The sequence below is a fragment of the Alligator mississippiensis genome, chromosome 6, assembly GCF_030867095.1.
Source record: "Alligator mississippiensis isolate rAllMis1 chromosome 6, rAllMis1, whole genome shotgun sequence".
Lineage (NCBI taxonomy): Eukaryota > Metazoa > Chordata > Crocodylia > Alligatoridae > Alligator > Alligator mississippiensis.
This window is the reverse complement of record NC_081829.1, coordinates 72,452,435-72,740,792: the sequence shown is the minus strand read 5'-3', so window position 1 is coordinate 72,740,792 and position 288,358 is coordinate 72,452,435. Positions and strand designations below refer to the sequence as shown.

The following is a 288,358-nucleotide window of genomic DNA, read 5'->3' as shown; positions in this document are numbered from 1 at the left end:
AGCTGCTCTGGGAATGGCTAATGCCAGCGGCTTGCAGCCACTGAGCTGCGCCGTGCCCTGAACCTCCAGGGGCTCCGCTTCCCCTGGGCCACCATGTCCCAAACCCGCACTGCAGAGTAGCCCAGTGGCTGAAAGCAGGCAGCTTTCACCACTCACAGGGCTGCAGCAGAGGCGGGCAGCCACCTGCAGTGGGATGAGAGCAGGCTAGGGCTGGTGGCCACTGCAGGCTGGGGCTAGCAGTGGCACCAGCCTCTTCCTGGTGCCTGGGGTGGGCTATGGTGATGGGAGGGGGGCTGCTGCCACCCCAAAATTTGCTGTAGCCCCCCGCAACGTGCCCTCCCAGCACTGCTGCTGAGTGCTGGGAGGAGCCTTGTGCTGCCGCCGGCTCCAGCCTGCAGTGGCCATTGGCCCCAGCCTGCTCTCATCCTCCTGCAGGCTGCTGCCCACCCTTCCTGCAGCCCTGGAAGTGGTGGATGCCACCTGCTTGTAGCCACTGGGCTGCACCGTGCCGGGGCATTCAAGGCATGGTGCAGCCCAGTGGCTGCAGGCAGCTGGCATCAGCCACTCCTGGGGCTGCTGCAGCAGGGGCTGCAGTGAGCGGGGAGAAGTGGAGCAGTGGGGTGAGTGGGGCTGCCGCCCACCCTGAGTGCCACGAAGAACTCAGTTCTGCCCCTGCTGCAGCCCTGGGAGAGGCAGACATTGCCCGCTTGCAGCCACTGGGCTGTGTTGTGCCCCTCTCCCTGCCCCTTCCCTAGCCCCAGCCTCGCTCCCTCCCTACCATGGGAATGCATCCCTATCTGTTTCATTGTAAATTGGGTTCACTTTATGCAAATTGTATTTTATGCACCGTTCCCTGGGAATGCATCTATTGCATAAAATGGGGGAAACCTGTATTATTATTCCTATTTCAGTGAGAAAGTTTCCTTTAGACTTCTCAAGTAACATTTTACACTAACCTTTGCTGTGGAGCTTTGATTATATGTCAAGGGTCATTTCTCCTTCTGATTTTTTTTACTATTAATTGCTATATGTTGTGAGCAGGAATTAATACATACTCTCTAAAGCAACTAATGTAAGTTCCAATGTTAGCTTTCAAAAGAACAAGAGGGAAGCCTTAGATTTTACTTGAATTAAGGCTGATGTGGCAGATTTATCACCAGCTAAACTGTAAGTTTGTAAGGAATGAAATATACTTTTCATAACCTTGAAGATGCCAGAAGGTTTGTAAAAGCAAATTTATCACCATATCAAGGAGCAACCAACACAGAAGAGGACAGCCTATTAGGTGATAAAGTAAAAAAGAACTCCATTATATCAGACATCTAAAATCTCTACTATAGATTAGCCATAGTGCAAAAAATAACTGGAGTTTTTTTATATTTTCTGATTAAACTTTTTTCCTTATTTAAGCTGTAAGACTTGTTTTAAGTATAAAAACTTGATTAAATTAATGGCGGATAGCCAATATTCTATTTCACATTCCACATCAGAAATAAAATTATTGATGGATAATATGTAATTTGTTGGAATATAGGAAAATTCATGTATATTTTCTCTACTCCTATACATGATTCATTGAGTAAATTAGTTTTCTTTATTTTTTATCATTGGCCTATTAAATAAAGGAATGAATTGAAATAAAAATATATAACACAAGCTATAATCTTTGTGCACAGTAATATTCTATTTACTAGCTTTTGAACACTAGTGATTATATTAATTTTGTATAATTATATCAAAAATATGATGTGAAACCACTGTCAAACTAGAGTATACTAATGAATTCAAAATAACATCTACAAAATGAAAACAAGATGAATAATGTGTCCAAAACATAACCATGGAATACATTAGAGGTTATTGAACTCAGTTTGCAAATAAGAAGAAATCACCTCCTACCTGTTTAGCAAGAGACTGGGTGCATCTACACAGGCTACACAAGACACTAAAAGCGCAGTAGACTAATTCTACTGTGCATTAGCACACCATGGCAGAAACCATGCTGAAGTGCTTATGTGCATTAGAATTAGTCTAACGTGCATTAGCATCATGTAAAAGATGTGTGCCGTACTACTGCTCAGTAGTACTGATTATGGTGCATTCATTTAGTACCTATTATTACCGGTTATTATTACAGGTACCAGCTTAATGTACCATAATTACAGTGCATTAATGCATGTGTAGACATGCCCAGTAAGCCTTCCCTGGGAGGATGTCTACATGTGCTCCTTGTTATGGTGGCAATGAGCAGGGTGTGCATGCAGGTTCATGTGCACCCCCCTGAGCTTGGTGGTGCACCCCCTGCAAAAAGCACCACTGACACGGCTGGTGGCACCTGCAGGCAGTTGCCACTTGCCACCCTTCCTCCCACCAACGACACCGCCGGTAGCATCTGTGTGTGGTCCCCGATCACTGCTGGCCACTGCTAACACTGCTAGCAGTGTTTGTGGGTATTGGCTCTTGCCACCCACCCCACCTGCCAACAACAGCACTGCAACTGCCTGCAGGAGCTCACTGCTTGCCACCACCATGCTGCTGCTGCTGACAGCACTGTCACCACCTGTGGGAGCTCGCCGTGCTCCACCAGCCTCTGGGGGCATATGGCGTTCTTGCCTTATTGGGAGCAGCCCAGTACAGGGTTGTTCCCACCCTGCTCTGCCCCCCTACAGCAGCAAGGGGGGGCTCCAGGCTCCCCCAGGTGCTATCCCTGGGATTGGCAAGGGGCATGGAGCCATCCCAACGCGCACAGGGCCAGAAGAGCTCTGCCAGCAGCAGTGACAGCTGTCTCCTGGTCTGGTGCACATTGGGAGAGGACTTAATGTGCACCAAGCCAGGAGACACCTGCCTCCACAATGGGCAGAGCTCTCCTGGCCCCATGGCCATCAGGACACAGAGCTGCCAGTGAGCCACCTGCCAGGTGGGGCTTCCCTGCCTGGCAGGGGTTTGCTGGGAACTCTCTTGAGTATGGGGTGGCTGCTGGTAAGATTCCTGCTGGGTGGGGGAGCACAGGGCTCTCCAGTAGCTACCCTGTTTGGGTTCCCAGCCCACTCACACCCCAAAGCAGCCAGCTCCATGCCACAAAGAGCTGCTCTGGTGGGTGGGGGGCTGAGTTCCCAGCCCTCGCTTTTCCCCTGGAGTAGCCAGCTCCATGCTGGGAGCTGGAAGCTGGGACAGGGGGCAGAGAGCCCCCCAGTCCCAGTGCTGATTTGCTCCTGGCTCCTGGGGGGAACCAGGAGTTTAGCAGCACCAGGACCGAGAACAGTGAGGTCCCTGTCCCCTGTGGCCCCCTGCTGCCTTGGCTGACCAGGAGCAAATTTACTCCCGGTCAGCATATATATGAGTGCTACTGTGCAGTTACTACTGCGCAGTTAATCTAGTACCTGTATTTACAGGTACTAGTTAACTGTGCAATAGCCTAATTTACCACACAGTAAATGCCTTGCACGTGTAGACAGTGATACTCTACTGTGCTGTAGATTAGTCTACGGCACAGTAAAGCATCTCATGTAGATGCGCCCACTATATGATATTATTAGATAGAGCATTTATGAAAATAACAAACCTTTAAAAAATGTATGACTCAAATCAGTTCAAAATTGCCAGCACTGAAATACAGACTTTAGATTTCTTTTCTCTGGTTTGGAGTTGGGAGATTATATTAACAGTAATATTCACAGAATATTTGGTAAAAAATAATTTTGCTGTTCCTAAGTATTGTGTTCATCAGCAATTATATTTACAGGTGACTGATTCTTAGGACACAATAACCCCAAAACTGTTACACACCCTTGCAGTTCCTACCTATGCACTTCTTTGGATTATGTAGTCTCAATGATTACACATTCTTGTTGAGCTACACAATACAACTATAAGCTATTTTTCATGGCATATTTTTTTTGTTAGTGGAGGCATAATTTTATTAATATTGGGTTATAATGTATGATGTCATGATTCAGCTGAAAAAATAACAAGTGAGAATTAGAGCTGGATTATAGAGTTTGGAATTGTTTAGATCCAGAGTTCTGATTTGCCTTACTATGATAGGGAACAGCTGTAAAATTTGGAAGCAGTGATGAATCCAGGTCCAAACATTGCAAATGCAAACCTGAGGGTTTGCCCATTTCTTTGAAAACACAATTTTTAACAAGCAGTGAAGTGATACATTAGCTTCCCAGCTCCTTCACATAATAATACATACCACAGTAATAATGTACAATCAATAATGATACGTTGTCCTTACGTAGCACTTTGCACCAAAATATTTTTTAGTGTTTTACAGAGATTGATAAGCATTTTCCTTTCCGTTTTTACAATGGAATAACAAAGTTTGTGAGAGACAGAAATTCAAAAGAAGAATTGTATAGACCCATGTATCCAGACTCCCAGGGCTCATTTTACCAGACAACACAGATTTTTTCTCCCCTTTATTTTTATGTTATTACCATGTAACCATGTCATAAACATATGCATAAAGTACTATACAATAAAAACACATTTTTGTTTTCAAGCACGGATCATGTACATATGGGGTGTCAAACTCATCTAGCCCCATGGGCCAGATGACTGGCATGGGGCTAGTCTACAGGCTGGCTTGGATCCACAGACTGGCCCTGTGTGCTGGATGCAGCGCTTGTCCTGGACCAGCCAAAGTGGACATTACTTGTTGTGCAGTCCTCCTCTGACCACCTCGGAGCCATGCTGCACACAGCAGTCACTGCTGGTTTGGAGCCAGGCTACACGTGGTCGTCATTCTGGGGCTGTGCTGCATGTGGCAGCCATTCCAGAACACGCTGCTGGATCTGGCATGGAATCAACATGAGTTAGAGCTGCTGCCGTATGTGGTGGGGTCCCAGAGTAGCCAGGGTGAGCGACAATCTGGTGTGTCCTGCGTGCTGCCTCTGGGTCAACTCCAAGATTCACAGGCAGCACCAGGGGCTGAATGATAGGGCCTCATTGGCCATATCCTACGTGTAGGCCAGATCTTTGACACCCCTGAGCTACATAAATGTTTCAGCGACTTGCCTCAAAGTTATTGTCCATTAGGTTTTGCTCAAAAGGAGGACAGGAGCATGCCTCATTCTGTCTCTTCTTTTTGAATAAACATATATCTCCCTAGTATAATTAATATCCCTGCAGTATAACTTTGGTGCTTTTTTATACTCCTCTCGTGTAAGATAGCTATAACATGGCAACCATGTTGCATGAAAATCCTCATATTTATTTTTGAGTGAAGTGGATAGTTTTTCCATAGTGAATATGCACCGTATTCTTTTTATCCATCCTCCCTTGTTTGGCAAGGTTGCCCATTTCCATGATATGACAATTAGGGCTGTGTGAAGCTTCAGTCACTGATTCAATTCAGCCCAATTAGGTGGATGAGTCTTCAAATCCGAATCACATCAGGAGACCCTTTAATCTCTCCGAATCAAATCGGAACCCTCCAAATCAATTTGGAGAGATTCAGAGAGATTTGATGATTCGGACATAGACACAACTTTAAATGTTTTTTCTATATACCTCAAGATACTGGGCAGCTTGGGAATGCTGAGATGGTGGGGCAGATGGAGCATCCAATGGGAGCACAGAGGGGTACAAGGTGCACTCAGCGGCGGACCCAGAAGTGGACCAGAAGCACTTCTGGTCCACTTCCAGGTCTGCCACCGAACGTTCAGGGTGCCTTCCCCCCACCCATGCTCTTGTGGGATGCTCTATCTGTCCCACCATCTCAATGTTTACAAGCCGCACCTGGTACCTTGAGGTATGTAGAAAAAAACATTTAAAGCTGTGTCTATGACTGAATCGCTGATTCTCCAAATCAGCATCGAATCTTTAGATTCGGATTCAGACAAATCGAATCAGGACAGTGATCTGAATCAATTAATCAAATCGCTGTCCCCTGAATCAGGCTGAATCCAAATCTGAATCGGATACGGCCCTCTTTGGATACTCCTAATGACAGTCATGTTGACAGCTCCTGAGATGAGGTAGATAGGATTATTATAGTTCTCAACCAGGGTTGGAAACTTGAGAAATATACCAAGGAGGAAAATTTGGGGTGGAAAGGGTAGCCACAAATCACCTATTTTGCAATTGTTTTTTCGTAGAGATCCAGCAACTCTGTATAAAGTGGCAGTTCCACCACATATTTCTGAAGTTACCTTTTTTACATACAGTACTTCCAACCTATTTCAAAGTATGATTTGGATATTTTATTATGTCTAGATGAAGTAAGATATGTTCAGTGCTATAATTTAACCAAAGTCTCTCTTGTTGCCAAAGAAAAGGAGGTAGAATATGGGTATTTGTTCATTATTCTGATTGCCAATTCTAAGACTCTGCACCTAAATCGCTCTTCCAGCTTTTAATGTGTGCAGCTTTGGAGACTGTCTTACTTCTGAGTTCAACTGAAACATGAATTTTGGCTAAAATACTCCCTTTAAAAACTGTCTAAAGAATGAGTATAATAGGTTTTCCTGTTAGAGTGTGTTGAAAAAATTGCTTAGCTACCCATTCTGAATTTGTTACACATTGTTATCCAAGATTGCATTAGAATTATAGAATCATAGAAAATTACGGTTGGAAGGGACCTCAGGAGGTCATCTAGTCTACCCACTCTCAAAGCGGGACTAGCCCCAACTCTATCATCCCAGCCAAGACTTTGCCTACCTGAGTCTTAAAAACCTCCAAGGATGGAGATTCCACCACCCCTCTGGATAACCTGTTCCAGTGCTTTACTACCCTCATGGTGAGAGCGTTTTTCCTAATATCTAACCTAAATTTCCCTCACTGCAACTTGAAACCATTGCTCCTAGCTTTGTCATCTGCCACCACTGAGAACAGTCTAGGTCCATCCTCTTTGGAACCCCACTTCAGGTAGTTGAAGGCTGTTATTAAATCCCACCTCAATCTTCTCTTCTCCAGTCTAATACATCCAGTTCCTCCAGCCTCTCCTTACAAGTCATGTGCCCCAGACCCCTAATCATTTTCAATGCCCTCCACTGGACTCTCCAATTTGTCCACATCTTTTTTGTAGTGGGGGGCCCAGAGCTGGACACAGTACTCCAGATGTGGCCTCACTAGTGCTGAATAGCAGGGAATAATCATTTCCTTCAATCTGCTGGCAATGCTCCTACTAATGTAGCCCAATATGCTGTTAGTCTTTTTTTGCAACTGTTGGCTCATATTCAACGTCTTGTCCACTATAATCCCCATGTCCTTTTCTGTGGAGCTGCTGCTTGGCCAGTCAGTCCGCAGGCTGTACTGGTGTGTGGGATTGTTCCATCCTAAGCGTAGGATTTTGCACTTGTCATTATTGAAACTCATAAGATTTATTTTGATCCAGTCCTCCAATTTGTCAAGTTTTCTCTGAATCCTAACCCTACCCTTGCAACTTATCCATAAGTTTTTTATTTTAATGGTGATATAGAGTAACAAACTGTTAGTGATTTTTGTCCAGATAAACATGGCATTCCCTGAAAAGGGATGAACTTCCAGTTTGGTGTTTTCCAGTTTTACATCATGTAAGACCACTGAACTTAGGTATATTATTACAAGCCCATTATTCTCCGTATCAGCCCACTGAAGGCTTTAACATGGATCTTTTTTGTACTTATCCACTCACTGCTGGTTGAGAGAGAGAGGTGGGAAAGTCCTCTTTACTCCACAAGGGCCAGGGGTTAGAGATACAATAATATTTTTTTCCTGAATAATAACATTCAAACAGGCAATATCTTAAGAATCTACCCTTCCTCCAACCCCAAAGAACAATTTCAAAGCTGGGATTGCATTTTAAGAACTGCCATCTTGAAAGGGAATGTGACCTATAATATCAGAAATATGCCCAAGAGCTAATTACTAGAGCTCACTCTGACATAGCCCTGAATCTACTCTCAGCCTTTAGTGGGTTTGCACAAATATAACTTAGATTAGATTGGAATTGGGTAAACAATTCAATCAATGATGCACAAGGAATAGAATCCAGTTCATTCTGCAGTGCTAAAAAAGGTAAAGAGCAGTTCATATCCATTTTAGTTGCATGTGAAGGTGATATGGCTTTTAATATGCACAGAGGGAAGATCCATGGAGTAAGAAGACACCTTTAATATATAGCCATTTTTCACAATAGAATACTACTTTATGCAAATGTAATGGACAAGCCAATTGACAAATGGTCTTCCTTTTAAAGCTATGGAAATTCTTTTTAACAGTTCTCTTTACAAAGTGTTTGTTGTAACTGTGCTGCAGTGACATAAAGCTGCTGATGTTAAAAGCACAGATTAATTTTACTTGTAGATGTAGGGTAGACAGGCTGTATCACCATCAAATTGAAGGGAATTTTAAGCAAACTCTTGAAACCCAGGTGAGCAACTTGGAAAATGACATTTTAAACCATGAAGCAATTTCTTGGTTTTGGTTAAAGATGCTGTAACACTTGAGACTTGAGTAGATAAACCTGGGAATAGAGCTGGAATGAGAAACTAAGTACTATTATTCAGGTGTTTCAGGAAATACTGCCAGGACAGAGGCTGAGTCCCAGTTTGCTAAATGACTGTCACAGCTCCTGAAAGAGCTCGTTCCCATGTTGGTTTGCTTTGTGCTGCCTGGAGGCTTTTTTCTAAAAAGGTCTGCTAGGCTAGGGACAGAAGTTACATAAACCAGCTTAAGTCATGAGAAACTGGTTTAAAACTGTAACAGAACATAAGTTCAGTACACATAAGCCAGTTTCAAAATGGCTGAAACTAGTTTAAGATAAACTTGGTTGAATGTAGTAGCAGACTTAACTGATTTGGGTCAAACTGGTTTATGAAACTTCTGTCCCAGACCCCTTCCTGCTTCAAGTTAAATCAGAGTCCCCCAGCATCCCACCATGCATTCCAGACCTGGGCTGGGCTGGGCTGTCTATTCCAGCAAAGAAGGGTTGTGAGGTGAGGGGGGCAGGGGAAAGGGAGCAGGAGGCAGGTACTCCCCACCCCGCCAACCCAGGCAATTGCCAGCTGTGGTTTGGGGCCAGGGAGTGGGGGTTAAACACCCCTTCTCCCACTCAAACTTACTGCTAGCTGTGGCTGTGGACTACAAATCCAAGAGGCCCCTGGAAGCACCCCCTGCCTGTACCTGGAAGCAGGAAGAGGAAGTGAACACACAGCCCATGCTGGCTATGTACCAGAGAGCCATGCTCTAGCACCCCCTGGACTCTGGCTGGAGCCACTGCAGGCACATGGCTGTATTTCCTGAATCAAAAGTAAATGTGTCCAGTTGTTTCTCAGTTTAATCTCTGCAGCTTAGACTAACCTGCAATCAATTCAGACTTGGACTTGTTGACTGTCTGTACTTAGCCCTAATTTCATAGATTTCATAGATTTCATAGACATTAGGGCTGGAAGGGACCTCGGAAGATCATCGAGTCCAGCCCCCTGCCCAAAGGGCAGGAAGTCAGCTGGGGTCATAGGATCCCAGCAAGATAAGCATCCAGTTTGCTCTTGAAGGTGTTCAATTTAGGCGCTTGAACCACCTCTGGTGGCAGGCAATGATTCACTGGTCCCCACTTGGGCATTTTGTCCATGGGTGAAGTGGAAAAGTTTGAAAGCATTTCAGGGTTTTCACTTTGTTTTACAAATCTTCAAAATAAGAATGTACCCATTTACATTCTAGGACCAGTTTTCAAATGTGGGAACCTTATTAGACTGTCTAAATGCTGTGGTGGGACCAGAAAATTAAGGTATATATTAAAAGACATTATTTCATCATGTAATTATCAATTTGAGTGTACAGTTGTAGAGTTTTGTTTATCCTTTTCATAAATGCATTTATGTTTGAAAATGAGGCTCCCCCATCTTTGTTAGGGCGAAAGGAAGAAGGATGGTCTAGAGTTAAAGGAGTGGCCCAAGAGAGTTGTGTGTTCAGTACTTTACCACAAACTTCCTGCATGGAGTGGTAGAGCCATTTCTCTATTGCTTTTTATTATTCTAGCTATGAAATGAAGATACCATTTCTTTACTTAACCTTGGCATTGTAAGATCCTTTAGGGAGATAGGTTTTGCTAGTCTACATATTTAACTATAGGTCTAATATCCTAAATTTTAAGAAGGTGAAATCAGGCTTCCCTATCCCAGATCTCCATGGAACTCCTTTGCTCTCTGCTGCTTCTCTGCCTATTCCTTCCTGCAGTTCCACAGGTCTCTTAATTCAGACCTAGTTAGATTGAGATATGTAAGGACTGAGCAGTTTGGGCTGGGGGAAGGGGATTGAGTGGAGCTATAGAGAACAGACATCATTTCCACATTAGTTTCTCTGTGGTTCCCCAGAAATGTAAATACAATCTGGATTTGTACTACCTCTCTCTTTCCTTCAGAGTCATCTATGCATTGGTCGTTCTTCTTTAGATTTATTAGGGCCTCTAGTAAAATGGTTCTATTAGAGCTGTATTACCAGATAACTAAAAGGTCCCTGGGTTACAGAGTGTTCGTGAGTATGGCCTTGTGATCCTTACTATTTAGGGTGCTTAATTCTGTATAAAAACAAAACTTGCTTCCCTGAAGGGTGAAAAAAATGATGTAAAGAGATCTTCATAGAAATTTCCACATCTTATTTTCCTGCTACCCTCTAAGGGTTCAACTGCAGGAGAAGATGACTCATCTCTCATTCATGAATGTTTTAAAGTGCTTTGAGATCCTCAGCCAGAAGGGATAGTAGAAGTGCAGTGTCATTATTATCGCTTATTGTTATTAGAAACAATGCAGGCTTTGCCATCAGTGAAACTGTCTTTCTGAGAGTCGGGTTTGAAATGTGCAGCCCTCAGCTATCTGGCTAGATTTAAGGAATAATTTCTGTTGGTTTGTAATATATGAAGCAATAAATGGCTACTGAGAATGATTAATAGCCAAAGCAGAGCTGAGACATTTCATCGATCTCAAGAGCCATTTATTGCAAGTATATGAAAGCAATGGAGATTATTGCTATTATACAACAAACCATAAAATCAGAAAGGAGAAAAAATAAAAATGCATCTTTTTCTGCTCTTTTGAGAGCTGAAAAATACCTTGTACTCTCTTAGATTTTCCAGTACCATGTTCAGTGGAAGTATTACTGGGACTAATAACAAAGCAGATGCAGCTTTAAATACTGATTAATGATCGAGGGCAGATACAGTTTAAAGATGAATCTTTAAGGTGAATAATTGTTCTCGAAAGTGGCTAGTGTTGAGCAGGAGTGAAATGACTGGACAATGAGGGTTTTGTGCACAGATACAGTTTAATTTTTTCTGGCTGAAATTCTGTGCTTGTTGCATAATCCATGTTGATTAAGCAAATCTCTGTGCCAGGTCCTCAGCTGCAGTTTAAGTGCACTTGGCATAACTGAGGAGGTTTGAGAAGCCAAGTTGGCCTGAGGCTTTGCTTTGTACTACCCCAATCCTGGGGCATCTCTGTGCCAGTCTGGACCCCTGATGCAAGTTAATGGGCTGCCTTAACTGTGCCATTTGTCTGTGAGCCTAAGGAGTCATTACTGTACCTACAGAACACTGGGGCACAGAAATGCTTTTGCCATCACCTCTTTTTTTCCCCCTGCCATATCTCCTGTATATTCCACAGGGTTTAGATACAATTTTGGGGGCTTGGTGACATCTGAAGATCCCTTTGCCAATAGCTGAGGAATCCTCCTTCAGGGTAGCTTTGCACTGGTAAGAGCAACTTCACAATACCTTTATCTTATACAACCTTGCCTGTGGCTCCAGAGGGACACTCCAGCAGCCAGGAATAAGGAGGATATAGCAGGTCCCCTGGCATGCTCCCTTTTCTCCAGCTATCTTCCTGCACAAGGAAGTGAAGTTGATGGGATCCATTCTGCTTTCCTAGGTAAGCTGACAGTAGCATCTGGGACACAATGCAGATATAATGGGCCAGTGTAGCTGGTCCTATATTTTTAGGTAGCAAATAGTGCTAGTCTTGCATGGATGTGAAAGAGATAGTAAAAAAATGCCTTCCCCGCTGATGCAACAACAAAAAAGAGTCATACAAAGTTGCATTCTTTTAACACTTCTGTGAAGAATATGGGAGATACCTGTATTAATTATATATATATGCATCTTTTATGGGTTTGATTGTTACTGTGTCACTGCCTTAACAAATAAGTAATAGTTCAACTGGTCTTAGCTATAACCTATAGGAACCAAAGGCAATGTCTACGCAGTCCCAAGGGCTGGTACTGAAAAGAATAATGTATGTGTTAATGTCCTTAAAGGTTACCTCAAAAGTGTAGAACCAGGAGTCTGGCTGATTCTAGAAGGGAAAAGATCCCAGCTTATAACTGTATGGGATTCATGTAGGAATCTTAAACAAAGAGCCTGAAAGTGGTTAAAAACTAAGCAGGTTCAAGGGTCCTCTGTGAACAGGTTAGGGATTTTACCAAGGGGAAGTTAGGCCACTTATGTTGGAAAGGAAAGGCTGAACTTGGAAAAAATAGGAATACAGACTTCTAATGTTTTAATCATTTTCTCATTGCTTCTTGTGATCCTATGAATAATAGTACTCTGTTTTAAAGAACTTGGGAAGAGTCACTGAGCATTACTCCTCTGGCCCCATAGCCTGGTGAGTTTAAGCGTGGGACGACTCACAGGATCGCACTCTGAGACAATTGCAGGTACAGTCCCATCTCGTGAGAGACGTACCAATTGAGAAACTGAGTGAGGTGTCAAAGGTGACACGTAACGTTGACATCTCCATTCAAACATGAGCCCAGAATCTTTATCAAAACAAGGAAAGCAACATTATCAGTACATCTATTTTCTCTATGCTCTCTCTAGTGCTTCTGACTAGGACTTTCTCGAGTCCTTATTTGTCCAACTACCTGCTGCAGCCTTGAACAACTAGATTGGCCCAAATTTTCCTCCTTTTTCCTTTATATAAATATTTTAAGGAATTAACATATAAAAATACATATTAGGCTAGGCCTCTCTTGGTCTGCTATCTGGTACAATGTAAATCAGTACAGCCTGTTCAATGTTTGGGTTGTTGGTGACTAAACCAGCACCCCCACCTGGGCTAGCCTGGGTGAGGAGGGTGTGTGGACACTCAGCAGGACTAAAAACAACATCTGTAAAAGGGTGGATGAGCTCATTGCCATCCAATGGCCATCCATACTTGGGAGAGGAGATGGGTGCCACCCAGTCACTTTGCCCGAAAAATCACCAATGATGCAAAACAACTCAAGTAACCTAGGAAGGTTTTTGCAGCATCTAAAGTGCCCCAGTGGTTGCAGTTGCCTTGGGACTGACTTGACTTGAACATATAACAATGCACAGCAGATTCAGAGAAGCCACTGGTTTCAGAAGAGCAGGAGATTTCTTTGCTTTAAGATAAGTTTTGTCCAGTTGATTAATTTGGTTTATCAAATTCTTAAGGCATAGACTATGGTTCATGATTTTTATGAGGCCCCAAATGGCTGTGGTTTTATTCAGGAAATAACTGCCATTGCCTAATTAATGATAAATGTTTCAAACATGTATTCCGTGCCTCACTAGCTAATATAGACTCTGAGCTGAACTCAGCAATTTATCTTTTCATTTGGCCCATTGAACATTAACCTAGGTTACTTCAAGATGAAGTGAACGCTCATCTCTTTTGCTCATCTCCATATCACTAATCATCCTTGCTGCCCTCCTCTGTACCTTCTCTGGTTCTTCTATAATCTTTTTGAGGTGTAGGAACCAAATCTTGGCACAGTATTCAAGGTGTGGGCACACCATGGATTTATAAAAGAGCACAATGATACTTTCTATTTTATTTATAATCCCCTTCTTAATAATCACTAACATTTTGTTGGCCTTTCTGATGTCTGCTGAGTGCTGAGATGATGCTTTTAGTGAACTGTCCACAGTGATTCCCTGATCTCTTTCTTGCATGGTAACAGCTAATGTAAGGCCTATTAAAATGTAGGTATAGTATTCCTGGGGGACCCTCCTGTTTCTCTCTTGCTCTGGCCCCTGTTATTAATCTGACAAAATTCTAGAGTGAGCATTGACCTCCTCTCTTCAAATAAAGAATTTCACAGTGTACCGGAATCCCTAGTGGGCCCCACTGATACATCTATCAGCAAATTAGCTGAAAAACAGAAAAAAATCAGTTCTGGTTGACTCAAAATACAAGTGTTAAGTTTTTTTCTTGCTGTAATAATTGACTTGGGGATATGAGAGATATTTTGTTTATCCATAAAAAATATTTTCTTTTATTTTTAACAAGAGAGCATAAAATGAGGGTTTGGACATAGGCACCACTCACAAAAGGAAGGAGAAGCAGAACCTCCTATTTTAGTGATTACAGCACCTACCCAAGACAGAGGAATTGCAGTTTAGATCTATCTTCTGTCTGAAGAGACTTTAACCCTAGTTGGCATGTCCACACATGCAAGCATATGCGCTTGCACCAGCTTAAATAGAAGCGGTGCAAATATGAGTTGGGGCTTTTTGCCTTCACGCATGTGCTCAGACGTGCACTTTGTTGTGGAGCAAATTGTGCCACTTGGGGCAAAATAGCCCTGCCTCGCTCCTCCTGGATCTACAGCCAGAGGGAGCTAGAGCCTAGGAGCCCAGCAGTGTAAAAACCTGCCCTGGCCAGCAGCTCAGGGCTACTTGCTCTCAGGAGGGGGCTGCAGAGCAGTCCCAATCCCAACCAGAGCCCAGGGTCTTAGCAGACTGGGGAGTTCAGATAGTGCCAGAAGAGTCCTCCAAGCTCCAGGACCAGAAGGAGGATGTCTGAGAACCAGCAGGTTCCATGGGACCTGCAGACCTCTTGGTCCCAGAGGTCCCCAGGGATGAGCTACTTGCATTTTGTGACCGTGACTACACCCTCCAGTCTGCCAGCAAGGTACAGCTAGCCTTGAATGGCTGGGGAGATTTCGACAGTGTCCTTGCTACTGTGAGGGCACTGGTGGGGGGAAGGCAAGGGGCCCAAAAGCTGTAACACGCGGATCTATAGGCGGGCCCGCAGTTTCATAGATGCCTTCTATGCATATGGGAGGGCGCTACGTGAACTGGCAGGCCCCACACCAGGCATTGAGATCTGTGAGGCCCCAGCTGAACCATCTACTCCACCTCCCCAGCCATGAGGTCATTTAAGATCATGACCCTCAATGTCCACAGCTGCAGGAAGGGTCTCCAGAGATTCCAGGTGCTCTCCTTCCTTCAGGATGGTACCCCATGGTATTCTTGCAGGAGACCCTGACGACTCCAGCTGATGAACCAAATTGGTGGCTGGAGTGGGGAGGCAGGGTCTTTTTTAGTCACCTTTCAGCCACCTCATCTGGGGTGGCCGCCTGATTCTCCCCAGGCCTGCAGCTGGAGGTTCTCCAGGTTGATGAGGTAGTGCCAGGCTGCCTGCTGCACCTCCGGGTCCAGGTGCGGGGGCTGGTTCTGAACCTTCTGAACGTGTACACCCCTGTAAAGGATCCAGAGTTGGCATATTTCTTCCACCAGACAGCCACATATATCAGTACCCTTGTCCCTCGCAAGTGCCTGGTCCTTGGCGGGGACTTTAACATCATCCTAGATGTGCGAGACCAGTCAGGCAAGGAACAGAATCAGACCACTGTGGGCATCCTCGAGGAGATCCTGATGGACTACTCCCTGGTGGATATCTCACGTGCCTGTGTGCCCATCTGGCCTCGAACATCTGGTCCCATGCAACTCTGGCTTGGATGTTTGATGGTGCTTGCCTTACCGTCCCTGGTGGTCCATTGAGAAGGTGTTTGCTTCTGATATGGTCTTCCCCAATTTCGCCTGCCATGACTTTGAATATTATTTCAGTGGAGGGTCCAACCATGTGGGGTCTCCAGATGGTGGAACGTTTATCCGGAGATCTTCTGTGAGGCTCTGCCTCCCCAGTACTTTGCCCTTACACCAAGCCTAGATGGGTCACGATTGTCCTTCTGGCCAGGCTCCCAATTGTAGAGCCTCCTGATCACTTTTGTAAGGGAGGATCCTCCCTGATACTGCTAAGGCAGCCTACTGTCTCCTGCCCAGGTTGATCGATTGCCACTTTTTCCCTAAGGCAAGAAAAATAACCCTAGGGTTTACCTAACACTAAGGTCCTAACAAGAGTTCTGATCCTCAGCCCCTCCAAAAGGGGGAAACATAAAACCGAAAGAAAACCTAATATTGCACTACGAGGGATCCAACTGTTCCCTTGCCGGGCCCTTCTGCTAAGTTGCTGACCATCTGGCCTTCAATACAATGGGTCTAGGTTAAGCCTTGTATGTGGCCAGGGTGACCTGTGGCCTCACCCCCACTATTCCTCTCCCTTGACACCCAGCCTTTTGTGTCTTCACACCCCCTGCGGTCCCTGGGTGGGAGCCTGTCTCCTAGTCACTTGCTGGGTCGATGTCACGCAGCTGCTTTGCAGCTCCTCATGCTGCCTTTGCCTCACTTCACCCATTTGGTACACCTCTCTGGCTTCTCCATTGCCCCTGACGGTCCCACCTAGTCTGGCACAGGGGATTGCGTTAGCCTTTCTGGCCCCTTCGTTATAGCCACTGGTGTCAGGGTCTCTCTGAGTCCTTCTGCTCCTGTATCCAGGTTCCTGGCCATAGGGAGCTGCCTCCAGCTTTTGACTCCTTCCACTGCAGCCAACAGTCTCTGGCTTGCAGCTCATGCTGGAGGGTTCTTCCCTGATGGGGAAAGCAGCCTCCAGCTCTCCTCGCTCCCGTGGGAGCTTTGAACAGACACCTCCTGCTGGTGCCCCTGCCGGCACCCTTTTACTTCCTTCCTCTTTGCCGGCGGCCTGTTTTATTTCTGCCAGCCGGCGATTGCTGCTGAAATCACCAGCCGGCCGCAGCTTTATAAAGGCGCGGTTGATGATCCATGCGAGTTCTTCCTTGGGTTCCGGTTTCTCCGCGGGTCCCACTGCGGGTAAGTATTTCCCTTTACCCTGACTTTTTTCTCCATTCCCCTCTGTGGGTTCCTGTCCCTGGGGTTCCCCCTTTGTATTTTCCCTGTGACAGTCTGTAACCCCACTGAACCCCCTGCCTTCACTTATGTGAGGGTGGGGGAGGAGCAAGCATGCCACTTCCAGTTAGACTGAGTTTATATCTCTTTGCCACACTTTGCTTGGCCCCACTCCTCTGGTATCTGGCTGACCCCTTTCAGCAATCACTACCTTGTCTGGTCCCAGGCCATGCTGGGGCCTGGGCATCCAGGGTCAGCCTACTGGTATTTCAATGCCAGTCTGCTGGAGGATGTGGGCTTCAGTGAGGCTTTCTGAGAGTTCTGGCTGTCCTGGCAGGAGCAACGGGCAGCTTTCCCCATGGCTTGGAGATGGTGGGATGTGGGGAAGGTGTGCATCTGGGTTTTTTGCCATGGCTATACTCAGGGGCACACCCGGCAGAGGGAGGTGGTCCGGGAGCAGCTCATGCGGGAAGTGTTGGAGCTGGAGAGGTGTCTGGCCACTGACCCAACCAACCCGTCCCTCTGCGGAGATTATAGGGAGAGGCGGAAGAGCTTCATGCTCTGGACAACCACCGCGCCCACAGTGCATTTGTCTGCTCATGAATCCAGCTCCTTCGGGAGATGGACCATGGATTCCGCTTCTTCTATCCCCTGGAGAGGAGGCGGGGGGGGGGGGGGGCAAGAAGTATATCACCTGCCTCTGGCAGGTGACGGCACCCCCCTCACAGATCCGGGCGAGATGCACCAGCATGCAGGGGCCTTCTATGAAGAGCTCTTCTCCCTGGATCTGACAGATGCCAAAGCCTGTCAGACCATATGGGAAGGACTCCCACAGGTCAGCGTGGGTGACCAGGACTGGCTGGAAGCTCCTCTCACTCTGGCTGAGTTTTCAGCTGCCCTCTGCCTGATGCCTGGCAACAAGGCACCTGGCATCAACGGGCTGACCTCAGAGTTCTACTGGGCTTTCTGGGATGTCCTTGGCCCAGAACTTGCTGCAGTCTGGGCTGAATCTGAGGGAAGTGGGGAGATCACCCTGTCCTGCTGGAGGGCCATGCTGACCCTCCTGCCAAAGAAGGGAAATCTCCATGACCTAAGAAATTGGCATCCTGTGTCCCTCCTCTGCATGGACTACAAGGTGGTAGCAACGGCCATCTTGCTGTGCCTGTGGTCCATGCTGACAGTCATGATCCATCCTGACCAGACATACATGATGCCTAGACATTCCATCTTTGACAACCTGTACCTGGTTCGGGACCTCCTGTAGCTAGCATGCCAGGAGGGCTTGTCTTTCACCCTCCTATCCCTAGACCAGGAGAAGGCGTTTGACAGAGTGGATCATGGGTACCTCACAGGCACACTGCAGGCCTTTGGCATTGGGCCCCACTTTGTGCAGGCTCTCCAGCTGCTATACACCTCTGCAGAATGTTTGGTCAAGCTCAACTAGACCCTGACGGAACCCATCCCATTCAGGAGAGTGTGTCAAGGCTGCCTGCTGTCAGGCCAGCTGTACTCCTTGGCCTTGGAGCCTTTCCTCATTCTCCTGTGGAAGTGAATGGCGGGGTTGATGCTCCAGTAGCCGGCAGTTCAGCTGGTCCTGTCAGCATATGCTGGAATGTACTTCTCATGGTCCAGGACTCAGGTGACCTGGCATGGGTGGAGGCCTCAGTGTACTTGGTGGCCTCCTCTGCCCAGGTCAACTGGGTCAAGAGCTTTGGCCTGGCGGTTGGGTGATGGGTGGCAGGTGGGCTCACTCCCACCCATGCTCCATAGGATCTGCTGGGCTGTGGGCTTACTGCTCTACTTGGGGCTCTACCTGTCCCCCACAGACTCCTCCCCACCAGAAAACTGGCACCAGCTGGAGGCAAGGGTGATGGAGCAGCTCCAGGCATGGGCAGGGCTCCTGCGATGTCTCTCCCTGTGTGAGAGAGTGCTGGTGCTGAAACAGCTGGTCCTGCCCATGGTCTGCGACCGCTTACACACCCTGCCTGTGCCCCCTGAGGTCCTGATGGGACTCCAGAGATGGACACTGGAGTTTTTCTGGCCAGGATGGCACTGGGTCGCTGCAGAGGTCCTGTGCCTCCCCTTGTGGGAGGGCAGTCAGGGCCTGGTTTGCCTGCACAGCCAGGTCTTGGCATTCCACCTTCAGGCCCTGCAGCAACTGCTATATGGTGTCGGCAGCCAAGCAGTATGGGGCCACCCAGGGCACGCTTTCTTCCACCATTTCTGGGGGACTCTGATATGACTAGCAGCTCCTCATCCTGTGGGGTTTCTCTCTGCAGGACCTGTGAGGGCTGCCAGATTTCTACCAGGACCTCCTCCGGGCCTGGAGGTTGGTTTCCACCTCCAGGTCCCCTGCAACAGTCGCCGAAGGTGCCAACCTACTTGTCAAGCCCCTCCTCTGGAACCCTCGGCTGAAGGTGCTGATGGCAGAGGTGCCCCGGTTGTGACAGAGGTTGATCCTAGCTTGTGTCACCCGTATTGGAGACCTCCTGGACTATGATAGGCAGGAGTGGGTGGAATCTGCTGCACTGGCCCGGTGCATGTGCTGTGGGTAAACCCATGTGCATGTGCGTGGGTCTATCCATGGCACATGCAACCTGCTGTCTGGTCCTGGAGGTGAAATCCGCCCTACTTCCTGATGTCCTTGACTTTGTTGACCAGGTCCTGTACAGCAGCGGTCCCTGCCCCCCCCCTCCATGTCCTCCAGCCCACCAGAATTTGTCATTGGGCCAGCGCTTCACCCTGCTTCATGCCACTCCCTGCTCCACCACCTGAGCTGACTGGAGGACACCAGACCAGTCTGCTTTTCCACTGTCCATCATCGCCACCTCTACACGCTCGTGCACTGCGCTATCCTCATGCTGCTCTTGCGTCCCATCCAGACACCAAGTGCTGGGACCTGCTCAGTGAGCACGTGGCTGGGGCACCCCAGTGACTGAGTCTCATCCTTCATCCCATGAGCCGCTGGGGACCTCAGCTGGTTGTTCCTCCATTGAGTTGTCACCATGGGTGTGTATGTGGCAAGCTTCATGGACACCCCAGCAACTTGGTCTGTGGGGACACTAGCCACTTGTGTCAGCTAGGCTGCTGAAGCAACATCCCAAATTCACTTTTTAAAATACCCCAAAATCCACATTCTTCCACAATTAAAACAAAAGAGAGAGAGAGAGGGATCAATCAGATGGGCAATGTTTTATTGCTATATTTATGATGTTAAAGAAATTTGGAAGCCTACCAGTGTCTCTAGCATCATAACACATATAGCTATTTAGGATTTATTTTATTAATGTTTGCTTTTGATTTCCTTATAACATGGTGGGTGTGTGATGGGGGGATGTGAGGTCTGCAGGAGGGGGTGGGGGATGTGGGTGGGTGTGGAAGGATATGGGGAGATGTGAGCCAGTGTGGGGGGACTGGGTGTGGGGGCTGCTTAAGAGGGGTGGGTCCCCTGCATGAGCGCTGTGTGCCCCCAGTGGCTGGGGGGATGCAGCGATGGTAAGTGAGGAGCTTCTGCAGATGCTATCAGCGTTTCATCATTTCATAGTTTCATAGTTGGTAGGGTCGGAAGGGACCTGAGCAGATCATCAAGTCCGACCCCTTGCCATAGCAGGAAAGAGTACTGGGGTCAAACGACCCCTGCAAGGTGTTCATCCAGAATCCTCTTAAAGACCCCCAAGGTATGAGCCAGCACCGCTTCTCTTGGAAGTTGGCTCCAGATCCTAGCCACCCTGACAGTGAAATAGTGCCTTCTGATATCTAGCATGAATCTACCCTCTGCCAGCTTGTGACCATTATTTCTTGTCACTCCTGGTAGTGTTCAGGGGACTCTCCCAATGCCTGCTGGTCCCCTCTGACTAGTTTGTAAACAGCCACTAGTTCCCCCCTCAGCCTTCTCTTGTGGAGGCTGAACAGGTTCAGGTCCCTTAGCCTCTCCTCATAGGGCCTGCCCTGCTGACCCCGATCATGCGGGTGGCCCTCCTCTGGACCCTCTCCATGTTGTCCACATCCCTCCAACTGCGGCCTGACCAGTGTCGCATAGAGGAGGAGGATCACCTCCTTGGACCTGCTTGGGATGCATCTGTGGATGCATGACAAGGTACAGTTGGCCTTCCTGATCACGTCCCCATACTGTTGGCCCATGTTCATTTTGGCATCAATAATGACTCCAAGATCCTTTTCTGCCTCTGCACTGATGAGAAGGGAGTTCCCCAGCCTGTAGGTATGCTGCTGGTTCTTCCTCCCCAGGTGCAGTATCTGGCACTTATCAATGTTGAAACCCATCCTGTTCTCATCTGCCCACCCCTGTAACCTGTCCTGGTCCAATTGCATCCTATTCCTCCCTTCTAGTGTGCCCACTTCTCCCCACATCTTAGTGTTATCTGTGAATTTGAACAGGGTGTTTTTTACACCCCGCTGATGAAGATGTTGAACAGTGTGGGCCTGAGGATCGAGTCCTGCAGAACCCCACTGCCCACATCCCTCCAGGTCGAATAAAACCCATCTACCACCACTCTCTGGGTGCGGCCCTTCAGCCAACTAGCGACCCATCTGACTGTGTAGGTATCGACACCATAGTCTCCTACTGAGAATGGGATGAGAGATAGTGTTGAAGGCCTTCCTAAAGTCCAGAAAGACTATGTCCACTGCGACACCTGTGTCTAAGGATTTTGTGACCTGGTCATAGAAGGCCACCAGATTGGTCTGACAGGACCTGCCCCTAATGAACCCATGTTGGTTGCCCCTAAGCATAATCTCCCCTGCTGGCCCCTCACGAATGTGCACCAGGATAATTCTCTCAAAAAGCTTACCCAGGACCCAGCTAAGACTAACTGGCCTATAATTTCCTGGGTCCTTCTTCCTCCCTTTTTTGAAAATGGGAACCACATTGGCCCTTTTCCAGTCCTCTGGCACAATGCCAGAGCACCACAAGTGCTTGTAAAGCTGTGCCAGGGGTCCTGCAATGACCTCTGCTAATTCCCTCAGCACTCTGGGGTGGAGATTGTCAGGACCTGCTGATTTAAATATGTCCAGGCCCTCCAGAAGTTCCTTGACTAGGTCCTCACTGACCCTAGACCTGAGTGCACCTCTCCTGGGGCCTATGGGGGTTCTGGTGGTGGGGGGGGGGTGACCCGTTTCCTGCTTAGAAAAATGGAGGCAAAGAACTTGTTAAATAGGTTAGCTTTGCTGTCTGGTGCAATGACCTTATTTCCTAGCATGTTGGTGACCACCCACAGGTGCTGCTGGCAGCATCGGCAGCAGCCAGCAGTGACTGCTGAATGCCTGGGGGGATGCACACGCATCTGCGTGCACCCCCTACACATTGCCAATTGTCCCCTGCCCCCCACAGGGTAGAGCCCACCCACATAGTACATGGACTACCCTGCCTGCAAGGTCCCATCCCTCTAGAGGCTGGAGATGAGCAGGAGAAGAAGCAGGAGGCTGGAGAGAATAGGAGAACAAGCAGGAGGCTTGTTCTCCCCCACCCCCCATTCATTTTCCCCCAGCCCCCACACACTCACCAGCAGTAGCAGAGAATGAGCAGAAGGTTGGAGAGAGCAGGGGAAGTCTTGTCTTCAGGGGCTTGTCTCCAGCTTGTCTTCAGGGGCTTGTCTCCAGCCTCGGGACCATGGAGATGAGCAGGAGAACTAGCAATAGGCTGGAGACAAGCATAGGAATGAGGAGGAGGACATTACCCTATTGTCTCCAGCCTCCTGTTTGTTCCCCTCGGGAGGCTGGAGACAAGCAGGAGAATGAGCAAGGGGATGGAGATGAGCTGGAGGCTGGAGACTAGCCCCTGGAAATGAGTTGAAGACTTCCCCTGCTTTCTTCAGCCTCCTGCTGCTTCTCTGTTACTGCCAGTGAGTGTGAGGGGAATGAACGGGGAGTTGGGAAAAGGAATGGGGGCTGGGGCTGGACAGGGCCTCCCCCAAGGTCCCCTCCCTCCTCCTCACCCCAACCCTCTACTTATCTGGAAGAAGCCAGGTCCTGGTACCTGCAGCTTGTACTGCTGCCTGCCCATTATGGACAGGCAGCGTTCTTCAGCATTGGGAAAAGGGCCAACCACAGAGATGCTCTAGCAGGCTACCAGAATGTCCCTGTGGAGGACTGAGCCTTCAGTGGACCCCCCTTTTCCCCCTGCCCCAGGATATTGTTTGACCTCTGGAAATTTGCATCACAGGGAATTTTTTTTTGTTCCCACATGTGCCTCTTGCAGCATCTCAATGAGGTTTGAGACCCTGCAAGAGACACATGTGCACTCGTCTGGATGTGCCCAATATGACACATCTCCAGCCTCCCAGGACAGCACCATTGCACTAGCCTATGGGATGTGATAGTCACTCTCAATCACTTCTTCCCCATGGACTTATGAACCTAGCCTGATACTTTTTTTCCAGGTGAAATTATTTGGTGAATTTCACCTGTGTGTAAATAGTTGCAGGTTGATTGGAGTGTTTTGTTTTGTTTTCAAATAGTAGCTCAAACCCTAAATGAGACTTGAATTCAATCTGTTGGTAGAAGATTCTGCTCTTTGTCAAGTACCCTCTTAAAATTCTTTCTACAGTCTTTGATAGTAGTTTGCAAAAAGCTTCACAAAAGTTTGGTTTTGCATTGTGCACTGAAAATGGTCAGGATCAGGCTCTTTCTAATTAGCTCTGGTGCTGAGAAATATGATTGAGAACATGCTAATCCCTGTTCTGTGAGTTTTTCACAGTGGACTCCAGAAGCCAGTGAGAGCAATTGGTTTGGTAGAATGCACAAAAAGACAAGTTCCTGATACAGTCCTGTTCTTATTTACTAAAGGTTAAGATCAGGACATGGCATTGTAATCAGTGATGAAGAGAGAGGCAATGGAATGTGGAGAGTACAAGGCCTGTATGCTTTAAGCATTTTTTCCTTTATTGAAGAGGTGGGCCGGGCTGTTTGTATGTTGTATAAGCTGGTATTTCTGGATATTTTTCAAATGGAGTCTTAGGAAGGGTGAGTTTCAAGAAATCAAACATGAGTCACAGTAACTAAACCCTTATTGGAGAGAAACATTTTAGGAAGCTGAACTTGGAGGCATCATATCTTGTCTCTACTGCTAGCAGTTTTCTATGTCTCCAGTGTTCTAATCTGTCTTTATTTTTCACTGGGCATAGTTTTATGGTAAACTGGACATCTGTCATGAAAGGTGGGTGGGGAAAATAGAGCAGGAAAACTGGTGGCTGATTAATAGTTCCTGAGGATAACAGCCAGCTGCATTGCCCCACTGGATTATCATGTATTAGTTTTCCAAGTGGACTTCTCTTGTGAGAATGGTATTCTTTCAGATATTTGATTTAATAAATCAATGTATTAAACCAATGTAGGTGGCTTCACACTCTCATGGGTGGGAGAAGCCTTTAATTTAACAATGTCTTACTTACACAGTTGTAGCCTAGTTGTAATGATACAACTGAAGTGAGGTTTTCAGAAAACTGCTAAATGATACAGTTAATGCAGTTCACTAAGAGAAACAGAAGGAAGGGGAAGAGAAAGAGGAGCCAGGTGCCAGATCCTGCTCTGGGAAGGTAAGTGAACCAGGGCTGCCTCTGTGTTTGGCTTGCTGTGTATTTGGGCATGTGCTCTGAGCAGCTGGGAGTGCTGCTTGCTGAGCTATTGCTGCGTGTCTGACAAAAGCCATAACCAGGGGCCAGAGCCAATCCATGCCCAGGAGGATATATGGGCAAACAGGAGCAGCAAATAAAACTGTTCACAAGTCAGTTTGCTGTTTCCCTCTTTGAAGGGGAGCCTTTAAGGTAAGTTCTTTCTTTAATGAAGAGTAACTAACCTACATACTTTAAGCATAAGTAGCTAAAACTCAGCAGTTAGACCATTACTTAAGCCCCTTGTTCAACTAGAGTCCAGACCTAGGGAGAGCTTGCTAGGGAGCTTGCCTTGAAACTGTCTCTCACTTTCCTTCATTGTAAGCTTGGTGAGAGGGATCAGGTTAGCATGGAAAAGAGAACTGTTTGGGACCAAGGAGCAGTGAGCAGGCCAACTTATGGGGGAGTTTGCTAGGAAAGGTCTGCTTGGAAAGAGGGGCAGGAAGAGAGAGGCAGCAGATTTAGAGACCCAGAGAACGGGCTGGAGGACATCACAACGCCCAAGCCACTGTCACTACCAGCTCTTCCTCTGCTTGCACCTATGAGGTGTCTATCCAGGCAGGACTGCTAACCACTGAGGTTTCCACTCAGGTCCTGGTTTGGCACTGTGGACACCGCAGCTTGTAGGTTTCTTCCAGTGACACACAGGTAGGGGAGTCCCTGTGATGTAAGCAGTGCCTCCTGCTGGTGCCCCTCAGGGAGCAAATAAGACAGCTACAGGAGAACATGGTGAGGCTCCAAAGCCTCCAAAGGACTTCATTGATTTGATGGTGGAGGAAACCGCAAGGGCTGTGGAGGAAGGACTGTCAGATGCAGTCCTGGGGAAGAAAGAGCACATGGACTCCTAGGAAGGTGGAAGCTGGTAACTTGTGATCTCTGGCAGAAAGCAGAAGTCTTCGTCTCTACTTGCTGCAGTTTGCCTGGGGAACAGATATGGAGCCCTAGCAACAGAAGAAAATGAGCACATTCGGTTGGTGTCGGGCAAGGCCAGGTATCCCCAAGGTTGGGAAGATCACAATCACAGCCACCAAGAGGAAGCAATGAGTGGTGGTGGCTGGAGACTCCCTTCTGTGGGGGACAGAGGCAACCATCTGCTGGCCTGAGCTGTTGTCAGAGGAGGTCAGCTGCTTGCCTACAGCCTGGATCTGAGATGTCACAGAATGATTACCAAAATTCATCTGGCCCCTTGACTATTACCCTGTACTGCTCATCCATATGGGCACCAATGATATTGCCAGGGGTGACCCTTATTAGATCAAAAGTGATTATAGGGCTCTAGGTGCAAGGATAAAGGGAACAGGGACTCAGGTGGTGTTCTCCTCGATCCTTCTTGTTGGGGTGACTATTTGGATCTTGGGGGGCACTGGATTTGCAGCTGAATAAAGTCTTTACTTTGTGTCTCAGCAAAGCTGCTAACCACAAGGTCAAATGTATATTGTAAGTAATATTGCAAGGCACTTAGGCAAACATTTTTCTAACAATGTCGTAATGTTGTAAGGATATATAACTCATTGTGTAAGGAGAATAAGATAACCCACCAGCTATTGTTAGGAGATAAAGCAGAAGTAAGACATTGGAGATGGTGCTGAAATCATCAAGAAACCACAATTGACTGGGAGAAGCTGGGTTCACAGTCTTAAGCATGCACACTTAGCAAAACAACATATAAATGAGTGAAATGCATAGGCAATTCCATGCTAATGAAGTAAACAGTAAATGGGGCGGAGCTTGAGGTAGGAGGGAATATGGGTGGAGCAAAGGTGGAGTAAATGTTAATAAGTATAATCCAAATTGTATAAATATGGGAAAAAAACCTAATGTTCAGTGCAGGTCCCCTGTTTGTCAGGCCTTTGCCCGAAGCTGTCTCCATTTTGAACAAAGCTGTTGCGAGCAATGTGTGCTGATGTTTGCTCCCTGCTTGCTCCCTGAGCATCTGAATCCATGAGCAATTGGATTGTTGTCTTCCTAGTCATTGGGCGCTGCATGGAGTCGGTGCCTAACACTTCCAATCAAGGGGAAGGGCCCAGGCAGAAGTGGATGCATTCTACAGATCACCATCTGTGCAGGCATGCATTGTTGCCAGCAGGGTTTTGGCTTCTTCAACCAGGGGATGTTGTTCCAAAGAGAAGGGTTGCTAGGAAGAGACAGGATCCATCTGATGAAGAGAGGGAAGAGCATCTGTGCAGGGATCTCAGGGAATTGAAGGGCAGGATCCCCTGTGAGGGTTAGCCTGAGGGAGAAAGAAGTCCGGAAGAGCTGGTTGTATTTTAAAGAAACCTTACTGAAGGCACAAGAATGAACCATCTCAATATGCAGGAAGACTAGCAAATATGGCAGAAGACCAGCTTGGCTTAGTGTAGAACTTTTAGTGATCTAAAGGAAGCTTACAAGTGGTGGAAACTTGAACATATGATGAGGGAGGAGTATAAGAGTATTGCTTGAGCGTGCAGGGATAAAATCAGGAAGGCCAAAGTGCAGTTGGAGTTGTAACTAGCAAGGGACCTGATGGGTAACAGGAAGGGTTTCTACAAGTATGTGAGCAACAAGAGGAAGATCAGGGAAAGTATGGGTCCCTTACTGAATGGGGGAGGCAGCCTAATGATAGATGATGCAGAAAAGGCTGAAGTACTTAATGCCTTTTTTACTTCAGTCTCCACAGACAAGGTCAGCTTCCAGAGTACTGCACCTGGCAGCACAGTTTGGGGAAGAGATGAACAGCCAACTGTGGTGAAAGACCATTTAGAAGAGCTGTACATGTACAAGTCCATGGAGCTGGAAGCATGCACCTGAGAATGCTAAGGCACTTGGTTGGTGTTACTGCAGCTTTGCTAGCCATTTTCTTTAAAAATTATGATGATTGGGACAGGTCCCAGATCATTGGAAAAGGGCAAATATAGTGCCCATCTTTAAGAAAGGAAAGAAGGAGTATGCAGAGAACTACTGTGGCAGTGATTTGGTCATGTCTCTTGACAACAAATTGTGTCTGCTTGAAAAAATGCTTGCAGAGGCATCCTGTGACAGCTAAACCAGCATTCAGAGGTTTAAACCTGGTTTTCTGCTGCTTATCTATGCATTGCAGAATGCTTATAGCTAGAAGAAAGAGTGTAAAAGGAACCCATTGTGGTTAAGCATTTCCTGTATTTTGTTAACACATTTTGCCATAGCTTAGAGCCAGCTTCATTAGCAATGGCTCACCTAAATTAATCATATAAGGAAAACACAAAGGCTTGTAATGCTATTGGTTAGTCATATAAGGAAAGTTTGTAGTATAGAACTACAACTGGCTGCAAGCCAACAGGTAGCTCAAAAAAAATCTATAAATTTGCTGGTGCATCTGGAAATTGGTGGAAGGAAAGTGCAGTGGTAAAGGAAGCTATCATTGTGAAAGAGAAGCCGCAGACCTGGAATTGGCAGGGTGGTGGGTCCTGAGAAGCCTGAAGACTGATTACCAAGGTTCTTCCCAGTACCCCTTTGGACAGCGTAGATTGGGGATGCCTGACTTCGCTGGATTTTGAGAGGCTTGTTGTATACCAGGCATAAAAGGGGCCTGCTGATAAGTTGCTGACTCGGAGATTTACGATCTGTCTTGTGTTGTTAAGCTTTGTGTAATTACGTGTTTGTTAGCTCAATAAACCTTTATCGCCTTTTTACCCTGACCACTCTCTCAATCCCGAACCAACCCACTGTGGGCAGCTGAGACAACTACAGACTGGTCAGCCTCACCTTAGTCCCTGGAAAAATCATGAAGCAGGTCCTCAAGGAATGTATTTCTAAGCACTTGTGTCGCAGGGCACCTCGGTACCCCTGCTCCTGAGAGAGGAGAAACTGCCAGGGAGAGAGCCCTGGCAGAACTAAGTGAGCACAGCTGTGGGTTGCCGGAGCAACTAAGCGGAGCCAGCTGCCTGTAGGGGGCAGGGCCTGGCCCTTATAAAGCCCAGGGCCGAAGCCAGGCTGGGAGTTCCCTGCCAGCAGCCGGAGAGGCAGGAGCTCCCTTGGCCGAGATATGGGAAGGAGCCTAAGTCACAAGTACAGCTCATGATAGTCCTGGAGGCTTGAGCTATGATGAGTTATGGCCATGCGGCTTGCATTTGTGTTACAGCCTAGGGGCTTGTGGTTTTGCTTTGTGTTTGTGTTGTTACACCCGGAGGCTTGGGTGAGGCTGTAGGGGTTGGAGGAGGCCTCAATCACAGGGACCCCAGAGAGTGTGGGGTGCCCTAGCGCCAGGAGGGCGCATTATTGTTCATAGCACCAGGGAAGGCGCAGCTCGCACGCCAGTGTATGAGCAGCTGGCGGCGAGGAGCGCGGCCAGTGGGTCGCGGGCGCAACCCGTAGGTTGCAGACGGGGACCTAGACCCCGGATTGCGTGTGGGGGAACATAGCCCCTGTATAGCGCCAGGGAAGGCGCAGCTCGCACGCCACTGCGCGAGCAGCTGGTGGCGGGGAGCGCGGCCAGTGGGTCGCGGGCGCAACCCGTAGGTTGCGGACGGGGACCAAGACCCCAGATTGCGTGTGGGGAAACATAGCCCCTGGCCCCAGGAAAGGGGCGGTATTACTGAGGAGCCCAGTGTGGGCGCGGCGAGCCCCAGAGAGGGGGAACGCCATTGGGTATTATTGAGTAGCCCAGTGTGGGCGCGGCGAGCCCCAGAGAGGGGTAACACCCTTGTACGTTATTGAGTAGCCCAGTGCGGGCGCGGCGAGCCCCAGAGAGGGGGAACGCCATTGGGTTTTATTGAGTAGCCTAGTGTGGGCGCACGGGCATAGCGAGCCCGGCCGCAGGCTAGTGCGGCAAGCCCCCTCAGACCAAGGCAGGGCGCTGTGGTTGCCCCTGAGAAGACAGGGAGTAGCAGCGCAGGGAGTCAGGGTCAGGGAGGGTGTCCGTGCGGTTGGCCCATAGGACTGGTGGCCCGCTGGAGAGTCCCGGAGCGGAACCACACTGGCAGGGGAGGCCCAGAGTGGGCCAGACGAGAGTCCCAGCAAGAGGCTGGGCACGAGAGAGGGAGCCCAGGGTGAGCCACATTAGAGAGACAGACCGGACAACGTCCATTACATCCGCAAGGCTTGGGGCGTGGTATCAGGGGAGGTAGGAGCCACGCATAGCCCATAAGGCTAGGGCGCTTGGGTAGCGCCCATTGTACGGGGAGATCCACGAGGGGTCCAGGAGCTGACAGGCCCGAGGTAACACAAGGCAGCCTCCCTATTACATATATTCGATCAAGACGTGGCGGGCGAGAATGGAGGGTGCCCTCGGGCCTGAGTAGCGCGGTGAGAGGGCCTCAAGGAGATCACGGCCCTCCGTGAGGACCCCGCCGTGACAACTTGGAGGAGAAGCGATTAGGCAGTCATCATGGATTCACCAAGGGCAAGTCTTGACCAACCTGATTGCCTGCTATGATGAGATGGCTGGCTCTGTGGGTGTGGGGAGAGCAGTGGACATGATATACCTTGACTTCTTAGCAAGTCTTTTGATACTGTCTCCCACAATTCTCACAAGCAAGCTGAGGAACTATTGGTTGGATGAGTGGACTGTAAGGTGTATAGAAAACTGGATGGATCATTGGGCTCAGAGGGTAGTAACCAATGCCTCTGCCTAATTGGCCACTGATATCAAGTGGAATCCCCCAGGGCTTAGTCCTAGGGCCTGTCCTGTTCAGTATCTTCATAAACAATCTGGAAGCTGGGATGAAGTGCACCTTCAGCAAGTTTACAGATGACACCAACTTGCGGGGAGTAGTAGGAGCATTGAGGGTAGAGCTAGCATTAAGAAAGACCGTGACAAATTGGAGGATTGGACCAAAAGAAATCTCATGAGGTTCAATAAGGACAAGTGCAAAGTCCTGCACTGAGGACAGAACAATCCCATGAACCAGTACAGGGGACTGACTGGCTAAGCAGAAAAGGACCTGGACCTGGGGGTTACAGTGGACAATAAGCTGAAAATGAGCCAACAGTATGCCCGTGTTGTGAAGAAGGGTAATGATATATTGGGTTGCATTAGTAGGAGCCAGAGATATGGGTTTTCCAGATAATTTTCCAATGCCCTAAATAGAGCGTGATTAGGTTTAGCATTTGAGTTTACACAATACGTAGCATGTACTTCCCTTACATTGTTTGTTTAAATTTAAGGGGGAAAAAAGAAGGCACTGAAAAATGTCGACACTAATTTTAGCACACCCAAAGAGCTGCGCATGTGTCATGGCTGTCCACTCATCTACTTCAACTCTTGCACTGAGGTCATTGAGGCACCTCCAGTTTCACTGTCACTATCTGTAGAATCACTTGTGCTATTTATTAGTTCCATTTCAGAATCAGATTGAAGCAAATCTGATTCAGCACTACTTGAACCACATTCTCTTTTGTTAAAGGATGGCTTTACCAATGAGTCTATGGGTAAGGGCAACTTATCATCACACTTCATCTTCTTCACTAATTGTGCTTCTGACTGATCCTCCAGAAGCAAGAGGTTTTCAGAAATAGAAACCAGCTTAGCAATGCATTCATTTGTTACTCTATTCCTCTTTTTTGTCTTGACTGAGCTGAAAGCCTTCCAGTTCCATTCACAAGAAGTTGCTGTTGTTGGAATGCTTAGGATCCTTAGAGCAATCCTGGACAACAGTCGCATGTCACAGTATCCCTTCCACCATGTGAGAGGAGACATATATTCTCAGCTGCCCACCAAATGATGACTTTGCTCCCAAGTTTTTCCTTTGTGCAGTACTCAGCAATGTCTGTCATCACAGCTATTTCGCCTATGTTGGGGACATTCTTAGCTACTTCCATAATTGTATCAAGAGCAGTAGATAATTCATCTTCTGATAAATGCTGTCCTCTGTGTTGAGGATCCAAAAGGTTTGCTGCCAGATGAACTGAATGAGAGCAAAACTCAGATCTCTTAGTAAACATTTGTTTTACTTCTTTTTTGGATAAAGTTGAAGAAGGCAAACGCTCAATTACATTTTCATTCAGTTGTCAGAATATCTCTGGAATATTTGAAAGGCTTGGTGTATCGCCTTCAAGTTTCTTGATTGTCACTGAAACTGGTAATAGCAAATTGAATGATCCTTGAACTCGAACCCTGAACACATCATTGTTGAGAATCTGCTTCCAAATGTTCACAGGGAATAATCTGGGATACTGTGTCATCTATTGATGCACACTGCAAACAGTTCTTTGTGTGCAGCAACCTTATGTAAACACTTTGTAGCTGAGCCGTGTCTAGTTTCTCCTGGCAATAAAAATGTACTTTCCTTCCCCTGCTTCTCTATTTGTAATTTCTTCAAAGTCTGATTAGCAACATGATGATTGTTGAATACCTTTACAATCACTTGGCATTTTGCCAATATTGTCGTCATTGTATTCACATTTACTATGTCCTTTACCAGAAGATTCAACCCATGAGCAAGACAGTCAAATACTGTTGGATACTTTGCCTTTAATATTTGCCATGTGCCTTTCATGTTACTCATATTATCAGTTACAAGGGCTTGTACCCTGGAGGGACTTGCACTTTCATTCTCTTCACTCAGTAATGTGGCTATGTATTCACCTGTATGACGAGATGATTTGGTAGCAGTTGCTTTCAGGAATATTGGTTTAGGTGTTGCTAACATAATGTTCAATAAAGGATTTCCTTGTATATCAGTCCATCCATCTCACATCAGAGTCAGGGATTCTGTTTGACCAATCCTTTGAATAACCATTGTTTGAACTCTGTCATACTCTCTATCTAAGAGAGAATGTGATAAGCGATAACGTGATGGTAACTTATATGATGGGCAAATTAGTTTGTAATGTTCCTTCCAATAATTGATTTTTCCAGTTATGGAAAGAGGTGTACCACTTGCAAATATAGTTTGAGCTAATGTCTCATCTGCTTTTTCTTGATCTTCTTTTAACATTTTGTCCACAAAGCTTGATAAAAAGCTTGACAGTCTTGAACAGCTACTCATGGTCAATCGCATATCTGATGACAGTGATCTTGAAAGTGAGGGTCCAGCTTCTTCTTCTCCCAGACATGGCAGCTCAACATTTTAATTTTCCATTTTTTGCAAATCTGTTCTTTCACTTGAGCTACCAAGTTCCTCAAAGAAAAGATGTTTGTTTTAACCTATTCTAGTCTGGCCTCATGTATTGGAAGAAGGAGAAGTGGCAGGGAGCTTGCTTCCCCCCTCCCTGCCAGAAAGAACACTCTACTGCTCAACTTGCTGCTCAGTTGCCCTGGGACTACAGAGCCAAAGGGAAGTATAGTCTGGCCTCTGTCATCAGCCAAAGGACTAAGCTTGCTCTTCTGGTTTGAAATAGTTAACTATCTATTATGTAACTTTTAAAACCATATATTGTTAAGCCTAAGCCACTTTGGGTGCTTAGTGCAAGCAGAAAAGCAGGATATACATATTTTAAATAAAACAAATAATAGTCCAGAGTTGCATTAATAACTTTTAAAAGTATAGTGTTTTAAAATGATATAGATACTAGTCTATACTGTGTGTCATTTAACATATTAATTTGTTTCCTTACATAGGATTCCTGAAGTTGACTTTTCTCAGATGATGTTGTTCCACCACTGTTGTGTTAGCTTTCTGTATATGGCTTGTACTCTTTCAGGACAGTTTCTACATGTTATTAAATGTTTCTTCATTCTTGATGCATTGTTGGCATATACCTGTCCGCAATATTGACATCTACCAACTTTCTTCCTTTGGTGGCTTGAACTTCACTATAATGATGCCACACACTAGTTTTTTCTGACTAGGCATTATGATGACTACTTCAAATCAAAAGCTCTAAAAAACTAAGATCTTATACAAACACTTCTAACTTCCCCAACTGAAGAAAATAAAAGAAACACTGCTTTGTGTGTTTGCTGAACTGAATGTGAAATAAAAATTAATAAGTTTTAGTTTTGGTTTTGCTTTCACTTACAGTCTGAGATTAAATAAGAATTTTAGCTTTGGTTTTGATGTGACCTGCACAGCCATTAGGTGAATTCAGAACTCAATTTTTGGTTTAGATTATTATGTGAGTATATTTACCTTCCTGTTTACAAATCAATAAAACATATATGTACTCCCTCATACACTTCCTAGGGATAATCACCTGAAAAACATTAATTACAACTTTGAAACTGCCAAGCTTGCCTAATATTGTATTGGCATCCATTTATTGTTACTAATGAATTTTATGAAACAATGAATTTTTAGAAATGGAAAATTTCCCATGGAAAAATAAAGCACTAGAAAATTTTCTGGAAAATATTCCACCCCACATCTCTGGTAGAAGCATTGCCAGCAGACTAAAGGAAGCAATTAGTCCCCTTTATCCTGCACTGGTGAGGCCACATCTGGAGTACTGTATCCAGTTTTGTGGCCCCCCACTGCAGAAAGGATGTGTTCAAGTTGGAGAGAGTCAAGTGGAGGGCAATGAAAATGATTAGGGGGCTGGGGCACGTGACTTATGAGGAGAGGCTGAGGGAAGTGGGCTTATTTAGTCTGCAAAAGAGAAGAGTGAGGAAGGATTTAATAAACAGCCTTCAACTACCTGAAGTGGGGTTCCAAAGAGGATGGACCTAGACTGTTCTCAATGGTGGCAGATGACAGAACAAGGAACAATGGTTTCAAGTTGCAGCAAGGGAAGTTTAGGTTAGATATTAGGAAAAATACTCTCACCATGAGGGTAGTAAAGCACTGGAACAGGTTACCCAGAGGGGTTGTGGGATCTCCATCCTTGGAGGTTTTTAAGACCTGGCTAAACCAAACCTTGGCTGGGATGATATGCTTGGGGGCAGTCCTGCTTGAAGCAGAGGGATAGACTAGATGACATCCTGAATTCCCTTCCAACCCTAATTTTCTATGAGTCTAAATGTTCTCAAAATAATTCCTTGCCTGCACAAAAGCAACTTATTTTTTTTTATATGAGCTTAAGATGCAGACAAACTATTAAGAGGTGCCATGCTGATGCCAGACCAGTTACTCTTCCTTTAGCATATTTTCTAGTTTAAAATTGCCATGCATATATATAACGGTAAAGAGTACAGTATCTTTCAACATGGTCAAGTGCATCCTCTTCATAGTGTTTTCAAATGAGCACTATTCAAATAGGTCACAAGTGCAAAATGTAGGACTATAAAGATCATACTATAATGTCAAAGCTAAGCAAAATCAGAAATCAATTGAAGGAGGCTGGTTTTGCGGTTAAGGCCCTAAACAGGGACTCAAGAGACATAAGTTTAATCCCACATTCTGTTATCGACTTTCTCTGTGAATTTTCCAAGTAACCTTATTTTGCAGAACCTCCGTTGACTAGATGCAAAATGAGAAGATAGCACTTCACTGTTTACTGGGTCTGTTATAAAATGAAATCCATAAATACTTTAGAGATCCTGAAGTGTAGATACCATATAAGACCCCAGGTAGACTGGAGTATGCATCTCTCCATATAAAAAAGAGATAAACTAAACAGGCATGTATAATGCAGGGAAAGCAGGATAGTTTACTGGGTTTAATATGAGATAGGGAGCCAGGAACTCTGGAGTGTCAGATCTGAGCCACTTGGTCACAGACTTGCTTTTTTGCTTATCTACATACAAGTAGGAGGAATATTGGTTCGATTTGGTTTGAGATAAACCTGCCTGAGTGTAGCATCAGACATAATTTATTGAGCTCAAACTGGTTTATGCAATATCTGTCTCAGACCCCTTCCTGGTTTAACTTAAACCAGAGTCCCCCAGCATCCTGGCATGATCTCTGGCCTGGGCTCTCTGCTCCAGCAGAGCAGGGCTGGCCCTGCCCCTCTGCTCCCCAGCAGAGCAGGGACAAGGAGGGGCAGGGGTCCGGCCAGAGTGGGGTTAAATTCCCCCCTCCCTGTCCCACTGGCAAGGACCAGAGCTGGGTCTGCTGGGCACTCCCCCCTCGCTGCTGCAGCAGCAGGCCAACGTGGCCCCTGATGCAGAGGAGGCAGGGAGGGGAGTTATTCGCCCCTGTACCCACAAAGGACCGTAGTTGGGTCTGCCTGCCCCGACTCCCACCACTTGCTCCCTGCTTGGGGCAAGCAGTAGAATAACTCTGCTCCTCTGGCAGAGGGAGGGGGAATAACCCCCATCCCTGTCCCTCACCTAAGGGGCCCTGCCAGCTGGTTTCTGGCTATGCCCCCACCTGGCCGCTGCAAAGGCAACGGAGAAGGGCCTTGATGGGGGCAGCAGCGAGCCCCTTTTCAGCAGGGGGGGCCCGCTGCAGGGTGGGCACAGCTGTGGTGGACTGTGAGCAGCATAACTGGGGCTTGGAGGGGTCCACATCCCTCCAAGCCCCCCCACCAGCACTGCTGCTGCTGCCATTGTCCACAGCAGCTTTCCTCATGGGACAACACAGCCCCACCGCTGGGAAGGGGCTCGTGCTTGGGGAAACCATGACAGGGGTAGCCACAACAAGGGCTGCTGCCTCCATCATGGTCGCTCTTCGCTCACCCCTCCAGTGGCCGGGTAGAGGTGGGGCCGGATGCTAGCTGGCAGGGCCCTTTAGGCAGGGATCAGGATTATTCCCCACTCTGTCTCTGGGGCACTGCAGCAGAGTCTGCCTGCCCTGGCCACCACTGCTCACTCTGTGCGCAGGGCAAGCAGCAGAATAAGTCCTCTCTGCTGGACGCGAGAGGGAGGGGGGCAGAAGGGGGCTTATTCCACTGCTTTCCCTCGGCATAGAACAAGTGGCAGTGGCTGGGGTGGGCAGATCTTGCTGAGGTGCCCCAGGGGCAGAGGGGGGAATAACTCTGCTCTCTGCCCCCTGCCTAAGGTGCCCTTCCGGCTGGCATCTGGCCCTGTTCCTACACAGCTGCTGGAGTGGTTAGTGGAGAGCAACCATGACAGGGCAGCTGCCCCTGTCATGGTTTCCCCAAGCGCGAGCCCCTTTCCAGTGGGAGGCTGTGGAGCAGGGCGAGGAAAGCTGCTACAGACCACGGTGGCAGTGCCGGGTGGGGCTTGAAGGGCTCTAGCCGCCTCTGTGCTCTGGTGCTGCTATGCACAGTCTGCCACAGCTCTGCCCACTCTGCAGCAGGGTCCCCTCACCGGGAAGGGGCTCTTGCTCCCCAACACTATGACAGGGGCTGCTGCCCCTTCACCACTACAGCAGTCAGGTGGGGGTGCAGCCAGACACTGGCCAGCAGGACTCCTTAGTTGGGGAGCAGGGACAGAGGTTATTCCCCCTTCCTCCTGCATCTGGTACAGGGGGTTTATTCCACTATTTGTCCCAAGCAGGGAGTGAGTAGCAGTGGTAGTTGAGGTGTGCAGACCCAGCTCCGGTTCCCTGGAAGCAGTGGGGGTAGAGGGAAGAATAAACCCCCTCCATACTCCCTCTGCATCAGGGGCCATGCTGGCCTACTGCTGCAGCAGCGAGCACCCGGCAGACCTGGCTCATGTCCCTGCCAGTGGGACAGGGAGGGAGGAATTAAACCTCTCTCTGGTCAGTTGGGCCCAGGCTACTGCCCAGGCTGGCCACCCTCCCCCAACACAGCTTCCCTGCAGCCAAGGGAGCACTCTAGTTTCCCCCAGCTCCTGTTCTGAGCAACTGAAGGTATATGCCCGCATTTCCTCAGTCCACAAGGAATGTCCGTCCTGTTACAAATTGGTTCAACCTAGGCAGGTTAGACTAACTTGCAAAGATTGAATCAATTCAGGCTTCGGTTTTTTGAATGTCTGTCCCTAGCCAATGAGATCTCTTCAGAGACAGCACTGATGTTAGTGGGAATAGAATTAGGCTCACACTGCTGCATTTCTTGAGAGTCAGTCTTCATCCTCTCATCCACACAGAAAAGGTATGTCTGTGGTGTAATTTTCATCATCCTGTATGGGGAAGGGAATCATGAAAAGGATCTCACCTTCCCCTGAGAGAGCTCAGTCAAGCTTAGCTAGCACAGCCTCAGCATACCATATTATGATTATTGTTCTGGGTCCACCATTTCAGACCAGCAGAAAGAGAGCCATATATAATTCATAGTACTTATATGGCTGGTTTAATAATCATAGTATACTTACCTCTGAATTCCTGTGGGTTTTTTTTGGTGATAGAATCTTAATGTTACAGCAACCAACTCCTTGCTTTTAATTCTAATGCATTCTCACTGCTGCTACACAACAGGATGGTTTTGCCCATCTTAAAAAATTGCTAAAAAGGAACAGCAGCTTTATAAAGAGTGACAGTATTAAAGGAAAACCTGATTGATCAAAGCAAGCAATTGAAAAAGGGTATGGATATTATGAACACATGCAACAACCAGTGCTTTTTATGCTGCACCCCTTGGTTCCCATGGTTTCACTCAAATGAAATTAATATGCAAACCTTCAGACATGCTGCCAGTAAACAATGCTCTTAAATGGAGAGTGCACAGTCTAATTACAGTGTAACAAATGTGAACTTTTCATCAACTAGACTGGTGCTCTGAAACTATAATAGTCAATTATGATTATATAATCCACAAAAAATAAGCAAACTGCTATAATGAAAAAACCTACAAAATAACATGAAGTGTATAATTACTGACACAGCATTATTCTAGTATCAGATTTTCCTCATTCAATAATTCATGCCCAGACTCTGGCTGGGGATGGAGGTGCATGGAATCATTCCCTGAACTATCACTGGTGCATTCAGAGAGGTAAGGCACTTCCAGAACTTTGGACAATGCTTTGGAAAGCTGCACATCTCATAGGATCAAGGTGTGAGCCCAATGACTAAATCAGCAAGGCTTAACAAGTTCATGGCAAAGAGAACACCTTCCTTAAAACTGCAGGTCATTACAAGGAAAAAATCGATAACCACTTTCTCCTTCATTTACTCACCAATACATTAATTTGGACTTAAGAGTGTACTTATGCAAGTACAATAAAAACTGTGTTATTGGGCATGAGTGGGGTAAAGGGGTGCTGGTTATCTAAAAATTACAGTTATCTGAGAGTTATACAGAAGCCAGTTTCTTAGTTTTAGTGCAAAAACTTGATGAGCATGCGCGTGTGTGCTGGATAGACTCAACAAAGATTCCGGTTGCTAAAGAGACGATTTGTACTGGGAGATATTGGAAATTCCAGTTAATAGAGTATTCTGGTTAGGAAAATGCCAGTTAACATGACTTTTATTGTACTAGTGCCTAAAATTTTACAAAGGATTCCTGTAACAGTGGCAGGATTGATGACCCCAGCTAAAGGTGCATGATTGTTCTGCAGCTTCTACATATTAGTTACATCTTGTTTTCATTAGGAAAAAATGGGGTGTTTCTCACTCACATTAGCTTACTCAAGGTAAAATCCTGAGGGGAGCCGGGGGGGAGGAGAGGGTGGCATGAGATGCATTTAATAGTTTTCATGTAAATGAGCAAGTCAAATTAAGCTTTGGAGAACGCCAGTCTTTATCTTGGCATTTGTCTTCACTTCCCAACTAGATGCATTTTACAGTGATAGAGCTAATTTAAATGGCATTTTTGTAAAATCCTGGTAGAGACAAAGCACTGCAGTCTTCATCTTGGAGCTACATAAGGTTCTATGAGTGGGGCAGTATTTATCTCCTCTACCTACTTCTAGATAAAAGCTACCTGTTTCTTTGAAAATTTTACAGCTGTTGTAAAGTTAACTATCTCACGGTAAATTACACAGACTTTACAGTGTACAGATAACCTCAATTTACTAACTTAAGCAAAAATGTTTCATCCTCACTAGGATATTATTTTAAATTAGATGAAGTTTAAAAGTCATATGATTTCCTTTCACATTGAGTGAAAAGCCAAGTTCTTTAATAAACTCTGTAAATACCAGTAATAGCCATGGTAAGTTGTGCTATAGCATGTCACAATTTTAATGTACAAACCAGATTCTTGAAAATCACAGTATGTACATGTAAAGAATTACCAAAAAGGTCCTTAGGTATTAAATGAAAATCTTGAAAATATGTTTCTGTGATATGCCTCTAAGGAAGCATAAGACCAAAAGACTTCAGGTCTGTTCCTCAGTGCAAACATAGTACAAAGGAAACTTAAAGTTGCCTCAAGCCAGAGCTGATGGGGGAACTGTAAGTGCCAGAGAGTCACATGGCTGGCTTTCATTAACAACTTGGATGATGGAATAGAGAGTATACTTATAAAATTTGCATGAAGGTGGGAGGCATTGCAAGCACTTTGGAAGATGGAATTAGAATTCAAAATGATCTTGTAGAAGAGGAATGAAACAAGCAAGATGAAATTTAATAAAGCAAGAGCAAATTATTACGTTTAGGAAGGAGGAAAAAAATGCACCAATACAAAGTCAGGAATAAATTGCTGTTAGTAATACTGCTGAAAAGGACTTGAGGATTATATGAGTCAGCATGTGGTGTTGGAAAGAGAAATGTCATTATAGGATATATTAACTGGAGGGTTGTATGGAAGGTGATTATTTTGCTCTATTTGACACTGGTAAGGCCTCAGCTGAGCAATACCTTTTAGGAAAGATAAAGGCAATAGACCTGTTCAAAGAGGGAAGTATTTGATTTGGATTGCAATTTGGCCATTTCGGAGGACAGTGATTTGATTTGGCAATATGAATTACTGTCCCCATTCAATTTGGCCAAATCAGAATCGGAGATTTGATGCTGATTCAGCACCAATTTGAAGATTTGGATCGGCTGGCATCGCCGAGCAGCTGCATGTTCTCCTATGGCTCCTCTGGCTGTGCCTGCCTCTGCCCAGGTAGGGGGAGCCACGGAAGAAGCCCCCATGGCTGCCCTGCCTGGCCCTATCCCCTACCCATCCCCAGCATCCCGGCACTTAAAAAAAAAAAAAAAGAAGCCCTGCACACACTGGCTGCAGCAGCAGGGATTGGGGCCTCTGAGGGCCTGTGGCAGAGCCCCCCTGTGCAGCTCAGGACAGTGGGAGCCAGTGGGGATTGCCCCCCTCCCTGCCTGGCATCCGTGTGGCAGCTGCCCCATGGCACGGGTGGAGTGTGGCTCAGCAGGGCACCGTGTGCTGTATGGGAGCTTTTATTTATTTATTTTTTTTAGGTGTTGGGATGCTGGGGCTGTTGGGGGGGGGGGGGGAGCATCCGGGGCAGGGCTGGGTGCGGGGGGAGATTGGGGAGTGGGAGCTGTGCAGAGGGGCCCCCACAGCCGTTTCTACAGCCAGTGAGCGTGGGGCTTTTTTTTTTTTAAGTACTGGGAGGCTGGGGCTGGGCAGGGCATCCATGGGGGCTTCTTCTGTGGCTTCTTTGGCTGTGCCTGCTTCTGCTCCAGTTGGGGGATCTGTAGGAGAAGCCCCCATGGTTGCCCTGCACCACACCATTCCTCACCTGCCACAGCCGGCATGGAGGGGGCGCAGTGCAGGCATGGTTCACTCTGGGTGGCAGCAGGGCATAGTCCTCACTCCCAGCACTGCCGTACCTGCATCAGCACTGGGAGCAGTGGCTTGCCAGCTGGCACAGGGGGGCATGGGATTTCATAGATTTCATACACATTAGGGCTGGAAGGGACCTCGGAAGATCATCGAGTCCAGCCCCCTGCCCAAAGGGCAGGAAGTCAGCTGGGGTCATAGGATCCCAGCAAGATAAGCATCCAGTTTCATCTTGAAGGTGTTCAATGAAGGCGCTTGAACCACCTCCAGTGGCAGGCTGTTCCAGACCTTGGGGGCTCGGACAGTAAAGAAATTCTTCCTTATGTCCAGCCTGAAACGATCTTGAAGTAGTTTGTGACCATTCGACCTCGTCATCCCTTGGGGCGCTCTGGTGAACAAACGTTCCCCCAGATACTGGTGGTCATCCCTGATAAACTTGTAGGTGGCCATCAGATCACCCCTGAGCCTGTGCTTTTCCAGGCTAAAGAGCCCCAGGGCTCTCAGCCTGTCATCGTAGGGTCTGCTTCCCTGACCTCTGATCATGCGCGTGGCTCTTCTCTGGACTCTCTCAAGCTTCTCCACATCCTTTTTGAATTGTGGAGCCCAAAACTGGACGCAGTACTCCAGCTGCGGCCTCACTAAGGCTGAGTATAAGGGGAGAATGACGTCCCGGGATTTGCTTGAGAAGCATCTATGGATGCAAGCCAGCGTTTTGGTCGCTTTACTAGCCGCAGCATCGCATTGCAGGCTCATGTTCATCTTGTGGGCAGTGATGACCCCCAAGTCTCTTTCTTCCATAGTGCTTGCCAACATAGCACTGCCGAGCCTATAAGGATGCTGTGGATTTTTTTTCCCAAGGTGGAGAACCTTGCATTTATCGGCGTTGAACACCATCAGATTCTCGTCCGCCCACTTGCTGAGCCTGTCAAGGTCAGCCTGGATCACCCACCTGTCTTCTGGTGTGGATGGTTTGCCCCAAAGTTTGGTGTCATCGACGAACTTGGCCAGTCCGCTTCTGACTCCAGTGTCCACATCATTAATGCAGATGCAGGCAGGGTAGAGCTCAGAGTGGGGGCTATGCCCTGCTGCTGCTTGCCCAGCCAGCAAGGGGTGGGAGGGAGTATGATGTAGACGTGGCTCACTCTGGGCGGCAGCAGGACATAGCCCCTACTCCCAGTGCTACCGCACCTGCATCAGTACTGGGAGTGGGGGCTCTGCCCTGTCACTCCCAGTGCAGCAGGGCATGGGATGCAGGCACAGTAGCACTGGGAGTGGGGGCTGTGCTCTGCTGCTGCTTGCCCTCTTCTGCCTGGAGTGAGCTGTGCCCGCATCCCCCCCTTCCCCCCCGCCCTGTCTGGGCAAGTGGCAGCAGGGCAGAGCCCCTGCTCCCAGTGCTGCCATGCCCACATCCTCAGCCCCCTGCCCCCCTCCCTGAGTACCGTGCCCCCACTCTTGCTGAGTAGCTTGTCCTAACCCCAATCCCTCCCTCCCCCATGCTCTTTCCCTTCCCCAACCCCAGCAGACTTACCAGCTGGAGGCAGCTGTGTCAGCTGCCTGTTTAGTCTATGGCCAAATTCATATAATTTATGAATCTATGAATCTCCAAAGTGGCCAAAGCTTTTCCAAATTGATTTGTATGCTTCAAATTGATTCACAGCTTTTAATTGTTCTCCTGATTTGATTCGGATTCGGAGATTCGGTCTCCAAATTGGGCCGAATCTCCTCCGAATTGAATTGACTACTGAAGCTTTGCACAGCCCTAACAGGCAAATCTGTCTTCACATATGTAAAAGGTTATTGGAAAGAGGACAGTTATCTATTATTCTCCATGTCTTCTTGCAGTAGTATCATCTTATAATTTGCAGAGAAGAAGAATTTGTCTATACAGTTACAAAATCTAATGATTTTACCATAAGACTAGGGCTGTGGCAAACAACATTTGTAGTGCTACAAAAATGTGGACCTACAGACATGGACAGATGTAACAGCCCCCTAGCCATACCCCCTAGGCTGCAAAATGGCTGCAAAGGCATGCAGTAGCATAGTCTCCAGCCAGCAGGCATAAGGGGGCTGTTCTGCCCTGTGATTTCAATTCAGGTGATTTCCCCAGTGCCCTTATTTTCAAAACTTTAATTTCAAATGTTGCTCTTTTGAAATAAAAATCCATAGACCAATTTTGTTTATTCTTTCATTTAATTGAAATGGAATTAATTTGTGGTCATCGGGAGGTTATGGAGTGTATTCTATGACTAGCTCTTCTATAATGTCCTCAGTAGTTGCCAAGACCAGGCGTATGGTAGTGTTGCCTTTTTTTTCCAGTGATTATTTGATGAAGAAATCTCTCAGCTATCACATGTAAGAACATCTTGATCTCACCATTATTGGTAGCCTTTGTTTTCCACTCTATATATGAAAAGTTAAAAAGTAGAGAAGTAGTTAGCTGCATTAGTCTGATGTCAGGCAGAATATAAGGTAAGGTGGCATGACAAACTGAACCATCTGGGGATGGCAGGGTAGCACATAAGAGATTACCTTCTGCCCGAAGTTAAAGTAGCCCAATTCCCAGTTGTATTTATCTCTAATACTATTACAGAGATCTCAAGTCATGCCCAAATCAAACCGCTGAGGTCTGTAGCAGAACCTTAGCACTACTCCAGTAGAATCTGAGGTAGAATCTTCTCCTAAACAATTTTGATCAAAATGGATTCTGTTTTATCCCTGCTATCCATTATATACCTTTAAAGGTTATCATATTCTTATGTGCACTGGTGCATTGTTAACGCGTACATAACTTAATGCATTATTAATACATACATACCTTTGTTCTACATATGACTGCTGTGTCACTATTGTTCTCCTCTCCTTCTAGTATTTGTTTTCATATCCTGCACTAGTAATTATAATTCAGCTATTTTGTTGTCTGGGCTCCTTGCATTTGGGTATAGCCTTTCCAGTTGTTTCTGACTAACGTCAACCAGTGAAGTTAAGCATGTACATAAGTGTGTGCATGACTAATACCTAAGTCACAATTAGATGCCCTTCTAAGACTAAATAATTTATTATGATGTGAAATGTGGACTATCAAATAACCATTCTTGCTATCCTCTGTATCCTTTTCTTTCAGTTTTAAAGTGAAGGATGTAAGAAATAAAATTTCTTATAGGAAATTATAGTTTACATATTCAGCCATGAAGCCTCTAAACGTCTAAGAAAATAGGGTGCTACTGCAGAGCTGAAGGTCAGGATATAGTGTGGAATATCTTTATCATGTTCAACAGGGCAGAGTTGCCAGATTGCTGTCTACAGCCAAATAGCTGAATGACTAGAGAGGACACCACTCCACAAAATCTGATTTGGAGACATTGAAAAAAGGTTGTGAAGCCTCCGTTATCTTCCATTTATCATACAGAAGATGCCTTGAGGCAATAAGGATCTGTTGAATAGTCTGATTCAAAGTCAAAGGATATTCAATTTCATGGCATCCTCCCACTATAAACTTTGCTTGGAATTCCCAACCTCTCAATATTATATGGTTCTTCCTCTGTCTACTTCTCAGTGAAAGTGCTCTACATCAAAATGGAGAAAGACAGTTCTGGAAGTGGGGAGGCATTCACACTGTGTTATCTTAATATTTTGTTGGCAAAGTGTTTGGAACAAGTAGGAAGCTATGTGTAAGTACAATCTTGTATGGGGACGTTCAGAATCTAGAAATCTGCATAAATTCTATTTAAAATCCTATTAGGGTCTCTAATAAATTGTCCTAGATCTTACAAATCTATGTTTTAGAACAACTATGTTTGAGTTATAAATTGGCCCATGTATCTTTTTTAATTGTACTTTGTGCGTGTCTACACATTGCACTATGTTGCCATACTGGGCACCATGGCAAAGTAGCAATCACGTCAGTCTACGTGTAGCAATCATGTGAGCAGCTACTTTGCCACAGTGGTGCCCTTCCCTGTTTTAGTGCACCGCTATGGCTAAGTAATGGCAAAATCTAACTGTGTGCAATGCGCATGGCTCTCAGTATGGGCAGTTACTTCCAAAAAGTACTAAAGCACAGTGCCATAGCAATGCCGCCATACAGCGACGTGTAGATGTGCCCTTTTAATCTTTCCTTAGACTTGGTAAAGACTGAAAGAGTGAAATAAATATTTCCATGTCCCAAGGTCAAATGCTTTCAGAATCTCTAAAAATAGTATTACCATTGGACTAAATTATCCATTTGACAGCTAAGCAATACTGTAAAAATATTTGAACAGTATCAGCTCCAAATCAGTTCTTAATAAATTCAACCTTGTGCTGAGATTAAATAAACAGAACGATTTATTCCAAATGGGAAGTCAAAATCTTTGACAAAACTTTTGAGTTTTGGATAAATGGGTCAAAACTTGTTTAATTTTTTTTGACCCTGTGCCTGAATTTACAAATAAGCTTCTCCTGAAGTCTGTGGAATTGTTTTCTCTTTCATCAGAGGTAAATTTAGATACGAAATTCAGCGCTGCTACTTCCACAAGTGAAAGTTGTAGGGTCAAACCATTCACTTCCCTGTGTTCTGATGTATAAAAGCAAATGTTGCACTGAAGGGTAAATGGAATAAAATTGGTAATTTTTGACATAGCCTGATATCAATCCCAGGAAAAATAATGTAATAGCTGCCATAGGCCACAATTAAAAGGAAGAGAACTATACTTAGTGTCAACCAACACTGACTTATGGAAAAAGATCTTGTCAAACTAATTTTGTTTTTATTGGATTACTATCATGGTTGGTTAATATATGTAGACTTCTGCAAGACTTTTGACAAGAAACTGGAATGATGCGAAGTCATGGCACACAGTAAATGGATCCAATGAAAACTGGTTAGCTTATAAGTCTGAAAAAGTATTTGAAAATGGTGAATCATCATTGAGCTTCTAGAAGGGTCCCCCAGGGATCAGTTCTTAGCCCTATACTATTTAACATTCTTACCAATTATTTCAATGTGCAGTCAGTCTCTTTTAAGAGATTAGTAGGGCTTGTAGTCATTACCATCTTCTTCCTATTTAATGATACGGTTTCTTTAAGGATTAAGGAGCACACAGAAGGGCCTAGTAAATGGTAGAGACAGACACTGGATAAGTAGTTCTGGGGGACTAGTAAATATCTGGAGAAGATTTATGCTACTATTCTTTTAAAGCCTGGGACTCAGCTGTGTAGTGTAGACTGGAGGAAAGCTCTGTCTCTCAACCAGCCAGGAATAAGCTCTGAAATGGAGAACAATAAATATTCTATCTCCACCTTCAAAACAGGTAAGAGAAAGGAAGGGTTACTGTCTATTGGGTTATCCGGTTTCTGGCTGGAAGAATCTGGTTTTGGGGCTTTGTTAATTCAGACCAGTCTCTGTTTAGGATCATTGTGTAATTTTTTTTTTTTCATGGTGAGGATAAAGAACTGTTGGAGCAGCTTAGTAACTCTCTGTTGCTTGAAGTCTTTAAATCGAGATTGGATGATTTACTGAAAGGCAAGCTGCACTTTGACACAAATATTCAGGGAAATTTTATGCCCTGTATCCTGCAGAAGGTCAGACTAAGTTATACCAATAATTAGGGCTTGGTTTAAATCATGAGCCCAGCTCCTGGCATGGCAGCTCCTTTAATCCTGGAGTTCCCCTCACACTCTCCCCACAACCGCTGATTGGCAGATGGGCCCTGCAGCTTGTTACTCACTCCTGATGATCCGGGGGGGAATTAAAACCTGTTTTTACCTCCTGACCATCAGGAGTGAGCAGCAAGACCCCTCTACCAATTGGTGGCGGGGGGTGCGCATGAGGAACTCCAAGATTAAATGAGCCATCATGCCACGAGATGGGCCCACGATTTAAACCAGGCCCTACCAATAATTTCTTCTGGTCTCAATTGATGATTTTCTTCTTTTGTGTACTGGAGATAACAATACTTATTTTCTGTAAAAATTTGGGAATTAACTAGCTAACATTAGCACAGGTACAGCACTTTGAAGTGCGTAGGCTGCTGGGTGTTGTTTTTGTGACTGCAAGTGCTGTCCCATTTGTATCAAAAAAGGTTGTTAAAAAGAAAATCACAGAAATGGGGATATTTCAAACTGTGACAAGATGATTGAGACCTTTGTATGAGTAAGACTCGAATAAACCACAAAATCCTTTGTAATGAGAGCAAAACAGGTTTTTTCTAAATAGCTGAATATTGAGCTAAAGGAGAGATTTCTTCTGTGCATGAATGGGCAAGTTTTACATGTTTAGTATATTTACTTGATGATTGCTTTAGGCCAGAGGTTCCCAAACTTTTTCTTGTTGTGTACCCCCTTCTAGATTTACCAGCTTCCCACATACCCCTACTAGCATACATTTTATAGTTTAATCCCTTAAGTGCCAATTATTATCATAATGAAAAATAAATCTGCCATTACACAATTTCTCCCATGTACCCCCCCGAGACATCTTGCATACCCCCAGGGGTATGCATACCACAGTTTGGGAACCCCTGCTTTAGGCAATCTAAATAATGTAGTATAGTAAGAGGAAAATTTCACAATAAACCTTACATGTCAACAACAGGCACCCAGTGCAGTTCTTTCTCCTGATCTTTATTTCCCAAAGCTCTTTATTACTTTCATTATTACTGTTTTATCTTGTCTTGCTGCTGCAATCCACAAGCATCTTGCATGACTGTCCCTATTTGGTTGCACTTATTTTTTTCAATCTGAGTCAGAAGGCAGCATAATTTAAGTAAATCTGCTTGTCCTCTTACCAAGCAGCTTCACATCAAAACTCCCTGGGTCTTGCTGTAGTACTTGGCTGATATAAACCTTAAGTAGCAGCAGAAACCAGGTTTGCAACAATCCAGGCCTGGATTTGCTGAGAAAGGAAACCGTATTCCACCAGATGAATAAGAAAATATCCTCCTTTCCCAAGTTGAATCTGAATGGAACACTATCAAGTCATTTAGGGTTCAAATTTGCTCTGCAGCAAGACAAAAACTTTTTACAGATGATTTGTAAAAAAATGTATTAGTGTTGCTATTGTAGTTTGGATTCTAAATTTAATTGGCCATATGTGTGTTAATGTGTTTATCTAAACGTTTCTACTTATGGGCTGCCAGCAAATGCAGCAGGCTTAGCCCTGCAATTGCTAGTCAGAATGGAGCCACATGAGACTCCCTTGAGGGTCTGGTGAGACTATTTAGCCACTATGTAGCCTATACAACTAGCGTGTCAGGACCTGTGTACACCATGCTGCGCTATACTAAGGTGCAGTGCTGTGAAAATATGCCATGCCATGCCATTCGTGTTCCCTGTGTGCTGGGAAGATACCTAGCCCAGAACTTCTCCAATAAGCACTTGTTATATGCCACAGGGTATTTTTCAGCATTCAGCCATACACATGGGAGCAATAAGGTGGTGGTGATCCCTATCACAGTGCGGTGCAGTAAAGATATTTCTAGCCCAGGTAACCAGGGAGTAGGTTAGAGACTGGGGCAGGGGGCTAGACTCAGTGATCTTCTGAGGTCCCTTCCAGCCCTAACATATATGAAATCTATGACAAGTACAGAAAGTGAAGGAGATGCCTCTGTTACATAGAAAGAGCAAGGATGTGACCCTAGGCTTCTCAGCTCAAAACTGAGGGTCTGGCAACATTCAGCTGATTTTGGTAGAGATAAGGGGTAGTAGATCTAACTGTGGCAGAGGGAGGGGGACAAAACTAAACTAACTGGTAAAATGCCATTGCCCAGGCATTGAAAGGGAACACAAGTTATCAACAGTCCTCAGATACCTGAAGGCCAATTTCAGAGGGGATGGAGTTTTTCTCTGTGACCATATGGGTCAGGACTAGGAGTCACAGCCTCATGCTTCAGCAGGGGAAAGTGAGGCTGGTTGGAAATGGGGGGAAGGTTGTGCCTGTCAGGATGGTCAAGCCCTGGAACAGAGATGCGATGGACTCTCCATCCTTGGAAGAGATTAGACAGACACCGAGCCTGGGGCTTGTTTGCTCAGGGATGATCCTGCTTGAGCAGGGGCTGGACTAGACGACCCCATCCAGGCCCACCATGGCCCCAAGGCGCCGTAAAGCTCGCGTCCAGGGAGGGCCGTGTGGCCCTGCTCACCGGACCTGCGGCGCTGACAAAGCGCAGCGTCAAGCTGCCCGGAGCCCTGCGGCGGGGGCGCTGCCTGCCCTGCCCTGCCCTGCCCTGCCCGGAGCCTTGCAGCCGCCTCCCCGCCACACCGCGCCGTTGCTGGAAGTTTATGCATTGCGGATTGCGGCGCGGCGGCCCCGCAGCCCTTCCCGCAAGGCGGCGGCGGCGGCGGGTCCCAGCGCACCTGCCCGCCCGGGAGAGCGGGAAGAGGCGGCGCCGCCGCTGCAGCAGGGCGGGGAGAGGCGCCGCAGTGTGGGGTCGGGGCCGGGCGAGTTGCTACGGGACCGCCGGCTCGCGGCTTGGCTCGGCTCGGCTCGGGGCGGGGCCGGGGCATGAGCCGCCGCCGCCGGGGCCGAGGGCCGGGCTGAGCGGGTGCAGCAGGATGGAGGCCGGGGACGCGCTGTACGAGGAGGAGGAGGAGGCGCCGCCGGGCTACGACTTCGAGCCGCTGCCCGCGCTGCTGGAGGACGAGGTGAGTGCGGCCGAGGGCAGGGGCTGCGGCGGGAGGAGCGCGCGCGGTGCCCGGGCAGAGCCTCCGGGAGCCCGGCCTGCGGGGCTCGGGCTGGGGATGGAGCCGGGCTCCCCCCGCTTTCCTCCCCGGGGAGGGGGAAGCGGCTCCGTGGCTCTCCAGCGCCCGGCACCTGGACCCAGCACCCGAGCAGTCTCCCCCTGCCTCAGCCCCAGCCCCAGCGCCTCGCTCCGCTCTTCCCCCCGCCGCCAAACACCTGCGCCCGGCTCGGGTGGACTCGCCCTGCCCTGCCCTGCCCTGCCCTGCCCGTCTGGGGGCCGCCAGCCTGTGTGTCCTCCTGCTGACACCGGCATGTTGCCACTCACGGGTGGTGTTTCCATTTCGACGGCGAGCAGCACTCAGGTCCTAAACAGGCCCCACGTTTTCCCAAAGAGCCAGGGGAGCCAGCGGCCTTGTGGAGTAGGTGGCTGGAGAGGCTCCTGGCGGCCCCAGGTGAACTTTTAGTACCAGGGCCTCTTTTGCTAGAGATAAGGATGATGATACTCAAAATATTACCATTTTCGGGCCCCCTTTGCATGGCCGCCTGGTTCACCCATGCCTGTGTCCGGCAGTACTGCTAAGGCGCTTTGTTTGGTCTTGTGTTAAAACTGGAGGTTGACTGTGGCGAGCAAACGTAAGTGTGCACCTGCAGCTACTGCGGTCTGGTGGTGCATAGCTTTGGCCTTGCCATGTTGCTGCCTGTATCTTCTTTTAAGTCTTTTGCTTGGTTATAGGGCATGGGGTTTGCATGGTTGCCAATTCTTTAGATCAGCATTTATCAACCTGTGGGTCACGACCTGAGAGTGGGTTGCAAGAATATATAGAAGGGTAGTGAACAAACTTAAAAAATGGATTCTCTTTTAAAGGAGAAAAACATGGGAAACAGAGGCTTTTCCCTCGCACGCTGGGCCAACCTGCAAGGGACTGCTTGGGCCCCACTGTGAGCTGCACACACCAGGGGCCTGGGGCTTGGGAGTGGGGACAGTAGGTCCGGACTGAGGGGCACTGGGTCGGGGCTGGCCGTCAATATTTACAAATGGGTCCTGGTACAAAGAAGTTTGAGAACCGCTGCCTTAGACAATGTCATTTGGACATCTCTTCGGTTTGGCATTTGTTTTGCTGGTTCAAAAAGATGCCAAGCTATTAAAGAGTTTTTTTTTCTCTTTATTTTCTGGTCCTGTGCCAGGGTCTCTTGAGTGTATATTGGCAACATCTTATAGAAGCAAGATATTGGCTGCTGTGGTTCCTCTGCTTTATCTATGGCAGGTGAAAGTGTAAGGCAGGGGCGGGCAATTATTTTGGGCAGAGGGCTGCTTACTGAGTTTCAGCAAGCCATTGAGGGCTGCATGACAGGCAGCCCAGGGCAGATTTAATATTAATTTTCTAAATTTTTTAGGGGCCCTGCGGGCCAGATAGAATGGCTTGGCAGGCCTCATCTGGCCCCTGGGCTGCATTTTGCCCACCCCTGGTGTAAGGTCTATATTGTGTCAGGGTTGATGGTAGTCTTGTGCAGAGTTTAGATTATGGTTTGTATAGGATGGTTTGGATAAAGATGATCCTGGTTCAGGAAGGGGGTTGGACTTGATGATCTCTGGAGGTCCCTTGCAACCCAACTTCTCTGTGATTCTAAAATCTTCCTGATGCTGGAGAGGAGCTCAGCTGGTAAATGTGAGAAAATGAGAGGAGATCACAAAGTTTGGCAAACTCCCGAAGTCTCCAAAAAAAAAAAAAAAAGTGCCGCTGTATTTTAACTGTTTGGTTTGAAGATTTTTTAAAATGTATTTATTTATTCTTTAATCTGAATGGGTTATGCCAATCTGAGTTCTAACCAGTGATTAGTACTTTAAGGGGAAATATGTTCAGTTTTTCATCCTGCTTGTACCTGTATGTTCATGGGAGACCCTGCTACACATGCAAATTTAAGTTTGATAGCAACCAACTATAAAGTTAGTTCATTTTTGAGGTCTAACTTTGTAGCTGGTTGGAGCTGTTTATCATTTGATAAGTACTTTGCACACACAGCTGGTCTCATGTTTAATTGTGCAATTACCTTTTAATTGTGCAACACCTGTAACATGTAAAGGGGGCCTAAGACCCCTCCCCTATCTGTCACTAAGTTTGAATGTAGGTCTTTAAAACCTTTGACTTCTTTGGTGCCTAACACTACAAATGTTCTCAAGCTTTTTCCAGTAGATTCCTAAGTACTTAAAGGTCTGCCTGTCCCAAGTGCCTCAATCTTGACAGTGCTGAATAGGCAGTCTTAGTTCATGCCTAGTCCCTGTTGGGGTCTGAAAACTGGATACTTCCAATCTGGCAGATGTTCTCAGTGTAGTTCAGTTAGAAAGAACACTTACTTCAAACACTGTAGGGAATTTTTACATGTTTTTCTCATGCGGCGACGGGCACTTTTAATTAATGAGCTGTGCTAATTTAAAGTGCCTGCGTGTCATGTGTATCAGTGGCTCAGCACAGAGATGTACTGTGCTACAGTGGTGCTGGCTCCTACCCTGGGGGTCTTTAAAAGGAGGCTGGATGAACACCTTGCCAGGGTCGTTTGACCCCAGTACTCTTTTCTGCCATGGCAGGGGGTCGGACTTGATGATCTGCTCAGGTCCCTTCTGACCCTACCTACTATGAAACTATGGTACTGTTGTTCTGTGGGGCCAGGCCAACTCTCAGGATCTCAAAATTGCACTGTTAGATGAGAGAGTGTGACACCGGAGTGTCTAAATATTGTTGATACAAAGATGAGTTTCTCCAATATAGCATTTTCACCTGTTTCACCCTCTTCAGATATATGTGGTACATATACACAAAAAAAATCAATTAGGTGCATACACCCACCCCAGGCACATATACACGTACTACCAACTCAGGCACATACACATCCAAGATTGCCAGTCTAGGCACATGCACACCTATCACCAATTCAAGCACATACACACTATACACACTGAAAATTAGACAAAATCAGCTGTCAATATCCACACACTCCAATACACATACACAGATCGTTAATTAGCATATGATAATATATATCATACACCACACACCTACACATACACACAGGTGAGTTCCTAACTTGGGTGGTGTATATGTGTGTGCTTAGGGTACTTGGGATACCTAGGGTGCTTGGTAACTATGGGAGGGGGAGTCAAAGGTCAAAGATTTCCAGAAGGAGGGGAAGAAGGGAGATGGATGGGGGTTAAGATGAGAGGGGAAAATAAGAGAGTGAAAGTTGCTGGGGCTGGGATTAGAACCGGCAGACTGGAAGGGAGCTGGGGTTACTTGAGGTTAATGTGTCCTGGGGTTATTTGGGGTCACCTGGTGCTGGGGTGGAAACAAGGGAAAAAGTCCGGTGGCAAGGAGGAGACAGCCAGGAAACTGAGGGGCAGAAATCTGGGAGATAGCCAGGAAATCAAGGAGGAGGGTCGGGAGGTCAAGAAGACAAAAACCCAACTTGAGGTTTCAAAATAACAGGTTTTTTAAACAAACACATTACACAGCCCCACAAAGTTATTGGTTCTCCCCCCCACACATGTACACGTGTACATAGCAGGAGAGAGAGAGGCTTGGTGGAGGGATTGAAGTCAAAGTGTGTAGGGACAGAGTCCAGGTCCTTTGCTTGGGGAAGGAAGGTGGGTGATAGCTGTGAGTTGATCCTTGATGACCAGTCGGGGTCTTCTCCAGCAAGGTGTTGTCCCGAGGGGGGTCGCTGGCAAGTCCTCTGGGTGGATAGGTATTGTGGTGTAGTGCTGGTCCAGATGGAGAGGGCGTCCCAAGGAGGTTACCCTCTACCACCCCTTTTATAGGAGTGGGCTACATGTGTCTCCTATGGGAGGCACATGTCCAGGCAAGGACAGTCCTAGTGTACTGAGCATGTGCACTCCAGGCAAGGACGTGCAGTTCCAGGTGTCTGTGTTGCAATAGTGGGTTGGCTGATCTCTGTAGGGTCTTTGTCTTTCAAATGCTGGGTCCCTGGTTCCTGGGTGAGTCAATGGAAGGCAATAGTCCGGTTGTTGAGCTGATGGTCCAGTTGACTATTCAGTAGAGGCCTGCTACCATTGTATCTCAAGCACCCTTATTCATCCCCATTCATTCAGGAACCAATTTACATAGGAGGGGTAGGTGTGAGTCACAGTTGCAACAGTGTGTAGGGAAGGGGACACAAGATGGAGGCTTGACATACAAGATGGAAACTTGACATTACATTACTTTACAGACACAGGCCTAAACCATACAATATTAATTTGAAACAATAAAAATCAATGTAAAAATGATAGGAACACAATATAATACAATATAAAACAGTAAATATCAATACAAACATAACAGAACACTATTTACAATATTAAAAGGGGCTTATTACAGTAATAGCATACAAGAACTTAGCTTACCTAGTACTACTTGTAATCACTTATAAGGGATAGAGAGGGCAGAGAGAAAGTCAGAAATGGTTGGGGAAGGGGAGAGAATGCATTTTAAAATAAAATTAAAAAAAGAAATACTGGGGGTTTTGCTACAGTACAGGCAAAAATGAGAGCCTCAAGTGGTAGGTGCTTCAAAGGGCAGCCTGTTAAGGAGGGAAGGATGAGTACATGGAGAAAGAGAGGAGTCCTGCTCAGGTTAAGTAAGGCATGAGGATTAGGCAGACAAGCAGCAAAATGAGCAGAACGTAGAAAGGCACCAAAAGCCAAACTCTGGTCTTCTGAAAGGTGCCTCCTAAATATATTAATTTGGCATAGCTGATGAAAGGGTGAGGCCATATTGTGTAGAGAGGCTCTGGTTTGGAATGACGGGCAGGTTGCAACCTCCGCTTTGCAGTGGAGGCTGCCCAGAGGTTTCTCTTTAACAGGATGGATACTAGCATTCAGAAGTGAGTAAGTAGAAGAACTTTGTCTCAGATTCTGCACTTGATGCATCGATCTAATGGCGCTAAAGAAAAAGGAACAGTTCTAAATTGGTGTTACTAATACTGATAATAATGATAATATTTGGAGGAAAAGGTGATTTCAGTACTTAACACCACCAGTAGGATCACATTATCTCTTTCTGGATCCTGTTAGGTGACCTCCACCTTGCAGAATGCAACCCATGGTAGAGAAGCACAAGTTTTGTCTTTCATATTCAGCTAAACATGAATCCAATTTATTTCCAAGATGGAAACCCATCAGAAGTAGTTCTTATTCTTCCGATTGAACCCAGTTATTAATTTCTGTTGATAGGAAAACTTGTGTTCTGTGTTTGCAATTTGGATGATCTTCCAGACTGCTTTCAGGACATCAAGGATGCATATTAGTGCAATTATAGCAGTCTTAGGAATATTCAGGAGGAGTGTCTTGCCACTCTGATAACCAGCATTGAAGTAATCAAAAGACTGAGAAATAACAGAGAGAAAACTCTTGTATAAATACTTTCGGAAATTATTTTATTTATTACTAAATGGGACATGACAGCCATCCATTGCAGGCTTGTAAAAGTCCTATTTTAATAGATTCTCTCTTTTCTTGTCAAGATCTCTTTGTCCATTGTCCTGTTTGTCTAGGAATATACTATTAATCAAATGCTCTGACTGTGAGTTCCCTTTTTCTCAGTCTGTCTCTATCTTCATATTTAAAATGTTGTCTTTCACATCTATGCCTGCCATAGTGTTTGGCAGCAGGAAGTTATACCAAAAGCTGGTCCTGGACCTTGTAAATTATATGGCCAAGAAAGAATGTTCAGGTTTTGTACCATGCACATTTTCATTTTCAAAACAAAATTCTAACCTTAACCATTAAGATGAACTTCCAAATTTGAATGGTAAGATAAGAAAAGCAATGAGTCTACAGAAGGCCCTCTGTTTGATCTCTTCTTTCACACCATTCATCTTGATGAGCTGTTACTTGAAAGCTTAGTAAAACTTGAACTTGGAGCCAGAGGTTTCAAGCTGGGGGCTTTTGACCAGGGTGTGCTGATAGTCCTCCTAGTGCTTTGGAAACTCAAGGGTCCCTAGCTAGATTCCTCTTAGTTGCTTCTCTGCTGCTCAGTCATACTACCAAATCTGGGATTTTTTCCCCTGCATTAGTTTGGCAGAATGTGTAAGTTTTTGCCTTCCTCTGTAGTGTGGGGCATGGTCATTTTCCTAAGACCTTCTGTGCATATATTAACCAACCACTCCTCTGTCATTGTAGTGGCAGAGTGTTGGCAGTGCCCTTGTCTCCATTGTTTTTACCTCTGGCGTAGTGTAAGACATTCTTGGGGTTTATAGTTTTTTGCCTTTTTGTGTATGAGGGTTTGAAGGGACAGCTTGGGAGTTTGGGGGTAATCTGCAAATTCAGGGGACTGGACTAAGTAGCATCTTCCAATCCTGTATTTGATTTTTACTATAATCCTTTCAGCAACTTGAAACACTTTAGAAATATTTATCTAGCTATAAATTGTTAGTCATTTTTTCTCTTAATGATTGCATTAAGGGAGCAAATAGGTTTTTGGAGATGAAGAATATCTGTCATGTGATTGTTTTGCAATTGCTGCCATATGACTTTCCTGATTAAAGTATGATGATGTATCCAACTTGAACTTTTACACAAGATGGTGGGTCAATATGGGGGTGGAGGAAAATGCCTGTTTTAACAAAAGGACTTTTAATTTCACTGTGGATGAAAGTGTGTCACTGGACAAGACAAAAAAGGAATGACAAATATCTTGAGTATTTGCTTTTCAGGCTGTGAGAAGGAGCAGCTAAGAAAATCGCAGTGGACAGCAATGAAGGAGAGGGCTAATGCTAATCTGTAGTAACTTGAAAGATCATTTCTACTCTAAACTCCTTTTCAGGGTTCATTATGTCTTTTAAACTTTATTCATTTTAAAATAATGTCAGAATAACTAAATTTGACACTTCATTTCCAGGTTTCATTAAATGAAGCATTTTTCTCAATTGGCCATAATTTTGATTCAGTTGTTGAAATGACAGTATAAGGAATAAGGTTTTTGCCTTGAAAAGTTAACACTCAGAATCAGCACTCTCTTACTTGACTTCTCAGCTGCCTGAGATGTTTGAGCATTCTTGTCTTGAAATCTTGTCTTACCCACCATGAGCCCATCCTCTCCTGGTCCTTGTTTTATTTCTAATTGTTCCTTCAGTGCCTTTTGAAGGATCTGTCACCTCCCACCACTTCCTGTTAATTAACTATATGTGCTGTTATGGCTACTGGGCATAGAACATCTAATGGTAATGTTTTCAGTTAATCAGCTTCTTAAAGCATCTGATGTTGGAAGGGGATTGCTGGATATTATAATTTACACAGATACGGGTCATCTGTGTAAATTAGACTGCATAAGGCACTAACAACATCTAAGGGTGTCTCCCTGGTGCGTGCAATCTAATTAGCTTTGCTGTGAAACCAGGCTTAGCCCAGCACACTGCAACACCAATGTGATGATATTTACTAGTCTAGAGCTAGTCTTGGTGCATCTACGCAGTAGACCTGGTAGATCTGGTACATGAGCTAGCCCACCCATAGCCAGCCCAAAACTATATTGTACAGTGTAGATGTACCTGAATGTCTCAAACAACAGACCTTTCTCTGTTCTTGGAATTCCTCCTTGGGGCTTAATAAAGAGCAGCCTGCCACTACTGTGGTAATGGGGTCCAAAGAAGATTTCTTTAAATTACATTATAAATTTACATTATAAATAAATAGTAAATAACTACTGTAATAGGTTCCTATAAAGAGGGAAGGCCTGAGACAAGTTGCAAGTATCAAGGAAGCTGTTTAACTCAAATTTTGACTTTAAAAAGGATAGAAAAATTCTTCCCCTCGAGCATATATTGCACATTCTGAGGCTCACAAAGAAGCCTCCAAAGTCCAAACACTAACTAAACAACCCAACATACCTTTTAAGAAGGCAAGTATTCTTCCTGTGTGGAAGATGGGAGTTCACAATTGATGTGCCTAATCTTACGGCCAGGGACAGACATTACACACAAACTGGTTTAAGTGATCAGAAAGTGGTTTAAACCTGTAACAGAACAGACGTTCAGTGTACATAAACCAGTTTCAAAATGACTGAAACCAGTTTGAGATAAACCTGGTTGAACATAGTATCAGACTTAACTGATTTGGCTCAAACCGGTTTATGCATCGTCTGTCCTAGACCCTTTGCTGGTGTGAGTTAAATCAGAGATCCCCAGCATCCCTGCAAGCTCTCTGAGTTGGGCAGGGCTCTCTGGTCCAGCTCAGCCAAGCTCCCCAGCCTGAGCAAGGACATGCAGGGGTGGAAGTCTGGCTAGAGAGGGGTTTAATTCCTCCCTCCCTGTGCCACCAGCAGAGACCTGAGCCGGGTCTGCCTTGCACCCCCACCCTCCTCCTTGCTCCCTGCCCAGAATAGGCCTCCGGCTGTCCCCTCTGCTAGAGGCTGGAAGGAGTCAGAATAACCCCATCACTGGCCAGGGGGGACTTGTCTTGAGCAGGGAGATGCCTCTCACAGCGTGAGCCCAGGGTCCTATTCTGGGCAGGGAGCGAGGGAAGAGTGCCGGAAGGACCTGACTCTGGTTCCTGCTGGTGGCACAGGGGAGGGGGAAATTAAACCTCTCTCTGGCCAGTTCAGCCTGGCCTGGCCATGCCCTCCCCCCAGCTTCCCTGCAGCCGAGGGCCACTTTAGTGGCCCCTGGTACCTGGGCTGAGCAACTGCAGGCGTGTGCCCACATTTCCTCTGTGCAAAGAGCATGTTTGTCCAGTTACACACCAGTTCAGCCTGGGCAGGTTAGACTAATCTGCAAAGGTTGAATCAGTTCAGGCTCTGGCTTCTTGAATGTCTGTCCCTAGCCTATGTGTTAGAGCCAGGAAACTAACTTTCACTTTCTTTAACCCACATTTCCTTTGACTTAAGTCACTGTGCCTTTACTATTAAGACTATCTTTTTAAAAAAATATGGTTGAGTGTCTCAGTTTTAATAGATCACAAATGTGTTTTCTAATGTTAACATATTGTGAGGTAGTCATGCAGGTTGGCTGTGTTTTAAGAGACTTGCTATACTAAAAGGGATTTAGGCTAAATACTTGAGGATATGGGGTGTTGATCTTTGTCCTAGATAGTTTGAGGACTTCCTTGAAACATGTTAGATTATATATTACATATGACACAATTGGCTACAAGTAATGTCATGAAATACAAAATAATTTATGAATTCATGTCTTGGCAGGAGAATGTGTCCCTTGCTGATATTTTGTCACTGCGGGATAGCTGTCTTACTGAGCAAGATATCTGGGCAATTTGCCTGGAGTGTAGCCATTCTCTGAAGAGTGTCGCCCATTCTGCAATCTTCCAGACACTCTGCATTACTCCTGACACTTTGGCTTTTAACACCAATGGCAATGTATGCTTCATGGAACAACTCAGTGGTAAGTATTTATGCTTCTAGGCAATTTGTTAAAAAGAATGATAACTCATGCTGAGAAGATTAATAAAACGTTATACTCTATTCATCAAACTTTACACAGATTTTAATTGGATTGAAAAGCATATTTTTTTTAATGAATAGATGCATGCCACTCCACGTGAAACTACACAAGACTAGGTTTCAGAATAGTAAAAATGGACCTACATCAATGCTAATGTTGAACAGTTTTCCAATTCAATTTAATAAGTGCTTGCGTCCATGTGTGTATAGTAATCAAAACATAGAAAGAATGTACTCTGGTGTGTTTTCCCATGTGAATTCATTACCCATGAATTTTAAACATTGTCAGTCATAGACTTATGTTTCCACATGTTTGAAAAGACGCAGGCAAAGTATAATCCTTTGCCATTTCTCTAAGCCTTAAAGTAAATGTACAAAATGAAAAAGAAAGTTGGCATTTGGCATCCTTTGTTGAAGCTGGTCATAGATTTGGCAGTAAAATGCATGCGACCTGATAAAGTTTGTACTTAACATGAACTGAGTGATGTCAGTCAGCCTTGCCTGATAAAGTTACCATTTTTCATGGAATTGCTTCTTCTCTAGTCATGAGTGACATGCAGAATATGTGGCTTAAGTGACTGCAGTTCAAAAGTGAACGTTAAGTGTTCCAAACAGCAGCATATAGCAGAATGTACGATCTTCTAGTATCACAGGAGATGGGAGGGTGGCGGGAAATGCTTGGTGTAACAAAAGGACTTTTGATTTCATTGTGGATGAGAGACTGTCACTGGGCAAGACAGAAGAGGAATGGCAAATATCTCTAGTCTTTGCTTTTCAGGCTGCAAGAAGGGGCAGCTAAGAAAACTGCAAGTGGGGAGCAGTGAAGGAGTGGTCTAATGCCAGCCTTTAGTAACTTGAAAGATCATTTCTATTCCAAACCCCTTCTCTTAGGTTTTATTATGTCTCTTAAACTTAATTCATGTTAAAATAATGCCAGAATAACTAAACTTGTCACTTAATTTCCAGATTTTATTGAATGAAGTCTTTTTCTGAATTGGCCATAATTTTGATTTAAATTGTTGAAATGGCAGCTAAAGGAATCAGATTTTTAGATTGTTGAATATTAGTGGTACCACAATTTAAATGAATAAAACATGAGCTTTGAGCAGGTGCTTGGACTAAACTACCTCCTGAGGTCCCTTCCAACCCTAATTTTCTATGACTCCATGATTTAATAAAACAAAAGATAGAAACAACAAATATATATAAGTATATCTGAATTTGATTAATTTTAAAACATACTAATGAGGTTCATGTATTTAAATCTGTTTCACTTCCAGATTCTTACAGCCAGAGGCTGCCTGTGCCACTTGTGGCCAACCTGAAGCACATGCTCCACAAATGGCACCAACAGCCCCTGTGGCATGCTGGAAGGGGACAGGCAGCAAAACAGCAGATAGGGCAGGAAACAAAGAAGAGTAGAGTTAGGAGCAGAAAGCAGAGGAAGTAGATCAGAGTGACACCTGGGGATGGTGGGGGGCTAATTTGCAGCACAGAACCAAAAGTTGACCACCATTGCACTAGCATGATGCTACAGTATTTGGCTTACCTGTGCAGGAGAAATCCCTTTTATTTATTTATTTATTTATTTTTTAAAGGAAATAATCCTTTTAAATATTTATATCTAGGGGTCTTTGTGTGTATTTTACGATTTTGTAAGAATTTTTTTAAGTCTAATTTGCCACAACATTTCTTTAAAAGATACTTACTACTTTTCTTGTTGAAAGAAATAAGGTTGATAGATGAAACATTTTGTAATGCCAAAGATTTGAGATCTTGGTTTCATTTTGGAGCCAAAAAAACAAAGAGTTCACAAGAGACAGAAATCTAAACTAATGGCTGAAAAGTATTTAAGCTATAAATTTGAACACGTGAAGGTACCTCTTTAAATGCTGAGTTTTTTTAATGAAGAAGAAAAGGATATACGATAATGGTGGCACTGTGCTGCTCCACCTTCCCCCTGGACTCTGAGCCACTGGGACACTTCGTATATCCTTTTCTTCTTCATTAAAAAACTCAGCATTTAAAGAAGTACCTTCACGTGTTCAAATTTATAGCTTAAATACTTTTCAGCCATTAGTTTAGATTTCTGTCTCTTGTGAACTCTTTGTTTTTTTGGCTTCAAAATGACTTGCAAGTAATTCACATAGTCGTAGTATGTCTTTCCTTTCTAATGGTGTAACAGTGTGGGTTCCAACGAACAGGGAAAAGAAGGCAAAACTGAGTAGCAGCGCATGCAAAAATACCATAGTTGGAGAGCTTTTTGATCTAATACAAATAATAATGCAGCAGATTTTCCAAATGTAAAGTATTACCCAACTGCAACCTTTAACTCTTCTAAATGGGTTCAGAAGGAGAAAGAAAAGCAAAGAGAAAACCCATAGTCTGTAGGGAAGGACACTACAATAGAATAACATTACCTTCTGTACACCGTAGGAAGGGAATTGTTGCTTACTAGACAGCAGATATAGGAAAGTGGTTCTTGCAGAAAGCTACTATATTTCATAAGCCAGTTAAAAGTATCCCGTAACCAAAGGTAGCATCTGTCTCTGCAGTCAGAACCAGCTAACAGTGATACATTTGTAAATATATATTATATACTGTATTTGTAAATATATTAGTAGCTTTAGTATTCAGTGTCCAGTGTTTAGTTCTCTCAGCCTAAGACAAGATGAGTTTACTATCTGCTTTCACAATAGTGTATTTGTGGCTTTGTTACTGAAGTGCAAGATTCAGGTAGGCTGCTGAATTCCTAAGCTATACATAGATAGCCTAACACCTGTAGTCAAGAATGCTTTTATTTTTGTTGAGAAAAGAGCTTAGTTATTTTTCTTGAATGCAAAATTTATGTCCATTATTTGTGCTGTTGTCACTTTCCACAATTTTTAGTCTGCTCAGAGAGATACTTGGAGATGATCCAAAAGCTTATTGTAACTTGCACCTTTTCAGATGTTTCTCACAGAGTTGATAGGATGTCAGCAGTCCATGATTCCCACTGGGGTCACAGTGCAAACACTAACTATCAAGTTTTGTGGGGCAAGGATTTCTTAGTTGGTCTGATAAAAGCTATCACCCTATGTAGCTGGGATAGAGCTAGGCAAGCTTTTGAATCCAAGACATTCTGTGTCAAGTTTTGATACATTTGATACATTCCAAAGTGGTGGTTGAATTCCTTCCCAACTTGATCCTGTACTTGTATCAAGCTATTACTGAGATTTAAATAACTGGGGACAGAATTTTCAGTCAAGTTCTTGAACCCTGATACTCTCTTTTCTGACCCTGTTGGCTGCAACTAAAATATAGCATACACCCATCTATTAACAAATGCATTTGTCTGCAATGATAGGTTGGAGAAATTGGAAATCTTTTTAGGGTGAGGATTTACTATTTTTAATTTGGCTCTAAATTGCATTTTTCAATTGACATTGGGTCATATGTTAAACACTGACATGTAGAATCAACTCTAGGTTTATAAAATACACTTAATAAGCATTCTGTCTTGTTTAAAATAAATCATACTGGCTTGGGAGCCAAAAACCCTCATGGAAACTGGGGCAACCTGACCATAGGTCATATTCTAGTTTGGGGTTTAAACCGCCTACTGAAAGAACTCTGTGAACTAGAATTTTGAGATCATCCCAAAGCTTCATCTTGTAGATTTGCACCTCCACAACCAAGTTGGTGTTAGGATGTCGGCTGACACTTTGAGCAGCGCAGGTAAGCCAAAGTCAACATGCATGAGGGCTTAAGATGAGTAGTGGCTGATCAATTGTAGGTCTGAATGTGTCCTCTGAAAGGCATGTAGTAAAAAAAAAAACAACATAGCAAATCTGCAGATACTGCTGTGGAAAGAACTCTGAAAAACAATCTGCATTAATGAGACATTCAAGGCCAAAGGAGGGCACAAGAAAATACCAGCTCCAATGCCCAGCAAGGTTGTTCTAGAAAGGTGTCTGTAGCGAGTGTAAGCACTTGACATAGAATTTTTCTTCCCTTTTAGGTATTTTATACAGGTTGATTGATTTGAGTGCAACTTTATAAGTAATCAAAAAACAAGTTTGAAACAAAGGAGCTTTCCCTCTGCTTTTAGCAAGAGGGGTAGCTCTGTTGTTCCCTCAGCACACCTCCCCTGCTGTTCCTCCCTCCAATTCAGATGTTCATCACTTATGAAAAAAGGGGTAATAGAGTAGTTGGTTCCAACAATGGGTAAAGGAAACCAGTCCAGGTTTTTGCTGATGAGCATTATCTGCTTTCTGTTGTGTTGGCAGACCAAGCAGAATGACGAAACTATAGGCAAAATGACACTCAAGTTCTTGATCTCCCAAGTTGAGCTTTGGTGAACGAGCCTGCAGCTTGAGGGGCCAATGAATTGATGGTGAAGTCAGCTGTCTTTGCCTCCTGATTAGTCAGCCTTCCTCTCTTAGGGGTTTTGCTCTTAGGGGTTTTACCTATGATGGTGGTGGTGGAGTGACATATTCCTTATGGTGCTTGAACCATCACCTCTGTACATCGTTGTCTTAGTGGTGCAGAGGAGTGCAAACAAACAGGCTTGTCAATTTTATACAGACTTCATTCTGCAACATAAGATTGCTAAGAAGTACAACAGAAGTATAATAGTCGATTTCTTAATCTGATGCATCTCTCCTTCTTATTTTTTTTTAAGATGATCCAGAAGGTGCTTTTGTACCACCTGAATTTGATATCACTGGAAACACCTTTGAGGCAAGTAATAAACTTCAAATGAAGACCAATCTTAATTTTAGTATCTATAGTATCGAACGCTAGTTTTTCTTGATCTATGATGTTCATGTTTATTTTTGGTATTTAGGAATTGATGATATCTCTGTTATTTTGGAGACATAGGCTGTACATACATTGGATGTAAATTTCAAAGGAACACAAAGTTTTCGTATGTAAACCATTCTTCGCTAGCTGTTAAAATACACAAATCTCTTTTAGCTAAATATTATAGTGGTCTGCCTTAAACTACAGCTGGTCTGTATTACATTTTATATCCTTCATTGGCTAAACTTGTTTGTTCAGGGAATAGCTATGAATTTATGATTAAATATAAAATTTGTTTGCAATCCTCATCAATAAGATAATTCATGGTGGGATAATCAACAATTTTATCTTTGGCTTAATGAAGAAACAGATGGATTTCTATTGCACCACAATCCTCAGATGCTCTACATTGTTAAATTAAATTAGTATTAGATTGTTTACACTAATTCATTAACCTCCCCAATCAGCCACCCCATTGCTAAAGCACATTTTCCCCCAACTAATTTCTATAGAAGAAATTCCTAGATTCACTATTTATTGTAGCTTTTTTTAAATTTATGGTTTGTGTTTTTAGATTGTAACTAAAATGGTTAAATTAGAAACACATTCTGCTGACAGTCAGGGTGTAAGGGAATCTCTGTTTCTGCATAATCTAATACAGATCACTTTATTAATTTTGATGGTTATCTTCTGTATAATCAGTCTTATAATTAAATCTCATGCTCAGCACTTTTTTAATGTTTCTTAGTGAACCTTGGCAATGGAATGCGACAAAAAAAGAAGAGGGAAAAATACAAATATTGTAGATGATGGCAGAGTACTGTTATGGAAGCAGTAGAAACAAAGTTCCTTTTCATTCCTTCCCTCATCACCGAGGGCACTCTAGAAATAATTAAGCAGGCAGAACTTAAGTGACTTAACTGTGTTTCTTCCAGTATTTTGCAAGTGTCAGTTAATTGGGCACTGTTAACAATCTTTATATTCTGACTTGCTTTGGGAATGTAGAATAAAGTTGGTGGCTTTTTATTCCTACAAGACACTAGTATTCTATTTTGTCCAGTTCAGTTTAGCATTCCCACATCTTTCGATCAAGAGGAATAAATCTTTTCTCTTTTCTTTGACCCAAACAGATCTCTTACAGCTGACTGAAAAGGTTCTTGAGTCCAAAATCCTGTAATTTCATTCTAGCTCTTTGAGGTCTTCACCTTTTTTTCCGTTATGCAGAAACATATTTTCTCCTTCAGTCCAAACTCCTTCAGTTATTCCTTTAGTAACAGTGGTCTTGGCTGCCACATGTAAGCATCTGGTTGGCCAGTGTTCGGAAAGCTTAGAGGTTTGGACTTAATTGGCTTAATTTTAGTACATGTTGCTTTTTTTCTGTAACATCCATATCCTCTCCCTGGCCATTCATATTGCTTGCTACCTTCTAAATGCTGAGACCTCCTTCTTAGGAAAGTAGGAGAGGTAGAGGGAGTTCATGAAAAAATCAGACTCCATATGATTGTATCCTCTCTTCTGGGCAATTTCTGCAAGGCCTTGGCTTGAGGGAATATGTGATTTTTCTATATAGGTCCAGCAACCTTTTACAAGTCCTGGGCTGGGACAATCCATATCCAATCTGGGTGGCTTTGGCAGCGTATCAACATCAGGGGCTGGTGGTGAGAAGGGTTTTCTTTGTTCTCCTACTAAAGCCATGCACCTGGGAGCTGTGGCCATGCCTTGCTGCTCCACTTGGCCCCCCTGCTCCCTGGCTGCAGTTTAAGTCCAGCTTCAGACTGGAGGGGAGCTGTGCCAGGGCCAGGGAGTTGGAAGCTGCTTCTTCACTGCTGCCACTTCTCCCTGCCCTCCCCCTCTGCCCTCCTGAACTGCCCAGGCTGGCCCCGGTGCAGTTCCTCTCCAGTTGGAAGCTGCGCTCACACTATAACTAGGGAGCAGAGGAAGGAGGAGGAGGAAACGGAAAAGTGGCAATGTTGTGGAAACAGCTTCTGGGTCCCTGGCTCCCATACAGTTCCTTACTGCTCAGCCTCAACATGGGTATGGGCACAGGCAAAGCCCTGTGGCTTCGTGGGCCATATATTGTCAACCCCAGCTCTCTATTATGGTAATGAGTTTCCCCATTTGTTTGGGGGTTTTGTTCCTTCTGTGGGATGAGAATGTGTGCAGCTACTTGTTCCTGGGACATGGCCTTTTTGTTTGCTTTTTAGTGCAATGGCATATGTACGATTACTTATTAACATACATGTTCAAGGCACTCTGCTGACAGTAGCAACAAAAGATAATGTTTTTCCATGGCCTGTTTCATTATAAAATGAACCTTTAATATTGTAACTCCTAACTGTTTTGATGGTAACCCACCCTGTTAACTACTTTCTGTCAAAGGACAATTGGAATCTTTGGCTGGTCTATATGTAATGTATATTTGTCATCACTTACAGTTAGTGTGACAATTTGCAGTTTCTAGTATATGGAGTCAAAATTAATTTAAAATCATTACTGGATTTAGGGGGAAAAAAGGCTCTTTACAAATCCTTCAGATACAGGCTACCATTCTTTCTGTAAGCAGTAGGCTGTTTCCTTCTTTGTGAATTGCTGGCCCTGAACTTTAATGGAATTGTGACTCCAGTCTAATTAGCAACTAAACTTAGCTGGCACTCACCAGTGTCCCAGAGTAACAGACACGGGCAACACATTGGAATGCACTGCTATTCCAGTATCTGAAAAGGCGCCTTTATAGACTTAGGTTTTGAGTGAGCATTATGGATAGTAAGAGAAAGTTTGGTTTACTGGATCAAGCACAGGACTGAGTAATGGGTATTCTGAGTTCATGTGTATTCTGGGAAAGTCAGTAAATCTTTCTTTTTTCCCAGCTGTAAAATGGCAATGTTTAATTGGCAATGCTAATTTCAGAGCAATTAAAAAATTTCAAAGACTAAAATTCAGCACTGGAGAGTTAAGTTTAAGGTACTACTGAGATGCAATTAGCAGAGTTGTTATAGATCACCAGATACTAAGGTGAAGGTGGCTATGGAAAGAACTTCCAGTACTGTCAGTGAAAAAGTCATCGCTTAGAAAGGCTCTCAATGACTTTTCAAAATTTGTTTTAGCCAACCTGATGACCTAGTGCTAGCACAATGTAAGGGTCATAATCAGACAGCTGGGGAGTGATGTGCAGTCAGTATGCCTGCCTGCTTTTAGAAGGGAGGGATCCCAAATCTGGGGTGCGAGTGAGAAGCTTCAGTGGCTGCTCCATTTCCCTCCTAAACTGGTCCAATACTTGGATGCAGTTGCCTGATTAGGCACTGCTCCAGCCCTTTTTTACTAGTGTAGGATTGTGGCAGTGCAAGGAAAAGGAAGAATGCTGATTGGATTATTTATTTTCCTACAGGACAGCATTTAATGTAGTAAACATGAGGAGGAATCTAGAAGGACTTTATTTTTAATTGGACACTTTTAAGGTTTTAGATCTACTTCCATATAGACTGTTGTTAACAGTAAAGTATAGAGGGAAGTAGCAGCAAAAAGAGAAAGAAGAAAGCGTAAGGTATCAAAGACCTATTTATTATTATTGTTGTTGTTGTTATTATTATTTCAAAGGCAGACACTTATGACCAGTTGTCATCTGTCTAAGCCTGCATGCTTCTTAAGCTGATGCTGAGCATGTTGACTTTTGGTCTGTAGATGCTGTATTTCTATCGGAGTGTTCCGTAGATGCTACCTTAGGCCACCCCTTGAAATCTGTTTTGGAAAATGGTCTCTCTCTTGTTTTTTTTTTTTACCTTCCACTGTGTCTTATGCTAAAATCAGTTAGCAATGACTATGTGGATCCAAAGCCCTAACCCAAAATTGTCTAATAAATATTTTATAGGGATCCTGCTCTGGTTCCAGTAGAGGGTGGCATGGAGTATTTTTAGAAAATAAAGCATTAGAGGCTGAGAAGCAGATTCATTTTAAGGCACTTGTGTATTAACAGGTGTTGAGCTTTTTCAGTATTCACCTTTTGGATATCTAAAACCTGTCATCCTTACTCAGTACTGTAACAAACAATTTCAATTCAATATTAACTGAGTTTTGAAAAAAGAATCCTGTTCATCAAAATAGCAAAAGATTTACTAATTTTCTTTCTTTTCTTTCTTTTTCTCAGTGGTTCCTTAGCTGCCCATACTCCTTTTTCTGGCCTTGCATTAAAGTGTGCTAAATTGGTGAATTTTGACTTGTAAGAAAGATACAATAGAATGTTACTGAGTTCTTTAATAGACTAATTTTAATCACTAACAGTACAATAGGAGTTTGCTTCGGGTTATGTGTGGGTCATCTGAATCCAGCTTCAAATGGCTATTTGTCCACATCACAAAACTGCCATTCAGTCTGGCACAGTGATTCATTGATGTATGGCCTCACATTTCTAACATATGATCTTGCATATAGATGCAAAGGTTATAGATGTCTGCCATATGTGAACATAGTTTATAAGCTTTTAATAGCACAGCTGTTCAGTTTCACATGTTGTAATGAATGGGTTTAATAGAGGTGCATCAATATATCAAATTGGCACTGACTAAAAGGAAAATTAATGTTATCAGCTATTGGCTTTTTTTGGCTGGTGTAGCTGATAATGTTAACTGATAAATATAATATGCCTTCTGATGGGGGCCCCCAGACACTGCATGCATGTATGCAGCTGTATGCATGCATGTGGCCAGGAGTACAGCCAGCTATCATGGAGAGCAGCACCATGCAGGTAAGTCTGTGGAGGGGAAGCGGCATGGGGGAGAGAAGAGATGTGGGGGGGGGGCAGATTGAGGCCCCCATAGTGAGGGGAAGGAGTGGGGCTGGGGGGCACTGCCCAGTCAGAGCAGTGAATGGGACTTGGGGCCAGGGCGGGCAGTTGGATGGAACTGTAGGTGTTTCTCCCAGGGGACTAGGGGAGGGGCTGCTGCACCCCCCCTCTTCCCCAGGGTAGGCATGGTCAGACATGTGCCCCTCCAGATTTGTATGCAGGGTGGTAGTGGGCTGCCTGCTGCAGGTTTGGGTCTCTCTGCCCTACTGTCTTTTCCTTGGGAGCCCTGCACTGGCCATGTACCCCCTGCCCACCTGGCAGCAGTGAGGCTGGCGAGTTGTGTCTCCTGCTGCCACGCAGGCAAAGGATGTGCGACCAATGTAGGGTCTCTGGGGCAAAGGCAGCAGGGTGGAGAGCCCTGAGCCTGCAGCAAGCATTCCACATCTGCCTTTGCCCCGCTTGGCTCCAGTTAAAAGTATCCCCACACTTAAAAATGGTGGCAGCAGCACCTGAACTAAAGCTCATTCACCAAGCTTTAGTTCAAGTGCCTACTGCCATTTTTAAGTGCCAGGATGCTGATCCCCTGGATGAGCCTCCCATGACTCTGTCCTGCTCCCTGCCCCAGCCCCAAGTCCCATTCCCTGCCCGAGCTGGGTAGCGCCCCCAGCACCTGCTTCACTCCTTCCTTCACCATGGGGGCCTTGAGCTGCTCCCCATGCTCCTTCCTTCCCAAACACCCCTTGCTTTCCACACTGCCCAGCTGGTAACTTTTTCAGTGCAAGAAAGTCTAAACCTCTTGGTCTAAGGAACCAGAACATAAAAGATGTTCAAGGTATAGGTCAGAAGCTTTATCTAGAACAGTGGTCTCCAACCTTTTTAAGTAGGAGATTACCTTTGGCATTTAAAAGCATCCAAAGATTTACTGTGCACCGCTGCCACCCTTAACCCTCCTTTGCCCAGCAGGTGAGTCTGTGAGGAGGGAAAAGGGGGATAAATCAAGGCAGAGGGAGAAAAATTTATCTGGGGGCACACCTCCCCAGCAGGTAAGTCCCACCTGGCTGGGGTCCCACTCAACTTACCTGCTCCTGCCTTTGTGGCACTGCCTGTTACCACGGGGGCCTCTATCTAGCCCCTGCCCCTTCCCTCCCCCATGGACTGATCTGCTGGTGTGGGGCACACGTGTGCATGCATGTGGGCACTCAGCCCCCCACTCCAGCCTTGGATCAACTCCAAGAAGCTCCAAGATCTACTGCAAGAGGCTCCAAGATCTACCGGTGGATCAAGATCCACTGGTTGATGACCACCAATCTGGAACCTTTGAAGGCGCTGACAAGCTCAGGTCCCAACTATAGTTGCCTCTGTAAACATGTAGCTCCACCTCCTCTTCCCTACCTTAACTGCCGAAAGGTAACTGCCTTCTTCTTGTCCCCTCTAAAGCTGCTTCTTTGACTGCTTTGAGAAATGAGGAGGGCCTTTACCATTCTGTTCCTCAGCTGTGATGGGCAGGGGGGAAGGGAAAAAGAGAAGTGAATTTATTCATTCTTTCAGAACTTTCTGGTTGACAAGATGAAGCAAGGAAAATTGTGATACTGCATTTTTCCTATAGTTTCTCTATTTGGGATTTTCTTCAGTGCCAACACCTATGCTGCCTCCTGCTGACCCCTCGCTTCATGTAGCAGTAGCAACACGACATTTGCAGAATCCTCAGCAGCTGACTGCTGTCCAGAGCACTTTGAACAGAGCAGCAAAGCCAACTCTAGTCTTGTTAAAATATTTACTTGGCAAAAGTTGTGAGCACCAACAGAAGGTACTGTATCTGTCTGTCTATAGGCAGCAGTTTTGCTTTGTTGTATTTAGGGTTGTCTCTGATTCTTATAGCAACAAAAATTAATGTGCAGATTTTGTTTCAGTTAGTTGTAGTGTCTACTGCTGATTCTGTTCTTTCTCATGTGGTGAGACCTACATAATTTGCAGTGAGAGAAAGCAATTTTTGCAGCTTAGTCACATCCTGAAGAGCTGATTTTTGCAGTCATGTTGTGGCACCTCGGCTTCTTAGTGCTGATTGAAGGAGGGGCCCTGCCCCTTGGTGCTTATTGGCAGAGAGACCCTAGAGGGGAGGGGGGAAAAGGGGGTGGCCATCATTTTGACTACTAACTGCCCTTTGTGTGGCCCTGCCCCTGAGCACTGATTGTGGAGAGGCATGAGGGAGCAGCTGCCATCTTGGCTGTTGCCCCACCAGCTGATGCCTTCCCCTCCTGGGTGGGCTGCAAGGCCAGGTCACAGCGGCACTGAGGGTTTACTTTGAATTTTTTTGGGTTGATTTCCTGTAAAATTGCAGCCAGTGCCATTTTTCACAGAGATCAGTTTTTCATGGTTTCCATGTTAATTGCACAATCGCGATTTAGGTAGGTCCCTACTCATGCATTATCAGCACTTGCACATTTTGGTCAGCAGAATCTTATCGGTGACCAGAAAGCCTGCAGTTTAACCATCAGTTGAAAGTCCTGTCAACTCAGATCTGGAATTTTAGCCTTGTTTTGAGTCTGTTGCATGAAACATGAGCAGTGCCATAATAGGTCAAACCAGTGATCCATATAGTCCAGTATCCTGTCTCTGACAATGGATATATTCCAGGGGCAGCAGGTGCTGGTTGGTGTTCTCTGCTTGGTGTCCCTCATTTGACCCCTCGTTACTAATGTATGTCCTGCACTTCTGCCCCTGTTTTCTCCTTTATTGCCCCAGTAATGAATCATTATGTATCTAGCAGCCTCCCTAATTGAGGGAGGCTTATAGTTTTTTTGGTGGCCTACATCCATGCCCCCTTTTACGTAACAAATAGGCCTGTCTGACAGCAGTAGGCATGGATGCTCTAGAGGAAGAGCATTGAACCAAGTATATCTAGAGCAGGGGCCGGCGGAGTCCGGCCCATAGGTTGGATTGGGCCCAGGGTAGACGCCATTTCCCAGCAGCCCCCGCCCATATTACTGTGGCTGGTTTCCATGGAGACCCTAGCAGCAGTGGGGCCATGATGGCATGGGACTAGGGTTTCCATGGAGACTGGCCTCAGCAGCGCTGGCAGGGTGCATGGTTGTGTGGGGAGCTGCTTTGGGGCTGGGATTTTGCGGTGGTAACAGTGGTCCAGAGCTGGGGTAGAGTCACGATTCACTGCCTGCATGCCCCGCTTGGCCCCAGAGCAGCTCCCTGCCTAGCCATATGCACTGCCAGCATTGCCTGGGCCAGTCTCCATGGAAACCCGGGCCCCACAGCCACCATTTTGAAGCGTGTCACAGCTTGACTGCTGGGAAATGGAGTCGAGCTATTTTGCCCACCCCCTATCTTAAGTTATCTGTCCCCTTTTCAAAATTCAAAATATTACCTTCCCTAGCATCCACCATCATTGGAGATGTTTCCTCTGGCATCTCTAAATGGAATGTTATTCCATGTGCCCAAATGTGGTACTTGGCTGTTCAGAGATCAGTGTTTGAAGAGTATTCTGCTCAACTTTGTGAAGAAGAGTTTGTATCTTTTCCTTTGCACAGAAATTTTCACTAAAGACAAAAAATGACCCACACTGAGGGTCTATAATTTCTTTCGACCACCTGTCTGATCTATTGTAAAAGCTGCACAAAAGTAGTTTTGTGCTTGGTATGGGCTACTGGGATATAGGGTATTAGCTCCCTCCATCCTGGGCTATCTACTGAGTGAAGGATACTCAGCCTTGCAGGCTCTCTGAGGTCCTTTTAACCTTGTGGTTTTCATTTCATATGTGAGGGTAACATCATAGAGCTTGAGTCAGTAGATGACTTGGGAAATATGGAAAATGTAATTCATTCCTTTAAAATCAGGGCAAATATCAGCAGTTGTCCAGGAGACGGCACGCTGGATGCTGTAGGTAGCAAAATAGAGTACAGAAAACAAAGTTGCAACTTTTGCTGCTGGGATTTGGTTACTTGGGCTCTCTTAAATATGCAAATCTGAAATATTTATGTTCCTAAAAAGGAGAATTTTTACTCAGTGTATCTGAAAATATTTTAAAACTAATTTAGGGGCTTGGTTAGCTGTGTGCTTTAAAAGTTGTGTTCTATTTTATGTAGGTTCCACCAAGAAATGCATTTGTATTAATTGCTCCTCTTATTTTTGGTGATGTGATTAACTATACAAAACAACTCCATGTTTTACTAAATGAAGTTTAAACTAGGCAACATGTCAGGATAGATAAATTTAACCTTTTCCCTGCTTTAGGTTTGTCTCTGCATTGCATGCATTTAGGGTGGGTAGGGGATGCTTTTTATTGACTATTTCAAACAATGATAAATGAGTTCTCTGGGTTCTTTTGGAAATAATATATCATTGCACAGCTGGTAGGTGCATGCCTAGTTTGCTGGAGAACTCTCTGACCTGATATACCTCTTTCATATCCTCATGCTTCCAGGCAAGAGCATAAAGGATGGAGTCTCCCCCTTTTCCACTCCCCCAATCATCCTCATTCTTAGTGCCTGTGGCTAGTCAGAATATCCTACTTCTCTGAGCCTCTGATTTCATCTCTAAAAGGAGTAATTAACAGTACTTAGCAAGCTTCTTCCCAGTTATGACATTTTCTTTTTGATACCACGGCCAGAATATTTGCCCATAAATCACCAGCCTTTTAAACACTTTCTATTTTGTGATGCCTTTGAATGATGGGCCCACAAGATGTCTCTTTCATCTTGCTGTGAATCACATCCCTAATTGATGTGACAGCTGCGTGTCTGTCTCATAAAGGACTTAATGTTTCAGAAATTCTTGTGTGAGGGCTGTTCCGTTGTAGCAGTATTATTTACCTTGAGTCTGATACAAGTTTTCTTGTTCAAAGACCATGAGGAAAAATCAGTACTGGCTGCGTCTGCCAAAACGATTAATTTACCTAGCAGGTCACCACAGGTGGCTAAGCCTTAAAGACAGGTCCCTTAGAAAATATAGATTGCTTTCTTTTTGTCCATGTCTTAGGCATCATGAACCTCTGATCTTAAAAATACCTCAAAATTGAGAAAGTACTAATCAGTGCTCAGTAAATCCTATGTCCGACATCTTGATGCAAGAGGCTGGGGATCTAACATTAGGTTCCAGCCTTACACCTTTATTGATTTCCACCTTTGTACCTATATCTTTTCATCTTTCAGTTACATTGTCTGAATCTGTTGGATTCTATCCAACTTCCACTTCTCTGGTACCAACAGCTTACCCATCACTAGGAATTTACCTAGTTTTTCAGAGTTCTCCATTACTTTGGACTGCACTCACTATTCTCAACTCATTCTTCAGCAGTACTTGGTGAAAATAGGTTTTATTGTCATTGTCTTTCATAAAAAAAATGTTGACTATCCATCTCCTATGATAGCATACTACTTCAATATCTCAAATCCCCTTATTAAGGGGCTCTTGTTTCAGAGTTTCTAGGGTTGGAAGGGACCTAAATAGATCATCAAGTCCAACCCCATGCCCAGAGCAGAAATGAGTGCTGGTATCATAATACCCCAGCCAGATATCTATCCAACCTCCTCTTGAAGACCTCCAGGGTAGGGGAGAACACCACCTCCCTTGGGAGCCCATTCCAGAGCCTGGCAGACCTAACCGTAAAATAATGCCTCCTGATATCAAGCCTGAACTTGCTCTCAATCAATTTATGACTGTTATTCCTTGTGCCTGGGGGAACAAAGCCTCATCTATTTTCAGCTTGTTCCCTACCCCTGGTGAGTTTATATATGGATCCCCTCTCAGTCTTATCTTGTGGAGGCTGAATAGATTCAGGCCTTTTAGTCTATCTTTGTAGGGCCTGGTCTGCTGGCCCCTGACCATGCGAGTGGCCCTCCTCTGGACCCTCTCAATGCTAGCCACATCCCTCTTGAAGTGCAGCACCCAGAAATGGATGCAGTACTTCAACTGCAGCCTGACCAGCACCGATAGAGGGGAAGAATCATTTCCCTGGACCTGCTTGTGATGCATCTGTAGATGCACGACAAGGTGCAGCTAGCTTTACTGACTGCTTCCTCGCATTGGCGGCTCGTGTCCATCCTGGAGTCAGCAAGGACTCCACTGTGTTGACAGTATGAATATGATGACTTCAGGTAGACATTCAGATTGTTGGCATCATCTGTCATGGTCACAAGTATCATATGGTTTCTAGTATCTATGCAACTTTTATGTTCCTTTCATTTTCTGTGATAGTGATAATTCCATCTCATCAGTTAACTTTCAATTTAAATTAGGATGCCCACAGCACTTGAGGATCTCCCATAGGTCAGGAACTCATTATGAGACTTTTTCCTATCCATTCAAGGGTTCAGAAACTTGATAACATTTCTGTATCTCCAGATGATGCTTTGTATCAGAACAAATTTCTGTTCTGGAGACTTAGAGAATCTTGAAGCTTCAGCTCTGCAAGCTGTTACTTATTCTGCATGCCTCTACATTGGGTTGCTTAGCAATCCCACTCAACAAAGTGCTCTTGGATGCTGCCAAGGTCTTGTGGCACATACCAGTGCCTCTAGGACTGCCTGTAAAATATGCTGACACACAGTAGGTGTGGCCCTGTATACATTTGGAGCAGCCTGTAAAAGGGAACATTTCAAAATGGCAATAGCTATTATGTTATGCATGGTTAAGCCAGGAATGATACAAACATAGTAAAACCATGCCAACATTAATGCTGCTGAAACTGGAGTGGTTTTACTGTACTCATGTCATTCTCAGTTTGCCTGCATGTAAGGATTAAAATGTAATGGCTGCTGCCTTCTTGAAATGTTTCCCTTTTAAAATGGCTTCAAGTGTACATGTATCCATATCCAGAATTGGTCAATGGATTTAATTAATTCAGACTCATCTAGCACTAAGATACCACTGCTTTGCTGGTCACAGCAACAAATGAAAAGTCTCTGCAAAGCCAATAGAAATTAATCCCAAAGCAGAGAGCTGAAATGCCTACACTGTAGTTCGGGGGTGGGCAGTTATTTTGGCTGGAGACCCACTTAAGGAGTTTTGGTGAGGGTGGGGGTAGAGACAGGGAGGATGCTGACCTAGCCTCAGCCACCTGTCACAGCAGTTTACACTGCCTGACATGGAGGAGAGGGGGGTGGCCTGGGGAGATGCCAATTTATCCTGTCTGCCCCACACCCATGGCTGGAGGCACCAGATGGAGCAGGCAGGTGGGCAGGGTCTCCATGGAGAGTGGCCTGCGATCCCCAGGGGCAGGGAATGAAATGGAATGGGGGAGCAGGATCAGTGTGTGGAGACAGGATTGGGGTTATAGGGTGCTGGCATCATGGAGCTAGGGCTTGGGACAAAAACATGATCTATTCCCCACTCATTCCTGTGACAGGTGCCCGCTCCACTTCCACAGAGAACCGATGGGCAGGGAATTGGTACCCACCATAGGGAGAAGCAGGGAGCAGATTACAGCTCTGCCCTGGCCCCCCACCCCATGCTGTCATAGCCTTGTTATTTCAGTCCTGGTCCCAGCTCCGGCCCCCACCCACCCATCCCACTCCCAGACACCACTCCCTGCTATCTGTGTCCCCATCCCATCATTCCCAGCCGAGTGCACCCTGCTCGCAGGGGTTCTGGGCAAGTCTCCATAAAGGCCCTGCCCACCTGCTCCGTCCACCACCCCTGGCAGTGGGGTGGATGGTCTCGAGGTGCCTAGGCAGCAAGGCCTGGGTCCAGCAGTGGCAGGGCATGCACCTGCTCCCAGGTGACAGCAGGGGCTGCTGGGAAGCTGAGGCCAACTGCTGCCCTGTCCCACCCTGCCCCATTGACTACAGCTCCCAACATGCCTGAGAGCTGCACATGGGGATAGAGTGGGCTGTGCCAGGCAGTACCTCCATGCCCAGGGGGTAGCAAGACCATCCACATGTGCCACAGCCCATGCTGCCACCTGTGCCTGTGCCAGGTGAGACCAAGGGACCCAACTCTGGCTGAATGGAATCACTTGGTGGGCTGGATATTGTCACTTCTGCTGTAGACAGACATTTTTATGTGGTAAAGCTAGCAAAACTTCACACTGTCATCTGGTGAGCCATGCAGAACATTTATAAATTTCCACAAAATTAGAGCGGAATTTAGATTAGTCTTAGTGAAGAGTCAACTTTCTTGTGAAGACATCTCTTTCAGCCACTTTAAATGCAGCTGATACAGCCTCCAGAGCAAAAATAAAAATATTGCTGTGTATCTTTCCTTTAGTATTTCTCTACTGGTATTTAAAAGAAACTGCAAATAACAATAGAGGATTTGTATTTGAAAACTTCAATTTTAATGATAAAAACAGAACGTACTGAGAATCTGAAAGCATTTTAGGGTATCTTGCTGGTATTTCTATAGTGTTTGACCACACCCAGATTAATGAATTTTTAGATTGGAAATTGTCCTTTGTATGTCTGCACATAATAAATGCAGACTACCAGAGCCTGCCAGGAGAAGGCAAGTGTTACCTCAAGTGAAGCATTTTACATGAGCTGCTTGGGTCAGCTGTTTACTTGCTAGACCATTTGCTTGCTAGTCAACAGTAGATTTGATTTCCTGCCCAAAAACAGTCTCTTTGGCCCCTGGCAGATGTTACAATTAAGACAGTTAACTGGTTAATCACTTCATAAACAGTAATCCTGCCACATGTTCAAGGAATTAATGGTGTGACAAAATGGAAAATCAGCCACAAAAATATTCCCCTAAAGAGAGATTTCTGTGGCGGGTTTCAATTACGCCTTAAATTGAAGGTGTGGCTGGGTATCCAGAGCTCCTGTGTGGTCCTGAGACTGGGATACAGGATCAGATTGCATCATGCCATTAAATGAACATGTGCCAGGGGCCTTTATAGCTTTGCTTCGACTTGCCATATTCTTTCCTTTGGGCCATCATTTGCTTCACCATCACTTCAGTTCATTGGATATTAGAAGCATAAAACATGAGCAATGAGATGCCTTTCTTCATATCACTTATTTTCCTTTTCATTCCTGTTCAGGGAACCACTCTTATCAAAGCACATGAGAAGGAAAAGTAGTCCTTGTAGTTTTCAGTATATAGGTGGAGGTATTATTTTAGCAGTGGGGGAGTGAGTAATAGAAGATTAGTGTTGGAAGGGACCGCAGCAGGTCATCTAGTCCAACCTCCTGCTCAAAGCAGGACCATCTGCAACTATATAATCCCAGCCAAGGCATTGTCTACCTGGGACTTAAAAACCTCTAAGGATAAAGATTCCACGGTCTCTCTGAGTAGCCTGTTCCAGTGCTTTACACCCTCCTAGTGAGCATTTTTTCCCCAAGATCTAAATTAAACTCCCCTTGCTGCAGCTTGAGACCTTTGCTCCTTGTTCTGAATGTATTCAAAGTATTCAAGATCCTTCCCAGGTTATTTTTTTAGAATGGAGTAAATTTCAACATTATGAGGTCAAAACTCTGCATTGAAGACCAGGTGTAGGAGAGCAGATCTGGCAATAGCCAATCCCTCCCTAATGTGGAGGCTTGGCATACAGGGTGCATATTTGCACATCAAAGTTTAGCCTACCCACAAGCAGTTCATTGGGTAGACTGATAGTTGTTATTATCTACAATATTAATTTTGAGGTCTTCCCTTTTGGACTTTCATGAATACCTGTAGCTCCAATGAAGTTCCTATTCATTTTATCTGTACCTCAAGAAAATGGGCATCTATGCTTTTTTTCATATTTGAATGACTGGTTAGTGTAGAGCTGTTTTAAGGCAGCAACTATGAAATGACCAATATCCAACCCATTTATTTTCAGGTTGGAACTATTTACTAAACAAAACAGATTGCATTATCTCTCATACAGAAAGTAGAGATCACTGAAGTAGCACTGAAGGCTTATCTACCATTCAAAAAGTCTGACCATTGGTCATTGTGACGTTGTGCAGATTGATCACCCACTATGCAGGACTTAATTACCAATATTTCTAGAGCCAGCTGGCTTCCATATATACTAGCATACCTATGGGGCAGGATATCCCAACCAGGGTTTTTGAATCTCCAGCCTAATGGCAGGAATCACAAAGTGGATGAAAATATGATGTTCCTTTTTTTTTAACCCTACATCCCCATCAAAGATTATAGGAACCTTTTCTTTGGGCTGGGGTACTTGTGTGGAAGATGTAGTATTTCAGGGGTGTGGTCTGTTCTTTGCTGCTGCAAGGGGAAGCTCTTTGCTGCTGCAAGCTCCATGCAGGCCTGGCAATGTGTCCCCTGTGCTCCTGGCAGCGGTGAGGAGCATAACTCCATGCTGCTACCCCTGTTGCTGGAGGGCGGGCAGGAGACACCTCACCAAGGCAGCATGGGGCTCACAGTGGCAAGGAGCTTCCCCACTCTGCCCTGCCATGCCAAGTCCCTCCTGCTGGGCTGTGGGAAGGGAAGCCTGCACCCACAGTGTGGGGCTGGGCTGAAGGACAGGAAGCCTGTGCCCGCAGTGGGCAGCCTGCCCCTGCCCCATAGCTCTGAGGGGCACAGGTCCCTCACTGGCTCCCTAAGAGTGCACACGGTGGTGGGGAGTCAGCCACCCCCCGCCTGCTCCCCACACGGGCCACCCTCAGCTCTGTCCTGGCTGGCAGACATGCATTCTGGTCCCAGGCCTCAAGCCGCACACAATGCCTGGCTGGGCAGCACCCCCAGCCCTACCCAACTCCCTCCCTCCCTTCTCTCCCTATGGGGGCCTCAATTCCCCCTCCCCCACCCCACCAAACTTACCTGCAGGAGCTGCTCTTCAGGCTGCCTGGTAGCCATGTGCATATACAGGTGCCCCCTGCTTGACTGCCCTTCTCCTGTTTCCCCCAGCCCCTTGCAGGCTGGAACTCTGCCAGCCTGCAGAGAGCTCTTTGCAAAAGTGCAAAATCCATGTGTTTTCCTGGTAAAATGAGAAATTCACATTTTTCTCCGTTTTTTCCGTGTGAAACGGAAAATCTGGATCCCTGGTTATAAGTATGAGGATGCCAAGAGTACAGGCTCCAGTTGAGTATGCACGGTTGACTAAAAAGTTCTCAGTCTCCAACTCCCTGAACATGTACTCACCACCGTGGAACATGCATTGTGACTACACATCCTGAAGAACACTTACCAGATGGATAAATGAGCTTTTTAATGAGAAAATACAAGCAATATACTTTTTGTAAGTAACTTGCATTGTAAATTTCTCTCAATAAAAAATCTTTTTTTCAGTCATGAGGCTGAGATGAATACTTTCTGTTCAACAGCTACATAGCTGCTTTCTAAGCTTTCTTCTTACAGTGCCCATTGGGAACAAATTATGTTAGTTTAATTAAGTGATAAATGAGTTTATCACGCTACAAAAGGTAGCTTACAAGTAGAGAGTATTTTTGTTACTGCTTATAGCATGCGAGGCAAGGAATGATCTCAGTAGCTTGCCATTTCAAAAGTGTGTTTTTAATATAGAATTTGTAGTTTTTGAAGTTTTTAAATACCAAGAGCCTGTGTTTTTTCTGTCTGTTCCTTGTTTTATTTATACTTTTAGGCATTCTGAACTTTTACTGTAGGGTTATTTTCCAGAACATTTTATACTAGTAATTCAACCTCTGTATCAAAGAAATTGATTGGAACTGTTATTTATCAAGGTACACTTCTCTGGCTAGGTGCAAGGGTAATAGCAGAAAGGCATCATACGTAAGCTTTTCTTCAACTTTGGTCCCAGCCCAGCCAGAGAACTCACAAAGCTAAGCATAGTAGTCCCAGTAAACGGAGTGGTTCAATGATTAAAGTTACTCCAATTTGTGTCTACAGAATTGGTGCCTTTGCGCATGTTTCATTTCACATAAAGTGTATTAAAAAGAATGCTTATGGAAGTAAATGACAAATAGCAGGGGCTTGAGCTATGTAGATTTTGGCCTGCAAGTGTGAGATGTTGTGTGCGGTTTGGTTTTGGGTTAGTGCTAAGTCACTCTCAATCAAGTGCTGTCAGACACTGAACTGTCATGGTTTCTTTGTGCAAGAATGCCACCAAACTGAGGTTCATTTGAACTTCAGGCAAGATTATAACTCTGGCTTCTGGAAATGAAAGACTAACCTGCTTATCCAGTAAACAGTCAAACATCATCATAAAACAAGCCCTTCTGGTGCCATTACACTGGTTTAATAAATAATATAACATACAGTAGTCTCCTAGTTAATAAGAGGTTAACTGACCTTTGTGGGCTTGACTTTCAGCCAGGCCTCATTATGACTCCTTTTTATGTGAGTCCATAATTGTTTTTGCACAAATATTAATAGCTTGGTTTGACTTTCAGGCACAAATTATATAGACATCTGTGGTAACTGCTGGTACCTTTGGGCATTCTTACATGCACTCCAGGAGTAGGGGGGAGCAGGGTGCTGGTAGAGCTGCCCTGATTTAAAGCTCCTGGAGCTCATGTATCAGCATCCTGGCACTTCAAAATGGCAATGGAGTTGCTTTATCTAAGGCTCATTGAGTGGCCTTTAGTTTAAGCACCCCTGCCATCATTTTGAAGCGTGGGGATGCTGATGCACAAGATGCAGAGTCTGGCTACAGCACAGTAATTGACACACGCCAGTGGACTCGATTAACTGAGTCTGTTCTGATGTGCTGTAATTACAGCACATTGGAGCAGCCTCCCGGCTCATGCACCTTTTACTTTTGGTGTACTGCACTTGGACTCATGGTAGTTTGTTTGTCTACAACTTCTTACTTTAGGAGAAAGAGTTGATGTGGTATATTAAAAATGTTTGCTTTGACTCTATTAGAGTGTTTACTTTTGTTCCTGGTGGGATTTTTCATTATGTATTTCCTTTATATATAATTAGCTAGTAGAATTGAAGATGCATGTTGAATCTTTATTACAAGAATTCATGAAGTGCAAATCTGCAAGTATAATTTCATTGCAGATTTTTGACAGCGTATCTTTGAATCTGGCTCTGGCTCTGATTGTAAAAAAAAAAGTTAAACTTCTGGCACTCATTGCTAAGAAACAAAACCTCAGCCAAGCATGTAGATCACATGCATCATGCCATTCCTTTCTTGGAAGCAGGATAAATCTTAGTTTAACGTATCTTTTAGTTTAATCTAATTGTTGCCTTAAACCGTCTGCCTCATTTCCTCACTCTGTAAAATGGGCATGATAACACTCCCACAGCTGAATATACGGTATTTTTGGATTTCTGGATACGTAGTGCTGTAATTGAAAAAATATTCCCTATTTAAAGTATCATCTCTCTGGAATACGGGAGAACTTACCTTGTTGTAGTGAAGAGACTGGCTGCCTCCCTGATTTGAGCTAGTGTGAAAGAGTGTTTCCTGTAGGCTGAGATCATGCGAGTGACTTTGAAGTATCTAGAGTAAAGGATATGTTCTGCAGAAGACCTGAGTGAGTAGCCAAAAGCTCTTTTTTAAAAAAAAACGAAATCCTGGGAGTAGTTACTTTGATCCTAGTGTGCCTTCAGCAGGAGCGAAGATGTTAAGGAAACCAGGGGAAATGCATGTGTTCTGGCGGGGGGACTGACGGACACGCACTTTAACTAGAGCAGCTCCAAGAAGCCGCTCTAATTAAAATGCCAGGAGTGTCTCTTGTATTAGCATCCCTGCACTTCAAAATGGCAGTAAGGGCACTTTATCTAAAGTTTGTTTGAGCTCGAATGAACATTTATTTAGCGCAGTAATTTGCAGCTTCACGCACATGACAAACAACAACAGAAGAATGTAGCCTGTGCTAAGACACTGCCCAGTAAGACACAGTGATAACACACATGACTTAACCTAACTTAAAATGCAGCATAATAAGCCAAAAAGACAACAGAAAGCCTTGCAGAGGTCTTGTATAAGGCAGAGTGTCTTCTTACAGCCACGTATTCAGAAAGTCCTTTCGGGGGATCTGCAGGTCATCTTCCATGATGAGAAGATCCCACAAGCCTCATCTTTGCCTGGGTTTTTATAGCCGAATCTGCACCTTCTTCCTCTTGACCATAGCATGCTTTTTACATCCCTCACATATTGCTACCCCCCACGACTCGCATGTGTTCAGTGTCTGCTTTTTCTCAGGTATTCTGGTCTCTTGCTCATTACAGGTTCTGCTTTGAAATGTAAATGTAGTGGTCACGCAGTCTGGGACCCTCCCCTGCTACTATTATCACTTGTGTAACTGGGTCTGTTTAATATGAAAATGTTTTATGAACTGGCCCAGGTTTTTTTTAAATCAAAACAGACATGTCTATTATCTTATGCATTCCAAACAGAAACCTGAATTGGGTGTCTTTGAAAATAAGTTGAGACACATTTCTAGCTTTTACTCACCATACCACTTTGTCATCCTTTATGGCTAGGGACAGAAATTGCACATAAACCAGTATAAGTGATCAGAAACCAGTTGAAATCTGTAATGCAACAGAAGTTCGATGCACATAAACCACTTTCAAGCTAAGATAAACCTGGATGGATGTCGCATTGGAGTTAACTGATTGGCTAAATCAGTTTATTGAACTCCTGTCCTAGATTCCCTCCAGATTCAAGTAAACTCACTGTCCTCCAGGATACTTTGTATCTCTTCCACAAACCTCTCCCTTGCAGGGTGGATGGGCTAGCCTTGGCCTAAGCTGTCTGCTCCAGCTAAGCATGAAGGCATGCCAGCTTCTGGCCTGAGCCACTGCAGGCATGTGGCTGCATTTCCAGAATTGTAAGTAAATTTTAGGGCTGTGAGAAGCTTTAGGTGTTGATTCCCTTTGGAGGAGATTCAGCCCGATTCAATGGCCGAATCTCCAAATCTGAATTGAATCAGGGGACCAATTAAAAGGTCCGAATTGACTTGAAGCTCTCCGAATTGATTCAGAGAGCTTTGGTGATTCAGGCAGTCCCCTGCTGGCTGTAGCAGGTAGCTGGACCCGGACTCCATGCTGATAAGTAGGGGGTGGGGGAGGGAAGGCTGGAGCAGGGGAACATGGAACATGACCTCTGCCTACTCCCCTAGCCCTCCTGAGTGCCCGGCCCCAGCTCCCCATTGTTTAAAAAAAGCCCCTACTCATTGGATGCTGCCAGGCAGGAAGGCAATCCCTGCTGCCACCCACTGCCCCATGCTGCATGGGGGGCTCTGACCCCTGCCCGCTGTCCCAGCCCCCCTCATGGCTGCCCTGCCCACCCCAGCTCCTAGCCTTTTAAAGAAAAACACCAATTCCCCCTGCCCCAGACTCACCGGCTGCTGCAGCGACTTCTGGGCTTCTGGGGACTTGTGGTAGAGCCCACCCGTGCAGTGGGGGGCAGTGGGGATAGCCTCCTCCGCCAGGCAAGTGCCAGCAAGTTCAGGGTTTTTCGGTATGTTTTTTCTTTTTTAAAGGGCTGGGAGCTGGGGTGGGCAGGGCATCCATGGGGGGGGGCTGGGGGAGCGGGCGGGGGTTGGGGAGCTCATGGCAGAGCCCCTTCATGTGGTGGGCACTGGGGATTGCCCCTGCCAGGCAGGAGCTGGTGAGTGGGGGCTTTTTTTCAAAGAGCTGGGATCTGGGGCCAGGCGCGGTAGCCATTGAGAACTGGTGAGGGATAGGGCCTGTGTGATTCAGAGGTTCACCTGATTTGGCAGCAGCCGAATTTCTGAATCGGATTTGGCTGAATCAATTTGGGACAGTGATTCGAATCACCAAATCGAATCACTGTCGTCCCCCCCCAAATCAGCTGAATCCAAATCTGAAGCGAATACTAGCCACTTCGCGCAGGCCTAGTAAATGTCTGTTCACTTGCTCATGGGTTCAATCTATGCAGTTTAGACTAGCTTGTGAAGACTGAATCAATTCAGTGTCAGGCTTTTTGAGTGTCTTTACTTAGCCTGTAAGGCTTCCTACTGCACGAGGCTCACTCTTCCATGCACCCTGATTTATTTAGATTTTTCTGTCGCACAGCTTTGAGATCAAAGGTTTCTGAACTGAAATAAATCTTTAGAAATGGATACTTTAGGACAAGTATGAATATTGAAAACCGAGTACAGTGCAAAAGTAGCTTCATCTTTAGCAGGACAACAGGAAATGGTAAACACGATTCAGTGATAGAGGAACTTTTAGTTTAAGGGAAATTTAAAATAATAGTATTATGTGCCTTGATATCATGCTAGGCACTATGTAATGCAGAAAATAATCTAGAGAATATGTATTTTGTAACTTGTCAGTTAAACAAATTTACTTCATCTTTCCTTATTTTGTTCCAGCTCTATCTTAAGGATCTCATGTTACAAAGTGTCATTAATGTTTTCAATGTAAATTGCTCACTTGACATTTCACAGAACATGTCAAGACTCGCAGACTTTCATTTAGGTATTAACCCAATGAAAAGGCAATTTGAATAGTGAGATTTAGTAAGAATGTAAACTTCAACCACAAGTGGATTATATGATTGTACCTAAACTATAATTCCATTTTCTCCTGGGTATATAAGGAATATACTTGGGACTAAATAGCTTTTGAATGCTGTTTGAATTCTTTGGCTTTTTTGCGAATATATTAAATGTAAATGATAACTGGATAAGAAAATGGACGCGCACACGCTTATAAAATCATCCTAAAGTTCATCTAAGTAATTCAATAAGTAATATGTGTCTTTTTTTCTGAATATTGTATGGTTGTGCTAGATGATTTGTATGAACAAATAAAGATGCTAAACATCTAAAGCATTAGATTTAATACAAAAAATGTGTAATATAGCATTTCAGAGTAATTATATTATGTGAAGAATACATTGGGTCTCATAATGAGCCAAAGCCTTAAAAAAAAATATAATGAACCTACCATTGGCGATGCATAGGGTGCATGTGCAGCCCCTGAGCTTGGCAGTGCACCTCCTGCAAAAAGAACCGCTGACGCTGCTGGTAGCATCTGCGGGCGGTCTCCTATCGCTGCTAGCTGCCGCTGATGCTGCCGGTGGCATCTGTGGGTGGTCACCAACCACCAGTCGGTGCTTGTCACCTCCTTCCCCCACTGCCAACACCGCCACAGCTGCCTACGGGAGCTCCCTGCTGCCATGCCCTGCTGCTGACACCATTGCAGCCGCCTGTGGGCGGTTGCCATGCCCCACCAGCCTCCAGGGTCATGTGGCATTCATGGGCCCCTGGCTGAAGGATTCACTACTTTCAGTTTGCTGAAGGATTCACCAGCAAGAAAATATGCTGTGGTTTTCACAGTATTGAGTCTTTTATATTAATATCTTGTAGTGGTATTAATCCTAAAGGCTAGGGGCAGAAATTACATATAAACCAGTTTAAGTGATCAGAAACTAGTTTAAACCTGTAACAGAACAGAAGTTCAGTGTCCTTAAACCACTTTCAAAGTGGCTGAAACTGGTTTAAGATAAATCTGGTTGAATGTAGTATCAGACTTAACTGATTTAGGTCAAATGGGTTGATGGAACTTCTGTACTAGATCCTCTCCCAGTTCAAGTTAACTCATAGTCCTGCAGCATCCGAGGATGCTTTGCAGCCCTGGGCTGTGCTGTCTGTTTCAGCAAGCAGGGTCTGCCCCGCCCCTCTGCTCCCTCGCTGGAGCACTATCGCTCTTTCCGTGCCTGAGGAGAGGGTTCGGGAGTGGGGCGAAGCCACTGCTCTGGCTGGGCACAAGACCTCCAGCCAGGTGCTGCTGGTAGAGGGGGAAGGAACCAGCCCCCCAGCCTGGTACTGTTGGCCTGGGGAAGGGAGGGGGAGCCTGCAGCAGTGGCTTGACTCTGCCCCCCAGAACCAGGAGCTGGGTGCCATACTCCCTTCTCACACTCCAGGCTTGCTGGGGGGAGGAGTTCATACCAGGGCTTGGCTCTGCCCCCAGAGCTGGGAGCCAGGAGTCATGGCCCCTCCTCAGCCTCCTGGTGGGCTGAGAGAGGGCCAAGGGAAGCCTGCACCAGGGCTTAGCTCTGCCTATGGAGCCAGGAGCCACACCCCTTTCTCAGCCTTGGGTTTGCTAGGAGAAGAAAGAAGCCTGCACCAGGGCTTGGCTCTGCCCCCAGGGCCAGCAGGCTGAGAAGGGGGCTTGCCTCCTGGAGCTCAGGTCAGATCCAAGCCCTTGGCTTGGTTCTGCCCACAGAGCCAGGAGCCCCTCCCCCTTCTCAGCCTCCCAGCTGGCTGGGAAGAGAGAAGTCTGCACTGGGGCTTGGCCCTACCCCCGGAGCTGGGAGTCCCCTAGCCATGTCCCCTTCTCAGTCTCCATGCTGGCTGGGAGGGGGCATGGCACTGTGGGGTGAAGCCAAGCCCCTCCCCCCCCTGCCCTGGCTTCTCCATCCCCCTCCCCTCAGCTGGCCTGGATTCTGAGAAGGAACGTGGCTCCCAGCTCTGGTGGAAGAGCCAAGCCCTGGTGCAGCCTTCTCCCCTCCCTGTCCTCAGCTAGCCAAGAGGCTGAGTAGGGGGCATAGCTCCTAGCTCTGGGGGGAAAAGCCAAGCCCCCCCTTCTCCACCCCTCCGGCCCTGTTCCCAGTTCTGGGGTGCGCAGCCAAGCCCTGTCACAGGCTCCCCCTGCCCCCCATCCAGCCTGAGACTGAGGAGTGGGTGTGTCTCCTGGCTCGCAGCGCTGGGGGTGGAGCCAAGGCCCAGCTGAAGGCTGGGAAGGGGGTGTGGCCAGGGGACTCCAACCCAGCTCCCTGCTTTGTGGCAGAGCCACACCCCCTGCTACAGCCTTCCCTTCCCCCCACTCCCTCAACCAGTCCTCGGCTGCAGAGAGGGCCTGGCTCCTGGCTCTCCGGGTGGAACCAAGCCCAGGCGCAGGCTTCCCTCCTCCAGCTGCCTCAGCAGGCTGGGAAGCTGAGAAGGGGGTTGGCTGGGAGACTCCAGCCCGTTGGTGAGGAGGGCAGAATAAAGCCCCCAGTTCGAAGTTCCCCTTCCCTGGCTGCTCCGTGCTGGGGTCCAGTGCAGGACGGGAGGGATGGGTTCCAAGTAGAGGGAGTGGCTAGGGGAATTAGAGGGCTCCCCACTTTCTGCAGTGACCAGCAGGCTGGGAGGTGTGCTCCAGTGCCACCCGGCTATTGGAATGGGCCACTGGAGGGGTCTGCCTGCCGTTCCTGTTTGAAAAGTGAACGTTAATTTACTTGCTTATTGGTTCAATCTAAGCAGTTTAGAGAAATGCAAAAATTGAGTAGATTCAACCTTTTTGACTGTATTTGGTCAAAAAGAATGCAATTACACTTTTATTTTGGTACAACTGAGCATGGTATCTGGCCAGCTGTGTTCATCTGTGTGTGTGCATGTGCATGTATGCCAGTTACAGTGGAACTGGATTAAGAATGAAGGGTTACTTCAGTAACTTTGGAAGTGTGCTTTTGAGGTTAGAGGGGGGTAATGTTGAGACACCTAATAACTTATCTATAGAAACAAAAGTAACTGGATATAAGGGAAACAGTGAAATTCTTAAACTTTAGTTGCCTAGAATCATATAAGGCAATTAATTTGTTGTTTCTGGCCTAAAGCATTTGCTATTTCTAAGCATGATCAGGTTTTTCAGTTTTCTTCTAGAAATTCTGAAAATCTCACGTAGTCCACAACATGGGGGAAATGTATAGTTTCTTAGATTTTTCATTACAGATTGATGTCAGCTTATATAAACATCCTATTTTTATCAGTCCAACAAACTGAAAACAGCAATGTTTGTTTACAGCAAATATTTGTCTTTGTGCAATCCTTTGTTTTCAGACATTAATTTGAATTTGTTTAAAAGTCACTGAGTTATAAAATGTTCAGGCCTAGCTCTTGGGATTAAACACTTTGCATCATGAAAGAATGGATATTTGTGTAAAAGCAAAGCAATCTCAATAAACAGTGAAACCAGAGAGCGCCAAAATAAGGTTGATGAAAATGTTGCAACAAAAAGATTGACTAATTCAATTTAATCTTATTGCTTATTTCTTGCCAGAAATTTTATATCATATGTATTAATTTCAGTATGGTCCGGACTTCAAATTTCAAACTCCAACGCAGTCTTGATATTAAGGGTAAATAATGTATTTGTATCTATAACACTTGAATATAGATGCTAAATAAATATACAGTTATTATATGAAGTTTTCCCATTGGCTTTTCCTTAATTTGTTTCCTAAAGTCTGCACATAAGAGTGGCTTTAGGGTACTACAGCAGAGCCTTTGTCATACTCTGTAGATATTGTAACTTTCATAGCTTCCTCTCTTGCACTTTGATTCATAGAATGTAAGACAAGAAGGGGCCACTATTATTCTCTGGTCACACTTCCTGGAAAAAACAGGATGTAATATTTAACTCAATTAATTCCTGCATTGAACCCAATAACTTCTGGTAGAATTAAAGCATATAACTAAAAATGCATTCAATTATGGTATAAATAAAGGCTTCACAGGAAGGAAAATCTGCCATATCTTTGATAAGGTTTTTCAGTAGTTCCAAGCCTTATGAACTTAAAAATTCGCTTTTTTCCCATTTTGAATTTTTCCAACTTAAGTGTGAAGTGTTTGGCTCTTGTTACGCTTTTTGTCTGTTAAACAGCCCTTTAACATCAAAAACCTAATCTTACTTGCCATGACTATCGCCTCCAAACTTTTCCCAAGTAAATTAAGTTAGATTGAGCTCCTTAATTTCTCATGTCATAAAAACTGTTTCAGATCTCAAATCCTTCTTCTAGTTCTTAAGTACTGTTAGTCCTACGTTCGGAGCTTCGGTTCATTTGGTTATTTGTTATGATTTTCCAAGTTCTTTTTACAGCTGAAGTTCTTTGTTATCTAGTCCACTAACCTATATTTATGTATTTCATTCTTTGTTCCTAGATGCACGGTCTTGCTTTTGGCTGTACTATAAAACTTATTTCAATTGTGTTCTGTAAACAGGTGTTTTGTACAAGTCAACTTATACAAGTCTCAAAATCCTTGGACGTAGGTGTCACAGTGGACGTAGTCTTTCTGGACTTTAGGAAGGCCTTCGACACTGTCTTTCACCCCATTCTCATTAAGAAATTAGGTGACTGTGGTGTCGATGCCTACACAGTCAAATGGGTCACAAATTGGCTGGAGGGCTGCACCCAGAGAGTGGTGGCAGATGGATCTTTTTCGACTTGGAGGGATGTGGGCAGTGGGGTCCCCTGGGGCTCGGTCCTTGGGCCTGCACTGTTCAATATCTTCTTCAGTGACTTGGACGAGGGGATGAAAAGCACCTTGTTCAAATTTGCAGATGACGCTAAGATGCAGAGAGAAGTGGGCGCGCTGGAGGAGAGGGACAGGCTACAACTAGAACTGAACAGGTTACAGGGGTGGGTGGATGAGAACAGGATGGGTTTCGACACTGACAAGTACAAGGTGCTGCACCTGGGGAGGAAGAACATACCTACAGGCTGGGGAACTCCCTTCTTGTCAGTGCAGAGGCAGAACAGGATCTTGGAGTCATTACTGATGCCAAAATGAACGTGGGCCGACAGTGTGGGGACATGGTCAGGAAGGCTTAACCGCACCTTGTCATGGATCCACAAATGCATCACAAGCAGGTCCAAGGAGGTGATCCTTCCCCTCTACGTGACACTGGTCAGGCCACAGTTGAAGTACTGCATCCAGTTCTGGGTGCCACACTTCAGGAGGGATGTGGACAGCATTGAGAGGGTCCAAAGGAGGGCCACTCGCATGATCAGGGGGCAGCAGGGTAGGCCCTATAAGGAGAGGCTAAGGGACCTGAACCTGTTCAGCCTCCACAAGAGAAGGCTGAGTGGGGATCTGGTGGCCATCTACAAACTGGCCAAGGGAGACCAGCAGGCTATGGGAGAGTCCCTGTTCCCCCGATCGCTTCTGGGAGTAACAAGAAATAATGGCCACAAGTTGACTGAGAGTAGATTCAGAATAGATATCAGGAGGCACTACTTCACTGTCAGGGCAGCTAGGATCTGGAACCAACTTCCAAGGGAAGTGGTGCTCACTCCTACCCTGGGGATCTTCAAAAGGAGGCTGGATAATCACCTAGCCAGGGTCATTTGACCCCAGCATTCTTTCCTGCCCATGGCAGGGAGTCGGACTTGATGATCTACTTAGGTGCCTTCCGACCTTATGAACTACAAAATTATGGTCCATCATTTTCCATCTTTAATGTTAATTTATTATCATATCAATTATACAATATAATTAAATCTCAGCAGCATTATTATAAGTGTGGCAAGGCTTGGGATGCCTTGCTGCTGTGGCAGAATGCCACTCTACCCCCACACTCCTTCAGGTAATGGGGTGGCGGGCGTTTCTCCTTTGGTTGGAACAGTCTCTTGGTTGTCTGGAAGCTGCTGCTTTTCAGCAGCTGTCAACGAACAGCTTGCAGCCTGCCTCCTTTCCAGCTAGGACAGAGAGGTGGCAGGCTTATCAATTGATGGGCTCTCCTATGGGATGGTGGTAGCCCAGGGATCAGCTCTCTAATGCTCCCCAGCAGGAGAGCTTGTCTATGAAGCTCTCTAGCCAGGGGACTAGAACACATGTATGCTTCAGCTCTTGTCTATTTTTCTATGAGTAAGTGTTTCAGGGAGATTCTTACTGGTAGAAATGAACAGCTGCCCGTGGTTTCTGAAATGCATCTGAGTCAAAGGCATAGGATGTCACCAATATCCTAAAAACAAAACCCGCCACCTTTTGTATTATCTGCTGAACTTGATCAGCAGCTTTTGTGCAGAGCACTGAAAATGTTTAAAATAACTTTTTGGCTGAGAATAGATCCCTGTGAATTCCTGCTGGAATGATCTCTATGGATCCTACATACTCTCCTATCCTATCTTTCCTTCTCTGCACAGGGGCAAAATATTTCTGAGATGTTATGGACTCAAAAAAAAAAAAAGAATAGGTTGGTAGTGTCATAGTATTTTCAATCATCTCATTTTTCATGGTATTACTAGAAATTTAGTTTCAAAACTAAATTGTAAGTGTGAGACCATCTCTAATTCTGGCTTTCCTCATTTTTCCTGTGTTTATATATTTTCTTAGAAATTCTTTGGGTCAAGGTAGATCTTTTTACCTTCCTTTTGTCTCCTGTAAAACCAAAGTAAATTGATATAAAGAACTAAACAGGATGTTAAAATAATACTGCTTTCAATGTGGCAATGAGATTTGGATGAAGAGTATAGAGGTATGGGAGATCAAGATAAATGAGCCATCTATGTTTCCTAGTTGTGGTTGGCTGGGGGTGGGAGTAGTTTGTGTGGTGTACCTAAACTAATTACCTGACAGTGATCGACGAGTGTTGGACCAAGCTTCCCACCTCTGAAAGCCTTATTTCTCATGGAAGGGAACTTGTCACAGTTTTTCAGAGAATCCATCAATACATCTCAATATGCCCGAGGAAGGGCTGTTATAGGGACGCTGTCTTCAATGCAGCTGATGCTGACATAAGGCAAAAGGAATATTTACAGAAAACAAATGTTAAATTCTGAATATATATGAATCCTTTTGAGGAAAAGCTTTTTAAGAAGGTTAAAACTTACTTCTGGGTTAATATTCAGCTCAATCCTTGTTGAGGCAGGATGAAGCTTGAATTTAGCCAAGATTTCATCTCAGTCATGTTGGGCAATGTGAAGCTACTTACAGAGAAAATCCAAGTGTGATTTCTGAGAGATTCAAGAAAGCTATGCATTTTTAGGGCCAGGGGTGTTTTCCTTTGTGTCCTCAGATTAGTGCAATAAGAACAATGTGGAGCTTTCCAACTTCGGAGTGCTCGGGGGCTGCACACTGCATGGGTCTTCCACTATGGCACCCTACCACCAAACTGTTTCACTGGGGTGGCCCTTCCTGCAGTGCTATATTGCTCAAGCACCCTAGGTGTCCCACCATGGAGGCAGCAGAAGCTGAAGAAGGGAGGGGGAGGCCAGAGACCCCAAAGGCAGCAAACTCTAGCACAGTATGGGGAGTGATGCCTAGGTAGGAGCCAGGAGGGCTGCAAATGGACCATATGAGGACATCCCTGCACTAATGTACGGAAACTCCATTGGGTCTGAATCTAATTTCAGTGCAAACAATGTTTTGTAAAATGGTCATTTTTAGTCATCAGTTTCCCTGCTACTCTCTAGTCTCACTCTATTTGTATTTCAGTGGTGCATCATGCCACAGTCACAGCTGGAAGCCCTATCATGTTAGATGTAGTAGAGACACAGTTGTCCCTGCCTCAAAGGGTTTACATATGGATTTAAGACAAGATGCAAAAAGTAATAGTGACAAGCAAGGAGGCTGATAGGTCTTTCCCATCTTTAACTTGTGTGAATCTGATGTTATAGCCACTAATTTCCTCTTAAGGGTGAGGTTTTTTTGGGACCTTCCTTTAATAGCTAAAATGTCTTTCAGGGATGAATTGATGCTAATCCAGAGTGAATGGGGAGTTCACTAGGGAGTTTGCCTGGAAACGCTCTCTCACCTTCTTTCACTGTAAGCTTGGTGAAAGGAAGCAGGTTTTCAGGGAAAAGGGAACCTTTTGGGATTGAGAAGCAGTGTACAGGCTAGCTTATAGAGCAGGGGTTCTTAATCCCTGGACTGTGGCCCAGTGCTAGGCTGCGGCAGGTCATCTGCTAGACGGGAAGTGGTTGCGGACCAGCAAACTGCGGCTCCCAGACAGAGAGGCCGTGGCTCCTTCTGCAGGGCCCACGGCAGCACAGGGTTTGGCCCACCCTTGCTTGTGGGGTAAGAGTATCTTTACCTGTCTGCCGGCTGGAAATTCCGGCTGCAGTTGACTGTGACTACTGGGCCGTGGTTTGCCAGGCTGTGGCCACTTCCAGGCTGCAGTTTGCTGGGCTGTGACATAAAAACTTTTAGAACCCCTGTTATAGAGGAATTTGCTAGGGAAGGTCTGCTTGGACAGAAGGGCAGTAAGAGGTAGGCTGTAGATTTAAGAAACCCAGAGAGATGCCTGGAGGATGTTGCAATACTAGAGCCACTGCCATTGCCAGCTCTTCCTCTACTTGCATCTGTGAGGTGCCTGTCCAGGCAGGCCTGCTCCCTGTTGAGGCTTCCACCCAGGTTTTGGTTTGGTTCTATGGGAACTGCAGCTTACAGGTTCCTTCTAGTGACAGACAGGTGGAGGTGCCTGTGATGTGAGCAGTGCCTCCTGGTGGTGTCCCTCAGGGAGCAGGTAAGAAAGCTACAGGAGGGGGGGTGAGGCTTCAAAGCATCCTCAGCCAGGATGAGTTCATTAATTCTATGCTAAAGGAGACCTCTAGGACTGCAGAAGGACAACTGCCAGAGGCAGAGCTGGAAAAAGAAGAGAACATGGACTCCCAGGAAGGTGGAAACTGGAAGCTTGTGCCCTCTGACAGCAAGCAGAAGGCTTCTTCTCACCTGCAGCACTTTTCCTAGAGAACAGATATGGAGCCCCAACAATAGAGAAGGAGGAGCACGTTCCATCAGTGGAAGAGGCCAGGCCAGGCTGCTCCAAGTTTGGGAGGATCAAGACCACTGCCACCAAGATGAAGCGACAGGGTGTGGTGCTTGGCTACTCCCTTCTTCAGGGGATGGAGGCATCCATCTGCTGACCTGACCTCTTCTCTTGGGAGGTCTGCCACTTGCCCAGAGTCTGGATCCAAGATGTCATGGAAGAATTACTGAGACTCATCTGGCCCTCTGACTGCTACCCCATGCTGCTTATCCATGTGGGTACCAGTGATACTACCAAGGAGGAAAATTAGCAGATCAAAAGTGACTATAAGGTTTTGGGTGCAAGGGTGAAGGGGACAGGGGCTAAGTGAAGCTCCCCTTGATGAGAAGGATGAAGGAGAAGGGCCCAGGCAGGAGCGGATGCATACCACAGTTCAATGTGCGACTGCACAGATGGTGTCACCAGCAGGGCTCTGGCTTCTTTGACCATGGGATGTTATGCCAAGAAAAAGGATTGCTAGGAAGAAATGGGATCCACCTGATGGAGGGGGAAGAGCATCTTCGTGGGACAGGCTTGCTAACCCAGTGAGGAGGGTTTTAAATTAGGTTCACTGGGGAATGAAGATCAAAGCCCTGACATAAGTGGGGAAGTAGGTGACTTAGAGGAAGCACATGTGAGGGGGCAGCAGGGGAGGCCTTATCGTTCTTCTTGTGAAACTGAGGCAATCAGCTAGTGACCTCAGATGTCTGTACATGAATGCACGGAGTCTGAGAAACAAGCAGGAAGAACTGGAAGTCTTTGCACAGTTATGGAAGTGTGATTGTAATGGGAATAACAGAGACTTGGTGGGCTAGCTCACATGACTGGAGTAGTCATGGATGGGTATAAACTGTTCAGGAAGGACAGGCAGGGGGGAAGAGGAGGAGGAGTTGCACTTTGCGTAAAAGAGCTATATGGTTTGCTCAAAGCTTCAGTATGAAACTGGAGATCGGCCTTTTGAAAATCCCTTGGTTTGGATCAGAAGGGAGAGCAACATGGGTGATTTTGTGGTGTGGGTTTGCTATAAGACACTGGTCTAGGAGGGTGAGGTTTTCATAGGTTTCATAGACATTAGGGCTGGAAGGGACCTCAGAAGATCAATGAGTCCAGCCCCCTGCCTGAGGGGCAGGAAGTCAGCTGGGGTCATAGGATCCCAGCAAGATAAGCATCCAAATTTCTCTTGAAGGTGTTCAATGTAGGTGCTTGAACCACCTCCAGCGGCAGGCTATTTGGGATTTGCTTGAGAAGCATCTATGGATGCAAGCAAGCGTTTTGCTCACTTTCCTAGCTGCAGCATCACATTGAAGGTTCATGTTCATCTTGTGGTCAGTCATGACCCCCAAGTCCCTTTCATCTGTACTACTAGCCAGCATAGCACTGCCAAGCCTATAAGGATCCTCCCAAGGTGGAGAACCTTGCATTTTTCGGCGTTAAACGCTATCAGGTTCTTGTCCGCCAACTTCCTGAGCCTGTCAAGGTCAGCCTGGATCACCCTCCTGTCCTCAGGTGTCGATGCTTTACCCCAGAGTTTGGTATCATTGGCGAACTTGGCCAGTTCGCTTCTGACTCCAGTGTCCACATCATTAATGAAGATGTTGAACAATATGGGTCCAAGGACAGAGCCATGGGGGACCCCACTTGTCACAGGGCACCATGATGATTGACTTGCATCCTGACCACAGAGCCAATTCCCCAGCTAGCGGATCATGGTGGACCTGAGGCCACAGTTGGCCAGTTTTGCCAAGAGGTGATCATGGGATACCAGATCGAAGGCTTTTTTGAAGTCAAGATATATGACATCAATCTCCTCTCCCATGTCCAGATGATAGGTCACCTGGTCGTAAAAGGAAATAAGATTGGTCAAGCAAGCCTCAAGGTAATTGAGGCTTTCTTCAAACAGCTAATGGAAGTTTCCAGGTCACAGGCCCTGGTTCTCATTGGGGACTTCACTCATCCTGACAGCTGCTGGGATGGCAGTGCAGTAGTGTGTAGGCAATCCGTGAAGGTTTTGGAGAGTGTTGGGAACAACTTCCTGGTGCAAGTGCTGGAGTGGCTAACTAGGGGCTATGCTGTTCCTGTTCTGGTGCTTGCAAACAAGGAAGAATTTGTGAAGAATGTAGAAATGGATAGCAACTTGGGCAGCAGTGACCACATGATGATTGAGTTCAGAATCCTGAAGGCAGGGAGCAGTGTACAGACCCTGGACTTCAGGAAAGCAGACTTTGACTCAGTCAGGGAACTGATGGGTAGGATCCCCTGCAAGGCCAGTCTTAGGGGGAAAGGAGTCCAGGAGACGTGACTGTACTTTTAGAGAAACCTTACGGAGGGCACAGGAATGAATCATCCTGATGCACAGGAAGACCAACAGCTATGACAGAAGACCACTTGGCTTAGCAGGGAATTCTTAAATGAGCTAAAACACAAAAAGAAAGCTTACAAGAAGTGGGAACTTGGACAAAAGACTTGGGAGGAGTATAAGAGTGTTGCTTTGGCATACAGGAATGAAATCAAGACGGCCAAAGTGCAATTGGAGTTGCAGCTAGCAAGGGACATGAAGGGTTTCTCCAAGTATGTCAGCAGCAAGAGGAAGATCACAGAAAGTGTAGGTCCTTTATTGAATTGGGGAGGCAACCTAGTGACAAGCAATGCAGAAAAGGCTGAAGTACTCAATGCCTTTTTTTTCCTCGGTCTCCACAGGCAAGGTCAGCTCCCAGACTACAGCACCTGGAAGCACAGTTTGGAGAGAAGGTGAGCAGCCAACAGTGGTGAAATATTTAGAAAAGCTGGATGTGTACAAGTCTATAAGGTTGGACATGATGCACCCAAGGGTTCTGTGGGAGTTGGCTGATGTGATTATAGAGCCACTGGTCATTATTTTTGAAAACTCATGGCTCTCAGGAGAGGTCCCAGATAATTGGAAAAGGGCAAATATCGTGCCCATCTTTAAGAAAAGGAAGGAGGTGGATTCAGGTAACTACATACCAGTTAATCTCACTTCAGTCCCTGGAAAAATCATGGAGCAGATCCTTAAGAAATGCATTTCTAAGCACTTGGAGCATTTATACACATACCTTTTTGTCCCATGATGCACCAGAGATCTGCTGCTTTGGAGAAGACTTGATTAATTGAGTCTGCTCCTCACGGGGGCTGACACGCACTGTGCTGTGCTGCATGCAGTTGTATTAGCAGCAAAATGCATGTCAGAGTGGAGAAAATGGCAGCAGTGCACTTTTGAACTAAAACACCTATGTGTTTTAGTTCAAAAGCATGCTGCTGCCATTTTATCAGCAATGACATGCATTTCACCACTTACACAACTGCAAGCAATGCAGCACTGGGTGTTTATCAAAGTGCCCGGTGCTGCAATGCTTGCATGTGTAAAAATGCCCTTGGAGGAGAAGAAGGTGATTAGGAATAGTCAGTATAGATTCACCAAGGGCAGGTTATGCCTGACTAACCTGATTGCCTTCTGTGATAAGATGACTGACTCTGTGGATGCAGGAAGAGCAGTGGACGTGATATACCTTGATTTTAGCAAGGCTTTTGATACGGTCTCCCACAACATTCTCTCAAGCAAGCTAAGGAAGTACAGGTTGGCTGGATTGTCAGGCTCAGAGTGTTCAATGGTTCAATGTTTAGTTGGCAGTTGGCACCTGGCATCAAGTGGAGTGTCCCAGGGTCAGTCCTGGGCCTGGTTTTTTTCAATACCTTTGTCAATGACCTAGAAGATGGGGTAGAGTGCACCCTCAGCTAATCTGCAGATGACACCAAGCTGAGGGGAGTAGTAGATATGCTGGAGGGTAGGGCTAGGATTCAAAGAGACAAATTGGATGACCAGAACAAAAGAAATGTCAGTAAAGACTAGTGCAGAATCCTGCACTTGGGACAAAACAACCCCATGCACCAGTAGCGAATGTGGACTGACTTTGTTAAACAGCAGCTCTGCAGAAAAGGACCTGTGGGTTACAGTAGCCAATAAGATGAATATGAACAAACAGGGTGTCCTTGTTGCAAAGAAGGCTAACAGCAGAGTGGGAAGCTGATCAAGGGAAGTAATTATTCCAGTCTATTTGGCACTGGTGAAGCTACATCTGGAGTACTGTTTCCAGTTTTGGGCCAGAAAGGATGTGGACAAATTGGAAGGAGTCCAGGAGAGGCTAACAAAAATAGTTAGAGGGCTGGGGAACGTGATTTGAGAAGAGGCTAAGGGAACTGGGTTTATTTAATCTGGAGAAGAGGATTGAAAGCAGGATTTAATAGTAGTTTTCAATTACCTGAAAGGTGGTTCCAAAGAGGATGGAGCTAGACCATTCTCCGTGATGACAGAACAAGGAGCAAAGGTCTCAAGTTGTAGCAAGGGAAGTTTAGGTGCATGGCGTTGGACTAGATGACCTCCTGAGGTCCCTTCTAACCCTAATTTTTCTTAGATTTTTCAATGTAATGATTTAGAGCTTGTTAATATGGGGATAGTCAGGAAGACTAATCCCAATTAATTTTAAGGTGTGAATTCCAACTGGGGTAGGTAAACCACATTTTACACCCCTGTGCGGACTTGCTCATCATGAGTTAAAGTTGTCTTAAATTGATTTAGCTTAATCCATTTTGGTAGTGAATATGTAGAAAGACTAATTCAATTTGGAGTTCTTAATTCATTTGAACTTCAAAATGAATTATATACTTTATGCATTCCCAAGTGAGCTATAGGTGTGGATAGATTTAAAATATTACTCTGAATTATAGAGCTGTCATTCAAATCTACAAGGTTTCTTTTTAAGTATTCTTCTAAAGCTGCGCATTGGATAATATACTGCGTGCTCCCTGTTCAGATAGTCCATAATGGCTAATTATACCTTGTACCCTTATTTGTCATAACAGTGTCTCTGCAAAAAGCACTATCCTTTTACCTTGTGCCACTGAACGTAGGTTAAACTGCATCATGAAAGGACATTGAGGCTGCTTGCATGCATCTAAAAAAAAAACAAAAACACCCCACGCTTTACTGGAAGCAACAGAGCATTACTTTGACCCAGCTCCGCAGCATTTGTGTAGATCAGGCGCTTTAGTGGGACTTTTTGGTGCTTTTATCTAAAAGCTGAGCCAATCACCTATGAGAGAAAAGTTCCAAAAAAGCCACTAAAGTGCCCGATCTATACAGATGGTGGGTGAGCTGGGTCTAGCTAAGGTGCTGCCTCTTTTGGGCATATGCTGGGCTCAGCACGGGAGCATGCAGAGTTTAAAGTAGTGTTATTTTTGTTTGTGTTTTTTTTTTAAAGTTTGCAAGCAGCGCGAATGTACAGGTTTTAGTTGTCTTGATACATATTGAGATGCTCTGACTTCACAGAACTCGCTACTAGGTGCTGAGCTTACTAAATGCTAATGACTTTATTCATCTTGGGTAATATTATACTGGTATACCCCGTCAGATATCTTTTTAATGTCTACACTTTTTTTTTTCTGAAGATAGCCTAAGAAATAAACCATATTTTTATCTTATGTTTATAATTGTTTCAATGCTTCATTAATCAACCTCTGTAGCTAGATGTAAAACTCTTCCTTCAGATGTTAAGAAGCATCTTCAGTGGAAGCTCTTAAGGCTGGTAAAGTCCCAAAAAGTAGCTTAGATGCACTATTTTTGCACCAAACTAAAGGTCTTATTCCTTTCTAAGAGTGGTTCTTATAAACATTGGAAAAGCTCCACCTTGTGGATGGACACTAAAGTATTTATAACTGCAAACTAAGCACACCAATCTCCAGAGGGTTGTTTACATGACAAACTTGTGCAAAAATAATGCATGTAATTCTGTAAAAGTGCATATAATACAATGTATATAAAATGAATGGTACTACATAGAGTTTTAATACCATAACATTTTCCATTGCTAACTTTCTGATGAAAGAAACCTTAGATAAAGAAAATCCTCCATCTTTTCAGTTAAGTGTAGAATTTCTTAATAAATATCTGAGGACCCCAGTAAGTTCTCTTTGAAACCAAGGGAAAACAGGTATTGCTGATACTTGTAAGGGTAAAAATGAGGTTCTTGGGGGCCAGGCACTTTCTTTAAGAAGTAAAGGGGTGGGAGGTGATAGAACAACATTTTTTGGGCAGGAATAGTTGCTCTTAAACCAATCGCAGAGTCTTCTGCAATGGGCAGAGTAGAGGTGACACAAGGTCAAAGACAAGACGAATGCAATGTCAGTTGTCTCTGCAATTTAACTCCTGTATGATACTGGTTCCCAATATGTGTTGCAGTATATGATAATTTTCTCCTGAAATATTTTTTTACTAAGAACACTTGTTTCAAGTCTTTCTTAAGCAAGTATTTGTTATAGCTGCCTAATTCTTGTTTGGTATTCTATGGCTAAGGACACATGAACAGGTTCACTTGTGGCTGGTTGGTCTGTTTCTGTTTTTAAAAAGACTGAACACATGCAGTCCGTAAAAATGATTGTACCTTCATCCCTAAAGTAGCAAATATATCCTTGGGGAAACTAAGGAAGCCTTTTCTTGTCACTTTAAAGGTCTATCTTTCAATTCACTGCTTGCTTATTCCTCTCACTTACAGATGCATAGCCTGCCCATATGTATACATCAGTTAGGGTATGTCTTGCTCCTGTTTGTGTCTTGTATCCTGCTTAAGTAACACTTTTTAGTGTCTTAGATTAAATTTTATAAATCAAAATAGGTAAGTAATACAACTATGCTATAGATTTCTTCCCCCAAGTTTCAGGACTGTGGTTAATATTTTCTTCTTGTAAAATCACTAACATTCCATAGCCTACTTTATGAAACATAAATGGTACAGTGTATTGCAGACTCTAGGTCACATATTCATACATAGAATTACATGCTGCTACTTGTGTGTATTTAAATTGCTAATGTGTAATGCTTAGTGTAGGCAAAAAGCAGTGTGTTCCAAACATAGCAATAAAAGGGGATGGTTATAACATTTTTTTCTGTTGTTTTTATTGGTTTTTGGTTTTATATTTCAAACCTGGTTCTGTTCTCTAGGAAGGAATGTGAAATCTTTCTTACCCAATGAAATGCAGTATCCAATATCAAAGTAAAATAAAAAGTTTTACAACTTATATATACCTTGTACTGTTCAAAAGTTTGTAATCAGTCTGCAAAACTGGTTATAAAACTATCTTCTGGGTTCTTAGAAAAGATCTTTCTACAGTGGAACAAAACTATGTTTTACAGCTAAAAGTTCTAAAATACGAATAACAAATATGTTGGTGTATTCTTCAAGCAAGAGTTACTGGACTGTGGTTCTCTGGCTGCTTCAGAGGATTATATTTCTAGTTTGTTTTACTAGTTTGCCTTCCAATAATCCTGTTCAGGATTTGATCTTGTAAACATTTACTCATAGCCATAGTCCTTTTTAGTGTAGGCAATCATGTCTGTTAGGCTACAATGAGTTTGCTCCTTCTCTTTGGAAATAAGGTAGAGGAATGTTGGAAAATTTCAGAAAGTATTCAGAAAAAAATGTCTGCTTCCATCTTCATGCAAGTAACTTTTATTTACTCAAACTTCTTTTATGTTTAATCTTTTACCGCTGCTGTCTGTTTCTCAGTTTTGACAGGGGTCCTGCCAGGCTATCAGTTCTTAAATAAAATACTACTTGTAATATGTTGACTAGCACTAACATTAATCTATACCAGTGGTTGTCAACCAGGGGTATGCATACCCTTAGGGGTACTTAAAAGCTCATAGGCAGCTGCAGTTGCCCTGGGAGCAGTGTGATGCCACATGCCTGCCGCTGCTGGGCTGCGCTGTGCCCCCTGCCCTCCTGGCAGCAGGATGCACATAGCGTTGCACCGCTCCCAGGGCAGCTGCATTGGCACACAAAGCCGTACGCAGTGGCAGCTGCCTCTGCCCTACACGCAGATCAGGAGGGCATGTACCCACTGGGCCTCTGCCGGGGTGTGTGCAGTGGCAGGAGCCCTCCCACGACCCAGCCTAGCCGGGGCCCCATTGACCCCAGCCTCTGCCCCACTCCCTCCCATGCCACAGGGGCCTCAATCTGCCCACCCCCATGGCCCTTTCCCATTCCCTACAGCCTTATCTGCTGAGGGGGTGGGCAGCAGGGATGTGCGTGTGCATGTGCACCAGGGCTGGCCCACAATTTTTTGGGGCCCTCTGCAAGGCATAGTTTTGGGGCCCCCTGATGCAAAAAAGGCATCGGTGGCGGTGGGGGGAGAGGGGTGGTGAGTGCAGAGGCAGATTAAGGCCCTGGGAAAGCACAAAATTGGAGGCCCCCTCCTCCCATGGGAGCTGGGCTTTGCAGGGGGAGGGGCCCCTTCCCCTCCTAGTGCCAGCAGGGGAGGCTGGGTGGACCCTGCCGGGCTGAGGGGCACATGCCCACCACTTCTCCCTGCTCCCCACCCCTGCTAAGTATACATACATATGGCAGAGAAGGTTCTTTAGATAAATCTGATATTTTTATTAGACGAACTAAATAGTTGGAAACATTTTTCTAGCAAGCATTCAGGTTTAAAAACCCTTGATCAGGCTGAGGAAGCATCTGCAGTTGGTGTGTGCTCTTCCTGGATGGAACGAATAGTAAAGAAGCCAGAGGCTGGTCTGCATGCAAGCCAGTCAGTGAAAATGTAAATTGAGGCGTCAGTGGGTGAGAGAATCAGTGGTTGAGAGTCAGTGGGTTTCATGGAATTGATCCTTAAACCACTTGTTACCAAAAGAGCGAGTTTTGTCCAAGACACTACCGACTTTCTGTGAAAACTTAAAAACATAGACCACCTTCCCAGGAAAACCCTCCTGGCCAGCATGGATGTTACCAGCTTATATACCAACATCCCACACCAGGATGGCATCCAAGCCTTCCTTACCTACCTACAAGAGCAAGATGACAACTCTGAGTATAGACCCAAAGATATTACTGAAATTATATGCTTCATCCTCACACACAACAATTGCACTTTTAATAATCAACACTACCTACAGACCATGGGCATAGTTGTGGCACCAAAATGGCCCCATAGCATGCCAACCTTTTTATAAGCCACCTGGAAGAAGAATTCCTCAAAAACTGCACCATCAAACCCTTGCTATAATTTAGATATATCGATGACGTCTTCATCATTTGGACTGAAAACCTGCAGTATCTGATTGATTTCCATCAGAATTTCAGCAATCGTCACCCCTCTATCCGACTATCTTGAGTATTCCAGCACCAACATCTCCTTTTTAGACCCAATGATCAGCATCTAGAATGGTAAAATACAGACCATGTTATACAAGAAACCCGCAGACCAACATACATATCTGCACAGAACCAGCAATCGCCCTAAGCGAACCAAGAAACCTGTGATACAGTCAAGCCCTCAGATCCCACTAAATTTGCACTGAGGAGAACACCTGGGATTGCTACCTCACAAATATTAAAAAGGCTTTCACACAACACAGACACTTCTCCAGAGAAAGAGATTGCATGTTTGAAAGAACCACCTGGATGCCATGTGTAGAATTGCTGCAGTACAGAAGGAAAACCCCACGAATCGCACACTGCTAGTTATGACATATCACTCCTCCCTGGAACCTATACTGACTGTCCTTCTTGCTGCAGCCCAGCCTCTGGCCTCTTTACTATTCATCCCACCCAGGAAGAGCACAGATTGACTGCAGATGCTTCCCCAGCCTGACCAAGGGCTTTTAAGCCCAAAAGCTTGCTAAGAAAAATGTTTCTAACTGTTTAGTTTGTCTAATAAAAGCTATCACACACACACACACACACAGACTCCCCACCCTCCCTCCCCCTCATTACACTCGTGCAGAGAGCTGCTGCCCAGCTGTCCCAAGCAGTCCTGCAGATGCAGAAGGCTGGGCTGGACTGGGCCCCGCAGGCAGCAGAAAAGCCAGGGCTCTCCCAGCCTGGCTCAGCCCCCTCCCCTGCAGGCACGGTGGGGCTCTTCAGGTTAGACCCGAGCCCCATTGGTGGAGGAGGGGCCCTGCTTCCAGCTGCCAGGGAAGCAAATGTGAAAGCAAGAGTTTTAAACTTGGCACTGAAAATGGGTGCAGAGTTTAAAATTGAGGCTTTCACTTCCCTGCTGGGGAGGATGCCAGCTGCATGGGGCCGCTTGGCTGTGGGGCCCTCTGCAGCCACAGGTTTTGCAGGCATGGATGAACTGGCCCTGATGCACACACATGCTCAACCCCCCCAGTAATTTTAATATAAAGGAGTACATTAGTTGAAACTTTGAGACAGAATGGGCTCACTTGTTAAAAAGGTTGAAAACCCCTGGTCTATGCTATCCAGTTTAGTGGAGTGAAGTAGAAGAGGAACAAGTGCTGTGTCAGTTCCTTCCTCCACTGCAGTGGCGATGTATACAGGGTGCATGTGTACCCCCTGACAGCAGCATTCCCCAGTTAGGCAATGGGCAGGGGGGCAGATGGGAGCACTGGTGCACCACCTGAGAGCACTGGCTGGGGAGTGGGGGGTGCTAGGAGAAGACTGTGGGGGGAGGGTTCCCCCGCGGCCGATCATGCTGGCACTTCCACATCGGTGCGATTGGCTGTGGGAGACCACCCTGCTCCCCCTGCCCCCCTGGTTACTGACTGGCCTCTGGGGGGGCGGGGGGAGGGGCAAGTGCCCCTCATGAGAACATGAGTTGTCAGTGTGACGAAGTCATCAGGAAAGCTAATGGCACTGTATCGTGCATCAGCAGATGCATGACGAACAGAACCAAGGAGGTGATACTCCCCCTCTATCGGGCGCTGGTCAGACCGCAGTTGGAATACTGCGTGCAGTTTTGGACGCCGCACTTCAAGAGGGATGTGAATAACCTGGAAAGGGTCCAGAGAAAGGCCTCTCGTATGGTTAAGGGCTTGCAGGCCAAGCCCTATGAGGAGAGACTAGGGCACCTGGACCTCTTCAGCCTCCGCAAGAGAAGGTTGAGAGGCGACCTTGTGGCTGCCTATAAGTTCATCATGGGGGCACAGAAGGGAATTGGGGAGGCTTTACTCACCAAGGCGCCCATGGGGGTTACAAGAAATAATGGCCACAAGCTAGCAGAGAGCAGATTTAGACTAGACATTAGGAAGAACTTCTTCACAGTTAGAGTGGCCAGGGTCTGGAATGGGCTCCCAAGGGAGGTGGTGCTCTCCCCTACCCTGGGGGTCTTCAAGAGGAGGTTAGATGAGCATCTAGCTGGGGTCATCTAAACCCAGCACTCTTTTCTGCCATGCAGGGGGTCAGACTCAATGATCTATTGAGGTCCTTTCCGACCCTAACATCTATGAATCTATGACTCAGACTCAGGAGGCACCAGTTGCCCGTGCTCTACTGGATTAAATTTTTCTCCAAGGTTCACAAAACTTGTCTAAAAATACTGTAAATTTCTACCTCTTAATAGCAAAGCTCTAGTGAAAGTGGGGAGGGGGGAAGGTAGAAGTGTAAGACTCCTAGGTGTTTGGGAATATCTTCTACAAAACAGTAAAATAACTTTTGCAAACAGTTAAATGTATTATAAGACAAGCTTGGTTCTTTTTTCTTTATCCGATACTGTACAGTTTGTTGCTCTATCTCTGCCCTAAGTAAGATGTACACTTATGAACAGGGTCTCTGTCAGAAATGGATTTTGCTTCTAAATGAAATGCTATAAAATCTTTCCATATACTTCTGTGTTCCTACAGATGATGGGAGAAAGGTTTTGTGTACATCTATCTCATGTAATGTGAAATATTAATTATTGGGGAGTAAGAGCAAAGGCTTTAGGTAAGCAACTTGATATTTCTTTTTGTTTGTGATGAACACTCACCAAGGCAATGCAGAAGTTCAGCTTTTGGACTTTGTAAAAATAACAGTGTGTTTTCATTTTCAACTTCTGGTAGGGTAGAAGTTACTTATAAGAATCATCAACACTCATTTGTTTTTCTTAGTGGTAAATTGGCAAGATAATAAATTACTTAAACTTCATGCAGGCACATATCTATTCTTTGGGCACAACACTGAAAGCAGCAATTGAGTATGTGATTGAGCCTGGGACAGAATCAGATTTTGGCAAGGATCTGCAGACTCTACTGGAACAAATGCAAGAAGAGAATCCTGAAGACAGACCAGATATTGAGGTAAAATAGGGAGTTTTTGGTGGGTTAGTTTTAGTTTTTTGACTGTGTTAAGTTCAAGATTTTTACTCCAGATCATGTAACTGGCCTGAAGTAGCTCCTGATTTGGGAAAATTCCACCTGTGTATTATAAAGGACAAGGAGGACAAGGTACAGATGGTAATGGTAGTTCTCAGTAGGTTGTATAAGGAATTTGAATCTATATGTTATTTCCTCTGAAACATTGCTTCAGATTTTGGGCAAATTAAAGCTATTAAGATGTCTGCTTTTGAACAAAGACTTCAAAAATAAGAGCAGAATGCATAATACTATAAAGATACCTATAGTACAACTCATAAATTCTGTTTTGATGGTATGGAAGGGAAGGGGGATAGTGGTATAAGTCATGTTAATTTGGGCATTTCTGGAGCATTACTTAACGATAAGTATTTAATTGTGCATCTCTGGCCATCTACCTCTGATTAGACCTGATGGGTTTGTTTTTCTTAACGTTCTAAATGTTCGTACTCTGTTGTTACTATTTGTTGGTATAGCTGTCATTCTTTACAGAGATTCTTAGATGCATAGGATTTGCAAGGCAATGTGTTCTAAATCATTTCTATTTTTAATTGTCATTACCTTTCTCTGTTTGACTTCTATGTATAAACTCTGCTTTAATACCTTTTTCAAAAGAAAAGGCCTAGCTTGCATTAATAACAGTTCACCGCAGGACTGTGCATCCCTACACCTATAATACTCTACATCAATTTAATGGAATCACTGATCATTATAAAATTGTCCATTGATTTTCATTTCTGACATTGAGTAAACTAATTATCTGCAGAAACTTTATCTACCAAAAAAATTACTTAATTTAAGCTTTACCTAAGTTTGACCTTCACCGGGCATTCCTACTATTTCATCTTCTAAAACTCTGGTATAGAACATAAAATAACTCTGTAGTTACCCATGATAGAAATAGAAATGAATGTATGTTCACTAATCTAATGTAAACACTGAGTATAGTGCTAAATATAGGAGGGCCCAATATAATAATGTTGTCTTAGCAAGTTTAGATATATTGTTTATTATAGCATGATCATTTAAAGCCAAAACTTAGTAGTTATTTAGTACACATATATTCTAAAAAATTTAACTCTATTGTCTATAGAGTATCATATCGTTATGTGAAGAAAAATTAAAGCTTGCTTCCTCATGTAATATTTGTCGAAGTCTATCTGCCATTGGAAGAAGGGTACTTTCAATTGAATCATTTGGTGCTTCCCAAGGTAAACAATATATTTTTCACAATTCCTAACATGTTTATAGGGAAATCAAAATATGCTATTTGAAAATATAATGTTGTACTCTATCCTGTCATTTTGCCTAGAGAGAAAATGGAATTTATTAAACAATAACTTCAACCATCAAATTGTCTGTGGATCCTGTTTCATTTCCAACAGTCAGTGGAAATAATTAACTTACTCTGAACAATTTTCCATTCAGATTTGCAGTGACGCTATAAAATTATGCATCCAGACTTAAAAATGACTTGTTTAGAAAGTCTTTTATTTCTCTACTGTATTTCAGATTCTTAATGACTTGTGTGTATGTGGGGTGGGGGAACATAACAGAAAAGACTTATTAGGAGAGAAAAAATGGTTTAAATGTGGTTTTTAATGTGAACATCTGTTTTTTGTGTCTAGATGGCTGTGATAACATGTGGAAGGGAAAAGTGTATCAGAGAAGTTTGGGATCTAAATTGTATTCAGATGAAAAAAACAGTATAGCAGGTGATTCATATACTGTGGAAGATGTGACAGCTAGCTGTTGCAGAAATGCTTCTATAGAAAATGTGAGTGACCAAGAAGATGGTTCAAAGGTAATACATTTGGATCTGAATAATGAAAAATCTCAACATTCAAAAACAGCTACTCAAGTTAAAAAGAGCAAAGAAGACGACAAGTATGTAATATATGAAGAGAGTTTTGCTGATATCATTTTGGACACACAACCATGCACTATTGACATGGAGAGAGATGTTTTTAAGAAAAGTTGTTTGAGAAAAATGAAAACCTTTCCAAAGCTACCACTCAATGCTACAGACGCAAATAACTTTTTCACGTCCATAACAAACAATGGACCAGTAGCTAAGAAAAATCAGTCATTAGCACAAGAATCTCTATTTGTAGACAATAATAATGAGGTTGCTCCTTTAGAAGGAAAACTTACTCAATTTAATACTAATAATCTTCCAAGAATTAAGCCAAAGAACTACCAAGTTACCGATCTTCCATTAGAGGCATCTTGTATATGTACACAGGTCTCTGGCATGAACCTAGAAGAACACACGCCATTCCTTAACAGTAAAAAGAAAACTTTTCTTTCATCCAGTCATACTTTAGAATTTTCCTATGCTACCTCTGAAACTCCAAATACTCCTGGTACACTAAAAAGCCCAGATCAATCAGCTGCTGGAGCAAAAACAGACAACTATATGGCTCTGGAGGACTGTACTGAAACTTCTCAAGGGTCAAATCAAAATTATTTATCACATTTTAACAAGATGGATTCAGTGTTAGCAACAAATCCCAGTGGGAACGGATATGGATCAAGCCTAATTAGTTCTCCAGTAATAAGCAACGGTATGATGAGCGCAAACAATAATGAAGATAATCTTTGTGGAGGCAGTGTGTCAGAAATCAAAAGTAATGAGCAGGTAGTAAAAACAAAATCTTCATTATATAGTTGCTGTAGTCACTTCTGTGGAGATGAAATGACTTAAATATTATGTATCATCCACTTTCCCAGATTAACAAAGCTATAGACTACAACTTCACTAATCCACATACTTGACAAATCATAGCACACCTTTGGTCTGTCTCCTTTTCTCACCAAAGATTTAAAATTAAGGGGCAGAAATGAAGTGTCTGATGATTAAGTTTTTGTTGTTTAAACATTTTTACAAACTCTATTAATAAGCTTGCTAGTATCTTGCCACATAGCATTAAATTACAGTGGTTGTTAATGAAAATTTAAATTGTTAGTGCAAGCCTGGCCTTACTGAAATCGGAGACAAACATCACACTGACTTCATTAGGGCTGAAGTTTTGCTCTTTTTTGTTTCCTTATAACCCCAGGAGAGAAAATATTTCAGAAATTATAGAAATATTGATCTCCTTCTCTATGCTTCTTTATATGTGCCATGATACATTTCTTAAAAGACTTAAATTATTTACATGTGCAATGTTGAATGCATTGTCCCAGAAAGTTTTACTTCTATAAACAGCCACATAAGGGGAGAGAGTTGATTCCTTCAGTGTATTCTACTTGGTAGTTCTAGCAATATTACCTCTTACCCTGTTCATGGTTTGCATTCTCAGAGTGGACAAGTTTGTTCTCTGACTAGAGGGTTTTCTCTTGTGCCACACTTGAACAGTCATGAGCAACCCATGTAATAACAAAATTACTGACTAACAACAGGGGGGTTTATGCTTTCCTAGTTTATTCTATGACTTGCACAAAGTGAAAAGACAGATGTTAAGTTATAACTCTTGAGAAATTTGCTTAGTTTTGGGTTTTCTTTTTCTTTTTCCTTAAAAGATTCTCTAGCGGCAAAACTGCTCAGCTGGTCTTGCCAGTCTCTCTGTGTCCTGGCAGGTAGCCTCTGAGGTATTATAATTTCTTCAGCCTGGAGAGTAGTAGATAAGTGACATCTGCAGATGCTCTAATGAAACAAGGCTCCTAAAACAGCAGTTGCTATCATGGAGATTTTATATTATTACTTTCTGTTACTCCTCTCCTCAAATAGTCTGAATTCATGAGGGATACCTACTTTGGTGACACCTACTTTCTGTTTAAACCTTGTGGGGTCTCATTTTCTTGGACTCTTGATAAAATTGATTTCTACAAGGCAGTTTCTTTTGTCTATTTTTCTTTTGACCTTCCCTGCTACCATCTCTTAATTTTACATACTCATTAGGGGTAGAGAAAGCTCCAGTGCCATTTCCATATCTGTCTTTTGATACAGTGATACCTCTGGATGTCACTGGATCTTCTGGATAGACATGAAATTGCTCTATTTTATAGAAGTGTACACAAGTGTGTTTAATGTGTAGCTGACTCATTCTGGACATAAAATGGCAAGTCCATTCACCTGCTTGTTTTTCTAATCCAAAGGAATTGGACAAAGGTTCTTTAGATTCTCAAAGATACTAAGCAGCATACACATGCTTTTTGCAGCAGTTCTTTTTTAATATACCTGTGCTGATCAGCATGTTTCAGGATCTATGGAATATCAATACCTATATTTCTAATATTGTCCTTTCTTTAGCCTACAGAGGTTTAACAGAAGTTGTGGCAAATGTAGCAGCAGCTTTTAGAAGAAAAGCGTTGCAGATATGCTCTCTATTAAATAGTACACCTAGAGATACAAACCAATATTCTGACCTTTTTCATTTGTTGCCTACTTAGTCTAATATGGGAATGTCAATAGAAAATTTTGACACACAGAACCTCATTCATTTGAATTCACTGACACACACATTTCTGTCAGTGGAAGGAATGACCAAAGGCAAGTCAGCTATCATACACTTCCAACCATTACAGCTGTTTGTGTATTTAGAGAATGCAGATGCTACATGGCATAGTCTCTTGCTTCAGTGTTGTAGCAAGCTCATTTCAGGCTCTGTCACCAATAATGAATGTGCCAAAGCCAGCTAGGAGCACAACTTCATCTGATTAATGAGGGAAAAGGTCTTGCATTGTTCTAAAACTTGCATATTGAAATGGAGCTTATATGTATCTTCATTTGCTGCTGTTTGTTCTAACAGTGCAGTCTGCTTGCGTAGATGAAGACACTTAGAGGAAAATGATCCTTCTCAGACTTAAAGCTCACACAATGCAAGGCGCTTGATTTGCTTTCCTGAAAATCAGATCAAGACAGACAGTCCTTGTTTGTATGGCAGCATTTGTAATTTAAACTAAGGGTTCTTTTTCCCGTTGACATCTTTGGATGAACCCTTTTGTTTGGGCAGAAAGAACCTCCTTTGCCTTAAAAACTACTCATCTTGCATTATAAGAATATAAAATATGTTAACAGACAGCTTAAGCAAGGAAATGGGCCCTTCATCTTATTGTCATTTGCTGGTAGACAACTTCCCCTTTGTGGTGAATAACTAAATCACCTGGCCTACCAAACTTATTGGCAAAATTATTGATGAATTTTGCGGGACTGGGATTTCATCCCTGATGTTGCTCCCATTACCGGAACCATTATAGTGGTATTTACAATCCGATCTGCAAAGAGCATAAGGTTAATGTCTAAGAAGCTGTAGTTGGTGCTAAATATTCATAAGTAGAAGTTTCTCATCTAGAGACTGAGCCTAGCATAGGCCTGTCTTCAAAGGAGAAGCTTTACTTTTTAAAGGTATTTTTTAAAAGCTAATATTTGTGTCTAGTAGTAGAGGTAGTTTTTGTGCCTTGAGGTTTTTGAAACAGGGCAGCCTTTATCTATAAAGCCCTCCTCTTCATTTTTTTTAATTTTAATCCAAAGTGATCTTAAGTATAAGCATCCTTCATGCCTAAATGCCAGACCTTTTTTTTCTTCCCCTTTCAGAGTCAGTTCTTATGCCCGTCTTCCAACGAGGTGTCTGTTATACTTAGACTTAGTCTGAACACAAGACCTAAGAATTTGCTCATTTACAGCATGGGGACAAAGAAGATGTGAAGTCCATCTGAATGTACTTTCTACCTTTTGGGCTGAATGGGTAACACATTTCTAGACAAATCCCAAAAAGCTGCTGTTTACCAGACATTATACAGAAGATAAGTATATGCCTGCAAATGTAGTTTCCAACAGTACAGCTACTAGGCTCTGTCCTCCAAATATTCCTTATTGCTTCAAGGGGATACCATACAAGTCCCATCTAGGTAGAGATTAACCTTGTCCACTCTGGAGAATAAGCAGTTTTTCTTACCTGTCAATAATATTTCTCCAGTGGACAATATCTACTTGTGTAATGCCCAAAGCTGTTTCATAATATTGTGTGCTTTACTGCCAATTGGCATTACTAAAAATACTTGCTTGCTTCTGTCCTGGTTCTGCAATGTATGTTGTGAGGGCACTCTTAGTAATTTTTATAATTTTGCATGCCATAAATAAACATTTTTCACTTCAAGCTTGAGTGGGGATCTTTTATTTCTCTAACCAATTTCATTCCAATCAGGTGTGTCTCATTTCTAAGCTTGTAATATTTCTCTGTTCTGAAACTGCTATGGCTTTCATATGAGAGAGACTAACAGGAACTGTGAGGGCACTCAAACATTTTTCTGTTGGTTACACCATATCTAGTCAAGTGTGACAGAAGTGAAAACCCATCTAGCTAGAGAATGGCATTGGCTATTAGAAATACCATTTGCAGGTAAGAAAAATTGTCTATTCCCAGAATAGTGACTTCTAAAATAGGGATAATGTTTTATTTTATTGCCTTATTATGGCTATTTAAAAGATGCCAGTACGTTGTCATATAATATATTACTACCCTTGGCACACTTCCAATAATCATTACCCTATAATCATTACCCTACAATGTTTGTGTGTGTAATGCTGTTATCTACAGCTAATAAAACTTATTAAACATTTTTTTCTTTGGTTCCTTACCAAGATTACTCTCTCATCAAGAGAGAGAAGTAATAAAGTAAAAAAAGCCATTTAATATGTAATTGTAGGTATGAAACTGTGGCTTTCATATTTCCACTGTAATGTAGAATACTTTTACTGAGAACTGAACCGTAATTCATGTTTAACACATGAAGATAAGTTTTAGAAACCTGAGAGTTTGAGAAAAATATAAGAATCTAATACAGGAATCTATATAGTTTGAGAAAAATATAAGAATCTAATACAGGCAACCCCTGCTTAACGCTATTTTGCTTAGCACTATTTCGCTATAACATTCATTTTAAATTGATACCTGAGTCCACTTAGCACTCAAGCAGGTTTTGTTATAATGCTTGCAGTCGCCATCTTGGGTCATTAAAAACACTTGTGGTCGCCATCTCGGGTCATCAAAGACTTTCAGTTTCGCTTAACGCTTGTTTTGCTTAACTCCCATCTTTTCAGGGACCAATTAAGAGCGCTAGGTGGGGGTTGCCTGTATAGAGAAAATGAAAATTTTGTTCAGACTTAAGACTTAAATATTTAATGGCCCATTATGACAATGATCAGAGTAATGTACGATGTTGCACAGTATAATATGAGTTTGTATACACACTGAATATAACTCTTTTGGATTTGCTTTGCTTAAATCCTCGTATTTTTTTAAAAGGTCATAGACTTAAAACTTTTCTTAAGTACTGCTGGCTGTTTGAATCTGTAAAGCTTTCAGTCAGATTGCCAAGATTTTGAAATATAGGAAAATTAGAATAGGTAATGGCAAACTCCTTATTTCAGAGTGATATGTGGAAAAGGATGCAATACAAGTCTTTTTTATTCCTCATTTGAGCATCTGTTCACCAAAACACAAACATATTCAGTGTGAGTTAAGTGAAATTTAAGCATGGAATTTAAGATAAACATATGCTTGCATATTCATACTCAAGGAGGGTAGGAAGATGCTAGTTCCCAAACTTTTAAGTCTCAGTGGAATTAATTTACTCTAGTAAGCATATTGTGTGTTCTGATATTATGCAAATTGTGATATTAAATAATTTACATGAAGAGCAGGGAGAATTAAGCAAATTTTTGAGGGTTGTCCCCTCTTTCCTATTTTTCTTCTCCATAATGTTAATATAGACATGCATGATATTTGTAGCATTCCACTGAGTGGGAAACCACCTCTTCAAGTTTCTTAATAATCCAGGAGCATGAGTAATCTTTGACACGGATATTTTTGAAATATTGCATAGCCGCCCCCCACTTCCCCCCCAAAGCAAAATAGCAGTGAAGGTCGTAACTCCTGTACTTATGCATCCTTTTCTCTGGGACACTTAGCAAAGAAATGCAATAAGCCTACAATGCAGATTAAATAACATTCACTAACTTGTAACTTGCTTGCATCTTTCCTTTTTCTGTCCTCCAGCCTTCATTGTTTATCCCATTCTTTTCCTGTGCTTAACTGCCACAATTGAAAATACTTCTTGTCTATCATTTACTTTTAATTACGCTCTTGTCTTTCCTTTTCTCTGAGACAGCTTTTCCAATCCCTATGATTCTTGGCTCCTCTTCGTCCCCTGTTCTGTTGTCTGCCATTGCCACTTGCTTTCTCCCCTGTGGTAAGCTTTTTTCCCCTTTGCTACCCTTATATTATCTCTCTCTTCCTGCTGTATTTAAAATTCCTTGCTTTCCTCCCTCCCATCATACAGTATATACTTTGGAGGTAATACAGCATATACCTTGGAGGTAATGAGAAAATCAAGTGTCTCTTTCTATTTTCCCAGAACGTGGCTAACTTGTATTTCCCACATCATTGCAGCCCTTAAGGTATATATATCCTAATGCAGCAGACACATATAGGGGGCTGGGCCATTTTTTTTCTTTTCCCTTTGCCGGTTATTCCTGAGCTGCTTCTGAGCTGAAAGGCACTTGATATATGGAGCAGAAGAAGCAATCAGAGGGGTCAAGAAGAGGAAAGGCAGTATCAGCTGTCTGTGCAACAGCTGTGAGAGCCTCTAGAGAAGCACTTCCCAAGACAGGGATTGCAATACTTGATTCCTTGGAGTCTAAATACTCTGTGCCTTCTTAATTAATAGGGTGCAAGGCTTCATTGTTTCACCTGTTTCCCAGTAACTGTCCCTAAATGCCTGCAGTTACCCAATGGTAAGTGAAAGCTAATCCTGGGCAACTAAACCCTTCCTCATTTAGGGGTAAGGTGCCCTAGTCTAGTTGTCACAGTGTGGTAGAGTGGACACAGACAGTTACTGTAGAAAAGCTGAGACATTGGTAAGCTCTACCCACTGATAGTTGCAGGCTTATGTACAATGGCACTTGTATATACAGCCATATTCGATCATGACTCCATGTGGTTGTGCCTAGAAAAAATTGGGAACTGTTTTCTTAGGGCCAAGAGACTTCAAGTCATCAGGAGGGAATTTGCTCCCCTTGCAGCTACTCTAAATGAAGTATAGAGCAGTCCCTCAGAGGGCAACATGTGGCAATTGGTACCATGGCAGTAGTTACTTGAAAGACTCTAGGCCCAACTAGCTCCTAAAACTCCCAAACCAGCTGAGGCTATTCTCTCCACCCAGGGCAGTTATCTCGTAGGTGAATTTGAAGTTTTTAAAACCTGTTTTCATTTTTAATCTTCTGTAAGCAGAAACCTTATGCAAGGCTCAGAGACTCTTATGGAGAGAGGAATATAACCATAAGGGAAACTGCCAGTCTTATAGTGCTGCAAAGGATATGGAACATACCTTAAGTGAAGTCTACCCCTCGGTCTGTGAATGTCTCCCTTTCACTGACTAATAGGGGTTCCTTTTTTACAAGTGTCACTTTTTTATGCATCTGACTTCTTTCTTAACTGATAAAAACAATAAAGTAGTCATTTCTTGATCATGTCTAGAAAAGTAATAGTGGATGGCTTTTACTGCAAAATGCACTTATGCATACCAGATAAATGTATAACTTTCTTAACTGCATGATGCAGTGGTACTAAACTTCTGTAGTGTGGGCCAAATCTAGTCTGTGGGGCCATGTCATCTGGTCCAGGGGACTCCCCAGAGCTCTGTAAATATGGCCACAGAAAAGGTGACAGCATTAATTGCCACAGCTCTGGGAGCAATTAATGCTGCAGTCATTTCTTCCACATCCAAATTTCCATATTTCTGGGGAGCCCCACAGGACATGTGACAGCCCTGTATGCAAGATCTTTGGGCTAGGCTGTGGCTGGATCTGAGGCGTGGGGTTGCTCCATGGCCAGATCTGGCATGTGGGGCCCAGCCAGGCTGCCACACTGGATCACACCTGCAAACTAACCTCATGTGCTGACCACATCCACAGGATCCGGCCTGCAGGCTGGCACCAGGCTGCTCATCCAGCGCATGGCATCAGACGGTTGAGCACCGCTAGGATAATACAACACCAGTCTCAAATTTGTCGTCTGTTGCTTACATTGTAACAGCATTTGGTTTAATGCATGTTGGTTCATATGCAGCATATTTCATTCTCACTGACTGACTTGTACTCCTTTTTAATTGCACTAGAAATATGTAAAGAGAAGCAGCTGTAGAAGGGCTGATCTTAGAAATTTTGAAATTGAGGGGAGCTAGTCAGGTTCCCAGCTGCTTAATGCCACAGCACTGAGGGAGCTCTAAACATTATTCCATAAGTCCACAGCACTGTCAGTGCCCAGGTGGTAGTAGCTCTGAACCTATTAGTGTTCCTACATTTTCAAAGTTCCTAACCAGTTTTGGAGCTATGACTAGCACAGCCCTGCCGGTGTGTATAGAAGTAGCATTGCATACAGCAGTGGTTCTCAACCTTTTTTAGACTTGAGGCACCTGTTGTTAGAATTAACACATCTGTTTTCAGTCATTTTTTACAATGAAAAAATAAGAGGTTTTTTTCTGTTGTAAAGAACTCAGAAAACCACAGCAGGTCAATGTTTTTAACACAGACTTCCTATTTGAAATATCTGGAGTTATCTTGTTAATCATGTTTGCACATGTAACAGTGCTAACATTTTGTGAAACCTTGCAGCACCCTTGAAAAGATCTCCAGGCCTTTTTTGGATCTCAGTTGAGAATCACCAGCTTAGTTGTCAGTGTTGTCATATTAGCAGACCCAAAACACATAATCTCTTTGCATCATCAAAGCGTCTGGCAGTTGATTTGGAGGCTTCTGTTAGAAGCCTGGGGCACATTTACATGTTCATTAATGAACTTTTGCTAATGCAGATTAAATTTAGTACCTCCATTATGAGGTACTAGAAAAAGGAACATTAGCCTATTTCAATGCATATTAGCGAAAGCACGCAGTTTTTGTGATGCTTTAATATGCATTAAAATAGACTAATGCACATTAAAGTGCACGTGTAAATATGCCCCTTGAAACTGAGGGGAGATAGTCAGTTTCAGGAGAGCTGTGCTGCAGCAGTGGGCACTTAATGAGCATTGATGTGTTCCCATTGTATTAAACATAGATGTTTACATACTTTGGATAAGTGCATATCTTTTCTTATCTCTCTTTCTCCAGAGGCTATGTACTTCAACAGTATTAGGTTCTGCACTCAAGTTTGGACCCATCTCTCCCTGTAGTTAGTTAGTGATGGGTTGTTTGTTTGTTTTTTAATCATGCTACCCTGATTATGTAATGAAGAAAAAAATGAAATACATTTTCACATGGTAAAGACAGACTGCAAAAACATAACAGTTAAAAATAAAACTTACTGGTTCACCTTTTATTGATACGTTTAAAAAATTGTTAGGCCAGTGTATTTACCAAACTTGACAGCTACCTCATGGTGAATGTCAGACTGCCACCAGGATTCCAGGTATGAGATTAATGTGGCTTTCCCTTATCTTCCCCTAAGGCTGTGGTAGTGGGGGGGGTTCTGCTGATTCTCATAAGAACACTTTTAAAGTGCAACTTGCATCATACTATTGTAATTGCATTATAGTGATGAAAAGCCAGTTTATGGCTCATCAAGGTATGCTGTCATGGCATATATTATGAACAATTGGCTGCAGTAGATGTGAGTACAGGGATTTGTTTATTTATTTTGGTAAGGATGTGGTGATATACTGCTATCATATCTGAGGAAACTCAAAACCTTAGCTCTGGCAAAGCGTGCAGAGGTTATTTTTGCTGCAGAAAGCACCAATTAAATTAGAGTTAGTATATGCCGAAGACCATACAAGCAATAAGCAATAGTTTCTGTGTCTAGAATTTATTACACTGTCTAACAATCTTTTCATGAGGTTAATCCCAAGCAACTACTGTTAGTGCTCGGTTTAACATGTCTTGTATCACTTCCCAAACAACATTCTGTTGCACAAAATGTCTAAAATTGCAAAGCACCAACAATGTCAATTCATTATATCAAACAAATACTCGTACCTCATACCCAGGAAGTATTAATACTTATGAAGGAAGAGTAAATATCTATTCTATTGCTTCAGTACAGTATCTTATTTGTACTAAAATAATGGACCAGGTGTAAAAAACTTATTTCAATGAGCAACTAATGCCACTTTTGTAAGTCATATTGTCAGCTAAAAATGCACTTTTACTTAAAAATAATACTGACATTTCTTCTGTCAATGTTGCTTAACTTCTTTCACGGAAGAAGAGATTTTCATGCTGTCTTAAGGTAAGACCTATAATGTAACTGTCAAGGTAAATCGGGATTTTTTTTCCTTCCAAAACCTCACAGCTTAGAAGGGTTTCTAATGATTCATTATCACTGATGCGCTATAAAGAATCTTTCTGTTGTGATCAGCCAAGAAAATATCAAACAGTTTAAGTCTCCAGACAAAATTTCACCCTTTTGAAATTGAATTTGAATTACATTTTTTATTATACACTTCACAACTTGAAACTCACTCATACAATAGTAGTGCAAAGATTTTTTTTTTTAATGGAAAAATAACAATACTTACTAACAGTAGTTGGAATAAAACACCTTCTCCTAATGCTTTTTGAAAGTTTGCATTTAATTTAGGTTACTTTTTGGTAAGTGTATTTTATAAGCTTTTTAATTTTAGAAATATTGTTGTTATAACTTTTCCCCCTCCCTCACATTTTATTTTCAGTGGCTCTCTCTGAAACTACTCTTGTCTTGGCATGGTAAGCCATTGAAAGACTATGAACTCTGGGCATTATGCCATGAATGCTTGCTTGCGCTCCAGACTTGCACTGATTACCCAGGTAGTGTCTTTTACTGTTTCTTTATACTATATATGTATATTAACTGCATAATGTTTTACTTAGATTGCTGATGAATCTATATATGATGGTGTTTTATGCTCTGTGTGAATAAATACATGAATTATGTTTCTTCTGTAATTCAAATGAATCCTGAAATTATAAATGACTGTGGGTAACTTTAAATTTTTATGCTGTAAATGTAAGCTTTAATAATGTAGACAGTATTGGAAGAAAGTGTGTGGGGTTTTTTGGCCCCTCCAGACTTTGGTGTATGAGTAAATTAATCCTTGATATCCAACAATGAAATAAATCAAGTTAGAAACTTTAGGAGTGAGAATCTGTTTTCTGCTGTTAAGAAGCCTTCATGCCAGAGGAAAGAGAGGCTCTAAGCCTCTGCTTGTTGTCTTGCCATCCTGGATTTGTTTGGTATTGGGGAACCCTTTAATGTACAGCTGCTAGAGATGTGGGTTTTTCAGAAAATTTTGAATTGGAAAATGTTCCGGAAAATTTTCCAATGCCCTACATAGAGTGTGATTTGATTCAGTGTGTTTATTTGGCTTGCATTTAGTAAACAAAACTAAACAAGTACCCCCATGTTAATTTTATGTCCCCAAAGCCACAAGTATTTGAACTGAAATATTTGATTAGGAAAAAAATTAAATACAGCACACTTAATGTGGTTTAAATGTTTTATTCAAACAAATTCAAAGATTTATGTGGAAAGAAATTATTTTTATTGGAATACTTTTAAAAATGTAAAGACGATACACAATAGCATGTACTTCCCTTGCATTGTTTGTTTAAATTTAAGGGGAAAAAACAAATGCACTGAAAACTGTTGACACACTAATTTTAGCACACCCAAAGAAGTGTGCATGATATGCCGTGGTTGTCCACTCATCTATTTCAACAGTGTTTAACTCTCTTTCACTGAGGTCATTGTGACACCTTCAGTTTCACTGTCATTATATGTAGAATCACTTGCACAACTTATTAGTTCCATTTCAGAATCAGATTGAAGCAAATCTGATTCAGAACTACTTGAACCACATTCTCTTTTGCTAAAGGATGGTTTTACCAATGAGACGATGGGCAAGGGCAACTTATCATCACACTTCATCTTCTTCACTAATTGTGCTTCTGACTGATTCTCCAGTAGCAAGAGATTTTGAAATAGAAACAAGCTTAGCGGTGCATTCATTTATTAGTCTGTTCCTCTTTTTTGTCTTGATTGAGCTGCAAGCCTTCCAATTCCATTCGCAAGAAGCTGCTGTTGGTGGAATGCTTAGGATCCTTAGAGCAATCCTGGACAACAGTTGGGTGTCACAGTATCCCTTCCACCATGTAAGAGGAGATATATTCTCTGCTGCCTGCCAAATGATGTCTTTGATCCAACATTTTTTCTCTTGTGTGATACTCAGCAGTATCTGTCATCACTATTTCGTCAATGTTGGGGACATTCTTAGCTACTTCCATAATTGTATCAGGAGCAGTAGATAATTCATCTTCTGATAAATGTTGTCCTCTGCGTTGAGGATCGAAAAGGTTTGCTGCCAGGTGAACTAGATGAGAGCAAAACTCAGATCTCTTAGTGAACATTTGTTTTACTTCTTTTTTGGATAGAGGTGAAGAAGTCAAAAGTTAAATTACATTTTCATTTAGTTGTCTGAAAATCTCTGGAATATTTGAAAGGCTTGGTGTATTGCCTTCAAGTTTCTGAATTGCCATTGAAACTGGTAGTAGCAAATTGAATGCTCCTTGAACTTCAGCCCAGAACACACCATTGTCGAGAATCTGCTTCCAAATGTTCACGGGGAATAATCTGGCATACTGTGTCATCTGTGAAGCACATTGCAAACAGTTCTTTGTGCACAGCAAACTATGTAAAAACTAGGCGTGTGTGAAATGGACCCTATTTAATTCGGATTTGGATTCAGCCCAAATCAGATGCAGTGATTCAATTCGTTGATTCCAATCACTGTCCCTGATTCGATTCGGTTGAATCTGAATCTGAAGATTCAATGCTGATTCGGAGAATCAGCAATTCAGACATAGACACAGCTTTAAATGTGTTTTTTTTTCTATATACATTGAGGTACCAGGGGTGGCTCATGAATGCTGCAATACTGGGGCAGGTGGAGCGTCCCACAGGAGCACGGGGGGTGGCCCTGCATGCTCAGCGACAAACCCAAAAGTGGACCAGAAGTACTTTGGATGCGGGGTGACCCTGGGTGCCCCCCCAGACCCAGGAGGCACCATTCACCGAGCTAGGGGGGCATTGGGGGGGGCCCCCAGCACACTCTCCAGTGGACTCAGCAGTGGACTGGAAGTGTTTCTGGTCCACTGCCAGGTCTGCTGCCTAGTGCAGTGGGAGATGCTCTGTGCATTGCAGCATTCACAAGCCACCTGCTACCTAGAGATATGTAGAAAAAACATTTAAACTGTGTCTATGTCTGAATTGCCGAATCATTCCAAATCTCTCCCAACCAATTCGAAGGGTTCCGATTTGATTCCGAGAGATTAAAGTGTCCTCTAATTCAATTCAGATTCAGAGATTTGGCCACCGAATTGGGCCAAATCTCCACCAAATTGAATCGGGGACTGAAGCTTCACACAACCCTAGTAGACTCCTTTGTAGCCAAGCCCCACGTAGTTTCTTCTGGCAATAAAAGTGCACTTTCCTACCCCTGCTTCTCTTTCTTTAATTTCTTCAAAGTCTGATTAGCAACATGATGATTGTTGAATACCTTCACAATTGCTTTGCAGTTTGCCAATATTGTCGTCGTATACACACTTACTATGTCCTTTGCCAGAAGATTCAACCCGTGAGCAAGACGGCCAAATACTATTAAATGAGGATACTTTGCCTTTAATATTTGCCATACAGCTTTCATGTTACTCATATTATCAGTTACAAGGGCTTGTGCCCTGGAGGGACCTGCACTTTCAGTCTCTTCGCTCAGTAATTTGGCTATGTATTCACCTGTATGACGAGAAGATTTGGTAGCAGTTGCTTTCAGGAATATTGGTTCAGGTGTTGCAAAAATAATGTTCAATAAAGGATTTCCTTGTATATCAGTCCATCCATCTGACATCAGTCAGGGATTCTTCTTGACTAATCCTTTGAATAACCATTGTTTGAACTCTGTCATTCTCTCTGTCTAAGAGAGAATGTGATAAGTGATAATGTGATGGTAACTTATTTGATGGGTGAATTAGTTTGTAACGTTCCTTCCAATAATTGATTTTTTCAGTTATGGAAAGAGGTGTACCACTTACAAATATAACTTGAGCTAATGTCTCGCTTGCTTTTTCTTGATCTTCTTTTGACATTTTGTCCACAAAGCTTGACAAAAAGCTTGACTGTCTTGAACAGCTACTCATTAGGAGTGTGTGAAGCTTCAGTTGCCGATTCGATTCAGAGAAGATTCGGCCCAGTGCGGAGACTGAATCACTGAATCTGAATTGAATCAGGAGACAAAAAAAAACCATCGGAAAGATTCAGAAAAAGATTTGAAGATTCGGTGATTCAGAAGGCATTCTTGCCAGAAAACAGAAACTAATAAGAGGGAGGGGGAACAGGGGAGGAAAAAATGATACCTGTAGCTGGCCAGTGACTATGATCTTTTCCTGAGTCCCTTTCCAATCACAGTGCTCTAGGGGAGGGATGTAGAAACAACACATTATCCTCTGTCCGCAACCTTTCTGTCCCTTTTGTGAGCTGTTTCTGCCTGAGCACTGGGAAGGCCCCCTGTTACAGGCTACCATCCCTTCTGTTTTCATCCTGCTGTGCCTTAACACGCACACAAAGTCACAAATGTCATGAGTTTTGCTTTCAGCAGTTTGAGGTGTAGTGTCCCAGAAACCCCTGTACCTATCTCCTTCAAACTTGGCAGTCTTCATGCCCTCAGAAGGGGCTACTGTCTCTGCTGTTTTCATTCAAATCTGCCCAAAAATGACAAAATTATAGGTAGTTCAGCTATTCCCTATTTATAGTCTATGGCCAAATCACTGAATCTCTCTGAATCAGTGCCGAATCTTCCAAAGCTGATTCAGCAGAATTGTTTCCGGACAGTGAGCTGAATCTCCAAATCTAATCACTGTCCTCTGAGTTGGCCGAATCCAAATTGAATACGTCCCTATTAGCACAGGCCTACTACTCATGGTGGATCACATATTTGGTGACAGTGATCTCGAAAGTGAGGATCCTGCTTCTTCTTCCCCTAGACCTGGCAACTCAACATTTTCATTCTCCATTTTTTGCAAATCTGATACTTCACTTGAGCTACCAAGTTCCTGCAATAAAAGGAGGAAAAGATTTTTATTTTAGCCTATTCTAGTCTGGCCTCATCCATCAGAAGGAGAAGCAGCAGAAGGGAGCTTGCTTCCCCTCTCTCCGCCAGAAAGAACACTCTGCTGCTCAGTTGCCCTGGGACACAGAGCAAAAAAGGAAGTATAGTCTGGCCTCTGCAATCAGCCAGAGGACTAAGCTCGCTCTTCTGGGTTGAAATAGTTAACTATTTATCTATTATGTAATTTTAAAAATATATATTGTTAAGCCTAAGCCACTTTGGGTTCTTAGTGCAAGCAGAAAAGCAGGATACAACAATTTTAAATTAAAAAAATAGTCCAGAGTTACATTAATAACTTCTAAAATTATAATGTTTTAAAACTATATAGATGCTAGTGGTGCTAGATGCACCACACTGCTGTGTGGTGTTTAATATATTAATTTTTTTACTTACATAAGATTCCTGAAGTACACTTTTCTCAGATGATGTTTTTCCACCAGTTTGTTGTTAGCTTCTTGTATATGGATTGTACTCTTTCAGGACAGTTTTTACATGTTATTAAATGTTTCTTCATTCTTGTTGCATTATTAGCATACTCCTGCCCGCAATATCTACGTCTACCAACTTTCTTCCTTTCTTCAGTGGCTTGAAATTCACTATAATGATGCCCCACACTAGGTTTTTTTTTTTCTGATTAGGCATTATGATGACTACTTCAAACCAAAAGCACTATAAAACTAACAAATCTTATGACTACTTCAAACCAAAAGCACTATAAAACTAACAAATCTTATGCAAACACTTTCAACTTTCCCAACTCAAGAAAAGAAATGAAACACTGTTCTGTGTGTTTACTGAACTGAAAGTGAAACAAAAATTAATCTCAGTTTTAGTTTTGGTTTTGTTTTCATTTGCAGGCTGAAATGAAATAAGAATTTTAGCTTTGATTTTGATGTGACCTGCAATTAGGTGAATTCAGAACTTGATTTTTGGTTTGAATTATTATTTGAGTGTATTTACCCTCCTGTTTATAAATCAATAAAATATATATATGAACTCTCTCACACTTCCTAGGGATAATCACCTAAAAAACATTAATTACAACTCTGAAACGGCCAAGCTTGCCTAACATTGCATTGGAATTTATTCATTGTTACTAATGAAGTTTCTGAGACAATTAATTTTTAGAAATAGAAAATTTCCCACAGAAAAATAAAGCACTGGAAAATTTTCCATAAAATTTTGCATAGAAAATTTTCTGCCCCACATCTCTGACAGCTGCCTCTCTGAAATCTCAACCTTGCTGTGGCACTGGTACATTCATAATGCCAGATTCCAGAAGAATATTATCAGAGGGCAACTTTACCTATTCTTTTATAGGTTAAAGAACTTTACCCACCCAGAAACAGGCATTTTAGCATCCTTTTATTCTATGCTCTCAGTCTAAGATGGAATAGAGAAGCTGGAATGGAGAGAGGATTTCATGAGTGCTCTAAATTTAAGGATAATATCAAATGATCATTATGCTAATATAAACTGCAAAAGCTTTTTCTTAGACAAAACAGAGGCTTCTTTCCACACACTCTCCTTTGCTTTTTTTTTATTTAAAAATGTTGTTTACATGGTTGGAAATGAATGGTGCAGGGTAGGGGACAGATAGTAGGAGGGGCAGCAGCTATGGCCCAGACTTGGACTCTGGACTGGGCCAAAGCCAGAACCACAGCAGCCTCCTACGTTGTACTTGAATCCATGTTGAATGGGGAAAGTGGAGAAACTAGTTCTAGATTTGGATAAATATGGAAGGTTTATGTGCCCTTCAAGCCCTGTTGCTCTTGCTCACAGCATTTAATAACTGTACTGCTATAGAGAGATTATTTCAGTACTATAGTACATACTCCTTACATTTGGAAAGACTTCAAAACACTTTGGATACAGCGAACTGTATCCTAATATAATATGCTTAGCCAGTCTGTACTCATGGTGTTTCCAGAATAGTTGAGTCTTTAAGATAGTAAAGTAGATTTGTGGTTTGGGATCTGTACTTTGCTATCTTATAAAAATGAAATCAAAGGTTTAGATATTAAGGTTGTGACACACAAACCAATAAAGTGAGATAACTTCTATAACATCTTTTAGTCTTTGTTCATCTTTCAGGGTGCGATTTTAAACTAAATCTTGTTCTTCACATTTAAAACCCTTCTGTTTCTTTGCCAATTCATAGAGAGGGTTTTGGTGTCGAAGAGTATGTCTCTGCCCTAGAATGCCTTAAAGATTCTCAGAAGTAGTAGAAGAAATGTTTTAAACTATTTTTAATAATCTTTGAATACTTCTTCCAGCATACCCTTTTAAATTATCATTTAATTTATTTTCATTTTTCTTTCAATTGAATGTTATGTATTTTAAGACCTTTTTGTTTCAATGTAGGCATGCAACTGGTTAGGTGATGTGTGATGATTAATTATAGGAAAATGGAGATCTAGAGATGGAGATGGTCAAAGCCATTAAGTGTTCATACCCGGACACTTTTAAAAGAACAATTTTGTTAATTAAATTCCCTTTTAGGAAAGACTTCCCCTTTTCCCTTTTATAAAATAGGAAGTAGTCCAAGTGCAGTATCACAAACCATATTGAAAAATACATCATCAAAAAAAATTACAACCTGAGAGTTTCAGATAGAATTCTGCTTATCCTGTTTGGCACATGCAGAGTGTGATGTTAGAAAAATACACAATTAATAGTACTTGTACTGTCCATTACATACTGTTATGTAGGGAAGTAATAAATTTATTTTTAATGTGTATATAGACCCATTAATAGCAGCTTCATTGTTTAACAGGCTTAGTCCAGAACTGTTGTGAAAGAAAGCTGTTTGAAAAAAATATGCAGTGCAGAGTTACTGACTGTAATTGAAGCTCATACTTGTAAGAGTACTTGATATATAAGTAGCCCTAAAATCTAGATCTTACAAGCTGTTCTATGGGAAGACCCCCACTGACAGCCTCCGGGATTTGTTTTGGGGTACCTGGTATCTATGTAGATTAACTTATAGTTTGGGACCTGAGTTCCCACATAAATATATCTAGACCACTATGAAAAACTAGTGTGTGCAACCTGTTCCTTGACACCCCCCGCCCTTCAAAACCTGCATATTTTTAAAGTTAAAACTAAAAACCCATAAGAGGCACTAAATAAGACTTTAACAACATGGCGTTACACTTTTGTATTATAATTCACAATGAATCAGTAAGATTGCACAAGCAAATTGGAAAAAAAAGTGTAAATTTGTAAATAATACTTCCATCTGAATTATTCCATCTGAAAGTTTCATACCTACTAACCTATGAGGATACTGTAACTAAAATAAATTACCAAAAAAAGTTGGGATTTTTTTTTCCCCTGTAATTTCAATTTTGTACGTTTGGTTGCACATCCAGTATAATTGCCTTCACTCATTTATTGGTCCACTGCAGTCTATTGCACAAGCCCAGTGATACCACTTTCACTGTCCTATAGCAGTGTTTATATGGCTCTTCCTTTAGTCAAGCAAAAGGGTTTTTTTTCCAGTAACAGCAGCAATAAAGCTCAAGCAGAGGCATAGCAAGCTCCTGCAGTGCCCTGGACAGTGCTGACTGCTGCAAAGTGGGAGGGGATTCTTACTAGCCCCAGCTCTCTCCACCCTCTGGTGGCAGCAGCTGCTGCTGCTGCAGTAGCAAGGGCATAGGCTGCTACAGCTGAGGAGCAAGCTTGCTGCACCAGGAGCACCAGACTGCTACCCCTCCCACCCCCCAGAAGTCTTTACTTTTTTTCATCAGATTAGGACTAAGGGTCTCATCCTACAAATGTCTGTAGGAAAAACTTTTCTTCATTAAGCCTATTTATGTGCATAAAGCTATATGAACATGAGTATTTGCAGAACTTGGCTCTAAATCTTAAAATTCCCTAAGGAATTCTGGATCAAGCTTGCTGCCAGACATGCCTACAGTTTCCTTTCCAGTAGGAATGCACTGATAAAGATTGTCTTGCCTGATACCAGTAGCCAAATATTCACCAGGCATATCAGCCAATACCGATCTGATAACAGATTTACAGGAATGCAGCCAGGCAGCGTGGAGAGCAGCACCCAGCAGGTAAGTCTGTGGAGGTGAAAGAGTTTGGGGGAGAGAAGGGGCATGTGGGGGAAAGATTAAGGCCCCCCACAGTGAGGGAAGGAGGGGTTGGGGCAGGGGCTGGCACTGGGGACACTGCCCAGCCAGGGCAGTGAATGGGACCCCAGGGCTGAGGTGGGGAGTGGAATGGAGCTGTGGGCAGCTCATCCAGGAGATCAGCATCCCATTACTTAAAAATGGCAGTGGTGGCACTTGAACTAAAGCTTGTCAAATAAACTTTAGTTCAAGCGCTGCCGCCATCATTTGTAAGCACAGGGACGAGACGGGAGCTGAGCAGGGCAAGGGCAGATGCGTGCTGCCAGTTACAGGCTCAGGGCTCTCCACCCTGCTGCCTTTTCCCTGGGAGCCCCACGTTGGCCACACATCTCTTGCCCAGCTGGCAGTGAGAGGCACCCCTTGCTGCTGTCACTGCTGCTGCGTGGGCAGGGGATGCATAGCCAGCATGGGGCTCCTGGGACAAAGGCAGCAGAATTGAGAGCCCTGAGCCCACAGCGAGCAGCCCCCATCTGCCCTCACCTCATGCACAGATCTAGGGAGCACATGCCCCCCATAAGTCCCCTGGGGGTGCATGCAGTGGCAGGGAGCTGCTCCCCCCCCATGCTCCCTGGACAAGCTGCCCATGGCTCTGTCTTACTCCCCATCCCATTTCTGGGTTCTGTTCATCGTCCTGGCTGGGCAGCACCCCCAGCCGCTGACCCTGTCCCATTCTCTCCCTCACTGTGGGGGCCTCAATCTGCCCCCACCCATGCCCCTTCCCTTCCCCTCCACAGACTTACCTGCAGGGCACTGCTCTCCACGCTGCCTGGATGCATTCCTGGCCACATGCATGCTGCAACTGTATGCATGCATGTAGCACTCAGGGCCCCAGCCAGAAAGCACATTCTATTTATTGGTACTTTGTTAGCTACACTGGCCAAAAAAAACCAATAGCATTAATGTTAATTTTCCTTTTATTGGTGCCAATCTGATATGGCACTAATATATTGGTGCACCTCTATTTTCCAGCATTTTGTTCAGTCCCCTTGCACTAACAGTTTTATTTTGCAGCAATTGAAACCCTTGACATTACATCTTGGAGTAGTTTTTAACTACTTTCCTTTATTGCCTTGTTTGTGTCACAAACTTAGTTTTATTTGATTGTTCGCACAAAAACTTGATCCGTCCTATCATGTATGAGTGCCACTATTTAATTTGTTTGAACAGTATTTAATAATTATTTGCCACACCAGTAAATACAACTATTATTCAAAGGGCATGCTTTTTTATAGTTATGGTCCTCTTGTTTGTTTCACAGCGTGTTTATGTTTGGACTCGGTACTTATTGACTGCCATGGAAACATTCTTTTTGCACCTCCAAAAGATGAAGGTAAATTGATTAAGAGCATATTTTTATTTCTTTTCTATTTTTGCAGCTGAAAGGACAGCATATATGATATTTCTTGGTTTTGCTTTTTCTTCTCTTCTTAGGATCTTATGACACATTTTATTTGGCTCCTGAAATTGATGAAGAGGATATTGTTACTGAGAAGGTAATGTCATAGGATATGAGGTATCTTGCATGTGTGTAGCTATATATCTTCTAAAAGGACAGTTGTGTAACCTCTTCTTTTTAGTGAGGCTAAATATTCCAACATTCAAGGACTAAAGTATCAAATGTTTGGGGCATGGTAGTGGCATGTATATGTAACACCCCTCCATGGGGCACTAACTGCTGCCGGTGCCAATTTGTAGAACCCGAGGGCACCAGCTAGACCCATCCTTTTGGGTTCCTTTGGGTTAACAAAGAATCTCAGGCTCCTGGTATGGAGATACCTCCGGTAGCAGCACTCTGACAGAACAGGTAGCTATTTACAATATTTATTATTTACATCCTATATAGATATGTATTAATTTATATTCAATTGTTTACATACACATGTATATTTATATTCGTATACATACACCACTATCTATTCTAAGGTTGAATTCGTAACTCAATTAATTTAGGGAATAGTGCTAATGAACATCAATGCTTATAAATATGTAACTTTGTAACAACATGTATACACGTATTGGTAGGTAATCACACCCCCGGTAGAGCGACAGTAGGTCTATTCCCCATACAGTAAGGCAATCGTATGTACATCCCAAACCCAAAAGAAACAAAATGGGGACATCCCATCTTTGCGTAAAATGCTACAGTCCCAGTAGGTCTGTCATAGACACCCAGAATAACAGTCTTTTAGTTGACTACTGTTGTCTTGAAGTCACCTTAGTTCAGGCAAGCGTAATCAGTCAGCTGTGGATGCAATGGGAGCTCCCTCAATGGCCCCGGGGCTCTACTCCTGATACCGGCTGGTGCCCTTACTTGGCCTCCTGTAACAGAAACAACCTTCTCCCCATAACACCCCTTTAGGCCCCTCAGACAGGGCTGGTAGGTCTACTTTCCTGGTTGCTCGCTCCCAAGGTCCTCCTTGAGGTTGAAGTTTAGTGCTTCTCTCATGGGGCTCCCCCTCCTGTTGCCCTCAGCTGCACTCTTGCTAGCTGAGGCTGGTCTCCCTTCTGGACCCAGGACTTGCCTCTGGGCTCTGCTCGCTTCCCTCACTCATGCAACTGGTGGCTCAGCACCTGCAGCCTCCCACACTCGCTGCTCCAGCACCCCAATGAGATCCCTGCTGCAACCCCCCAGCGGATTTTTTTTCTTTCTTTTTTTTGTTCTCAGTTCCCCAGCTGTCCCCAGTGGCCAACCTTCTGCACCAGATCTCCATGGCCAGCCAATCCTGGCCACGAAATTCTGGGGCTCTGAGAGGGGCCCTGTTTCCTGGGCCTGAAGGCAGAATTCCCTCAGTCCTTTCATTCTGGTGTCCTCAGAGGGACAAAAATCTCCCAGGCTCAGCCAGGTTTTGGCACACCACTGGACACCCACTATGGGTGGGTATCCCATCTGTTACAGTTTGTTGCATATAAAATTGTAGAATACTCTTCCCCTTTTCTTCCTTCTTCTAATCCCCAAACATTGGAGTATCTATTAACTTTATATATTCTTAATAGATTCCCATCAATTAATTTCTTAAGTCACTTTACAGTGGAAATAGTACTGAAGACATGTTTCAAAATTGGGTAGTTAATGATAAAACAGGTTACCTTTTGTTTTTTTAACTATTTCTGCAACAAATATATTTAGTTTAGAAGCAAGATTTTTTTTTTTAATTCTTTAATTTTTTTAATTTTTTAATTTTTTTTTTTAATAAACTCCTATTTATTCTGAAACTCAAAGCTGCTGTTCTGTTTGTGCATCACGAATAACAGGTGTAGCACATCATTTTCAGCTCTGATTGATACCTTTGCAAATCCATTGCCCTTCACTAGTCAGGTGTGCAAGTTGGCATAGACCGAAATGCATACTCTTTTGTGTCTGTCGCGTGCAGAGGAGCACAAACTTATGATTTTTTCTTTACCAGTAGTTAACATATGGCCAATTCTTAATGGATCTGTGTGCACAAAATACTACACTTGAGTAGTTTTCAGAATTTCACTCAGTTCATAAGAAATTGATATCCTGCAATGAGAAAAGAAAAAACTGTTTTTGAATTTTACTTCAAGGCAAGTTTTGACTTGTCAACCTGGCTGTAAGAAAGAAAAAAACCCAAAAGACCATTTTCCCAGTCTTCCTTCTTTTATTTTTTTCCTTTCAAAAATTTAAAATAAAAAATCTTTCTTTTCCAGGTGTGCATGTTTGTGTACAAAAAGTTGAGGAAGGACAGGGGAAAATGAAAAAATCTAGGGTAGCTATCCACCTCCACATGGTGGTGGTGGAATTACCATTTCCACCACCTTTTGTATGAAAAGTTTCTTTCCTTTTCTTTTTCTGGTTGCCCATGTTGATTGCATAATGCTACCTTTCTTAATAGATGTGCCCTTATCACTTTGTGTGTCTATTTAATACAACATACTCATCACTTTTATCTCTGGGTGCCTGTTTGCCTATAGAATTTCCTGATAGAATGGCTCCTTAATGGGATCTTTTGCAGATAGTGTGATATTTTTAGAAATTATTCTTATTTCCCTCCCCGTCACTCCCATTTCAATAGCCATTTAAAATCGTAAAAGAACACATACAAAAAAAAATCATGATTTTTTTTTTTTTTGTGCCATTGAGCTCAGGGTTAAACTGCTTTGTTTTTTAATTGGCTACAGAACACATTTGTAACCTTCATAATTTTTTAGACCATTGCCAGAATTTCCAAGAGTTTTTGTTTTAGAAAGAGGACTCTTCCCCTTATTTTCTTTGTCCTTAGATCTGAATCAGAGGACATAGCTCTTTCTCAGTGCTTACACTGAAGTTCTGAAAGCTGCTAAGTTCTAGTACAGAACAAATTGGAAGCAATTCTTCCATATCACTTAGTTGCCAGAAAATTACTCACACCTAAGGCAAATTGTCCTGGTCAGTTAAAGCATACATAGGTTGTACCTCCTGTACCTGCTAAATCAGGTATAATACATTGGTGATTACAGTGTGGAAATTGAGGTGATGCCAATCACATTAAGTGGGTTGAATAGTCATTTTAAAAGAAACAAAGAAGTGGGTAGCCCTGTTAGTGGTTAGCATCTGACAAGGTTGGCCTACAAAAGCTCTTGCATTTCTGAACCGGTTAGCATCTAGGCCTTTGACACACATTATTTTTGTGTTGCTCCCATGGTAACAACTGATTGAAACTGAAGACAGCTGAAGCTGCTGGTGATCCCAGGTTGCCTGCGAGCCCTTTAAAGTTCCCCACTTGCAGATATCCCAAGACCAGAGATGGCAGCAGTATTGGGGATGGAGGGGGCTGAGAACTGTGGAATAATGGGAAGCAGAGAGTTGTGAGATAGTGGGAAGGAGGCGGGGCATCTCTCAGGTCTGCTTGTATTTTAAATTTATGTCAAAAAGGTGAAGGAGTTGCTGTTTGAAACAGCAGCTTTTGTCCTGGATTGTCTGCCATTTTTGTAGCAGGTGAGCTTTTTTTTTTTTTGGCACAGCAAACTTCATGTGTGTGCAACCAGTTATATTTTGTTACATCAACTGTTTTAGTGCAATTGGACATCCTGCTCTACCTCCTGCCTTTTATGTCCATATAAACATTTAAGATAAAATTGAAATCTGCAGTGAAACTCCCATTGATTTAAATGGCCACATCTATATTGCTTCCATGGTGAGCCTGTGTCATGCTGTGTTGTGGGAGGCTGGGTTTGGGGCCCCTCTGCATCTAGGTGCCAACCAGGGTAGGACAAGCGAGCAGAATCCAGGTACAGGATGGGTCAGGAAACCAAAATCAGTCTGAGAGCTGGGTCTAAAATTAAGCCAAGTCAGGAAGCTGGGAGATCAGGTAGAGAGCAGAGTCGGAGAGCAGACTAGGTCAAAAAGTCAGAAGATCGAGTAAAAAGCAGAGTTGGAGAACAAGCTGGAGGGAACAGTGAAAATATCTGGGATCAGGTTGAGCCCTGTTGTCCAGACATTTTCTGCTCTGAGATAGCAGTTTATATGGGGAACTGGACGATAAGCTGACTTTAGCTACCACTCCAGTGCCAGTGAGTGAGTGGAGGGCTAGGCCTTGCTGGAGGCTTCAGGACAGCCTTGACCAACATGAATGATCAGCTGTGGGGTGGCAGACTGGGATGAGCAGCCTGACAGCCTGGGACTCCTGGCAGGACCTTGCTCTTTCACTCCTGATCCACAGATGCCCAAGCCTGCAATTAGGCAGAGTTAGATGGCTTAGGGCAGTGCGGGGGGGCTACCTTTTTGACAAGTGTTGCCTGTCCCCTACCTGATCTACCATGTGCCACATGCAGAGGCTGGTCATGAGGTTGGCCATTCTTGATTTAGGGGTTCTGATTGTATGGCCAAGCCATTCTCAGGCTCCAGGGTCTGCACTCCAGACCCCTCTAATCAGTTTGTTTGTCTAATTACCAGCCTTGCGTATGGGTAGAGGGGGAAGCAAGGTGGGGGGGAGATGGCTTGTTTCTTGGCGCCACTCCCAGGTTCATGAGGGAGGCAGTATAAATGTGGCCAATGGGAGCAGGATTTCCCCATTTCAAGATTTTGGTAAACGTTTAATCAATGGTACAAATAATTCCTTCACAAAAATACGGAATTAAACCCTTCCACATTGCCATTTATTAGCTCCCCCTCTTCATTCAGTATATGCTCTACACTTAACTTGGTCTTCTTACTTCTAACATATTTATAGAATGCTTACTACTAGCTGCATCTCACTGTGTGCCTTGACTTCTCTGATTTTTTTTTTTTTTTTTTTTGTCCCTATAAATCCATACCATACCTATACTCATCCTTAGTAATAAGGCCAGGTTTCCACTTTTTGTAAGATTCCTTTTTAAGATTTAAGCCATTGAAGATCTCATAGTTGAGCCAAGCAGGACTCTTGCTACAAACTTAATACTCATCTTTCTCATCAGGTTAGCTTGCTTTTTTGCCTTTAATACTGTTCCTTTAGAGTACAGTTAGCTCTTCTAGACTCTTCCCTCCCCTTCTTCCCCCTTTTACTTTTAGATCTGCTTCCCATGGGATTCTGCCTACCAATTTTCTGAGTCACTTTGAAGTCTGTTTTCTGAATTCCAAGATTTTTATCTTGGTATTCTTTCATTGGCATCATGATCTTTATCATTTTCATTGTCACCGTTTCCCAAGTTGCCCTCCACCCTCAGATTATCAACTAATTCCTCCCTATTAATAAGCATCAAATTGAGAAAGAACCTACCTGCTAGTTGGTTTCTTCACCATCTGAACCAAATAGTTGCCTCTAGCATCCACACATCCTGATCTTGTACAGTATTCTGTAGTAGATGCCCACCATGACATATTTTTCATAGGATCATAGAAAAATAGGGCTAAAAGAGATCTTGGAGGTCATCTAGTCTAGCCCCCATCATCCTTGTCATTTCTTTTTTTCACCTTAAATATTTACATGTTTTTTCTGGACCTCAAAGCAAACATGTAAACTTCTGGGACTGCCCAGAGACCAGTGCAGGAGTCAGATCCCCCTGCTGAAGAAGAGGGATAAGAAATACAAGGCAACAGATTCAGTGCTCAGGCAGCTGGCAGCTTGCCAGCCCCACTCTTAGTAACAGATGCACATTGCTGGGACCTATGGTTTTGTAGCTTTCACCCCCTTATGAAGATACTTCCTGTGCGTGATGAAATGGCACTGTAATGGTGGTGGTTCTGAGTACTTCTGCTAAATCAGGTATAATAAGTTCTGCTACTTGAGCATTTCATTTCTTTCCCAAGTTTCCTAATATGTATTAAGATGATGGATAAGAAAACTAACTGGTGTTGACCTAAGGTTAGAAAACTGGTCAGTTTCTAGCCACAATGGCAAGGTAAACGTATTCATCATTGACTGAGGAGAGGTTCCCTCTCTGTCTAAAATATTAAATTTGGAACCAAATAGAAACAACTCTCTTTCTATGATGTCTCACAAAGGCAATATGTTAAGTGGTTTAACTATAGCTATAATAATTTCTAAAAACAAATTTCGGTTGTTTATATTTAATTTAAAAAAAAAACAACCCTACCTTCTTTATATGGGCAGGGGGCTGCTATTAACGGGGAATGCAATACTTATGTACTATCTACTTGCTGTTTGTAATAATTGACTGCTAAATGAAGTTTAAGAAAGGATCCTGAAGCCTGCAATTAATTTTGAATGATTTCCATGGGAAAGAAGTGCTGCAAAATAATACTTTTCAAAGTTTCCTGGTATACATTAAGATAATGGATAAGGAAACTAATTTATGTTAATCCAGTGTTAGAAAACTGGCTACTATTCTTATGCAAACATGCAGAAATATGCTGAGAGCTACATCGCACATTTGAAGGCAGGTTGCAGTCAGGTTTTCTTTGAAAGTCCCGTTCATTCCATGCCTCTTTACAGCTTTGCTGTCTCTTACACGATGGATATTAGAGCTGTGTGAAATTTAGCTGGGTGTTTCATTTTGATGCTTTTTCAACTCATTTTGAGCTCGAAACAGTGAAATCGAAATGAAAGGCTTTGAAACAGCCTCAAAATGAAATGAGGGCAGTTGAAACGTTTCAAAAGTTTCAAAACATTTCAAGCTTCAAAGCTGGGCTTACTTGCAGCTAAAGAGAAACTAAGGAGAGGGAGGGGGAAGAGGGAGGAAGGACTGCTTTGATATTGACAGGTAGCTGGCCAGTGACAGTGATCCTCCCCTGAGGTCCCTTCCAATCCCAGTGCTGTTGGGGAGGGACAGGAAAACAACATAAAAAGTATTGTTTGAACTGAGCTTTCTTTGTGTCTTCACACTTACAAGTGACACAAGTTTTGCTCTGAACAGTTTGAGGTGCAATTTCCCAGAAACCCCTGCACCCAGGGCCATCCCTGGGAGGGGCAAATCAGGGCGAGTGCCCAGGCTCCACACTTTGGAGGGCCCTGCAGACCTGGGTGGAGTGGTGGCTCCGCATCCAGCCACTCGCTACCGCTTCCCCCCTCCCCCTGTTGCCGACACTCCTGCTGGTGATGGCAGCAGCAGCTTCTTTGGGTCCAGGATTGGAGCGGGGGCATGGGCTGATTTGCCCCAGGCCCCGTACCTTGCTCTGGTCACCTCTGCCTACACCTATCTCCTTGAAACTTGGCAGGCTTCATGGCCTCAACAGAGGCTACCATGCCTGTTGTTTTCACTCTGCTGCACCTTAACACACATGTGTGACATGAGTTGTGCTTGTCAGCACCTTGAGGTGCAGTTTCCCAGAAACCCATGCACCTACCTCCTTGAAACGTGACAGACTTTGTGGCCTCAGCAAGAGATACCATCCCTGCTGTTTTCATTCAAATCAGGTAAGAAATGACAAAGGTATAGGCATTTTTATGATTCCCCACTATAGCCTATGGGCGAAACATCAATACGCATCAAAACAGTGAAACAGTTTCAACAAAACAAAATGGAACAATGCTTCGAAACAACAAAACACTGTCCCTTCGAAATGATGAAATGGAAGTCAAAATGAAACGGTGCTGTTTCACACAGCCCTAATGGATATGCTTTTTCAACAGGTCTGTATTTATGGCACTGCTGCAGTTTTATGGATGGCAGCCAAGTGCAGTTTTCCACCTGATCACAAACTAGCGTTGCCAAGGAAACTAAAGAATCTTCTTCTGGATATGGCAAAAAAAAACCCTGAAGAAAGACCTTCCTTAGCTGATGCAATTAAGGTGACTTGATTAAGCAATTTTATATTAGCTTTTCAATCATGTACAGAGATGTAGTTAGTAAAAAATTAGAATAGGAAAATATTAATTTATTTTTATAATAGCCTGATAGCTCATTATATGATGATCAATCTTTTTTTTTTCTTTTCACGCTTTAATGGTGCCCTTGAGGATGAACAGCGTTTGTTTTAATCTATGTTGAAGTTTTAAACCAGAAAGTTGGAACAAGTTAAAAGAGTCTATAAATTAGATTTATTTTTAAGTAAAAGAATATATATATAGTACTGCTTCTTAGCAACTTATTTAACTTTCTTACCAATTCAAAATGATGTTTCATATTTTTAGACATCCAGTAGTTATCTGTGTGAAAGAGGGATAAACAGCAAAAAGGTTCTGGCTTTGTTGAGTAAATCTGTCTTTAAGGTAGGAGTATTCTTCCAATGTATTATAAGTTTTCTGATAATCTTTCTACCATATGTTCTAGTAAGATTTTTTGTGCTTGGCTAATGTAATTCTTTTATTCTCTCAATTTTGTTAAATCTTGCAAGTGGTTGTGTAGTATTACTCCTGTAGGAACTTCATTAACAAAAATACTTGGGCAGTACTAAGAAGAAATGTTTAATATTTCTTCCTAGAATGAAAAATAGATGTGAAAGTGTTGTTCTGTTTTTAGAATATTTTGCAGATTTTCTGTGCCTATTCTTAGCTATGTATTCTAGTAACTACATTAAAGTTCACTATATGTGTATAATTGACTTCCGAAGTCCTCAGGTCTTCACAGCAACGTTGGCACATTTGGCTTAGAGCACCACTTACCAGGAAGTTGGGTGTTCCATTTTAAGAGTAAGATTATGGAGATTTCTAATGTAGAAATCTAACATATGGTTTAGCAGTCATCAATTTGTCATACTTCTATTAAAATAGCATTTTTTTAAAAATGAACAGTAACAATTTGGAGCCAGTGGGTGCATCTACACATGCACATTTACTGTGCAGTAACTGAAATTACTGCGCAGTATGTGTGCACATCTACACTTGCACACCCGTACTGTGCAGTAAATACGGTGACTTACGCAGACTTGAGCATAAATTTGATACCTGCATCATGCAGGTATCAAATTTATGCCGAATAAGTTACTGCGCAGTGATGCACAGCACATATCGACCTTACTGCACAGTAACACTGTGTGTGTGGACTGACTTAGGACTAAGTATAGTTTAAAATCTGCATGTATAGACACCGGCCTATTCCTGCTATCGCGGAGCACCGAGGTGCCCTGCTCCTAAAGAGGGGAAACTGCTAGGGAAAGAGCCCTAGCAGTGAATAAGGAGCACAGATGTTGGTTGCCAGGGCAACTGGAGTCAGCAAGTGACCCACACCTGGCAGCGGTCAGCTGACTGTAAGGGGCAGGGCCTGGCCCTTATAAACCCTAGGGGCTGAGGCCAGAAGCAGTTCACTGCCAGCAGCCCAGGAGGAGGGAGCTCTCTGCCATGGAAGAGAGGAGAAGCGTAACTGAAGGAGTAGTGACTGACACGGCTGTGGAATGGAGTTTTTCCCGGTAGGCTGGAATGTTGTTAGGGCCAAGCGGCTTCAGTTTAAGTTATAGCCAAAGGGCTTGCATTTGTGGTGTTGTTTATCACCGGTGATTTGGGTGAGGCTATTAGGGGTTGGAGGAGGCCTCATAGGGGACTCGCACTAGGGTGGGGACCAGAGCACCAGTGAGGGCACAGCATTTGGGGTACATAGACCCCAGCCCCAGAGAGGGGCAGTTGAGAAGCCCCAGAGAAGGGGGTGTTGCTGAGAACCCCCAGTGCAGGTGTGGTGAGCCCGGGAGAAGGGGGTAGCATTGCGGTGAGCCCCGGAGAAGGGGGCAGCATTGCAGTGAGCCCCAGAGGAGGGCGGCACTACTGAGAAGGCCCTGAGAGAGGGCATGTAAAGAGAGAGAGAGAGAGACGGGACTGCGGAGAGTCCGAGCGCCAGAGAGGGCGCGGAGAGAGACGGGACTGTGGAGAGCCCGAGCGCCAGAGAGGGCGCGGAGACGGAAAGAGACAGAACAACATCCGTGACATCTGCAAGGCTTGGGGCGTGGTATTGACGTGGTAGGAGCCACGCATAGCCCATGAGGCTAGGGTGCCCCGAAGCACCCGTTTGCAGGACAAGACCCACGAGGGGTCCGGGAGTCCACGGGACCAGAGGTTACAGTGGACCGTGTCCAAGAAGACATAAGGGAGCCTCCCAAATATGATGTCATCAAAGACGTGCCGGGCAAGAATCTGAGGGTGCCCTTGGGCCAACTTGGCATGGAAAGGGGGCCTCGAGGAGATCATGGCCCTCCTGCAGGACCCTGCTGTGACACCTGCTTAGTACACAGTAGTAAGGTTTGTGTGACGAGACTCTGGAATAGACTCCCAGCAGGGTTAGTGTAGACACCTACCCTGGAGATCTTCAAAAGGAGACTGGATGCACACCTTGCTGGAGTTATTTGACCCCAGCAGTCTTTCCTGCCTAGAGCAGGGGGGCTGGACCTGATGATCTCACGAGTTCCCTTCCAGACCTAAACTTCTATGAATCTGTGAAATTACTGCTCAGTAAATTTAAGCCAGTGTAAATGCATGTGTAGACACAGCTAGTGAAAGGCAGTGAGTTATCAAATACAAAGAATCCAAATGCCCAGTATGTAGCGGAAATGTTTTTTTCATTTTATCATTTTGATCCATTTTTTACAAACTTTTAATCTTTCCCTCTTCTTCTCTGTACCAATACATGAAATATTTTGAGTACAAAGGAGTTAAAATGTGAAAGGATTTTCAATACTCTAAAACTAAACTAAGGCTCTCAAAGATCTGCTAGCTCAACACTAACATTGTTCTCTTGAGAACTTTAGCTTAATGGAAGAAGTATGTTTTTCTTATACAGCTTTTAGAAGTTATGCTGAAGTACTGTATCCGATTTTAGGTGTCTGTGTCGCATGCAGTACTCAGGGCTGATGAAAGGCATATGCAGTGCATGGGATCAGTCTGTAGGCCCAATCCAGCTCAGGGAAGGGAGCCATACTTCTCATCCAGCCCATAGGGTCTGATCAGTTTAATACCCCTGGACTGTATGGGTAAGGCACAGTGGTTAAAAACTCAGTACCATGTAGAGGGGACTGGGTTCCTTAAGTCCCAAGAGCCCTAGTAGTATTCAGTCCATTAAATGCAATGGAGAAGAAAGTTTACTGCACCTCTTGGAGCTCAGAAAAAGTACAGAGGGATGATTTGTCTCAGGCTTTCTGATGGTTTTGGGCATGCCCTGTGCAATTACCTTGCAAACCCAGTACACAAAAAAAATTTAAATAAATCTAAGACTCTACTATAATAATAACCTAATCTTTTTATCAGTGCTGGGTTGGGCAATGCCCTTGGCAAATAGCATAGAGAGAGAAGGTTTAGCATATTTTAAAATTCCTTTGACTCTGCAGCCATCCCGTCATCACCCAGAAACTCAGAGGGCCAGTGATTGTTTGGTGGTTTCCTTCTTTTACTCATCAAGAGAGCAGAAGACAGTACTGTGTGATTTAATATGAGATGTCACCAGGCATAAGCAGAAACAACAGTAGTTTTAAAACAATGCATAGGCTTGGATGTTGAAATATTTATGAATTGGGAATAAAAATCATCATTTCGCTAGGACTGATTGTCTGGATTTGATACAAATAGTGCTACTGACTCTTGTCCCATCTACTTTTACTTAACCCATGTGCAAGTGAGCTATTCCTTTGGAGATTTCAGGAATTCAAAATAATAAAGCATTACATTACAATGTTTTTGTACTAACTTGCTGAACACTGTTAAAGTAAAATAATTGCATTGTTTATTTAAATTGTGGACCTCACTTTTTGCTGGTAGGCTTTCAAGGAAGAAGTAAACTCTTTTCAAGAGTTTGTTCCTTTTGAGTTGAAAAATAAAAGAAACAGAATGGATACTTCAGAATCATTTCTAGGTAAGTAATCAGCTGCTTGTTAAATGGTTATTTTCTGTTTCAGTGTAGTGTAACTTCTGTTACTGAAAGAGACTTGTCCAAAAATGTTTTTTCTACTTTTAATCAAAACAGATTATTTACAATGTATTTATATTTGGCATGTATTGTTTATGTTTTACCTAATTCTATTTGTGTTTCCAGGATTTGTGCCTATTACCAGGGAAAGTAAGCTCATAGCAGTTAAAGGACCAGTGCCTTGTCAGATTTCTTTGAACAGTGAAACGACTACATTACCTGTTGCATTCACCTCTTCTGCAACTCACTTTAAGCCTATTATTTTGCAGCAAAATACAGATATAACAAAGTTAGTATATACTCAAGTTAAAATTGAAACTTCATTCATACCTTTTGACCTACCTGTCCTTACGAAATACTTTGTTTGTTTTCAGAGAGACACCTGCATCCACTTCTGAGGAACTTGAGAAGGAAGTAAAAGAAGAAATGCAGATAGACACCAACAAATCAGTATTTGTAGATGGTATTGGAAACAATGTTACGGAGGCTGCATTTGTTGCTGCTCTTCCTGAAATACCTGAGCCTGATTTAGAAATACTAAGCAGTTCATCCCAGATACTTTCAAAGAAGCAAAATCCAAACAACAATAGTACTTCCACCATTAAATTGCCATTACCATCTGGTTCCTCATGCAGTCTGCAAGAAAACAACACTTTATCTGCAGTTTCTTCAAGCTCCTTAGCTTGTTCTACACCATCTAACACTCCTTGTAAAAATAAATTTCTGGTCGAGCAGGGCTTTGAGACAAGAGTGTTAACACTTGTACCAGTGCATCTAGCAGTATCAGAACAAATACCAAATAAACCTCTTCAATCAAAAATTGCTTATGATTGCTATCATAGTTTGCCTGTGCTTCTTTCAAGTACTGTTGCACATTATAAAACTGACATAAACCTAGAAAAAAATTCCTCCCTTTATAAACCACAAAACTGTGAACCATCTAATTTACAGAACAAGCATGAAAAAATGAAAGCTAATATCAATGGTTTATCATTGCCTACAACTAATCAAATTATTGAAGCCAGCTGTCAAGAACATAAGGAATATAATACCAATGTAGAGAACAGTTCCTCTTTACCAGGACACATGTCATGTGCATCAGTGAATCAAAATTCAACTTGTCTCTTTGATGTAGAAGTTTTATCCCTGCAGAATAAGACAGAGAATACTTTATTACAGAAAGCAGTACATCTTATACAAGAAGAGTTTGCATTTGATGGTTATCTGGAGAATGGGGCTGAAGTTTTTGCTATGGGTATGTTTGTTTATCTTTATACATAATATCTTAGATAGTAAGATTAATCCTAAATAACTATATTTTATTTTTCTGAACAAGGTAACTATATTTTAACCTTAAAGGATCTTAAGTTTGAAATTTTCTGTGATGCAATCTCTGAGAAGTTTTGTGACCTGTATTGGGATGAAAAATTACTGGAGAATCTTTACAAGGCTGTACATGGAAAAACTACCCCACCCTTAAGGTAAGCATTCCTTCCTTTTTCTTCCTGCCTGAGATTTCATGTAACTTTTCTTCAGGGTACAAATTTCAGCTGCTTGTCTTAACTAGAAGCAGGAAAGAATAAATATCGTCTTTTTTCCCATGTGTATTTTTACTTCTTGCACACAGCAGAAGTAAGTCAGCATAAAATTGTCTTCAGTCTCTAAGACATTCATGGCTTTCCCATCAAATATTCAATTACTTCTCTAAGTCATTTTTCCATCCTATTCTCTGGCTTTTCCTGTTTATAGACCATGCCACTTTCTCTTCTCTTTTATGTATTTACATAATTGATCATGTGTCACAGGCCAGCTGGACACTGTGAGTGTCTCAATTTGGTTGCAGGCTGATTGGGTGCTGCAACTGTATCAGCCACTGGGCTGTTTGGTTCAAGTTTGAAGAGGCAGTGTTGGGAGTGATGCAAAGACAAGTTTCACTTATAACAGTAAAGATAAATTTTACTTATAGCAGCAAAATAGCAACAAAAATATGTTTAAGCAGCAAAATATGGTTTACACGTATAACAGTTAATAAAAAGGTTAAGCTAATAAACAGACAATAGAACATTAAAAATTAAAAAATTGGCAATGATAATAAAAACAGACAGACAAATTGACAAAGAATTCCCACGTGGTTGACAACTTATCGATAGTCCTTCAATGCCAGGTACATGTCAAGTTGATCCAGCAAAGTCAGGCATCCCCAATCAATGCTGTCAGAGGGAGCAGTGGGGAAGATCCCTCAGTTTTTCAGCCTGGGGCAGTTTCTCAGTCTGACTGACTGACCCTAGAAATGTAACCATTCCTCCCTTCCTTCTTCCCTTCCTCCCTATCATTGTTCCTTCTCCAGCTAAAACTGATTGATGAAGGCACCTGAATTCAAGGGCACTTATACATGTGATGAATATTTAGTCCTCAGGTTTTATTTTATTTTATGATGACTGTCATGTGTACAAATACCCTAAATGGCTTTGTTTTAAGTCTTTAAAGTCATTGGAACTTGAAGACCTACACAAGTGCTCTGATGACTAGCAGGGTACTTAATTAAATGCTTGAAGTTAAGCATGTGCTTAAAGGCTTTGAAGAAGATATTTCCTAACCTGAGCTTCTCTTCACCTCAGCCTTAACATACCTGCAGATTTTTTTAACATTTTGACCTGCTTTACCCAATTTACATAAATTGCCTTGAATAGCCTGTGGAAACATTGATATTCTTGTTTGAAAGATGCTGTACAATCAAATCTAAGCATAGTGTTCCTACTGTGTAATTTGAGCATTCTAGTTTATTTGTATTTTTTTATAATATGCAAGCTAAAAATTTCATTAAGTTACGTAATAAAATTACTTGGCTTTTCTTTTTTGTTCTAGCTATCTGTATACACACAGAATCAATGAAACATGTGGTTTAACTTTTCCTTAAAGTGTATATCCTTAATGTTCCCTTGGAGAGTCTATGAAGCAAGAAAATACAGTCTTGATAAATTCCCCACCCCTCCACCTCCTTTTAGTATTTCATCTCGCATCACATTTCTGTCTTAAATTGAATAATATCCTTGTTGGTTACAGCTTAAAAGAATGCCACATTTTGAAAACATCCTTATCAAGGGCAACTGCGTACTGTTTAACTTCAATATGACATGTGTTGCTTCCTTATTTTTGTGGCCCATGATAACAACCAGAAAGTCTGGATCTGGAAGCTTTGTACCTGTCATCTAGAAAATTGTCTCAGTAAGAGAAATTGTCTTTAAAAAAACTTCTGAAATATAATGGATTGGTCTATAATGCATACTGGCCTGATAACTCATTTGAGTTTGGATTTTATAAGGCCTTTAGATGCCTAAATCCTATTGCAAATTAGTAGGAATTGGACTCTAAATTCCTTTTAAATGCCTTTGAAAAATCCCAGCTTGAAATGTTGTGGAGGTATGCTGTACTCTGTTATTACAACAGGATTTTTGAGGTTTGTGAAGCGGTCATCTTCAAGGTAAGCTGTTGCAGCAATGTATAGCCTTTGAAAGGAGGAGAAGAAAGGGAAATATTATTGCCCATAACCAATATTAAAAAAAAAGGTCCAATTACTGGATTATACTGAAGAATAACCTCAGGATATCTTTCTAAGGTACTGTTTAGCCATCCAAACAAAGAGTATAATAATTTTAGAATTAATAACTTAGGCCCTCCTGCAAGTGATACTACATTAAAAAATATACTTTTCAAGAATGGAAATTTGCTATAGCTTATACTAAGTATTCTTAGTATGAACTATATACTTGTAACATGACTGCATATCTTAACTTGCTAGAATTTTCCTTTGGTGTGATAGCTCGAACATTATAACAGTCCTGATAACCTAACCTGTGCAATCTAGTCTCCATATATTCCTGGAATGTCCTTGTCACTTAGTACATCCTGTATCTGCCTGACAACTCTTCTAGCCATGCACTGGCCATACCTCAGCTGTTCAGTAGACAGCAAAATAGAAACTCTTCCTACTCAAAGTGCAGAGAGGTGCACATATGGCCTCATCTGCAAGTCCTAGTCACAGTATTCCAGTATAAACTGTTGAAGGAGGTGGGGGGAACTAAAATGGAGAAGCAGAATCAAAAAGCATAGGGTGGGTAAAAATGAATGTGCAGCAGCTGCCTTTGTACCCTGATGATCAGCCTGGACTAAAGCATTTTGGAGGAGGAAAGAAACTTTGGAAAAGAGAGCAAAGGGTACAGTTGAATGGGGTGGGCAGGGAAGAGAGATATAAAAGAACAGAACATAAAGAGAAGGCAACTGTGGCAGGGCATTGTTGCCACTTTAAGGGCCAGAGCAGGCAGCAGCCAGGTGCTTGATTGCAGTGGCCATTTTGCAAGCAAGCTATAAATAGGGTGAATCAGCTGTTTGCTGCTAGCAGCCGTGAGAGAGACACCAGTCAGCCGAGCTGAGGCTCAGGAACACCTTGGAGGTCTATGGGTTGGGGCTATGGGGATGGAGGAGGCTCCAGGTCCTGGGCATGACCCAAAACTGCACCTTGCCAGGAGGTCTGGTGGGAGTGCCAGTGGCGTGGCAGCCCTGTGAAATGCCAGGGCCACAAACCTCCCTGATAAAAGGCAGGTCGGGGATGGCTAATAACCTCCAGCTCCTGCACAGTCCTAGCTGGGTAATGTCCAGACCCTGTGAGAGCTTAGAAAGGCCTGTTGCCAGCGGAGTTGTGAGGGTAAAAGGAGGCAAAATTCTTAGACTTGTCCCGAAGGACCTTGACTGGTCCATGCTGGGGCCACGACCCAGAGAGGGATCAGAAGGGCCGGGGGCCCACCACAAGGGATGCCCACAGAGCAAAGAGGCTCAGGATCCCGACTGGCCTGAGATGGGGCCAGTGCCTAAGGGGGAGCCAGAGGTCCCTAGAGGGGAGACCGCAGCTAATGGGGTGAAGGGTACAGCTAAGCTTAGCTGCCTGAGATGCTATCTGTGAGGCTTGGGCCACAGTGTAGGGACAGAGTGGAGCTGCAGATATTCCCCTTAATGTCAGGGTTCAGAATGGGCAGCCTCCCACCTGAGTAACATAATTTATCATCGAGGCATGGCAGATGAGAGAGGCAGGCAGTTAGCCCAGAGACAGGTGGGCAGGCCGACATCAAACCAGCCCTGGGAAGTGCCCCCTGTTTCAGCAACCTATATAGAAATAGAATCATATCTACAGGGTACAAGGTAAATACCGTGAAGGATGATAGGCAAATGTCTTTTCAGCATTGGTTAGGTTGTCTTCATCTAAAAGTTAGATTTACTCTAATTGAGGTATGGCTTGATGTCAGGCTGCTGTCTGAAGCTTTATCCTATCATAGCCTGGCTGCCTGGAGACAGTCTGCAATCTAATGATGTGTCTTATTTTAAATACATTTTCATGGTTTTGGTAGGGTTTTGATCAACTTTATACAGTATAAGTGATAGTCAAAGAATTGCACCTTATCCAGTGAATTTTGACATCAATAAAGCCTTTGAAGACTTTTCTTAAAAGTAGCAAAGCCTAATATATGCAGAAGTATATTTCATTCAAGAAAAATGTGAAGAAGTCCTAGCATATAAAATGTTATGATCTATAAAATTTCTATTTTCTTTAAATACATTTTTAAGTTTATGAAGTGTTAATTGCTCTCCATCTGCTTGTATTTTCAGCACAACTGAAACAGATTATTCAAAATGTGGCCACATGTTCCAGCACTTGAAGACAGACAGTTTTTTGGCTAGTAGCAGACAGACAAAGGGTGAGACAAGACCTCATGTTAGTATATACTTGTGTGAGCTGGAAATCCACCAAGAGCTAGAGCTTAAGGGGGTTGGTGTTTATATTATGCCTGCAAGACAACATTTACCTTTGAGGTTGTGACAATGCATCTGAAAATTTACTCTGTATGTCACCACCCTGAAGGGTTGTCATCCGTTATCAAGCCTGGATCAGACCAAATGTCATTTTTTGCCGTGCCAAGTTATTATCGTTACTTACTGAGGCATTATGTGAATGTTGAAAAACTCTTGAAATGCTAACTGCCATATGTGCTTTTTTGTATTCTCTTCTTTTTTTAATAAGTGTTCTGGGGGTTGCTTTGATGGGAAGAGAATCTCGTGTAAGTTACAACAATCTTACTAATCAGCTCAGCATATCACATTTAGTTCCAGTGAGAGCCAAGCACATTAGTAAATGCTTGTAATTCCTTATGGGCTACTGTAGCAATTGAGGATTAGCTGAGAGGTGAACTAATGCTGATTCTTCTTTAATATATCTGATCCTGTTATTACCTTGTCTGCTCAGTATGGCCTAACAGAGTTAAAGGAGTTGTTCTGGATAATAAAATAAGTGACCTAGCAAGGAAACTTTCAATTAAAAGTAAATATATTTCTTTCAAAGCTTAGGGCTGAAGGGATTGTACTTAATTCTTAAACAGTATGCTGTAATCTGCCAGAGTTAAGTGACCATTTTAATACTTGTGATAAAGAACGGTATTAATGAATCAACAAATAGGATTATGGGAAGAGATCTCCTAGGTTATCTAGCCAAGTTGCCTACTATCACAAGCAACCACATCACGTAAATCCTATCTATAAACCTTTCAAGCTGAATTTAAAAGTTGTGTTTGCCCCGTTAATTCTATTGAATAGAATTAATGAATACAGTCAAAGATATTAACATGATGCAATCATCATTTAACTTTAAACATTTATACAAAGTTTGGAGGTCTAAATATAGAGACTTCTAGCTCCTTTACTACGACAGACAGCAGAAAATGCATACAGTAGTTGCCCAAATCCAAGATGACTTTGAATTTAAAATGACCTTCCTTCCCCACTCAGTCTCAGAGCCAGAGTTGCAGTGGCCACCTGTCCATCCCCTACCACATGGCACTCGAATCCAAGACAAGTTTTTTCCTTAAATGGGTGAGGAGGGGCTCATCTTACATTTGAGTAAATACAGTACTCTAAAGTTGGAAATTTGACTAAGATGCACAAAAGAAAAAGAAACAAGATGTAGCGTGTTTTTGGTACTGAAACCAAGTGATTATAGGTAGAACAAACCTGATCAAATTTATAACTAAATCCCTTTGGAGATAAAATGTCCATTAAAATGTTGTCAAAGCAACCCTTTCCATGTTGTGCATGATAGTCACTTTCCCTGTCTTTGACATGTCAGACAGATACTAAAGAGGAAAAAAGGATAGAGAAAAGTTTGCTCATTAATCTCAGATTATAAAGTGGCTGATCCATCACGCATGGGTGCCCCAGGCCAGTAGGTTAGTCATACTGATTGTCATTACTGGAATCTGGCTTTTTTTCTGGTCTGAGGCATCATTTAGCTAGTCTGGTCAGGTGCCTTTCATTAACTGATCTTTAAGTTGCAAAAAGTTACTTCTTCCCATTCTGCTTCTGCTAAGTAGCAAGTTGATCTAAAGATGAAGTGAAAAGTCTGAGACACAAAGATCAGAGGAAGGAAGGAAGATAAGGGAAAAAAAGATCAGGGTCACACATGTCTTCATGTTGGCGCATTAGGGATTGTTATACATGCAACTCAGCTCAGGGTATCATGATATTATAGTTCTTCTGAAGTGAACAGATAAAGTACAGAGGCCCTGGAGTGAAGCAGAGTGGTCAATTACCTTCCTTTGATAATTCTTCTTTTAGTCTCCTTCTCTAAGGATTCCAAAGAGGGGTGATGCACTGAGTAGTCCATGTCCATCTTTTTTATTCATTCATTCACTAAGTTTCAGTATGCCCATACTGGTTCATTAACTTCTGGTCCCACACTTCTCCTGAATTATAATCCACAGTCCATGATTATATCCAGGGGCCTTTTTGTTTGGACTAGTTTGTCCTTTGTCTTTTTCTTGCACCTTTTCCCATCAATATTTATTGTTAAAGGTGCCTACTTATAAAATATTTCAGTCAGTCATTTTCCAATAATTGAACTCAAAATTGAGGAAGGCTCAGTTACCATACCAAAGACTTCTAATTTCCAGCCTAATCTTTCTCATGGCCAGTTTGTACCCATTTTTCCTTGAACTTAAAATGGGCAAATGGGTCTTCTCCCTCCTTGGTCTCTACCCTTTTTGATATAGATGGGAATCATAGCCTCTCTTAGCTTTTGTTTTGCTAGGCTAAGCAAACCAGGCTCTCTCAGTTTCCTGTTGCATGAGTTTCTCCTAGATGCCCACTGATGCATCAGTCCGTAATGTATTGGCACCGATAAAAAGAAAATTGATGTTATCAGCTGCAGTAATTGGCTTTTTTTGGCTGATGTGGCTGATAATGTCACCAATAAATAATGCATGCATGCAGGTACCTGACCAGACTAGCTGCAGCATGCCCGTGGCCAGGAGTGCAACCCGGCAGCTTGGAGAGCTGCATCCAGCTGGTAAGTTTGGGCAGGGAGAAGGGGGAAGGGGCATGGGTGGGGCATATCAAAGCCCCCATAGTGACTAGGAATGTGGCTGGGTTAGGGGCAGGCACTGCACAAGCAGAGCAGGGTGCAGGACAGAGCTGTGACCTGTAAGTCCAGGAGATGTGGTGGGGTGGCTCCTGCTGCTGCGTGCACCCCCAGGGGCGGCATGGGGGGCAAGTGTGTCCCCCCCCGGGTCTGTGTGCCAGGTGAGGGTGACGCTGGGAGGGGGAACTGCAGGGGGGCTGCAGCCACGTTGTAGCCCCCAGTCCCAGCACCACCATAGCCACCCACCCCAAGCACAGGCCTGGCCCAGCTCTTCTGCCGGGAAGAGCCTGGTGCTGCCCTCAGCCCCAAGCAGGCAGCCCACCCTCACCCCACGCATAGATCTGGGGGGCACATGCCCTGCGTGACTTCCCTGGAGATGCGCAAGCCCTTCCCTCCCCCATGCCCATTCCCCCCACCAGACTTACCAGCCAGACGCTGCTCTCCAAGTTGCTGGGCTGCATATTGACATTTGGACCAGTATTGGCCAATATGACTCATTTGGGTATCAGCCCAAAAAATCTTTATTGGTGCATCCCTAGTTTCTCCATTCTGCCCAATTATTGTGGTAGCCTCTCTCTGTACCTGGTCAAGAAAGATTCATTTAAATAGGAATAGTATTCAGTAGTCTTACCAGTGTATTGCACGATTATTACTTCCCTATCTTAGCTAAAAGTATGGAACCTGAAGCATCTAGGGAAAATATATAGAAAATAAATATTTAAGATGCAAAGAAAAGCTGAAGGTGTTGGTGATGGGATGTGACATACTTTGTGTGTGCATAATTGTGTATTCTTCTCCTGGCTAACTTGCAGGGAGGACAAGGAATAATTATTACTCTCAGAAAAAAGATGTGGTTGTATACCTGTTTTTTTTGCAGTTCATTCATCTCCACTGGAGTTCACGTAATTGTCCATCACATGGAATTAGCAAACTGTACTTTGCAATATGCTGATCTATTTAGGAGTGACATCAAACTGCTTCAGAAGCCATAAATGCAATCCTCAAAAAATCAGTTTTGAAAAGCTCCTAAGCTTCATTACTTCTTTCAAACTATGTGTGTGACTGCACATGCTCTATGGTTTAAAGAATCAATAAATTGATCCCTTTCTAATCTAATTCTCCTGCCTAGCCAAAGATAGGGTGGGTGTGATACCAGAAAGGTTTATCCTCTACTGTCTGTCAGCCTTTAATGGAAAAAATATATAAATTCACAATTACATTGTGTCATGGGATATTAAGCCTTTTTGCTGCCTCAAAATGACTACATGCACTGAGTCAGGCTTTCCTGTGTGGTATGTGTTGTCATTTGACTCTAAACCTAGAATAATCTTGACCCTGAAAGATTGCACCAAGAAAAAAAGGAAGCGATTTGATCAGCGTAGATCTTACCTACCTTGTACCAACCTCTGACTATCATTTCATTGCTTCAGAGAAGCTTTTGTAAGAGAAGCCCTGGCATAACTCGAGTCATGTAGGACTACGCTGTGCAAAGGTAATTTTAGTACTATAAAGACCTCTTCTAACTTATTCTCTGCAGTTTGACCCTAATGGGTGACCTGGTCCTCTATGTATAGACTAAAGAGCTTGAAGGATGTGTGGGTGAAAAGAGCAATAGAACAGGTAAGGCAGATGAGGTTCTTTGGGTAAATCTGATATCTTTTATTAGACCAACTAAATAGTTGGAAAAAAATTTCTTAGCAAGCTTTTGGGTTTAAAAACTCTTTGTCAGGCTGAGGAAGCATCTGCAGTTAGTGTGTGGTCTTCTTGAAAAGAATAAATAGTAAAGAGGCCAGAGGCTTGTATGCATGCAAGAAAGCCAGTCAGTGAAGATGTAAATTGTGGAGTCAGTGGGTGAGAGACAGGCTGGTGGGTGGTGGGGAGGGAGTGTGATGAATGCAGCAGGTAAATAGTGGAGAGGGACCTGGGGAGTCAGATGTCAGGCAGGTTATAGTGTGTCGTAAATCCAGTGTCTATATTTAGTCCACATTTTTTTGTATCCAGGATGTTGATGAAGTGAAGTCCATAGGCTCGTCTGTGAAAAATGTTTTGTAAATTCCCTTTGAGGATTAGAACTTAGAGACTGGAGAGAGAGTAGTTTTCTTGAGAGAAATTTGTTCCCACCGGTATTTGGGTGTTCTTGTCCTTAATAGATTTCTGGTGTGCGTTCATTCTGGTGCGCACTTGTTGTTTGGTCTCTCCTATGTATTTTCCATCAGGGCATTTGTTACACTGGATTATATATATTACGTTTCTGGAGGTGCAGCTGTAAGATCTAGGAATGCTGATGGTACTGTTTTGGGGTGTTGTAATTGGGAGGGGGGGGGTGGAGGTGTGTTTGTAGGTTTTGCATTCTATGTCCTTAGACCAACACGGCTACAATCTACATCTCCGTAGAACAGCTAAGCTATTTTCTAGTGTGGGGACGTATTTATGATGTATTTTTTTTGTTTGAAACCTCTGTACTGTACATGTTCAGAGTACATCTTTGTTGCATCTTACAGAAATTTCTAAAACAACAGGTTTTAATTTTTGCAGGTGTTTTTTTGTTGTTGTTGTTCTTTTTTTACCTGAACATTTTACAAGGTAAAATCACAAATTCTATAAATTTGAAAGTATTGCCATGCTGCTGGTGAACAGAACAAGAAATGGGTGATTCAAGTTTACAGAGAATATGACTAAAATATCTGGTGGTGGTTGTCATGGCAACTGACATTTTAAAATTATCTGGTGGACTTACAATTCCCTGGTTACAGGGCACAGGTGGTATGAAAATTGCCTTTCATATGTATGGCATTTAAATCTAACAAAAAAAAATGTGCTTCCACAAATGACATATTTCTTTTCTTTGCTTTGCTTTTCTTGTTCTTTTTGAAAGGAAAAGAAAAACAGGTGGCCTTTGACACTGAGATAGTGACTGTTACAAATATATCACCTGCTGAAATGGACTTGGATGAGCTTTCACCAGATAATTTTGAGAAGGAACCCAAGCTGAAGAAGGTTATATTAAAAATAGGAACAGAGGGAGAATGTTTACAAAGCAATGGTCATTCTCTCAGTCCAGATTTGGCAGAAGAGAATATAGAGCAAGAGGAGGAGACTACAATAAAGGCAGCTGAAAATACCTACCCTATTCCTCCCAACCTAACTGACTTTAATAGCTGGAACCCTGGTTGGAGCAGTGCATTTTATGGAGCTGAATGTTATAATTCAGAAGTTTACAATTATGTGAAAAAACTTGGAAAACAGAAAGTAAATGACTCTCAAAATATAGAAGCTAAAAAAGTGGTAAGTACGCTGATTTTTAAAGCTGATTCAAATTATTTTAAAATATTTCCTGGATAAGACTTATTATCATATCTGCTGCAGTTAAAGTTAAGAACCCCTTTCTTTTGAGAGGTCATTACTTCTAAACACTGTCATAGTGTTTGCTTGCTTGGATTGTCCTGAAATTTGGTATGCTTTGGAAAAAGGAGGTTCTGCAGAGTTAGGGTTCTTATTTGTTAGGGCAGTTGCATGTTCAACTTAATACTTACTGAGTGCATTTAAAACACAAACAGACATACATATTCAAGCAGTGTAGTTTAACATTGCAAAGTTCATGGGTGCCTGGTGCCTCTTGAGTCGGTGACCAGGTGGGTCCCCCCACGGCCAATCTCACTCACCGTGGAAGCAGCCACACCACTTCCGGAAGTCCCGCAGCCACTTCCAGAAGCGACACGGACGCTTTTGTTAGCGGCCCTGCTCCCCGGCCAGCGCTTGCAGAATGGGGGTGCTGGTACTCCTGCCTGCCCCCCCGCCTGCCGGCTAAACAGGGAGTGCAGCCTGGCAGGGGGTACACTGATGTTCTTAGGGGGTGCACGTGCACCCGCATGCACTCCCTACATGTCGCCCCTGGAAAAGTTGTTTCCTTTCAAGTGAGGTTTATCTCCTAGCACAGGGATCAGTAATTTTTTTTGTTTGGGTAGAATGCCGAAAACACCTGCAGCCTCAATTTTGTAAGATGTTGGCATGCCAAGTGTAGATGATGGGGAAGCCAGGAGGGGCCTCATCTTTGTTGTGGCAGTGCAGCCTTGGCCCCTTCTCCACTGTCTGCCCTGAGGTGCGTGTGCAAAGAGTTGAACGGAGGCTCTACGGACTTCGGTGCACCCACTTGTAGCCTCCCAGTTGCCTGCCACAGCTGGCCTGGGCTCTGGACAGGTCCCTGTCACCCACCATGGAGCCCAGGCTGCTTGCAGCAGGTGACAGGGAGGCTGCAAGCAGCTGTGCTGAGGTCCACTGAGCCCCTGCCTGGCTCATTGCCAGTGGCCGGTGCACATGTGCCTCAGGGCGGATGGCAGGAAGGGACTGGGGCTGCACTGCCTCAACAAGAATCAGGCCCCTCACAACTCCCCTGATGTCTACCCCAAGGCATGTGTGCCAGAGGTTGCCTACCCCTGTCCTAGCATGTTTTTTAAGAGGTCACTACATTCTAGTGACTTGCAGCTATTGGACGTGAACATGTACCAAGGGCCTTATTTAAGGTTGTTTGACCAAGCAGTTTGCAGGACACAGCCTTCCAAAAACAGCTTTTAAGGTTGGTAAATTCTACCAACTTTTCTGTGCACACTTTGAGATCAGATAGTGGCTCTGATTATGCATAAAATGATCTCAAATGCCAGAAATTTATGCCTTCTAGTACAAGGTATCCACTATCCCTTGGGGAACAAAATTTAAACACAGCCTTCTGGAAAAAGTTATATTTTTAAGATAGTCATCAGCTTCTTTATGAAATAGGTTACACTGTGAATGTACAACCAGAGTAGCCAAAGGTCTCACTAATTTATCCATGTTAGATGAGCTGAATGTGAATGTGTGAGTATGTGAGTGTGTATATGTTTCTGAAAATTGGGATCTGTGGGGGGGATCCCCACTTTCTATTATATCTGAAACCCCACCCCCCATGTAAGTAGGGATCTGGGAGAGTCTGTCACATTCTTTTTCCTCTGCATATGAACTGGGATGTAACCTACCCTTTACCATTCTAGGGCAGGGGGCGCTAAGCCAGTTTCCCTGGTTCCTCATATGAGCTGGGAAATTGGAAAACTCTGACCAAGATATATGAACCACTGGCTTGGCCCGTTTGCCTCCTCACCTCACATGTGGCAATCTTAGGTTTTTCTTCTCTTCAGGAAGCAATGAACTTCTTTTGTTCTCTCTTGTATGAGCTGGAATCTGAGGGATACCCTTTCCCTGCATCAGGTTTGATCTGGGGAAACCTTCCCTCTCTCTGGAGAATTGAGAACAGATGTTCTAGAAGCATGCACCAACTATATAGTGCAGAGCTGAGAATGGGCATGCTTCATGCTTTTAACAGGCTCACTTACTGGCACTGAGAAGGAGGAATAAAAATCTCATGCTGAGATGAATGGAGATGTTCACAGTCCACATAACTGTTTCAGACTGTGTTTCTGCCCACGGGGTGGTGTTTAACTAAGGGACCACTTCACGCTCATAGGAAAACTTCTTTCTGTTTAAAGATCCATTTTTCTAGAATCTATGGCCATGTGTAGACGAAATGAGGGGCATGTGTGTATGACACTTTAAGGTGGGCTAAATGCTTTTGCATTGTATTGGTGTCGGTGTTTGCATGCCTTGCCAGCATATTGCACATTAATTACAGCCACTGTAGCAAATTTGGTGGCATAATGCGCCTTAAATGAATTGGGGTGCAGCAAACTAAAACTCCTTGGAGGATGCTGCCCTTCCAGCTGCAGAGTGAAGCACTGGGCTCCATGCAGCTCAAAAACTCTTCAGGAATCCCTGCAGGCAGCCTGGCAGTAGCCCAGGAAGGCAGGTTCTGCCCAAGAGAGGAAAAAAACCCGGTGAGTCTGAAATTCCCCCTGCCCCCTGAGCCTGCCTGCCTGAGCTGCATGGGGGCCCAATGAGGGGGGACGGGGGGGGAGGGGCTCCGCTGCCATGGAGGGAAGCACCAGCCCTCCCCTCCGCACTGCTGGAGAGGCAGGTAAGTCAGGTGTGTGCATGACACAGGGCTTTAATTGGCCCTAAATTGAAGCAGTATTTTTAAAAACCCACTGCTTCAATTTGGGGTCCCCCTTTCATCCACACATGCCCTATATGCTTTTTTAGATTGCTCTAAAATTGTGTTATGCCTCATGGCAGTGAAGAGCAGTGTTAGCATTCCAACTTTTGGTGACATTATGATATAGCCCACAAAACATAGGCCCTTCCCCTCCCCTTTCCCCCTTCCCTACACTGAGTAAAACAGTGTATCTTAAGATAGATAGAAAATATCATTCTTTTGGTTGCACTTGTGGAATCAAACAATATTTTAGGTCTACAGCGGCCCTGCCTCTGTGCTGTGTCTGGGCCTGGGCAAAGGCCTTTTCTGGTCTTACCATTTGCTGTTGGCCATGCCTACGACAGGATTTGTGTGCATGTTTGAGGGAGGGGAGTGCTGTCTAGCTCATGCAATCTGAGCCCCTTTTGGAAGAAACCCATCCTACTATTGGATTTAAACAATTTTAACTTATTAAAACTAAGAAATACAAGATCAAGGTATGTGACTTTTCTGTATGTGGCGCACACTGCCATTTTGGATAGCATTGTCATTGCTTTTGTCTCCAGTCTAAGTATAACCAGTTCCCATGCCAGAAACACCAGTGTCAGGCTATTTCCACAGCCTACACGGTGCAGTGCTGAAAAGAAGCATGCCAGATCTCTCAAAATATACATACACTTTCTTCCTTTGAGATCACACACGTGCATGCACACATCAGGCAGAGGAGTTTACACACTCCCCAGAGAGCTATGGACTTCCCATCATAATTGCAGCTATCCGAAGTTGCTCCAGTTAATCCCTCCACCATATCTGCAACTATACTGAACACAGTGAATGCAGCTGAAGTACTTGCGCATGATTCTCATTGGCTAGATCAGGGGTTGGCAATGTTTTTGGACAGAATGCCAAGAACACCTGCAGACTCAGCTTGCAAAATGTTGGTGTGCCAGGAGCGGATGGTGGGGTAGCCACAAAGGGCCCAATCCTTTTTGTGGCAGGGAAGGGGCTGGGGCTGCACTGCTGTCTGCCCCGAGGTGCACATGCCAAGCAAAATGCCTTTGTGCGCCACACTCTGGCATCTGTGCCAGGGGTTGCCTACCCCTGGGCTAGATCTTACTCCTTCCGTCCCTCCCATCACTCCCACTAAGTCTGAACTTAGGTGAAGTTGCTGTCATGGAAGGACACAAGAAACCAATGAGTGACCTTAACTCTGCCTTGAGAGGATTTTTTGCCATTTAAATGCAATAATAAAAGTTGGGAGAGGAGTAACTTGTTTCTCTAAACTTAAGTGAACACAGTTATTTACCCAAGTGAATTTGTTACACACAGCATAAGATTGTCCAAGTACAAATTTATTTCTTGGGAGTTTAATGACATATTTATTGAGAAATACCAAATATGATTTTATAAATATAACTTGTCAGCTGTAGTTTGATGTACTTTTCCTATAGTTACATAGAAGGTAAGTGAAATATATTTACTTCTTTCTCAGTATTAATATTAGTAGGTTTTTAATTCCAACATTTTGTCATTCTTCAAGAAAGTTTGAATAATTTTGTATCGATGAAATCTGTTGAAAGTTAGTATTTTAAAAATACCTTTTCCTTATTTGAGCATCTGGTACACAGATTTCTGCAGGAGCTACCACTGTTCTTGTGATAACTGAAAAAAGCCTGTTATTACCTTATCTACTGTTTCTATGCCTTTCTAAGGATAAAGATTCTCTTTGGTAATAAATCAGAAGTGTCTGTACCCAGGAAATATACCTGCATATCTTGAACTCAGCTTTGCTATCAACATTTTTTAATGTAAATTTCATTTGCATAGCAAGTTTTTTTCCCCTTTATTCTCTTATGTAATCCTGTTTATTAAAACACAAATGGATTTACTCTTTTTGGCATTTAAAATACATCCTCCAGAGACTGTAGAAACTTACTACCAAGATGTACTGTCACGTATTACACTTTTGGTAGGTTACTTACTGATTTAGTTTGTATATTTAAACAAATGCTTATAACAACCTTCAGTTTATAAGCAGTAAAGCCATATCAAAGGTAGGATGTAGATCTTAACATACCTTTATAGCAGTAGCTGGGAGAAACTGGTGGATATCACATGGTAGGATGGGTGATGGGAGCATGGTGAGTAAAAGTCAAAACTGGGCATGACTGAGTGGTGGTATAGGTAGGAGAATTAGCATGTCTAGAGTTTGGGTAGTGATTACCTGCCTGAGGTTCAGTCATTGCTAATTAAGTTGTAGGTACCTGAGGTTACTGGTGGGATTACTGGTCTCTGGTTTTTGGTTGGCAGGGCAGGGAAGTTCAGGGAGGAATTGGGTAAGTGTTTAAGGTGTCTGTTCATAGGGATACTAATAATGGAGGGAGTGGGTAGCTGTTTGGGTGGTTGTGTGCAGGTATTGCACTGATAGTAGAGTGGGTTACAGTATCCTTTGCTTCAGAGGGGAGGCCTTTATACAGCTGTCTATAGGGATGGGGAAATGGAAGTGTTTAGTGTATCTGCTTTACACCAGGTCTTTATTGGGTCTAAGAGGTTTTGTTAAGTGTCTGGAATCATAAATGTCAAGTTACTGGTACATAAGTTGGTACCGTGCAAATTACCATAACTTGAATGCCACATAACATGAATTCACATATAATACTGAGTAGCCTAATATGAATGATCAACAAGATTTGTTGCTCTGCTGCTTGTTTATTTTTAAATATGTGTAATGAAATGTGTCTAATTGGAACTAGGCTTCATTACTACTTGTTCACTAATTTTAAAACCCAGTGGGTCCACTCAAACTGGCAATTTGGGCTATGTGAAATAAATGGTAATCTCATTCCATTTCCCTGTAATAGTCATCGTGGTTTGCAGTCTTGGCAGAGATGTAACCAGCACAGGTTTTACTATCTTTTGCCCCTTCATGTCAAGCAGTAGACACATGGGATGAGCAGTATAGAAGACTTGACCATTTTACTCTGTATCAGAAAAGAACAGACATCTTCTGATCTCTTAGTCTTCTCCACTAGAATTCACCTATATATTTTTAAGGAATGATAACATTGTCTAGACGTACCAAGTAAGAAAAGTTGTTATCTGATTGTGTAAATCCATTACTCAAATGACAGCAAGCTCTTCAGCAAGCTGAAACTCAAAGAATCTTACAAAGAGTGGAAACCTGGTCTTTTTACTAGGGATGAGTATAAGAGTAATGCATGGGCATGCAAGGAGAAAATCAGGAAGTCCAAGGCATAAATCAAGGTTGTAACTAGCAAAGGATGTAAAAAGCCTACAAGTAGGCTAAAAGTAAGAGAAAGGTAATGGAAAGTAGAGGTCCCTTATAATGAGGAGAGCAATCTAGTAATGAATGATGTGGAGAAGGCTATGGTATTTACTACTGCCTTAACTTCCATCTTCACAAAATAAGTTCAGCAATTGATCACATGATGAGTGGAGTTGGCAGTGTGGCTAAGGGAAGGAGATAATAAGACTAAGGTAGAGGGAAAACATGAAAGATTACTTTGAGAAGCTGGATATTTTCATGTCAGGAGAGCTGGATGAGATGCTTCCTTAACTATTCAGAGAATTCTCTGAAATGATTGCAGAACCATTCTCTTTGAGAACTCTTAGAGGTTGGATGAGTTCTCAGACAACTGGAAAAGGGAAACTATAGTGTCCATCTTTATGAAATGGAAAGAGTGATCCAGGGAAGTATAGACTAGCTGGTCTGACCTTGCTCCTTGGACAACTTCTGAAACATTCATCAAGGAATCTATTTCTAAGCACCTAGAAGATACCAGATTGGCTAGGAACAGCTAGCATGGATTTATTAAAAACAAGTCATGCATGATGAACAAACTTATTTCCTTTTACAGCAAGGTGACAAACTTTGTGAATGGAAAAAAGCAGTGGATGTGATGCACCTTGACTTTAGCAAGGCTTTCAACACTCTCTCATGACATTCTCATTAGTAAGCTAAGTAAATACAGTCTAGATCAGGGTGGGCAATTATTTGGGTCTGTGGGCCACATAGGCAAATTTGGGGAGCTGCTGCAGGCTGATCAGTGCCCCCCCACCCACCACAACAGCCTGGAGCCCATGTGCCTTGCAGCTCCTCCCTGCCACCCCCACCAGCAGCTGACCACACAGCCACAGCCCCAACACTGGCCTGCCTCACCTACTCTGGACTTGCCCAGCCAGAGCGAACCAGCTGCAGACCAGCCAGGACCTATGTGCACAGCCCCAATACCAACATGCCCTGTGTCTCCTCTAGTTCTTGGGAGCCCAGATAGCAGCTGCTCCTTCCGGCTACCACCACTGCTGGCTCCAGCCCCATGGAGACTGATGTGGGGACTTGAGCATGTCCCCAGCTCCAGCTCCAAACTCATCCTGGCTGGAGTAGACAGGCCAGGACCTGCATGCACAGCTCTGGGCCAGCTGGGACCTATGCACCTGATGAGCAATGGCAGGAACTGGGCAGAAGCTGGGCATGAGGGAAAAGCAGCTGCCTCCCCCTTGCCACTGCCAGGCCCTTGTTACTGCAGCTGCTCAAAGCCCACACGCGGGCTGCCCAGTGACTCTTGTCCTTTGTCATCACAACTCCACCAGCACTGCCTCACGGCTACCCAGTAGGGCAGTGGTGGTAGTGGAGAGGATCAACAGGACAGCCTGGGCACAGGCTCTGGGTGACCACAGCAAAAAGGACCTGGAAGTGGTGAGGGGGAGGCAGTCACTTTTCTCCCATGCCCAGTAGCAGCAGCTGCCTGGTCACTGCCACTGCTGCCACTGCTCATCATGGGTGGGCAGTTGAGAGCATGTGTGAGGCAGACTAGGGTCAAAGCTGTGTGTGTAGGTCCTGGCTGGTTCAGAGCTGGTCTGCTTCACTTGGGGCAAGTCCAGAGCAGGTGCGGAGCCTCCTGGGGCCGGAGCCAGGGCTATGTGCACGGGTCCCTGTCAGTCTCCACGGAGCTGGGGCCAGCAATGGAGCTGCCACCACCTAGGCTGCCTAGAACTGGAGCCAGCTGTGGAGCTGCCCCAGCCCCACTGCACACCTGGGGTGTGGTGGGACACACCACAGGCCAGACAGCACCTGGACCAGGTGGGGCTGAGGGACCCACCAGGGGCCAGACAAACTCCATCAATGGGCCAAATCTGTCCCACAGGCCATATTTTGCCCATCCTTCTCTAGATGAAGGTGCTATAAGATTGATACATAATTAGTTTGATCATCATGCTAAAAAGAGCAGTCATCAATGGTTCAGTGCCTAATTGGGAGGAGATATAAATTGGAGTTCCCAAGGAGTCTATCTTGAGTCCAGTAGTGCTTAATATCTTCCTTAATAATTTGGGGGACAGAATTGAGTACATACATAATACGTTTTCAGATGACATCCATTTGTATTAAGCTGTTGATACCTTGGGAAAACAGGATTAGATTTCAAAATGAGCTTGGCAAACTGGAGAAGTGCTTCAGAATTTATCAAATAAACTTTGAAGAAAACAAGTACAGAATCCTTCATTTAGCACAGAACAATCACGTGCACAAATATAAACTGGTGAGCAACTGGGTAGACTGCAGTACCCAGAAAAGGATCAGGGGTTATAGCAGACTATCTGCTGAATATGAGCCAATAATGTTCTCTCATTGCAAAAAAGCATATTGAGCTGTATTAACTGGACTGACACTTGCAAGTTAAGGGGAATCTTCTCTATACAACACTGGTGAGGCATCTGAAGTACTTTGTTCAGTCCTAGGCACTGCGCTTCAAGAAAAAGATGGGCAAATTGGAAAGAGGCCACTAGAGAATAACAAAAATCATTAGAGGTCTAGGAAACACGACTTATAAGAAAAGGTTGGAAGACTTGGGATCACTCAGTCTGGAGCAGAGAAAATGGAGGGGAGAGGGGGAATTGATAAATCTTTCAGTGCTCAAAGGGTACTTATAAAAAGCATGACAGTAAGCTATTCTTTTTGGCTGTAGAGGGCAGCAGCCTTATTCCTGCAAAGAAAATTTAATTTGCTTTTTTGGAAAACTTTCTCACTATGTGTTTTGTTAAGCATTAGAAGAGATTGCTGAGAGAGGTTGTGGAATCTCCCTCCTTGGAAATTTTGAAGAGCAGGTTAAACCAAACTTGGCTGGGATGGTTTTAGTCAGAGATGATCCTGCCTTGAGCAGGGTTTTGGACTAAATGATCTCTTGAGGTTATTTTAGCCTAAATGATACACATTGAATTCTTGTGTGCATTCTATTAATTTTTCATAGACCAACTAGAGAAATCATCTTGCACAGTATAAATGTGCTTTGAATGCATAACAAAAAACAAGTCCATCCTCATAAAAAAGAACTTGTATATTTTATACTACATACTGAGCCAAGTAATATTTATTCATTGAAATCTCAAAATACTAGAATGTAAAAATACAGAATTTTAGATTATTTTAAAATTATTTCTAATTTTACTACTTTCTATATTGATGGAGAGTTTAAAAAAATAAAATGTACAAGAGAGTACTGGATACCCATAAGATTTTTAATCCACCATCAGCTTTCAGTTCAGTTAGCTGTGGGGGCTTTTTTTGCTGTTAGTGGTTTAGTATAGAGCCTTCCAGAAGAAGGACTGAAGTTGTTGCAGCATTGACTTTCTGTAAAGCCTAGTTTCTTCCAGATGTTTCAAAATAGACTTCAAAAAGCATATTTTTCCATATGGAGCCAACATGAAATCTTTAAAGTTTAAACTAAACAAAAAGAGAGCTTTTCTGAAATACTAGGAGATTTTTTTATTTTTTTCCTACTCCCCTGAATCACAACGTCAGCAAATTAGCCATTAGAGTCCTTGTAGATGTCCTGTAGTGGGTTCAGCAGCTCTTAATAATAATATATATTTAAAATATAGACAGAAATTAAGAAACTAGACTTCCACAATTTTATGAACTCTATTAATAGTCCAGGGGTTGTGGTACTTAGTTAGAATCAACTCATTATAAATGCATAAATTCAACACCTACATCTTCCTTTTTTTCTTTCTCCTTTCCTGTCTATTTAATAAAAGGTTATGTAAAAAAATAAATTATGGAAATACATAGGATGATTTTAATTTATGTACCAGTGATTGACAGGGATTCCAATCCATCTCCCACTGTAGCCATTGTGAAATTTTGCTATTAGTTTTCAGTAAAGCAAAGTTAGTTGTAAGGTTCCTTATGTTTGCTTTCCCTGCAGCATCTTTTTGTTTTGGTTTCAGTAAAAAAAAAAATTATTTGTATATCAGATGACTACCTATAACCTAGATATTTAACTTAAGCATTGGCAAAAGATAAAGCTGGTGTGTATTGCTTAGAAAATAAGTGTATGTAGTGGGATAGTATGATTTCTCCTCTAATAACTGGGAATTTTTTTAATGTATTAATGAATAGAGCTTAAAAAAAATTGAAGGAAAAATAAGTTCTAGGTCACACAGTATTAGAGAAGTAGGGCTGGAATGAACCTCAGTGTAAAATGATGATGATGTTGTTCTCACCAAAACAAATCCTTAGGGCTGAAACTGAGGTAGAAATCATCTCTAAAACAGGAAAAGGCTGCAGGGAGGAGAAATCATGATTGACATTCTTAATAAGATCTATAACATCATATTGCAGACTGGAGCAGTGAGCAAAATCCAAGGCAATATCTATTCTGAATAAAGGAAACTTGAGAGAATGTAGTAATTGTACAACTATAAACTAGATCAGTTACTCAAGCAAGATATTGCTTCCAATCTTGAGTCAGTTGAAATCATGGAGAGAAAATATACTTGCAGAAGAGCAGGTTTCAGAAAAAGACCTGAGCAGATAGATACTTTGAGAATACCTGTATGAAAAATATATTGAACACCAAATTGAACTGCATCCAAACTTAAATTCAAATAAGCTTTTCATCATTTTTGGCATGACCCCATGGTTAATTAGGACAAAGTATAATATCAGTCCAGGGATTATTAATACCATCAAGTCAGTCTATAACAAGACTATTAGTTCTGCCTTAAGGTTTTTCCTTAAGGTGCTTCATATTAAGTTTAGTGTTGATGTCAGGGGTGGTCTTACCCTGAGCAACAAGCTGGCTTAGATGATCTCGTGCAGTTCATTCCAGCTCTACTTTGATATGTTTCCTATGATCCTGTGAAAGTCCCCTTGATGCTACTAAGAAGAAGAAGAAGATTATTTGATTTGGCTGCAACAGAACAGTTATAGTTAGGCTAAAACAGTGCTTCAAGAAAAAATAAATGAAAAGAGAAAAAGATGCCAACCAAGGAAAATCCTTGTACTGAGTGGACAGGAAAAGACCAAAATAAAGTTTCTTCACTTGGTCAGTGATCATCAGTGATAGAAAGGGGTCTTATCTGTGCTGTTACGTTGGTGTCCTATGACCTTGGACATTATGGAAAGCTGACTGAGGCCCCCTCTACCCATAAACCTAAAGGCACAATGGGAACTAATGCATGACTCACAAAATCATGCCTTTAGCCATGCCACATGCATTGCAGGAGACACAGTTGTGGGATCATGCAATAGATCCCATCACATTTAACACTGCAGGGGAAATTTTCCACCTACCTCAGCAGTGCAGGAAAACCCTTAGGGTTGGAGGATTGCTGCAGGGTGATAGATTGATTTGATTTTTCTCCCCACATCCCCACTACCCTGTGTGGGAAACACCTGGGCCCAGAGGATCACCTCAGTCCTCCAGCCCCAGAGCCCTAGGGATCATGGCAACCATATTCGTCGGGTCTCAGGCATGCAGGCAACCTCTGGACCCTAGGGAGCACAGCTCCTGTAATCCCTAAGCACCATCAACTAATAGGGCTCCCAGCCACAGGGAAGACAGTGCTACATGTACAAATTAAAGCTCTGTAGCAACCAGCTGTAAAGTTAGTACACATTTTAGAGGTCTAACTTTATAGTTGGTTGGAACTTTTTATTGTGTGATTACTTTGTATTTGTAGCTAGTCTCCAAATAACCTGTAATATGTAGATGGAGCCTGACAGACTGATGAAAACAAAGCAAGTTTTGTTTTGTATCTAATATGCAGAATGTTCTGTCCAGTATGAAATGTTGCTTATTGGTTATGGGCATTTTGCCTTTTATTGAACAACTACTTTGAAACCAGAATTGGAACAGTTCATTTTGAAATGTCAGAAGGAAATGTTTAGACTTTGTTTTAAAAAAAATTGGGTGAAACTATTCAAATTTGACAAAAATACACAAATTGCTTCAATTAAATGGGCTCTTTCAGGAAAAAAAAACCCTCCAAAGTTTTGCCCTAAAAATACCAAATCCAAAATTAAGTGAAAACTCACTCCAAGAGATGCTATATGAATAGAGGAAAAGGCAGTCTTTACCTAGCAGCCATCTCCACTATAAAATCCAATGGTGAGAGACTGGCCATCCAGTGCCCACTTCCCTCCCCCTTAAGCCAAAAGACCAAAATCTTTGTGAGATGGTTCAGTAAGGAAAATCCAGCTAGCTCAGTAAGTAGGGCTGCTGATTTTTAGGTGTAGTCCCAAATTTTCTTTGTTATATTTACATATTTTACCAAGTCTGATTGGTTTTCTGTAGTGAATTCACATTTCGTTGTGCAGTATTTAAGCACACATTTAATTAACCCACAGGAATCTCTACATGTCACAGTAGAATACAGATCAAACACTTCCTAATTCACATATGCAGATGTGATGTATAGGCTCATGTGTTGTGAAAGTAACTAATTTCTGAAGAAACAGAGTCCTCTCTAAGGCAAATAGTCTGTTACTCCCTAGTACAAATACTGTGTTTTCTCACATACATCTTTTCTCTAAAACTAACTGCTGGAGCTTCCTGGATGAAACCAAAAGTAAAATAGGCAACCATTCTGCCTTTCAAAAACCAGCTGTATATTATAGTCTGGGGTGCATTATATGCAAGAAAATAGGACTGTTTGTTTAAGATTTAGTATGTACTAATCTATCATAATACCAGAATATTGTTTTGTTGAAAACAGTTACCCATTTGAAATATCTCAGATAAACCAAATTTTGATAATCTTCAACAGTTAAAATACAATTTTGCTCTTAACTACATAGAAGATTGTTGTAGGAGCAAATTAGCATTTATTTCTACATACTAGGTTAAGGATGTTGTATAATAGTGAAAAATAGATAGAAACATGACTACTTCAGATAAGAACTGGAGGCATGTGGCGTATCAGTCTTATAACTATACTTAATCTGACTAAATATAATAGTGCAACTAAAATGGAAGACTCAGCACAGCCACTGTATCCTTTATCTTATTCATATGTATTTTGAACCCATTGCTACTTTGGTGGGCTAGGGACAGAAATTAAACTGGTTTGTGTGCAAGTGATCAGGAACCGGTTTCAACCTGTAACAGAACAGAAGTTCAGTGTACTTAAGCTGCTTTCAAAATGGTGCAAACTAGTTTAAGGTAAACCTAAATGGGTATAGTATCAGACTTAACTGATTTAGGTCAAACCAGTTTATGGAACTTCTGTCCGAGATTCCCTCCTAATTCAAGTTAACTCACAGTCCTCCAGCATCCCAGGATGCTGTGCAGCCCCGGAATCTGCTCTCTGCTTCAGTGGAGCAAGGCTGGCCCCACCCCCAACTGTCAGCAGGGGCTTTTTTATTCCCTGACAGCCAGGAGTCAGGCTGATTTCCCCACCCCCTTCCTGCCCCCCGTCAGCTGGAGGGATCAGCCTGGCTCCTGACTCCAGCAAGGGGAGTAAAGCCCCACTGCAGCCAGCCCCCTCCCCCCCACCCCCCACCAAGGCACAGCCCAGCTGGGGGTCTGGAGCTGGGGGGGGGGGGTACCCCCTCCCACTCCAGCCAGGGACGGGGCATGGCTAGAGGACCTGGCTCTGGGTGAGCGGGAGAAGAGGAGGAAACAACCTGCTAAGGATTCCCCCTTCCTGCCACACCAGGGAGACCCTGGCTGGTGGTCCAGTGCGGGGGTTCCCCCTCCATGCCTGTCCTCGGCCTGCCTGGGGGTGGGCCTGGGGGCTTGCCCAGCTCCTGGGTGTGGGGAGAGAGGGAGAAAATCCCCACTGGGGGCTTCCCCCTCCCATATTCCCCCCTATACTAGAGAGTTCCTGGTTTAGGTGTTCAGTGGGAGGTGCTTCCCACTGCCTGTTTCTCTGCCAGCCGGAGGCTGAGGAAAGCGCATGGCAGCCTCCCAGGCTCTCTACAGTGGCCAGTAGGCTGGAAGCCCCCCAGCTACTGGTATGGACCACTGCAAGGGTCTGGTTGCCTTTCCAGTTTGAAAAGTGAACATCAGTTCACTTGCTTATTGGTTCAATCTAAGCAGTTTAGAGAAATCTGCAAAGATTGAATCAATCCATCCTCACGCTTTTTGACTGTCTGTACTTAGCCGTGGAAATCAGGTGGCTTCTTAAATTATCTACATCCTCCAAATCAACTTTCTTTTACTTTGAGACTTCTTTTTTTAAATCAGTTAATTTTCCAATTCATAATCTAGATAGTAATTTTCCTGTTCCTTCACCACTCTGATGAATATGTAGTTATAAATCTTCAGCTAAATGCACAGGGATTTAGTTGTGCGACTCCCATTAATGCTAATGAGCTGTGTGGCTAAACCTTTTGTGCACTTGTCAGAAACATACCCCTCAGTGACAGTTTTTTGCTCAAACTCTATTTAACTTCTAATAAATCTTTCCCATTAAAAGATAACCTATTTACCAATCATCTGTCTGATACATTAGCTCTGAGCTCTGTGTTTGCTGATCCTTCCCTTTGCCCTTGGGAGTTATCTGCTGCTTTCAGTGAACTCGTCCTATTTAAAATGCTTTCTACTTCATATAAGTGGGTCGCTAATCATTAGCATAGGACCCAAGTGCCAAAGTTACTAGTTTGAAAAGTCACAACACATTCCATGCACTAACATCCTTATTTCATAATGAAGGTCTCTGTGCACATCCTTTTGTAATTCTTTTTGGCTTGCTTTAGTTTTATATATCAGATTTCAATTACTCTTTTTTTTCTCTAGCCTATTGTTTCTGTTGCTCCCAGTTTGATTCTTAAAGTACAACTTCACATTTTAACTTATTTTAAATAATAAAAGGCGCAATATGCTTAATGTTCTCATGCTTCCTTCTGATTCAGTGACTTGTTTAGCACAATAAGTACAGCAGTGCTTTGGGAAATACACTTGAAGTATACTTGTAACTGATATTAAGATTTTTTTTTTTTTTAACTAAAGTGCAGAATATAATGTTTAGTAATGCCTGTGCTTTTCTTTAAACAGCAAAATGAAGGCTAACACAATTCCTAATTCTTGTACTTTTTAAAAAATGTATTCAAATACTAGACAAAGACCCAAATATGTTTATACTGGAAGAAAAATGAATATATATTTATCCTTGTATAAGCATGAATTAAAATAAAATGAAGTATTTTTATTCCTTTACAAAACAATTTGGAATGTATAACTCTTGTTTAGTATTGCTTATCTCATTAAAACATGTTTTCTAGTATTTCATTATTTTTTTGGTAGTTTGAAAGATTTCAGATAGCCTTGTAGCTGTTTCCTGACAATACAAGTAAAATTTCAATAGTTTAAGTCCTTCATGTTAAACTAAAATTCTCTTCCTGCAGCACATATTGCTGTATTAGGAGAGATCAGCCACTTAATAGTGCTGTACTGAGGCATGTATTGACTTCAAAACCATTTGTTTTGATTCGGAATGATATGATGTACTTAAATTCAAACACATGGTCCTAGAAGAGCAGATTTAGTGCTATCATATCTTATGGCAGCACTGTCCAGCTTTTAAACAGCTAGGGGCCACATGCTCTGTGGGCTGCACCAGTGGAAACCACACACTACACAGGCCACACCAGCATCCCATTAGGCAGAAGCAAGAATTAGAAGTGATAGGGGTAATAGACGCTGAGTGGGAACTTGGGGAGTCGCAAATTAACCTCCCTTGGACAGCATGCAGTCCACTGGCTCCCAGTTGGACAGCTGTGTCTTAGGGCATGCCCATGCCCTCCCTAAACATTGCTGTGAAGCATGCCCCACCTACTTTCCTCCATGCAGCACACACTAAATCACAGAAACAAGGCAGCATAACCACTTTAGAGCAGCTGTGAACCTGCCAGTAAGTGTCCCTGAGAACAACACTACCCAATCAGAGGTGCTCTTAGCTGTCCACACAGCCTAATTTTGGGGATTTAGTGCATGCTGAGGGAAAAAGAGCACATGGGGCATACATCTTGTACAGTCCTGGGTATGGCACTAAGGCAATATAGATCAGTCCTAAATATCATTTAATCAGAAATCTTCAAAATAATAGCCTTAAGAAGTCTCAGACTTCAGTGAAGAAAACGTAATATGTAATTAGGTGTGTTTGATAGATTCCAGGAGATATGATTAATGTCTTCTGTTTAATCAGTATTGATTTCCAGTGTCTTGCTTGTTGCCAAAATATGAACCTGATCCAAAGCCCATTGATTCCAAGCGAAAAAGATATTTATTGCCCATAATGAGTTTTGGATTCAGATCTATGTTGTGGTGAAGTCGAGAAGCCTTTTTATTTACTTTAATGGGGAACTGATTGAGGATTACTTTTACAGTTTACATTCAACACAAATGCACTTGTCCTGCATGTGCATCTCATAATGGGTGGCCAAAGATGTCTTATGCAATTCTCAAGGCATGGAAAGTCACCTTTGTGCTTGCCTTCGTCCTAACTCAGCGGGGCATTTGGGGTAACTGATTTTAGGCTCACAGTTGCTATTGGTTATGACAGCTCATAATGGCCTTAGGTAAGGAAGGTGGAGCTCATGAAGGGTTGAGCCATGCTCCCTTCAAATTAGAGACCCCACTCCAGGAAGCATCCTCACATGACAAAATGATCTGGCTGTAAGCTCTGGCTCATGTTCCTCATTGTGAAGGTACTATCAGATTTGCATAAATTGTTTGGGGGGCGGGGAAGGGAATAAGGTGTCCCTCCAATGTTTTCTTCAGTTATGCTGAAAATAGGCACTTCAGGCTCATGGAAATGCAGATCAAAAATACATTTTTCGTTTTATTCCAGGTGCCATTTATGCTTGTTTGATTTACATTCACTGACTTCCTTTAACCAGTAGGTGTTAAACTGAGGTATAAATTATGTGTGGTTTTTGTGCACAAGGAGGAATGCATTGTTATAATTTTCTTTGGAAAAAATGTTGATACATGTTGTTATAAATGTTTCAAATTGCAGACTATTGTAGCATACTGTATGACCATATGTGATATGGACTGGTTTAAATGAACTACAAACTGAATTTCAGTTTCAGATCAAAAGCCTTTAGACGCTTGAGTGGTACTAAGTCAAGACGGTTGCCTTAAATTTAACTGGTACACATTACTTATTGATAGATGGAACCATAACATTTTTTTTAAAAAAGGTCTTGAACAAAATGCAGACTTATATAAACAGACTCAATTTTTAATGACCTCAGTAAGCTTTGGTCCTCCTCATCCCAACCTTGATGTTATCCAACTGATTTTAAGTAATATTCAATGTATGCTTCTTATTTTATTGCATTTCTTTTACATAGAAGTACAGTGAAACTAAATGTCATGTCCTCTTTGAACCAACCTATTTTTCTTGATTCATTTCCATTTCTTACCTGTTGGTTGTTTTGCACAAAAAAACTTTTTAATATAACACAGTTGCTTATCAAAATTGTCCAGTAGTGCAGGTTACCATTCAGATCAGAATGTTCTACTATTTTTATAGGAACTTGAACAGCTACTAATGATTGAGACCAAAAATTATAGGAAGACTATACAATTCTACCAGAAGCTTTTGCAGAAAGAGAGAAGAAACAAAGGTAAGATTATGTCTAGCATGCCTGTAAATGGATCAGATGGCTCTACACAGTTTTGTGAGATGATCAAAATTGTGTTTATGTGCCAAATTTATTTTATGTCTTTAGATTCAGAAATTAAAACAAAATTGCTCAAACTGAAGGGAGAACTACAGGAAATGAAATCAAAGGTTCAGTTTCTTGAAACAGTGAAGAAATACCTACAGGTAAGTCAGATTTGATTTCACGTTATTTTGCTTTGATTGTTACAAAAGCGATTATAATAGTATGACTGGATATCCAAATCAGTGTATGAAATTTAACAGTTTTTGCAACTGCCAGAACTTCATGTAGAATTTACAGGAATAATAGAAATTAAAGTAATCTTCAATGAGTATTGTTAAAAATAAATGACATTAAACATGATTGTGCTTTTATTTTGAATTGAATTTATTTTCTTATGGTTTTTGTCATTTTCTGTAGTTTCATTTGTATTGTTTTGACTTGTCTTCATGTGCAGATTATGTGTGCAGAGCAATGGGGAATGGAATCATGTGACCTTACTACAGTAATTAATATCAGGAGAACTGAAATGATGGATGTGACCCCTTTGAATGAGGAGTCCTTGCTTATTTTCTACAATATGCAGAAAAACCAATATAATAATCAAAACCAATCAAGAATTCTACAAGCTGGGACACCTCTTGGGTTAATGGCATATCTATACTCCAGGTAGAGTGCAGTCTACAAGTCCCTAATATGCCAGAAAGAAAATATAGTGCAGACTTTCTACAATAAGTTGACTTGCATTATGTACCCTTTTACCTGTTAGAATTTTATTATTGCTATGTATCCCTTGTTGCAGTCCTCCATATACAGATTGCAAATGACAGTTCAATTAGAAATAGGCCATGCAATTTGGAATTGGACAAGCCTGAAGAGGCATGCTAAATTAAAATTACTACTTCAAAAAAACCCACCCTGTATTTTATATCTAGCATGCAGTTTACTTGCCTAGCTCTGTCTGATCATTTCCAAAGGGTAACAGCTTTCTATTTGTAACAGCATACTGGTGTAATCACATACTATGTGATCTGCATTTTTTAAGAGTCTCTGTTGCTGGAGGAGGTTTGAATAGAGAACTAGATAGGGGTTTTTTTGGGGGGGGGGGAGGGGAAGGAGGATTTAAAGAGGAGGAACCTAAACCCTGGGTCTAGCTGAAATATGTTCACTACAGGTTTGTGATTGGGATAAAGTAGCATTTAAACCTTGTTTGAGGACAAGGTTCTAAGTTATTCCAGCATCAACAACCCTGAAGCGCTGTGGAAACTCAGTAATCTCTACTTTGTGCTCCAAGTTGGGAGGGTTGAGAAAAATTGCTCTAGATCTGTCGCACAAGGATTTCCCCAGCATTAAAGACATCCCCAAGTGCTGTATAAGTCAGCTTTCTAGCTCCTTTGCACGGTCAGAGGGAGGAGCTAAAGTTCTGGGGTTTTTTTACTTCTGGAAAACTAAATATGATGAAGACATTTCCCCTAAAAGATTCTTACAATACCAGGAAACAAAACTTGACTTTCACATTTTGTTAGAAGCTTTTGCCAAACAATGACAGCTTAGCCAGTGAATTTTGTCCTTGCTTGGTGGGTACAAGGTCTCCAGTGCCAGATGGATTTGACTAGGTGGGATGCATAGATAGATATGTTTCCTTTCTACCTCTCCAAAGCATCCATATATTAGTTTTTGTTACAAATTGGAACAAAAGAAACTTTTCAATTTCAGAATTTCTTGCTGATCTTGGGAATTTCACATTCCAGTTGTAAATTTTGTTGCTATGCTCTACTATAAGAAATACTATATTCTTGCTTAAGTTTCTTTCTTGTACTCCATAGAAATGCAATTTTAGAAGGTTATGTACAGCAATTCCTCTACACATTTCGTTATTTCTGCACACAAGAAGAATTTTTGCAGTTTCTTCTTGATAGAATCAGCAGCACTTTATCCAGGTACAGTAACTTTACATGAACTAAACTATCAGTGCCCTATAGCATTTTTCCTCCAATGTTAGCTTAACTATCTTGAAAAAGAAGCACCTAATTAAGTTTAATTAAGTGGCTTTTTTATAACTATGAATGGAACACACTGAAATAGAGTAAGTGCTGTACTTGACAGTAGACTGTCTTTATGCTCTACTCTGAACTATTGAGTTCTAGGAGCATTTTACTTCAATGAGTAGTCCACATTGGGCCATCTGTATAAATGAAAGTTAGTCACCTTGGAGCTCTAGAACAATAGGGAGAGGTAAAGATGTTTTCTACATAACAGTCAGCACCAAATAAAATCTGTGCTTCTCTTGTAACATTGGTTGGAGCAAAATGGAAAGTTCATTGCAGTGACTGTCCTTCTCTTATTTCCAGTGCATACCTGGATCCGTCCTCTCCACTTACCAAAATATACAACCGCAGTTGCTACATCCTGCGGGCATGGATTGCAGACTGTTACAGGATAGACTTTGCAACAAATACTAATCTTCTGTGTAAATTAAAAGATTTTATTACTTCCAAGGTAATTCATTATTTTGATAAAATGGTTAAATAAAATTCATGCCTAAAAGATACGTTTATGTATGTGACTGTGATAGATCAGACTTCATTTTTCTTACAAAAATTGATGATGAATATAGATATTCTGTACTTCCTGTATATTCTATATATTTTCCTATTAAAAACCTGTTTTCCCCTTAGATTACCCCATTAAATAGCTATGGTGAATGCTTGTTGTCTTTGCTTGAAGATGCGACTGGCAAGAAACATGGAAACGCTTTCAGCTGCTACAACATGGACAAATGTAAAGGGGAGGAAGATGATGATAGAAAATCTTTACATTCGTTGTGCAAAAAGCTCTCGGAAGATGTCTCCAGGAAGGCATGTGGTTTCTTTAACCTGTGTTCTAGCCATCTCTCTTTTGTACAATTTTCTTGCAAAAATAAAGGAATATCTAATTTATCACTTTAAATCCCAATTCAGCTAAAAAAATTATATGTGGTTTGCTCCATCATAGAATAATACTTGTGTTTGCAAGTACTAACCTATGGCATAGTTAATTAGTTTACTTTGTCCTATAGCACTGCACATGTAGACACTGAGACTTTACTGCAGACCTAATTAGCCAGCTCCACAGTAAATGTCTCATGTAGACATGCCCAGTGACTGAAATGTAAGTAATTAAATGCTTTGCAGAATTTGTGAATTTAAAAAGATACTTAAATGCTCAGTAGCTATTGAGCTTGTTTTTAGCTTTCAATGGGCCTTTATATGGCAAAGCAGTAGTGATTTTCCATAAGTGTGCAAAAATGTGTGTGGGAGGGGTAGGAATTTGTTTTACTCCTGGTTCTTTTGTATGTTGTCTCATAACTGTTAGAGAAAAACAAATGGCAAGAATGCATATGTGAAAGAGAAGTAAGCGTAGGTTTTAGGATGAAGGCAAGGTTGCAAAAATTTGGGAAGGAGAAAGTTGATTTTTGGCAGTGTCATGGAAGGAGAGTTGAGAGGTGAAGATGGGGAGACAATTTGAAAGTAGGGGAGATACACTAGGTATGAATATTCAAAATTGTAAGTGGGTCTGTTTCAATGAAGGCTGTTGGTGATGCTTACCCTGACACCATCCTGATTTCGTTCATTTTGACGTGATAGTAAAAACATAATCCAGGAACTATCAGTATAGGAAATAAATAATGGTAATGCATTAGTGAAAACGAATCAAGTGGCCTTTCCTCTTCCCTTCTGTGTATATTCTGAACAAAGAAGCAAGCCCTAGTAAGAACATTCCTTATGTTGAAATAGGGAGGATACAAAATTTCTAGAGGAAATGTAGATACTGTATCTTCTTTAGAGTGAAAAAAACCTCAGTTTTTATCTTATAAACCACTTGGAGACAGAGAGTCATCTAATCTACACAAACACTGTTCTTTAACAGTGTAACGCCAGTTACAAAAGCTTATGGGTGTGTGCAGAACATATTTTGTTCTATTGCGAAGAGACATATTGTATTTTCTCATGTTTAATAGGCTCACCACTGTAAAAGTATGACATTGCTTTTAAATTGTCACTTAAATTTGACAGAATTTTGGTTAACTCTTATTATAGTTATTTTCTTGGAATGGTATTTTTTGTTTGTTTTGTTATGCACCGTTAGTGCCTAAAATTAAGTTTTAAATTCAGACCACCTATTTTGAAGGGGGGACAGGAGGGCAGGTGGAAATGGGAACCATGCCCTCTATACCAGAAAATATAGCTATATAGACTTTGGCTGATACAAAGGACTTTCTCTTACAGAGCTTTAACTGGAAACTCTCCAAAGGAAATGGGCCTGCTGTACGTCATCAGAGAGAGAGACCATACACTATATCATCTGCCTTACCAAAGCCATGCTATAACAGTTTTACAGAAGAATTCTCAAGTACCTATGCAAAAGCTTATGACAGAGGACTGTATCTCTTAGCAGAATATAGTGCACAACAGCTTTGCTGTCAACTGACATTGTTGCAACAGGTAAAAAAGGCTGAATTCTACTGAGTGAAAACAAATTAATATTAATCCTTAATGGGGAATTGCCTTCTCACACCTGACCCTCATATGTAGCTTACTGTGTGTACAGTGGTTCACAATATCCATAGATTAAAATTACCCATTTTTCTCCCCCATTCACTTATCATTCCAAGTCTAGAGTCACTGATATCTGACCCTAATTTAGATCCACTTGTAGGTGATAGTTCCACTTGAAAATGTTGAGGAAGGAGGAAGAGAGAACAGAGGGGAAAAAGAAAAAATACTTAAAAAAAACTCTAGAAGAAACTGCAAGAGCAACTGTATTTACTTGATTCTAAGATGAGGGATTTTTGGACTAAGAGGGTAAACTGGGTGAGGGGCAGGTAGCTGCTGTGACTCAGGCTTTAATTCCTACCCAGGGTTGGAGCCATAGCTGCAGCTGCTCCCTGTCATCCCCATCCTGCCTGCCATCTCTGCATGCTGCCATGTTGCCCCTGAATCCACTTTCTTCCATCTCCTTCCCGCCTCCCCCCGCCCACCCTCCGGCAACCCCACGCAGTCTCTGCTCCATGCCAGCATTCTCAGTGCACAGTGGGGCTGGGGCTGGGGCTATGCTTAGTGCTTTATGCTAGAATGGAGGTGGAGCCTGCTGGCTCAGAGCAAGAGTAAGGGGATTCGGGGCAGAGGCTGGAGGGAGCAGAGGCTTGGGAGGAGTGGGGGAAGTAAAGGCTGGGGGAGGGGCAGGGGGGCAGAAGTGGAGGGGGAAGACGGGGCCCAAGGTTGTAACTGGGGGCAGGCAAGATGCAGGCACAAGTAGGAGGTGAACTGCTTTACCTCTCCATACAACCTGCCTCTCAGCAGCAGTGGGATGGATGAAGTAAAGATGTCTCTCCAGTAAGTAGTTTCTTTATGTGGAAAATTAGAACAAATTTTCCAAGTATAGAATCTAATTATTGGGAGGGTCATCTTAAATTCAGGGTCATCTTAGATTTGAGTAAATGCAGTAATAATCACTATGGTTGTTTATTTTAAATGTTTTGTCCGTTTAGGAAATGTTCCACAAATGTCATCCTGTGCACTTTCTGAATTCAAGAGCACTTGGTGTAAAAGACAAATGTGTCTCTGTACAGAAGTAAGTTTCTTTTCCTATTCCTCCTCTACACTGACCAGTTTTGGGGTTTAGATTAACTTTATAGAAATAGAAAAATTAAGACGCTTTGGTACTTTTATTACTTCCCACCATGAATTTTCTGTCTACGTTGAACTCCATCCTTAAGATGACTTGTAAAATGAGGACCAAAAAATCTACTTTGGGTTACATTTTCAAGGTGACAGTTTTGAAACCCAGAGTAGGACAAGACAATATTTTACCTGAAACCATTTTTTTTTTTTTAACTGTGAAGTTTTTCAAGTAACCTCCTTCATAATTTATTTTCCTGTGGATATAAAATATTTTAGTAGTTGCCTATTTTGTGATGGACAAAAATTATAAATATCTGAAAGCATATAGTAATTGTATTGAAATTCTTAAAGGAAAGTGATTTATAATTTTTCTGTTACTTGCCCAGCTCCAATAGCCATCATTTTTGCCCATTTTCTAAAAGTTATCATTTTTGCCCATTCATAGTGTCTTCATGGAGATGAACAGTAGCACTGTAAAAGTAGTCTTTTGTATGTAAATATGTATATAGTATGTTTGGTCTCATACTTGAAGTCTATATAAAGAAAACAAAAATAGCTTCCCAACATACACATGGTTGTTAAAATGCTTTAATCAAGACTGTAGCTAACCCTTTTGTTAATACTAATATTTTAATTGGTTAATGTGCACACACACATTTCTTTTCTTTCCTTAAAAGCTTTGTACACAATGTCTATGTTTCCCTTGTACTTTTTCTTCACAGAGTTGTTTCCACTGAGTCAGTTTCACATAACATTTATAATCTCTTTCTGGCAAATTGCATTCAAGACAAGTACCTCTTACAGCTTCTAAGAAATTCGGACAATATCAGCACCTGGGTTGCTGCTGAAATTGTAACCTGTCATACTTCCAAGGTTTGTTATCTCCCTCATCAAATTAGGAAGTAGTCAGGCATTTGTTGTTGTTTACTTTTTTCTCTATGTAACAATACTAGATTTTACCTTAAATGATTTTGAAATGTGCCTGTGAGCTGGTAAAGTTGTTTGTACTGATCTTGATCTAATCTGCTGATAGGGTTGAACATTTAACAGAATATAAGAGGTCTATTTCCATGAAAAATGTGTCTGATTTCTTCTACTGATGGGGGTTTATATGTTGGTTGGTTGGTTGGTTGGTTGGTTGGTTGGTTGGTTGGTTGGTTGGTTGGTTTCACCAGTGAAGGACTTCCTGACTAGTATCTTGAAAGGCAGGTTGGAGGAGTTTCATGCAGATGAAACTATATATGTGGTTACCATAAATTGAAACATGTTTCTGTTGGTTAGAGATCTCCTTGGAGATTTACACTCCATGGGTGACAATCATTTAAGGCATTATTTTTCACTAATAACCAATTCCCTAGCTGTAGTATGTGGAAGGTATTCCAGAAAATACCATTCACTACATTCTTACAAGTTTTCTGTGCTATCAGTTGACTGTTATGGAAAATGACCACCAGTGAAAAGTCTGCCCTTCTCAATCAATTATCTCTGAATGTTGAGTTAGGAAGTTATACATGCCTATTAATATGTATATCTTCATAAAATAGCAATACAGGTGAGTAATTACCAGGGAGCCTGGTATTCTGTTTTAAAATCACAAACTCTCTGATTTAAAAAAACCCCTAAAATTCTCTGATTTAAAAAAAAAACCCCAAACCATGTTTTTCCATTATTAAAATGAGCTCCCCTCCCCCCCCCCCGCCCCTCTCTCTAACAAAATCAGGGTTTTTCCGTGGCAAATAGAAAACTCAGATCCCTGGTAATTACCTTATTTTATTTTCTATGTTGAAGCAGAATATTTTTATATAGAAAACTCTACTATAACAACTTTGTCATGGAGTTTTGATATAAAACTTAAACTTAAGAGGAGAGTGATTTTGGTCTGTCACCAAACCTCCAAACTGGAAGTTTCTTAAGACTCTTGCTGTTGGATTGTTCCTATTTGTCTGTAGCGCTTCTTAGGGATCTATAAAACCTAAAATGTATACGTATACATACATTAATTGGCAAACAAAAAAAAAAAGTAGTGGGTGATTTTTACTGCCACCTTTGCTTATCTAAACAGTAGTATTGTATTGTAATGATTAATTTCTATTGAGCTCTTTACTTGCTCCCAGCCGTACCTCCATTTACTTCTTTAGAATGGACACACAGGGCACATCCAAATGAATGCACATGTGCCTCCTGCAGCATCTCAAACCCCTTTGAGATGCTGTCAGAGGCACGTGCAAGAACAAGAAAATGTTCCCCGTGCTGCAAATTTGCAGCATGGGGGCAAAATTAGACTCCTGGATATCCAGGGGTCAAAAAATACCCCTGGTGAAAAAAGCGGGGCAGGACACGGTCCTGGACAGTGTCCCAAGCCAACCCGGGAGTCGGTCCTTCAAGAGAGATACTCTGGTTTCTGTCCAGAGTGTCTCTATGGTGCTCCTGCTGCCCCAGTACACGGGGCATGAACCCTTACTGTGCTGGGGCAAGCAGAAGCGCAGCAAGGATTGGGACCCAGGAGCTGTCACAGGTAAGTAGGAATGGGGGGGGTATATGGGTATGGGTGGCCATGGGGATTAGTGGGGGCAATATTGGGGGCATGGGGAGTGGTGGGGGGAGATGTATGGTCTGTGGGTGGGTCTGTGGAGGGGTTCAAGGAGGGGCCACCGCATGCCTGCTCCCCGCAGTGCCAGCAGCATCATTGCTGTGTCCCAGCTGCAGCCACAGCTGACAGCAGCACAGTGCTACAAGACTGGGCTTTATACATGCTGAACAGAGCTGGGCCGGGTCTCGCAGTGCCATGTAGCAACCGGCTTTGTACATGCTGAACAGAGCTGCTAGTGCACTGGGTGTGTGGGGTGTGGGTGGGTTGGGTGTGCACGTGTGGGAGCTTCCCCCGCCTGCTCTTTTCCATGTAGCTGAGCCCAGCCCCTCTGCCTGCAGGGAGAGGGGAAGGGTGAGATCAGCACTGCCTGCCTGGCTCACAGCACTGTGAAGGGCAAGGAGTCAGCTGCTGCAGCCAGCAGGAAGAGAGGAGGGGACAGTGAGCAGAACTGGCATCAACTCTCTGAGTCTGTGTCTGCTGCTGATTCCTTTTACTTGTCTATAACTGCTTGCCTGGCAGGGCTTCGAGTAGCGAGCTCCTTCACTCCTCCCCTCCCCCTTCCATCCACACACGCTCCCCTGCCTAGCTCGAGCAGCAAAAGAGTGAGTAGCAGGCAGACCTCTGTTCTCCCCAGTGCTGCAGCTCCAGCAGGGAGGGAGGTGGAGCTGCAGCCAGGCAGGCAGCTGTAGACAGGAGAGGGAATCAGCAGCAGACATGGACTCAGAGAGCTGGTGATGCTAGCTCCACTCCCTGTCCCCCCTCCCCTCTCTTCTTGCTGTCGGTGGTAGCTGATTCCCTGCCCTTCATAGTGCTGCAAGCCAGGCAGGCAGCACTGATTTCACCCTTCTCCTCACCCTTGCGTTGCTGCCTGAGCCTCATGGAAAATGCACCCAGCACAACCCAGCCTGGGCTGTGCAGCTAACAAGAGCCATGCCTCCCGATCCAGTCCAAAGCCATGCTAGTAAGCCACACTAGGCCAGGTCCCACCACGCACCTCCTCCCCCCGCACACTGCAGGTCTGGCAGCGCTGCTGTCGGAGGCAGGATCCAACCGGCATGCAGGGACAGCATGTTGCTCCAAGTCAGCTCCTTCCACCATGCAAGCGGTGCGGCCTGGTGGCATGAGCAACCCCAATGCCGGCAGGACCCAGCTTGGAGCAACACACTGTCCCCATGAGTGGTGCTGGCCTTGAGGTGATAGCACAAGCAGCCCCTAGGCTGCAGAAGGGTGCGTGGTGCCATGGCAAGCCAGGTCAGCCCAGTAACAAGCGGCACAAGTGGTGCTGGCTCTGAGCAGCTTGGGGCTGCACTGCACCAATGCGGGGGGTGGCAGCAGCAAGCCCTGAGTGCCCCACTCCCACTACTGCTGCAGGGGGTGAATTGTGGGCCCTGCATGGGAGGTGGGGAGGGCTGTGGCCTTGCAGGGTGACTGAGACCCTGTGGGGGGGCTTGGACCCTGCAGGGATGAGCTGGAACCCGGGGGGGGCGGCCCATGTGTGGCGGGGGAGCTGCACCCTGTGTGGGACAGGGGACCCACCCTTCCTGAGCAGCCCCCCACACCCACAGTCCCCTTCAATCCCCCCACACCTATCCACACACCGACCCACATCCCCCTGTGGCAGAATACTATCTCAGTCTCTCCCCAAACTCTGCTATCTAACAATTTGGTTACCATGGTCACTGTAGAGGGCAGATACCTCTGGCCTCATTGGCTTCAGGTAACCCTGGGTTGTATCCTGAGCTGGATACATTTGAGGGAGGAGGGAAACCTGCTTCCTCTGCCTACATGACTGGCCCCACATACCTGGGTGGGGGCTTATACTCCCTATTGTTCTAAGCAATGTCATCATGACTAGGTGGGGGCTAGAGACCCTGCCAGTCTACCTGGCAACCAGTGATGCATTTCAAATTGGTTGGCCAGCAGCCAACAGTTGCCGGCCTTTATTGGATCAGGTAAATGAGGTCATAAGGTCTATATAAGTTAAGAACCGCCCAGGAGGTGGGGCAGTAGCCATGATGAAAACTCTGAGAAGCTGTACCATCGGAAACTCTCTCTCTCTCTCGAAACTCATGATCAATGAACTGTTTGCCTCTGGAGGAAATCTCCACCTGCCTCTGGAGGATACTTGTGAGTAAGCTACTTGAGATCTAACTAGATATATAGCTTGCAGTAACACAGATGCATAATCAAAGGCTACCATGCCACTGTTTGCTCTAAGAGATTTCTCTGATATTGCTCTACCCTGTACCCTATTCCAAACCTACTCCTTGTAACCAATAAAGTTCTCCTTTGTACCTAGCATGTGAGACTTATTGGGAGAAGATCTAGATTATGCCTTGGGGTCCCCTTGGTTCCTAAGGGAGACCACTATTTGTGCTTCAGACTGAGGGAAGCACCCCAAGTTCTTACAGTGGGTCAAGTACCCTCAAGGACTACTAGGTCGGTGTTTCCCAGAGGGCACAGGTCCAAGATCAGTCCAGACTCTGGGTGGTGGTGGTGTTACCTTCTGGCTTGCGGGTGTGTTCCAAGAAGCAGATTGGCCGGACTTGAGGTGCCCCCAGGTAGGCACTCGGAGCCTGGAAGGTGGTCAGGCGCAGTGAGGTGGGTGGCTCAACACTGGATCACCCCCTACTGGCCCACCACATCCCCCACATCCCTCCATACCCACCCACACACCCAACCACATCTCCCCACACCCCTTCCCACCCCCCTCATGCAAACTCCACTTCCCCCATCACACACCCGTTGTGTGAGAAGACAACCAAAAACACACATCAACACAGATATTTAGATTATATTTTATTATGATGATAAAGACAGTGGTAGGCTTCCAGATTGCTTTAACGTTGTAAATATATCAATAAAACATTGCCTGACTGATCAATTTCTGCCTCCCACCCCTTCTATCTGTATCTATATCAGGATTGGTATAGGTATGTATAGGTATCTATATAGGTAGGTATATGTATCTATCTATATAAATAGATAGGTGCGTGTGTATGTAGAGTGGTCTTTTGTTCTAATTGTGGAAGAACATGAATTTGGGGTTATTTTTAAAAAGTGGATTTGGGATGCTGCTGCAGCATTCCAGCTGGTACAAGGGGCAGGTGTCCCCAGATACCATTTGGCTGGGCCCCAGAAGCTTATGTCTGTCCATTCACTTACCATAGGCTAAGGCTCTCCCCGCTAACTAGTATCCCCTTTTCACAGGGGCTACCCCAGAAGCTCCTGAGGGCAAGTAGCCAGGGCAGGTTTTTATACTGCTGCATACTTTTTATACACAGGTGCTGGCCCCAGGCTCTAGCTCCCCCTGGCTGCAGATCTGGGAGGAGCTAGACAGGGTTATTTTGCCCCAAGTGATGCAACTTGCACCACACCAAAGTGCATGTCCAGGCACGTGTGCTGAGGCAAAAATCCCTAGCTCAAATTTGTGCTGCTTCTATTTGAGCTGCTGTAAGCGCATGTGCTTGTATGTGTGGACATGCTCACAAGTATTTTGAAATCAAAAGGTTTGCAATAGAATTACACTCAGGCCTTAGGTTGAGGGGCCAGATCTGCAAAGATATTTCAGCGCCTAACTCCATTGATTTCAGTGGGATTTATGCACCTCTGTGTCTTCATGAATCTAAGCCTATTTCCTTAAATAGTGCCCAACTTAACTTTATTCCTTCAATTTGCATAATATGATAGCTCCCAAATTTACTGTGGCTCCACACAGTGATAGTTTTTATCTTTGTTTTCCAGTTGCAGATGAATTTACTCTCAAAATTTCTCCTTATAGCAAAATCTTGCTATGAACAAAGAAATTTTGCTACTGCAATGCAAATCTTAGTAGGCTTGGAAAATCTAATGGTTCGACAGTTACCAGTAAGTGACAACTTTTGGACTTCTTTTTTAGCCTCGACCATTTTATTTAAACAAAATTGTGTTTCATTACAGATTTCAGTCTAAAAAGATACCGATTTCATTTTATATTTTTTAAGGCTTGGAAAATTTTACCTTCAAAAATATCTGAAATAATGGAAGAACTCAAGGCTGTTGAGGTAAGTATAAGTCTCTCAAGAAATACTTGTGAAATTTCCTGGACTTCGGAGGAAGGTACAGAGGTCTGCCTGTGTAGGTCTGCATGAGACTGAAGCTGAAATATGGTTATACTTGATATGAAAAAATGTTTTGTGTTTATATTCCGAGAGAGCAAATCTTCTGTGCAAGAAAGCTGCCATTTTAGCTGACACTTCAAAACACAGCTTGAAATATAAGAACGTTTATTGACTGGCAAGACCAAATTAAAACAAATTTTAAATTTTAGCTTTATACTATGCAAGATTTCAAAACATAGCCTTGAAACCAAGGCAGTAAAATGCAAAGATTTGGGTACTATGTTCAACATTTACAGGCATCTTTTATCCTAAAACAGGATATTCAGTCTAACTAGCAAATGAATCAGCACTTTACATCCATTGTTAGTACGACTGCGTATTTTTGAGAGAGTTGGAGGTGATTATTAGCCATCACTTGCAACAGTTTCATACCCAGGAAACAGTTGCATACCCAGCAAATCTGGGAAAACCCAGTGTTAGGGGGTTTGTCCCAGCAGACCTCGATGACCGTCCCTGAAAAATGTGAGCTCGTCCCTGAAAAATGTGAGCTATGTTGTTGTAACTAGCTAGCTAGTTAGACTTGTCACATAAGACTTCACCCACTACCTCTTGAAATTGAATGTCACAAGTGAACTTTAACCTTCACCTTGTTGTTTGTCCTTCGTGGGCAAAAATGACCACATCCAGTGCGGGGAGGGGAGAAAACAAGTGGGAAAGAAACAGGGAAGGAGAAAAAGGAAAAAAAGGAAACGGGAAGAGAACAAAGGGGGGGGAGGCTACGTCATGTGAGTACATAGGTGACATAAGTCTGATCTTTGCTTTGAACAGTCTGCTTCAGCCTTCACCTTAGTATTTCATAAAAATATATTTTTAATAACTGAAAGCAAAACAAAGGCAAAAGTTTTCAGAGTGAATTAGGAGATTTAGACATGCCATTAATTCCAGCTGAAATTGAGACAATATTCTCTGATCAACTAATCAAATCTCTGACATCTCTGATAGTATTTTTTATCATGTAATATGAACTTTCACATATCCATTTATTTGACTTTAAGGTATATTCCATTCAAAATACCAACATTTTGGGTGTAAATATAAAAACATTTATTAAAAATTCCATTAGGAAAATGTTGTAAATTACGTAATTTTGTTCCTTACTACACCTTACTTGAGCTGCCACTAGTTTGACCAAATGTCACTCCTCCTTTTAATTTTCTTTGCTATTTATGAAAAGCTACAGTAAAGCGACACAGATATCTTGCTAAATATCTAAACAGAATGCCCTTATAATAACACTCAGTATAAATGATCCCAGGTGTTCTTAAAAAGTGACAGCTTGTGTCTGATGGAAGGAGAGAGATTCAAAACACTCCCAACAATTCCATCAGCTCGTGTTCTGGCGATGCATGTCCAGCAGCTTGAAACTGGAGGATTCATTATGGCAAATGGATCTCAGAAGTGGACTAAACTTAGGTAATTATTTTAATTATATTCATAATTCCTACCTTTTAAAAAATATGGCCTAGAGTTAGTAAGATTGCACTTTTGGCAGTTAAGATTATTTCAGTCACTTTGACATCAGTGAGAGAGAAATCCTATAGAGAAGTTGCCTCGTATCTTTGAATTTCTTTTCAAGATTTTATTATCAGCAGTAAAACAATCTAATGGTTTTCTCTCTATTGTTCTTTCAAGAAATATTGCAAAAGTTGTGAGCCAGGTTCATGCATTTCAAGAAAATCCCTATACATTTACATCGGATCTCAAACTCCAGGCTTACCTCAGAAAAAGAATAGATCATTTCAGTGATGCAGACATTTCTACACTAGCAGCTGACAACTGTGCCAACTTTCATCAGATACCAGCTGACAAACATTCTCGAAAAATTCAGGACACATTGCGCAGAATGAAGGCAACATTTCAGTAGTTGTTTACATTTTATGGGCTTGTTTAACTCCAGACTACAAAACTGTGGATCAAATGGACTTCAACTGCTGGACCAATTCCCAATCAAATACTCAAGAGAAATTAGGTTTAGTTTCAAAATATTAGCTTGATCTGAAATAGATATATATTTTTATGAGAGAACGATAAAATGCAAGATAATTAGATTATCCTGTATCTAGGTGGAGCCAGATCTAAGCAGCGTGGGGAAATAAGGTGACTATTTTATCCATGTATTTAGCAAGAAAACAATAGTCCACAGAAAAGAAGTATTGTGTAAATAAGCTAACATTGCAATTTTCAATACTGTCTTAGGCTTGGAGAATTCAGTCTACTTCATAAATCACTGAATATATTTTTATATAAGCACTGAACATTTGTATCCAGTCAAAGTAAGTGTAATCTTTAGGGACACAGATCCTGTGCCATCCTTACATATTTGTTGGGTTTTGCTTTTATTTTGGTTTTAATTTACAAATATAAAAGCTACTCTTGAACAGAGTCATGAGGCATCCCCTCATTCAGATGGAATAGATAAGGAGGCAAACACTACACCACATGTGTGTTTCGCTTTTTAATGTTCTTGAGCCAACTTTCCCCGCACAAAACTGAAATCTGAATCAATACTTTACCACTGTGTTGCCCTGTTCCTGTCTTCATGGCCTTACGAAAAGCATAATTTTGAAGGCTAGCTTGCTTGCGTTGTCTCTAGCTGGTACAAGTATCATCCTGTACAATCTGTCTGTTTGAATGAGTGTAATAATGGCTTCTGCTTTGAGGTTACTTTTCTAGTTTGTAATGTTCAACAGCATTGTAATACAAAATAATATTATATCAATTTTGAAGTTGTATCCTGCCAAAATTTGGTGTTACAATATTTGTAGAGGAAACTGCGCTTACAAAACAACATGACTAGCTATGAACTGTGGTGCTATAGCTAGAAAAATATATCAAGCTACTATCAGTTTATGCAAGGCTTCTAAGATGTTAACCTTACTGACTAGTTACAGATAGAGTTTTGCTTTCAGAGAGGATGATTTTAGCATTAAGAAAATGGCTAAAAAATCATTAATTTCTCAGTACTTAAATTGGTAGGGTTAGGACTGTATTTGAGAAGGGAAAAAAAGCCAGTTGAAAATTTAAGGTATGATTTGATTGCCTGGAAATGTAATGGGAGCTTAATAAAGAGCTTAATAAATCAGAACATACACACTTGTAATATTTTGCAAATTGTCCTATTAATTTCTAGTTCAACTTAAGACTGTTGTTGAATTTGTATTCGCTGAAAAAATGCATGTGCACATGTTAAATTGTGGTTTGTGTCCAGTATTTAAAAGGAAAACTGCCCCCTTGTTTTCATAAGTAATGGCAATATGTGATAAGTTTTTCTGTTCCTCTCTAACTCAGTAAAATACAAGGTACCTTAGTTCCTTCCATTAAGTACCTCAATTACTTCTTCACACTATAATGTATTGACATAAAGCCAACTTGTTTTAATAAGTACGGAACTCAGTTCTCTGTGAAGAGGGAGTTTTTTGCATAAATCTTTTCCTTTGAGAGGAATTTGGGTGTAGTTTTGCTTATGGTCATTTTGCTACTAATTGATGCCATAATTTTTAGTATCCCGAATTAATTGCAACTAAAGAAGAAAAATCAGTTGCTGTTTTAATGTTATCCAACTAAAATCTGCAATGTATAAAAGATTAGTTTGAAGTATAAAGAAAGGTAATAATGTCAGATATACTACTGTTGTCAGGCAGGTCTTAAAAGTATCTGATGTATATTTACTTATTTTATTATCTTAAGTTCTTAATCTATTTTCTCAATCCTGAAGCTGCATCCTCCTTTGAACACGTCTTGCCAGAGCAAAACAAATAGGCCTTAAAGTAACATAAGTTGCACCAGTGTGAAAGACTCCACAAAAAATTGGGGTCTTCACATAATTTAACCCATGTATTTTTTGCAGCCACCAGGCAATCAAATTACTGAAAAATCTTCTCATATTTAGTTAGCAGTTCAGTTATATTTTTGAAAGATGAAATGATCTTTGCATCTTTGTTAGTCAATATTTCAGTTGAAACCTTTTATCTATATTTAAATTAACTACTGCTCTCCTGATTAAATATTCCGCATGTCCCGTGATAATGATTGATGCTATTCATGCATCTAAAATTATTTTCATGTATTGTTTCTGTGCATTAGACTTTTTGTATTGCTTGTAATTGTATAGAATGACTTGCAGTACTTTTATAAGTTGGAAAGGTATGTTCTTGCCAAACATATTTATCTTTAAGATTTTGTATTTAAATACAATGCCAAAATCAAAAATAAAATTTGTTGTTGATAATGGTAGATGATCGCTCTTTGGAAGGAAACAGGTCTGCTTTTGTCCTGGAGCATTACTGCATGTGCACTTCCAGTATGTTATGTGGCACATATTTCTAAATAAAGCTGTGTCCAGCCAGCCGTGTTGTTCTGTTGTATTGTTTATTTGTGACATAGAAGTACATAAGTGACTTGTAAGACTCATTGGGCAGAAATGTGCTCTGTTGTTTGGATGCAGTCCCACTGAAGTGTAAACTCTTATTTGAATGGGTGTTTTTTCTGGTTGAAGTCTGAAAGTGGAATTTGATAGTGACCTGATTAACAAATAAGCTCTGAAATCTTTACTTGGGCAACAGTCCCATTGTATCCATTGAGAATGTTGCCCCAGATAAAGCCAGGCAACTCTTACATCTTTATCCCAATGCTGAATCAGATCAGGACCTTTTTTTTTTTTTCAAAACCTTCTACCAACCAGAAATTCCTTCCATTTTTCAAAACAGAGACATGTGGTGTTTCTGAAATAAAATATTCTGTTTGGATGCTGCTGACTGCAATTGACATTCTTTATAGGTTAGCCCTTACTACTGACTGCAGTTCTTGGGGCTCTTGGACTTCCCAAGAGTCCAAGAGCCAATTATTATTGAACAATAAGAGGATAACTAATAGGTACACATAGTGAAAGTAGTGAAAATAGGGTATGTCCACATGGGTATCTGTGTGGTAACTGGTGATTGGTTTTCTCATGTGATCATTAGAATCCAGTCCGTTTCTATAATTATTCAATACAGGTTATAAAGGATGCAAGCTATAAAGGACTCAGGTGTTCTGTTGTACCTTGGATAGGCACACAAACCCCCATGCACTTCCCCTCCACCAGCTGCCTGATCAGCTGTCTCTCAGTGACTAAAGCTCTCTAGTTATACTCACTGTGTTAGTAGGTAATTCATATAGCAAACTAGCAATAAAGCGAAACCTTGTGGAGTTCAACCTGGGATACCCAGGGTTGTATGTATAACAACATACAAATTTCTACAGCTTGTGGGGGGAAAACAATGCTGAACATGCATTTGAAATCATTGCAAGCATCAATTGATTATAAGGTGGAGTTTGCCCTCTACTTGCAAAATAATAGTAATGATTTGTACAAAATCATTAGAGTCCTGTACATGCTTTTGTTTTAACGCATTTTCACTTTTACAAGAAAGGATTAATTTATAAGCCAAGTTCTTGTAAATGATAAAGAAAAACACGTCAAATAATGATTTAATAAAAACACTTCAAATAATGATCATCCTTTTAAAAAGAATCTCAGGGCTTTGGGAAATTATCTTTGCCTTATTAAGCACTAATATTTACATTTCAAGTTGCTTCCCTCCCCAGTCACTACAAAAAAGGGGAAATTAAGCATGATGGTGGTTAAAAAAAATGTGTCAAAATCTACCTTTTTCCTCATCATTCAAAGGAAGTAAAATATCACCCACAAGAATTGTATCCTGCCTCTGTAATGCAAAGCCACCCTGGAAATATTAATGAGTGAACTTTTTGATATTGAAAGTTCCATTTATTTTTGTTTTAACTTCACAAGTTTAGGTTTACCCACTCATGTTTATTGAGATTTACATGGTTCAAGCTTATCAGTTTACTATTGGGAATTCCTGAATCAGAAAATTTGAAAGATTTTTCTTTATGCATGACTACCTTTATTCTGACAACCTCCCCCCTGATAGCAGTGCAGTCATGATAGGCTAGGAACCTTGTCATCTGTCACCTGCAGGAGGTTTCATGAAGTAGGTACTTGAGCTTTGGAGAAAAGCTATACATCTCCCAGCTGCTGTTCTCTGACCAGTGTAGAGCACAATCCAGACCTGCTCTGCTGGCTAAGAATTTAGCTCACCTGTACATGCTACACAGTAAATGAGATGCCCAAAAAAGATGGGTGGTGCTGTATTTTGTCTGCACAGCTAATCTAGTCTTATGTCTCTCACTACATTGGTCCAGCACTAAGTAAATAAAATAATGGTGAGCGCTTAGTGACTTATTGTTGTAGAACAGGAAATTGAACCCCTATCTCCTAAATGTTTCCAATGTACCTTTAGAAAATCCTGAATTACCCATTCAATTTCTAATGTTGGTTCTTCACCAGTATGATATCAGCATTGTGTTAGCCAACAAAGCTCTTTGCAGTTGAACTCTAACAAAATAAAATTTAGTATGAAATTCAGGACCTAGAAGGCACTGTGCAGTATGAGGTGCCATTTTTCAATGAGGCATAAATTGGAGTCTTGACCTGGGACAAGAATACTGTGAGCCTGGCAGCAGAACCCAGAATGGTAATCTTTGTAAAGAAAATCTTTTTCATTGTCATCTGACCACTACCCCATACTGCTCATGCACATGAGCACTAAGAACATTGCTAAGCTCAGTTTTCAGCTGATCAGAAGTGATTACAAGCATCTAGAAATGAGAATGAAGTAGTTAGGGTATGGGTCTTGTCAATACTTCCCCTTGAGAATACAGGCCCAGGAAGAGAAGACATGATGCAGAGGTGGATGCCTGGTTGTAAAGAATATGTCAGCAGAATGATTCCATATTGCTTGCCCACAAGATGGTGTTCCATAAAGAATGACTGCTGGGCAAAGATGAGGTTCATCTAATGGAAGAAGAGCATCCTAAGAAATGGAAGAAAGCCAGCCTCGTGTCAGAGGGTTAGAAAAATACCAGTCATAAAATTCTACAAGTAGGAAAATTAAAAAAACAAAACAAAATAAAGTAAATAAAGGCAACTTGGTCATGCAGGGGCAGAGGGGTGAGCAGAAAATTGCAATAGCATAAAAGGAGAGAGAATATTGGGGAAGCAACTTCCCAAACCCTTTGGATGTCTAATAAGCTATGGAGAATGTGGGGAATAAACAGGCGGAACTAACATCTTAACATGGAAATAAAACAGACCTAGTCGAATCACAGTCTTAGAATAAATTACAGGCTGAGATATCGGCAGAAGAGAATAGATTATTAGGGAGAATAGACTGAGGAAGAAGGGAGCAAGCATTTCATTGTATATCAAGAGCAAAAGTTCAAAAAGAGGTGAGAGGTAGAACTATTTAAAGTCTCACTGAAAATAAGATGAGAAGAAGATTATGGTGGTTTGGTAGCGATCTATTATAGACCACCACATTGGGAGGAGGAAATAGATTAAACAGTTTCTGGACAGTTAATGGAAGCATCCAAAGATCAGAAGAAAAGTAGGGAAAATGTATTTTAACCATCCTGTATCCCTTGGGAAAGCAATGTGATATAATGCAGAGTATCTAGTAGTTTTGCAATATGTTAGAGACAACTTTTTTTGTCAAAAAGTGAAGGAAGTATGTAGGGTGAAAATAGTATTTTAGGTGTGATTCAACAGGGAAAAATGGTTGAGAATCTGAAAGTCAAACGTAATTTGTATGAATGTTATAAAATAACAGACTTCCTGATTCCAAGGAAAACAGGAGTGAAAGTAATAGAATAACAACAGTGGGCTTCAAAAAGCAGGCTTCAATAAACTCAGAATTGATACATAAGATCCTATGAGGAGGATTAGGAAAGTTCAGGAAAACTATGATTTTTTTTTTTTTTTAAACAAAAACTGTTAAAGGCGTAACATTAGATTGTCCTGATGGGAAAGAAAATGAGGACGTATAGTAAGAGACAAATATCTCTGCATCAAATTCTTCAATGACCTGAAAATCAAAAAGGAATAATACAAAAAGTGTTAAAAAAAATCTGTACTGAATCTAAATGAATAGCACAGTATGTAGGAACAAAAATCAGATGAGTTAAGATGCAAAAGGACTTACAAATAGCAAGGGGAATAAAAAGCAATAAGAGGAGATTCTAGGAATACTTTCTGTTTTAGCTTTCACTTCTATTGTATTGTCCATTACTTAACAGAAAAGGTGAGAAAATAACAGGTGATTGAGAAAACCAGAATATTTTATACCTTTTTTGCTTCTCTTTTTATATAATTAGTTAATAGGGACCGGAACAGATCCGTTGCACTAGAGCACTTGCACCCCACTTCATTCCTGATCCACCCAAAGTTTAAAACCAACTGCCTGGCAGTGGCAGCAGCATTTCTATCCAGGTAGCAGTGAGGGAGTCAGTTGACTTCAGATGGTCATTATTATTTATCTGAGGCCTTCTAACCTCTTCATTTCACAGCTGTTAGTTACTCTCTCTTCTTTTTAATGGTCTTGACGTTTCACTAGTCAAGCTGGCCCTTGCAATTCTGCTGTCTGTTAGCTGTTCCTGGTGATGAATCTCCCATTTTACAGCCCTGCAAATTGGTTTTAACACATTCCAATCAAGTTATATTTGTTTTTGCTTCAATCTTAAACTGAATAATACAACACTAGCACCTTTGGATAAGTACGTCCACCCCATTTTCAGGAGGATAAATTGGGTTCAAAATGGCTACCCAATTTAAACTTAGCTCCTCCTGGTGCTGACCTTACACTTAAAGATTCGGTCTCAGTGACTGGCAGTCAGTCTAAACCTGTAACTGAACAGAAGTTCCATGCACACAAACTGTCCTAAAAATTGCAGAACCCAGTTTAAGATAAACCTGGATCTATGTAGTATCAGACTCACTCAGTTTAGGTCAAACTAGTGCATGGAACTTCTGCCCACTTCCCCAGCACAGCCCCAGGGCTGGGAAACCCAGCCACTGGCCCCAGCCCCAGGGCTGTTCTGTTCACTCCCACCTTCCCCTGCATTGGTCCATTGTTTTGCTCCCCTGCTCTGCCCCTTGCTTTCTCCCCACCCCCTACCCCCCCACCACCCAGCTACCCCTCTCAACCCCCATCTGACAAGCTGTTCTGGGTGTACTCACTTTTATTAGCATTCGTCGCTGCCAACCAAGTAAATCCCAGTGGGGGGAGGGGCAGGAGGGATGGATGTGTAGGTTTGCTGGGGGGGACCCCCACCCTACCCATGGGTTGTTCCCAACCTCCTCTAGTGGACCCCCGATTCCCTCCAGCCTGCTGGATCCCCAACTCCTTAGCTAGCCCCCCTCATCCTGACTTACCTAATCTCAGGCAGCCATTTTGAATTGATTTAACCTCCCCCCAAAGCCCCTTAATGTCTGCATGTAGTCCTAGCATATCAGTAAAGCTTCTAGTTTATTTTTAACTGGAAAAAATGTGTTGTTTCGTATGTGATAATGCACCTCACCATCTGCACCCCCCCCTTTTCACAAGTATAGATCTGTTCATAATTGTGACCATATACTTAACACAATTAACCAATTTTAACAAAGTGGCATTTAGACACACTGGCCAAAATAGAGAAAAAACAAGTTTAAAGATTATTAAGTTGCATATATTAAAGTCAGCAGTCTCTGCTGATTTTTTTTTTGTTTTTTTTTTTTACCTTTGTACGTAAAAAGCTAAAGGAAACAGTTTCTGAATGAATTATTACCTTCCAGAATTCAGGGAGGTAGGAGGGAATTCAGGAATTCATGTAGGTCAGGTCCCAGAGAAAGGCAAAGGGTATCTATAAACGTGCTCTGGGGTAGAGGTGGGGGGCGCTTTAATTAGAACGGCCCTGAGAGCCACTCTAGTTAAAGCACCCACAGTGTCATGTGTTTTCAACATCCTACACTTCAAAATGGTGTGTTCAGTGTCCCATGCTTAGTTAAAACACAGGGACACTGAATACACGTGATGTGCTAATTAGCACACTCCAGCAGACTTGCAGCAAACTCGATCAAGTCTGCGCCAATGCATGCTAATTAGCACGCATGGGTGCAGAGCTCCATCACATGTATAGGTGCCCATACTGTCTAACTTTAAAAGAGAGAAAAGGGATGACCCAAGAAATTAAGGAGCAGTCTGACAAACTCGATTCCTGGAAAAATATTGAAGCAAAATTCTTTAAGTAATCAACTTGTGAACCTGTAAAGAATAACAAGATTATAAGAAGCAAACAACTTGTGTTTTTCAAAAGCAAATGTCAGATTAACGTAACTTCCTTTTTTTTAAAGTAAGTGACCTGGTGGATAAGTGGGAAGCAGTGGACACACCTTGGCTTTACAATAACATTTTTTACGTTTTCCTGATAAGTAAACTAGGGAAATATGATCAAAATTAAATCATTGCAGGGCAGGCACACAGTTGACTAATAGTGAACTATTGAATACTTTTTCAAACTGTGAGGAAATACCAACTGAGTCTGGACAGGGGTCTGTCCTGGGCGGGCAAGGTCTAGTCAAGTATACTTACATAATGTACAGATGACCCCAAACTGAAAGGTATTAGAAGAACTTTGGAGGATGAGAATAGAGCTCAAAATGCTCTTGACAAATTGAAGAAATATACATGAAATCAGCAAGGTAAAATTCAGTAATCACATGTGCATTCCTACACTTAAGGCAAAATCAATGCACAAATACAATGGAAATAGTGGGGGAAAGAGCTAGACAGTGATTGCAAAATAGATCTTGACTTTAGAGTAGATATCAAACTGATTGTGTCAACAGTCTGATGCTGTTGCAAAAGAGAGACCCCATTCTGGAATATATTATTAGGAGTGTGGCATATAGCTAGGCTTGGCAGGCTTCTATTTTTATCATTAAACATTGATAAATGTTGATTTCATCTCACACTCAGACTGACGAAAAATTGTTCCACTGTTAATCATCAAAATGTATAGTAAGAAAATTTATAGTAAGAAAATGATGGCTGATGGAGTGTATGATGACAAGGGGAAGCAGTCCTAGAGAACTGTGCTGACTATTGTTTGAATTGCAACTCCCAGAAACACCAGAGGATTGAGAACAAAGGAAGAGGAAGTACTACCAAATGAACAGAATTATTTATATAAGGTATGATTTATGGATATTTCCTTTTTATATTGTGACATGTGATCTTATAAAGTTTAACAGTATACTGTCGTTAATAAATTGTGTGCCCCCGACATCCCTAATTTCACACAATCCTGAAATTTTAAATTGATAATCAAAATAAATACTTAAAAATAAACATTGATATTATCCATCAAAATCATTAAAGAATAAAAATTGATTCTGCCAAGCTTACATGTAGGGCACACAAGATTATTTTCCTGCTCTACTTGGCACTGCTGTGAGCTCAGCTAGGGGTTTGAAGTAATTTTAAGCACCACACTTCAAAAAAGATGTAGGCAAAGTGGAGATAGTCCAAAGGAAAAGCACAGAAAACAGTTTTAGAAAATATGATATGTGAAGTTATATTAAAAGAATTGGCCATCTGGCCAGCTGCCAATAAAATTTACATTTAACTTCAAGTTTCAACATCCTGCCCTTGTTTTTATGGAAATAGTTTCTGCATGTGAGAATTTTTCTGGCCAGAAGATGGCTCTAGAGAACCTTGCAGTCTTTTTGACAATTAAAAAAAACCAAAAAAACACATGAACATTTTTAACCTTAATGTCAAGCTAAAATCCTTCCATTTAAAAGAGAAATCAATTTAAACAGCTAATGCTTTTCAATTCAATCATAGTCCAGCTTTAGAAATTAAATATTAAAGATATTTATAAAAGTAGATGCATCACTTATGTTTAAGGGGATCATATGTCACACAATTTCAGACTGAAAATTATCTCCCTGTCAATTTTGCTCTTCGGATGAACTCACTTACCAATATCAAGGTACCCTGTACCATAGCAGCAGTCAAAATTAGGAGATAAAGAGAAGTGTTCAGTGGCGGTTGAAGCAGGATTACAAATAATGTATGCAGTGTTCAGTGATGGTGATAGGAAAGTGATAAGCAATGTTGACATTTGGTTGCAATTTTTTAGACCAATTGCAAGCTACAGAGTTCTGCCAACAGACCTGTGTTGCGTAAGGTATGATCCCGAATTGACATAGTTGTTCTGGCAGAAGCCCACATTATAGAGGTGATTCTATCAGGAAAGCTGTGCTTATTTCTCTTGGGAGGGACTGCAAACAACTATATCAGAAGCACAGTTTTGCTAGTATAAGGTAGGGGTGTCAAACTCAACCTGCATTCTAGTCTGGATTTGGACAGCAAGGTTCCTTGTGGGGCAGATCTAGACCTGGTGGTAGCAGGGTAAGCAGTGCTAGTGCAAGCAGTGGCAACAGGAGTGAGAGGCTCTATATCAGCACAGCTGTCACTCACCTTACCAGTGCTGAAGGCTATCTCCAGCAGGACCCTATAGCCCTGAGTTCTGCCAGGCCTCGCCACCTGCTTGCTCTACCCCTAGGTTCCCAGCCCCTCTCAGAGCCCTGTGAGCTGAGAAAAAAGTCTTTGTGAGCCTACAGGCCATAACCTTGATACCCCTGGTGTAAGGCAAGCCTACTAAGCACAGACTACTCTTTCCAAGACAATTCTTGGGCCCAGACAGAAGTGACAGTTTTTGCCTGGTCTGGCTATAGAAAGCAGTCTATAGCCTTGACCAAACGCAAGTGTACAGCTGCAGACAGCTTCAAAAATTACATGAGGTGTCAAATGAAGATGCTTCAAAACAGAGCATCTCGTGTAACTTCTGGGTGTACCGCCTCCTAACCTCGTGCTGTTTTCAGAATCAGAGGGAAGAAGAGTTCAGTCCGCTCCCCTTCCCCCTCCCGTTCTGAAAACTTTGCAACCCAGCAGGGAGCAGGGGCCATTGTCAGGGGAAACTGGCTGCAGGATGGCAGCCAGCAGCTAGATTCCCCATCCCCCACAACCAACAGTCTATCTGTTCCAAGGGATTGTTGTAAGTCAGAACGCTTCCTGCAGAAGGCAGAGGGGTACAATCTTTTTGGTAGGTATGTCCCAAATTAATCCCCGTCTACTCCTTGAGTGCCACAGTTCTGCTTACTGCTCCCTGTCCTATCTGCCACTGTGCTGCCCACTCCCTTCCTGATCTGCTGCATGCCACACAGAGGCCTCCAGTGCTGCTCGTGGCATGCATGATGCAGGTTGGCCACCCAGCTCTCAGGTATCCATGGTTCCCTGACTTGCACATGGCTAATCCTCTGAATAATGGAGTGTCATATTTTCCTGTGCAACCAGTTACTTTTTTTCATGGCTGCTACTATGATTAAACAGGCTCACTCTGCTTTAAAAAAATGCTTCTCCTTTCTTCCCAAGCTCTGAGTGACCCCAGAGTCCTATAGGCTGTTGGGTTTTTGAGCACTAACAGCTGATTTACTGGTACTTCTACCTGAAGGATTTCCACTCTCTAAAACTCGGTTTTCTGTAGAGAAGTTGGAAAAGGCTGGTTTGGGGTACTGTGTGGCCATCCTATTTGAATAGAAGCCATCAAGGTGCAATGGCCCTCCATTTTTCTAAACGTCTGTAATTGATTATTTGATGAGACAGCACTTCCATAACCACAGACAGAATTCATTCATTGTACATAGATTCTCCAAACTATCATGCCTGCCTTCTGTCACACTGAGGCAAGCTCCGTCTCTTGTATGGTGTCAGAATCAACTTCCAAATCTGAGCCACTGTCTGGTATTGTTCAATGTGCAGATTCCATCTGCCCTGTTCAGGCATTTTTCTAAAGATTGCAGGTTTTAATTAAGTGCTGTGCTGTGCTGTGCTGTGCTGTGCTGTGCTGTGCTGTGCTGTTTGTTAGACTCTGCATTCACACAGGAGGCTGTCCAAGATGTTCATCTTGGGAAGTGTTGTTTTGAAGCATCCATATCCAGATCTGATCAGCTTGACTCATGCTTCTCTGCCAAGGTCTTACCCAATGGGGGACTCATTTGGTATTGGTATAAAACATTGTAGGAATAGGTCTGACTTTTCCCAGTAATTGGCCTCCTCTGTTGCTACCCATAGATTTGGTTTAGCATCCCCAATCTTTTCCAGGAGCTTCTGGGTTTCATGTATAAATGGTTTACAACTTTTAAGCCTCCATCTGTCTAGGTCTTCAGTTAATAGTTGATGGAGCAAGTGATTTTTGTTGTCTCTTGCCTCTATTGTGAGTAATGATGTTAGATCAAGTGATATAAGACAGACCCTAATGCCTGAGAGTACAGGGAGTACATCTGTGTGTGTAAGTTGTGCAGTCTGTTATGAGTCTCAGTGCACTGTTAAGTACAGTGTTCAGCTTTTTAGTTTAACAACTTCTGGATCATACAAGAGCACAATATTTTGCTGGGGCATATATAGAGGTGCACCGATATATAGGTCACATATCAGATCGGCATCGATTTAAAAGGAAAACTAACATTTTCTGCTACTGGCTTTCTTTTGCCTGTGTAGCTGATAATGTCACTGATAAATGCTGTATGCATAGGTGCAGCCGCACATATACAAGCAGCCAGGAATGCAGACGGGCAGCTTGGAGAGCAGCATTCTGCGTGTAAGTCTGTAGGAAGTAAGAGGTGTGGGGGGTGCAGATAAAGGCCCCCACGGTGAGGGAAGGAGGGAGTGGGGATGGGGTAGGGGGAAGGGCAGTCACTATATAGCCAGGGCAGTGAATGGGACCCCAGAGCCAGGAGTGGGACAGAGCCACAGGTGGCTTATCCATGGAGCACGGAGCGTGGGGAGGGGAGGCAGCTCCCCGCCACTGCGTGCATCCCCGGGGGAGTCATGGGGGGTATGTTCCTACCGGGATTTGTGCACAGGGTGCAGATGGGCTGCTCACTGTGGGCTCGGGGCCAGGGGCTGCACCAACCTCTTCCCAGTGCAGGGCTGGGCTTGGGGTGGGCTCAGTTGCATGGGGTGGGTGGCGACAGTGCTAAGAGGGGGCCTATGGGGAATTTTAGGGCGGCCATAGCCCCCCCAACCCTGCCCCCACCAGCACTGCCCCTGCTCAGGGCACTCTGCTGTGCTGTCTTTCCCTCGGTAGCCCTATGCTGGCCCCATGCAGGGCTCGCAAATGAAAGACAGCAGAGCAGAGTGCCCTGATCAGGGGTGGCACTGGGGGGGAGGGGTTGGGGAGCCATAGCCACCCCAAAATTCCCTGTAGTGCCCCCAAAGTATCGCTGCTGCCTGAGCCCAGCCACCCCCCCACCCTGACCAGGAATAGGCTGGTGCAACCCCTGGCCCTGAGCCCACAGCAGGCAGCCTGCCCTTACCCTGCACACACATCTGGGGGGAGGGCACATGCCTCTCCTGGGGATGCACACAGTGGCATTCCCACTGGCACAACCCCTGGATGAGCCACATGTGGCTCTATCCCACACCTGGTTCTGAGGTCCCATTCACTGCCCCAGCTGGGCAGTGCCTGCCGCAGCCCCTGCCCCACTCCCTCCCTCACTGTGGGAGCCTCAATTTTCCCCACGCCCCATGCCCTTTGCCCCGGCCCCTCCACACAGGCTTACCATCAGGATGCTGCTCTCCAAGCTGCCAGGCTGCATTCCTGTAAATTAGCTATCAGATTGGTATCAGCCAATATATCTGGATAATAATCAGTTGTCAGTATCAGACAAAAAAATCTCTTATCAGTGCACCTGTAGGCATATGCCATTGGAAGTGCAGTGGTTCTGAGAACTTCGAAGTTGGCAGCCTAACATGGCTGGCTAAACATCTTAAGGCAGCTACCCGTGCAGAGACATTATTGCTGACATTCTGAATGTGATGTTTATAGGTGAGGGAATGGTCTAATGTGACTCCTTAGTAGGTTGGACACTAAGGCTAGGAACAGAAATTGCATTTATCCCTGGATAAATTTTCTGTGTTTATCCTGAAATAAAAAGATCCTGGATTTGGCATGTATACACTAGCCCTTCTGATCAGGGTATAGTGAATGGCTGCATGCAGTATTGCTTTTCTGCCATTGATTCAGTGACTCACAGACATATACTTTACAATACCCTAGGATAAATTGATACTACCTTTTATCTGGAGATTTTTTTTAGGATTTATCCAAGGGCAACTGACATGGATGTTTGTACAATTTCACTTTGTCCTGTGATAAAATGGTTTCTGTTTGCAGCCTAACCAATACAGAATTGGGCCCCTATGACTTTGCACTGAAATCTGAGAACCCTAGAGTTAGTTTGGGATTCTTTAGACAAATAGGATCTGACACTTTCCAGAGCTAGTTGAACACAAAATAGATGGTTGTACCTATACAACTGTGTGTAAGCACAAGAGACTAACTTATTATTCACAGTAAATTATTTCCATATTTTGTGAGCAAATGCTGTTACTTGCTTGCTGCTAGAAATAATACCAGTGTATCAAATTCCACTGGCTTGAGGAAAATGTTTGCAGAAAGCAGCAGTAAGTGCATGCTTCCTACTACTGCCAGTTCCATCTTCTGTACCCTCAAGCCAAACAATTGCTGTTTGCAGGTGCAATGGGTTTGCCTCTGCTTGAGATGATACAGATATTGTCTGATTTTGGTTTATTTTTCCCTTTTTATCTTTCTTCCCCTCATTCTTTTATTCCATTTCCCCCTTCCCCTCATGGCTATGGCTCGTTTATCTATTCTACTTAATTCTGGTCCCTTCTGGTCCTTTGTTTCTAAAATCATTTTAAACAATTTTGGTTTCCCTAACCATTTCCAGTTCCCAGTAAGCCCTGCTGCCAGTTCTCATCCATATGGTATACAATTCTTCTTTCCTAAACTACCATGTCCCTTGTATTGTCCTTCACTGAACTCTACTCGAGGGTGCCTAATCAAGGTGTGTCTTATTCTGTCCTTTGGATCTTCATGTCGTCCAGTCTAGTTAATGGGAAAGGAATTTCTCTTAAGCAGAGGTCTCTCTGGTCAATTTCTACCCCCACATTTCTGAAGTTTATCAGCGGGACTTTCAGGCTGCTAGAACTTGTTGGAGATAAGTTTTATGTGAAGGATCATCAGTAGTGGTGATAGCTTCCATAGTGAAACATGTTTCAGGGATATAGGATGTAGCCATGTTGGTCTAAGGACATAGGCAGACAAGGAGGTATCTTTTATTAGACCAACTCAAATAGTTGAAAAAAATTCTTCTTTTCAAGCTTTCAGGCACAAACACCCTTCATCAGGCTGAGGAAGCATCTGCAATTGGTGTGTTTTCTTCCTGGATGGAATGAATAGTAAAGAAGCCAGAGGCTGGTAGAATGAATAGTAAAGAAATATTTCCAGGAAAAGCACAGACCAATTGCAGATGCTTCCTCAGCCTGAAGAAGGTGTTTGTGCCTGAAAGCTTGAATAGAAGAATTTTTTCCAACTATTTGAGTTGGTCTAATAAAAGGTATCAGATTTACCCAAAGACCCTTGTCTGTATAGTGAAACATTGCATTAGTGCAGAGAAGGTCAACAGACACAGGTGATCAAAGGTGTAGCAAACTGAGAGAGACTCAAAGTAATAATAATTTTTAAAAAAATCAGCTCACCCCCTCTGCCCCTCATTGGCTTCTTTTTACTTCAATGGGGTACATAGACCCATGCCTTTTTAAAAAGAAAATAGAAGAGGTTCTTTACAGTGAGTACATTAAATATTGGAAAGAAGCAGAGCTGAGGTTCATCTGGTGGAGAAGTGTTTTGTTTTTTTGGCCATTATTCATTCTCTATTGGGTAGAGAAGTAGACTAACAATTGAGACAACAGACTTTAAATAGGCTGAATAAAAAGTTGGGGTTATTTTTATCACATTTATCCCAAATGCCTAATGAATACTTAGTAAAAAGATATAGTTCAATAAAGTTCCAACTTTTTCATCTGGTAGTTAACAAACAATGGCTACAAATGTCCCTTGACATTTGTAATTTTGTAAAAGGTAATATTGTTCCAAAAAACTCTTTTCAGCAGTTTAGAACTGTGATGCATTTTGTCTGTAGATGCATAAATTTATTTTCTATATAAAAATACCAACACAAAAAAACAACCATAAACCAAGTTTAAATCTATAGAAGAATACCAGACATACAGGGGCACCAGCATAACTTAAGTCACACTTTCCATTAAACCTCTACAATTATAAGCATAGACTATCTCTTAGTATGATATATATGTAAACTATTTAATTCAGTACAGCCCCATTTGGTTGTAGACTTCAGGTACTTCTATAAGGCCCTTTTTCCACCTTACACTGTGAGCCACACAAATGTTGATTGGTGTTTGTACTAGCTCGAGTTTGGTGCAGTTTTATCTTCAGGCCAGCAGGGGCCTAGAGGACCCCACCTCCCAGTCTGGCCTCCCCCCACTGCCTCCCCAGGGCTCCCCCTCCCCACTTGCTTGTGGCTGCCTACACTGTCTGGCCCATGGGAAGGGTAAACCTGCCTGCCCGGCCACTACCCCTGCTGTTCTTCTCTAGGCTGAACCCACCCAGAAAGCATCAGTGGCAGTGGCAGCTGGGCAGGCAGGTTAACACTTCCCTGCCTGCTCCCCCTGGACAGTCAATGTGGGCAGCGAGCGGGGATCTGGGATGCTAGGGAGAGTGTGTGGGAGGAAGGGGGAGCAGTGGTCTTGATCTGGGCCAGATGGGGAGGTAGATGGGTGGGGTGATTACACTGTGGTGTAGCGTAGAGCAGTGTTTCTCAACCTGTCGATTGCAACCCAAAAGTGGGTCGCAAGACTATATGAAAGGGTGACAAACAAACTTAACAAACTTTAAAAAAGGATCAGCAAAGTTTAAAAATGGATTCTCCTTTAGAGGAGAAAAACATGGGAAACCATGGCTTGTCCCTTGCAGGCTGGTAGAGTTCCAGGGGCCCTCCATGCCCCACCCACTCCCTGCCCCCCACACTGGGGGGCTGGGATCTGGGGGCAGGGGCAGCAGGCCAGGAGTGAGGGGCACTGGGTCAGGACTGATCAATGTTTACAAATGAGTCCTGGTACAAAAGGGTTGAAAACCACAGGCCTACAGCAGCTACATCTTAGTGTAACACAAACTGGTTAATGGGGATCAGAGAGAATCCTGCCCTGGCATGGCATAACTTTGAGCCGCATAACAAGTGCTTAAAACTAGTTTCAGGTGTTAATATGCAGACAATCCAGGTGTTAAGAGTTCCAGGAGCTGACCAAAATGATCATGTAACAAGGCTCTAATGCAAATAAAGAAACAAACCATAAAAATGCAATAAGGAGGCACACATCATATGTTGTAAACATTCTTGGCAGATCACCTTTAAGATAAAGTATCCCTGCTACAACCTTTACCTCCTACCCCTTCAGCATATAGGTTATATTTGTGTAGGCAAACCATTGTTGCCACCTTTCATTGGACACTGAGCAAGTGGAGGATGTGTCCAAAAATGTTAGTGAAAAAATACAGGGAGAGGAAGCAAGCAAATGCTGTGTGAGATAATTGGAAGAGGATATAGAAAGAAACAAAATATGGTAGGGAAAACAGGGCAGAGGAGAGAAAAATATTGCTGAGAAAGTGGAGAAGGGTGAAATAAAAAAAGGAGAAACATGAAGCAGGAAGACAAAAGAATAGTAATGCTTTATTTTGTTTCATTTCCAGGGCTATCTACTAATGGGAGAAAGGAGAGGGAGGTTGACAAAACATTTTCACCTATATGAGCAATGCATTTCAAAGCAGCTCTGGCTGGCATAGGCTAGTATTGGCACAGGAGTGATGAATGACCTGAGGGGTGCCAAACTTGGTTGCACTCTGTTGCTGGCCTCATATTGTGCAAATGTTAGCTCACAAACAAGAAAAATTATATACCTTTTAGTAGCTGGAAAGAAAAAAGTTACTTTTGGGAGTGACAAATGTATTCCTGATGGCATAGTTACTGTTTTTTTTACGAAGGCAATTGCAAGAAACAGAAGGTAGAGAATAATTTAACATATCTGATTCAAGATATTATCAGTTTTATATTAAAAATGTGGCAGCCTATGCTAAACATCAGTTTAGAAGAAATGGTTATGGTTTCTTGTATCTTTCAACAGAAACTGACTGAAAAAAAATCTAATGCATTAACAAAAATTATTAGGAGCCTGGGAAGCATGTCTTATGAAAAAAGGCTGAAAGAACTAGGGTTATTTATACTGGAGAAGAGCAGACTGAGGGAAGGGGGATTTGTAACAGTTTTCAAATACCAAGAGGAGGTTGAGAGGCGACCTTGTGGCTGCCTATAAGTTCATCATGGGGGCACAGAAGGGAATTGGTGAGTATTTATTCACCAAGGCGCCCCCGGGGGTTACAAGAAACAATGGCCACAAGCTAGCAGAGAGCAGATTTAGATTGGACATTAGGAAGAACTTCTTCACAGTTCGAGTGGCCAAGGTCTGGAACGGGCTCCCAAGGGAGGTGGTGCTCTCCCCTACCCTGGGGGTCTTCAAGAGGAGGTTAGATGAGTATCTAGCTGGGGTCATCTAGACCCAGCACTCTTTCCTGCTTATGCAGGGGGTCGGACTTGATGATCTATTGAGGTCCCTTCCGACCCTAACATCTATGAATCTATGAATCTATAAAGGGTGATTACAGAGCAGATGGAGATTGGGCTTTTCTCTGTGGCCATAAGAAACAGGACTAGGAACAATGGCCTCAAGACTCAGCAGAGAAAAATTAGGCTGGAGATTAGAAGGAACTTCCTGACTATGAGGGTGGTCAAGCACTGAAACAGGCTACCTAGAGAATTTGTGACATCTCCATCCTTGGAAACTCTCAAGAGTAGGTTGAACAGACACTTGATTGGGATGATTCTGCCTTGAGCAGGGGGCTGGACTAGATGACTTTGTGAGGTCCCTTATTGCTCTACTTTCCTATAATCTGAAGGAAATCCCATTAACCCTTTAAGCAATGGCAAAGTACAAATGTAGCCCGTGTTCATACTCATTCCCAATCCAAATGATCTGAAATGCTAAAACCAGTGGGATTTATGCGTATGTCAATATCCCTTGTAGCTACATCTTTATCTTATGTTGCTAGATGGTTTCCCTTCTTGATATACCCCAGTTCCTAAAGCAGAGATGTTCTCATCACAATTGAACTTAATTTCTGACAGTCATTTTCTTGCCAACATGTTCCCCTTTTTTCAATACTGGTTCAAGGGGAGCAGATTGACAAGAAAATGACTGTCAGAAATTAGGTTTAATTATTATGTGAACATCTCTGCTTTAGGAGCCTTGCTAGTTTAGACAGAAGAAAACTAGTTACAGGCTTTTGAAACAGTAATGAAAGAAGAATTAGCCTAAATGCCTACTAGCAGAGACAACCCTCTCAACCTTCACTATGCCACCTGTTAAAACACAGGCTTGGCTCGCAACTGCATCTAACTGTTTTAGAAAAACTATGTTTAAACTCTAGTAAATGATTGGACCCAAATATAGGCCTCTCGGGTCAGGTACAAACATTATACTTTTACCAGCATAAGTGATTGGAAACCGGAAACCAGTATAAGTGATTGGAAACCATAACAGAACAGAAGTTCGGCATATATATAGACATAGATTTAAAAATGGTGAAACCTGGTCTAAGAATTTAGGGTTACCATATTTCCAGGATCAAAAAAGAGGATGCCTGTGCATGGGAGGGAGTGGGGAGCTGTTGGGGGGGTATATGATGGGGAGGGGGCAGTGATATGCCTGTGCCCTGCCTTTGCCCCATACCCCTAAGCCCCTACCCCCCCAGCCCTGCCAGCACCCCTCCCAACCCACAGTCCCCTACCCCCCACCCCTGTTGGTGCCCCTCACATCCCTGCCCCCCACAACCCTGCTGCCCATGCAGCCCCTGCCTGCAAAATCACACACATACACTTACTTACTTGCTGGGGCCTGCATGCAGAGCATGTGACCCCCAACAGCCAATCACCTTGTCTACTGTTCCCAGTCCCAAGCATCCAAACAGTTTGTGCCTGGGAAAAACAGAAGGAGAGCAAAAACTCACACATTTGCTCGCATTATAAAAACCCACATGGACACGAGAACCAGGGGCCAAAAAAGAGGACATGTCCGGGAAAACCCAGACATGGTAACCCTACCTAAGCTAGGCAGCCTGCATACCCTCCCACCAAAGGGTGAATGTGTATTCTGTTCACTACCAATCTAAGCTACCTATCACCTACATAAAACCACATAACTTAGATGGATTTTGCCTCCGGCTTTTTGAATGAATGCACCTAGCCTCAGTGTTTTTACAATATCCATGTATAAAAACTGCCCACTGGTTCCTCTTACCTGCCATTAGCAATCTTATGGCAGAAATTCCAGGGCTGCCAATGGCATTTTAAGTGCTCTGTTTATTCAAATGAGCTGCAAGCACAGTGAGAAATCAAACCGTTATAATGCACCGTTGTAATGTTTTGGTTCAGATTTTCAGGATATTTTTGTGCATATGGTTTTTTTACTCCTGGAAAACTACCTCTTATTCTGTCAGGGAAATGAGATTATAACAGTTGCTGGTGAGGAGGAGGTCAGTTATGTTGCCTGGTAACATTTAATAATTTTCTGAACGTTTATCATGTTTCTTAAGAATATATGTCTTAGAGCTAATGGAAGTTGCAGAAATGTATTATACAATCTCCTTTTATGCAGTCTTCTCAAGTCAGAGCAGTTCTGCAGTACAGTGGATTATAGGATGAAGGCCTGCTTTTCTTAGTAAAAGAGAAATGCCCAGGAATTTGGCCCAAACAGCTGCCCTTTCCATCACTGTTACTTGTGAAAAGGAGAGAAAGCCTATACAACAGGGATTGCACTCACCCCTGAATCCCAGCCCAATCAAGCCAGTACTAGGCATGTGTACTGATTGGGCTCTCAGGGCACCAGGTTCAACTGTAGCTACTGCCCCCTAAAACAAAACTCAAAGTGTTTGTCATAGGAGACTCCTTCCTGAGGGGGACAAAGGGGGCAATCTGCTGCCCTGACTCCCTAGCCCAGGAACTCTGCTGCTTCCCAGGAGCCCGTATCCGAGATATTGTGGAGAAGATCCCTGAGCTCCTCCAGCCCACAGACCACTATTCTATGCTCCTTATCCATGTGGGCATGAATGACATGGCTCGGAGCAATCCCAGCCCCGGGTCATGAAGCACTACAGGGATTTGGGAGCTGGGCTTAGGGGATTGGGATGCAGGTGGTGTTCTCTTCGATCCTCCCAGTCTCGGGCTATGGGCTGAGGAGGAAAAGGAGGATCAAGGTAGTGAACCAAAGACTGCAGTGCTGGTGTCATCAAAAAGGCTTCGGCTTCCATGACCACTGTCTGCTCTTTGGTGAGAGAGACAGCAAGCTGCTGGGAAGGGACAGCCTCCACCTCTGTCCACTGGGGAGGAGGCTCTTCTCAGCCAGACTGGCTGACCTGCTCCACCAGGCTTTAAACTAAGACCGCTGGGGGACGGGGGGGACTACTGTCACTGCTGGCCTGCTGAGCAACACTTGCAAAGCCAGCAGGCCAAAGCACTTAAGGGAGCCCACCCCTGCCGCAGCCCTGGAGCAAGCTGTAGGCAAGGCAAGGGCCCCCAAAGAGACACTTGTCTGCCTGTACACAAATGCCAGGAGCTTGAGGAATAAACAAGAGGAACTTGTTCTCCTGCTTAACACAAATAATCCTGATGTCATAGGGATAACGGAGACCTGGTGGGACTCCACCTATCTCTGGGCCAAAGGTATAGATAGCTATACCCTGTACAGAAGGGATCAAGTGGACAAAAGGGGCGGGGGTATAGCTCTCTATATCAAGGAAAGCTAAGTGTCCCTAGAAGCCAGGTGCCCAGAGTGGACGACTGGAGACCCTTTGGGTTAAAATCCATGGGGAACATAGCACAGGGGACACAATGGTGGGAGTCTACTACAGACCTCCTGCCCAGGATCAAGAGCTTGACCAGGAGTTCACCAGGGAATTCGCTGAGGCCGCATGCTCCAGGTGCATGTTTGTCATGGGAGACTTCAACTACCCAGACATCTTGTGGGAAGAGCGCTCAGCCAAATCTGAGCGATCACAAAGCTTACTCTCATGTGTGGATGAGGTCTATCTGATGCAAGAAGTCTATGGGCCAACGAGAGGTAAAGCACTGCTCGACCTGGTCCTGGCAACCGGGGACGACCTAATCAGCAACCTAATGATCGAAGGGAAGCTGGGTGACAGCAACCATGAGGTGATCACCTTCACCATCCACTGTAAAGCTGGCAAGTCATTCAGTAATATAGAAGTCCTCGACTTCAGGAAAGCTGACTTTGACAAGCTCAGGAGACTTTTCAGGGAGATCCTAAAGGGCCACAACCCAAAGGGGAGGGGAGTTCAGGATGAGTGATTGCTCCTCAAAGGAGCGATCCTGGATGCACAAGCAAAGTCTATTCCATCTCTGAGGAAAGGCAGCAAAAGGGCACAGCAGCCCCCTTGTCTCTCTAGGGAACTACCAGACCTCCTGCATCTAAAAAGAAAGACCTACAAAGAAAGACCTACAAAGGATGGAGGACTGGTTCCACCTCCAAGGAGGAATACTGTTCACTGGTCCAGACCTGCAGAGAGTGAACCAGAAAAGCCAAGGCTGTGATGGAATTCCAGCTAGCTACAAATATCAAGGACAATAAAAAGTCCTTTTTAAATATGTGGGGAGCTGGAGGAAAAGCAAGGGCAACATTGGACCCCTGCTAAACTAGATGGGACAACTGATGCCCTGGAAAAAGCCAACTTGCTAATTGGGTACTTTGCATTGGTCTTTCACAAGTCTCATGGGACGCTCCTGCCCATTATAGGACAGGGAGGCCCTGGTGAGAGAGATTCCTTGCCCTCCATCAATGCTAACTTCATGAAGTTTTGGAAAGCTGGAGAAGCTGGATACCTTCAAGTCAGCCGGCCCTGACAGTATACACCCCAGCCTAGCATCATAGCTCAGCCCCTGGCACGGAACTTTGAGAGCTCCTGGCGCTCTGGTGAAGTGCCTGAAGATTGGAAGAAGGCCAATGTGGTGCCTATCTTCAAGAAAGGGAGGAAAGTGGATCCAGCAAACTATAGTTCCAAAAGCCTGGCCTCTATCCTGGGGAAGGTCTTAGAAAAGATTGTCAAAAAGGCCATTCTTAACAGACTGGCCAATGGTAACATCCTGAGGGATAGCCAGCACAGATTTGTTGCGAGTAGGTCTTGCTTGACCAATCTTATTTCCTTTTACAACCAGGTGACCTATCACATGGACAAGGGAGAAGAGATTGATGTCGTATATCTTGACTTCAAAAAAGCCTTCCATCTGGTATCCCATGATCACCTCTCAGCTAAACTGGCTAACTGCGGCCTCGGCCTCACCACAGTCTGCTGGCTGGGGAATTGGCTCTTTGGTAGGACCTGGAAGGTGGTGGTTGATGCAAGTCAATCATTGTGGTGCATTGTGGCCAGTGGGGTAAGGTGTCTACACCTGAGGACAGGAGGGTGATCCAGGCTGACCTTGACAGGCTAAGGAAAAGGGCAAATGAGAACCTGATGGTGTTTAACACCGAAAAATGGAAGGTTCTCCACCTTGGGAAGAAAAACCTGCAGCATGCTTATAGGCTCAGCAGTGCTATGCTGGCTAGCACTATGGATGAAAGGGACTTGGGGGTCATGACTAACCACAAGATGAACATGAGCCTTCAATGTGATACTGCGGCTAGTAAAGCAAGCAAAATGCTGGCTTGCATCCAGAGATGCTTCTCAAGCAAATCCCAGGATGTCATTCTCCCATTCTACTTGGCCTTGGTGAGGCCACAGCTGGAGTACTGCATCCAGTTTTGGGCTCCAAAATTCAAAAAGAATGTGGAGAAGCTTGAGAGAGTGCAGAGGAGACCCATGCGCATGATCAGAGGTCAGGAAAACAGACCTTATGAAGAGAGGCTGAGAGACTCTTCAGCCTGGAAAAGCGCAGGCTCAGGGGTGATTTGGTGGCCACCTATAAGTATCTGGGGTGCTTACCAGGATCTGGGGGAACGTCTGTTCACCAGAGCACTCCAAAGGATGACAAGGTCGAATGGTCACAAACTCCTCCATCACTATTTCAGGCTGGACATAAGGAAGAACTTCTTTACTGTCTGAACCCCCAAAGTTTGGAATCGACTGCCGCTGGAGGTGGTTCAAGCACCTACTTTGAATGCCTTCAAGAGACACTGGATGTTTATCTTGCTGGAATCCTATGATCCCTGCTGACTTCCTTCCCCTGTGGCAGGCAGCTGAACTCAATGATCTTCCGAGGTCCTTTCCAGCCCCAGTGTCTATGAATCTATGAATCCTCTGCCCAGAAGTGAAGACACTGCAGATGGAAAGTGGGATAGAAAGTGCTTCAGCTTCAAAGCTGCCTAGTGGCCTCCTGCTCTCAGGAGGAGGTGATACCATCTTCCTCTCCTCATGTCATGACTGCAGTTAGAATTGCAGGGCCCTCTGCTGTCTCTCTGTGGAAATGGTTTCTTCAAAGCTAAACCAAGATTAGAGCGCTCTTGGCCTCACACCTCTATAGCCCTACCCAATGCCACTAACAAAGCAAACCAAGGTTATGGCTGCTGTCTTGAGGCATATTATGTTCTTGCTGTGATAGACAGAAACACCAGGCTCTGCCTGTGCTTCAGTCTCACAACAGATGCAATTTTCCTGCTGAACCTATCACCTGTAACCAGCAGAGGCCCCTCTCAAGGGAAAGCTGACCATTCCTGCAGCTGTTTAAGCTCTGAATCTGAGTCCTGGGCCACCCAGTTTTACTTAAGCCAGCCCATAAAGAGTCTGTAATGCTCTACTGACCCCAGGCAAGGGCCCTGGTAGGGGTTGCATTTTTGACTGCGAAAAGAGCCACCTCCAGCTGCAAGGACTTGGACTGAAGGTGGAAATCAGGTAATCGTGCAGGTATCCAGGTTGTAGCCTTATTGGTTTAGAGGGAAAAGCAATCAGGGCTCATAGTAGAAATATCTTTTATTAGACCAACAAGATTTTTGCAAAAAACATTCTTTAATTGCAAGCTTTCAGGCACAAACACCCTTTACCAGGCATCAGAGAAAAGATTGTAGAAGTTCTCTTAGGTAGAAATGAAAGTTCTTATTTAATAGGATTTCACAGAGGAATCAATAAATGGAAAACTCTGGGCAGGCAGTTTTTAGTTGGTAAGGCATCTCTCTTGTGAGGTTCTGTGATGATGCAAATTACCTTGAAATAAAGGTAAGAGCAGTATCTCAGGTTTCCAGTGTTAAGAGTTGCTTCCTCCTTGGAAAATTATGAAGACTTCATTTTAAAAATTGGCTAAAATTTGATATCGTCCATGTGTCAGGTATCCAGGTTGTAGCTGTATTGGTCTAGACTGAGGAACAAGCAATCAGGGCTCATAGTAGAGGTGATATCTTTTTGAGTAGGCACTCAAGGAAATACTGGGAACCTTTTGAATCTTGCCAGCTGATCCCATTTTAATCCTTCCATTCTTTATCACAACCTGGCCAGGCACTTAGTCTAAAGCATCATGTTCTGAAGGAGGCACATGAGGGAATTTAAAAGAAATGAGAGAATTGGGTCCTGATTCACCAAAAGGGTTATTGGGAACACTGAGACATGTGGCACACCCTCTAGCTTGTTAACTGATGTCCAGGGCTGACTGGATTGCAACCCTTTGCACACTGCCAGTCTGGCACAAGCTGTCAGCAGTGACACATGCTGCCCTGTAACACAGTGTCAGTCGATGTATAAAACAACACCTTGTGAAGATGTAATCCATGACCTGGACGGGGAAAGAAAGCAGGAAAAATATCTCCCTGGCTGCTAAGCCTCTGCCTGGCAGCTGTCTTTTTGCATTCCCTATAATACATTATGCTCCATGTGTGCAGCACTACAGATTGCTATTGGAGTTATTCTTTGACAATGGACAGGTTAAAAGCAAGTCTTCTTGCCTATAAAACACATGCAGGAACTGGGGAATGGAAATGGCTCTCTTACGAGCCATGAATGAAAAACTTCATGTCCTGACCTACTCCATTTGTGATGCAAAATGGCAGCTAATCACTCTGAGTGATTTCAAATGAAGAGCAGTGCCAAAACAGCAGAGCACTTCTTTCTGATTTTTATGCAACTTTCATCCTAGTGAAAGAGCCTTCATTGTTCATCACAAAGAAAGCTACTTATTCCTAGCCTGTTTTCGTAGCCCTTGCCTCTAAAGGCCGCCTCCAATCCACAGGATAGATATAGTCAAGTCTAGGACCCAATTTCCGTGATTCATTCTGTAACTCTGTTGGTGTTTTATATCTTAAGCTAATCCTTCTCTCTAAAATTTCCCACCAGTTGTGCTCAGATTGGGTCTAACCAGTACGGTGGCAATAGAACTTGTCACAAAATAGCTCCGCTTTGTGAGAATCCTGATGTTTTCTGGGGTTTTTTGATTGAAAAAAAAATATTTTGTGTTTTCTCCCAATTTTCCCTACTGGTAAACCAGCAGACAAGGGCTGGCTTCACTAGTAGTTCAAAGGAAACCTGGAACAATATCATAATGGATGAGTAGGGAAGAGCATGGGTGTGTAGGGCCTTAGAAGTCAAGCCTGAATTTCATGTGTTGAGGTAAGAGATTCAAAAATAGGAGTGATGTGTTAAGAGGAAAGAAAAGATGATGAATGAATATAGGCTGGAAGAAGGTATAATGTGGCTTTCAGAGAGGCTGCTATAAACAAGTTAGAAAATGTTGAGGGTCTGGAGAAAAGTGTTTTGATTGTCTAGATACAGAAAAAGGGATGGAGCCTTGTAGTATAAGGGAGGAAGACTCTGAAACATGCAACCTATGTGTATATGTAAAACGGAAACTACTACTGAAAAGGAAGTGTTACAGCTTTGAAGGGCACAGAGATGGCTGTATAGTTAACAGTGATGGGAAATCAATGGTATGGATTGTGTCAAGAATGTCAGTGACAGACCAAGACACGGAGTTGACTGGAGGCGGGACACGTCAGAAATGGAATGGTAGGTTTGTGTAAAGAATAAAGGTGAGTCCTGAAATTGAGTAAGCGGAAGAGATCCTGCAGAGGGAGAAGGTGTTATGACAAAGACAGACAGACAAGCTAGGTCCACTGTACAGATTTCTGCCACTATCCCTCTGTCTGTTGGGGGTGTGAAGATGTCATTGCTGAATGATAACTACTTCAGCAGGAGCTTCCTAGTATAGATGCAGTTATACCAGCAAAATTGCACTTTTGTTCAGGTTTACCACTATAGCAGCTTCCACACTGGGAGCATTTTGCCAATATATAGCATAAAGCTATTCCTATATTGATAAACCACTCCTAGTGGAGACATGGACTAAAAAAAAACAGTGGAGGTCTGTCAAAAGAGACTCAAGGAATTGTCAGAGAACCAGGAGAGGTTAGAGGCATGAAAGCAAATACAGACAGTCCTCGATTTACAACATTTCTAGTTAAAACATTTTGCACTTACAACATTTATAAATTGACACCCTGTTTCAACTTTCTGATGTCCGTTTCAATTTTACAATGCTTGATCCAATGCCATGCCATGCCAGCGAACAAGTTCACTGTGTCACCCATCTCCCTGGAGAACATATGTCCAAACTTCCTTGGACACTTTCTTTAAGAAAGCAGACAAGACTCCACAGAAACCTGCAGCCAGGACTCCTGAGAAGACTGCAGCACTTCAAAAAGTTCAACCAAGAGCCCTTCAAAATGTCTACCAAAGTCACCTCAAAAAAGTCCTTCCAAATCAATATGTTTGCTATTTACAATATACATACATTAAAGTAGCTATATTACTCATCTATAATTGATTAAGTACAAAATTCTGGGTTATTTTTGGTGAAAATAGGGTATTGGGCCATGGTTCAGGAACCAATTCTGCATTTATAACATTGTTTCCTATGGGAAAATCGGTTCCGAGTTGCAACATTTCTACTTAAGATGCAGTTTTCAGGAACCAATTGTGTTGTAAGTCCAAGGACTGCCTGTAGAGAGTAAGATGTCAAGGAATTGTATGTGATCAACAGTGCAAAAGAATTGGACAAATCCAGAAGAAAGATGATGAAACACAAACCTGAAGGCTTGAACAGGAAATACAATTTATCCCTGCATGGTTATAAAGTATATATACACCAAAAGCAATCCTGCTATGCTAGTATGACATGAAAATATACACAAACTTTGTAAATACTGCAGAATTACATAAACTGTACACATTACTTAATAATAGAAGATCAAAACGAACAGAAAGCTGACCCATTTAAACAATCCAGTTTACCTGGTGTTTATCCCACTGTCCTCACTTCCCTCTTTCTACATTCATAATTTATGGTCTGATGCTGTGAGTGGTAGAGCAGAGAAATAGTACAAATATCAAAAGCAGTCCTGTACCTAAAAGGGTGTAGAACTAAGCTCTGTTGCACCTTGCAGACCTCCTTGTAGAACTTTGCTAGCTCCTATTTTACTGACATTCGTTTTGGCTTGGAGTTGAAGCACACACTGTACATAATAGGAAGAAATGTCTATTAAAGCCATTTGGGAATTGTTCACTGAAAGATTTTTCAGTGAAAAATGTCTTATTTTTGGCCATATGTAAGTGTCTAGAAAATGTCATTTTAATGAAATGTTATTTAGAAAAAAATGTGCTCATTTTGAAATGATACTTGGGCAATTTTGGAATGGAACAATTTGATTTTTCATTTCAAAAGAAATGTTCAAAACAATGTGGTTTTATTTATATATATATATATATATATATATATATATATATATATATATATATATATTGCCTACTTATTTATACACCTAATGTAAATCTGAAAGAACTAAGCTTATTTAGTCTGAAGAAGAGAAAACTGAGGGGAGATTTAATAACAGTCTTCAAATAGCTGAAGGGCAATTATACAGAGGATGGATATTTTTCTTTTTAGCTGTAGGAGACAGAAGTAGGAGCAATGGCTTCAAATTGCTGCAGAGGAAATTTAGGATGGAGATTAGGAGGGAATTTCAGACCAAGAGGGTGCTCAATCATTGGAACAGGCTACCTAAAGAAGTTGTGGAGTCTCCATTGTTGGAAATTTTCAAAAGAAGTTTAGACAGACACTTTAGACAGATGGTTTAGTCAGGGATGATCCTGCCCTGAGCAGGGGCTCGACTAGATAACCTATGAGGTCCTTTAGAATCATAGGAGATTAGAGTTGGTAGGGACCTCAGGAGGTCATCTAGTCCAACCCCCTGCTCAAAGCAGGACAGTCCCCCAAATCCCAGCCAAGGCTTTGTCTAGCCAGGTCTTAAAAAACTCCAAGGATGGAGAATCTACAACCTCTCTGGGCAACCTGTTCCAGTGCTTTACTATCCTCCTGGTGAGGGAGTTTTTCCTAATCTCCAACCTAACCTTCCCTTGCTGCAAAGTTTTGTTGTAATTTGAAACAAAAAAAATTGAAGGGCATTTGGTTTGGGGGTGGGATAGGGCTGCAACAGTCTACTTGAATGAAGTTAAAGCAGCAATCAAGGCTTTGGCCTTGCCAGCCTTTGTAGGAAGGTTCTTAGAGCACCAACTTGCCTATAATTCTATAAAAATTCTTAAATGAAAAATGATGGCTCATAAAAAATAAAAAAAAAACAAAACTGTTTTCTTAATCTATGAATAAAAACAGACCCTCCTTTTGGAGGAAAGATCTTTACATTCCTAACTGCCTTTTGAAACTTCTCAGTAGACTCAAGCTATAAGTGTCATTTACATAGGGATAGGAGGTAAGCAGCCTTGTAAATCACTTACAACACAGTTAACTCATCTATTGTCAGACATGGTGGAGCCAGCCCTAGCTCCTTTGGGAAATGTGTGAACAGGATCTTTTGTGGGGAGAACTGATGCCAATTAGATGGTGCTTAGCTGGACTTTGATGTCTGTTTACACAAACAATGTTTTTCCTTCAGGCTTTTCTCCATAAAGAGAGGCCTCTTGCTCAAGAGATTACCATGCCTGCCCTAGTTTGTGCGTCTGGAGAAGCCAGGCAGGATGACTAAAGCCCTTTTCTCAGTGGAGTGGCTCTCCCAGGCACCTGAGCCTGCCTCATCTCACTGGTTCCTCGTTCCACAGGCTCAGCAAGCTTCCAGTTGCAAGCCAAAGCATCCAGCTGCACCAGAATATGACAAGTGATGGGTGACAACGTAAAGCCATTGAAATCTTGTGCAGAGAGGAGCCTCAAGAAGTACAAGCTTGCAGAGTCCTCCAGTTTAGAGTAGGATTTATACAGGATGGTTGGGATTGGGCTGATCCTGCTGCAGGCAGGGGGTTGGACTAGATGACCTCTGGAGATCCCTTCCAGCCTTGCTTCTCTGTGACTGATTCCCCTGGGGCTGGTGTGTCTGCCTCTTCTTGTGTCTGCTTGTGCCTGGCCTTCAGGCCAGATTCCTGATGCCTGCACAAGGGCTATTCCTGCAGAATTCAGAGCAGTGCTGAGAGGGAAAGGAAAGGGGTGTAAAAGTATCAGCCGCCAACAGAGAACCCCTGCCCCCTGTCCTCCATGGGAGCTCTGCCACTGCCTCCAGCGGTCCTGCGATGGCCTCCTGGGCTGGCAGGATCCATCCTGTGGTGGGCTGTCCGCTGGCTGCCAGACAAGCCTGGCCCGGCCCAGCCCACCCCAACTCAGCCCAACCTATCCATCTCCCCATGCCTCAGCCTCCCTGCCTTCACAGAGGCTGTGGTGGCCTCTCCCAGCCCTTCAGCCCTGGGGCTTGCAGAGATCTGGGGGGGTTTCAGGGGTGAGCAGCAGCTGAGCTCTGAGCCCCTCCCTCCCACGAGGCCACTGGTAGCTCCTTCTGGCAGCACCTTCCATGTGAAGCAGCTCTGCACCCCAGCCACCTCTCTGTGCTGGGCTCTGCAGTGTCTCCTCCTGCAGCAGGACCTGGTTCCAGCCATGGCAGCTGCAGGCTGAAGGCCAGAGCCCGTTCATCTACCCTGCCCCTCCAGGCCCCAGTGCCATCGTGCTGACCCTCTGACCCTGCAAGGTATGACTGGGACTGGGACTTTGCATGGCCCTGGAAGGTTCTGACCATCCATGTTCCTGCTCACTGCAGGGGCTGCACGCCCAAGCCCTGCTGGGGCCCTGGGCTGCCATTGAAGCAACACGGCCTGGCTGTCCTGACAGCTCCTTCCTGCAGATGGGGGAGTCCCATGCCACCCTACTGGAGGCCTCCTGCAAGCACGGTCTGACCTGCCCCCGAGGGAGGCCTTTGGGGTCGCAGTACACACTGGACTGACCTACAGAGGCTGAGCACTCTGGCAGCAGTCTGTAACCTGTGCTAAGTTTAATCATGTTCCCTTTGGGTGAAAGACTAAGTGTAACCTTGGAGGAATGGATCAAGCACAAGGAGACTGTGTCCCATGGGACCACAAGTAGCAGCAATGGGATTCTCAAATCTGCCAGGTCATGCTGTAGGGGTGAAATCCTGTTCCCTTACTGCTTTGCAGTGAGTCCTGGAGAGAGGGCTCCCCTAGCCCTGCTGAAAGGGGCTCTATTTAAGAATGCTATGGTTCTAGGCACCCAGTCTTGTTCCCAGCCACATTTCAAGTTAACAGCAGAACTTGTTGCCTTTGTGCCACATTTTTATGGAAGTACAAAGTGACTGCAAATAGACGTTCATACCTTTGTCTCACTGCAAAGTGGACAAAAAAGCAGTAGTAAATTTTGCGGTTTTATTGGGGGGGATGTCTATTTGCTTTATAGTGGAAGAGTGCAGGCAGCTGGAGCTACCCTTGCTCTCCTGCTGCCCCAGGAAGGTGCTCCCGGGGCTTGAGGGACCTGATCCTGCATATCCTTGGAATTTCTATGTAGGATCAGGCCCCTCAACCCCATGGAGCATCTGCCCAGCTTCCAGAGACTCATCCCCAGCAGTCTCAAGGGTGTGTCTGTAAGTGGGGAACATGTCACCTGTTGTCCCACAAGATCAATGGGTAGGACAATGGGTGATATGTGTTTCACCCAATGAGGTGAATCATCTATGCAGGGAAAATATCCTGACACAGCTGTTCTACTTCATTTGTTGACATCTATTTCTAGCTGTATAGACTAAGCTCTTATTTGGAGAGTTACTACTGACTTCAGTGGGAACAACTTTGGGTCCTGTATCTTTGGCTACTCTTCTTTTAACAGGTTTAAAGAACACTATAACTTTTTTTTTCTGATTAGTGGTGCATCAAAAGTTGTAAGATTTGAGAATTAGTGTCCTGCCTCTTAAATTTGCATGTTTGTGTGGGATTTTTAAGACACCTGTCAAAAATAAGGCACTGCTACTGCAGCTGTTGCTCAGCTGTGTAGCTTATTCCCACATCACTCGTATCACCCTGCCGATCCAAAATTAATGCCAGAGTTCTAAGGATTAGGTTGTGACTCCACAAAAACATTGCTAGCCACTGCAGAGGAGTAATAAAGAAATGTACATAAAACCCTGCCTGACTGGCAGAAAAAACAGGACATTGACAAATATTAACTACAGATATTGTCTAATAGCAGACTGGCATGGGACACTGACTTTTAAATTTTCCATGAAGCACTACATCAGAGTAGTTCTAATCAAATGAATAGGACAAAACAAATAATCTTTAATTCAACCAAGTGTGTTTATATGGCACTTGTCAATAATCAGGCCTTGCTTGTTTGGGGAGGGAGGGGTGCTCCCTTCTGGTGTGCAGGGGTGCATGTCTCCAGAGATTTTCTGAATAGGGTCTCAGTTATAGGATCATGAGGTCTTTCTAATACAGACCGTAACTTTTTGTGGCATAAACGCCATAGGACCACATTGGTAAGACTGCAGCTGGAGTACTGCGTCCAGTTCAAGAGGGATGTGGATGAGAGGTTCCAGAGGAAGGCTACTTGCATGGTTAAGGGCCTGCAGGTAAGTTCCTACGAGGAGAGATCGAGGGACCTGAATCTATTCAGCCTCAGCAAAAGGAGGCTGAGAGGGGATCTTGTGGCTATCTACAAATTCATTGGGGGGGGGGGGGGGGCAGCAAAGAATAGGGGACACTGTTTACCAGGGTGCCCCTTGGAGTTACTAGGAACAACGGCCATAAACTGTTGGAGAGAAATTTTAGATTAGACATTAGGAAAAATTTCTTTATGGTGAGGGTTCCCAAAATCTGGAATGGGCTTCCAAGGGAGGTGGTGCTCCCCTACCTTGGAGGTCTTTAAGAGGAGACTAGACAAGCACCTAGCTGGGGTCATCTGACCCAAGCGCTCTTTCTTGCTCAGGGCAGGGAGTCGGACTTGATGATCTACTAAGGTCCCTTCTAACCCAAAAAATCTATTAAATCAATGAACCATAGAATGGGGCTAAAAATTAATCCTGCTCCCATGGTTGTGAGTGGGATATTTGCCATTGACTTCTTGGGGGAGCAGAGTCAGACCTATTCAGAAGGCAAGCTTGCTTAGCTCACTAAATTTTGCCTACAGGAGGTTTGAATATTATCTGTAATGTAGGAAGTATGACAATATTTCCATAAAATAAGCTGCTTTCAAGGAGATTGAAACTCCATCTCAATATTTTCTCGGAGAATGTGTGTATGTGGCACTTTGCAGTAACTTTAACTGTTCCTTTGGACTCTAAGGCTGTGATCTGGCTGCTTTTGGTCTATAAGGTTAACACTTCTAGAAATGAAGGACAGGGGGAATGCATTTGATTCAGCAATATGTATTTATGCAATTTCTTACATGCAGGCTTTATCACATGAAACAGCTGCACTGATCAACAGAGGAAAATTTATCTAGGATTATCTGAGTCTTATCTTCATATACTTACGGATTAAGATGGCTCCAAGGAAGCCTTGATATAATAGAGATTTTTATCAGATCTGAAGAAGCCACTTGTTAAAGCTGTGGCTATAAATACACCTTTTTACCAGAAAGCATCTAACTCTGGGCCTACACACCTTCTCTCCCCACACTGACAGTTTTTCTCATGGCTCACCATCTGGAGAGTCTGATTCACAGTTCATAAAACAGAGACTGCAGCACGGGTGAAGTCATTGCAATTCTCATCTCGGGTGAAAGGGATGGTAGAGCTAGCTGGAGAGAATGCACATAGGAGGAACACCAGAGGTTTTGCAGAGCCCACCCAAGTGATGTTCAGGATGGCAATTGCAGGGTGAGCCAATGTTGTTAAGTAGAACCCTAAATGGCAATAGGTACCATCAATCTACTGCAAGAGTCACTTTATCTTCTGACTGTACCCAAAGTCTGCACTGCTTTCCTCATCCTCTCTGTAGGAGGCTAGTTTCATAGGCAGTAGACTTTTCTAGTCATCATCCCCACTCTGCTCTACAGATGTGAAATGTGGGTGACCTACCATCAACATCTCAAGAACCTGAAGAGGTTCCACCTGTTGATGATGCCTGGGGAAAGTCCTCCACCTCTAATGGGAGGGTCACCACACAAATGTCACAATCCTTGCTGAAGCCAGTGTTATCAGCCTTGAGTTGACAGTCCTCAAGCACCAACTTCACTGTGTGGATGCCTGATTCGTGAAACAAGTGCTCTACTCCCAGCTTAGTAATTGCCTGAAATCTTGCAGTGACTAGAGGAAACACTACAAGGAGTTACTGAAGGCATGCATCAGGAGCTGGGAGAAGCTGGTACCAGCCAACCCCAATAGCACCACAACCTCAGCCAAGTGCTAGCCCATTTCAAGGTAAAGCATCTTGCCCTCAAAGCAGAGAGGAGAAAGCAGAGGCACCCCAGCCTGCAGCCTACTCTCCCCTGTAGAAAGACCTCCAACTTCTGCTGATAGATCTGACTCAAATATTGAACTCTTGTGTCACCCCAAGACCCATCAGTGAGCCCTGGTAAAGACCAGACTTGAATTGAGAGATTGCCCATGACAGTCTTTTCCTCATACTGGATCTGGGCAATGCTGGACTCTTCCCTGGCTTTGGTAAGAGGATTTGGAGAGTTTTATTGTTATGGAAAAACTAAATGAGAACCAGCTACAGCTCAAACGGATGCGAACGGTTCCCTCCTCTATGAAATAACTGCAGCGGTTTCTTCCAAACCTCTCCGTGTGCTATGAGTTAGCAAAACCCCAGGTAAGAGCTGAGAGCCCCTCAGTAGTTTCCTTCAGAAGCAAGATAATAGAGGGGCATGAACCGCCGGGGACGAGGGCTGGGTTGCTTAAGTGGTACCTCTGCAAGCTGGGAGCGGAGGGCTGGAAATGCGTGTGGTTGATGCGATTTGGATCGGCTGCAGAACCGCAAGGCCGTGCAATGATCGTTGTAGGTTGCTCAGAGGAGTTGTTTGATCTCTGAGCTCAAGTGCCTGGGGAAACTATTGGTGGATTTTTGGTTGTAGCCGTGTTGGTCTAATAAAAGATATCGCATCTATTCAAAGATCCTTGCCAGGGGAAACTATTGGCAAGGGAGAAACCAAGTCATCTACGCTGCCCCAGATGAAAAAAGGTGCTAACGATCACTTAGCATAATGACTCTCGGGTCAGGGTCTAGTCAACAACCAGCTGGCAGCGCTCTGGCAACGTTAGCCCACAACTGCTGGGCAAGACCTGCCCGGCAAGAGGAGATGCCGGTACTCATCTGGGCACGACCCGTTTCACCCCGGCTGAGCAGCGGGCCCCAGAGCCCCGCGTGCATTTGTACCAGCCCGGCTGCGGGTTTGTTTTTTTATCTCGATGCGTCAAAGCCACTGCCCCGCTCCCACGCGCTTGATTCTTGCAGCTCCAAAGGTTTTGCGGGGGCTGAGCGGGGCCAGGCGGGCGCCGCTTCCCAGCTCTGCGAGTGGCAGGCACTGAGGGGCAGCTGCTCCTCGGGTGCAGCAAAGCAGCGAGCAGCAGGGGCGGCCGGGCTCTGAGCAGGGGCTCCCGCCGCTCCCCTCTCTCCCTTGCAGGCAACCGGGGGGGCGAGCCTCGGCTGGGCCCCGAGCTTCGCGCCGGAGCGGGGCCGGCAGAAGCGGGGGGGGAGACAGTGAGTCTTGCCAGGCCATTAGCACTAATCGCTGCCCATTAGCTCCTCCTTGGGTGCGCAATTAGATGGTAATTAACTGGGAGAGCGCGGGCGGGAGGGGGCGTCGGGCTCAGCCGCTCTCTGGGCCGGGCCGGCTCCCTTCCAGGACTGCCCGGAGCCGGCCCGGCGCGGGATCTCCGCGGTGCGGGGGTCCCGGCCCGGCCTTGCTCAGAGCCGCTAGGGGCCCGCGGGGAGCGGCCGCGTTAGCGCTCCCGTTGCCGCGCAGCTGCCCACGAACGGCCCCGCGAGCGGGCAGGCGGGCTCGTCCCCGTGGGAGGAACGAGCTCAGGGCAGGGAAGCGGCAGATAAGGCTGCGCTGGGGGGAGCCCGGCCGCTCGCCGTCTGCCGCGCGGGGCCCGGGAGCAATGCGAGGCCCCGAGGAGCTGCATCACTTGGATCCAACCGGGCTGGCCCGCAGCACCCAAAGCGGTCCGCAGAGATGCTCCCGGCGGCAGCCCTTCTACCACCAGCGGGCTCCTCCTGTGCCACCGCGTGTGCCCGGGCACTGGGTCTTCAATGTCTCTGCCTCTTGAACCTCTAGTTCACGGTAGTAGGGAGGAGGATGGAGCTCAGCTCCTGCTGACGGAGTTCAGCTCTTCCCCTCCTGACCAGGCCAGTTGGGCTCTGATGTGGGATGGGCAATGCTTGCTCTCTTGGGTGTGGGGTGCCAAGGTTGCACGAGCCCTGAAGAGCAGCAGACTGTGCTCAGTTCAGGGCAATAGTTCCTCTAGCACAGAGGTTCCCAACCTTTTTAGATTGCCGACTGGCAAACAGCAGACGAGTAGTGACCGCACACTGGCAAACTGTGGACCAGCAACCTGCAGAGTGGCAGCCAACCCTTTTTTATACTCCGTATAAAAAGATATCATCTCTGGTTCGGTTTGATCTGAGGAACCAACTCCAAGTTGTGGTCACTTCTACTCAAGTGCCCCAAAATAATATCCACTGGAGCACTTCAGCCCAACAAGGAAACCTAGTCTGGCAGAGGGTCTAGCCTCAGGCTTGGCTCCTTTGACCCTCTACTGCCACTAACATCAGACATAAGTGGTCATGTGAGTGCCTGAGAACTATGGAAAAGTCTCTACCTAGACAAATATGTATTGTGCATGATTGCAGCAGAACTACTGTAAGGAAGGGAGTGGAGGTGGGAGAGGAGAGAACAGCCAGGTCCATTAAATTTTTATACTCTTTTTTTTAAAAAGAGTTGGTCCCTGGTCAACCCTTTTTTATAGTCAGCATTAAAGAAGGGTTGGCTGCCAGTATGCAGTACGCCAGTCACTTCTGGACTTCCAGACTGGCAGCTGACCCTTTGCAGCCTGACACCAGGCCACAGCCTGGTGGTTGGGAACCTCTGCTGTAGCAGGATGTGGGTTCTGGGTACAGGAGATAGCAGTGGTTGCAGATAGAGGTGTGGGCAGACAGAGAACACTAGGCTGTAGCATCTACATGGCATTGTTATGCCATATAATGCTCCCCTGGGGGAGTCTTTCAGGTGCTGGACTCCCAACACCCACCCAGACAGATACAGTACCCTATGGAGGTTTCCCTAAAATCAGGCTTTGTTCCAACAAGCAAGGTTTCTCCTGTTGCTCTGTGCATGCTGTGGGCTGATCTCCTCCAGTCCAGAACCAGCTGAATGCTTGGGACGGGGGAAGACAGCAGAGAGTGTAGTTATAGAGCCAAATTGTTCTGTTTGTAATATGCTGCAGCTTACCAAAGGGGACAGTTGAATTTCCAAAAGCCTGACTTGGAAAAATAAGCCTGCCAGGTCTTGGATGGGAAGAAGGTAGAAAAGAAATCCTTTGTTGGGGGAATGTCTGGCTCACACCTGCCCATAAACTAGTCTAAGCAGGGACTAGAACAGTCTCCCTTGAGCTTGGAGCCCTGTGGGTCCGTGTTCAAATTACTTCCTGATGTAGCTGTGACCTGGGTTTTGATTTTCTGTCCTCTGACTTCATTTCCCATCCTGTTGCACCCCACCCCCAAGAATCAGGATCAATCACCTAAGGCTCTCTCCAGCATAGCAGGTGTAATCAGCATAATCAGTGGGAGAAAATATTATTTGGAGGGCTGGGTGGTGTGGGGCACACCTGCTTGATTCACAACCCTCCCTCCCGCAGGGCTGTTGCAGGGGCCGGTGCACTCTGGTGCTGTACCCATGGTGGTGGCGGAGCACATGGCGGGGGTGCTGGGCACAGTGCTGTACCAACAGGGCATGGCAGTGGTGTTGTCACCAGCTGCCACAAAATTTGTTTGGGAAGGTTAAGCCCTGTTAGCTCCAGCCTTCCACTCCCTATAGGTGTAGGGCACACAGAGGTGATGTGTCTAGTCCATTGACTTCAAGCTCTAATGACTAGGGACTCTGGGCTGGCCTTTACCAGAAGTCCGTAAGCCAGACAGGAATTGTCCCCTGGACCCCCAGTGAGGAGCCTTAACCCCTCTGAGCCCCACCTGAAACATTCAGCATTCGGGTGTAGAAGAATTTAGAACTCAGGGTTGCAGATGGAAACTTAAGAACCTCACTCTGCCCCATCTCTACCTTGAGGAGAAATCACTCTCCACACAAGTTGCAACTTATACAGGACACCCCTGGTTCAGTTTGATTTGAGGAACCAACTCCAGGTTGTGGTCACTTGTACTCAAGTGCCCCAAAATAATGTCCACTGGAGCACTTCAGCCCAGCAAGGAAACCATGTCTGGCAGAGGGTCTAGCCTCAGGCTTGGCTCCTTTGACCCTGTTCTGCCACTAACATCAGATGTAAGCGGTCATGTGAGTGCCTGAGAGCTATGGAAAAGTCTCTACCTAGACAAATATGTATTGTGCATGATTGCAGCAGAACTACTCTGTGGGGAAGGGGGTGGAGGTGGGGGAGGAGAGAACAGCCAGGCCCATTAAAACTGAAATGAACAGAAAATAGAGGAGTAAAGTGGTGCTGACAGTGGTTGGGGGCAGGGGCAGAAGTTTCATGTGGTATTTTCAGAATGAAACTGGAGTGTGTCAGACAAGACATGGTTATCACGCTGCCCTCTATGCTTCTGACTGCTCTTCATTTTTCTCTGCAGCTCATAGTCCTTCCCGGAACAGAGCCTGGGTTTCCATGGGCCTCTACAGCAGTGTTCCTCAACATTTTTTGTACTAGGATCCATTTGTAAACATCAATGGCCAGTCCCAACCCAGTGCCCTCACTCCCAACCACTGCCCCCTGTCCCCAGGTCCCAGCTCCAAGTATGTGGGGCAGGGGGGGCAAGCATCCCCTTGCAGGCTGGAACTTTGCCAACCTGCAAGGAGAAAGCCACCATTTCCCATGCTTTTCTTCTTTAAAGAAGAATCTATTTTTTAAAATGTGTTGATCCATTTTTAAAGCTTGTTCATGACCCTTTCATATATTCTTGCAACTGACTTTTGGATTGCAACCCAGGGGCTGAGAAACACTGCTCTACAACATCCAGCACAGCCGGGAGTGAGGTAACTGCATGAAGGTAGTAAAAGCCTGCACCATGCATTGCTTCCTTTATGGGTCTTGAGGTGACATAAGAGTCCGATCTTTGAGTCACAGATCTATCTGCAGAAGTGTAAATTAGGACACTGAAGGAGGCTGCTTCTTCATGCTGTTATCTCCCAACAGCAGTAGGGGCTCAGCCAGCTAAATCTTTAGCCTGCTCTTTGCGGCTGGTTTAAATAATAATAATATTACACTGATCATGATTCCAGTGCCTGTGATTCTTCTCATCCTGTAGAGCTCAGTGGGTGGGTGGGTGTGTTATTGCCAAGCTGTTTTGCCTTCATTGTGAAGGTGAAAGCAAAGATTACTTTGTAGAAGGACTGTCCCTTTCCTCGCATAGCATGTCTCCCACATGGGAGTGTGCCACACAGCAACCTCTGACAAGAAGACCTGGCATGCAGGGCCTTTTCCTTCTTGTCCATTTTGTGCTACTTCTCAGGCTGTGCAAGCATTTGAGGGGGCAGGAGTAGGTCAGAGCTGCCTGCCTACTGGTTATTTCTGTGGAAAGTGCTGTTGAACAGATCCACCTGCTGTAGGACATTGCAGCTGCTCCAAGATTAGGGTGGTCATCGTAGAAGACAGTTCAGTTGTCCTGTCCTCTATTGATACAAAACTGGACTCTTTTCTTGAAGAGAAAAATAGAGGACATAAAGGCGTCCGGTTTCGTATCAATAGAGGACAGAGTAGCAGAAAACCGGAACCTCTATGATGGCCACCCTATCCAAGGTTCATGGCTGGCCACCCTGTCCTGCCTTATTAGCATGGGGGGGCAGGTCCTCTCTCCTTTGCAAAGCCACCTGCCTGCAGCCTTGGCATTGGAACTCCCACTTAAAGCTGTCTGAGGTGGAAGCTTGGATCTGATGGGTGCAGTCCAAAGGTTCCCAGTTCACAGGCAGCCGCGGCTGCTGTAAATTCCTTGTGAGGAAGATGCATGAGGGGGCAGGCAGATGTGAAACGGTGGCATGTGAGGGGTTAAACTAGATGGAGCCCCTCAATTGTACTTGAGGGGCACTGCCAGGGATCCAAGTGATCACAGAAACAGCACTTTGAAGGCCTAGGAGGAAGCAGATAGGAAAATTGGTGCCCCTGAGAGCCCAGTTTACCCTGGAATGGCCCAGGGTTCTGCTTTGATTCACATGAGGCTGTGCCTCAACTTGCTACAGAAGTCATTACCTCAAGGAACTGTGGGACATGCTAAGCATGAAGGAAAAACTGAGTGTATGCTGTTCTCCAGGGCTACTTCACACTCTAGAATGTACCTCTGAGTGAGAGCAGCCCTGCTGTAAGTACAAGGACAGGCAGGGCACGGGCCAGGCAGATGTCACTGGCTAATCTGTGTTCTTAGCTCTGACTGGGTTCTTAACCTTGGCTGTCAAGTCAGGTCTATACCAAAGGCGACATGTGGCCCAGAGTTAGAGGCTCTTAACCACGAGGGTCTTTTCAGTCACAAGAGTTTAGCTGTACCAGCAACTAAATAGGTGGCTTTAAAATCTATTTCTATCAGGGGCTGGCAGTTGCCATCTCAAAGCAGAACAAAATGAAGTTATTTGTGTGTCAGACTTCTGATTAATAGGGAGAAAGGGAGTGGGGAACTTGCACCCCTAGGTTCATTTGTGTTATTGGTAGATACAGTGCAAGTTTGGGATTGGCTAGGCAGGAGTTTATTCAAGGATAGCCTTTTTGTTTAAATTTGCAGGCTCTTTTAAATTAAATTTAATAAAAGTATACACCAAGCAGTCAGCTCCTGATGATGGCTTTGTTGGGAACCAGGAGTCTGAGCACACAAACAGGTGACTGGGAGGTACACAAGGGAAGCTACAGATATGGGCATACCAATCAAGTTACAAGCTTGATAAACTGCAGGACTTCAGCTACTCTATGGTAACTACCTCTTCTCATGCTCTTAGCCTGTAAACTTACCACACTTCCATTAAAGGGCAAGCTGCCTCTCCTTTACCATGAGTTAAAAGCATGCACTTGAGCAGTACAGTAAAGAGTAGAGACCAGGCAGTAAGTTTACACCTCATAGGAACTTGTGTATGTGCCTGTACCATGAGACTCAGATCCTTAGGCACTGTATTGCAGTTAGTTATCTAGCCTCAAAGGCTGCTATAGTCTGTACATACCCAGAACAGCCTATCCCTTAGTAGTGTTAGAGTGCTCACCCAAGGCATTACTGCCTAATTACTTGTTACAGTCTCAAGCCTGGTATTCAGTATTGTTCAAGAGACCTTTAAATATTAGAGGCCATATCCTATAAAGGATGATAGATACAAGTAGGGCACAGCAATACCTATATTTTAGATGCCCATTCTCCAGAGTTGGGTGTCTCACAAAATCTGTGTACTGAATGAGAGCTGCCTAATTCTGGCCAATAGGAGATACCATGCTCAAGCATGTCTCTCTGGAGCTTTGGTGCCCAAATCAGGATCGCAAGTTTCTTTGTCCACTCATAATGCAAAGCCTGGCAGGGAGGAAGAGGAAGAAGAGAGGAAAGCCTTTGTCCCAAATGTGGTAGCCTCAGTTCTGAGCCACGTCTCCAGTCTCCCAGAAGCTTGTCTAACCCCTATGCTATAAACTAGGTTGGGTGTGGGTACCCTTTACCCCTCCTTTCGAAGCTGAGCCAAAATTCACTGGGCCTAGATTAAAGTAAGCAAGAGGGAGCTTGATTCTGTAGAAACCAGAAGCCCTGGCATTCATTTGGGGCAAACAGAGAGATCCTCAGTTACAGTCCCTGCTTTCTGGACATTTTATGCATTTTATAGTAAACAGGCATTGAATGAAAAACAGAGCGAGTCTGCCCACAAGGCAAAACTGCTGGGATAAGGAATTTTTTGGATCGAAGAGGAGCAGTCTCTGAGGAGGGGGTTGCTTTGGATTGTAGGGGTTATTTTTAAAGATCTGGCCTTAGATCCATGTGATTTGATACCCCATGAACTCCAGTAAGAATTACCAGTACTAAACAGCTATGAAAATCAGGGGGATTTCTGTAAAACTTGCTAGGAAGTACCTGTCCCACTGTGGTTTAATGGTTCAGGTGAAGCCTGAAATTACAGCTTTCACCAAATCTCCATGATTTTCAAGTTAAAATAGGATTTCCGCTGTCCTTTACTGGGCTGCTCTGTGCTTTGATGGTCTCATCCATTGAGATCCGATTTAAATCTGTACCATTTTAGGCAGTTCAGCTTAGGTTTGGAATATCCTCCCCTTCCCAGTAGCAGCTGGTTAACCCAGTGCTTGAAACGACAAACAATGTGTACTTTCGCTCACACTCAGGTAACCCTGGATTTCCATTACCCCTGGCTTTTGGGGAAGGATGCATATTTATAATGAGAAAGTGAGACTGGAAGAATAACTGTAGGAAGAGGCAAATCTTAAATCAGGGTTTTGGGGGCAAATCTTTCTGCTGTGAGCTTCAGCAAGAATACCTGGGGTTCCTTGGAAGTTAGCTTGCCTCAGGACTGTGACCAGGCCCAGTCTCTGGCTAAATATACAGCATTCAGGGTTAAAGAGGCAAAAAATGGCTTTTCAATTAGGAACCACCCGGAGGTGTGATGATATCCAGGCTTCTTCGCAGCTAATGAGCGGGTGCTCAGTGCAGGCATTGGCCCTGGAGGCGCCGAAAGCAGGATGTCAACCGCGGCTGAGCGGGTCCGGGCCCGTCCGCGGAGCGCTCCGCGCGGGGGGCCATTACAGCCCGTCCTTCGGGCCCGGGCGGCGTCGCTGCCCGCCCCAGCCGCGTGCGGCGCGGGGCCCTTTGAAGTGGGCGAGGTGCGAGCCGGCGCTTTGATCGCTGACCTCGGGAGCCGGCGGAGGACCCGCTGCAGCTTTCTGGCCAGACGAGTGGCGCCAAGTTCAAACTGGGAGCAACGTGCGGGGTCCCGTACGCGTGAAACCGGCTCAGCCAGGCCGCTTTGGGGCTGGGATTTCCTCGACCCCTTACTGCGAGGGCTTCCCCGGGGGGAGGCGCCCAGGGGACTCCCGCAGGAAAGCACCCGGGCGGGAGGCTCCGCGCCCCGCGCTCCCCGGCCGGGTCCGAGCGCCGGGAGGTGCCGGCTGCAGAGCGCCCTGCGGGGGGGCGGCCCGCGGGGCAGCTTTGCATTTCAAGGCGCGGAGCCGGCCCGCAGACTGCCTGGAGCCGGGGCCGCAGACATTTGCCAGACGTGCGAAGTGCCCGCCGCGCCGCGCCGCGCCCTTATCTCGCCCGGCTGCCCGCTTTGATGTGCGCTCGTCCCGGCGGGGCGGCCCCCCGCATAAATAGCGCCCGGCCCCGCCGCCCGCCGCTGCCCTCGCCATGAGCAAGGCCGACTTCTCCGTGGCCTTCCTGGCCCGGCCCGAGCAGCGGCCCGCGGGCAGGTCCCACCTCTGCTGCGCGCCGCCGCCGCAGCCCCCCAGCGCCCTCCGCGGGAGCCCGCTGCTGCTCAGGGCCAAGCCCAGGGGGGCGGCCCCCTCCCCGGGCCGGGCGCCAGCGGAGCCGGGAGCCGGCCAGGTCCGGGCGCTGCCCGCCGAGCCACCGCGGCCGGGTACGGGGCAGCCTGCGGGAGGGTGGCGGAGGCGGGGGCCGCGATGGGGCGCCCCGGCGCGGGCGGGGGTGCAGCGCTGTGCTAACCCGGCCCTTGCCTTCCCTTGCCTTCCGCCCGAGCAGCGCCCGAAGGCGGCTGGTTGAGTGCCGACGAGTCCTCGGGCTACGAGAGCGAGAGCGCCGCATCGGGCGCGGCCTCCCCGCCGCAGCCCCGCCGCCTGCGCACCGCCTTCACCTCCACGCAGATCTGCCAGCTGGAGAAGACCTTCAAGCGGCAGAAGTACCTGGGCGCCGCCGAGAGGAGGAAGCTGGCGGCCGCCCTGCAGCTCTCCGAGGTCCAGGTGAGCCCCGCCGGTCCCTCCTGCCTGCCTGCGGTGGGCGCCCCGCTTCGCCCGGGCTCTGGGCAGCCGGAGCCGGGCCGGCTGTCACCGGCTGTCACCTCTGGTCCTGCCAGCAGCCAGGCACAGGCCCACGTCTCCTGGGTTGCGCTGTACCTCCTTACCCGGCTGTCTTTTGTATGTGGCCCCTTGTTAAACTCCAAATTTGGACTCTGACCCGTTGTTCTATCTGACTTGTTGTGGGGGGGAGCACGCTCCTGAGAGCTGCTATGGTCCCAGTCCTGCCCACACTTAGACTGGGAATGGGCCCGCTGGAGGGAATGAAGGCTTGTCCGCAGTCCATGAGCCTCGGGTTTGTGTCCTGATGAAGTCCTCTGGCTTCCCCCTGGGGATAGGGTTGCCAACTGTCCAGGATTTCCCTGGAGTCTCCAGGAATTAGATATAAATCTCCAGGAGACTGCTGGGAGTCACCCGGGAGATAAACGGTAGGGCATTCATTAAAATTAATATTAAATGTTGAATCCAATTTATACAGTAGTCCAGTGGGTTTCTCAAATGTAAAAGTAATGTACATTTGCCTTCCTGGCATAAATTCTATGTACTATAATTAATGTCATTATGTCATGTGATGAAAGCTCCTAGAAGAAATTCAAACTACCCTGGGAGCAGATTCAAGCACTGTTGCCAGTTCTTTACAAGACTTACCTCCTTGCAGTAGCCACCTTAGCACGTTGGGGCTTAATGGTTCAGACTAAAGGGGATTGGCTCTGAATTTAGCACCCCAGGTGGTTCAAGAATTGGTGGCATCCTTAAAATAGAAGGATGTTTAATTTCTCCCTTAGGGTTATGCACTGTGTAGAATGGGGGGATCTTGCTGTGAGAACATGCCACTCACTGAGGAGCTTCCAGGCTGGATCTGTGGTGTTAGCCAGAGATTACACAACATGAAAGTCCCTTCAGTTGTTCAAACAGGTGCTGCCAGCCAAGTAACTTCAATTCAAGCTCTAGTAAATGTACTGCAGTTTTGGGGTTCAGTTTGGGATCTTCTGAATTAACAATGGTTTATAAATAACTTCTGGGCAAGATCTCTGACTCTTCTGCAAATTTTGATTTCTTTAGGTCAAAACCTGGTTCCAGAATCGTAGGATGAAGCTTAAAAGGCAGATACAAGACCACCATCATAGCCTCCTGCCTCCAGCTCCTTTCTACAGCTATAGCCAAGGGACCCCACCAACTCTGCTACAGGATTATTCCCACTATCCTCTTGGCCCACAGCAGCAAAGACTCCTGCCTTTACCCCCAAGTCCTGCTTTGCAGCTCAACTCTTCCTTTCAAGTATATGACTTGCCACAAAATGCATCATATGGGCTTGTGGCACATGATCTGCCTTATTACCATCAACACTTTCTACCACAACTTTCCCTCCTTCCAGTTTTTCAAAACAAAATGGAAGACAAGCAATTTAACTCCCTAAAGACACTATAACCAAGGCTATATGTCAGATATGAAACAAGTATATGGTACACTGTAGGCTTTATTTGCACGTAAAGTGTTTGGCTTGATATCAAGTTAAAGGTTCATAACTATACAGGCTAATTCTAACTGAATTTAACTGATATTAAAATCTCTTAAATGTATTGCAATTTAGTATTCTAATTCTCATTCCTGGATGTATATTCACTTTGAAGATTTTTGTGTTGTAAGATTCTGTTGGACTACATGGTTCTTTCAATGAATGGGAACTTTAAAGGACATATTTTAATAGCTATCAATTCTACATTGCCAAATAGGCAGTGCTTGCAGGGCAGGGAACAATTAAAACATGGAACTAGTATTACCCTTGGTGAGACCTAGCTAGGTATTAATGTGCAAGATCTTTTATATCTTGATCCTTGCAGCTGATGAAAAGAAATCTGAAGTTAGTAGTTTCTGGTAAGACTGGAAGTGCAAAAGCTACATTCTGGCCTTTTATTTGGTTTTTATATCACCATAATTCCCCCAGGTAGTCTTATGTGGAACAGTGAGAGAACAGTTAAAGTTGTTTCCCCGTGTCTTGCTAATCTGGAGATGGAAGTTATACACTGTGTTTACGTTTCATTTCCTTCATGAAAGTGAATTTAAAAATTAAAATGAAAACTAAAAGTCTAAGAGAATTAAAATACATAGCTTTTTTTTAGTTTGGCTTCTTCATGATTGCATGTAAGTTCATGACGTAGAGTATAGGAGAGGTCAGAGTGCTGGTCAATTAGTTATTTTTTCATACACATACTTTAGCCTAATATTTTGCATTTCAATTATGCAGTTCTTTACAGTACCCTCTAAGGACATTTTAAAATCAATTCACAATGCATTTTTCTCATTTCTCTACATTGGTAATTTATTGTGTTTTAAAATAATTTGATGCAAACTAGTTCTGAACTTAACAGGACCTGTTTAAATGAATCATTTTAGTTGAGATGGTATGAATTTTTGTGTGCAGAAAGCAGAGCAGGGTCTCACTCTGCCCTGACTTCTATTAAAACTTCAGTCTAAAAGGGCTAACTAACTCTGCAGGTGCGTGGGCTTGTCTACGTGAGACACTTAATACACAGTAACCTAATAACAGTAGTGTGCTCAGCAAAAACCATGCTAATATGCTACTGTGCAGTAGTCTTAAGCTACTGTGCAGTGTCACTAAAAAACTGGGCTGGCGCTATTGCATAGTAACTAGTTACTGTGCATTTGGGTACTACTTCATTAAGCAAGTACTAAACTAAATGTGAAGCAACTACTGTGCATTAATGAGTGTGCAGACATGCTGGCTCTGTGTGTGTGTGTGTGTGTGTGTGTGTGTGTGTGTGTGTGTGAAGAAGTCCTGTGAGCCTGCTGTGGTAGGTAGATAACTATTGCCATTTTACTGGGGTGGGAGGGGGTGGGATAAGATGCTGTAATTTGCTTCTAGCTGATTTCACTGGGAGTGGCTAAGTACTTGGAACTCTTGAAAACTGGTTTTGGAACTGCATAAGGATTTAGGCTCCTATAATAGAAAAAGATTTAAGCCTTAGAGTGTGATTAAATTCCTCATTAAATGGAGTTTTAATTTTCATATTTGGCAACAGTTCAACAGAGGGTAATTGAATTGTTCATGTCATTTCCATAATTTGTACAGTGGAAACACTTTAATTCCCCCTTTAAAGACTTTTTCTATGATTGCTTCATAATTTTAGGTTCCGTAACTAATAGCTATACTGTTTTGTTCCCCTCCCTCTCAGAGTGGCTACATGGGTGGAGGGTGGTGACAGCCCAGTGCCTCTGTGCTGAGACAGCTTATAGTCTTCATTGCTGGGGCTTATGAAGAAAGTTGTGTTCTTTGATTCAAACTGGTTTAACACAACCGAAACTTCATCAAGGGGCAGGGTAGCTCTGTTAGCTCTTCAATATGTAACTTTGATTGTCCTCCACCCACCCTCCTGGCTCCTTACAGCAGGCTCAGCTCAAAATCTTAATGGGGCTTTTCAAGTATGATTAACTCCATTAAAAACAAGCCCTGACCTTGTCCAGAAAGGGCTAAAGGGAGTAGGAATGCAAAACACTAGCTGTTTTCATTCAAGTCAGCTGCATACAACTGAAATAACTACCAAGATCAAGCTAGGTTCTAACACCACCAATTCACAGGGCTTCAAACAGGCTAGTCTGCATCTGAATAGGGCCTTTGGGTTTATCTTAATCTGACTGAGAAGCATGTCCTGCCAGCCCTTAGGCAATCCAGGCAGGGTAGCTGTGTATCAGAGGCTGCAGTGCTGCAGATAGATGAAAGCCAGGCTTCTTATGTGGGAACTGAGCCTTTGCAGCAGCACCCCTCTCCCACTTCTCTCTAGCAGCCTATGTGAGGAGGGTGGGAGAGGGCTCTGGCAGAATGAGGTATGCAGAGGAATTTGTTTTGTACTCCACCCCCCCAGCTCTGTCACTGGTTTGTCTACTTGAGACAGAGGCAAAGCAAGGAAGGTTAGCTCAAGATCTTTTCTCTGGGGTACAGCAGGGAAAAGAAGCAACCAGCAGACTCCAGAGTACCCCTCCCCTGCCATCCTAACCCCTGAGCCAGGGTGCTGCAGGCTGTGGCTACCCATGGCAGGGTAACCAGGACATTTTTGTGAGGAAGGTGTTTTCTCTGTGGGAAGTTGTAAAGTGGGAAGAAAATCTGAGTTTCAGGAATCCAGTTCCTGGCCTCAAGTATGTTGGAGGGGAGGGGGTCACAGCTGGGATGAGTATGGGAGCTCCTTTCTTGTCTTTAGTTCTCCCACAAGCATCCTGCCATCGTATTTAAAATCTGTGTCCTTTGCATTCCTCTTGCACCGCCTTCGTCATAACCCATCTTATGATCCTTCTTTAATTCTTCCCCTATTGCCAATACAGTTTGTACCTGTCCTTGCTTTCTTCCAGCCCTAGCTTTCCCCACTTCTACATCCCCAGCAGGAGTTCTCTCCCCAACCCATCACCATCAAATTCTCATTTCTGTTAGTCTTCTTAGTGTTCTGCCAAGTTCCAAGGTGGTGTTGCTCTGGCCCATCTCCCACTGCGGTATGTTAAGCACCTGTCTGGTAGAGATAGGCAGCAGCAGACAATTGGGGGGTGTAGAGGCAGAGAATGGAGGAGGCTGACTACCTGCAGAGCAGGGCTTCCTAGCTAGCACTGTATACAGAATGTGTGTATGTAACTACTAATACTTGGGCCATTCCCTGAAACTTCAGAATTGATCAGCTGCCATGTTCCAAGGTGGCATTGCAAAGAACTATCACAGCATTATTAATCCACCTCTGCTCAGCCCATACATTAAATAATTGAACAAGCCCCCTTTTTTGAGCTTCACTCTTGCACAGGTTTATATAGATATAAAGATGCAACAGTGCATTATATTGCCAAAATTAATTCATAGTTTTAAAATATTCCATTTTCCTGATACGTCATACCATCTGTTTCAAGTTTATGTATGAAAATACTAAGTAGCTGGATTAATCCAAATGTTAGGTACTTATGTAATACAAAGCTTCCCTTATTTGCTAAAATTATATTAGTTTCCTGAGATTATTTGTATACTTAAGGCTCAGAAAACCAAGAAATATGAATACTATTTCTATCTTCCAAAGACCTTGCACAATATATTCAAGACAAGTCACCTCTCTAGCTTAAAATATCCTGCATTTTGTCACCATTTTCACCTCAATGCAACCATCATCATTAAAAAGAAAAGCGATATTAAAAACTTCCCTTAGAAATTGCTCTAAAACAATTGCTTTAACACACATGTATGTGCACATACACAAAATCCTATTGTCATAGACAAGGTAAAGGACTATTTTTTACTTCTACTGATTTAAAAAAAAAAAATCAGTCCTGGGAACTAATACCTTATTCTTCTCACTGTGTAAATGCTTGTCAAACAAGTCTCACCTCTCTACCCCCAGCTTTCTGTCATGAACTAACTACATGACTCAAACTCTGACTTTTTTGCCATTAGTATTAATTAAACTACATCTATTTGTTCTGATATTTTGGCACATTAGCAAATTAAAAAAAACCTGCTTATGTGCAATACAAGTGGTGCATTATTACAGTTTGTATGGTGAAAGAGTAGTAGTAATGTAGTAGAGGCAATTCTATACCATATTCCAAATGTTGTTTGATACTTTTAGATTATTCTGAAATATTTTATGATAGCTTGATAGCTTGTGACATAAATGAGCCAGGAAGAAAAAATGGGTAGGTTCCCAGATATCCTCCCACCCTCAATAAAAGTTTACACTTTAACTACCAGCATTTTGAGCCAGGCCAGTCCTTTAGCTTGATTTGTCTGTGTTCTTCTAACACCATTAAAGGACACTATAAGACTGAACAGACAATAGAATAATCATATTTTTTGAAAAAGATAATATTTCATCACTCATTTTTGTTATATGATAACAAAATAAATAAGTACTTCTCATGATTTGGGGTAGTTCATTTCTAGGCATGTTTAGGAGGAAGGCAGGTATGGCTGGAATCTCAATCTATTAGGATCCTTGGTTAGAGACACTGGTGAAATTGCAGATGGGTAAGAAGAAAATCCTGGAGCAGGAGGCAGCAGGAGAGCTGGGCTTGGCACAACTGCTTGGATAGACTGTGTTGGAGCAGGAGGCAATAGCAGGGCTGGACTTGGCATAGGTGTATGAAGAGAAACACAGGGAACTGCAGCAGATGAAGAAGAAGCAATATTGAACTCCATCCCATGGGGATAGCTAGATGTCTGGATCTCTGGGTAACAGTGATATGGTACAAACAAGCCTGAAAAGAGAGCTTCAACCCTGGCATCTTGGGTTTGACGTTTGAACTTCATGCGACGATTCTGGAACCAAGTCTTTATCTGAAACCAAGGAATCAAGATGTTCTTTTTTTTTTGCCACATGGAGAGGTACATAGATTTAAAAATGTTTAGAAATGCATTTTACAGTAATGACTATGTTAGCATTTTGAATGAAATTTGGCCCATTTTCTCAGTTAGATTTGATTAAGCTGGATTTAAGGTGGAAAAAAATCCTTTTACTTTAGAGAGAGATGCCTACAAGAATATCGTTGCGTATCTTGTTATGTCTAAAAAGTTAGATTTAAGGTTCGACTGTTAGAAGCAAGCTTTGGTAGTGTTAAGTGTAGACTTCAATGCTACTTCAATTTTGTACCATTACCATCCTAAAGCCATTAGTTTATAAAATTTTCTATGATTTCCTGAAGTGTCTGGCCATGTTAAAGTTTGGAAAACTTCTGCATTTGTACATTTTTGGTGTAAAATTGAACAAATACAGCTTTATACTTGTGGCTGTGATCCCACATCTGATCGTTTGCCACCTCACTTCATATTCTGGCCTCAGCTATATTTTAGATACTTCAATGCTAGTCACCACCATCACCAACATCTTTCTTTGTCAGGATGGGAGACCTCTGTCTTTAGTATCATCTTAATATTTATATTTCTATATATTTAATTGACTGCAGGGGACTGAAAAATGAGAGAGGGAAGTTATGTGAATCTGCAAGAGAAGCTTGATTTCACCAAGATGACTCCACACATTATATTTCAAATGAAAACAATAAGGTGCCAAGACTGCAGATGTACTTCATTTAAACATGAGTATTTCTTGTGACTTCATTGGGCATAAAGTAGATAGGGAAGATGTGTTTTGAGAGCTGCTGATAACAAATGCAAACAATGTTGCATACTTATGTCCAATTCTTATTGAGCCAGAGTCAATACAAGACTATTGCTTTTAGTAAATTGGTATTAACGTAAGCCAGAAATAACCTTCACCTCATTCTTTCAGTGTGTTTTCTCTGATGAAACATAGGCTGGTGACTGCACATCCATACAGGAAACTTAGCTACTGGGCATTCTGCTCGCCTAGTTATTTTTTGCTTTTGTTTCTTTGGGAATAGTTCAAATTAACTCTCAAGACCACTTTAACTCAAATTGTCCAGGTTCACCCCTCCCCTATTCCATAAGGTTTGCATCTGAAGTTTTGAAAAGAGTAGCAACTCTGCATAGGGTTTCCCCAGCTGCTTAGGATCTCAAGCAGTGCAGAAAGACTAGGGGGCATCTGAACTCCAATGCCTCTGGGCTTGGGGCTTGCACATTGGATGCCTGCCATGGATTTGTGGGTGTCTGTAGCCCCAGACTGATTAGCAGGAAACAGGATACTTGCCCATGGTGGCACCACACAGACTTGAGTGCCTGAGCTTTGCTCAGCCGATGGAACTCGGAACCGATTTGCCCCAGAGAGACAAGACATTTCAAAAAACCAAACACACAAAGCCCCATGCGGGGAGGGCTGGGAAGCTCTCCCGAGCGCAGCCTTTAGCCCCAGGCACTTCCCTCCTCCAAAAGGCTTCTGCTCTGTCGCCTGATTTGCTATTTCTTATTTTTAGACCAAGCTGCCTTCGCCCTCCAGTCCCCAGTCGGAGCCTCTGCCTCTCGGTCTCCCTGTGGTCGCGGCCCCGGGTGGCCCGTCAAGGGGACTGCGAGTAGGTGTCACGGCGCCTGTGCCACCCCGTGCCCCGTCCCCCACCAGCAGCCCCCGCGCCAGTCCCGCCCCGCAGCCGGGCTTTGCCGGGCTCGCTCCGAGCGGCTCTGCCAGGGAGGTGGCAGGACAGGGCAGCCCCCAGCCCCGCTCACCTGCGTCTGCGAGAGGTTCAGCACCTTGGACAGCCGCCGCTTCTCGCTGGCGCCGATGTAGCGCTGCTCCTGGAAGCTCCTCTCCAGCTCCTGCAGCTGCGAGGTCGAGAACTTGGTGCGGGGCCGGCCCGGGGGGCTGCTCCGGCCCGTCTGCTCCCGCGGGGCACCTGGCACGAGAGAAACGCGGGGTCAGAGGCGGGCGCGGGGGTGCAGGGCAGGCCCGGGGCGCCCCACGTGCTCGCAGCCCCGCCCCCCCCGCTCACCCGGCGGCGCTGGGCTCGGCGGGGCGCCCCGAGGCAAGCTCGGGCTGTCCCGGGCGGCCCCGGGCGGGGCCCGGCGGCTGCTCTGCGCGAGCCACTGCACCGAGAAGGGCCCCTTGTCCATGCGGCGGGCGGCGGGCACTGGGCGGCCCCGCGCCGGGGCCAAACCTTTAAAGCTTCTCCCGCGCCGGGCTCGGAGGGGGCCGCGGGGCATCAAATGCGGCCGAGAACAAAGGGCCCGGGCGCGAGGCGCTTTAATCTCCCCTTTCAGGTGATTGTTACATCCGAGCAGTGCGGGGGCTGGCGGGCCTGGGGCTGCCGGCCCTGGCGCCAAGTTCACCTCTGCTCCGCCGGCGGCTGATAAGGCCCCGGGCCCCCTTCCCCCGCCCCCACCCCGCCGCAGCGGCCGCTTTGCCGCCCCGCGTCCCCAGCCCGAGGCCGCGCGGCGGGAGGGGCAGGGTGTGCGCGGGCAGCCCCGGCTCTGGCAGCAGGGAAGGGGCAGGAGCGAGCCGGGGCCAGGGGACTTGGTCTGGCGGGGAAATGGAGGCCGAGCCACTGTGCGACCTCTTCCAGAGCCGCCAAGGGAGCTGCTGACCTGTCGGGCCGCACCGGGGCTCCCCCACCTTAGCAAACGACCAGAAACTCCCTCCCCGAGGCTTGGCTTTGCACCGCAGACCCCCCGGGCCCACTCGTTTGACCATGTCCTGGGCAGACCGGGGCGGGGGGGTAAATTAATTGATCCTGATTTCATTTCGGGACGAAACCAGCGAGTGGGAGCCGGAGGCCCGGGGCAGAAAGGCGGGGCAGGGCCGGGGAAGTGGCTGGTTGGTTTGCAATCCAGGCCCCAGCGGCCGAGCGGGAAGGACGAGCAGGGCTGGTGCATTTCAAAGTAAAGAGCTTTCGCGTTCCTATGCCGCAGAACAAAGGGGGAGCACGTCTCTGACGGGATGATTCAGCTGAGAGTGAGAAACGAGCCACTCGTCCAGCCCCAGTGCAGCCCTTAGCCTCAGCAAACACCAGCCGACACTTTTACAGGTTGTTTCAGTAAATAGTCGCCCCTGCATGAGTTTATCCAGCCAGAGATAATGAACTAGGTGATGTTCTTGCGCCCTGCCACGCTAATCCCAACATGCTTGAGACATCATGTTAACTCTCAGACTTCAAAGGGATTCATGTCGCCCTTTTATGAGCAGTGATATGCAGAGAGATGCTGGAAGCCACCCTTTGAGCTTCCCTTCCCCTCTGGTTTGATGCGGTTTCTCCGACAGACGCTGGATTTTCTTCTCATGAAAATATAATATGCTTTATGCCACCGTTTGCTAAATGCATCGCGGCATGAAACTAGTCAGCAAGTTTGAGACCGGTATGTGATTATTAACCACCCTGAATACATTTCACAGCTAAATCTCTAGTTATAAAATCCACAGCTGAGTAATATGGGGAAGATCCTACTATGGAATCTGGTTATCTTTCTTATGGGCACCGAATATTTTTACCGGGTAAAAATGCACTCTGCAAAGAAATAAGTGAAAATATATATTTGAAAATTTTATGAATTATAACAACAAAGAGCAGAGTAGCTCTTTTGGGGGGCTGCAGTTCCAGTTAGGTAGTAGTAAATCGCTATCCAATTGCACTCAAAGTAATCCAGAATTTTGGAAGGCTTAAATATATCACTGATAGGCTTAGTCCACAGTAATATTCTTTTAATTTTAACGAGAAAACACAACAATGATTTTATAAAACATTTGGAGACATTTTCCTCCATTTTTGATTGATTGCTGCCAATTTTAGTATTACTGTTAATATTAAGAAAGGAGAGAGCTGAACCAGTAAATCACTGTTAGTGAAAAGGCAGGATGTTGATGCTGATGTGAGAGGAGAGGAGAGCGCAAGAGCTATAAAAGAAGGATCATGATGACTGATGAGACACTTAACCAGATATTTTTAATCATCGTTCACACTCCTGCAAACATCTGTGTCATCTTGAATGTGGAGGTAGCTCCATTCAGCTCCACAGAGGTCCATAGTGAGTTCAGCTCCATAGAGAATCATAGTTTCATAATTGTTAGGGGCTGGAAGGGACCTTACAGGTCTGTTCATACACACTTGGATTGAGACTTTCTGATTTAGAATATCTGAAAAAATGGTTTATAGAGAATGTGAAATAAATGTTATAAACCAAAGCAAGTGCTGAAAATAGTGGTGGTTGATTATATGATAATACAATAACAACATAGCCATTTCGTTAATGAAGATATAACAGTGTACTGTGAAAGAGAAAATCTAATCTGAAAAAAAGGAATAGCATCATTCCTTCATGAAGTTACTTTGTATTGCTACATGTTCTTTTATCACAACCTGTGAATGGGAATGCTTTAACAAAAAAGGATTATCTATCTGAGGAGCTATAGATTAAAATATCATATGTAGTATTACTATAATATAAATGTGTTTTACTTAAGAAGCTATAAAATATCCACTTCAATCATCTCTGATTTGTTTTTTTTTATGTGTGTATTTCTGGACAATCTGTTTTATTATTTTTATGTGGCATTCAGTAGTTTCAATGAATGCAGGAGACCGGTGAATATTCTTCAGAAAATAACCCTCTGGCCTACTGTTACAGCAGATCCATTCCAGGCTTCAAAAAAGTTTCCTACAGCTTTCTTGGTAGCAGATAGAGCACTTGGGGAAATACTGTTTTCCCCCTGCAAATGGATAGGACTGTGCAATTCCATTCAGAAGGTTCAAAGTACGAATTGCATCATCCAAAATCTATTACAGTCATAGGTCTTCTCTATATTAGGCCCATTAAAAAAATTCCACTGTTGCTATCTGTGGTTTATCCCTGCTGGTGACAAAAATATTGTAAGGTTTAGGGCAGATCTGTACTAGAAACTTTTTCTCATGTAGTAATATTGGCAGGAATGTCAGTTTTTTAAAAGTGTTAAAGCATGCACTTATGCTGGCAAAAAGTGTTTTTTGGCAGAACTCAGTTATACTGTCTCCTCAAATTAAATGAATGATACCAGCAAAAACACATTCATACTTGCATAACTGTACCCATAGTGGCAGAGCTTGCCAATATAGATGCACAGGTAAACCTCATTTGATGTAGAATTGGTCTTGTGCAGCTGCTAGCATTTTTAACACCATATCATTATCACTTATTCTGAACAGCATAAGATGTATGGATGTCATCCTGCATTTGTTGCATGCATGCATGCTTAGTATGTAAAATAGATAGGACAACCTATGTAACAACCTTACTGCAACATAAACAAATGTTTTATTTCTTTCTGATCAGCAGTTAAAAAGGAATTCCTAAAAATAGTTCCCAAATCTCACTCAAAAATAGAGCTGGGAAAAATCAGTGACATTTACCGGCAAATAGTGGTCACAGCAAACGCTGAAAAACTATTATTGGAAGAAAAATAGTAAAAAGCTAGTGTGCATGTATCATATATTATAAAAAAGGTTTTATTTGTAATACAGCTGCAAAGCTTAAACAAAACCCCACTCTTTTGAAATCAGAGGTATGTTAGTGAGGTAACTAATCTGTGAACAACTGCAAGACTATAATGATCATCTCATGAAAGGAAGCACCCTTTAAGCACTCATTGCTTCTTTATTGTAGTTAAGGCTTTTCATCAGTTGAGTGCCTTGATGTAACAATGCCCTAATATTCAGGATCAGCAGTCTATGCCTAAATGCATTCAGAACAAAAGAAGAAACAAAAGTAAAACAGCACAACATGAGCAAGAGACTCTAGCATCATACCGCATGTAAACTACCCGTGAGAGAAGCTCCTAGAGGCAATGTGAGTGACTCACTTTTTTACAGCTACATTTTAATTATACCCTGTGTTGACTGAGACTTTCATTAAGCTGCTTTTACATTGTATATAGCTGTGCTTCCTTTATACTGTTTCAACTTGCTGTTGAAAAAGCATTATGCCTATTCCAATGATAAAAAGAAACATTGTTTTTTGGTTATTGTTTTATTGCATCACTTGAGAAAGATAGTAATTGTGGCTTTGTGCTCGTTAATGACTAACTCTTTTGGTATTGGTCTGAATATGGTAGATGCCAGCTGCATTATAGCTTTGTGAGTATGTTGTAACTGAAGTGCCTGATTCAGATGCATTTCTTCTGTATATGGAACCTCAGGTGGCAGGTCACAGGAAGAGTATTTGGAAATTATTTCTTAATATAGAAAGGAGGTTTTCTACATTCATAACAATTAAAATTAGCCCTCACATTTGAAAATTAATTTAATATTTAAAAAAAAAGGATTCTATAGAAACAATTCAAATATTATTTTTCCATTGCATATGTAGTCCTCTGGGTCAGTGCAAAATGTGTATAAAATACTACTGCTTTGATTTGTGAGCACTTACATAATCTTTGTGTTTGTTCAAGTGACTACACAGTCTTCAAGGCAATGAAAAATCAGAGCCATGACATGTATGTATGTTAAATATTTTAAACTAAGGAGGTTGTTTAACCCCTGCAATGGTATACTTCTTAAGACCATTTATATCAGTCTCAGGACCTGGTTCTTATTTATTTATTCATCATAGAGTCGACTAAAATGAAATTCATTAAATTTAATTCAGGAAATCCAGTGAAGTGATACTGGAATAAAGCTAGAGTAGTAAAACGGAGGGTCAAGTCTTTTCTATCTAGCTGGTCTGCAGTGAGTTATGCAATGTGTCTTCGTGACACATGAAACCTTTATGGAGATAGAAGAGAAAAAGATTATAGGAATGCAGAAACAGTTCTTTTCTCAAAGTGTCATGGTCAAGCAATTAGGTTTTACCTTTTAATAGTTTCTAAATTATTAGCTTCAAAAATGAATAATTAGGCCCATCACCAGGTAGTTGGCATTTAGGTGGTGTCAGGGTTAACCTCACCTGTACTGGATCAGCTTAGAATCAAATAGCTTGGAGCAGTCATTAGGCTCAGCTGAGAAGGAGTTGCATATTTAAAAAAAAAAAGGATAGGAGACTAAACTGGATATTTTTTCTTTATGATGCTTCCCTAAAGCTAGAGGTAGTGGTACTTATGGTAGTCCCTGAATGAGATCAAACCACAGGCAAACAGAAGAGAGAGTCCAGAGCATTAGCTCTGAGTTGAGGGATAGAGGAGTTCAGGAAGGTATTTGTTTCCTTAGGATCACTATTTAATTTCATTTTTGGAACCTTACCTTAATGTATTAAAAAGACTGCTCTCTGTGAGAACTTGTATGAGGGAGTCTATAAAGAAAGCCCTTACAGAGTTTTTCAAAGAAACCTGAGAAAATTGGGGTAGGGTTAATAGCTTCAAAGCTAGCTACAAGGGATGCTGTGGAGACTGATCCTGCCTCACTGATCCTAGATGTAATGTCTAGCTGACTGTGTTACTTACTGAGAAATTTTTAAACCTGTAAAGAGTCGAGTAGAACAGTGGGTTAGTATGTCATCTTGTCACTTCTGGAAAAGTGCCCTCATGAGCAAATATATATATGATAGCATCAGCATATACCAGTCCATTGGCAAGGAAAAAGCTTCCCCACAAGCCAGCGCAACAAGAAAAACCTAGATGAGCAATAGCAGTGTGTGTTGTAGGAAGAGCAAATCCTTATAAATGATTGAGCTGATGAATTTTACTTCTTCTGTTTGTAAAGCGTCTCAAGGCAGATCATAATTTTCTTGAATGTATTTATTTTAAAAAATCCCCCCAAACTGCTGAATATAATACTTGAATGTAATACTTGATTTGCAGCAGCATTTGGTGACATTATTAAAACACTTGAGCTACTTTAAGCTTTGTGTTCTAGCTTTCACTGGAGCAAAATTCATTGGCAATTGCAGCTCCAGAATATCTTACAGTTGAAAGTAAATTAGCATCCTACATATTTGAAAATAAAAATGCAGTGGATATTTCTGAATAACTTTGTCTGTAAGTACTCTCTTGGAATAAGGGCTGTTTATTCCCTTTAGATTGGATTAGATAGTCTTTTAAAAAAATCTTGTGTAAAGACTGCAATTGCTACTGTGCAGCAATAACCATGTGTGATGCACAGTAGTTGCCATGTATGGTGTTCTGTACTTCGATATTTTCCTTCAGCTACAGCAATGTGAAATAACACTTTAATTGTGGAAAAAGCAAGGCCTTCCACAGCTGTCAGGCAAACAACAGTGCTGGTAAACATGTGAACCCACTCCTCTAAACTTAATGACCTCAACTAGTGCAATTTTAGTTGTGTTCACAAGACAGCATGAGGTCTTGTGTACATAGGAATGCTTAATTTAATTAATTAAAGGTGTAAATATGAAGTGAATTAGTTAAACCACTGTAAAGCCTTGGGTAGATGCTTATATTTAGATTTCAAATGCCCTTAATTTGATTTAAGATACTTTGGAAGTGAAATCAAATTGAAGACACTTTTATTCAGAATTTAAACTATCAATGCAGAGGTTTAATTAAGGCAGGCAAGGCTCTTTGGGTAGATGTGATATCTTTTATTATCCCAGCTAAATAGTTGGGGGAAAGTTCTTTGTAAGCTTTCAGGCATTTGGAGACTGCCAATCAAACTTAAAAATAGATTCTGGTCAGTTTTCCTGAGTGTGCCTGTACAGACAAAGTCTGAGCAATCAATTCCAGCAATAATTAGTTAAACAATATTTTGTTGTTATTGTGCCATATGTGTGCTAGCATAGAAGATTTGAGGACCTGCTTTCTTGGGGGGGGGGGCAGGGAGGGAGGGAGTATGTTGGATCATAACTTGTTATCTTGGGGAACTGTAGAAAAGAATTTCTTAAATATTCCTGGTATATTTTCCCAAATGTATAGGACCATTGGCCCTTCACATATGGGATAAATTGAAAATAATTCCATTATAGCTATTTTAAAACATAATACCAAGAGGACCAGCAGGATTATTTGGCAAATCACCCTTTCCCCCCGAAAGAATTTCATGGATCTCAGGCTTGGGGATTTTATTTCCTGCTCCCTCAATAAAAAACAAACCCTGTACAGTACTCACAACTCCATTACAAAGAAGCAAGCCACAACTTGATATGTCTAATTTTGCACTAGTCTTCTGGTGCAAAGCTGCTGCACAGCCATTTTAGTTAGCTACTTGAAGTTTCCTCTCCCATATAAGGTGTGTAAAACTCAACCCACCCTGCTATCCTACAGGCCCTGGCTAAGGAAAGGGCATATGGCATGATTTTTGCATGCAAGGCAAAATTCTATGTGCTTTGCTGATGCTTTTAACTAAAGACCAGGAAATAGGATTGGGGAAGTAAAAGTAGCATGCATTTGCCTTTGTTCTAAAATTGCCTCAAGGCAAGGATCTCATTCAGCAAATTTAAATAGTCTTCCACACAGTACAAACTGTTTAAAAAAGCTACTGTTACTTCACCTATAAATTAGTAAATGCTTTATTTTGTCACATCTTACTTGACAAGGTATACATATCTCAATGTATCAGAAATCACCTTTTAAATATATCAGAGGTGAAATATCTTGCAGCTAGTTTAAGGAGACTCCATTAATAGGTATTTTCAAAGCATCTGTATCACTTTGAATTTCTATGCAGTTGGTAAGACAAGTAAAAATGCAATTAAGACCTTAAATTAAATCTACCACCTGTTGGTTATGCACAACTGTGTGATATGTGTGGTTGAAGATGGTTTAAAAAAGCCAAGGCTAATTGCCAGAAGATTGCTCTCTGCCCCAGTAACACTGTTTATTTGGCTGTCAACGCCATGGTCAACAAAGCAGTTGATCATGATGATAATGGAAAACACCTATTCTTTTCTTAGATGACTACTGAAGTTCATTTTAGAGCAATAGGTCTGCATAGTTGAGAAATGGCCCTTTGTGTCTTCTGCCTCTACTGAAGACTGCTGCAATTTCTCTGAAGTTGTGTTGCTCCCTGGTTGCAAAGGGGGTGAAATTCAGGCTCAACTTTTCTACTGCGATTCTTCTAGAAAGGGAGAATTTTGCTGTTGCTCTAACTGGAGTAGGGTAGAGAACTGCAAGGGTTTCTTTACACTGCTGTGCCTTCTTTAGTCACAGTCGGTGAAAAAGTGAAAACACGTCACCCTATGCCTGATGAGGTGTGTGATTATTTTTTTCTTGTTCCTTCGCAACGTTTCTGTGCCAGGAAATACAAATCCTTGTATTTTAGACTAAGTATTTGTAATGAACGTGGTCCATGCCCTGCTGTGGCAAATATATTCTGATGCGGTTAAGACCTGGTCTTCCAACTGCAAAAAAAATTAAGACCTGGTGAAATCTGTGGATTTCAGATCTTTCTGTAGACTTTATTATTCTCCAAAAATTGTAAAGTTTGATTTCAAATAACATTGTAAGTTTCTATGGGTAGGATATTAGAATTAGTGATGGCTACAGAATTAGTGAAGATGCCTACAGAAAGAACTTTGTCCTTTAAATCTGTACTCTGCCATGCACTCACTCCTGATCAATAAATAATTAATTTCTCTTACAGTAACTTGTATAGATTGGTTCTTCATTGTGGTAGGCATATTCATAATGCATAATACACAAGTTAGGAACTCTTCTGATTTGCATAAAGAGCTTTCACAATGAAACATTTATTTGTTATTTTTTTAGTATGCATCCCGATGAGTCAAATTGAATTAATATCTTCAAGAGACTTTCTTACCCTCTAGTCTTTTTAGGGTATCATTGTGACTAGGAATTCTATAGACTACTGGCATTTGCACCAGCTATGTAAGTCAGAAAACAAGGCAGGGTGGTGCTCTTAGAGGCCAACTCCTTTTTAAAGAGGCATAAGTTTTCATAGGGAACAGCCTACTTCTGGTGCTCTGTAAGATAGATACATCACCGTAAACCCCTAATGTAATTGTGTTGTACATATGGGATGCATCCAGATGAGTGCACACATGCGGTATGTGATGCTGCAGACCTATCTCCAGCATCACGCATGCAGATATTCCCCATACAGTGCAGGGGGAGAGGGGGATTGACACCAGGAGATACCAATGTTAAAAAAAAACCATGCCTAAAAAAGGAGGGTGATGCACATGGCAGCAGTCCTGAAACTGGAGCCTGGCTGGCCAGAACCACAATCCAGCTGCTGGCTAGGCTCCCTGCTACTAGATTTTTTATTTTTTTTTGTCATGGCTTCAGCCCCTGGAGTACCTCAAGTAAGGCTGCTGGGGCCAGCCCAGTTGCTGGCCCCAGCCTCCCCTACCCCACCCAGGGCAATGTGCTGCATGCCAGAGTGCACAAGCATGGCCATTCCCTGGGGACAAATAGCAGCGGCACATATTGTTGGGTTCTCTTCTTTGTTCTATATTGTGCCGCTGCTGTTTGTCCCCGGGGAAACTCACGTTCTGGCTTGTGGGGACACGCCCATGCAGGGCAAGTCTTTCAGGTTTCTCTAGTCCAGGCATTATCTAAAATACCAGTACTGTTAATACTCTAACTGGTAAATACAAAACATAATATTCCAGCAAAAACACTTTTTCATTGTAATTCAGTGCATGTTGAGCATTATAGTATTTCACTAAATAGAAAACAAGTGCAGAGGGAATTGTGTACTAGAAATAATCCAAATGCAGTGAACGAAGTTAAATAATGAAAAATGTTGGGAAAGCTAGATTCAATCTTTAGCTTATAGGGCCTGTAGCTTATAGGACACATGCAAAATAAAATGCTGACAAATATTAGTTCATTACCTTGTTCTTGCATTGACATCTACTGATGAAAGCACAAAGCAGTTTACAAAGGAGGTCAGTATCATTATCCCCATTTTTGAGGTGGAGAAGCTATGTATTAAAAGATGAAATGACTTACAAATATCACCCAACAGGCCAATTATAGTTCTGACTCTGAGAACAGAACTCCAACAAGAGTAACGCATTCAAATGAAAAGATAATTAAACATCTGGATAATACTGGTTTATTACTATTATTATGGGAAAGGACTGGTCTGGAATGGGCCTTGTGGGACATCAATTCCAGTGTTCTGCATTTGCAGTCAACTGTTAACCAAGGAATCCCCACAATTACCATTTCAAACCATCATACCCTGCTACAAGGCATAATACCCAAACACTAAGAGCACCCTATAATAGTGGGAGACAAACTTATTAGCAGGCATGCCACAAATTAGCCCTGCACCCTCCCAAGTATCACTCCAATATCCTTCCTATGCCTGATCTGCTGGTCCACTTTCTATTCCCTTCCCTACTCTGTGCTCCTTGCCTGATCATCTGCTCTGCCTCTACTTTCTTCCCCCTCTGCTGCTGAGCTGCCTGTTCTTTTCTGATCCATACGCTATCTGTGTCACTTATGGCACTGGTGTTGCGGGTTGGCCACCTGCCCTGTCACATACCATAGTATAGTACTATAGAAGAAGAGATGAGGGTACTGCCAGTGCCCTGCCACAGTGAAATAGTTGATTCTCTTCCCCTGTTTTCTCCAGCTTTAATTTTTTTAAATTTAAAAACAAATCCCATTGCAAAAGTTAAAAACAGCAGGTTGAAATATGTTTAACAAAATCTTGGAAATTCTTCTTCTGCAAATATTTACCAAATGTATGGTTTTGGTTTTTTGGGTTTTCTTTTCCCTTGCACACGTCTTGGATTTTTTTTTAAAGATTTCATGCTTACCCATCCTCAGAAATACTTCATTTCAGAAGTAGGACCCCTTAGCAGAGCTACCGGTATCTGTGAAGTGCTACTCAGCCTTGAGGAACAAGTCTGCTTCTTTGTGCTCCACTAACCACCCCTGTGGTAGTAGTATTACATCTGCTGTTCTCAATGAAGAAGTCCAGCACCGGGTCAACTGAACCAGTGCTGCCTTCTTCAAGCTGCGACAATGCGTCTTAAAAAATAGAGACCTTTGGAAGTCAACAAAGGTCCTCGTTTACAAGGCTGTCACGCTGACCACCTTCCTCTACTGCAGTGAAACCTGGACCATCTACCGATGCCACATTAAGAGCCTCAAGAGCTTTCACCAGCGGTGCTTGCATCGAATCCTGGGGATGAAATGGGAGGACCGCCAGACCAGCACATGTGTCCTCCATGAAGCTGTGTCCACTAGAATTGAAGCCTTGCTCTTGAGAAATGAACTCCGATGGATGAGCCACTGCATCTGGATGTCCAAGAACCACCTCCCTTTCCAGATTCTCTTTTTCCAGCTCTCCATTGGCCAATGCTCAAAGGGCGGCCAAAGGAAATGATATAAAGTCACACTCAAGGTTGCCCTCAAGCACAGAAGCCTCAAGCACAGAAGCTCCTCCCAGCCACCAATGGCTGGGAGGAGCAAGCTGCTGAGCATTCAGTGTGGCGCCACCTGGTCCACCAAGGTGTGCACCACCTCGAGGCCCAACAACTCAATACAGAGGTGAAACAGCAGGGGCGGAGGAAGGAGATGGAGACCAACTCGGAGCTGCAAATTCCACTTCCCTGCGAAACAACATGCTCCCCTATTGCTGAAGAATGTGTGTATGCAGAATCAGGCTCCTTAGTCACCTGAGGACCCATCAAGCCTGACGGATGTCATCTTCGACTTTGAGAGACTGCCGACTACTACAACAGCTGCTGTTTTCTCTCAAACTGAAAAGTATTTTTATTCTGATTTTACGTTATGAAATCTGAATTGGAAATTTGCTAGAGTTTTAATTCCACTTTCCCAATATGAAATTGAGCCTTGTGCCATATTTAAGGGAAACACAATGTTAAATATATAGGATCTCAAATTGAACAATAGGCTGTCACAGAAACTATGAATCCTAATTAAGAGCTGTCTCAGAGCAAACAACCAATGCACCATCTAGTGTGCTATCTTGTCTTCCACTTCAAAGGAAATGCAGTCCTCTCTTCTTCAGGACTATGGCCACATTACATATGGCATTATTTTGGAATAGTTATTTATGAATATGCCTTGCCCAGATATTCTTAATCTGGAATAGTCTGTGTGTCTTTCCAAAGTAGCATTATCCACTTCTCAAGTGGATTCAGATAAATAAGAAAAAGGAATTCTTATTCCAAATTAATACTATTCAAAACTGACATTTTTTTAAAAATAGCTATTTAGCTTGAAAGTCATACCCTGCTTTTTTTTTTTTTTTTTTAGAGAGAGGAATTTATCTGTGTTAGACTGAAGTTAGGCAAAAGGTGGGGCAGACTAACCTGCCCTGCCTTTTGCCTGCTTTTTACCAGTATAGGTTTCAAATACTGTATACTTACCATAAGGCTCCACTATCAGGGGGAAAAAAAGCCCCAGATACTAATTATCTCACTGTAAAATTCTAGGGATGACAAGACTGTTCATTTTGTATTAAGATATAGCTAAATGCAGTCAAATTCCAGGTGTTTGAGGTTGAGTAGCCACCTTAAAGAGCTTGGTTTTCAGTTTGTCAAAAAAATTTCCACAGCTGTTTCTACCAGCTCAGCTCCTTCAGTGGCAGTAATGGGGGAAAGCTCATATGCATAAAGTGAATTTGGCTGCTAGAATTTTAACCTTTGAGCTCTGGCTTTAAACTGCTCTACTAACTAAAAAATTATTTAAAAATATTAAAATAGTTCTGAAAATATGTCAAGCTGTTCTCAAAGATATTCAAGTTAAGACCTAAGTTATCTCACGGAAATGCATTGAAAGTGTATTTTTCTAATAAATTGCTTTATCTCTGAGAGGGAAGGACAAATACTGTATAATACAATGTGTCAGTTTCTATGGTTACCATAACTTGATTGGAATAATGTGAAAAAAGTAATGTAACTTACTGGTAAATAAACCAAGATTTTTGCAGGCTGCTTTCATTTTCATGACTTCCCCTTTGTCAGCTTTTCTGGATATTTTGATTGAATGAGTTTGACCTTGCAGCACGTCCTTTTCTCTTCACTCCACTGCTTTATTGAATTGAATGATGTTTATTTTTGCTGTGCAAACCCTTTTGTGATAGAGCTGAGTTATGTCACTAAGATATAGAGCCTAGTGCTCTTCTGCAGAGAAGCTATTAATGGACAGAAAATATGCACTTTCATTTGTAAAACATCATGTACATCTTTGACTCAGCAGGTTGCTTTTAATAGTGCATTCTGCAGCACCAAAGGACAAATGCAGTGTTTAAACTATGAAAAGTGTGTTAGTCCTGCTTCAGAGAAGGCATGGAACCATAAGATAAATCCAAAAAATGATTGACCTCTTTCTCATTATTGACAAATTTTACTCCTAGGGACTAGATTTGTCGCATTTTCAAGTTTCATGCCTTAGGTTTTATTTGTCTGCAGCCCCTCCTGGTTCAGCCAGCTGGCCCAGTAGCTGCTTTCCTACATTACATTGCATCCTGTTCTTCATCTTTCTGATCTCTACTGTGCTGGGTTCACGGTACCTGGACCTGACCTCCCACTTGAAATTCCAGTGCAAGACTAGATTCTGCCCTTTCCTGCTCATATGCCCCGAGGATGTGAATCTTCCTGGCAAGCTCCTTTGGCAGCTTATCATGCTGCTGTGCCCCAGTTTGGGGCACCATGTGCAAGAATGGCAGTGGGGGACCCCTATGCGAGTTCTGCCCTCCTGGCTTAAATCCTCTGCAGAGGGATTCCCTCTATGTAGGTGAAGAGGGAACTCTCCAAGGACTTCCTGTCTGGGGACACTGGAGAGTACCTGTGGCTGCCTGCACTCTCCCACTAAAAGTGAGCTGATGTTGGCCACAGAAAGGTGGCACAAATTATCATGAAGCCCATTGCCATCATAAAATGTAAGCACTTGTGGTGCAACAAAGGGCTGTGATGTCTCAGCTCAGCTTTTATGCTGCCATAAAAATAAAAACATTTATATCTGTTTGTAGCCTTAGAGACTGTTGCAATGCCATTTCATCCTCTTTCTATGCTGCTCTTAACCAGTCACAATGTACTCATGCTTTAGGGGAAAAACTCTGCCATTATTTCTGTTGCCTTGGAGCTTCCTCGAGAGAAGAACTTCATTTGATATTGAAAAAGTGTCTTCCTTTTACCACTAGGCACTGAACGTTGATTTTAATAGATTCTAAATTTACTAGATTTAGTGAAATCTAGTATTAGACTTTAAATCTACTAAAGTATGAACCTATCACGACTTCAATTAAGTCCGCTTGCATTATAATCTTCAGTTTCATGACCATGTAGTACAGAAACCCTCTCCCATAAACAAGCAGCTATTACATATTTCCTTTTATCCTCACCATTCAATCTCTCCTCTTTGTCCTTATTTAGTATGCACTATCCAAAGTGAGAACTAGTTACATTATTGCTGTTTTCATTGTCTTCTCACCATAGGACTCAAGTGCTTCATAAATATTAATGGATTAATCTTTACAATGCTCTTGTGAGACCTGAGTATAGAGGGATGGATGCCTACATTGTCAAATGTCCATTAACTCAAAGTGTCTAGCTGAGATTCCTGCACTGCAACTTTAGTGTACATGACATTTTCATTACCCTTTAGGGGTGCGTCCAGACAAGCACGCATGTGCCTCTTGCAGCGTCTCAAAGCTCTTTGAGACGCTGCAGGAGGCATGTACGGGAACAAAAAAATGCTTCCCACACTGCAAATTTGCAGTGCGGGGGCAAAATTAGACCCCCAGATATCCAGGAATCAAAAAAACCCACAGAGGAAAAAACTGGGGCAGGGTGGCAACCAGAGGTTGGATCCTCCACAGAGACACTTTGGTAGCATCTCTATGGTTGGCCCTTGCCCCGGTGCTGAAGTATGCTACCTGCTTGTGCAGGGCAGGCAGCATGCTAGCCTTTGAGAGCTGGACCTGGGCTCCTGCTGGTAAGTAGGAGGTAGGGGGGCTGGACAGGGGAAAGGAGACCATGTGGGGGACCCCCACCAGCCCTGCCTGCTCCCCCAGCCCCACCATCACTGCTCTGCCTGGCCCTATCCCCCGCCTGCCCCCTGAGCCCTCGATCCATGACCCGCCCGGTCCCATCCCTTGCTTGCTCCCTGAGCCCCCCCGATTGCTACCCCATTCAGCTCCATCCCCTGCCTGCCCCCTGAGTCCCTCCAAGCGCTGCCACTTCCAGTGCTAGCATCCCTACAAAAAAAAAAAAGAAAAAAGCCTGAACTCACCACATTAGCATCTGCAGTCACCTCCCAGCAGCACAGATGGGACTAGGTAACAGCCAGGGCTGCAGGATGCCCTGCTGACCAGAGGCCCCACAGCCCCTGGTACTGCTGGTGAGTATGAGGCTTTTTTTTTTTAAGTGCGGGGATGCTGGAGCCAGGTAGGGTAGTCATTGGGGAGCTGGGGGTGCAAGTGGTGGGTGGGGCTGCCATTGTGGGGGCTGCAAGAGCCAGCCGGGGATGGGACCACGTGGGGCAGGAATCCGGGGGGCTGGGAGAGCAAGTAGGGGTGGGGCATGTGGGCCTTATGGGGGGTAGCCCCTGCAGGGGGCAGTCCGTGAGTTGTGCAGGGGGGTCTGTGCCCTGCAAGGGCAGGGGACCCACCCCTCCTGAGCAGTCCCCCCACACAGTCCCTCCACAATCTACCCACATACCCCATGGCCCCCCACATCCCTCCATAGACACCTACATACCCCCATCTCCTTCTTACCCCCTCCTGCAAATCCCTCCAGTGCATACCCTGCACACCCAGCTGCCAATAGGATGAGACCTGCTGGCAGAAGCTGTGGCTGCAGAGGCAGCTGTCCCCATGTCCTGTTTAGTGAAGGGGTCAGGGGGAGCTCTAACTACTCTAGGGTAAGAAAACCAAAGGCAAACAGCAAAACATATAGGTATTTAGAATTCTTTTTATTATGATGATAGAGACACTGGTAAGTTTCCAAATTGCTTTAACACTGTAGATATATCAATAGAACATTGCCCAACTGATCGCCGTCTCTCTCTATATATAGTGGTCTTTTTTTTTTAATTGTTGAGGAACATGGATTTGGGGGTATTTTACAGAGACACTTTGGGATTTTTTTTATCAGGGATTTTTCAGTTTTCAAATAGGGAGCATCAGAATTCCTGCTAGGGGAGCAAATGGCAGTACCCAGGCAGAGGAGCCTGCTCAGAGCTGGCACCTTGGACCTAGCTGGAGGTGGCTGACCTCCTGGCCCCAATTGGCCAGGAGGACATGCTTTGACTGTTCAAAGCAGGCCACCACACTTGGAACAGCTTCCGGGAGATAGCTGCTCAGATGCTTGCCCACCCAGCCACAGCCCACTGGCAGCTGGCCCAGAGGGGCAGATGCCTCTACTAGCTCTGCAGTCCCCATCTGGGTGTGGCAGGTGTGCAGCAGGTCATAGCCAGGCAGCAGCCTCCACTGCCAGACTGCTGCAGTGGGTAGAGGGTGCAGGGAACTCTCAGGGCTGCTTCAGCAGTCCAGCTGGCATGAGGGGTAGTGTCCCCAGGTACCAATTGGCTGGGCCCCAAAAGCTCCTGCGAGTGAGTAGCCCTGAGCTACTTGCCAGGACTGCTTTTTATACTTTGGGGACAGTACAGATGCTGGCCCTGGGCTCTAGCTCCCCCTGGCTGCAGATCCAAGAATAACAAGGCAGGGTTATTTTGCCCCAAGTGGCACAATTTGCCCCACACCAAAGTGCATATCTGGGCACATGCACTGAGGCAAAAATCCCTGGCTCAAATTTGCACCACTTCTATTTGAGCTGCTGCAAGAGCATGTGCTTGCATGTGTGGATGCACCCTATATGTTCAAAGCTGCATTCCAGCTGAACTTAGTTGTGCGTCTGGTCTTCAGTGCGAGCATTTTGATTTAAGTGACTTTACCAGCATTGCAAAGGAACTCAAGAGACAGAGGCAGGAATCAAATCAGGTTCTCATAATATAAAATATCCCTAAGCATTAAGCCATCCTCTCTCATTTTCATTCTTTTGTCTCATTTAATTTGTGGTTTCTAACATCTTCAACAAACGAGACAGGAGTCCTGAAGATAACAGCCACCTTCTCTGAACAACCCTGCTTCATTTTCTGTACTGAATGAGGCAGGGCTCTTGGAAAAGTTAATGTGTGATTATGATGTTTAAGGTCAAGTCATCATATATATTCCCAAAGGTACCAAAATATGATTTCCCAGACAACATTAATCCTGGCATATCCTTCCTTTGGAGTGTTTAATGTACTTGTTAACATTAATATAGCTTTAATGAAGGTTTTTAAAAACATAATTTTCTATTTTTTTAAACAACAAATGTGAACTAGCAGAAATTCTATTACAGTAAAAGCCCTGTTATCCAGCATTTTACCAACTGGAATTTCTGCCCATCTGGCTGGACACGGCGGTGGGGGAGGGGGGGCAGGAGGAGGGGGGAAATGTTGCACGTGCAGGCCACATTTTTAGATTATCAGCATCCCCCCCATTCCCCACTCATGCCAGATAACAGGTCTTTTACTGAATTTGGAAGTCTGTTGACCCCCACCATGGGTCATCAGCAGGGCTTGGACCTTTAGGTCTACATATGAGACCTTTGGGACTTGAGTAAATGGTAGCAACAGTAAACTGTTGCCCTCACCATGGATAAATCACTAGACAAGGTATTAGAGACACATATTTGCCAGTGGAGATTAAGCTATTCTTTCACAGTAGAAGAATGCCATTTCCAGGTTCTGTAGGGGGTATGCTTTGGTATTCAGCCTGTGAAGCCCTGGAGATCCTCAGACTGTCTAAGGCAAAAGATGACTATGATCCATCAAAAGTATGTGAATGCCCAAACTTACAATTCAGAGGGGTCCAGACCACCATTCAAAATTTTTTAGGGGTCTACAACTGAAAAAAGGTTGAAAACCACTGATCTTGATCAAATGGTTAGAGTGTTGTGCCATTAGCCTGTCTTTTTCCTCTTCTCTCCATCAATACTCCACCTCCTGCTCTCCACTTTAATTTCTGTCCTCTCACCTCTTCTCTATCCCCAGTTCTTACACCCCTCATGCTTTTTTACCATAACTCTCCTCTCCCTTGGTGTTGATCATATCATGGCTACCAGGGTACTGGTAGAAAAAGCAGGAGAGCAAAGGAGAGACAGTCATCATCAGGGATCCTGGTTTTCTCTGATTAAAAATAGCAAATTCTGTGATTAAAGAGAGAATTCTCTGCAGTGGCAGCAGGAGGTTTTGTAGGCAGCGGCAGTCACTGCTGGCACAGGCAGCCGCTGCCGCTTACCTGTGGGGCTGCCTGTGCCAGCGGTGACTGCTACTGCATACAAAACCTCCTGCTGCTGCTGCGGAGCCATGCTCAGAGCTGTGCAGCTGGCGGCAGCAGCGCAGCATGGAGGGGTGGTGGCCGGGCGGCACGCAGCCATTCCCATCCCCACCACCACACTGTGCCGCGCTGCACCACTGCCACCAGCTGCACAGCTCTGCGGTGGCAGCGGGAGGTTTTGTATGCATCAGCAGTCACCGCTGGCACAGGCGGCCCCACAGGTAAGCAGCAGCCACCGCCCATGCCAGTGGTGACTGTCGCTGCCTACAAAACCTCCCGCTGCTGACACAGAGCCGTGCTTGGAGCTGTGTGGCCAGCAGCAGTGGCTCAACACGGGGTGGTGGTGAGGATAGCTGCATGTTGCCCAGCCACCACCATGCTGCCGTTGCCGCCTGGTGGCCAGCTGCACAGCTCTGGGCAGATCTCCACAGTGGCAGCAGGAGGTTTTGAAGGCAGCAGCTATCACCTTCATCACAGATGTACAGGTAAGTGGCAGTGCTGTGTGCAAGCCCAAGCCCCTGCCCACCCTGTGCTCCCATCCCTCACCATGGCTGCAGAGCCGGCCATGGAGCTGTGCTCCAGCCACATGCCAGCCCCCCTTTCCCCATCTCCTGGGCAGGAGGCCAGGCGGCATATGTGTGGCCCACACATGGCAGGCACCACCACACTAGACCCCACGTCTCTTGCCTGCAAAGCCCCCCACAGAGGGGCATCCCTACCCTCACCCCCTGGCCCTGCTTCCAGCTGTGATGTACTGCCTGGGGCTGGCAGCACCCCCCACTCCCTCAGCCCCCAACCACCTTCCCCAGCCCTGCCCCACAGCCCCCAAGCCCCACTTACCTCCATGCTCCAGGGGCAAAGGGCGAGTCTGAGCCCGAGCCCAGCCTTGACTGCCTCAGAAACTCAGGCCCTGCCCTCCCCCTCTGGGCAGGGCTGGGGGTTTCCTGCCCATTTTGCAATTGGCTTTTGCAGGCTGGAGTTGTGCCAGCCTGCAAGAGCTCTTTGCAAAAGCGGAGAATCCGCAGATTTCTCTGCTAAAAAGAGAAATCCATGTTTTTTCCAATAAAAACAGGGAATCCATGGTTTTCTCTGTTTTTCTGTGGAAAACAAAAAACCCAGATCCCTGGTCATCATTTATACACATGCTTTAGGAGTGGGGACAGAGGGTGTGTTTTAATTAGAATGGCTTTGAGAGCTGCTCTAATTAAAGTGCCTGAAGCATCTTGTGTATCAATGTCCCCACACTGAAAAATGGTGGTGAAGGCACTTTAACTAAAGCTCATTGTATCTGCTGGAGCGTGGCAATTGCCACACTCCAGCAGACTCAATTAATTGAGTCTGCTCCTGACGTGGTATAATTACAGCGTGTTGCAGCAGCCTCACTGCTCATGTACAGACACCTTCTGTACTCAGGCTTTCTGCCAGGCAAGTAAATGCAGAAGTCCTATTATGTGTGGTAGTTCTGGTTGGTAGCATACCAGCATAAAGGACATATTTAGAAAATATTTAGTTCCTAAACTTCAAGAAGTCTCTATTGAATCTGTGTGAACTTTATAAGTTGTCAAAAATGGGACAAATCTTCTCAGAGAAAGTAAAAGATATGTCCCTGAAGCAGAGGGACCTCCTTGGAACACTTCAAGATCATACTCCAAAATCTGGGGGCACTAGAGGTGCCTATACACAAACAGTGAGGCTGCTCTGACACGCTGTAATGACACTGCGCTCCTACAGACTCCAGTGTCTCATGTATCCGCATCCCTGTGCTAACAAATGGTGGCAGGGGCACTTTAACTAAAGCTCGTTCAACAATCTTTAGTTAAAGCACTCCCACCAGCACTTTTCAGCATGGGGACGCTGATACATGAGATGTTTTGGGCACTTTAATTAGAGAGGCTCTTGGAGTCACTCTAATTAAAGTGCCCCCCTCCTCCCACTCTCGGAGCATGTATATAAATACCCTTCAGCTTCTCAGTGAAATGGTTATAAGAATGTCTTTAACAAGGACAAAACAATCTAACTTGGTTCGTGGTGAGTAAATGTACCCACACTGGGGGAGAAAACAATCTAGGGCAGATAGATTTCAGTCCAATAGATAACACCGGGCAAAGTTATAAATAATTAAGGGTCTTCTACTTGGAAGTGCCGGTCAGTCTTAACTTATATGCAATGTTGCCCTCCTGGTTTGTAATAAAGACATCAGTACTCCTAGAGTTAATATCTGTTTGTGTCCCTATGGCTATATATATACATATATAAGTAATTTTCATATATATATATAGGAGTATATATATATATAAAGTAATTTTCACTGGGGTGACATAGAACAGATGTACTCCCCTGAGGTATACAAAGTTTATTTCCATGTTGTTACATGTAGGACAATACACAAGCCTCATGGAAAGTGAATTCAAATGTATTTTGGCTTGAATACACAATAGTTCACTATAAATAGGTCAGATGGGCCGACATTTTCAAATTCAAGTACTTATTATTAGGCACTTAAATTAAACAGAGCTGGACAAATATTTTCCATCAATGTTTTTTATAAACATTTAGAAAACCACTCTTTAATTAAAATAATTCAGTTAGTGTGAAATATTTTTCAATTAAGAAACGTTTTATTTTTCTTTAAAATAATTAAAAAATGAAATGAAAAAAGAAGAAAATAGAAGAAAAAACAGAAATATTAATTGTTTAAAAAAATCACAGGTAAGCACTTACCATTTTCTAGCCAGTGCTGGTAATAACTAAGGCACTTAACAAAAGTTGCAACACTTTCAGGAATAAGACTCCTTAAAGCTCTTACTGATGTTAATGGATCGTTAGCATTCTGAAAATGAGATAATTTGTTGTCAATGTTAGAACATGAACAGGTCTTCAACTTTAGATTTATTTAACTTGAAGAATACTAAATGTTAATTAAACACAGATTTTGGAGTTCCTCTGGGACTTCTCCCTTTTTCTCTTCATTCTTCTCCATCTCAGTGACAATCTTTTCTTTTGAGAGGAGTCTATAAATGCTAATCCTGGCCCAGGGAAAGCAACTTCAGACAAAAGTGAACTCCTTCATATTCTGTAAGAAAGGATGTTTGAAAGGCAAAAAAAATAAAAATAAAGTGGTAAACTATGTAATGAGACTTGTGTGGGTTAGCTTCTGCAGGATTGTTTGTTTTTTTTTTAAATCAGATTTAGCATAATTGGAAAAATAATCAGAGGATTTTTTTCAGTAAAATATTGTTAGCTTTTCACCTCACTTAAATGCTAAGGTAAAGACATACTTAAGGAATTTGTTTGCACCTACCAGCATGTACCAAAGAATTGTTAGAAAGCTTTTTCCTAACAGCTCAAGAGCTATAATAGTTCTAGCTCCTGGGAGATGAAACACCGTTTGATTCCAGATAGTCACCTTTACTAAATGGCATAATTGTTTCTCTTAAGTAGTATTTTTGTCCTCAAAAATTACATGATCTATTTTCATTTATAGCTATTTGGCTAAATTACTTATGGAAACTATTAGCTTATTTAAAAGTATAGTTCAAATAATCAGTAGATTGATTAAAAAGAATGCTGAACACCATCAGCATTTAGTGTGTGTGTGTGTGTGTGTGTGTGTTTATACTCATGTACTTCCTACTGAGAAGAATCAGAGCAACTCAACTATGGATAAAATGTTCGGCTTCAGATAGTTCCAGATGTGACATGGATTTTTTTTTTTTTATAGAAATATCTGAATCCTAGCCTTTTTTGTCATTTTTAAATTCTGGGTGGTTATGATGTACCACTTTGAAGAATAAGGTACTAGATGATCAAAGACTTATTCAAGTAGCAGGTGCAATACCTTAGGCTCAACTTATTTGCTTTCTTAGTTCCATTAAATTGTCTTCATTTTTTGTGAAGCAGCTGCTTAGCTTTTAAAATATTTATGACATTAAATGAAACATTAAATTATATTTCTTTGCATTGTGGAATCTGCTTTGTAAATGTAATTGTCAACTCTTTTCTGAAGCATTTTAAACCCCTAAGAAATATTCATGAACTGTTAAAATTATTCTATTTTTCCATTGTCTGAACTAAATATTCAAAGCTATAATAGCTACAAAATTATTTGTAGCTATATATAATTGTTGCTATGTTACCCAAAATAATTTGTATGCAAAAATATGGTACATTGACAGGTTTTTTTGTTTGGAATATATTTTTTGTGAAACAGTTTTACGTTGCAAAGTATGTGAATTATTCAAGTGCAAAGTAAGTAGTTTGCAATAAAGCTTTATACCATATAGCTTATTCATGTTCACTTGGATTGTTTGCTTTTTAGTGTTATGTGGTTGGTCTTATCACATTTGTCACGTAGAATTGTTTCTGCTCAGTGGCTGCATGACTAAAGCTTTTCACACTGGAATTATAACAAATGCTCTTATTTGTACAAAAATATTTTTGTTCTCTATTGATTATAGGGATTTATTTGTAAAAGATCAGATTTGTTTTTGATGCGGAAGGCCAAGACATGGGCCTCTAAGTCCATATATGATTGTGCAGCAAGAATACGAGTGCCAGATGAACAAGTGGAATAGAAAGCCACAGTGGGTGCATCCCCATGAGTACATGCATGTGTTTCCCCAGGGACAAATAGCAATGGCACATTGTTGTGCTTGTCCCCAGGGAACATCCTTTGCACGCATGCTCTGGAGCATGGCAAATTGCCCCAGACAGGGTAGGGGAGGCTGGCCCCAGCACCAAGGTTGGCCACAGCAGCTTTATCTGGGGTCTTGGGGGCCACCCAAGGCTGCAGCAGTGATGGTGATTCAGGTGCACACAAGCTTGTCCAGCAACCAGAGCATGGCTCTGGCTGGCTAGGCTCTAGTTTCAGGTGGCACACACTGCAGTCACCCCACTCTTTTTTAAGCATTTTTTTTTAGATACTGGGATTTCCTGGTATCTAATTTTGGCTCCGCACTGCAAATATGCAGTGCAGAGAACCTTTTCACATGCACCACATGCATTTTGTGGCATCTCAAAAGCCTTTGAAGTGCTGCAAAGTGCACATTTCTGCTTGTGGGAATGCAGCCAGTGAGGTTAAATCAGGATAACCCATCCTTAAGCAATGGGAGTGACAGGTTTAAAATAGACATATTTTTCCCAGGATCCTGGGATTCTATAAGTGAGCTTCAGCCCATAAAAGAATATATATATTTCTTTTATCTTGCATATTTCACAAGTACTTAAAGTGGGACAGTAGTCTTGTGTGTCTGTAGAATGCAGGGTACATTGGCACATTATAGCTTAACTAAAGTAGATTATACATATGCATACATACTTGTTATATATACATACATTGCCCACACTAATTGTATATTAGTGTGGTTAATGTATGCATTCTTATATAATAAAGGGCTTAGTTCATCTGTCTGTCTGTCCATAATATTCTTGGAGCACTCTGGTTACTGAAACAACCAATCGGAGTGCGGAGCACTGCTATGACAGCAGGGACTGAGGGTACGGAGCTCTGTCCTTGCTGTCATGGTGCCACTCCGCTGCCTCTGAGAAGCAGGGCAGGGGGGCGGAGGGGTGAGGCCAACAGCACTGGAGGCGGCAGCAGCACAGGATGCTGGTGGAGGAGACAGAAGGGACAGCAGGCCGAGCTTCCCTCCCCACCGCCTCCCCTGCTCCTGGGAGGTGGTGGGGGGTGGCTGCACTCCATTCCCACCCCCCATCATTCTTGATGGGCAGCTGGCTAGTATGTAATATGTATGTATATGTATAGTCTACTTCAGTTATTCTATAATGTGTCAGCCCACCCTGTATTCTACAGACATACAAGACCATTGTCCCACTTTAGGTACCTGTGAACTATGCAAGATAAAAACACTTTTCCTGCCAAATAGGTGTCTGTTTGACTGAATTGTCAGTCATCTCTGGGACAAACTACATGTGTAAAGGGCTGTGCTGCTGTCTTTTGTCCCAAGTTTTGATTTGGATTAATAGGAACTTCTTCAGACACAAGGTCAGTTTTTGGACACAGTGACTAGATGGGGTAAAACAGCAGTCCTACTTGCTGGTCCTGGATCATAGGAAGAATTTAATTTGATTCCAAGCCTTCCACATATTGCCTGCAGAGAAGCAAATTACTTGGTCTGTATGCGAGTGGGTGGATTTTACCTGTTAATTTCCAGGGCTGCATGTAGGTGCAATAACTTGCTCATATAGATCTGCATCTTCCTGAAAAAAGGAATGAAACATTACATAAAAATGTAAGGTCTTGATGATAGTAGTCCATGCATACATCATATTATACATTAAATATAATGTAATTAACTGGTTAAAACTAAAATTCTCACACAGAAATTTGGAGTATCGCATCAAGGTCAGGATTAGATTGGATAAAATGGCTGAGAAAATACATTTTAATGTCATCTTAATTATACAGTAAAAGCTCTGTTATTCGGCATCCCCCGGGGATGGGGAATGCCGGATAACAAAATATGCTGGTTAACTGAGCGGCCCCGGCTGCTGCTGCTCCTGTCACATCTGGGGCATCCGCTGCCCCTTCCACTGCATTGCTGCCCCTCCCGCAGGCCCTGCAGGCCCCGCAGAACATGGAGGCAGGCCTCTCAGAGCCCCGCACAGCCTGTTATGCCCTCAGGCCATGGGGGCTCGGCAGCGCAGGCTGCTTTGCCCCAGGCTGTGGAGGCTTCTGAGAAACTCAAAGTGCCACAGTGAGCACTTCCGGTTTCACTTTTCCTTACAAGCCGGCATGCCGGTTAACAGAGCATGCCGGCTTCTAAGGCACCGATCACCAGAGAGTTTACTGTATATCATACAACGCTTTTATTGGGGACCCATTCCGTAGCATAGCATAGATAGTGACATTAACTGCATTCCAGATAGTGACTGTAATGCAAAATATCTGTTCCAAACCTTGTTATGAGTGACCTTTCTTTTCTTTCAGAAAGACAATATTCTCATTAGGTGCAGGCAGCAATGACCTTTGTTGCATGACTGGCCCCTTGGAATCGCTCTAAGGCCATGCCCAAATAGAAGAGCTGAGCTGTAGAACCCTTCAATCACATGACAAATTAACCCTCATTGTATGAGGATTCAAATGAAGCTGTTCCTAAGTGGAGTGACTTAATTAATTTCTGTCTGCTCCAGCTGCAGCTGCTTTCTCTGGATGGAGGGGGAGAACTCAGGGGAGGGAGGCCTTTTCTGGGATTTCACCTTGGGAGTGCTCCAGTTTACACCTTCCCCACCCCTCCACTGCAGCTGAGAGAACCCCAGAAGACATCCCTCCCCTCCCTTCTCCCCCCTCCCATCCAGAGACAGCAATTGAGCTGGTTGGTGGGGGAGGGTGGGGGAGGCAGGGGAAGACACAGCTTCTCTCCCTGGGTCAGCTCCAAATTGGAGCCAGCTAACATCTGTTGGTCTGGAGAGATCGGTCTAACTCTAGGCAATTTCTATGAATCACCATGAATTAGACCAGGGTAGAGTTACCATATTTCCAGTTCCAAAAAAGAGGACACCTGTTGTGCATGTTGGGGGAGGGGTGCAGGGGAAGGTGGTGGTGGTATATGATTGTGAGGGGCAGTGACATGTTGGTGCCCTGGCCCTGCCCATTCCATCGCCCCTCACTCCCAAACCACAGCCCCCCCAGCCCTGCTCCTACTCTTCAATCCTGACCTGAGGACTCCTGGTCTTGCCAGTGCCTCTCAATTCCAACCCACAGTACTCAGCCCCACTGGACCATACTGGTACGCCTCAGTTCTAATCCACAGCATCCTGACCTATACTCCAAATCCACAGTCAGTTCCCACACCTCAGTTCCAAGCCACAACCCCCTGCTCCCTCCGTCTCCCAGCTGCCCTACTCCTGCAACCTTTTTCCCATAATAGGCTCCTGCCTACAACCTAGCCCCCTCCACAAGTGGCAGTCCCACACCCCATGGTGATCAGATGCTGCTGGAAGAGGAATAGAAAGAAAAAGACAGGAGCTGCGACCAGGGCTCTCCCTGGGGTGGGGGTATGAATCAGGGTGACCACCCCAGGCCCCGCACTTTGGGGGGTCCTGTGGAGCCAGGTGGAGCAGCGGTGGTGTGGAGCTGGGCAGAGCGGTGGCTTGGTGTCCAGCCACTTGCTACCCACCCCTCTCACTGCCACTGCCAATGACAGCAGCTTCTTCAGGTCTGGGATCAGAATGGGAGTGGAGGTGGGGCCCCACATGGGCTGATTTGCCCAGGGCCTCGCACCCTGCTCAGGTTGCCTCTGGATAGGACCCTGTGGGTGCCTTCTCTAATGTGGCAGAGAAACTAAACTGAACTTGGTAGTTGCTAGGACCCTGCGGACATCTCTGCTTCCCCTGCCCTGCTACAGCTCAGGTGCCTGGACAGCTTCTCCCAGCCCGACCCACCTCCCTAACACAGCTGAGCTGCCAAAATCCCAGACATTTGATCAAATTTATAAAACTCACCAAGACAGAGATTTGAGGCTTCAAAAAGAGGATGCGTCTGGGAAACTTGGACCTATGGTAACCCTAGACCTGGGAGCTGCACTTCTCTCTGCACCCATCATGTCCCTTCTGCTGCAGAAAAAGAGACTCCATGGATGCAGATAGAGTAGCTTCCCATTGCAACTCAATGCTTTGCAGGAAGTGCCCCACACCCTCCAGTGCTGTGTGAAAATACCTCAGACCAAACTCATTCTAGTCCCCTTCCCCCCTCCCATTCTGAAAACAGTGACAGGCTGGGAGCTCTCCAGACACAAGTTACAGATTGTGCTCCACTTTGGCGGATGCCCATTTTAACCCTCATGTTAAGGGGTTAACAATGCATGAGGGTCATGCAATGAGAGTTCAGATTTTTACAGGATTGGGTCTTTTTAAAGCAGTCCACAGCCAGGCAGTTCTGTTTGATCATGGGTGTAAGAGGGATTTCTGGGGCCAGATCAGGCAAAAATTGTCACTTCTGTCTGCTCTGCATATGTGAGAGGGAGGAAAAGTTGGGCTATAGATAATCTAAAGGCCTTGAGCCAATCCTCCCTACTAGCCTGCTTGATTTATTAAGGCTGAATTCAGAATGATCTAGATTAAGAATATTTCAGGTCAAGATAAATACAGTTATATTCAAGTTTGAAGCACCATTTCAGGTTGCAGTAACACGGAGTTGTATTTTGTTGTAAAGTATTTTGTGAAGTATTTTGCAGTAAACTGGGTAGACTAGGAGTGACCATTGTTCTGAAATATTTGTGTTTTTTTTAACTGTATTAGCTAAATCAATGTCCAAATACACAACTCATAGAAACTGTTAGCAAATTTACTATAAGAAAGTTGTTGTAAATGCCAAACCCTGCTGGCAGTAGAAGGTATTCACTAAGATACAGTTTTCTTTTTTATGTTTTCAGGGGCCACATTTTAAATAACTATAACATTATAAATAACAAGGACAATAATTATGATGAATTATTATGTCTTGTGCATTTTAAAGTTGGAACCCATTTATTGTGATGCTGTATTTTTTTTAAATTCATGCTTAACACTGTTTTCCCCCCATACATTTAACTTGGCCTTTAGTTTAATGCAGGAGATGATCTTATTCTTAAGAATATATTTTCCTTTCTGTAGTTTGTTCCATTAACTTGGATTAAATGCTAAATAAACTGTGCTCCCTCCTTATTGCTCTTAAAACAAAGTTCTGTATCAAAACTAGAATCTGATGATAATACAATTTTGTGGCAAAATCCTTTCCAGTTATCTTTCATGTATGCTAGAAGTCATTCAGAATACAAGATACTGTTCCAAATTGTAGAAGCACTCTGGTTTATAATCTTACATCCCAGTGCAACTTTTAATTTTCTCCACCTAAATGTATAACAAGAATGAACCATTCAAGTATTTTTGGGTGCAGTGAAATTGAATCTATGGGTTTAATTTTAAATATTTTATGCCTGAATTGAACTTCTTTTTTGAACTGTCTGCTAAAAGCAATTATGATTTTTAAAACTTTATTCAGGATTACTTGAGGTGGGTTTGTTTTTTTTCCAAAACATGATTGATTTGTAATTGCTTGTGAGTAGTTTATTGTCAATACTAGGCTTCTGAACCTTAAATTCTGCAGGCTTTTCAAAAATGGGTTTGAATCATCCAAAAAAAAAAGTGATTATAAAGGGAGAGCAGTCTTATACTGTTAGTAGTGTTACTCTTCTGAATAATTATATATGCACGTGATTAAGGATTTGCAGGATTTGGCCATCAGCTATTCCAAATATAGCATATAATCAAGACAAGTGGATTCACGAAGTATTGTTTCCCCTTTATTCCTCATCTACTTTTTCTTTTTAGTGTGAGTGTACATGGGATGTATTTATACAAGGTTACAAAGCAAGTGAGAAACTTGATACTGATTGTTTGACTCAGAAATATGTACTGCTTACATGAGCAGGGGCCTATAGACTTATCCTGTTCCCAAGTCAGTGAATTGATTTTTAGAGGAGAGGAATAATTTGAGGAAATGGTTATGTGACTAGACAGGGAGACTAGAGGGGAAAATAGGAGGAGACAAAAAGAGGCAGGTAGGGGAAAAAAGAAGAGAAAAGATAAAGTGCTAAAAGATGGGAATGTCTGTTGAGGAAAGAGAAGGGGAAAAAGAGGAGCTGCTTTTTTAACTGAAGAAGAAAGCCTGCACAAATCAAGATGACTAATAGAATAAAATAGAACTGCCTCCCCTAAGACAGAAATACGCTGGGGTAGACTGACTCAGGGTGAAAATTCCTGCTTTGGTATTGCTGATCACCAAATCTGGATTTTTCTTTGTTTTCTTAAAACACGAGTGGGATTTTTTGTTGTTCCCCTTTTTCTTATCATGAACAAAAATAGAAATGAATCATCTGTGCTCAACCGCTAATGAGCTCGTAGGCAATTTAGAGAGAGAATTGGGAAGCAAGTTGTAGTGGATGAAAATGTGGTTGTTTTTTGACCCTCTACACACCGATAGAGAGAAGCTGATGCAGACTAGTCTCTAACAGAACGGTGCTCAGGGAAACTGAGTACATTATACTTTAAAAGAATTGTCTTGCATTTTCATAATTCCAATTTCTAAAATATACCCAAGGACAATTCACTCCCTCCCTGCCAACCCCAACCCAGCAGCTCGGTCGGGAGTGGTGCTTTCTTTCTTTTCTCCTTCCCACCTAGCCCTTGAATTTTAAGATAAAGACTTTGAATAGTCCTAATCTATCCTATCCATTGTCTGGAGACTGTTAATGCCACGGAGTCCTTGTTAATGTACATGAAGATAACATTTACTGCAAGGAATCATTACTTCATAGTAAATTACTGTGAAGCAGGTGATCACTGATCAGTATTTTGTATTACAGCCATGACTGAGAGTGATTATACACTTTTTTTCTTTCTTTCCCCCCAACAATTACACTTAAAATGACAAAGGAAACTAATCAAATGAATGTAACCTTGCATAGGAATTTTCCAAAAAGGTTTTCAGTGCACCTTTGATTTGAGCTATGATACTAAAACATTACAGTACTGTCACCCTCAGAGGACAGTAAAAATCTTAACATTGAGTTGCCTTTTTTGGGTTTTTGGGGGGTTTTTACCTTTAATTTGAATGTTTAGATTAACTGACAACTGTATGCATATTGCTTTCATCACTATTTTGTCAGTTCACCTTTAATCAAGTCTTTCAGGAGTTGAGAAGGGGAATTTTCACCTATGGTCTTGTTATTTAGGCTTGTGGAGTAGAGATGAGTCAGGGAGAGTGGTTTTCTACCATTCTCCCACCCAAGACTGAAAAGTCACTACTTCATTAGCTAAAAGCAAATTGGTTTAACCCCTGCCTTAACTGTCATCCCTCTTAAAATAGTGCATTTTTTTTTTAACATGACTAACTTGATTAGAGATTGGATCTAGCAGCAGGCTGGAAAGAAAGTGGGACCAGGGCCATGGTTCTTCACCTTTGCCAACTTCCTTCTCTTGCCACTATCATCCAAATCTCTGCTTTCCTACTCAGGCCCCCTTCAGAAAAACACAACTGAGGCATTAAGTGTTTAGCTTTCTTTTCCCTATTCAGCAAAAGTGCTTAAAGTTGATCTTGTGCTTTGCTGAATTAGGGCCCAAGGTCTGTCCCTCTCCCCCTCCCCCTCCAATACATACTTTTTGATTGTTCATCCCCTTATGTATGCTGGATTTTACAAGTGGTTAAAATCATTTACAACCTGGGATTTTAACCCTTTTTTACATCCCCTAGAATCCAGTCACTTTGAGCGAGTCCAAAAGTGCAGAGTTTGAAGATGGCTGGAATGAAGCAGTCAATTGCTGTTCAGCGTTATCCACAAATTGGAATGATGATAATCAATATTGTTTAAAATGGTGAGAACTGGATTGACACCAATGCAAAGATTTTCAAATGCACCTAAAAGACTTTTTCTGAGACTTGGGCTCCTAATCACTGAGGTATTTTTTTGAAAGTCCTACCCAGTATAAAATACCAATTGATCTAATAATTTCATTAGCTTCTAGGAGAGAAGGTGGGGTGTGTGCTGGGGGTATGATTATTGGGCAAGGATGCATGTAACAGGCACAAGATCTACAGTGTAGATATACCCTAAGACCAAGGAGCTATGACCAGTCCTAGCTTCCATTAATACACACTGAGCCAGGGATGCAGAGTACTACTTCTTGGGACTGGATCCCTCACTCTCTGGTTCTTACTTTTTTGGTAGGATAGATACCTCTCAATAGACATTGATTAATGCACTGATGTGTTTTGCACTAAAGACACCATAAACATCTTCATTTGCACATGCAAGAAGTTATTGGTTTCTTGACATTTAAGCTTTTACGGATCTCTGACTGTTAGAATTTGTTTTTTAAAAAGCTATTAAATTGGGGTTTCCAAAAAAAAAAAGCTGCTTTGCACGCTATTGTTTGGATTTCTCTACCTCTTGACTTATACCTCTGTGCTTCCTTCTCCAATTTCAACCTTTCCCCCCATAAGTATTTCAGTACCTCTGCTTTTTGGCCTCATATTTATTACTTTTCTCTCCCCCCAACATGTTAGTCTTTATTTCCTTTAATGGCTGGCTTCACTTTTTTAACTAAAAAAATAGCAGCTTTCAAAAAACAAATTAAAATAGCTGAGATTTGTAATAGCTTAAATGTCAAGAAACCAATAAAAGAAATGTCTTGCTTAGGTAAATAAAGAGCTTCACTCACTATCCCTTATTCATTTAGAATAATCAGCAATATTTATTGTTTTTCTTTATCTAGTGCACGGTTTGAATCTTGTTGCACAAGAATCTGAGCAGCCTGGCAGGGTGTCTTTATATACATTGTATACTATATAGTATACAAGGGAGTTTTTATAGGCAACATTTATACAGTTTCCATATTCCCTGTAATTGCATTTTAGATTTGATGACTGCTTCAAAATTTCCTCAGGATTTGAGGAGCCTTTAAAATGTGTGGAGTATCCTCTCCCAGCAGCATGTTTGTTTATAACTTCATTTGTTTCACGTGCAATATTTTTCTTCTTTTGTGCTTTAATTATGGTGATGAACTATGGTTTAAATGTGTGTAGTAATTTTCCCATTCAAATACCTTTCACACAAATTAGGAAAATATATAGTTGCCAAAACATATCATTCATATTAACTTATGTCATTTTCCCCACAAACATTAGAATGGGATAAATGAATAATACACACAACTATGGATAGAATTTTTTTATTACCTTTTAATTTATGGAAAAGAACTCATAAGTAAAATGAAAGTTCTCTAATACCTTATCAGATTAAAAGCAATTAAAACAGTAGCTCAATACTGAATATTAGTTTAAATTAGCCTGTATAATATGATGTTATAATAGTATATGTTAACATGAAATGCAGTGTAATATGCACTACCCTGTCTAAGCATGTAGCAATAAACAAATATTGTTAGAATTTGTGATACCATATTTCGCTGTATGACTGCACATTAGATTCATTTGACTTGTAGCGCATACAACTTAGTATTTGTTTCAATTCAAATTAATTCAAGGTTCTTTTTAATGTTCTCTTTCTCAGAAATATTTCCATGTAGACTAAACGACTATAAATATAAAAAGCAGCACAAAGAATGGATTTTTTTTTATGTATTCTGCCTGAAAAACAGTAATCAGGAGAATAGGTCCAACTTCCAAGATATCTGTGGATGAAACAAAGAAAAAGTAAGGGTTTATATATAACATGTGTCTTCTTTTGTTTCTAACTAAATGCTTGATAATGCAAAGGATATATTTGGTAGCCACGTTGGTCTGAGACAAAAAGAAATGCAAAACTGTAGAATTCTTGGTTCAGAGATGATGATACCTTTTATTAGACCAGTTGATACTTTCAGTGGGGGTTGTAGATCCCCAGCACCTTACAGAAGGCACTTAGCCTTTTGCAGCATTGGGTAAAAGTCCCCCCAAACTTGCTCACCTGAACAGTCTTATTAAAGACAACTAGTACAAATATCAGTGGCATGATTGGGGCTGATTTTCAATGCTTGTTGAACTCAGTGGAATGACTTCCAGTGATTTCAACAGGCTTTGGATCAGACCCAAAGTGCCTACACCTGCAGCCTTATACTGTACAGACAAAATTGCAATTAATTTTAATGGGACCTTTGCTTAAGTGTAGACTATAGAAACAGTAACATATTTTATTAAAAGCTTAATCTCTACTAGATATACTGATTCTTGTATTTGGACAACAGATAAGAACAACATACTATTCTCATAACACATTAAAAAGCAACTTTAACATGCAATAAACTTTCAGCTATGCTGCCCTAATAAAGATTATATCAATTTCTCACATATTACTATTCATAAGCATTTTCTTCACAATAAGTGTTTTGCAATAAAACCTCTGTTTCTTTATACCTGTGACTTTCAGTGCATTTTTCTTACATGCCTCCTAGCAATGCTTCTCAGGGTGACTGGTGGAGTACCTCAGTCGCCCCATTTTCCCATGCCCTATGCCTCTTTAGATCCAATTCTCAAAGAAGTATATGCATAGGAAAAAGGAACAACGAGCAAAAGTAATGGAAATTCCCCAGCTGGCAAGGGTGCAGAGAGGGAACCTAGAGTATAAATATATCCATTAATAATATCGTAGAATAAAAATCAAGAATAGTCTTTACATTTATACTTAAAATAGTATTTGTTTCTTTAAAGTAATCAGTAAACCAGTTGGAAATTGATGCAGGTTCAAACAGCACTTATACACAAGAAAAGAATCATTAAGATATCCAGTCTCTAACAGTGATGTATAAATGAATCTGTAAACTGAAAATAAAGCCATTTAATTTAGCTGTTTGAAAAATAGGGGAGAGAGAGTCTACAAAAGGACAAAACACCCCAAAACAATTGTTTTCAATAAACTATGAACTTCAGGTAATTAACAAAATAATTGTATTTTGCATGAAGTCCAGCACTATTGTACAATATTTAGATTTGAGTTTAAAGCCAAAAAAAATACTCATTAGAATTGCAGTATCACAAACATAAGAGCAAGGAAAAACTTTGTTTATAAACTGAAAAGTACTGCAAAAAATCTTCTCTGCAAACAACAAATATGACTTACCTTATTAGCTGTCTCAATCTCTGACTGCACCCAGTTCATTTTCATCAGAATTTATGCTTTGCTCAAGACCTTGAAGAAGTATGAACAATACAGTGTGGCTGTTTTCATAAGTGATAATCAGTTTGCCCCTTGCCAAGGCCTCTGCTGCACCTGCGAATTGGGTCTACAAAAATGCTGCTTCATTAAACTGCTAAAAACTTGGAAAGTATCACTTTTAGGTTGGGGGAGGCCGGTAAGGGAGTGCAACTGACAATAGGACTGATAGAAATAATTAGGAGTGATGGCCTGAAATGTATGCTGAGGTTGAGAATTTATCACTTGTTTTTTCTTTCACATACGTCAATGAGTTGAAAAATGTAAACCGGGGAGAGAACTTCTCGTTCTGGAAAGCTGCATTACATCTCTCCACCCCCCATCCCCCTTCCTCCTTTTTTTGAAATCTCTATCAATGTCCTTCAGTGCAAGCATGGGTTTAGTGAGAAGATATCAAGGTCTGTGTACAAGGCTTTCTCCTGCTTATCCAGGCACCAGTGAGGCTCCCTGCGGGGTGCCAAGGCTGAGAATTATCTTTCACCATATTTAATCCTTATTGCTAACAAATGATTTAACCATTTGTTTTCCAGGGGCTATTTTTTCCTTTAGCAAGTTACAAAACTTTCCTTGATCTCTTATGACATCAACCCTTACTTAAAGGTGCCATATGAGCATAAATGAAGATCTGTTTACTCAATAGAGGAAGGCTGGGTGAATTGATTCAGTGTAAATCAGAGTGCCACAGTACCTGTAGTTTCTCTTGTGTACCAAGTAACCACAGTCCTAATTGCTATATGCTGCTGATTATATGTGAAGATTGAAGATGGGTGTAACTCAATGAAAAGTCCTGTTTCAACTGTAGAGTCAAAACAGGCTGGGATTTTCAGAGGAACATAAGGGAACTAGATCCCCGGATACTTTTGAACTTGGAACTAGGTACTTCATTCACATTTGTGATTTTGAAAATCTTTCCCTTAGGGCATATATAAGGTTTTCATTTTCCAGAAGCAAAGGTTTTAAATGGGAGCTACAGGAACTGCTGTTTGTATCTATTTCCTCTGGGTGTCCTATTTTGAAGCTGAAACTTCGCTCCTGTCACTGTCTTATTATTTGGTTTTCCCCCATAATCATTTGGGTCCTAGTTCTGTGGCCCCTCCTTTAGAATGAGGGTGGTGGGTCTTTTAGTTTTGGTTAGGGCTAGAGTCTGACCCACCCTCCTCAGGGTTTTCTATAAGATATAGTCTCTTCCCAAAGAGATTCTGTGCCTCCAGCCTGAAGTCATGCTGGTTGTGATCTGAAGCAGGTGGCGACTCTTTTGTTCTTCAATTCTCAGCCTCTCTTCATGTGTGTGTTGTCACTACCTTTCCATGCCTTCCCCCCACCCCCTACCCCCACCTATGCAGCAAAAGCTAACATCACTCAGTCTTCAGGCTTTCCAGGGTGAGAATGGGCTCATTACTCAGGGGTGCTGAGGGAGCACCTGGTCCAGCCACTTATAGACTCATGCTGTAAGGAGTTATTGGATTAGGAGTTCTGGCCTATGGTCTTATACATTATCAAGATTTACTTTTTCTCAGTGTGTCCGTGCTGAAGGGGAATGGGTTAGCAGTCTGATTGCAAGTAGCACTCGTGTTTTAGCTCATAGCCCCAGACAGGCCACCAGGCTGAAGCTGAAAGCATCACTTACCCTTAGGAGAGTGTTGTGAACAGGAACTGTGCCAGGGACATGGTAAAACTTGGAGCTTATTCTACAGTGGAGAAAAGTTTCTAGCATCTGATTTTGCAGTTCTTAGGTATATTGTCAAGGTGAATGGTCCAACTGGAATGAAAAGTTTTTTCCACTCAATACAGTTACTAATGTGCTGGGCAACTGGTGTCTCCTGAGTCTGGGGGGACACCTGCAGAAGCTGGCATCAGCGTTGGTGGTGGGGTTGGGGCTGGAAAGCATCTGCAGAAGCTGCTGGTGGTGTCAGCAGCAGGGGATAGCCCTGTTGGGGGGAGGGGGGAAGGGTGCACATGCCTTCTCCCTTCCCTGTGCCCTTGCTACCAGTCCCCTATGAATGTGCATAAGGATTTCTAGAAATAGGCTTAGGGTTTTCTATGGATCAGGAGTTGATGCATTGAGCCTATATATCCTTTCATTGGGCTTGGTTCTGCAGCATTTGCTCAGATAAAACTTATACTGGCTTCAACTGATTGCAGCAATTAGGTTCTTGTATTAATTAATGTGACTATTTTCAACCCCAGAAGTATTCAAAATTCCAGCCTTCTATGCTGTCATGGTTTGTGCACTTTTGACTTCTAGGTTCAGTAATTGATTCTGCTCAGGGTTTCCCTTGAAAGACACACATGGGTTACAGCTATTACCAAATACAGCAGCGTAACTTTTTAATGTTTGCAGGGATTAACGATGCTGATGCTTTATGAGCTGTCTGGTTGTCTGTAGTTCACTGAATGCAATTCAGCATTATGTATGTTGACACATAAGGCAAAGCTGTACATACATACTATGCCTCTTGCATGAGAAGAAACCTGAACATTAAACCTGTGTCTAAGCCTTTGGGGAATCATGACCTAAAGCTGTTGTTGAAAACAAACATCCAATTACAAATAATTCCTATCATAGCACTTAAATCAGTGAGGTGTGAAGTGCTGGCTGTCCCATGATATATTTTCGAAAGGGCAGGAGGCAGAGCCTGCACAGTTTTGGAATGTTGTCTTCCTCAACTTGCACCAGAGCTCATCTGTGAGCTGACCTCTTTCAGGCCATATGGAAAGATGTTTTCTTTAGTTAATGGTGTATGTTATCCACAAGGGTTTATCACAAGTGTGAGAGGCTGCTTTTTGCTCAGACACTATTTTATTATTTTAATTAGGACACATTTTACACTGTCTAACTGTAGATTGGGCTAAGTACCTTTAGTTTCAGGTGGCTGGAGGGTATGTACACAAGTACAAGGTTTGTGTCCTGTTAATGAATATGAGAGATAGGAATCTTTCAGGTTTTGTCCAAATTCACATTGGGTATTGCTGTAGGGGTTTTTCCCTTAAAAATTATTCCACTGGCAAAGACTGAATGACTTACCGGTACTGTTCAACTGGTCACTGGTTCTAACACCAGAAAATGAAGAAATACTGCATTTTCTTAGTGGCAGTTTATGATTTCTAGCATAAAAACATGGACTTGCAATGCTCAGAGGGTGTGGAGGTTGGGCCAGGGCCCTCTCCAGCACATAAATCCAGAGAGGAGGGTTCAAGCATTGAAGAGTGGGTAGCATTCACAATGTATATATTTCATATGGGAATTCCATGCTGGTCTCAGCTGAAGTGGTTCATAAGAGATGTTTTAGGGCATGCAAGTGACAATGTTATGGGATCTGCAATTGTACTGAATAATAACTCTGTATAAAGTGTATAGAATGGATGCTTTTCTAACTTGGTGCATCAGCATAGTAATGTGCAATAGAATTAGCCTACGGATGCTAAATGCACAGTAAGCTAATTCTACTACGCATTAGCGCAGCAGGCAAAACCTTGCTAACATGTAGTAGAATTTGTCTACTGCACATTAGCATCACAAAAAATCATGAGCTGGTGTTGATTATGGCACATTAAGTTATTACCTGCTATTACAGGTACTAAACTTAATGTGATGTAATTACAGTGCATTAATGAATGTGTAAACACACCTACTGTGTCCTAAAATAGTGGTTTGCCCTTTGCTTTAGTGACTGTATGAATCCTGTTCTCCTCAATGTCTCATAGAGGTCGCCTAACAAAGCCTGAACACTAGACCTTTGTCTGGGCAGGCTAAATCTCCCCTTAAAGAAACCATCCCTTAAAAATGACCCCTTTTGCCTTATTTACTGTTTGCTAACCCACAGCATTCTCAACCAGGGAAGCTCACAGTAAACTCCAATCTTATCTCCAACATTATCTTTTGAATAGTTTGAGGCAGAACATGGGGAAAGTAATTATTCCCCAGTTAATATGTGAACCCTTCTTTTTGATGTTTCTTGATAGCAATTGCTAAATGTGTGTATCTTTGTAATTAATGTGTTGCATCCAAATGTCATCTCCAAGTAGAATAGCACTGGCTAGTTTAGACAGCATGAAACTGAAGAAACTTGCCAGCTGAAAAAAATCAAGATCTTTCTCCAGCTGAAATATGTGGCTGAACTCTCACTTTAAGATTGGGTTGGCTATAACATGTCCAAATTGAATCAGAGGTGGAACCCCACATTAACCAGAAGGCAGTCAGAATACATTACAAGTTTTCTCCACCTCTAATTAAGTAGTTCTGCATGGCACATCATGTAGAACTTATGCTTTTAAAGCAAGCTGGAGGCTGAAAAAATATGGCTAAGGTGAGTTTTTGTTTGTTTTATTTTTTAAAAGATAACTTCCTGGATTTCTGTAGTTATTGGGAATGAAAACATGGCTAATAAAAAACCCCTACCAACATTAACCTGAGGCTGTTCTAAAACTCCTTTCACCTTTTATTTAATTCCTTGAAATGATCTCTTAATTGCAAGTACAATTGTTCCCCGTGTGACCCATTTACAGAGTAGTAGCAAAACAGTATGAAAGGGCAGGTTGTGGGGAAAAAAATTGATATATTTTCCACCAGTTTAAAGGTACACTCAGGCCTGGCAGTCCAAACTAAGAATATATTTCATTATGACCTACTGCTAGTCCCTTTGAACAATCTATAAACTTGAGCAGCCCTTTTTCTATTGTTAAAAGGATAAATTAATTTCTGTTACAAGATAGCTCATCTAAAACAAATGCTTGCACCCTGTCCCTTCATGCATGAATGTTCAGGAGGAGCTGCAATGGGGCCAGGGAGTGCATACTAGGCGATTATTTGCCCTGGGCTGATCCTCTATCAGCTACATGATTTGTAGGGGAAGAAACTGCAGTGGTGGGACAGAATGGGCTGGGATATGATTCAGTGGGGCCAAGAGGGCAGTTGGAGGAGTGTGATTAAGCAGTACATGCCACTTTTAAGAGCTGGGAGTCAATGAGCAAGTGGGGTGGGTGGTTATAATATGAGTATAAATCCTGCAGGGAGGGAGCTGGGAAAATCAGGTAGGCGCCAAGTGTCTAGGAAAATATTTTTCAGAAAACTCTCTTATGAGTTTTCTACTACTGGAATGAATAGTTTATGTCCCCTTAAATAAAATGGTGGTGTTAAGATTTTCTAATCCACCATGAAACTTGGATTAAGGGACCCACTGAGTTAGGAGTTTGAGTGTTCACCAATGAGGACCCATTCCACTTGATCCCTGGTAAAGAAAAGTCATGGAGTATCTTGCCCATCTGAAAGGCATTAAAGAGAAAATGTAAAGTATGAGCAACCAACTGTTTACTCCCTGCATCCTTTTCCACATGCTTACAACAGGATAGGAAGGAAGGGTTACCCACATGTCCCACTGAGGATGATGTCACACTTGCGGATGTCTGTACCTGCTGTCCTCCTTTCACTTTTCCCTCAATATGTATACTAGAAAGAATGAGTCTTCTACTGAATGTGGGTGCATTTATAAAAGGGGTTGATGAGCTCATTAGCATGAGTCCTTTTAGGGTAGGGGCAAGCAAAGTTTGACTCACGGGCCAGATCAGGCCAGCAGCAGACTTTCCCCAGCAGCCCATGCCTGAGTCACTGCAGCTGGTTTCTGTGGAGACCCCGATAGTGGCAGTGCCACGACAGCACAAGGCCAGGGTTTTCAGGGTTTTTCTGTGTAGTTACGGCAGTGCCGCTGTTGGGGTCTCCATGGAAACTGGCTGCAGCAATGCGGGCAGGGGCTGCTGGGAAGCGAAGTCCGGCTGCCAGCCGGATCTGCCACGTGGCTTAACCCTGTCCTAGGGGCTAGGCTTCCATCCAATTAATTTAACTCATGTTAAATAAAGCAGTGTGCCTTGTCTACACAAAACTTTTAAAATGCATTAGCTAATAGGCGGCAACAATATGCCCTTTTCAAGTGATAGTCCTCCTTAGTCTCTCTGCTGTCCTCACCATAGTGGAGTAGCCTCTCTCTTGGGCTTCCAAGATTGTGTCATCTCCTAGTTCTCCCCCACCTAGCTGATCGTGCCTTCAGCATTGCCTCCAGTGTCTTGCTGTCTCATGCTGTCGGTATCTCCAGGGTTTTTCCTTGACCTTACCTTTTTCCCCTCTAAACTCACCGAACAGGCAAGTTACCCATCTGTGTGCAGTTCCCACATACATGCTGACAGTTATCCCAGCTCTAACGACTAGGAACAATCACTAGCTTGTACAAGTATATATCTGTATGCATGTGTAAATCAGGAGTTGTCCATATTAAAACTTTGTTTGAAAATCTGTTCAGGTATTACTTTTCTGTAGCACTATAGATTTGTGCTAGAAGTTATGGCCATTGTGGACCTGCAAAGGTAAGGGTTAGGAATGAATTATGTAATACAAATGGTTCAGGTCTGCCCTGAGACTTGGAGTTTCCAGTGTTCTTGACTATCCTGGCTTGTAAATACTTTTGCTATCTTTTATTTCCATAATATAGAAAATAATAATATGACAATATAATTTTAGTTGCTTAAAATAAAAACAGGGTAGTTGTGTGTATGTGCATAATACCTAGTACAGTGCAGGGTCTGAATCCTGATCTGGCCTTCTAGAAACTGCTACAGTACACTTTAATGATAATAACTAACCTTTCTATGTATTCAGAGAATTACAGTGTCTCAAAAAACTCACTTGCTTGTAGCTGATCAAGCAATCTGAAACACCTACAATTTTCACTGTGCATTCATAGCATTCTGGTGCTTATGACAGAAGAAACTGATGTGAAATATGGGATGCATCTGATGTGTTCATGTGACATGTCTGTCAGGCTCTGCTACCCAGAAGGGTAGTGAGTAGATTCCAGTCTTTGCATTTTTACACTGTTTGCTTCATTTTGTGTGTTCCCCTGTATAACTGTATTGTTCTCCTGTACTAAAAGACTACTTTTGGCCAAACTGTGACCCAGTCTGAAGTTTTACTAGAGATAAAGCAGACATGATGTTCTGGTTGTAGTAACGTCTGCAGCAAAAAAACCATGATAGAATGCCTATTACTCTTTTTTTTTTTTCTTGCTGGAGCTAAATAGCATGATCTACCTGTTGCTTCCAGATCTATCTGAATCCTGCCAGGTTCATAAGAATATATTTGTCCTTCTTAGATGCTCTTTAAGGTGCTTCAGAAGTTTCTAAGCATATTGTCCCTAGCAAGACTAAAATTCCTTTGCACTACTGCTGATATAACAGCGGTAAATTTTGAACTAGGTTGTGGCTTCTCTGCATCTCTCAATTGGCTCTTTTTTGCCTCGAACATGAGCTGCTTGTCTTCACTTTCAAAGCCCTTCACAGACTATACCTCCCTCCCTCTCTGTCATTTTTCATTCACTCTTGACATGTTGGCTCCTGCCTCTGATCAACCAAGGATGCCAGCCTCCATTGTTAAATTTTCAAAGCAGCACCTTTTGCTTTCAAAGCAGCACCATGCTATCTCCCAGGCTTGGGAGGACAGATCTGCAAAGCAAGATCATCACCTCTCTTTAAAGCCATCCTTAAAATTCACCCTTTTCTTGTGAGGTCTACACAAAAATCTTGCCAATGCACTGCTTCTTTTGGTCTGTGTGTCCTTTGCAAAATGGGGTTGTGGTCCATGATTAGGACTTCTCAGCACTCTGGTAATAAAATAAATAATAATTTTGCTTTAATGAAACTACAGCTGCTTTGGGTGTTTTGGGCCTGACCCAACTCTCATTGGAGTCAACATGTGGACTTTGAGAGTGCATCCAGATGAGCGCGAACATTTGTTTCCCTGGGGACAAGTAGCAGTGGCACACATTGTGCTGCAGCTACTTGTCCCCAGGGAATGCCATGCATGCTCTGCAGTGTGGAAGATTACCCCAGGTGAGGTAATGGAGGCTGGGGCCAGCAACTGTGCTGGGGCCAGCAGTCTTACCTGGGGGCTTGGGGGCTTCCTGGGGCTGCAGCCATGGTAGGAAGCATGGCTGGCAGCTGCAGCGTAACTCCGGCTATCCAGGCTCCGGTTTTGGGCAGTGCAAGCTGCCGCCACGTGCACCTCTCCACTTTTTTCAGCATAGCTCTCCTGGGGTCAAAAAAACACCCTTGCACTGCAAGGTAGCATGGGGAATGTCTGCATGTGCAACGTGTGGCACTGCAAAGTAGGTCTGCAGTGCCACATACTGCATGTCCATGCTCATCTGGACATGGCCTGAGTGGTTTCAATTGGACCTGGATCAGGCCTATGTGATGAAAACAACTAAACTTGACTATGCAGTCAATAAAGTTATAAAATGTGCTTTGGCCTTAATTTAGTGTGGTGCATAAAACACTATGTTAGCCAAATAAATGCAGTTCACTCACTATTCTTATTTCTTGTAGGATTCCTGTTAAATTTTACATAGCAGAGCAGAACAAAAATAAGTCTAGCAATTTGCAGCCATATTTATTACAGTTGGGTGGCTGGCTTTTTTAGGCTGCATTAAAAATTCCAGCCTGCAAAATATTTATGCACACATGCCTAGCTGCTGAACTGTAAGTAGCCTTGCAGAAGTCCTTGTAGCTATTCTGAGGCTTATAGTTAAACAGGTGCTTTTGTTCATGTAGGATCTGTAAGAATTTATAACCATGAAAATTGACTTGACATTTCACATGCTTTCGTTGTATTCAGAAATTCAGCTTATTTACAGAAATGCTGTTTATTCATCTTTTATAAACAAGGAGCGGGACATTCCCTTTGCAAATTTAAAGCAATTCTGGTAACTTATAACAAGATGCACTGTTTTGCACTCTTCTTACTAAATCATTTTAAACTGCAGATACACAAAATGTATCCAAAGAGTGAAACAAACAAAAAGCAATGTGTTAGGGATATAAATGCTGGCAGTTTTAAAGGTCCTGGAAGAAAAGTCAACAATTTATCTATCTGAAATAATGACACTGGTAAGTATTTAAACTACTAAAAGAATGTGAGATAAAATGGGTGGCCTTCAAACCTGTTTTTCTGGGCCAAATGCTTTGAACAAAGTTGATTGTATGAAAACTGCAGGAAGCAGCTTATTAAACTGAATTGGAATGAACAAATATGCAAGGACTTGATTTAACAGCCACTGAAGTAAATGAAAAATTTTAATTTAATACAATGGACTTTGGATCAGGCCCAAATCTTTATTATTATCTCTCCTCCCCTCCCCACTTTTCCTATTAGTAGGTGAGTTTAAACATAGCTTCACTGTAGTGTTAGCATTGTCTATGCATTCAACACATCTACAAGAAGTGATTCTATATAACATAGCATAAATAATATGTCTAAGATGATTTAATAAGAATGGGATACACTGCTATGAAGTTACAGAACTGCTTTAAGCTTGCAAAGAGAACGTCCTACTCCTTGCTCACATAAGTTGCTTGGACAGTTTTAATGCAGATGAGCTGTCATTTCAACAAGCTTTCACATAATATATGTTATAAGGCAAATTAGCTTCTCCAGACACCTTCTATTAGATTTCATCTGTACTAGGCAGTTTATAATTCCTAAACATTGCACAAAATTAAGCTTTGTAACTGGCACGAAGAAAAAGATTATTTTCTTTCTTTCATCCTCTCCTGACAGAGAAGAGGAACTCTTTCTTTTAAAGATCAGCTTGTTTAGGATATGGTTTTATTGGAAAGGGGTGATTTTACCCTCTGTTCTAAATACAATGAATTTGGACTCAGCCTGATCCCTTCTAGCAACTGGGATCCCTTCCGACAGCTGGGATTGCAGAGCTATGCAGGCTTTTTTCCCTGATGGTCATTAATCAGAGCTAGAATCTATGTAGCAGCATCCATAAATAGTGTAGTTCTCTTGCACAGGCCAAGGTGGTCTGTGTTAGTCTACTAAGTGTCTTGTAAAATACCTAAAGGAAAAGCTGGAAGAAAACAAGCCCCAATTCTGCAAACACTTAGAACAGAGGAGGAACTTGGATTCTTACTCAGGTGTTGCTCCTAATCTATCTTTTACACACAAATGGGAACATTGCTGAGTAGGAAGCTGCTTTACATATGGGCTAGCTGGCCTGTCCTGGGGTACAGGCTAAAACTTGAGAGTCATTTTCACCTGGACTGGTAACCTAGGCATTCTGCAATGAGGGTGCAGGCTAAACTAACTTAAGTGTTTTCCCAAGTTTCTCTCAGTGACCGGAAGGACAGACAAGTTGTATCATACTTCTCTAGGAAAGAATCATAAGGCAGCTTTGTTTACTGGAGGTCTAAGATCCATGAGATGAGACTCCATGGCTAGGGACAGAAGTTACATATACACCAGTTTAAATGATCTGAAACTGGTTTAAACCTGCAACAGAACAGAAGTTCGATGCACATAAACCAGTTTTAAAATGACTGAAACTGGTTTAAGATAAACCTGGTTGAATGGAGTATCAGACTTAACTGATTTGGGTCAAAGGAGTTTATGGAACTTCTACCCCAGAACCCTTCCTATTTCAAGTTAAATCAGAGTCCCCCAGCATGCTTTTTCACCCTGGGCTGTGCTGTGCTATCTGCTCCAGAGAGCAGGGCTAGGCCTGCACTTCTGCTCTCTAGCTGGAGCAGTGAGACCTGGCTGACAAGTGGGTGGGGCCGACAAGCCCAGCTGGGAACGCAGCCCAGTCTGCAGTGGGGGACTGTCCCCAGCCCAGGTAAGCCCCGGCTGGGGTCTAGGGCCAGGGCCAGTTGGGGAGGGGGGTTAAACACCTCTTCCCCCACTGGGACTTACTGCTGGCTGTGACTGTGGACTACAAATCCCAGAGGCACCTGGAAGCAGGAGTGATGAGCAACCCTGAAGAGTCCTGCTGCTGTGAGTCTAGACTGCAAATCCCAGGGACCTCAGGGGCAGTAGGAAGAGGAAGTGAACACAGCCAGAGACCCATGCTCTAGCACTCCCTGGCTTCTGGCCTGAGCCACTGCAGTCATGTGGCTGCATTTCCTGAATCAAAAGTAAATGTGTGCTCAGTTCTGTTTCAGTTTAATCTGTGCATCTTAGACTAACCTGCAAAGACTGAAATGATTCAGCCTCAGGCTTTTTGTCTGTATCTAGCCCATAAGTCTTAGATTCTCATGCAAAGCACAGTACCTTTGTAGACACAGCTGAGTAGATGGATTGGGCCTGGCTTTGCAGCATGGCCATTCAGGTCTGAACTAGGCCAACCTGTGTACTCAAACTGAGTGACCTAAGTAAACTCAGCAGTGAAGATGTGCATTTCTGCATTTTTAACCTCAAACATCAGTAGTCTGACTGACTTCAATGGAACTGATTACATATTTAAAATTAAACGTGCATATATTGATACAGGCCTTATATCACAGATCAGTAGAAATATGAATATATCAGCAGCTCGTTTTATAAGAACATAAATGCCATTACTGGGTCACATCATAGGTCCATCTAGCCCATCCTCTCTCACATGGTGGCAGAGAAATAATACTGAGGAGAAGTGTGAATAGGGCATGTTCAGAATTTTCCATGTCCTGCTCCTTTCCCTTTGCAGCTTTCAGCATTCACAGGTATAGAAAGTTCTGGTTCAGAGGCTGATTCACTATATATCATATTCAATAATACTGATGGACCTTTTCTCCAAGAATTTGTCATTTCCTTTTGCATTAGGTTAAACTAGCAGCCTCTACAACAGTGGGCTTGTCTACATGTGTATTAATGTGCTGTTCCTACTGCACATTAAGTTTAGTACCTCTAATATGAGGTGTTACATAAATGCACAGTAGCTGGCACTAATGCACAGAAGCAATGGTCTTTTTGTGACACTTAATGTTCAGTAGACTAATTCTACCGCACATTAGTGCATTAGCACAGTTTTTGCTGTGACAGGCTAATGCACAGTAGAATTAGTCTACTACACATTAAGTATCTCTTGTAGATGCTCCCAGTTTGTGGCAATTTAAATCCTCAACTTAGTTACGGGCAATGGTTACATCTACATGTGCGTTTTACTGTTGAGTAGACTAATTAGCTCTGCAGTAAAGTGTCACAGTTTATACATGCGCTGGTGTTAGGGCACAGTAAACTAATTAACTCCACTGTAGGATAGTTTGTCAGCACTATCTTACAGTGGAGTAATTTACTGTGCTGAAATGCATATAAACACTGACCATGGGTGTAAATTGCACCCGGTCAGCCCAGCCAACCAGGAGTCTGCTCTGCCCCAGTTCAAATTGTTGCTGTCCAGGTGCACATGTAGATGCTGTGCCCAGGAGCAGTTTACTCTGGCTCAAACTGCTCCAGAGTTTATTGTCGCATTAATTGCACATATAGCTGCATCTGTGTGAACAAAGATTTCCTTTAATTAATTTTGAGCGTACCTAGTAGTTTTAGTTTATGTCCTCTGGTTCTAGTATGGTAAGAGGTAGTAAAAATAAATCTCTACTTACTTTTTCTGCACCATTTAATAGTTGTAAACCATTGTCATGTCCCCCTTTCAAGCATCTTTTTTCTAAGCTAAAAAAAAATCTTAACTTGCTTAGTTTCTCCTCATATGGAAGCCACTCCATATCCCTGTTCATCTGTGTTACCCTTTATTTGTACCTTTCTAATTCTACAACCTTTTTGAAGTGTGAGGGCCAAAAATGCACACAGTATTCAAGGTGTGGACATACCATAGATTTATACAGGAACATAATGGTACTTTTTGTTTTGTTTACAATTCCCTTCTTAATCATTCCTACCATTTTGTTTGTCATTTAATTGTCACTAAATTCTGAGCTGGTTATTTTAGTGAACTGTTCACGTGACTCCAAGACCTCTTTCCTGTGTTATAACATTAGTGTAAAGCCCAGCATTATATTTTGGGTTATTTTCTTTTTCCCCATGTTCATCACTTTGCACTTACCAACATCTGAATTTCATTTGCCATTTTCTTGCCCACTCACTCCATTTTGTAAGAGCATTGTGTAGATCTTCACACTTCACTTTGGTCTTTTCTGCTCTGAATAATTTTGTCATCTGCAAATTTGGCCACCTCACTATTGACTCCTTTTTGAGGTCACTTAGGAATATACTAAACATTCCAAGTCCCAACAGATCTGTGAGGGATCACACTTTAATTCTTTCTCTTCTGAAAACTATTTCTACCCACTCTTTGTTTTCTATTCTTAAACCAATTTCTGATCCACAAGTGGACCTTCCCTCTAATCCTGTGACAATCCATTAAGAACCTTTTATGTGGGACTTTGTCAACAGCTTTTTGGAAGTCCAACTGGATCACCCTGATCCACATTCATTTTAATACCCTCAAAGAAATATAACAGGTTACTGAGGCATGACCCTCCTTTAGAAAAGCCATGCTGGTTTCTCCCAAGCAAGTCCTGTTCATTCACATGCTAGACAATCCTTTTTTAAGTTATTGCTTCTACCAGTTTGCCAGGAGCACAGGTTAAATGAAGACAATATTCAGCTTAAATACCACCAGTTTGCCATGTCTCTGTCCCTCCATCTAATTCTGGAAGATTTACAAATTGAATGTGATACTGAGAGAGTCTCATATGCCTAGGAATAAAAATTACAGTCCAGCTTATATGCTATTAAAGGCAGCAAATTCTAGAGTCAGATGCACAGATAGGGTAAATTATCATAGACCTAGAGCTTAAATGGCCGGCAGAATAAGATGATTTTCTTTGTTTCCTGTGGAAGATAAGTGGAATTTTCTTTTTTTTTCTTTTTAAAGACCATCTTATCTGTTATATGGGTATTGTTAAAAGAGGGTTAGGATGGCAGAATCCACCTTGAATAGGATGGCAGAATCCAGACCTTTGTTATCTTAATTACAGTAGTGTCTTTCTTATTAATATAAAAAGTTGGTTACTCAGTCCTAGCCTAGAAAAAACTTTTAAGTAAGACCTTTTTATTTCAACAAAGGCTGAGTCAAGACCAGCCATACTGGACACATATTACCATTGTTGATGAACAAGTTTAAATAAAGGGAGAGACGCAGTTTGGGTGCAGGTGGAAACTGCACTGATGCTAATGAAAAAAATTCAGACCCTCTTGAATCTGTCAATTTATGTTGGCAATGTTGAGAAAAGGGGCATTCTCCCTAGATTTCTGGTACTTTAGGCTTCTTATCAGGCTGGAAGTACATGAAAAAATAAATTCTCTGCCCCCAAGTCATTCTGACTCTTTCATACCACTGCAGGACTGAACTAGCAAATGTGGGGGTATGTGAAAAAGAAAAATATTGAAAATTAAGCATTTTATAGCCTTTAGGGAAAAATGTACTTCACGCTTATATCTAAACACGTAAAACATTTTATAAGTTCCGTATTTGTATTAACCAATTTGCTAATTCCTAACCCGTGTGAATAAATTCTTGGCCTGCAAAGATAGGGCAGAAGAAAATATGTCCAACAAGGAAAAAAATGTCTCAAGTCAGACATTACCCCATTCAAATCCAATGCTAGCTTAAATGCAAGTAAAAGACTCCTTATCCTATCTCTGTAACAGACCAGATCCTCAGCTGGTATAAACTGGTATAGCACTATTGACTGAGATGAAACTATATGGGTTTGCATTAATAGAGAATCTATTCCCACAACTTTTATAAATTGCACCAAAATCTTTTATGCTGTGGTAATCATCAGGAGTTGAATGCATTTTAAACAGTTAGCTGTTGTTTGGCAAATGGCCCAAATCATGCTATTGAAATTTTAAATGGGGGTTTACAAATATCTTGCATGCACCAGGGTTTTCTGAGCTTGATTGCCGTGAGCTCCATGTGTTTTGTTAACAGTTAAACTGATTTTGTCCAGATGCAAATCATATGACTGTCATAAAGTAGTATGACTCTGCACTGCTGCGGAGTGCTGTCTCCTTATCTTGCTTGCTTTGGCTTTGTCTTTTTAGGTTTTGTCTGTCCTGGAGAAATCTCTTACTATCCCAGGGGCAGATTCTGGATTTTCTGGGCCATGAATAGACCTATCATCATTAATTTAAGTGAAACTCCTTGAGAATAAACAGCAATGAACAAATTAATAGGATGGCAAAATCTGTCCCTTTTATTTTCTGATCTGTTTATTGCTCTCACACTGAATGCTAGACAGCTCTTATCCTGAAGAGCACACAGAATTGCAGTTGGTGTATATCACTATACAGTGTATCTACTGACTTCATCCAAGCTATACCCCTTTAAAACAGTTAAGGGTCTGGCCTTAATGTCCACATCCTGTAAAACATTATATACACTTGATACTTAAAGGAAGCCTGTTGATTTCAGTGGGACTGTTCATGTGAGTAAAATTAAGAACTGCAGTTTTGTTTTTGCTGCATATGGTCTATAAGTTAAACTTTGTGGTTTATCCTGTTAATTTCAATTTCATCTTTAAATATCCCTCACTGAGATTTTTTTCAGCCCCAAGATCATTATGGCAACTAAATATTTTGATCAAGGACTCATGGAAAACCTTCTCAATCTTAATTTATCAGAAAGCAGGATATTAGAAAACATAGCTCTGCCTAGAATATTGTAACTAGAAAATATCTGTTTGTCACAACAATTTAATTTGCTATTATAAGTAACCTGCAGCATTTTTATGAGTGATGCTTTTGAAATGTTGAAATTAACTTCAGAAATACTGCAGATGGAAAAATCCTAATTGATGACCTTGGTGAGATGAAAAGTTCACATAGCATTTGCTGGGAACTGATATCAAACAAGTTGAGAGAAATTAGCATAGAGACAGAATTATCTTCTCATTCTGCAAGAGGGAGTAACAGCAAAATTAACCTTGAAAAATGTTTGGAGAGTCTCTTAGTGAAAACAGTGTGACACAATGGTAAAGTTATGGATATGAAGAGACCAAGAGTTCTTAACTGATTGAAGGTATCTGCATTTCAGATACTGAATTTTTATAACAAGGTATAGCAGATGAACTGATTCTAAGATTTCTGAAATGCAGAGACCTATACCCTCCACACTGTGGTGGTTAACATTTCAGGGGTATATTGCACAGTTTTTATCTCTAAATATCATATGTGAACCCATCTGAAAATTAGGCCCTGTTAGGTGTCTCAAACTGAGTATTCTAAAAATGAGCTTTCCTGGATTACTGGCCACATTTTGAACAGTTGTGTCTGTCCTGTGAAATTCATGGCTCTGTTTTCAGGCTAAATGTATATGCTTTTTTGTCTACCCTGAAATAAGTCCTCAACTTAGCCCAAAGCAGCCTTTGAACTAAGCCTGGGGAGAGATGAGGGACCAAAACCACCACCACCACAAAAACCCATATATCTAGATTGTTGTATCATTTCAGGATCTAAAGCACAGAGATGTTGAAATTATCCCAAGAAACAAGAGCTTAGGTTACACTTAAAATAAATTCAAATATGTTAAAACCATTGCTGCACCCTGGAGTGATGTAGTGTCCTGCCATAATCTCAAACACACAATGATGTGGCATTTTAGTAGTGATAGGTAATCAATAATTGGTAGGGATTTTAAAGACACACTTGGTTTTATTCATATTTCAAATAGTCCCAAGATTGAAGTTGCTCGTTTGAGTATCTTAACTGTGTATTTCCAAAACTTCCTGTATTTGGGGGTTTGACCCAAAGCCCCTACATCAAGCTGCACAGTATTATTAACTAGGAAAATAAGTTGTTAAGGAAATTAATACGTGTTTGCTAAGTTTGACCATTTAACCTCAAACTCTAAGGCTTTTTTTCTTCACTTGGTAAATGAGTGTATTAACTAATGTGATAACTCACACGTGGTAACATCTTAGTAGGCACATAATAGTCTGTAGTTTGTACACAATAATGCAGGACTAAGTAAACTCTTGATTCTACCCTAAAGTTTACTGCCACCGGCTAATGTGCGAAACCTAGAAACAGCCGTGCCCATGTTAGGTTATTACCATGTTTTAGCTAACAAGAATATACCTAATTTTCTTAGTGTGGACAAATCCCTAGTGAAAACAAAGCCTTATATAAAACATTCACATAGGAAAACCTGTATGGAAGGGGGTAGAGAGAGAACAACACACATGAGTTTGCATCCTAAGAGCTTTCCTAGCCTCTCAAGTTTTGTCTTTATATTTGATAAATGAGCTGCATCTGACTGCTTGTTTTGAAAGGTGATCTTACATATCAGAAATAGAAAAGATGCAAAGAAAGTGATATATAGAGTGGTTCACAAGTGAAAAGAAAGTAAGAATGAGAGAGAGGTGTATTTTGCTTTCTTTTTTTAAGTTGAAGATTTGGTCCTGAGCCTCTTCTTTCCTTTACATATCTGTGCAGGAGTAGCATTTGCACCAGGGGACAAAGAAAGGTCCAGATCAGCAAAGAGCTCCGAGGCAGCAGAGAACAAGAATTTTTATTAATACAACTCTTCATTT

At 43.3% G+C, this 288,358-nt stretch overlaps 3 protein-coding genes and 1 long non-coding RNA gene across 6 annotated transcripts; 2 read left to right on the top strand and 2 right to left on the bottom strand.

The window, feature by feature from the left end:
* The first annotated feature begins 49,222 nt into the window (after window positions 1-49,222).
* KNDC1 (kinase non-catalytic C-lobe domain containing 1) lies at window positions 49,223-186,685 on the top strand. 3 transcript variants are annotated; one of them, XM_019484195.2, is made up of 30 exons: window positions 49,232-49,506; window positions 58,729-58,927; window positions 63,650-63,708; window positions 105,810-105,956; window positions 107,104-107,221; window positions 107,639-108,651; window positions 118,683-118,797; window positions 128,550-128,621; window positions 128,723-128,784; window positions 136,303-136,461; window positions 136,804-136,881; window positions 140,347-140,440; window positions 140,621-140,783; window positions 140,869-141,749; window positions 141,831-141,975; window positions 146,153-146,241; window positions 151,828-152,237; window positions 169,795-169,888; window positions 169,994-170,091; window positions 170,385-170,596; window positions 171,754-171,867; window positions 172,279-172,426; window positions 172,606-172,785; window positions 174,196-174,411; window positions 175,458-175,540; window positions 176,313-176,463; window positions 181,925-182,047; window positions 182,164-182,223; window positions 183,596-183,753; window positions 183,973-186,685. In XM_019484195.2, exons 1-30 carry the CDS (start codon window positions 49,417-49,419, stop codon window positions 184,202-184,204), a joined length of 5,763 nt encoding a protein of 1,920 aa, XP_019339740.1. In that variant the 5' UTR covers window positions 49,232-49,416; the 3' UTR covers window positions 184,205-186,685. The 3 variants fall into 3 exon arrangements, 2 of the variants coding, with proteins under 2 accessions (XP_019339740.1, XP_019339741.1); XM_019484196.2 differs by lacking the exons at window positions 49,232-49,506; window positions 58,729-58,927; window positions 63,650-63,708 and adding an exon at window positions 70,176-70,355; XR_002089353.2 differs by lacking the exons at window positions 176,313-176,463; window positions 181,925-182,047; window positions 182,164-182,223; window positions 183,596-183,753; window positions 183,973-186,685 and having other exon boundaries at window positions 49,223-49,506; window positions 172,655-172,785.
* A 40,766-nt stretch (window positions 186,686-227,451) lies between these two features.
* LOC132251196 (homeobox protein vent1-like) lies at window positions 227,452-230,832 on the top strand. Its single transcript, XM_059730009.1, has 3 exons — window positions 227,452-228,319; window positions 228,442-228,659; window positions 229,776-230,832. The coding sequence occupies exons 1-3, from the start codon at window positions 228,091-228,093 to the stop codon at window positions 230,139-230,141; spliced, it is 813 nt and encodes a 270-aa protein (XP_059585992.1). The 5' UTR covers window positions 227,452-228,090; the 3' UTR covers window positions 230,142-230,832.
* A 1,834-nt stretch (window positions 230,833-232,666) lies between these two features.
* Window positions 232,667-238,289, bottom strand: LOC132251195 (homeobox protein MSX-1-like). The gene is made up of 3 exons (XM_059730008.1): window positions 237,096-238,289; window positions 236,833-236,999; window positions 232,667-235,032 (listed from the first exon to the last, which is right to left on the bottom strand). The coding sequence occupies exons 1-3, from the start codon at window positions 237,973-237,975 to the stop codon at window positions 234,646-234,648; spliced, it is 1,434 nt and encodes a 477-aa protein (XP_059585991.1). The 5' UTR covers window positions 237,976-238,289; the 3' UTR covers window positions 232,667-234,645.
* Window positions 238,290-268,999: 30,710 nt separating this feature from the next.
* Window positions 269,000-271,336, bottom strand: LOC102573265 (uncharacterized). The gene is made up of 2 exons (XR_009463091.1): window positions 270,902-271,336; window positions 269,000-270,398 (listed from the first exon to the last, which is right to left on the bottom strand). It is a non-coding gene; the product is annotated as an uncharacterized LOC102573265 (long non-coding RNA).
* Between the last annotated feature and the right edge of the window lie 17,022 nt (window positions 271,337-288,358).

What these genes read in the sequence shown, in the direction of transcription:
- KNDC1 (XM_019484195.2), top strand. Translation starts at nt 49,417, where the DNA reads ATGGAGGCCGGGGACGCGCTGTACGAGGAGGAGGAGGAGGCGCCGCCG. An exon ending in ATGGCATATCTATACTCCAG is followed by an intron (nt 170,597 to 171,753) that starts GTAGAGTGCAGT and finishes TGTACTCCATAG; the next exon opens with AAATGCAATTTTAGAAGGTT. An exon ending in ATCAGCAGCACTTTATCCAG is followed by an intron (nt 171,868 to 172,278) that starts GTACAGTAACTT and finishes TCTTATTTCCAG; the next exon opens with TGCATACCTGGATCCGTCCT.
- LOC132251196 (XM_059730009.1), top strand. Translation starts at nt 228,091, where the DNA reads ATGAGCAAGGCCGACTTCTCCGTGGCCTTCCTGGCCCGGCCCGAGCAG. An exon ending in CGCCGAGCCACCGCGGCCGG is followed by an intron (nt 228,320 to 228,441) that starts GTACGGGGCAGC and finishes CCGCCCGAGCAG; the next exon opens with CGCCCGAAGGCGGCTGGTTG. An exon ending in TGCAGCTCTCCGAGGTCCAG is followed by an intron (nt 228,660 to 229,775) that starts GTGAGCCCCGCC and finishes TGATTTCTTTAG; the next exon opens with GTCAAAACCTGGTTCCAGAA.
- LOC132251195 (XM_059730008.1), bottom strand. Translation starts at nt 237,975, where the DNA reads ATGCACCAGCCCTGCTCGTCCTTCCCGCTCGGCCGCTGGGGCCTGGAT. An exon ending in GCCGAGCCCAGCGCCGCCGG is followed by an intron (nt 237,000 to 237,095) that starts GTGAGCGGGGGG and finishes CTCTCGTGCCAG; the next exon opens with GTGCCCCGCGGGAGCAGACG. An exon ending in TGAACCTCTCGCAGACGCAG is followed by an intron (nt 235,033 to 236,832) that starts GTGAGCGGGGCT and finishes CCTTGGTTTCAG; the next exon opens with ATAAAGACTTGGTTCCAGAA.